The 281,053-nt window shown below is 38.1% G+C and overlaps 29 protein-coding genes, 4 long non-coding RNA genes, 1 other non-coding gene and 1 pseudogene across 66 annotated transcripts; 19 read left to right on the forward strand and 16 right to left on the reverse strand.

The window, feature by feature from the left end:
* Positions 1–10,344: 10,344 nt before the first annotated feature.
* Positions 10,345–11,205, reverse strand: LOC140035472 (uncharacterized). Its single transcript, XR_011839697.1, has 2 exons — positions 11,067–11,205; positions 10,345–10,963 (listed from the first exon to the last, which is right to left on the reverse strand). It is a non-coding gene; the product is annotated as an uncharacterized lncRNA (long non-coding RNA).
* A 4,228-nt stretch (positions 11,206–15,433) lies between these two features.
* Positions 15,434–16,352, forward strand: LOC113733322 (ethylene-responsive transcription factor ERF023-like). Its single transcript, XM_027259653.2, has one exon. The coding sequence runs from the start codon at positions 15,471–15,473 to the stop codon at positions 16,179–16,181; it is 711 nt and encodes a 236-aa protein (XP_027115454.2). The 5' UTR covers positions 15,434–15,470; the 3' UTR covers positions 16,182–16,352.
* A 1,960-nt stretch (positions 16,353–18,312) lies between these two features.
* On the forward strand, positions 18,313–22,801 carry LOC140035473 (exportin-2-like; annotated as a pseudogene).
* A 13,578-nt stretch (positions 22,802–36,379) lies between these two features.
* Positions 36,380–41,439, forward strand: LOC140035479 (auxin response factor 11-like). The gene is made up of 14 exons (XM_072076692.1): positions 36,380–37,212; positions 37,748–37,860; positions 37,990–38,085; positions 38,186–38,242; positions 38,439–38,591; positions 38,791–38,875; positions 39,058–39,148; positions 39,237–39,401; positions 39,490–39,603; positions 39,683–39,755; positions 39,849–39,999; positions 40,082–40,659; positions 40,741–40,928; positions 41,041–41,439. The coding sequence occupies exons 1-14, from the start codon at positions 37,140–37,142 to the stop codon at positions 41,186–41,188; spliced, it is 2,085 nt and encodes a 694-aa protein (XP_071932793.1). The 5' UTR covers positions 36,380–37,139; the 3' UTR covers positions 41,189–41,439.
* A 4,825-nt stretch (positions 41,440–46,264) lies between these two features.
* Positions 46,265–46,573, forward strand: LOC140035795 (large ribosomal subunit protein P1-like). The gene has a single exon (XM_072077193.1). It carries the CDS (start codon positions 46,265–46,267, stop codon positions 46,571–46,573), a length of 309 nt encoding a protein of 102 aa, XP_071933294.1.
* Positions 46,574–49,914: 3,341 nt separating this feature from the next.
* On the forward strand, positions 49,915–59,239 carry LOC140003798 (uncharacterized). Of its 12 annotated transcripts, none has more exons than XM_027259666.2 (13): positions 49,915–50,105; positions 51,263–51,379; positions 52,257–52,305; positions 52,422–52,470; positions 54,056–54,126; positions 54,568–54,626; positions 55,143–55,247; positions 55,726–55,783; positions 56,340–56,476; positions 56,561–56,617; positions 57,309–57,406; positions 57,574–57,761; positions 58,846–59,239. In XM_027259666.2, the coding sequence occupies exons 2-13, from the start codon at positions 51,368–51,370 to the stop codon at positions 58,914–58,916; spliced, it is 954 nt and encodes a 317-aa protein (XP_027115467.2). In that variant the 5' UTR covers positions 49,915–50,105; positions 51,263–51,367; the 3' UTR covers positions 58,917–59,239. The 12 variants fall into 12 exon arrangements, with proteins under 12 accessions (XP_027115467.2, XP_071932779.1, XP_071932776.1 ...); XM_072076675.1 differs by having other exon boundaries at positions 49,948–50,161; positions 52,389–52,470; XM_072076677.1 differs by having other exon boundaries at positions 49,948–50,161; positions 51,273–51,379; positions 52,389–52,470.
* A 4,641-nt stretch (positions 59,240–63,880) lies between these two features.
* LOC140035474 (uncharacterized protein At4g00950-like) lies at positions 63,881–66,464 on the forward strand. The gene is made up of 2 exons (XM_072076684.1): positions 63,881–64,840; positions 66,128–66,464. Exons 1-2 carry the CDS (start codon positions 64,193–64,195, stop codon positions 66,197–66,199), a joined length of 720 nt encoding a protein of 239 aa, XP_071932785.1. The 5' UTR covers positions 63,881–64,192; the 3' UTR covers positions 66,200–66,464.
* An 804-nt stretch (positions 66,465–67,268) lies between these two features.
* Positions 67,269–69,767, reverse strand: LOC113733330 (uncharacterized). Its single transcript, XM_027259675.2, has 3 exons — positions 69,601–69,767; positions 68,117–68,199; positions 67,269–67,461 (listed from the first exon to the last, which is right to left on the reverse strand). Exons 1-3 carry the CDS (start codon positions 69,677–69,679, stop codon positions 67,432–67,434), a joined length of 192 nt encoding a protein of 63 aa, XP_027115476.2. The 5' UTR covers positions 69,680–69,767; the 3' UTR covers positions 67,269–67,431.
* A 1,456-nt stretch (positions 69,768–71,223) lies between these two features.
* Positions 71,224–76,244, reverse strand: LOC113733331 (uncharacterized). 6 transcript variants are annotated; one of them, XM_027259681.2, is made up of 4 exons: positions 75,924–76,244; positions 75,379–75,447; positions 73,516–74,493; positions 71,224–71,922 (listed from the first exon to the last, which is right to left on the reverse strand). In XM_027259681.2, exons 3-4 carry the CDS (start codon positions 74,460–74,462, stop codon positions 71,439–71,441), a joined length of 1,431 nt encoding a protein of 476 aa, XP_027115482.2. In that variant the 5' UTR covers positions 74,463–74,493; positions 75,379–75,447; positions 75,924–76,244; the 3' UTR covers positions 71,224–71,438. The 6 variants fall into 6 exon arrangements, with proteins under 6 accessions (XP_027115482.2, XP_027115481.2, XP_071932787.1 ...); XM_027259680.2 differs by having other exon boundaries at positions 75,379–75,464; XM_072076686.1 differs by lacking the exon at positions 75,924–76,244 and adding an exon at positions 75,665–75,917.
* Positions 76,245–79,699: 3,455 nt separating this feature from the next.
* On the reverse strand, positions 79,700–98,277 carry LOC140035475 (uncharacterized). 2 transcript variants are annotated; one of them, XM_072076689.1, is made up of 16 exons: positions 97,748–98,277; positions 94,313–96,974; positions 92,920–93,373; positions 92,054–92,282; positions 90,582–90,746; positions 88,958–89,230; positions 88,631–88,876; positions 87,429–87,818; positions 85,940–87,328; positions 85,750–85,806; positions 83,818–84,246; positions 82,888–83,111; positions 81,950–82,083; positions 80,615–80,872; positions 80,364–80,542; positions 79,700–80,263 (listed from the first exon to the last, which is right to left on the reverse strand). In XM_072076689.1, the coding sequence occupies exons 2-16, from the start codon at positions 96,639–96,641 to the stop codon at positions 80,162–80,164; spliced, it is 6,858 nt and encodes a 2,285-aa protein (XP_071932790.1). In that variant the 5' UTR covers positions 96,642–96,974; positions 97,748–98,277; the 3' UTR covers positions 79,700–80,161. The 2 variants fall into 2 exon arrangements, with proteins under 2 accessions (XP_071932790.1, XP_071932788.1); XM_072076687.1 differs by having other exon boundaries at positions 94,313–96,994; positions 97,748–98,250.
* Positions 98,278–103,059: 4,782 nt separating this feature from the next.
* LOC140035476 (probable alkaline/neutral invertase F) lies at positions 103,060–108,280 on the forward strand. Its single transcript, XM_072076690.1, has 4 exons — positions 103,060–103,658; positions 104,313–104,756; positions 105,194–105,752; positions 106,093–108,280. Exons 1-4 carry the CDS (start codon positions 103,128–103,130, stop codon positions 106,389–106,391), a joined length of 1,833 nt encoding a protein of 610 aa, XP_071932791.1. The 5' UTR covers positions 103,060–103,127; the 3' UTR covers positions 106,392–108,280.
* Positions 108,281–112,733: 4,453 nt separating this feature from the next.
* Positions 112,734–116,980, forward strand: LOC140035477 (laccase-6-like). The gene is made up of 6 exons (XM_072076691.1): positions 112,734–113,561; positions 113,702–113,853; positions 114,104–114,348; positions 114,492–114,620; positions 115,213–116,157; positions 116,293–116,980. The coding sequence occupies exons 1-6, from the start codon at positions 113,424–113,426 to the stop codon at positions 116,421–116,423; spliced, it is 1,740 nt and encodes a 579-aa protein (XP_071932792.1). The 5' UTR covers positions 112,734–113,423; the 3' UTR covers positions 116,424–116,980.
* Positions 116,981–118,690: 1,710 nt separating this feature from the next.
* On the forward strand, positions 118,691–120,443 carry LOC140035478 (uncharacterized). Its single transcript, XR_011839698.1, has 2 exons — positions 118,691–119,026; positions 120,275–120,443. It is a non-coding gene; the product is annotated as an uncharacterized lncRNA (long non-coding RNA).
* Positions 119,083–121,895, reverse strand: LOC113733337 (pyridoxine/pyridoxamine 5'-phosphate oxidase 2). 2 transcript variants are annotated; one of them, XM_027259689.2, is made up of 6 exons: positions 121,406–121,894; positions 121,173–121,280; positions 120,778–120,810; positions 120,392–120,487; positions 119,425–119,592; positions 119,083–119,342 (listed from the first exon to the last, which is right to left on the reverse strand). In XM_027259689.2, exons 1-6 carry the CDS (start codon positions 121,496–121,498, stop codon positions 119,241–119,243), a joined length of 600 nt encoding a protein of 199 aa, XP_027115490.2. In that variant the 5' UTR covers positions 121,499–121,894; the 3' UTR covers positions 119,083–119,240. The 2 variants fall into 2 exon arrangements, with proteins under 2 accessions (XP_027115490.2, XP_027115491.2); XM_027259690.2 differs by lacking the exon at positions 120,778–120,810 and having other exon boundaries at positions 121,406–121,895.
* Positions 121,896–124,683: 2,788 nt separating this feature from the next.
* Positions 124,684–126,564, forward strand: LOC140003800 (dof zinc finger protein DOF3.7-like). Of its 3 annotated transcripts, none has more exons than XM_072076696.1 (2): positions 124,684–124,831; positions 125,409–126,564. In XM_072076696.1, exon 2 carries the CDS (start codon positions 125,430–125,432, stop codon positions 126,249–126,251), a length of 822 nt encoding a protein of 273 aa, XP_071932797.1. In that variant the 5' UTR covers positions 124,684–124,831; positions 125,409–125,429; the 3' UTR covers positions 126,252–126,564. The 3 variants fall into 3 exon arrangements, with proteins under 3 accessions (XP_071932797.1, XP_071932796.1, XP_071932795.1); XM_072076695.1 differs by having other exon boundaries at positions 124,687–124,943; XM_072076694.1 differs by having other exon boundaries at positions 124,688–124,899.
* A 941-nt stretch (positions 126,565–127,505) lies between these two features.
* On the reverse strand, positions 127,506–128,036 carry LOC140035480 (uncharacterized). The gene is made up of 2 exons (XR_011839699.1): positions 127,864–128,036; positions 127,506–127,763 (listed from the first exon to the last, which is right to left on the reverse strand). It is a non-coding gene; the product is annotated as an uncharacterized lncRNA (long non-coding RNA).
* An 8,318-nt stretch (positions 128,037–136,354) lies between these two features.
* LOC113733340 (uncharacterized) lies at positions 136,355–140,989 on the reverse strand. Its single transcript, XM_027259692.2, has 3 exons — positions 140,489–140,989; positions 139,196–139,344; positions 136,355–136,806 (listed from the first exon to the last, which is right to left on the reverse strand). The coding sequence occupies exons 1-3, from the start codon at positions 140,672–140,674 to the stop codon at positions 136,668–136,670; spliced, it is 474 nt and encodes a 157-aa protein (XP_027115493.2). The 5' UTR covers positions 140,675–140,989; the 3' UTR covers positions 136,355–136,667.
* Positions 140,990–145,000: 4,011 nt separating this feature from the next.
* LOC113733341 (protein LEAD-SENSITIVE 1) lies at positions 145,001–148,074 on the reverse strand. The gene is made up of 2 exons (XM_072076697.1): positions 147,492–148,074; positions 145,001–145,887 (listed from the first exon to the last, which is right to left on the reverse strand). The coding sequence occupies exons 1-2, from the start codon at positions 147,583–147,585 to the stop codon at positions 145,217–145,219; spliced, it is 765 nt and encodes a 254-aa protein (XP_071932798.1). The 5' UTR covers positions 147,586–148,074; the 3' UTR covers positions 145,001–145,216.
* An 884-nt stretch (positions 148,075–148,958) lies between these two features.
* Positions 148,959–155,289, reverse strand: LOC113729520 (bifunctional fucokinase/GDP-fucose pyrophosphorylase). Of its 3 annotated transcripts, none has more exons than XM_072076698.1 (7): positions 154,594–155,289; positions 153,499–153,781; positions 152,995–153,359; positions 152,338–152,464; positions 151,119–152,132; positions 150,189–150,922; positions 148,959–149,601 (listed from the first exon to the last, which is right to left on the reverse strand). In XM_072076698.1, the coding sequence occupies exons 1-7, from the start codon at positions 154,933–154,935 to the stop codon at positions 149,203–149,205; spliced, it is 3,264 nt and encodes a 1,087-aa protein (XP_071932799.1). In that variant the 5' UTR covers positions 154,936–155,289; the 3' UTR covers positions 148,959–149,202. The 3 variants fall into 3 exon arrangements, with proteins under 3 accessions (XP_071932799.1, XP_071932800.1, XP_071932801.1); XM_072076699.1 differs by having other exon boundaries at positions 153,499–153,732; positions 154,594–154,723; XM_072076700.1 differs by lacking the exon at positions 153,499–153,781 and having other exon boundaries at positions 154,594–154,724.
* A 72-nt stretch (positions 155,290–155,361) lies between these two features.
* On the forward strand, positions 155,362–155,434 carry TRNAF-GAA (transfer RNA phenylalanine (anticodon GAA)). The gene has a single exon. It is a non-coding gene; the product is annotated as a tRNA-Phe (tRNA).
* A 917-nt stretch (positions 155,435–156,351) lies between these two features.
* LOC113729517 (serine/threonine-protein kinase WNK8-like) lies at positions 156,352–160,365 on the forward strand. Of its 2 annotated transcripts, none has more exons than XM_072076702.1 (7): positions 156,352–157,245; positions 157,657–157,694; positions 157,835–158,062; positions 158,144–158,364; positions 158,464–158,621; positions 158,725–159,103; positions 159,225–160,365. In XM_072076702.1, the coding sequence occupies exons 1-7, from the start codon at positions 156,688–156,690 to the stop codon at positions 160,112–160,114; spliced, it is 2,472 nt and encodes an 823-aa protein (XP_071932803.1). In that variant the 5' UTR covers positions 156,352–156,687; the 3' UTR covers positions 160,115–160,365. The 2 variants fall into 2 exon arrangements, with proteins under 2 accessions (XP_071932803.1, XP_071932804.1); XM_072076703.1 differs by having other exon boundaries at positions 159,231–160,365.
* Positions 160,366–165,545: 5,180 nt separating this feature from the next.
* Positions 165,546–165,920, forward strand: LOC113728189 (calcium-binding protein KIC). Its single transcript, XM_027252732.2, has one exon. The coding sequence runs from the start codon at positions 165,546–165,548 to the stop codon at positions 165,918–165,920; it is 375 nt and encodes a 124-aa protein (XP_027108533.1).
* Positions 165,921–167,235: 1,315 nt separating this feature from the next.
* LOC113728188 (serine/arginine-rich splicing factor RS31) lies at positions 167,236–170,329 on the reverse strand. 3 transcript variants are annotated; one of them, XM_027252731.2, is made up of 6 exons: positions 170,214–170,329; positions 169,981–170,128; positions 168,506–168,618; positions 168,097–168,326; positions 167,724–167,972; positions 167,236–167,606 (listed from the first exon to the last, which is right to left on the reverse strand). In XM_027252731.2, exons 2-6 carry the CDS (start codon positions 170,084–170,086, stop codon positions 167,579–167,581), a joined length of 726 nt encoding a protein of 241 aa, XP_027108532.1. In that variant the 5' UTR covers positions 170,087–170,128; positions 170,214–170,329; the 3' UTR covers positions 167,236–167,578. The 3 variants fall into 3 exon arrangements, with proteins under 3 accessions (XP_027108532.1, XP_027108530.1, XP_027108531.1); XM_027252729.2 differs by having other exon boundaries at positions 167,236–167,609; XM_027252730.2 differs by having other exon boundaries at positions 167,236–167,609; positions 169,981–170,124; positions 170,214–170,316.
* Positions 170,330–174,919: 4,590 nt separating this feature from the next.
* On the forward strand, positions 174,920–180,888 carry LOC113728190 (calcium-transporting ATPase, endoplasmic reticulum-type). Of its 3 annotated transcripts, XM_027252734.2 has the most exons (9): positions 174,920–175,108; positions 175,230–175,321; positions 175,767–177,311; positions 177,389–177,510; positions 178,104–178,382; positions 178,483–178,866; positions 179,511–179,620; positions 179,690–179,918; positions 180,218–180,888. In XM_027252734.2, the coding sequence occupies exons 3-9, from the start codon at positions 175,832–175,834 to the stop codon at positions 180,776–180,778; spliced, it is 3,165 nt and encodes a 1,054-aa protein (XP_027108535.2). In that variant the 5' UTR covers positions 174,920–175,108; positions 175,230–175,321; positions 175,767–175,831; the 3' UTR covers positions 180,779–180,888. The 3 variants fall into 3 exon arrangements, with proteins under 3 accessions (XP_027108535.2, XP_027108536.2, XP_027108534.2); XM_027252735.2 differs by lacking the exon at positions 175,230–175,321; XM_027252733.2 differs by lacking the exon at positions 174,920–175,108 and having other exon boundaries at positions 175,162–175,321.
* Positions 180,889–181,058: 170 nt separating this feature from the next.
* Positions 181,059–182,910, reverse strand: LOC113728193 (pentatricopeptide repeat-containing protein At5g08510). Of its 2 annotated transcripts, XM_027252741.2 has the most exons (3): positions 181,978–182,910; positions 181,429–181,711; positions 181,059–181,341 (listed from the first exon to the last, which is right to left on the reverse strand). In XM_027252741.2, the coding sequence occupies exons 1-3, from the start codon at positions 182,908–182,910 to the stop codon at positions 181,100–181,102; spliced, it is 1,458 nt and encodes a 485-aa protein (XP_027108542.2). In that variant the 3' UTR covers positions 181,059–181,099. The 2 variants fall into 2 exon arrangements, with proteins under 2 accessions (XP_027108542.2, XP_027108541.2); XM_027252740.2 differs by having other exon boundaries at positions 181,059–181,711.
* A 433-nt stretch (positions 182,911–183,343) lies between these two features.
* On the reverse strand, positions 183,344–191,077 carry LOC113728192 (U-box domain-containing protein 44-like). 2 transcript variants are annotated; one of them, XM_072076705.1, is made up of 5 exons: positions 191,059–191,077; positions 188,909–190,345; positions 188,152–188,455; positions 186,610–187,094; positions 183,344–184,863 (listed from the first exon to the last, which is right to left on the reverse strand). In XM_072076705.1, the coding sequence occupies exons 2-5, from the start codon at positions 190,136–190,138 to the stop codon at positions 183,874–183,876; spliced, it is 3,009 nt and encodes a 1,002-aa protein (XP_071932806.1). In that variant the 5' UTR covers positions 190,139–190,345; positions 191,059–191,077; the 3' UTR covers positions 183,344–183,873. The 2 variants fall into 2 exon arrangements, with proteins under 2 accessions (XP_071932806.1, XP_027108540.2); XM_027252739.2 differs by lacking the exon at positions 191,059–191,077 and adding an exon at positions 190,816–191,038.
* A 5,635-nt stretch (positions 191,078–196,712) lies between these two features.
* On the forward strand, positions 196,713–199,945 carry LOC113728198 (ras-related protein RABA3). Its single transcript, XM_027252747.2, has 2 exons — positions 196,713–197,624; positions 199,381–199,945. The coding sequence occupies exons 1-2, from the start codon at positions 197,338–197,340 to the stop codon at positions 199,841–199,843; spliced, it is 750 nt and encodes a 249-aa protein (XP_027108548.2). The 5' UTR covers positions 196,713–197,337; the 3' UTR covers positions 199,844–199,945.
* Positions 199,946–200,497: 552 nt separating this feature from the next.
* Positions 200,498–202,410, forward strand: LOC113728194 (uncharacterized). 2 transcript variants are annotated; one of them, XM_027252742.2, is made up of 4 exons: positions 200,498–200,909; positions 201,162–201,428; positions 201,640–201,799; positions 202,001–202,410. In XM_027252742.2, the coding sequence occupies exons 1-4, from the start codon at positions 200,646–200,648 to the stop codon at positions 202,177–202,179; spliced, it is 870 nt and encodes a 289-aa protein (XP_027108543.2). In that variant the 5' UTR covers positions 200,498–200,645; the 3' UTR covers positions 202,180–202,410. The 2 variants fall into 2 exon arrangements, with proteins under 2 accessions (XP_027108543.2, XP_027108544.2); XM_027252743.2 differs by having other exon boundaries at positions 202,123–202,410.
* Positions 202,411–225,206: 22,796 nt separating this feature from the next.
* On the forward strand, positions 225,207–230,187 carry LOC113728199 (protein TILLER ANGLE CONTROL 1-like). The gene is made up of 5 exons (XM_027252748.2): positions 225,207–225,346; positions 225,432–225,468; positions 225,689–226,557; positions 226,815–226,938; positions 229,918–230,187. Exons 1-5 carry the CDS (start codon positions 225,341–225,343, stop codon positions 229,944–229,946), a joined length of 1,065 nt encoding a protein of 354 aa, XP_027108549.2. The 5' UTR covers positions 225,207–225,340; the 3' UTR covers positions 229,947–230,187.
* Positions 230,188–231,666: 1,479 nt separating this feature from the next.
* Positions 231,667–235,229, forward strand: LOC113728200 (cytochrome b5-like). Its single transcript, XM_027252749.2, has 4 exons — positions 231,667–231,801; positions 231,911–232,004; positions 234,572–234,638; positions 234,749–235,229. Exons 2-4 carry the CDS (start codon positions 231,921–231,923, stop codon positions 234,997–234,999), a joined length of 402 nt encoding a protein of 133 aa, XP_027108550.1. The 5' UTR covers positions 231,667–231,801; positions 231,911–231,920; the 3' UTR covers positions 235,000–235,229.
* An 8,477-nt stretch (positions 235,230–243,706) lies between these two features.
* On the reverse strand, positions 243,707–247,144 carry LOC140035796 (uncharacterized). The gene has a single exon (XM_072077194.1). The coding sequence runs from the start codon at positions 247,142–247,144 to the stop codon at positions 243,707–243,709; it is 3,438 nt and encodes a 1,145-aa protein (XP_071933295.1).
* Positions 247,145–256,347: 9,203 nt separating this feature from the next.
* On the reverse strand, positions 256,348–259,496 carry LOC113728201 (cytochrome P450 78A3-like). Its single transcript, XM_027252751.2, has 2 exons — positions 258,161–259,496; positions 256,348–257,270 (listed from the first exon to the last, which is right to left on the reverse strand). The coding sequence occupies exons 1-2, from the start codon at positions 259,256–259,258 to the stop codon at positions 256,626–256,628; spliced, it is 1,743 nt and encodes a 580-aa protein (XP_027108552.2). The 5' UTR covers positions 259,259–259,496; the 3' UTR covers positions 256,348–256,625.
* A 686-nt stretch (positions 259,497–260,182) lies between these two features.
* On the reverse strand, positions 260,183–262,078 carry LOC113728202 (uncharacterized). The gene is made up of 4 exons (XR_003457995.2): positions 261,821–262,078; positions 261,386–261,706; positions 261,174–261,217; positions 260,183–261,094 (listed from the first exon to the last, which is right to left on the reverse strand). It is a non-coding gene; the product is annotated as an uncharacterized lncRNA (long non-coding RNA).
* A 2,612-nt stretch (positions 262,079–264,690) lies between these two features.
* LOC113728204 (ubiquitin-ribosomal protein eL40 fusion protein) lies at positions 264,691–267,340 on the forward strand. Its single transcript, XM_027252756.2, has 5 exons — positions 264,691–264,894; positions 265,037–265,123; positions 265,205–265,307; positions 267,002–267,068; positions 267,160–267,340. Exons 1-5 carry the CDS (start codon positions 264,792–264,794, stop codon positions 267,184–267,186), a joined length of 387 nt encoding a protein of 128 aa, XP_027108557.1. The 5' UTR covers positions 264,691–264,791; the 3' UTR covers positions 267,187–267,340.
* A 604-nt stretch (positions 267,341–267,944) lies between these two features.
* LOC113728203 (uncharacterized membrane protein At1g16860-like) lies at positions 267,945–271,975 on the reverse strand. 3 transcript variants are annotated; one of them, XM_027252752.2, is made up of 4 exons: positions 271,471–271,975; positions 270,143–270,298; positions 268,595–268,821; positions 267,945–268,500 (listed from the first exon to the last, which is right to left on the reverse strand). In XM_027252752.2, exons 1-4 carry the CDS (start codon positions 271,846–271,848, stop codon positions 268,314–268,316), a joined length of 948 nt encoding a protein of 315 aa, XP_027108553.1. In that variant the 5' UTR covers positions 271,849–271,975; the 3' UTR covers positions 267,945–268,313. The 3 variants fall into 3 exon arrangements, with proteins under 3 accessions (XP_027108553.1, XP_027108554.1, XP_027108555.1); XM_027252753.2 differs by having other exon boundaries at positions 268,595–268,806; positions 271,471–271,972; XM_027252754.2 differs by having other exon boundaries at positions 271,494–271,954.
* Between the last annotated feature and the right edge of the window lie 9,078 nt (positions 271,976–281,053).

Raw genomic sequence — 281,053 nt, forward strand, 5'->3', positions numbered from 1 at the left:
GAATTTAAAAACTAAGAATTAAAATAATGGTTTAGTTTAGACAATAAGATTATGGACTGATAACTCACGTGCTAATTAATCCAGCGCAAAGGGGAAAAAAAAAGAAATTTATGTTAAACTATAAAATTGAGACTAATTAGATTATGCAATTCATTGATCCAAAACTTATTTTCACTTTCTGTCTCTCATCGCTTCTGAAAAATCCTAAAGCTCAAATTTTTACATATAAATTAACAATTTTCTTTTTTTATTTCTTAGTTAATTAGTTACTCATTTGCCGTCACGTGAGTTCTTCTCATTGTTCACAACTAGCTACATTTTTTTTCGGTACGCGAGAAGTCTCGAATCTAAGACATTTTATTTACAACCCCTTACATCTTACTTTTTAACCCAATTTTCCTCCAATCGCCTGTCGTTTTGCTTCTTTATAAAAAGAAATTAATTTAACAAATATTTGACTATTTTTGTAAATATTCATAAAATATCCATAAATTGTCCTAAACCTACTTCAAATTTGAAACATTAGGGAACAAAATTGTATTTGTGCAAACTTTGAAAACTAAAATTGTACTGAGTGCCAAACATCGGGGCCTTATTTGTTTTTATCAAAATTTTAGGTTGGCCTATCAATCGAACCATATGAGCTGACTCATTTAATTTGGAATGATTCCGGGTTCCGGGCAATGAGTTTCGGATTAATAAATGTGAAGATCATACCCAACTCACAAAATATTCAGCCTTTTATCTATATTCGGGTTTAGTCCAAATTCATTTATTACTTCTCAGATTTCTTAATATAATTACTATAACTATTAAATTGTAAAATTAATTTAACATTCACATGACTATAACATTAAAATTAAACATGAACAACTAATAGTTCTTAAAAATTACATAGATCAAAAAATTTTAACAAATTTTATATCCAATCTGTTCAAAAAACATGAAAAAATAGTAATAAAAAATGCAGTCACGAGCCAATACATCTTCAAATGTTCGAACTTTTTTATAGCGTTGTAATTTAAATCTAAACATGCTTGCTGATTAGTGTTTCTAGACCAAAAAGAAATCGACTAGTATTATACCAACATAAAAATTTACTCAATCAATAAGAAAAATTAGAGTTTCAACTATGCATTACCAAAATTGGATCTCAAAAAAATTAATAGAGAAGTTTTCAGATGTATTTTTGTATTTTGTAAGTTATATGTATTAGTATTTAGTAATAATATTTTTGAATATATAATATCAAAATATAAATAATATATATTATTATATATTTAAGTAATTAAAGGATCGGATCTATAATAGATTTGAGTTTATTGAGACCCAAGTTGAATTCATATTTAATTCAAATATATTTTTTAGACCCAATCGCAGATTGACTCACTGGAATATCGATTTTTTTCGAACCGAACGAGCATATCTCAAATTGGTCCGACTCCGTTCACAATCCTAGTCGGAAGACGAATCACCCCCTAGGGAGGGTGTCCGTCTAAAAGTGGATCGGGGATGCACTGATGACTGATGAGCGTCCAAGTGGGATTAGGCCGATTCTCGGTGCAGAAAATTTGGGATTTTTTATTTTTTTTTGCGACGCTTTGGGTTAAGTAGCCCCGTTTTGTTGCGTCTAGGGGTAGGTACGGGTTGGGTACCCGCCCCTAACATGATTTGACTGACCCGACCCTAATATATCGGATCAGCCATTTTGTGACACTAACCCGCTCCTAATATTTTCGGGTATCCGAATAGCGGGTACCCGAAAAAAAGGGGCGGGTCATAGGGTACCCGCTCCTAAAAAAAACTATTTTTCAATAAAAAAAATTTATTTTCTACTTAATATCAACATGTTTTTCAATAAAAAAAAACATGTTTTTCCAATTAATATTGGTAGAGATATTGTAATTAAAGTCCATACATCACCATTCTCACACATTTCATCCAATAATCAAATCGATCTCATAAATTTAGTACATATTAGAATATCTAATAGACAAAACGAAGTTTCATAATAATTTTGAGTACATCACCATTTTCACACATTTCATACTTCTACAACACAACAAACACAAGGATAATAAGTATTTGGTAACTTCCCCAAGGATAATATGGTACAAGACCGCATCTCAAATAAGTCAATTGTGAAATCAAGTTCGGAAAAGAATTGAATAGAACTAATTATTTTTGAAAAAAATATAACCAAAAATAATGTTAAAAATCTTCCCCAATTTCTTTACATCTTTGGAATAGACCTTATGGTATTAAGGTGATGAAAAAGAAAAATAAATTTCTTACACTAAATAAAAGAGACAAATTAAAGAGATATAATTGCAAATGAATGACACAAATATTTTAATTATCTAGCTAACAGAAAATTGAAACTCCAAACAAAAATCTTTGATTGAATTGATGCAAGATTTGTAGGAAAGATCGATGGAGGTAGAATAAAAATAAAAAAGATGAAAGGGATGAACAATTTTTATAACAGAGTTTCACAAATTTTTTTTTTCATTTTGTTCATGTTTCACCGAGAATATTCGCTTTCTTCAAAAAAAAATGAGAAGAGTAGATCATATAGGATTAGAATATGAGACTGCGAGCCACTTCACTTGCACTTAGAATTAAAAATTACAAAATTATAAAATGATCCCTACTTTTTTAATATTTATAAAATATACCCTGCGGGTCGGGTACCCGCGGGTTTTTATTTTTCTGATCCGTATCCGTACCCGATTTTTCGGGTACCCGACCCTCATCTGCCCCGCTAAGAAAAATCGGATCGGGTATCCTATTTTTCGGATCGGATCAGATCGGATTCATCGGGTTTTCGAATCGGCGGATTTTTTTGCCCACCCCTAGTTGCGTCTATAGTCAATAAACTTTCCCTTGGGTAGGAGAAAAAAAAAAGGGGGGGAAAAAAGGAACACGAATCACACCGTTCACGTGCTCCCTTGGATTGGTCCGGGTCTCCACCAGTGGTGGTCCCCGCCCATCCGAAATTTCATTTCACAAGGGTTGTACCGTAGTACTACTCCATCTAGAACCTCCATAAGCACGAATTTCTGATCCGTAACGGAACCGGCTGGACCTCACAAGCATTGTCAAACAATCGTAATTCACGTGGCTAAGGTTTTCTTAATCGAAAATTATGCGGTGAAGATAGAAAGGTTTTCTTAATAACGCCCATGATCAAATATATGTAGTGTTTTAGTTCCTATCATTGGAGACCCTAAATGTTGAAAAAACTCTTCTTAGAATCATCAATAAAAAATAAAAAAGTCACGCGCTCAATCTAATGTATAGAAAAGCTCTCCGTGATTTCAAAACGTATAACACGAGATTTTATGTTTTGAATTAAATTGTAAAAGTGATGGAATCCGTTAAACTTAACGCAAATGGATGAAATGACAAAAATATCATGATATAATTAAGCAAAAGACAACTCAATAAAACCATTTGTTTTATTCTTTAGAGAAAGAAAATTGAGAGTTAAGGGATAGAACAGATATATTTGTTAAAAATTAGGTATATATATATATATTTTTTTAAGTTTCAATAAGTCATTTCCCTTAAGTTTAATGGGTTCCGTCATCTTTACAATTTAGGTCTTGTTTGGCAGACAAGTTTTTTGTCAAGTTTGTCTGCTACAAATTTTCTAAAAACTTTAACTACAGTAATCTAAAAAAATTTCTTAAAATCTTTAAATTATACATTTCAAAATATTTTTTAAAAAACACACTTCAAAAATTTTTTAAAAAACTTCTACAGTAAACTATAATAAAGTTTTAGACAAATATCCAAAAAACTCACTTGCCAAACGGGACCTTAGTTCACAACATGAGATGTCGCGTTGCACGCTTTGAAATCACAGGGGATTTTTTTGTATATTAAATTTAACACAAGGGGATTTTTTATTTTTTACCCTAGATAATATCCTCTGGGGTTGGACAAAATTAATTTGTACTCCCCTATGTTTGAATAACCTTTATAACATACTAACCTGATTGCTGCAGTTTAGTGTACCCCAAATAAATAAATTTTTAGTTTTTATTTTTTAAATTCCTTCCACCATTCTCTTGCTATAAATGGAAAAAAACACTTCATAATTACAGATCAGCAAGATTACGTTATATTTCTTTGTATATACTCTACATGTTTAAAAATTTAAAAAGCTCCATCATGTTGGTGTTGGAGACTTTTCTTCTTTAACGTGGGAGTTGTTGACCACGCTCTGGTTAATGAGCCAAAAGGGCAAAAAAAGAAGTCTTAAATTGTTTCTTCCTTCACGATGTTTTACTTTTATTAGAGTTTTTAAATGTGTTTTTGGTGTTTGTTGGGTGTTTCAAGTCCCCAACGCAGCAGGCCCCCTGCGGTCGCAGTCAAGGCAACTGTGAATGCGCGAAAAGGTTGTAATATATATTTCCTTCGCTAACATGGGCGATTGAATTTTGTTTGGTTCTTGCAGTCTTATTTGCTTAATCACTGTTTAACTCTCGTGATATTAAATGATTTCGTCTTGCATGCACCTCTGCAGGGAAAATGACAATGAAGGACCAATTATGCGCTCGTGAAAAACGATGGACGCACTTTTGATCAACTTCGATAACTCAATACATTGCTTATTAATTAATTACATGAATCAAGTCATTATTTTTTGCTTATTAGTTTCTTTCTCTCTCTGTTTTTTTTTTTTTTTGTTATATATACTACTAGTAGTTATTTAGTACTATTATTGCTTTTAACTAAAAATAAGTTAAGAGGCTCGTTTTGGTTTTAAGCTGATAGGTTCCGTATGTTAGATGAGGGCTTGGCGCTTCTGCAAATTAATCTTGTTTCTAACGACCAATTCAAACTCAGTTATTATTTGTGAAAAATAAATAAATAAAAAATAAAAGTTGGGGACCGATCCATCCTATTTTTAGGTATTCGTCAACATCAAATGTGACTCGTGCTGTTAAACGAAATGAGTGGTTTGAAAACTCGAATAGATTCGGTTCGATAATATTCGAACTGAACTCGTTAATTTTTGCAAACGAGTCGAGTTCGAATTAGAGATATACTTGATTAATTAACGAGTCGAATTAGCTCAAATTGTTTGTTATTCGAACAGCTCATTTGGACTTGATAAAAAAAAAAAGGCATATATGTCATTTCATGAAACTTGTGTGATTGAATTGTGGCATTCGAGCTCAAGTTCGAGTTCGTGCGAACTCGGCTCATATGTGATAAACGAGTGCAACTTTTGAGCCACAAGTCTCGGTCATCGAGCTGATCTCGAGCACGCTCAAGACTCATCCACTTAGTCGAGTTGATTCGATAGAGGCAAGAGTCGAGTTCATGAATCAAATACTCAACTCGGTTCGGCTCGACTTGACTAACAGCACTAAATGTGACAGACCTATGTATTTTCCCCTTTTTTTGTTCTCTCTTTTTAAAGCAATAATGGGCCTTCCTTCAAAGTCTAAACTAAACTGGGTTTAGAATTTATACACTATTAATTAATTAAGTTAAAGATCACTCAGGCATGTGATTATTTGGTGAAGCTAATCATTAAATGGTTGAAATATCTGTCAAGTCAAGCCATGGGTAGTGTCATAAAACTTCTCCTCACGTTTTGTGTTAGACTTTGTTGGCTTCTTGTTTTGCCACTTCCTAAATGAGTAAAAACCAAGGTCTCCACCGTGCCGAATGCTAGTACTAATTAAGGTTTAACTAGAAAGAGAAGACAAGGTCTACATGCTTGTTGGTGTTTTATTTGTAAGCACATTCTTTAATTAACCTCTTAATCTTTTTTATTTTTTTCATTTTTTCCTTAATCTCTTAATGTTATAAATATAACCTTCTTTCACGTATCGCTCATCTGTATGGTGTATCCCCTTGTGAATGCGGACAACTCTTACTAAGTGGCGTGAACAGAAGGCATATTGCGATTTAACTGGTCCGTTGAATTTGCAGTTTAGCCCACAGAAATGAGAGTTATCCCTTTGGTTCAGTTGAGCCCACCCACGACCCACGACAACAAAATTTGAGAACAGTTGTCTAGCGCCCCCAAAACTGTTTCCCTCTTTTTAAAGCCTCTGAAATGCGTCTTGTACATTTGAACCCTCAGGGACTTGGGTAAGGGCCAGGCTTTTCAGTCAGACTGAATGGGCGGAAGTTACAACGGAAACAGTTTGGTCAAATTCCTGTCCCCATAACCCGCTAGCTCCGTCACTGCAATGTTCCCAATGGTGTGGGATTCAATCAACTCGGTATGAGACACGGCCCTAAAAGGAAATATTTTGTCCGTTGGGTAAATAATAATTAAAGGAAAAATATTTTCCATTGCGTTTTCTTTTATTGTATAATTAAATGTTTTCGTCTCCTAAACAGATTGCAATTTTTTTAAAAAAAAATAAAATCGAGAAACACGCGCCTCTAACAATCTCCAAACATGGAATTCACATTCATTAGCATTCTCAGAGCAAGCGCTTGATAATTTTGCAGCTTCTTGAATTAGATGGTGAAAATAAGTGCAAAAATTGGTGAGATGCCCGATCTTTTTCTATATCTATATCTATATGTATTAAGGAAGGGGGTTTTTAGCAGACACCCTCTCAATGACTTCTAAACTTCTCATCCTTTTTTCTAGATTTTTGTATTTATTTTAATACATAAAATGTAGTGGGTTGTAACCCACCTTATCACCTATCAATATTTCCACTACCCCACTCCCACTATCCCACTATCTTAATTCATCCTACAATCACTCCTACAAATTCTCTTTTCCCACTATCCCACTATCTCACTCCCACTTTCTCTCAGTTTCTTATTTGTTTTTGGTTCTCTATTCATTTTGTAAATGTATTGATTTTATTTCTTTTATGAGCAGTAGTGGAAGATATTATGTGCAGAGACTTTAGCAGAACTCAACCTTCTTGCGGAGAATTGGAAGTATATTCTTACCAACTTAATTTTTCAGGTCAGTCCCCTCTGCCTTTTAAGTATGTTTTGCTTTTGCTTTACTTTTTGTCATGAATGATATTGTATTGATTTTCTGATCATCCATTATTTCTGAAAATTTTTTACAAAATCCTATGAACGATTGTTTGCTTATTGTTACACTGTAAAGCAAAGATAGTCAGTAGTGGGATAAAGTATAAACATAAAATCACAATCACATTTCTAACATAAGGTATTGCTTGCTTATATAATTGCGGATGGTATAAGTTCATGATTGAGGGTTTTGCTATTTCTAACATAAATTGCATATTATAAAAATTTATTTGTTTGTATTACTGAAATTTTTTTAATTATTTTTTATTGCACATTTATCACATAAAAAAGGTGTTACGATAGTTATTTTCATAATTTTATTCCAAAAATGATCGTGCATGAAATAAAAAAATATTTTTTGATAATAAAAAATAATTAAAAATGGTTTATAATTAGAGAAAAATAATTCAGATACTACTAATAACTAAGGCACTATACGCCCATTATTAAAATTGGATTAATTTTTAATTTCGTCTGAAATCCTTTTGACAAAATTGCATTCTAGCCTTTCTTTTCTTTATTATTTTCTCTCTGCATTGACTGCAATAATTTTCACTTCACTTTTAACAGGTGGGCTTTCAAAATTAGTAGAAAGAGAGTTTATTAGCATTCAAATAACTGTTCTGTGATGCATCTTTTTGAAATGCTAAAGAATGCATGAAACTTCTTGAAAGATGGTATCCTACTTTTTAGAGTTTGAGTCACAATATTACCTTCATTTTTTGTATTTTTGCATCCACTGGATTAGAAAAAACGCGTCCTTCTAAGCTTGGATAATGTTCAGTAGTGATGCCAAAGACCTAACGATATCTATATGAAAAAAAAAATCCAACGGACATAATTATATATCATACCAGATATCAGGAAATTAACTGCATAAAGGAAATAATCCTGACTCATATTTCGGCGCTCTATCTGACTCAAGACAGTGATTTTTTTTAAAAATCTGGTTTCTCTTGATATTTGAAAAATTTTGAATTCTAACTGAATTTAAACAAAAAGAATAAATTAAAAATTATAGAGACTGCCAAATTAAAAGACAATATTGAATTGGATATTAAAAGATGGTTTAAATATAGTAGGGACTACGAACCAAAATATTTAAAAAACAATTCTGTATCCAAAAAATAAAAAAAAATCTACAAGAACAAACTCATTTTTCCAAAAAAAAAGAAAGAAAAGAAGCCTATAAGAACATACGCCCTTTTCCAAATTTAATAATTTATCTACATTATGAACATATTATAAACTAATACATTCCTTTTTATTTAATATTAAAAATTGATTTTAAATATACAAGTGATAGCAGATGAAATGAAGCAGTTAGCGACATGTGAAAAAATCGAAATGAACAAAAGCAGTTAGAGGGATAATTTCGCACAAAATTCATGGGTTAAAGTGCAATTTGAGGTATAGATGGGAGGCATTTTAGTGCATTTATTGGTTTGTTTACAATAAGTGGTGATTGATTTTGCGGGGTTTGGGGGGTCTACATATACCAAAATATATAGGGATTACTTCATTAACTATGAGTGCTAATAACAATTCTATTGGTGCGTAATTTTCATTTGATTATAACACAATTGTATTAAATTCTATTGATGCTACTTCTATATTAACTATTGTATTTTTTTGTTAACAATTCTCATACAATGTATCATTTACTACGCATAAAATAAATATAAAAACTATTTATTTTTTATTTAATATATATATTTTTTCTAGATCAAATAAATGAAAATATTGTCTCTCTTCAAGTTCGACAGCCATCCGCATCACCAATACTTTTGCATGATCATGGTAAAGATGCAGTTTTTTATATCGTCAAAGATCGTGCATTTTCATTTGTAGTACACAATTCACAAAATTCAACATAGTTAATTAAATCATCAATTTTGACTTTCGTACTAAAAGTGGATTGGTGTGAAGAGTGTTCGCACCTTCAAGAAAGATTATCAAATCGAATGCTTAGTATTTGTAAGTATTTCATTTTAACAACATTCAATTATATTCATTTGTAGAAATATATCATTCCCTTTTTTAATATAAATTTTAATTTTTTTTTCAGGATTCATCTTTCGAAAAAAGACAGTTTTTGAATGATATACACATTTTATTATATTTCAAACTATTGTTAAACAGATATTACATTTAAATTTTGTTGGTTCAATTTTTTCACCTTTATTTGTTCACCATTTTTATTTTTTCAATAATATCAGTACCGTGCGTAGCACGGGTATTCACACTAGTATATATATATAACTAGAGATATACATGTATATATATATAACTAGAGATATACATGTGTATAGGGCTTGTTGATTTTGAATAGTTTTAGACACACATGTTCCCTCAAAGATTTTGGAAATTATAAAAATATCCCTTTAGAAAATAAAAATTACACTTTGACCCCCTCAAGATTTTAGAAATCCTTTTATATACCATCCAAAGATTAAAGTTTTTAACTTGTATCCTTGAAAATATTAAACTTCATCCCAATTTTTTTTTTTTTTTTTTTAATGTAAGGATGCCCCTCCCAAGTATACTTCTTTACTAGTCATGCCCTTCCCTTCCACCGGTGGACACGGACATGGGAATTGCTAAAACCTAGGAAGTGTGTCGTCCTTCACTTTCTTCCTATCGCATGGATTAATCTTTATACTCTCTTTTTGTCGTCGTATAGGATACTCCTATCTTTTTGTCTGAGGCCTGTCGAAAGGCCGTATTGAGCAAGCGCAGGCCCCCAGTGACACGGCCTAACACTTGGTTATGGACGGTTAGCAGGCTCCCACCACAGATTGTGATTGCTAACCCAACCTTCAATGCCAGACACGATAGTTTGCCAAAGAAGACAAGGAATCCATCTGCACCACATGCAACTGACGTGTCTTTCATCGTGGATTTCTTAAAAGATCAGAACTTTTCAACATATTTTGCTTCAATTGTTCGGTCCCGTTGATTTTGTTAGGTCTTGTTCGCTGGAAAAGGTTAGACTGATTGTTGCCGTCTGTAGAGGAGCCAATCCTCCACAGACACGTGTGTTCTACCAATCCTATTCGGCCCAACAACAGATGAGTCTGTTCAGTCCTCACCCTGAACTCTTCTCCAAGCCGAACTCATGAATAGCTTAAGGGAGAGTTCGTGATTCTGCGGGATAAGGCCAGAGGGAGAGTTCAAGAGGGACTCCGCTTCTAGTATCCCAGTAGGACTCATATATAACTAACTTCTATAGGTAGAGGGATAACTCCTTCATGACTATCCTAAAGAGCTCTATAAATAATGAATGAAAGAACCAAAAAAGGTACAATAGACAATACTATCATTCCTTTATTCCTTCTTACCTCCCAACTGACTTGAGCGTTAGAGTCACAACGGGGGGCTAGTCCCGCCGTTCAGCTCATTGCAGGTCAGTTCGGAACCTTAGTCGATACTTTGTTCGGATCGCGATCTCGACATATTCATCGCGGTCTAATATAAAAAGAAAAAAAAAAATTTGTTGCACGCTCACACACACACACATATATTAGAACTTTTTGAGAATGGGATAATCCTGGCTTAACTAAACACACGAAACAGAGACCTTTAATCGCTAATATATCTGTATTGGATTCTGAATGGCTAGCGTTCTTGTGATCGACCAAGAGGAGCCAAAATATCTCAATCAGTCTAATAATGTATGATTTGTGAAACCCTGTAACTTGAAGTACGACGGAAGGAGCAAGGGGGCCGGGGGAGGTGGTCCTCCTCTTCTGTTCTTATCAGCCGCGGGAACCTGATGCCTCTATGTATACAGCGCTTCTGATGAAATGTACTGTTTCTTTCTGTTGCACGAGCACTGGGGAGTTGAAGATGACACGAATATATGGATTGAATTGAATATGGTTGGCGCAGAGAGAACTTGATGTACGGAGTCCGCCGGGGAAAAAACCTACAAAAATCATTGCCGACAAGAACAGCTGATCATGCACATCAATACTAGTTAGTACATATAAGAACAACGTGAAATTCATTCTCAGTTTTGCTCTTGAGACCTGAACAGTAATTATAGAGAGCATGGAGTCAATAGTGTATGTATGTGTCTGTGCTCTTTTTCTTTTGGTTGATGAACAAATTGACTCTGTGAATTCATTGCAGGCAGTTAGGTGCCTGAGTCATCCTAATTTGTTGTGGTCGAAGCCTGAAGGGAAATTACTAATCAGGCCTGGCAAAAATCAGGTAACTATATAGTAGTGTTGCTTACAGCTTTGTGTTGCATTGCATGCAAGAAAATTGAAAATTAAGAATTAAAAAGAAAAACAAAGGGAAAAAAAATCATTCAGCAGCAGTAATGATTTCATGGGCTAAAGCAAGAGGGTACGAGGACGGCCACTTCTTGAATGTTGTAGATGAACAAGGCTTGCATTAAATTAGTGGGCCAAAACTTGGTCAGCAACTCTTTAGGAAATGTGCGGAAAACAAATTTTGTCATTTTCTAGGCCGACAGGTTGAGCTTGGCTTATGTTAACAAAACAAAAGATCCATCGCATCTGGCTGTGACTCATCAAAATTCTTCCTCCGCCGCCGCCAGATCCTCTGCTAGCTGCACTGTATGAATCACAGGGCTGAAACTTACAAAGATGGTTGCTGCTTCATAATAGAGAAATAAATTTGTTTTCAATTTTCAGAACATTGGAAGGGCAACGCTTGTGTTCTCTCCTCAAAATCTTATTCAAAAGGTGCAGTGTTGAGCTGGAATCCCATCTGGCCGGTGGTTTCGAAAAGTACCCATGATGTTGTTGTGCCTGCGCAGCTATAAACTGCGGCAGCACAGCAACTCAGCAAGTGCAAACAATAAAGATAATGCACATGTGGTCTTAAAAGGATTACTGTGCAAGAGAGAACAATTATATTGGACGACGTGGCACGTATATGGGGTTGAGGACCAACTCTGGATTGAAAGGGATAGATCGAGTCAATCAACTGTCCTCTCCTTTCTCCTGCAATTCTTGCCACCACCAATACTTCCACAGCCTCCACAAGAGAAGAGGCCCGGGGGCGGGGGGGGGGGGGGGGTTGGGTTTCGGGCTTTCGGATTGGGGATGGCTATGGTTGACAGTTTTTATTATTGTGTTTTTTGTTTCGTAGTTTATATACACACATTGAATTGATATATATGCGTATAATAAACGTATGTTGCATCACGTCTCTGCAGTATAATAACCATATATACGATCACATGTTAACTACGTACTGCCCCAAACTCATGAATTGGAAGTGCAGCAGAACCAAAAAATAAAAATTAAAAAAAAATTGCAGTTAAATGAAACAATAATACAAGTACTCTATTATGTTCTCTAGGAATCCTCAAGAATAATAAAATACGTACCTCGTTGTATACAATTTTCACAGAAGCTAGAGTAGTGAACAGCCATGACAAACAACGTTAATGAAGAATCTTTTCGTACAATGAATAAAACAAAACTTTAATTAATTGTCAAGTTTCGAATTCAAAATTGATAATTCGAAAGTTTGAATTTGAAATTTTTCGAAATTTTGATATCTGATAATTCGATTTCGAATTCACCAATTCCGATTTCACCGAATTCGAAAAATTTATATATTATCATATAATATAAAATTTATTATATAATACAAAATTTATAATATAATATTATATAAATTTTATAATTTTACATAATATTATATAGTATAAATTTTATATTACATTTAAAAAAATATATTTGAAATCGAAATCGGAATTCGAATTCCGATTTGAAAAACTCCATTACCGAATTCGAACCAAATTCGAAATATATGAATTCGGAAAACTCGAATTCGATTCCGATTTACCGATTTCGAAAATTCCGAATTCAATTCGAATTGGGTCGGTAAATCGGAATTTTTCGATTTTACAGGCCGCTATTGTCAAGAGCTGCCTCCTTCAATTCTTCAATCCATATGTTCTTTTTGCTATTCGAGTCTAAGAAGAATCCACCCAAAAGTAATGCAGAGCAAAGTTGTAGAAGAAGACACGTCGGACCATGCATACCAGAGAGAGAAGTTAAGGAGCAAACGTTCGTTTCGTCCCCCTAACGGGGATCTGAACGTCTTTCTGCTGCCTTTTTTTTTCCCATTCAGTCTCTTACCACTGGAATCGTTTTTTTCATTCAAGAAACGACGCAAGTGACCGAAAACTACTTCAAGTTCATTCGTTCAATGCCGGGACTGAGATTAAATCGAATAGCCAAAATTGGTGATGGGCTTCTAGTTGTTCTAAAACTGACTTTAAGAAAGCTCTTTGAAAAATTTTAGGAACAAATCTAACTAATTGAAGGTGCAAATGAGAATGCGCAAAAAAAGGAGTATAGTTGTGGAAAATTAGTTGATTACTGTCTATATATATATATATATATATATATGTACGAGTTTCTAGATTCTCGAACAAATTTGGTAACAATAGAATCGTTTTTTGCTTGTTCAGGAAAGGTTTTTGGATTGAGAGACAAAGTCTTGTTTGGATTGCTTGTTTACGTCGAAAAATATTGTCGTTTTCCGTGATCACATTTCCCTATCACATTTTTCCCTCACATATATCAAATCGCTACAGTAATTTTTCCATAAAAAATGACGAAAAATGCAATTTAAACACAACCAAAGTTTTTGCGGTCAAAACTTGGATAAATTCGATTTTCAAAACTCGCGCGACTGTGACGTTGGAGATCAGATCTGTTCAAGTGTGATTTTGCATGCTCAATGTAGATATACTATATAGTAGTAGCAGTAACTTGCAAGCCATGAAAACATAGAACCACCTAACAGCTGCTAACATTATTGGTGTGCGCAATATAATCAATCATTCAATCCCACCAAAAAACACAAAAACAAAAAGAAAAAAGGGGGAAAAAAAATGGAGCTGGTCATTAATATCTCGTGCAAGGCCTACACATGTGAAGCTTTACGGCCCAAGGGACCCCGAGAAGCTTTAAGCGTTGAGAGCCCCTCATGATAATGCACGAAGGCCGATTTCCCAGAAAACAAAAATTAATAATCAATCGCTATCCGAGCACGCGGGTACCTAGACATACAAGAAGGAACTAATTATTATGGTGAGAAATTTTTGGGTGACTTGTGACCGTCCATCACAGAGGCCGTACATGTACATGGCGATATTTATTCTCTCTTTTTTTTTTCCTACTTCTTATTTTGATTTAAAATTAATGCGTGCTCTCTCAGTCTCTTCGTTCCAAAAAAAAAAAAAAAAAAAAAAAAAAGAGAAAAGAAATGGAAATCCTCCTTCATCACTCGTCTAAATTTTGACGGCCGTCTACTACATGGTAACCCAGTCAATTTCTTGTAGGATTTTTTTTTTTTTAATTTGGTTACATGATAAGTTGAGGATTGGTAGCTTGGAGTGTGTTAGTATATCATATATACCTGTTAGTGTTGGAAATTGTACTTTCATTATCTAAACTATTGGCTTGTTTTCAATTATTTATTTTAAACTGATTATATATTCCAATTTTGAATAATCAGTTCTGTATTCTAATTATAAATTTTTAAATGACCATAAAAGTTAAAATCTATAATCACTCAAAGAGTAACTTTTTGCTGATTCGGATTATTCTTCATAATCAGCTTCTATATTCAGATTTTGTGAAATCTAGAGCGATACAGAACATGACCTAAGTCTATGTGCCAATGGTTTCTCGCTTTTCACCCTACTCTCAATTCATTGCTTAATTCCACATTAGATGCTTTCAGGATTTCACGACACTACTTAGAATTAAATGGCGACGTTGGAAAATATGCTTGGTGAATCCATAAAAAGGGTGATAAGGAGTTACTGATGGATAACTCGATAGGATTTGGTAAAGTATTTTCTACAAAATTGGATACTCAATACTCGATACTCCATTCACAAGCGCGCACACACACACAATTTGTTTCATATGTGCGTGTATCAAAGAATTAATACCTCTATAATAGCCATTTATCCTCTTAGTTTGTATTCAGTTGACACACATATTTATCTTATACAATATACATGCGAGCTAGGATTTAATAAGAGAGATTTTTAAAGGTATTCAACTCGCTGCCGTTCCTATTTTGGAATTATAAAGATAACTCAATATGACATTTTCAAACTTAAAAATAGTAAAATAAAACCATGTAATTTGTTCACAACTTAGTACCATGCCCAAGTGACCAATTTTACATTCTCACACTTACCACGATGTGAGTGATAATCCTAGTCTTACGCACGAGTGCCAGCTCATGCAAAATAAATAAATGAATAAAAAAATTATGAATAATTAATGGAAAAGGGCGTTTTCGTCAGATTCAAGAAAAAGATGAGTGGTAAGACACGCTGCAAGCATAAATACAGAGCCGCGATGGATTTTATGTATTGGTTGCATGCCCAGCTAGCTAAGCTTTGGTTTAATTGTTGGTTAATAATGGAGATGCTCCTACAGCAACCACCGGCGCCGCCATGCATTAATGAAGATGACCTAGCCCCTTCTTCCTCCGGCTCAACCACCACCACCACCACCCCCACAGCCGCCAGCAGCAGCAGAAGTGATACCAGCAGTAGTAGTGCTGCTCGTGGGGGCACACGGCATCCGGTCTTTCGAGGGGTCCGAAAACGGCGCTGGGGCAAATGGGTGTCGGAAATTCGAGAACCCCGAAAGAAATCACGGATATGGCTGGGTTCTTTCCCAAGCCCAGAGATGGCAGCAAGGGCATACGACGTGGCCGCATATTGTCTGAAAGGACCCAAGGCCCAACTCAATTTCCCCGACGACATCCAGCTGCTGCCGCGGCCATTAACCACCACGGCTCGAGATATTCAGGCAGCAGCCTCATTGGCCGCAAGAGTGGCGATGGCAGAAGGAAAAAAGACTCCTACTATGTGTGGTAGTAGTAGCGGTAGTGCTACTACTACTACAGCTCATATCGGCGACGATGGGAGTGGCAGTGATGATTTTTGGCGGGACATAGAGCTGCCGGAGCTCATTGAAGCTTGGCCGGGGGAGAATGATAACAGTACTAGCGTAACTGTGAGGAGGGATTATGTGTGGGAGTTACGCTACTGGAGTGCTTCATCATCGTTATCATCATGTTCAGGGATGTTTTCCGGCGATATTGCCACGTCGCCGATGGAATGATTCCAGTTGGATGAAGATGACCGACCCCCCGACTGACTGTGTAATTTGCATGTACTAGTTGTACGTCCGCGGCCGTATGACCATACATAATAGTTAATACAACACTCCTCCTGCAACTAGTACTAATTGTTTTAACTTCCTCATTCAATTAAAGATTCAGATTGTGATTAACTAATTCTCCATTTCTACTACTACTATATATATCTATTATCTACTTGATGATGCATTTACTTGCTCTTCTTCAAAATTTATAAGTGACATGAATATTGCCTTCTTGTAGTTTTTTTTTTTTTTTTTTTCTCTCAAAGCTATATATCTATGTAATATAAGGCCTCTTTGGAAGTCTAGTTTTTTAGCAAGTCTGTATTATACTAGTTTTTTAATAATTTTTGTTACAATAACCCTAAAAACTTATCAAAATTTTTAACGTACGCACTTAAAATATCCAAAACACAAAAAAAAAAAAAAAAATCCTTCCCCTTTTCTTCTTCTTCCTACCACACCACCACCTCCGTCGCCAGCCACCACCTTCCAAACAGGTCCATAATATCCTCCTCCTCAGTAGTTGAATCTGAATCTGCTAGCTAGTAGTAATAAGGTTCCGACCAGCTTCACTAGAAATCGTCGGAAGGAATTTGTGATGATGGATGGAAAAGGAAGAAAATTAATCCTAAATTAATGATAAGTATAAGCTCGAATCAGCTTTGCCAGACTCGAAGTGGTATATGAGAATTGTACACCTTTTGATTACTACTATTTGAAGATTAATTAGAATAAACAAATTGCTAGGAAATTGCCTTGTAACAATTGGAAATTCATTGTAAGATGGATTTTTCTGACACAATATTTGATGTTCCAGTATCTTGTTGGATAGAGATTGAGAGGATGGTTTCATGACAGTGGTTAGGGGTGTTTCGCGAATCGAGCCGCTCGCGAGCGGCTCGAATACGAGCTCGACTCGAGCTCGTTAATATCGAGTTCGAGTCGATCTCGAGCTCGAGCTCGAACTAAAAAACATTAAACTCGTTGGCCCGCGAGCGGCTCGCGAGTTCAATTATATATTTATTTTTTATTTTTTATTTAATAGTAAAATTACATATATATCTCTAATATTTTATTATTTGTTTAAAAAATTATTATTTTATTCATTTTTAAAAATAAATAATTATTTTTTATTTTTTAAAAATAAAATAATAATAATTATTTTTTTATTTTTTTAAGCTCGAGCTCGACTCGAATTTGACTCGAGCTCGAGCTTGATATTTTGAGCTCGTCGAGCTCGAGTTTCACAAAATTAACTCGAGCTCGGCTCGTTTAGCCAAAGCTCGACTCGAGGTCGGCTCGTTTGCACCCCTAGTAGTGATAAGGGTCTTAATCGACTCGAAGTCGAACACCCCCCGGGGCCGGGAGCGCCGCCCCAACAGTCTTAACAATAGAGTGGTTTAATGTCTTTGGGCTGGGCGTTTTCCTTCTTACTTGTTGCTTAAGTGGTTCTACAATTAATTTGAGGTTGGGGTTGGGAGAGTGTGCAGTCTCAAACACTGGCCTTTCAGTTTCACAGGCCTGTCCCAAGAATAATGTCCCCGTTTGGCAAATAAATTTTTCAAGTGCCTGTCTAAACTTTTATTGTAACTTACAAAATTTTACTGTAAAAGTTGTAGTAAAATTTTTTGAAGTGTATAAATTTTTGGATATCTTGAAGTGTATCGTTTAAAAATTTTGAGAAGTTTTTTCTTGAAATTATTGTGGTTAAAAAACTTGTAAAAAACAAATTTGGCCCAATTGATTATGAACAACCATGATCGAATTTTTTTTTTTGTTGGTACCTTTAGAGGCAAACCCTGTTCCTGTTCCGCTCCAGATGCCCCAATTGTCTTGTCTTTGTGACTGCTGCACACGAAAAAAAGTAACCTCAAGCGAGAACAGAAGACCATCATAGTTGCTGTGACATTGAATGAAAATGGGCCAAAAATGAAAAGGAAAAAGGCTCAGCACGTCAAACCACGATGCAGGACCAGGACCTGTCTCTCTGAAACCCATACGCATATGTTCGAGATGGACGGACGATTAGTTTCATTCACCAATAAAAGCAAAGAAAGCTCTCCGCAGGCCCAACAATTAGTCTCTTTCATTCCAACAAAAATCCCTCCCTCTTCCCTTTGTCGTTCAAACTCTCTCTCACTCACGTTTAATAAATAAATAATAAAAAAAAAAAGAGACTAGTGCTGCTGCTGCTGCTCTTAGTTGTGGTGTGTGGAACAGTGGCCCTTCTGCAGTGCAGAGGTAACTCTCTCTCTTTTTGAACTCGTTTTAGTATTACATTTAGTGTTAGACTTAAAAAAGAAACCCTAGATTTTTTTATAGGTTTCCGTTGCACGCATTCGCAAAAGTCTCTGTAAAACCCTAGCTTACGTACAAGAATTGAACATGGAATGGAGTCCACAAACCCTGCAATTCCTATCGGAATGCTTCCTTAACACTCTCTCCCCACTCCCCGAACCCCGTCGCCGTGCCGAGTCTGCTCTCTCCGATGCCGCCGACAAACCCAACTACGGCCTCGCCGTCCTCCGCCTCGTCGCCGAGCCCTCCGTCGACGACCAGATCCGCCAAGCCGCTGCTGTCACTTTTAAGAATCACCTCAAGTCCCGTTGGTCCCCGCCTCCTCCCTCCGACCGTGACGCCCAAATCCTTACCCCGATTCCCGACCCCGAAAAGGAGCAGATTAAAACCCTCGTCGTCTCTTTGATGGTCAATTCTTCCCCTAGAATTCAATCCCAGCTCAGTGAAGCTCTGGCCGTTATCGGCAAGCACGATTTTCCGAAAGCGTGGCCCACTCTATTACCTGAGCTCGTGGCGAGTGTTGATAAACTAAGCCTGGCGAATGATTATGTCTCTGTTAATGGCGTGTTAGCTACGCTGAATTCTTTGTTTAAGAAATTTCGTTTTCAGTATAAAACCAATGATTTGCTTCTGGATTTAAAGTATTGTCTTGATAATTTTGCCAAACCCTTGTTGGATTTGTTTCAAAGGACGGCTAGTTTGATTGATCATGCCGTGGCTTCGGGTGCTGCCAATGCAGCTACCCTCAGGCCCTACATAGAATCTCAGAGGTTGTGTTGTAGGATTTTTTACTCTCTGAATTTTCAAGAGTTGCCCGAGTTTTTTGAGGATCACATGAGCGAGTGGATGGTTGAGTTTAAGAAGTATCTCACCGTTACATATCCTGCTCTCGAGGATAGCAGCGGTGATGGGCTGGCGCTTGTTGATGCGCTGCGCTCTGCAGTCTGTGAGAATATCAGTCTTTATATGGAGAAAGAGGAGGAGTTGTTCCAAGGGTATTTGAGTGGTTTTGTGGAGGCTGTTTGGGGTCTTCTTCTTGTCGCATCTGCCTCTTCTAGCAGGGAACAGCTAACGGTGACTGCCATTAAGTTCCTCACAACTGTCAGCACGAGTGTACATCATACTCTATTTGCAAGGGATGATATCTTGCAACAGATTTGTCAGAGTATAGTTTTACCCAATGTAATGTTGAGGGATGAGGATGAGGAGTTGTTTGAGATGAATTATGTGGAGTTCATAAGGAGGGATATGGAAGGGAGTGATCTTGATACTAGGAGGAGGATTGCCTGTGAACTCCTCAAGGGAATTGCCTTGCATTACAAGGAAAAGGTCACTGAGAAGGTCTCCCTTCAGATCAACAGTTGTTTGGGTTTGTTTAATGAGAATCCAGCTGCAAATTGGAAACAAAAGGATTGTGCTATCTATTTGGTTACTTCGCTTGCCAACAGAAAAGCGGGCGGGACTTCATTTTCTACTGATCTAGTTAATGTCGAGAGCTTTTTTAGTTCTGTAATTGTTCCTGAGTTGCAAAGTCAGGATGTCAATGCATTCCCTATGTTGAAAGCAGGAGCTCTGAAGTTCTTCACCATGTTTAGGAACCAGATATCAAAACCTATTGTGCTGGCATTGCTTCCAGATGTAGTCCGGTTCCTTAATGCAGAGGCAAATGTAGTTCACTCGTATGCGGCAAGCTGCATTGAGAAACTCTTGCTGGTCAAAGATGAAGGGGCTAGACCAAGGTACACATCCTCAGATATCAGTCCATTTTTGTTGGTCTTGATGACAAATGTTTTTAGTGCCTTGCAGAAGCCAGAATCTGAGGAGAATCAGTATGTTATGAAGTGTATCATGCGAGTTCTTGGAGTTGCTGAAATCTCTCGTGAGGTTGCTTTACCTTGCATCAATGGGCTGACAACAGTTCTCAATAGAGTCTGCGAAAACCCCAAGAATCCTGTGTTTAACCACTATCTTTTTGAATCTGTGGCTGTTCTTATATGACGGGCTTCCGAGAAGGACCCTTCTCTCATTTCTGCATTTGAAGCCAGCCTTTTCCCTTGCCTTCAATTCATCTTGGCCAGAGACATTAATGAATTTTTTCCTTATGCATTCCAGCTGTTGGCTCAGCTTGTGGAGTTAACTCTCGTGCCTGATAATTATGTTGAGATATTCAAGATCCTTCTTTTACCTGAGTCATGGAAGAAGTCAGCAAATGTTCCAGCTCTTGTTCGTTTGCTCCAGGCTTTCCTTCGAAAGTCACCTCTTGAGATGATTCAGAAGGAAAGATTGGAAAGTGTGCTTGGGATATTCTCCAGACTTGTTTCATCTCCTAGCACCGATGATCAAGGATTTTATGTGCTGAATACAGTGATTGAGAATGTTGCATATGACGTAATCTTTCCGTTTGTACAGCAGATTTGGGTTATACTGTTTAACAGGTTGAGTTCCAGCAAAACAGTGAAGTTTGTTAAGAATCTGATAATATTTATGTCTCTTTTTCTGGTCAAATATGGTTCTCAAACCCTTGTGGATACAATAAATGCAGTTCAGCCAGACATATTTCGTACAATTTTGGAGCAGTTCTGGGTACCAAACCTCAAGCTGATCACAGGTTCCCTTGAGCTAAAGCTCACTTCAGTTGCTTCAACCAAACTTATCTGTCAATCTCCAGATAATTTGGATTCTAAGACTTGGGGTAAACTGCTGGACAGCATTGTGACACTTCTTTCACGACCTGAGGAGGATAGAGTGGATGATGAACCTGATATTCCTGATTTTGGCGAGACTACGGGCTATAATGCTACCTTTGTCCATCTTTACAATGTTGGGAAAAAAGAGGATGATCCTCTCAAGGAAATTAAGGATCCAAAGCAATTTTTGGTTGGGTCTTTGGCTAATCTTTGTGGTGCTTCCCCTGGAATGTATCCCCCAGTCATTGGTCAATTTCTTGAGCAATCTAATCAAGCTGCATTGCTGCAGCTTTGCAACACATATAATGTCTCATTAGTTTGAAGAAGAAGCTGTCTCATGGTATGCCTTCCACTAGTGCATCTGTTAATCAGATACACGAAATGTCTATGTTTTTGTATTGAAACTGTGGAGGTACTTGATAAGGATTGTAATTACTCTGTACATTTGATGAATGATCTTTCTTCTTGTTATTTTAATTTCTGCTTATGTATTGCTTGATAAGTTGATAGGGAATGTGGTTGAATATGCTTTTTGATCTTCTTCTGTGTGTATAATGACATTTGTGGAACCAAGATGAACAATGCTGAGCTTATGCATGTTTTATTGTTATCTGCTGCTGAAAAGTATTTGGGGTGTATTATATGAAGATAGTCGTTTTGGAGGCCTTTGCTCTTGTACACTGTGTCTTTATATATTGTGTGTTGATATTATGAGTTATGCTTTGATGAGAATCCTGCTGTTCTTTTACCAAAAAATGATATTTAATTTGGCCTTAATTGTGGAGATTATTGTTGCTTCTGTTTGTTACTTGTGTAGTGGGAGCAGCTTCCGTATATTCATCTTTTAGAATTTGTATTGCCTGAAAAGAGGCTGATAGAAAATGCTAAAAGTTATGGCATAAATTATGTTCAAGGTGCGCCATGAAATGAGTCCCACATTTAACCTCCATGTTCTCTTTCTCACTTTCTATATTCCTCTTGATGCTGGTAAACACTGCAACAATTAAGACTCCATGTCAATGCCTGATTGTTGAAACTATGTGATTGGATGCGCATTTCTATCATGTTTTGCCAACTTAAACATCACTGGTCTGATTTTGAAAATGTGGTTTCTTGTCGCAGATCTCTGGGTTCGTGTTATTCAGTGTTGCATATTGAAGTGAGCAGGACTTTTGCATTTTATTGACTGGTACAACGAGTTATAGGTTCAATCTATAATTTGGGCTTTTCTGGCTCGTGGTTGTGTTGCAACGTCCATTGCTTCATCTACCGGCCAGACTGATATGGATAAGCTATTGAATCAGCCCTGAAGTCTGGGATTTTCTGGCTTCCCGTGATGTGGTGATCAATGCTGCTGTTTTTTTGTTTTTTTTTCATGCTGTCCAGATGCTTGTCGAGCACATTTCACATCATAGTCAGAAAATGATACTTTTGTTGGCATTTAAATTTTGCTTCCAAATTTTGATGCTGATCTTCGGCATTTTCATTCGGTTGTATTGTTAGGTCACTGGGGGAAGAGCCTGTGGGAGTCTTGAGTTGCTGTAATTTCTATGTATTTACACTCGCTGAATGTGTATTTTAGGTATTTTTGCTGTTGAGGTTTTACACATAATTAAATCTTAAACACATAATTGGTGTTGGGGTAATCAGTAATTTCCAACTACTGTGACGCATTGCAGAAAATTTGAAGTATGGGGGAGTGAAATGGAGGCCTGGAACTTGTAGGCTTGTAGTAGTTACGACTAACGCACTTGCAGGTTAATAAATTTTTTACAGATGAATGGGTTATGGTACATGGTTTTTGGTGCGTCCCTGGAGCGACATTGGATGTTTGCACAAATTGGACCGACATTGGATGTTGCACAAATTGGACAATTCCTGTGTTCAATTTGTCTCTGCCATTTGACACACGTTGGCTCCATGCGCCACAGGGAAAGTTCTAGTGGATCCTACTCGTTTTCTTTGGAATGAGCGCGGTTGGAGTAGGAGTACGTGCATGTGCATGTGCATGTGCATGTGCATGTGCATGCATGCTGTTCTAAGCGTCTATTTGGGGTAGCCGTAGGTCCAACCTGCTCAAAGACCGTGCGAAGGTTCCAACGCACATACCGTAAACTTAATTCGGTGTCAAATTCGCTTGTTTGTTTCGTACATATTGCAATTGCCATATTAAGAGAAAAGTTTCCTTGCACGTATAACTATTCATAAAAAATGAAAAAAAAAGGCACATAAGCAAGTTAGGAGGAACACTAAAAGAAGCAGGCCAACAGTACGAGTGGACAAGAGAACAGTGAACTCCACTTTGGGCCGTTCGTTTGCAAGAACACAACAACAGAGAAGTAGCAGTCTGTCATTTCTCCATATGTATTCTTGGGCCCTTTGCTTGCAGGCGGCCATGGATTGATACGCTCGTAATCAATAGCTGTAATGCCGTCAGAGACCGATAAAATTTGATATTTCGTACTACTAACTTTTTTTTTTTTTTTTTCCAACAATAGAGGGAAAGACTCGGACTGACGCTAGCTATTATCACTCTCCATGACTCTTGTTTCTTTCCAACAATAGAAAGAAAGAAATTTTTAAACGTTAATCCTCAACCCAACTCAAAAGGCTTTCAAATTGGACTAAGGAATTTAAACTCTCATCACTCAACCTTCACTGGACCGATGCAGGAGAAAGGGGAGAGGGATATTTCGTACTACTAACTTGAGGGGGTCGGAGTGAGACCCTCCTCTCAAATCGCTCATTGGTTAAATTGTTCGCATGGAGTAATCGGTTTTGGAATCAAAGTTATAAAATCTGGCCCAACCCACGGCTGTACCGGTCAATCAAGTGAACCGGTCATGGAGCCCAGGCTAGGTTACTAAGGTCAAGCAACGAATTCATTAATTGATTCAGCGGTCAACCACTGTATCAGGAAAAAACCGTCGGTTGAACTGTCAGCTTAAAAATTTTAGTATTTTTATAATTTAAAATATATTATTATATTATATAATATAACTGTTGTACAACCTACGATTGAGCGGATAATCTATAAATCAGTCACCTCTTCGGATCGAGTTCCAAATCAGGTTTGATAACTATGATTAGAAGAGATGCTGCGAGTTTTAAATTCCTGAGACCAACAGTGCAACATATAGAGGAGAGGAGACAAGAGAGGTATGAGAAGAGACTTTTGACTTTTTTTTAAAAAAAAAATTTTTTACTAATATTTGATTACAAATTTTACTGTACGTAATTGTTAGGTGTTTGTGTTTAGTTGAAGAAATAAAAGAGGAACGGGGCAGGAACACTTGGCCTTGGGCTCAATTGGTGCAATTATTGTATTCTTTTTATGATTTGATTTGGCGTAGTAGATTCATGTAATTTTGTTAGTATATTTTATGATTTAATATACACCTGCATAAGTAAAACTGAGAGTCTCGTTGACCTTGACAAATACCACATTCATTTTGCATTCAAGCATACAGAAGCTACACATAGTACCACTAGCCACTAAGCCAATGGGAGGCCGTGGACCTTTCGCCTCTCTCTCTCTCTCTCTCTCTCTCTTCTTTTAATTTGGGAATCAGTTTCCTGCCCTAATGTTAACCCTTTTTTGGTTTAAATCAAAATAAGAGCTTCTTCTTCTTTTCATTTTTATTTTGTTAATCCATTAAAGAAAAGGCAGTAAAATAGACACAATTAAGGAGTAAAGGCCACCACCAATCCAACATTAAAGAGCCTCTTCACCAATGAAATTGCATCTCTTGTAACGCTCAGGCTAACGTAACGTCATGCCAATAACACGCATGCGGAATTGTAGCAGTAGACATTATTATTTTGTTAATTATTTACGCACGCTGACTGACTGATTCACTGACTAGTTTGTATTATTAATATATTTTTCAATCAATTTTTTATCTCATATACATCGTAATATCAAAAAAGTGTTACATTATTTTTATTTTACAGAATTATCTCAAATAAGTTACTGTCCGAGCAAACACAATTGATGCAGTTAATATAACATCTGAACCCCGGCGTTCAGTCACTGAAGTACCAAGTAAATTAATGAGGACTTGAACATTCTCAGAAGAGGACCGCGATCTGCAATGAAGTCTTGCCACTATACTGACACGTGTGGGTTCTAACATAAACAAACATAATAGTAGACCAGGAGTCTAATGGCGAGTCCGTCCATCCATAAACAAAAATGACGCTTCAGTGTCACAGCTACAACTGAGGAGGTGCTTTGCATTCTCTCCCAACCCAAGACTGTTCCAGCTGTTCCCGAGTTAATACTAGAAGACTAGAAGAAGAAGAGAAGAAGAATGTTAGGTGAAGAATTAATCAGTTGGGGCAAAAACTAACTAATGCACGATAATAATTAAAGGCCTTCTCATGCTAGATTAAGGGGGTCCAGTGTGGAAATGGGCATTAAATTAAAGTATTGGGAGGGAATTTAGAAGATGCCCAGATAGTGGTTTGCAAAATTTTTTTTAATGAATTGTAATTACTACTAAATTGGGCCAGGTTGGGGGGGGGGGGGGGTGGGGACCGGAATCTTATAAAAATGACTAGTAGGACAAGAGGAGCGATCTTTGTATGCAATTGCCACCAAATGGTCCTCCAATATCTGGATTTTAACAAAGCGAAGGGCATAAGATCTTCTAATCCAAATGGAATCTTGAAATCATCCTCCATCAATCAGGGATAAGATCTTTCGATAAGTCCAATTCAGCTTAAAGCATTGTTCTTAATCTTTGGTGTGTGTGATTACTGATTAGTAGAGGCATATATATATATACATAAGCCTTTGGAGGCGGCAGGAGTCACGTTAACCACCGCTTAATTACTTAGCCCTATAATTAACTCAACGAACGCCGCCACCATTTACTACTAGCTCGTAGTTGACTACCACATCGTACTAGCTTAGCTGCTGGACATTACAACAAGTTTGCAAACCAAAAACAATTATTGTTGTACAACTCGAACATAATTAATTGGTCTGTCCTAATCGGAGCCACATGATCAGATGAACAACTGATCGAACATATGTATGTATACATATATGCATGTATTTGTTCTTTTGAAGGAATCAATGGAGCTGCCTGGCCTGCTTTCTTCCAACCCAGCTCTTGGGCAAGCAAACAAGAGAGTTTGGTAGTGATCCGTTTCTAATTTTATGATTTTCGTATTTGGTAGAGATCAAGTTTTAAACACAAGACTGATTTTAATTACTCATTAGTACTCTTGAGAAAGAAAGAGCTTAAACACATGAAAGACTGATCCAACCACTACCACTTACTCACAGTCTGTCTGATTTTCAATCGTTGTACAAAAGGGATAGAGAGCGAGTACGTTTTCCTTTTGACCTTTCTCTGGGATAAGAATTTCACCCTTTACCTTTTTATCTCTCTATTTGAATGTGGTGGTGCATATATTCCCTTCAAAAAACAAATTTTAAAAAAATCAAAATCCTGTTTGACTAACCTATATAAACATGGGGATGGGCACATAATGCTAAAATGACGCCTTCATTCATTTGAAGTTCTACAATGATAATACCATAAAATAATAGTATTCAATGTTACTGCTACAATCTTCCAAAATTTCACGAGCTTAATATATACTCCCTCCCTTTTTTTATAACTGACGTTTAAGAAATTTGCTCTTAAGTACTTTTATCTGTCGTTTTATTATCCCCATGCAGCATTAATTATTTTTTCACAATTTTACCCTTTTATCTCTCTTTTCATAATGGGTGGGAGTTAGTTTGCATTGCTTTTGGTCTAATAAAACAGCACCATTTAATACTCTAGTGAGAGAAAACATGGGTGAATTGGATAATTAATGAGGGTATAAAAGGAAAGTAATGTATAGATTTAAACAATAAAAAACTTTTCTTAATTGGTGTGCAAAACCTTAAACGTCAGTTATAAAAAAAGGTAGGGAGTGTATATATATGAAATAAATAAGTAGATAAAAGTGGCGCCCCGGGGTGGGGTGGGGTGGGGTGGGGCGGGGGGGGAAGGAGTAATTGACTTGAGGTTGCCTTTCCCTGTCCAACATAAGTGAAACATAATAGCCTGAATTAAGGGCGTCCAAAACCTCATGCATAAATAAATAGATACACTCTATTATATATGTTTATGAATGGTAGAGTCAGTAGAATGATTTGGAATCCACCACAGCACTTTAACAAAACAAAATTATTCCCATTCGTGCGGGCAGCCCCCCAAAGACTAATGCTCCTACTAATAATCTAAATAGTATATCTATATGTATATGTGCGCATCAAATTGTCCCTTCAAAGTTGAAAGGATCGTTGTTTCAAAACGAAAAAAGTTGAAAGGACCGGTCGCCATTGCACATTATATATATATATATATATATATATATATATATATGTATGTATGTATATAATTAACAAGTAATCAATCCACCCTAGTTTGCACTCTCATGTCTCATCTACTAACATCTTCCACCCTCTAAACATGTCATTCTGCAGAGTGCAGTGCTACTACTACTAGTATATCTCCATGTATAACATAGCATTTGATTAGTGTTTTGCAGGTCGAATTGAATTGCTTTCGCAGCACTGCATGCAGAGACAAAACTAGTACGTCTGCTACTCCCCAGTACGGTACTGCATCTGCATGCATGCAGCAGCAGGAACATGAATCAGACCCTGACAGTAATATTAATTATTGTCCCCAGGCCTATTCTTGCTGCTTTTCTATACAACAACGATGACTTGCATCGCTTGATGATCTTGAAATTCAAAAGAGCTATATATATATCCATTATTGTGATCGAGTCGGGCAAAATATTTCAAAATGATAAGAAAGAAAAGCAAGAAAAGAAAGGGGTCCGTCGCTCCCCGTAAACATAAAAAATCGAAGGTTGCCGTGCAAGAAAACAACAGGGTTAACGATTAGCTATAGTATATAAATACTACTGCTAGTACACTGACAATTAATGTTAATGTTGCTTGAAACATATTGGAACGATTCAAGAGGTAATTACTTCATTACTTTTTTGTGTGTGTTGCTTATGTTCGAAAGCTAGCGCTCCCATCAACTTTTCATTACACTGATTGTTGAACAAAAAAATATATATATATATATATGTATATATATATATATGTATGTATTTGCATGCAAAACCATGCAGGACACAGTCGAACCAACATTCGTGTACTGTTGGGCGTTAATGCATGCTCCATTTTACGCACCTGAAATGAAATTAGTAGGTTTGGCCGGCCGGAACCGGATCATGAGCTGAGTATTAATTAGTATTACTAGTTTAAATCATCTGTCGTCCGCAATTGAAACCCTCACTTTGATGAATTAATTAGCTGCTGCTGCATTCTGAGTAAAAGTCTTGGTGCCAGGTCTCAATTACATAAACTTTAAACTTTGTCAGTTGGATGGTTGTTCAAACATTTTAATTCTCGATCGGTTTAATTGTCTTAAAAAATTCCCCAGCTTCATTATTTATACTACTATTCAACAAACATTGAAGGGCGTTGATGGCGATGGCGTATTTCGTCGCGACTCGGCAGGACAGTTTTTTATGGAGTAACTTTCATGAGGAATTAAAATCGCTAAATTTTTGGAACATGAAACTACGTACGTTTTCTTTTTGTTTAAGAATCTGCGAGGAGGCATTACTAATTTTTTCTTCTGTAGTGAATAAACGTACATTTGAGTCGATTCGCGGAGTTCACTTTTTCTATGCTCGATTTAATTGGTTCGATCCTGAGTTAAGTTTTGACCGAATCTACCTGTAAACGGTTTGATTCGTTTGCATCTCTACTTGGATATATGCGTGTGTGTGTGTGTCTAGTGTGTGTATATTGGCATATATAAATAAGGCAAACCCATGCATTTTTTGTGGTACAAAAATATTTTTGACACAAGATTCAAGGGTTATGAAATATCGATCCTTTTGACAGAAATTATCTGCTCGCGTTACTTGCCTGGTATATATACACGGAGAAATCTCATTTCCAAGGTCATCTATATGTTTATCTATAGAAACTACAGCTTCAAGATCATTAATTACTTTGTATTTGTACACTTCAAAGGGACGTCCATTGCAGAGGCCCCGTACTGGGCCTAGACACGTGGCAGCCCAGGTATAGTCGAGCTGGGTTCCGGCCCCAGGCTCCTGGCGACCGTCCTGGGCCGCACCCCCGCTAGGGCTCCAGGGGGATCAGGAGACCGTCCCGCAGAGGTCGGAATCCCGCTCGGCGCGGGATTGAGATTATATCAGGAAGGTCTCGGAACGTACGGAGGTCGGACTCTGACCCAGGTATAAATAGTGCTACACACCCATTGCCCAAGGTACGTTCACTATAGGCAAATTACTCCAGGTTGTTACGACCTCCCGTGAACTCTACTCACCGGAAAACTAACTTGATCGTCGGAGCGCCCTCGGGGACCACCCTCGGGCCCCCTCTGTTAGCTCTTCCTTTCTGTTTTGCAGGCTTGGAGTCAGCTCTGCCATCAGCGACCCGAGCTGGTCAGGTCAGCTCTGCTAGGGGAAGTTCCGTGCTTCTTCATCCATCATAAATTTTTCACCGGAGCCTAAAAGAAAAGGAGATCACAAGTCCCAGCTCACGATAAAGATCTTCAAACTTCAGATATTCTCATCTGCAAGGGTGTGATTTAACTCTTATGTTTTGGTGTCAAAATTTGTTCGACTAGAGATAGGTACATTTTGATTTTCAAAAATTACTTAGTCAAAAACAAATATGAAATGTTGTTCGATTCCTTGCGATTACAGAATGAGAACCTGGACATTGGGAGTTCGAACTTGAGATTAAACACGAATTCTAAATTTCACATCATGAATCTAATTTAAGATTGAGCTCCAACTTGAATTTGAATTGTTTAATCTTACGTGTGAGATTTGAATCCTCACCTATAATTCAACAAGGGATTTAAGGAAGGGCCTGGCTCAGTGGTTAACTTGGGGAGAGTGAATTTCTTCTCAGTGGTTAACTTGGGGAGGGGCAAAATTTCTTCTTGCCTTGAGGTTGATGGGCAGTAGGACAGGAACATGTCCAGAGCCTCCAACATTAAAACGGGCGTGATAGGAACAGTAGGGATGGTGATACGTCTCAACCGCTGTGGCAAAAACCACGTGGGCTGTGAATAATGAGGCAAAATGATGACCTGTACGGCGGGACCCGCTGCTCTAACAAATTGGGGCAGAGTCTGATCGTCTGAGGAGGGAGCTCTGCGGTCTGCGCGTACAGTATTTAAAGAGTACTTAATTCCCCTAGCCGCAGTTGTGGGGGTGTTGAACACACGCCACAAATCTGTCCCCTGATAATTAACCGTCTTATGCAAGCAGGAAAAATAAAAATACAAAAAGAAAAGTTGATGGTATTCTACTTAGGAGTGAACGCACCCAACGCGTTCGGTGGCACTTGACTCAAACTCGATTCGGTACAAGTTGACCTAAGTCTGTTTTATGAGCTAGTCAAACTAAATAGAAACAACGTTTTATGTTGATGGAGAATCTGGAAATACATGACACTAAGGCCTTATCTGAATTACATTTATCTAAATTTTTTTTAATAAAAAAATTATTATAACGATTTAATATATATATAACATAAAAAGATAATTAAAAAATATATTCATGAAAAACGTAATAATTTTTTTTTAAAAAATAGCAATTCAAACACACCCTAATTTTTGAATTTTGTCGAAGTAGTTCAATTTCTTGAATTACATGGACTCCAGCTCCCTTATTAATATTAATATTTCATAAATTTCTCGAGATTGTCCTTGCTTTCAAGATTACATTTTTTTTCCTTCTTTTTATTGTCCTAATTATAGAACAATTAAAAAATTTCAATGATGTGATTAAAAATTTTTATTGTCCTTGCTTTCTATCTTCATTTATAGTTCTCACGAAATAAGAGAAATGATTTTGGATTCATCGGCTAGTATTATGCGATTGTTTCGCATTCCATAGATAAATCTGGCATTTTGAGATGTTTACGATGATGCATGAGTTGAATCCCGTTCCCAACATCTGCCCAACAGCATAAAAGTAGTACACTATATGGGAATGAATCAGAAGAAATATAGGAGTAGAGCTATAGCCTATAGGACTAATACTAGTCTACTTTAGCTTGTACAGTCAACGTTAGACCTGTATACCACTACACACAGTCTTCTGCGTGTTTACTCTCGTACAGACTACAGAGCCTTGCCCGCCAGATTGCAGACAAGGAAATGGACGTAAACAGAAGGAGTCTTCGTTATAACGTCGTCAAACTCCAAGTCCCCTGTTCACGAATTTCCTCCCAATTTTGCCCCAATGTCCTGCGGAATCAAATTCATTTTCTTAGCAAACGTTAGAAAGTACCGGGAGAGTTTTTTTTTTTTTTTTTTTTTATCAGCAACGATACATTTTATACTAGTGTGAATATCCGTGCTACGCACGGTGCTGACATTATTGAAAAAAATAAAATGGTGAACAAATAAAGGTGAAAAAATTGAACCAACAAAATTTAAATGTAATATCTGTTTAACAATAGTTTGAAATATAATAGAGTCAACAACTGTCTTTTTTCAGAAGATGGGTCCTGAAAAAAAAATTAAAATTTATATTAAAATTAAACATTGTATGAGAATTGTTAACAAAAAAATACAATAGTTAATATAGAAGTAACATCAATAGAATTTAATACAATTGTGTTGTAATCAAATGAACATTACGCACCAATAAAATTGTTATTAGCACCCATAATTAATGAAGTAATCCCTATATAAATATATTTTGGTACATGTAGACCCTCCAAACCCCCGCAAAACCAACCACCACTTATTGAAAACAAACCAATAAATACACTAAAATACCTCCCATATATACCTCAAATTGCACTTTAACCCATGAATTTTGTGCGAAATTATCCCTCTAATTGCTTTTGTCCTTTTCGATTTTTTCACATGTTGCTAACTGCTTCATTCCCTCTGCTATCACTTGTATATTTAAAATCAATTTTTAATATTAAATAAAAAGGAATGTATTAGTTTATAATATGTTCATAATGTAGATTAATTATTAAATTTGGAAAAGGGCGTATGTTCTTATAGGCTTCTTTTCTTTTCTTTTTTTTTTTTTTGGAAAATGAGTTTGTTCTTGTAGGTTTTTTTTTATTTTTTGGATACATAATTGGTTTTCAAAGATTTTGATTCGTAGTCCCTACTATGTTTAAACCATCTTTTAATATCCAATTCAATATTGTATTTTAATTTGGCAGCCTCTATAATTTTTAATTTATTCTTTTGGTTTAAGTTCAGTTAGAATTCAAAATTTTTCAAATACCAAAAAAAATCAGATTTTTTTTAAAAAAAATCACCGTCTTGAGTCAGGTAGAGCGCCGAAATATGAGTCAAGATTATTTCCTTTATGCAGATAGTTTCTTGATATCTGGGAATAATAAAAATACAAAAAAAAAAAAAGTAACCGCTGTGATGACAATGAAGGTAACATTTTTGCTGAGCTTAGATGGCATCTGGAAGGTGCTTATGATCTCCCCATATTTTATTTTCCAGAATTGCTATAGCATACAACTATAATCGTAAGTAGTCTTCCTTGGCATCAGGTTGTTCTACGTAGCACTTGTTATTAAACATGAAGGGTCCCGTGATACACACATTGGATTTTGGGATTAATTCTGGAGGATATGATTGTGTCTTAACACTTAATGATCACCGAGCTAGAATAACTTGTATGTGGTTATTTTTTCTCTTTTCTCATTTTATTTGGGCAAACCCATGAAGTTAATGAAAGGTTATTGAGTGATGGTGGTCGGACATGGGTTTTTTAAAGAGTCAAAATTGGTAGAATATTATCATTTGATGGATTGGTTTGCATGCTAAACTTGTTCCATTTAATAAGGCTAATGTTAGTTATCAGAGAAGATCTTTTAGTAATATTTATGTTCACTGGTCCCTCTTTTGTATTCATGAAGAAAGCTAGCTTTAGCATTTTATTGTCGTTTATGGACAATAAAATCTCATCTCCTCAACACGTTTGAGGTATCCTGGGTGGCTGTCGGGAATAATCGTTCAGGTGTTCATTTTGTTATGAAGTATATTAACTGGGTAAACCTTGGCATGTACAAATTTTCGCATTACAAACATCGTTAAACCTTGGCTAAAAGAGTTTCTGAACTCATTACGGGATTATTAGAACAAAATAGAAACATCAATGCACTTGACCAAATCGACCACACAAGTTCGCATGCATATATGAGAAAACAAACATGAATAAACATATGTGTCTATCTATGTATAGTTGGCTGGAATCAGCATCACAATATCTGACTTCTAATTGCTCGGATTATATATCTACTCTTCTTATTATTATTGAGACGATGATGCTTGCACTCAACAAAACTTGTTGCCACGTTTTAGTTTATATATGTAAATACAAAAATAAAATAAAATGGGCATGCCTTGTCTTTGACTGCTCTAGAATTGACGACAAAAAAGGCATACCAACCATGGGGTTCACTTGTGGAATTTGAATGGTATTCAGTATACTATTGGCCATTGTTTATTCTTCTTTCGAAAAAGACCGACCATGTATCTATGCAAGTAAAACTTAAATATAAATGAGCACTTGGTTTTTTGTTAAAGTGCGAAGTTAAGACTCCCAACGTCAAGAATAATTGTGATTTAAACTCTAAAAAGTAGGATATCATCCTTCAAGAAGTTTCATGCCTTCTATAGCATTTCAAAAAGATGTAACACAGAACAGTTATTTGAATGCTAATAAACTCTCTTTCTACTAATTTTGAAAGCCCACACCATTAAAAGTGAAGTGAAAATTATTGCAGTCAATGCAGAGAGAAAATGATAAAGAAAAGAAAGGCTAGAATGCAATTTTGCCAAAATGATTTCTGACGAAATTAAAAATTAATCCAATTTTAATAATGGGCGTATAGTGCCTTAATTATTAGTAGTATCTGAATTGTTTTTCTCTAATTATAAACAATTTTTAATTTTTTTTCATTATCAAAAAATCTTTTTTTTTATTTCATGCACGATCATTTTTGGAATAAAATTATGAAAATAACTATCGTAACACCTTTTTATGTGATAAATGTGCAATAAAAATAATTAAAAAAATTTCAACAATACAAACAAATAAATTTTTATAATATACAATTTATGTTAGAAATAGTAAAACCCTCAATCATGAACCTATACCATCCGCAATTATATAAGCAAGCAATACCTTATGTTAGAAATGTGATTGTGATTTTGTGTTTATACTTTATCCCACTATTGAGTATCTTTGCTTTATAGTGTAACAATAAGCAAACAACCGTTCATAGGATTTTGTAAAAAATTTTCAGAAATAATGGATGATCAGACAATCAATGCAATATCATTCATGACAAAAAGCAAAGCAAAAGCAAAACATACTTAAAAGGCAGAGGGGACTGACCTGAAAAATTAAGCTGGCAAGAATATACTTCCAATTCTCCGCAAGAAGGTTGATTTCTGCTGAAGTCTGTGCACATAATATCTTCCACTACTGCTCATAAAAGAAACAAAATCAATACATTTACAAAATGAATAGAGAACCAAAAATAAATAAGAAATCGAGAGAGTGTGGGAGTGAGAAAGTGGGATAGTGGGAATAGAGAATTTGTAGGAGTGGTTATAGGATGATTTAAGATAGTGGGATAGTGGGTGTGAGATAGTGGGAATATTGATGGGTGATAAGGTGGGTTATAACCCACTACATTTTATGTATTAAAATATATACAAAAATCTAGAAAAAAGAATGAGAAGTTTAGAAGTCATTGAGAGGGTTTCTGCTAAAAATCCCTTCCTGAATACATATAGATATAGATAACCTATTATGTCTTAATTTAGGGGAGAAGGAAAACCTAAGAAGGAGGCTATGATAGAAGACTAGTGAATATATAGGTCCAACTAAATCAAAAGAGTGTTCTGACATAATTTTTAAAAAATTTAAATTCTCACCTATAACTCAAGGATCAACTTAAGCCCCTCCCTGATTGTCACTGAGCCATCGGACTAGTGGTTAACTCGGGGAGAGTGGGAGGGGCAAAATTTCTTCTTGCCTTGAGGTTGATGGGCAGTAGGACAGGAACATGTATAAATCTGTGCACGCCTGATATTATTATTATTATTTTTGACCTGGGCAAAATTGTTACAAGAAAATTGATTTCAAGGGAAATTGATGATTATTTTTAGATGCTCAGGGGAAGACAGTAGTGAAACTGTCAAAAACTTCAAGGGAGGTTTCTGAAATTATCCCCGGAAAGTAAAATGTCCCAGTTTGATTCTTGCCCTCGCTTGCTCATCTTCTCGCTAGTACACTAAAATAAAAAAAAAAAAAAAGGTAAGGGAATGTATGATGACATTCACAGGTTTTTTCCTTATTTGATTGTTATGTAAATCAAAGTATTTTCTGCAGTTGGCAGATCTGAAGACCCAATAATGAGAATATGTGCTCGACAGTGTCGTCGTTAAAGGATGGTACTGGAATTCTTCAATGGCAAAATACCACACTGATGTAACGAGTGTGGATTCCTGTTGGGCAATAACATTATTATTATTGAATTCGGTTTCATAAATCAAATTGTGGAAAATTATTGACGAATAAGCTCTACAGTGCGTTGGCCAGGACAGGAGTGAATTGAAACAAATATAACTAGCAACCACTACTACTCCTAGTAGTAATGCGGTATAGAGTACGTACGTGCTTGAGACTGAGGAGAGTGATTGATGCACGCGCACATTGCACTCAAGTGGAGCCAGGACAAACTGGCCTGCTCCGATATAGTACTACTCTGTAAGTATGTAGTAAAGACTACAGAGATAGGTAGTCAAGTGTTTTTTTTTTTTAAAAAAAAAAAAAAAAAAAGAAAAGAAACCAAACAAACGAAGAGAGGAGAATGGTTTTGGGGGATTTGGTGGGAGGGGCAATAGTGGCACCAGACTACTGCTAGTGGTAAGTAACGTCTCCTATTGATGATGATGGTGCAGCTATTGCTACTTGCTGCAGCAGCCCAAGCGGCTTTCTTTTTTTCTTTAATTGTTTTTGATAATCTTCTGACGGACAAAAATGGTTTTATGTTTGATTTGATATCATCATATCAGCTTTGATAAGAAGACAGCAGGTAATCAAAGCCTTCACAGAGAGAGAGAGAGAGAGAGAGAGAGAGAGAGGCTCTTGTTGTTGTAACTGAAAAGTGAAAGGAGGAAGAGAAAAAAACCAAAAAAGAAAAAAAGAAGAAAGTGGAATTGCTGATCATTTTTGTTATTAGTCCCTCTAACGTAGTAGTAGTACTAGTTCCCTCGCCCAGTCGCTCGTTACACTTGGAAAGGAAATAAACTACACTAGTGTTACTCCTCCTGCAAAGCAGCCGCCTTCTTTCTCCTCCTCCTGACGCCTGACTCCTGTCCACCACTCCTCCTCAGCTTATTACCACACAATATAATATTACCTGTTGTACCATACAACGACCAGGTAGTAGCGGTAGCAGCAGCGGTAGCGGTAGCAGTAGCAGTGTTGTGTTTTGGTAATGAATGAATGAAGATAACGGAGGAGGAGAGGGGTTTTGTTTGGATTTTTGCTCTTTGATGATGAATATGATGACGATGGTAAAATGGGTGTGGGTTGGCTCAACTGCGTGACCAAACCTTCCCCCCCCCCCCCCCCCCCCCCCCCCGGCCCCCACCACCTGTTTTCTTCTTCAACTTCAAGCTACCCGGCCCAATCTTTTCCTTCCTTTTTGTTTCTCTTTGTTACTACTCCCTCCTCCTCCTCCTCCTCACTGCTCCCAGGCTTATTCTTCAAACTCTTCTTTACGACTATTAGTTTTGCTACTGCTCTCTGAGCTCTGGGTATAAAATACTTGTGTGGGTTTTCGATGGCTCATGTTGATGGGTTCAGAGGTGGTGCCTCGTCTGCTCCCTCTCACACTCTGCCCGCTCGTGATACAGGTGACACAATATCAATGTTGTTTTTTTTTTTTCATTTTTTTAATTTAAACGTAGGTTTTTCCGAATTTTAGTGTTTCATCTGGAAAATGACACCAAATAGTCTTATCTACCTGAGGAAAATCAATGGGGCGGGCTCTACCTAGTGAGCATGTACGCCTTCATTTCATGGCAGGACATAATGGCAAAGCTTGGAATCGTCTGGGCTGTTTCCTGTGGTTTTTGTTCTTTCTTTGTTTCTCCGTTTCTAAGCCTTTAAATTGTTCGCTCAAGCAAATGAAGGATGAGGGATACTTGATAAGCAAAACTGTTGTTTCATTGGAAAAACCCCGCATGTCTGGCGAACTAGCCCCTTATTTTCCTTAAAAAACCAAAAATTGTGTCAATATTGGTCGTCTGTTTGGCTTCTGATGAGAAGGAGCTAAGGGGACGAAAAAGTTAAAAGGAGAATAAGCCTATTTGTTTACTTAATTTCTGGGCACTCGAGCGGCTCATGAATTTATTGTTTGCTTTAATCATCTGATTCTATCTTTGGTAGGCCAAGGAGATGACATGTATACAGAGCTATGGAAGGCTTGTGCAGGACCCCTTGTTGATGTTCCTCGCGCTGGCGAGAGAGTTTTCTACTTTCCGCAGGGTCACATGGAGCAAGTGCGCTTTCCCGTCCCCTCTGATCTCCTTTTCTATTTTCCTTTTCCTTCAATCCACCGAACATTTTTAAGTTTCTTTTGCTACAATTTCTCATTCACTGTAACAACGCGCGCTCTGTTTCTTCTTCAGTTGGAGGCATCAATGAATCAGGAATTGAATCAACAAATTCCACAGTTCAATCTACCTTCTAAGATCCTCTGTAAAGTAGTTAATGTTCAGTTGCTAGTACGTATTCCACCTTTTCCAGTTCTGATCTGTCTTTGAGGAACACTTTCCCGCACATTTTTCATTTTAACCGGCTTATCTCTCATTCTTCGCTTTATAGGCAGAAGCAGAGACAGACGAAGTCTATGCTCAGATAACATTACATCCTGAAGTAAATGTAAGCATTTTTTATTTGCTTTTGTTGTTTATAACAAGGACTTCTAACTTGATTGGGCTTATGGTGTATGCTTATTTTAGTAGTTTAGTTGCTTCATGCTGGCTATCGATCTTCTCGGTGTTTTGTCTGCTTTATTTTCCATACCTTGTGACCATCATTTGAATGACTGTGTGCCCTACTGTCCATGCATTTGCAGGAACAGGAACCTTCGAGTCCTGACCCATGCACTCCTGATCCGCCAAAACCGACCATTTACTCATTTTGTAAGATATTAACAGCATCTGATACTAGTACGCATGGTGGTTTCTCTGTTCTCCGCAAACATGCCACTGAATGTTTACCTCAACTGGTAATTTTCCTTCCTCTTTTCTATTTCACTCATCCTCAGTTTAATTCTACTAAATTTATATGGATTGCATGACAAGCTCAACTGGTTGATAGACATATGCTGCTCCATTTACCAAATGTTTTGCGTACAAATTGAAAATTGACTTTCCAAATAAATGGGCCTGTCCCTGAAAATTGAAGTTGTCTTTGGTTACTTTCAGGATATGACTCAAGCAACTCCAAGCCAGGACTTGGTTGCGAAAGACCTTCATGGTTATGAATGGCGATTTAAACATATATTCAGGGGCAAGTGTTCTGTGTTTCTCTTAGCATAATATTGCAGATCTTTTTTCACTTGGCCATTTTTTCCCCCATTAAAGCTACCAAAAAAAAAAAAAATTAAATAAGGAGGGCACGTCTTAATGGTAATGCTCAGTATCAACTGAAATTGAATTCTTAAGTTTCCTTGTATTCATGTGGATGAGCAGGCCAACCTCGGAGACACCTACTTACAACTGGATGGAGCACATTTGTAACTTCCAAGAGATTAGTTGCTGGCGATGCATTTGTTTTCCTTAGGTAAACCATGTTCTCAACTTTAGTTACACTTTCTGGTTATGGATGCTTTTAGGTGTTTGCTCAATTGTTGATTTACATTTTATTGTAGGGGTAGTAATGGGGAATTGCATGTTGGCATTCGCCGTCTTGCCCGGCAGCAAAGTCCGATACCTCAATCTGTCATTTCAAGCCAAAGCATGCATCTTGGAGTGCTTGCAACTGCATCACATGCCATTATAACTCAAACCTTGTTTGTCGTGTACTACAAGCCAAGGTACACAGACACTATTTTTTCTACCATGTATATGTACCCTATTTCTAGGATTTAGGTTTTATTTCTTAAGTTGTGCAATATATGTCAGGACAAGCCAATTTATCATTGGATTAAACAAATATCTAGCAGCTGTAAGTCACGGATTTTCATTGGGCATGCGCTTTAAAATGAAATTTGAAGGCGAAGATTCTCCTGAGAAGAGGTTTGTTGATACATTTTGTGTTTGTGTTAGGAGAGGATTCTAACTCATGAACCTTAATCTCAAGGATCATGTTTGTCAGGTTCACAGGCACTATAGTTGGTCTAGAAGAGGTATCTCCACAGTGGCCAGATTCTCCGTGGCGTTCATTGAAGGTTGGCGGTGGCTTTTGATTCTTTCATCTCATTCTTATGTCTTTTATGTCATAGATTGTTTATGAATGTCTTCCAAATATTGCGCCGTATTAGATTCAATGGGATGAACCAGCATCAATTAAGAGGCCAGAGAGGGTCTCTCCTTGGGAAATAGAGCCATTTGCAGTTGTTTCATCAGCAGATGTTGCTGCCCAACCAGTACCAAATAGCAAAAGGCCTAGGCCCCTTGATCTTCCAACCTCTGGTATAAACATCTTTGGCCTTTATGTTGTTCTGAAATGTACCATGTTTGACTTGTATAGTAATAATTTGTGTCGGATACATAGAAAATAGAGCCATTGCTGCTGCTTCTCCTTTCTGGTGTCCGGAAGCAACTCAATTGCTTGAATTAAGCCACTATGACAACATTACTGAAGTCCAAAGCACGGATGATCAATCTTTCTGGCCACCTAAGCCAAAAAATCTTAACAGCAACATCCGCTCTGGTTCTAGCTTCTCTTCTCGTGGAACTTGGCCTCGTCCACTTGCTAATGGCTCATTAAACCAGGAAAATGTATCTGCAAAATCACATCTTTGTGACTATGATTCTCCTATGTCATCAAGGGCAAGTAACGGCCATGTACTTGGCCAAGTTGAAAGGTTCAAAAGACTGGAGAATTCGTCGAGTTGCAGATTATTTGGCATTGATTTAAGAAGCAACTCAAAAAATCTCTCTCTGCTGGATAAGGACGGACCTTCTACAGTTGTACCAAATGGTGCTAATGATGCTGAGCCTCCAGTTGGCACATCTGATGGAGATGTTCTGAAGTCTTGCAATGAGATGAAACTGGGCCAATCAGAGGTGTCGCCAAAAGATGCACAGAACCGACAGGGTTGTTCCACAACTACAAGAACCCGAACAAAGGTTTAGCCAGATGATTTTCACCGTCGTCATTTAATATTAGATGTAGCCCTTTAACAGTGTTTAATTTTTGTCTATCATCAGGTGCAAATGCAAGGGGTTGCTGTTGGGCGGGCTGTTGATTTGACTGCCTTGGAAAGTTATCATGACCTTATAAGTGAGCTGGAAAAAATGTTTGAGCTTGAGGGGGAGCTTAGTCCCCAAAACAAATGGGCGGTTGTCTACACTGATGATGAGGGTGATATGATGCTTGTGGGTGATGATCCGTGGCCGTGAGTAACTTAACAATTTTCACCAACCATTTCCTTGAAAAGTAAAAGAGGTTTCTTTTTAACGTACTAATTCCTCCTCTTCCCCCCCCCCCCCCCCCCAACCCACCAACAGAGAATTTTGCAAGATGGTTAGGAAGATCTTTATATACTCGAGCGAGGAAGTGAAGAAGATGAGTGCAGGAGACAAATTACCTTTATCAACTCTGGATGGTGAAGGGACAGTACAGAGCTTAGATTCGGAGCTAAAGTTGGAATCTTGAAGTAATGTCATCGTCTTCTTTAGTTTTGTATTGTATATCTTAGAACTAATCATCTGCGTCTTTAGTTTTGTATTGTGTATCTTGGAGGTGGAACTTGCAAGAGTGTTTCATGGAACATAGGCAGGTATATCTTTAGTGCTCAGGTTTTTTGGAGTTGGGAGGGTGTGAAAGCCAACCAAGTGACTGGTTTTGACGGAGTCTAGACTTAAACTATGTTGTATTAAAGAAATTTGAAGGTTGGTTTTGGTAAATGTGAATATGTCTTTCTTGCCATGTTTTTGATCCACAAGTTACAATTTATACATCTATCTTTTGATGGCAAAACAATTCCAGTTGGTAGCTGGAATATGTATGTGCGCGGCCGCGCGCTTGCTATGTAAGATTATATGCACTGTGCAGGCAAATTATGAATGTATATTTGTATGTAACTTGGTAGTGATATGTGAAGAATTCCTTGTCTTGATCTCCAGCATTCAAGCGAGGAGGGCCAGACATAATATGGCCCCCTATGTCCATTACCCGCTTATTTGCTCTGCACTAGGATCTGTACCAATTTGGGCATGTGTATATCTCCGAGTTCCAGGGCAGTGGTCCTCAAACTGTTAAAATGGTTTACATGCATGTGAGCCTAGTACGAACTGTTGCAGTCTCTGAGGCAGAAATTTAGAGATCCATGATTCTGTATCAAAATTTCTTTTTCCGTTCTAGTTTCCTGGGTAATCTAATAATCTTACATAATCAGCAAAAGGGTTGGCCTCTCCGTTGCTTGATATCGGGTGAAAAGGAAGGAAAATGATTTTGCACTATTTTACTGCTGTTCTTTTTTCTCTTTTCAGAACATCAAGATTCGAGCTTTTTGTAACAAAGCTGATCTCCTTTAGCTGTCCATACCGATTTCCTGGGGATGTGTTTTTCAAAGTCGGTCTGTTCTGAGTGGACTGTAGTTAATATACTACCCTACATTTTGACAATTCAGGAACTCTCTCTGCTATGTCAGAAAAAGGAAAGGGGAAGAGAAAAAAAAGAACCGTGTCTATGTTGGGAAAAATAGGAATTAGGGAATTGAGAAGATAATTCATTAGTAAGTAGGGCGAAAGTTTTGGCAAATTTGGCTGTGGGGGAAAAAAAAAATACTACTGAACAATCATAAAAATTATTGAGGAATATCTTAGAGTACCCCCATTACCATCCAGAAAGCATGCACCTTCCAGAGTCTAAATCTCTGGCTCAGAAAGTAGATCACAAATTCACTATCAAAACTGCATGAAAATGGCCACTCGTAAGAGACTGAAGGCGCCACATTTCTATCTGGCAAATATGCCCAAATCCAAACAAAACTTACATTGAACTATGATGTTATGTTGGAGGGTAGAATCAGAATGTGGATTTATTGTCATTTTTGCAAGAAAGAAAGATGACTGAAGAGGGCGAAGCGCCAGAGACCCAAAGCAGCTCTGCTCTTTGAATATATTGTTGTTTAGCATTTATGTGATTTGGAAAAACATATTAACTCATATCATCATCATAGGTATTAAACCAAACCTGGAAAGGACCCCGACAAGGGGACCATTTGAAATGGACTGTAGGTAGATGAATCAGCTAGTGGGTTAATAGAATAATAATATATTTGCAATTTCATAATAATAATTTTAGTGCACGTAAAATTTTTTAAATAAAGTACTTTTAAATAATAATTAATGTACTTTGAAAGATATATTCTAAACCTATGATAAAAAGATTTAATTGCATTTTATTGTTCTTTCACAGAATAGGCTATGTAATCAGAGATAAAACAAATTTATTTTTGTTTAGTTTCAAGGAATTAGCAGCATGAAGGAACATTTAGTTATTAAAAAAAGAAAAATGCAAACAAATTAATCTAAAGGAACGTTTAGTTGTTAAAAAAAAAAAAGAATTAACCTAGTAATAATATATAAAGGATCAACCGAAATAATTGGTCGGCTGTCCTAATTGAAAAAGCAGGCGTGTTTGGGTCAAATCCTTATTTGATCAAATTAGGAATCCGGCCTTATTTAGTGGCTTTTTTTTTTTTAAGGTGTGTCCCGCAGGGAGTGGACCCCGCAGACTATTCACCACCCTCAGCAACTTGCTGGCAGTAAGGTTTGAACCAGGGACCTGAGGCTCCATCTTCAGCAACCTCAACCACCAGACCAAACCCCTGAGGGCTAGTGGCTTGCTCATTGGGTTGTATAGTTCAATTGTCGGACTAGATCGAGGTGAACTTAATAACTACGCATATAATTGTTAGATAGGAGTAACATTTTTCTAATGCCAAATTTGTCCAAACTATTACCTTGTTATAAATTTTCATTCTCCTCGTCATCTTATTCTTAATTTTCCCTTGGGGTTTGAAAGTTCAAAATAGGAAAAAATGGTTAAAAGATGAAAAATGATTAACGTGTTGGAGTGAGGCAGATGGAACTCGAACGAGGTCATGTTGACGGATAATTTTTCTTTTTCGGAGACGACAACTGTAATATATTTTAATTTATCCTACACTCGGGGAGGGGGTGGATCTAAGGAGGTCTAGGGATAATTCGGAGAGGACTGAACCACTACCGGATCAAATGAGTGCACTGCGCACACGCCTGAATTTTTTTAAACAAATCGACATTATAATGTGGCAATTGGTGGTGCCTCCCAGTCAACCAAGCCTTAAAAGCTTGATAGTGGAGGCAGATGGAACTCGAACGAGGTCATGTTGACGGATAATTTTTCTTTTTCGGAGACGACAATTGTAATATATTTTAATTTATCCTACACTCAGGGAGGGGGTGGATCTAAGGAGGTCTAGGGATAATTCGGAGAGAACTGAACCACTACCGGATCAAATGAGTGCACTGCGCACACGCCTGAATTTTTTTAAACAAATCCACATTATAATGTGGCAATTGGTGGTGCCTCCCAGTCAACCAAGCCTTAAAAGCTTGATAGTGGCTACAGCCTTATGTTGGCGGATAATCAGCAAACTAACGGAATGTTTTTAGGTTATAAAACAAAACTGGAATCATTAAATGACACCAGAATGATACATCCTTCTCTCTCTTTCTCTCTCTCTCAAATGCTTCTATAAATTGGAGCTCACCATTTGGCCACACTGCAATAGAAAAGTTTTGTTAGGGTAAATTCTACTTTGTCTCTTCAAATTATAGGCAGAATCTCACTTCAATTCATAAATTTTAAAATGAAACATATAAAATCTTAAACTATAAATCCACCCCACTTTATTCCAATTTTTGATGGAATGCACAAAATCTAATGAAATAGTTCCCAATTCTATTAGTTGTTATTATAATTAAAAGTTAACCAAATCCAACAGAGACATAAAACATAATTTCATAAAATCCAAAACTTTTGTGACACTTTTTATTTTTTCCATTTCCTTTTCCCTTCTCTTTCCAAGCCATTTTCTTTTGCTGCAAACTCTTCACCATTCTCACCGCTGCCTCTCTCCTCTTCCCCCGCCACCCTCCCTCCCTCCAGTCCTCTCTTTTCTCCTACCTTCTTACTCTCACTCACTCTCTTCATTCCTTCCAAGAGAGAGAGGGAGAGAGGGTGGCAGGGGTTAGAGGAGCGTGGTAGGGATGGTGGTGGAAAAGGCAATATTCATGGGTTTTCATTTTCGCAAGAGGAGGGGATGGTGAAGATATCACTATTGTTAAGGGGTGAGCAAAATTATCTGCAAACTTGAAAATTCGACATATTCGATTCGATTCGATTAAAAAATTAGTACACCCGATCTGTATTATTTGATCGGGTCAATAGAGGATTGGGTACTCGTTAAAATATGGGACATGTTAAGGTCACACAATTAAAAACCCATGAGCACTATAAAAACCCGCCCCGCATATATATATTTATTTATTTTTATACTCATAATATAAAATAATGTTTTTAAAACAAAATAAGCAATTTCATTGAACAAATTATATTACAAATGTAAGAGACTATGGTTTATTTACAAAGCTCATTTGTAAAGGTCATGATCTTATGCTTTATAGAAAAGAATTTAACTAATGTAGAATATATATTTTAAAAAATGTGTTACTTATTTTCAAACTTTTATTGATATTGAATTCTTTTTAATTTTTTTTGTATTCTATTTGCACGTTTGTTTCTTAGTGGGGGACTTTTTTGAGAAAAAATCTTTATTAAATTTTTGATGAATCTGTAAAATGTAAAATTAAATTAGTATGAATCATTTTTTAAAATAATAAGTAGGACATGATGGATATCCGTTGATCCGACCCTATTTTAATGGATACCCTATAACGGAGTACCTGCTAATATGCGAGGTGGATAAAAGACAGAAAATAACTTACTTGCAAGGTACGGATCAGTACAATGGTAGACGGGGGGACGGGTACCCGAACCATACCGACACTACTGCTATCTAGTTAGGGCTGTCAACGGGCCGGGTCCGGGCCGGAATTCATTATTCCGGACCCGGACCCGAATTACTATGCCGGACCCGGACCCGACCCGTTTACCCGACGGGTCTTTTATTCTATGTTCCGGATCCGGATCCGGCGGGTCCGGCGGGTCCCGGATCCGGATCCGGGTCTACCCGAACAAATTTAGCAAAATTTATAATTTCTAATAAAAATGAAAAAAAATATATTTGTAAACTAATTTTTAACTAATGCAAAGAAAAAACCAAATAAGAAAAGAAATCAAATTAACTTTATTAAAATACATCACTCTAATCAAATTATATTGATAAATATATATATTTAAAATTATTAATTCATTTATATCCGGATCCGGGTCTAATACGGGCCGGAATACTATATTCCGTATCCGACCCGTTTTTTTGTTTGACAAAACGGATCCGGATCCGGAAAACGGAATTAAATCCCTACCCATACCCGCAATAATTTCACGGATCCGGTCCGGATCCGGGTCTAGACCCGACCCGTTGACAGGCCTATATCTAGTGTTCAAAGAAATGGGAGAGGCAACGTCGGAGCATACCGTCCCAAACTTTAAGGCCTGCCTAATCCCCGACCCCGTCTGCACTTTCTCAGGTGATCAATTTTATCATCAAGGATAAAGATGTTGGTCAGAGAGCTCGCCTGCATCTACACTCCTTGGATTCTTTACGATGATGGCATCCCTGTCACTGCAGAGAAGATTGTTACATTGGTGAAGGCTGCCAATTTAATCGTGGAATCCTACTGGCCTAGTCTCTTTGCCAAACTTTGCAAGAAGAGGAACATCGAAGATCTTATCGCCAATGTTGGCTGTGGCGGTGGCACTGCCGCTCCTGTCGGCGGTGGTGGTGCTACCCCTGCTGCCACTGAGGAGAAGAAGGAGGCGGCCAGGGAAGAGAGTGATGAAGACATGGGATTCAGTTTTGTTTGATTAGGTGTTTCTCAAGCTTATTCTCTTAGAAAATAATTAGGATCAACCAGTTGGTAGTTTTTTGGTATACTTTTATGTTATTTAAAGAAGTGGATCAGAGAAGATATTTCGCAAAAGAGTAATCTTCATGGGCTTGAATTATCATCAGTACAGAATATGCATATCAGCTTCTTGTGTCGAACCAATTTCCTGCTGGCGAAACCAGTCGTTATGCAACATTTACATTTGAGTTTGAGTTACCCGAGCGAAATCAGTGGTTTTTTTCACTTTTATAACTTGAAGGCACTGATAGGCTAATTTCTTAGAATATTTACATTAAAAAAAAACAACCGTCAAATGCACCTTTGACATGAGGCGCGTCTCATTCTATAACTGCCGTGCAGACGTCTGCAAAAATGTCAGGAGGAGCAGGTGTCAGTCGCGGACGTGCTGACTGGGCACGTCCGCAGCCGACACAAAATTGTGCCAGTCTGTTGTGTCAGCCGCGGACGTGCCCAGTCAGCACGTCCTCGGAACTTGTCCTCAGACTCGGAGCAAAGAAATGAGGCTGTAGAAAGAGATGGGATTTTCTTAAGGGGGGTTGCCCCTCTCCTGAGCCAGTGATTTTCTTCTGTTTTTTGCCCCCAAGTCTCCACAAAGCCAACAACCCTTCAGCTGCAGAAACTAGGGCTGCAAACGAGTCGAGTCGAGTCGAGCTCTGAGCTAATCGAGTCGAGCCTTAGTTAAATTTTATCAAGCTCGAGCTCGACGAGCTGGCAATTTTCGAGCTCGAGCTAGGAAAAAATAAAAAAAAAATTTTATTTTTTAAAAAAATAAATAAAATAATATTTTTTTCTGAATAAATAATAAAATATTAAGGATATATCCGTAATTTCACTATAAAAATAAAAAATAAAAAAAAAATATATATATATAACATACGTAATTTTATTATTAAATAAAAATAAAAGTAAAAAATATATATATATTCAAGCTCGCGAGCCGGCTCGCGAGCTAACGAGCTTAATATTCTGAGCTCGAATTCGAGCTCGAGTTTGACTCGAGCTGGCTCGAGCTCGACTCGAGCTGGCTCGAGCTCGACTCGAGCTTGACTCGAGCCGCTCGCGAGCGGCTCGATTCGTTTGCGGCCCTAGTAGAAACTGAAGATGTTTTCTAGTCATGGATCCATGGACGAATTGAAGTGCGAGGTCTGTTTCTGGTTCCTCATCATCAATCCACAATATTCACGCTCTTCCAAACACTCCCAAAAAAAAAAAGAAAAAGAAAAGAAAGAAAGATCACGGAGGACTGAATTTGAGGCCATGATGATAATTTCTCTGAGCAAATGAAATTTTGGCACTAAGACAAAGTGGCCCATATCTTGGTTGGGCAACCCGAATGGCAGAAGTAGGAGAATCTGATATGGGTTCTCTCCGACATGCAACCGGTTTTTGCAGCCATGGCGGTTTACTTCCTCATTGCCTTACTGATATGACGGATCTGAGCCTCAACTAAGGTCGATTCTTTTTTTTTTTTTTGTTGAGAATCCATATTCAACAAGCTCGCTTCTCACCTCAGTCCTCATTAGAGTTTTCTTTCTTTTCCTTTCTATCCTAAACTCACAAACTAGCCTTAGTCTCTACATGCTTTATCAGCTTTTTCAGATCGAGAGGCGTCGGTAGAAGGAGGACCCCTAGAATGAGGCAGTGTAATTATAGGAGAGGTAGGAGTTTTGTGGACGGTTCTTGCCCCTCTTTGCAATTACGCCGCCGGTGATTTCATCGCTACCCACCAAACAACCCTTTATGCTGCATCCCAAAGAGCGCAATCATACTACTGCTGTTTCCATTTCCAGCTTCTTAAGCCCTCAAAACCCCCAAAATGAAAGGCTGTGATGATTTAATCCTGCGTCAAATGCTAGACAGATTTTTGAGCTAAGCCCGTATCTTGGCTGGGCAAGAATCACAAGTACTACTACTGATTTTTGTAGCCATGGCGGGCTTGAGCCATTTTCTGTCTGATTAAAGGCAAATCTAAGCCTCCTTTTTCTTTTTTCTTTACTTTGCTGATTTTATTTTTCCCTTATTTGCTCTGTTGTCTTGTACAGTTTCCTCGTTATGGTATTATGTGTCAAAATTCTGTTTTCATTTCCGAAGCTTTTTTTTTTCCTTGTTATGGCTGATTTTCACATGGCCTTGTCAGCCTTTGTCACGGGCTGAAAGCAAGTGTCAGGCGCCTGACGCCTTTTTTTTTTTTACTGCCTTCTGCAGCCGTGCTGACTGGGCACGGCCTCAGGCAGGCATGACCTTTTTAACCGTGCTGATTTTTTCAAAAAAAAATCAAATTTATAATGTGACCGTGCTGAGTCAGCACGGCACGTATAAATTAAGAAACACCCCATGCCAGAAGTACATTTGACGGATTGTTTCTTTTTTTACCTATAATCTAAGGAATTAGCCAAACTGCTTTTTTATTATTAAAAAACTCTGCTAAAAACAAAGCAAGATAGAACGAGAAGCCGTTGAAAATAAAAAAGGAAAGAATAATCATAAGAATAAATAAAAAAAGAGGAAAAAAATTACTGCAAAGGGATAAAAAAAGAAAGGAAAAAATCAACCAAAAATGGGTTTTTTGTTAGGTGTAAAATTTTTTATTTGAATCACATAAAATTACATTTATGTCCCTATTAGGGTTGGCTAACTTTAATTATAATAAGAACTAAAGCAACTATTTTGTTATGTTTTATGCATTCGGTCAAAAACTACAGTAAAGTAGGATGATTTTTGTAGTTTAAGTATTTAAGTGTTTCATTTTGAAGTTTAAAAATTGAAGTGAAATTTGGCATATAGTTTGAGGGGACAAACTAAAAGGTACTTTTTTTGTTAGAAAAAAATAAAAGGTACCTTTTTGAGTTTTGAGCGAAAAAGAAAAGGTTAAGTCCTACTCTATTTGGTTTATAGCCTAGATTGGATAGGATAAAAGATTTCCGCCATCAAATTTTTCATTTTCCAATTACTCAAAAATTACTGAAGGCCATGCATCTACTGCACTATTCCTATTTCCTAAGCTGAAAAATGCAGCAAAAATTTACGTTTTTTTTTTTTGTAAAAAATTCCTTAAAAAAAAAAGTAAAACCAAATAAAATGACTCTTTGCCCATGCGGACTATATTGCCCTATGTTTTCAAGGTCAAAGGCTGGAGATGTTTGTTCCCTTTTGGTTTTTTCCCACTACCAGACGGCTAGTTTGGTGAGGGATATTTCATTAAAAAAGTTTTTATATTTTTTAATTATTTTAATATTATATATATATATTAAAATACTACGATATATTTTCTATAAAAATTTTAAAAAATTTCAATTCAAACAAGACTAAAATTGATTTTCCACCCTTCTTATTTATCTTTCTATTCTCCAGTCTCCACCCCTTCGCCCTTTTCGGTATTTAAAAAAGCAAGAAAAGATGAAAATAAAAACTTCCTCGTCTCTCGTTTAAGAGAAAGAAAGAGGGAAGCTTCTTATTAACTCTACAAGTCGGCCCAGACGCGACTAAAGGTTGGGCAGATTGTGATAGTAGTTCAGCCATAAGCTAGGGAGATTTTTCTGTCCCTGTAATTTGTTAATTTCTTCACATATTTTTAGCAATTTATACCTTGCAAGGTTTTCTTATTGGCTGGGGCGAAATAGTTTAAGCCTTTATGTTTATGTACAGCTCTGCTTATTTGTCTATTTTTTTCTTCAGCTCTACTTATTTTCTTCAAACTTACTAATTTGGGTGAATTTGGGAGATGTAATAATTGAATCAGCTTTTTAGTTGTTCTCTTCTTGCAAGCCATCTAGTTCAAAACTTGAAAAGATTGGAACTTTGTTTTGATTTCAAGAATTTTAAGAATTTCCAACCAAATGCCGCCTGTATTTCAGCTTTCTTTATCAGGGTCCCTGTGGTATCTTAATTGAAAGTGCTTCTAGATTTTACATTTAAATTTCTTTTACCTTTTCTATTTTTTTTGGGGGGGTGGGGGTGGGGAGGGAATTAGAAAGATAAAAAAGATTCGTATATTATTCTTTATTCTGTTTGCGGAATTTGTAATGCTGAATTAACTGAGTGTATATCCTAGCAACAAGATCATGTTGCCAAGCATTTGGATTGAGTTAGGCAGCTGCCCTTTAAATTGGAGATAGCTGGCGAGTTCTTGAATTTTCATCTGATTGAGTTCTGTGTTAGTTAAGCAAAAACCCATCCTTTTTTTTGCTTTTTTCCTTCCTTTTTAAACAAAATAGATTCTGAATTTTGTGAATGTTCACCACGGGTTAAGCAGCCAATGGAATGGGTGTTTAGTGTGAGAATCTCTGATGTCAGCGTCAATGATTGAAGTTTATTGTTTGAGAAAGATAGTGTGGTGGTTTTGTCTACTTGAATTGCATGTAGAATGACACTCTCTTCTTCGTTGTTCACCAAAAGATCCATCATTGTTTATTTCTTAATCTACTTGGATTAGCTACTTTATTTGCTTGTTTTATGAATTCACAGAATTTATCATGTATTGATAGTTTATAAGAGCTAATAAAATGGAAGAGAAAATAAGCACTGGCTGTGATAACCACAAGGATACCATTTCTCAGCCCCTCTCACTTACGCAATAAGCATAATGGAGCAAAATGGTGATTCATTAGCAGTATAAAGCAGCCTAGCTTAACATCTTCTCTATTAGTGGTTTGCAGGATAAGAAAAATTTCCCTGTGGTGGGTTGTCCCTGATAGGAATGAGCAAAGTGCGTTGAAATCACGCCTGAGATTGCCTGGAGTAAACTTGAAAAATGAGAAAGAATGTAAGGAAAAGTTCTTTTTTTTTTTTACCTTCTAATTTGTAGAGTACCATGGTTGTTAACTGTTTTATTTGGCAGAGAAGTACTGTTGCTTTTTCCTCATCTTCATATGTAGTGACTAGAAATCTGTAATGCTATGAAACTAAAATAGTTTAATAAGGATAGGGCATTATTTGAAATATTATTTGGAATAATTACTGTAGCACTTTTTGTGATGTGATGTATGTGAGATAAAAAGGTGGTTGGGAATATAAAAAGGTGGGTTGAAAAATGTGTTTATGATGCAAGCGAAATATTATTTGAGATAATAGTGCTATCCAAACACTCCCATTTATTACAACAGAGTTGAAAATCCCATCTTAGTCTTTTTTAGCACATAAGAAAGGATTGCATGTTGCAGTTGGGCAGGAGGTTGGAGGGTACAGGAAAGGGAAGGAGAAACCTATGAAGAAAAGGAAATCCAATCATATGTGGGTCATGCTCAAACTTAGACAGTCTTATATGTCTTGAGGTCCTCAACTAGGGGGTAACTGACAGTCTAGTTAGATGGCTAAATGAAGGCAAGAATCTTTTTCCTTGTTCTGGAGCTGGGGAGGGTGGGTGTGTTCTGCGAACTACAGACTTGTTTTGGGGATGGTGCATGGGTGGGTTTCTGGGAAGAGGGTGTGGAGATGAGCATAGAAAAAGTAAACTGTTCATGAAAACTTACATGTTGATTCTTAACTATATATGGACCAATTTTTCCTTTCAACCATTTAGCTCCACCTACATCCAGCCTGCTTATTCATTTTTTTTTTTTTTTACTGTTACACCTTGCCAGTCTTTTAACTCAGATAATTTATTGTTTTCTTAATTTCCTTTTTATTTGTCTGTATTGTAGAATTTTCTACAAGACGAGGATAATCACTTGGAGATGACTCGGGCTAGATGTAAATGTTTTACATTGAATTTTCTTTCTTTATTTTTTTTTCTTTTGCGTCTTACTGTCTTAGTAGTAGTTTGTTTGACATAGTTCTGAAATTGGAATGCATTTTTCTTCTTGGAGTCTCAAATGTGCTTAAAAGGCATGGAGAATTAGCAGAACGCCTGTCTAGGTAATGTTTTTGGAGTTTATCATTTTTTTTTACTATTCAGTATTTTTTTCCAAGTTGTAACTGCACGTCTCTTTTTGAGCTTTTTGTTTGAAATTATCCTTATTCATAAGAAAAATAATTAGCTTCAAGCTGGGAATCAGAAGATAGAATTTTCTCCTATCTTACTAAATGTGCTTTATAGTTGAAGAGAGAAGCAGTATTATAGGTGTTATTTACTGGTCGTTCTACTACTGGAAGGTTGGGATAAATTTATATACTTATATCATAATTAAGAAAAACATTATGTGCTAATTAACATATCTTGATGTATAAAAATCTCCATGCAAGGTAGACATCTTTAGTCCTAGAAACTTAGGCTTAAAAAATTTTTGTAGATAGGATATTGCTAGAATTCTTTGCCTTTTTGTATATATATATATATATATATATATATATTTCAGCTGTCCATATGCAATTCTGCACGTATACTACGTTAGTTGTCTTAAATTTAATAGAGAATGATGATTAAAGGTTGTAGACACAACTTAAAATGCCCAGCCTCATAAGCCTTGTGCTTAATGACCTGGAAGCAAATAGCCTGCTGCTCTGAATTGAGGTCCTTTCCTTGAAATTGTTTGCATTTTACCGCATACTGAAAGGGCAGCTTTCTCCTAGATTCTGATTAATTCTGGACTAGTCCAGCAGCTGTTTGTATTTGCTGTTCCAACGTGTTATCTTGGGGGGTCCATGTTTTGAGTGGTACGATGATTCTTACTCCTCATTTTATGATGACTGTCTCACGCAAAACATATCTTGGGGAGTTTTCACTAGGAGTAATTCTGTCCAAGACATTAACTTCATTCCCTTAAAGTCAAACTTGATTTGAGAATATGATTACCAGCGTCAATGGCTCTGATATCACTATCAAAAGCTTCAGTTTGAATTGAAATTTTTGGTTTACAAACCCAAGAGCACTTGGATGCTAACAGTATCTGAAGTGAGTAAAATGATGGAAAATATGGAAGTATCAGAATTTGATCAAGGAATTTATTTCATTTTAAGTTTTTCTCTCCATCTTGATATCGTTTCCATGCAATACATCACATTTGGTCTTTAAGTTACATGAAGGAATAAAATCTGATAAACAAGGCTTAAGAATGGAAATATGAAGCCATTGGAAAAAGCAATCGCCAAACCATACAATGCGGTCGGAAAAAAAAGTCAAAGGTTAAATGGGAAGTGGCTTTCAAACGTTTGCACATGCATATAGTGTCATGTTGCTAGTAGGTTTTAAATGTTACTATCATACTTCTGAAAGATAGACGTGCTTTAATAACATTTGTTATAATTGTTCTGGAAAAGTTTCTTAGAGGTGACATTGAAGTGGGCTGAGATACGAGGGAATATTATGGTTACTGCAGTCCCTGGCTAGAACTTATCGACTGTTAAAATTTTTTAGGGCAGAATTAGTTACACATGCAGTAGTTGTTTTCTTGTCTGATTACTGTTTGCAGTCCCTGGCTAGAATCAAAGTCTAGACGTAGCACAAGCTACTTGTAAATTGCTATATTGGAAAGTAAAATTGTCAACCCTTCTGTTATATCAGGGACTCTGATAAGATGATATTTGAGCGTTTGCAGAGAGAATTTGAAGCTGCTATTGCTTCTCAAACTCAAGGTATGTTTGCATGTAACCCTTGATATAGCTGAAGTTGGTGATATTTTTTTTGGTACTTCAAAGAAACTGCTAATAGTGCTTTTAACTTCTACATTTAAATCTAATAATTATAAGATTTGCACTTGCTTTACTAGTGTCATTATCTGTTACATGACAAATTTGGGATTGTTGATAGTATCTATCTTGACTTTTCTCCTCTTCTCAGTAAATTGCATTAACTGTTAGGTTATCACATGTTCCATATTTTGACGACTGAGGCTCTGTTTGGTTGTGCATAAAATACTTTTTTGGAAAATGTGTCCATCCTTTTCCTCCTTATCTGTATAGCCTCTGTTCTTCAATTTGTCCCTCCACCAGCTTCAAAACTTTTATGAGGATGGATATTTTTCTTGTAAGTTCTATATTATACATTCCTTTTTCAAGAAGCTTTTTACTATGCAGAAATTTCTTTAGATGGTGAGCAGTGGAATGATGGATTATTGGCTACAATAAGGGAGCGGGTATGCTGTTTCAAATTCCACATGACTTGTAACCTTGGGCTTTTCTTGGGCAGTGGTGATATAACTGTTCTGTTTGAAATATTATATCTTTTCTTTACAACCCTGTGCTTAATATTCTTCTATTATGAAGCCATCAGCTAGTGCTTTTATCTTTTAGTTAAAGAAGGAGATAGATATAAATTGAGAATTTCATGGTTTAGTGCTTTTTTTTTTTTGGTATATCTAATTTTCAACATTAATAAAGTGCTATTCCTGAAATCAAAGCTCTTTCAAGTATTTCTAGTAGAATTCTTCTGCTTGCAAACAGACTCACTGCCTAGTAGTTGAAAGGATGTCTGCTTAACATGACTAGTGCTAAATGTAGTAAAGTGGCAAATTTTGCTGGTTCTAGCTAATAGTCTGCTGTATAACTTGCTTTTCCTGTTTGGGGTAGATACCCTGTCATCTTGTTTTCAGCTTTCATACTGCATGTTATATTGACTGATACTCACGTGAAGAGGTCCTAAATTGCATCAGGTTCATATGGAGGCTGAAAGAAAGGCAATGCAATTGCCAGGGGATACAAGCATGTTGCATGGTCTTCCTTTTCATGATAAAATCACTTACAAAGTTGCAAACAAGGTATATTCTGGCCAGTGAATATATATACTCAAGCTGGTAATTTACTTAAATAATTTCAATTTAGATGTTTAAGAGTATTGAAATATAACTTGGGGGCGTTGTTGCTTATGACCTACATAACAGCACTAGAAAGAAGAAGTATTGTAAAGTTATCTATCTTTTCCAGTTGTAGTTTTGCAGGTATTTATCTGCGATCCCTTTGTAGAACTTTGTCGCACTTTGCACACTGGATTAGGACTCTATTCCCTGTATACATTTGCCTCTCACATAGTTTTCTTGTACAAGTAGATGTGTAAGAATATCTTTGTATTCATACATATTCTGATCCCTGAAACCTTTTTGTAAAAATTAAGCATTCAAGAGCGAACAATATTTGGGCTTTTTACTTAAAAGACTAATGAGCCATTGATGCAAATTGTTCAAATCTATAATTTCTCATAGTTTTACAGAATTGTGCCATATTTTGTTTATTGAGCAGATTATCTGTTGTTTGGAAGGAGCAAGGATCGGCATACAGTATGAGACAACATTTGCAGGTAAATTTGGAAATTCATCACTGAACATTGGTGTCAGAAACATGTATTCTGTTCCATGATTATATATGTAGCTGTTTTGTCTTGTGTTGCGATACATTGTTGAGGAAATGATCGTACTTGACTATGTTGATATTTGTTGCCATCTATGTGTAGTTTCTTGTCTGCAGATGAAATCATTTTTGGGGAAAATGGAAGCCACATAAAGTGCATTTAGGTTGATTGAATAACAAAGAGATAACGAATTGAGCACTGGAAAAAACAATTGCAGCAATGATTTATTGTAGCTTTAGAAAATTTTCCGTAGTCTTTAAGGTGCCTATTTGGATCTTGAAGCAGAATGGATGTCTCTGACTAGGGTGATGTGGTTTTTTATTGTTGTGAAGGATCTCTTATACATTGCCGTTTTAGATTTGGTGCCATTTTGTATGTTGTATATTGGAACTTTTTGCTTTGCTTTTCATTCTCTTTGATTTTAAACTAGGTTGTCAATATATCACGTAGTTCTCCAAATAGCAATTAAGTAAAAAACAATGCATCTGGTTTTGCAATATTGCAGGAGAACCCTGTGAATTGTTCCACTGTGTGCTTGAAAGCAAGTCATTTCTTGAAAAGATGACTGTCCTTGAGCATACAGTACCTTTTTTCCTACCAATACGTGAAGCTGAAAATGAGTTTCTCTCTTCAAATGCGATGGTGATATTTATAGCTTTTGATTTTTCACATTAATATTTCCTGTCTGATTTTGTTTTAATGTAGCTTTCTGCATTTTACCTCCAGAAATTCATAGATCATGTAGGAGATCTATTGCAGGCCTATGTTGATAGGCGTGAACAGGTATGATGCGTAACAGAAGAAAGTTTGTGGAATGTTGGTCTTGATGTTTAGATAGTCACAGATATTGGATAATGCTACAAGAGTTTTGCAGAATTCTCTCTAAATTGGAGTTTCTGACTCATACTTGGATCAAGCATGTACGTAGTTTAAGTTGCTATTTGGTTCAGACATACCATGGCTCTGTGAAGCCTGCATAAGACATGCTCAAGTAGCTATATTTGTTTCATTACCTGTCCCTGAAAAAGAACCCCATCTCTGTCTATGCTTGTTCCAAATTTACTTAATTAGATTCAAGATTATTTTAATCCCACTTTTCCTATTAGTGTTGAACTGGGCACCAGAACATATTTCAAAAGTCAAAGGACAGTCTTGCAAATTTATTATTCTCCTGCAAATTTTGAGCATGTGAAATTCTTAACCTTTAAAAGTTAGATTTGTACGAAAGTCCTTTTCATGATGGAGAGATGATATTTAGGCGCATGGTTGTGCAACAATGACAGTTCTATAGAAGGCTGATTACTTGATATTGACCACCTATTGTCTGTTTGGATGGTTGGAATGCTGCCACGTATTTCAGTGATATTAAATGGAAATTTCCTGAATTTAACATGTTATTATCTTCCCATTTCTTGTGATACATTTTTGAAATCAGTTTGGTCTATTTCCAGCTCCCTTTTCTTGTGGTTTTCAGGTTCGCCTTATCAAGGAATTATACGGAAATCAAATCAAAGAACTTTACCATAGTCTTCCGTACCACATGGTTGAATTTTTGCTTGACGATTATGATTGGTAGGTGGATTCAGCTTTCTGCCTATGATTTTGGTTTTGTTTTGTAATGATGATTAAAAAAAAAGGCTGGTCATAGGTGTAATGGCAAAATAATTGTTTATTAGTAGTTTAAACAGATAATTTGTTGAATGCATAAATAACTGCAAAAACGTGGTCTTTTTCTGCAGTAAGGTGACAGTAAGTCTTAGATATGCAGATCTTGTCTCTATACTTCCAACTGGAGTCAGTGTCCTGGCATGGCCAATGCACAGGAATTTCATGAACAAGAAGGGAGGCGGACCATTAGGGAGTAAAACCATTCCAGAAAGGCTGTCTTATGCAGAGGATGCTTTACGAATCATGAGTTTACCTGAAGGTATTAAGTCAATAGAGATTTAGCCATATTGTATAATTTGCATTAGTGATGCATTGAGAGGCTTTTCTTTCGATTTTATTCAGAGAAGGAACTTTCCTTTTTCAACATTGCATGGCTATCATTGTTGTAAAATCTTTGGTTTTTGGTTCTCACCTGTCATTGATCATCATCAAACAATTGTCCTATGCTTAATTCTTCTTTTAATGGTTTATATGGTTTTTTTTTTTTTTTTTTTCACAAAGCTTGAATGGTGGAAAGAAAGACATGAATTTGCTATTTTGGATGTGAAAAGTATGTTCAAGATGCACAGCCTGGAAAAAGGGATACATCTACTTTTGCACATATAATTGAAAATTAAAATGCTTTGCGAACCAAAACCATTTATAGTGTCCTAACCTGAACAATAAAATGTATCACAGAAATTGAAATATAACCAGTTTCAATGTATGCTTAGTCCATGTTATTCCTGCTCAGTGGCGCACAGTGATAATTAGCTTACATGAATTGAGCCCATAATTTGGATTCCCAGTTAAATATCTCCCATTTCACTTGTTAGCCAGCTGCATACTCTAGTGTTAATCTGGTTGAAAATCTACAGTTACTGTTTTTCTTATGTATCCTGAGCGCCATGAGCAGTCCTCTGTAGATTTCGTGGACATATACTTTTTAACGACAGATTCCAGTTGGAAAACTGATCTAGTATTCCTGTATGATTGTAGAATTGTTATTCCGCGCTCTCGTAGAAGTTCTGGAATTGCACTGGTTCTGCTGTATTATTTTTGAAGAATAAACTTGGCATGCTTTAGAAGTATTAGATATGTAGCTGTTTGTACACTTAATTTGCACCAAAAATTGCTATTCTTGATTCACGGGATTTGTTGCCGACTGGAAGCGTGGTTTCGTTTCTGACACGTTCTTGGTTTCTCTGTTAATCAAGTGCTTTAATTGAAATCCTTTGGTTGTGGTGAAGGGATCTAAGTTGGGGTCCCGTTGAAGCAGACTTATATATAGTTGTGTGTTAAAACTGCGTTTCTGGAGGACTAATATGCTGACACGCTGACATGCTTTCCTTTGCTCCCTTCAGCTTACGCAGAGATTGTTTTGAAGCTCCCTCATGCTCTGCAGGAGATATATCCGCACAATGCTTCTTCATAATCTCTCAAGTTCATCACTGTAGAGAGCGCTGAGAAATGGAGAGATGGTTTATGCAGAGACATTGATTTGCCAGTCACAGTGCTTGTTGTTCCTGAACGGAGTATGCATAGGTGAATTTTGATTGGAGCAAGAGGTTGAGTTCTATCATTTCTCTTGGTTGTAATGCTATAAGCATCCAGTCTCTATCCTCCACATGAATGATGATTTTTTTGGGTTGCTGATGTTACCGTGCATATCCCATCGAGGAGAAGCTAGTAGGATAGTAACGGGACCATATATATATATATATATATATATATATTGTGCTTCTCCTTTTAGGTTGACATCATGTCTGCTCCACAAAGCTAAAGCAGTAAAATCCCTGTTAAAGAGAGGGGGGGGGGGGGGGGGGAACCCCTATGTTTCTGTATGGATAGTAATCATAGTCTCTAGGAATTTAACTTTTGTCTTGTTGGGGTCGGCATTTGGCAAGTATGATCATCATGTCATTCCCTGTGGCTTTTCCCATCCTGTAAATACATGTACGACAGGTGGAGGACTTCTTAGGACGCGGCCCAATGGAGATTTTGTCAGCTCCTGTAATGGGCAAACATAGGAGAATTTCTCATGAGCCGTAGGGGCCGTTATACTGGTAGAGTATTCTTCACAATACAGAGTAGGAGGAGGAGGAGGAGGAGGAGGAACACGGTGGTTGCCGACAATTAGAAAAACAATATGAATAGCATCATAAAAGTAATCAAAGCAAATACCACAACGAACGAAAGGGGTGTGCCATCTCTGGCTGGCTTCAGCCCATGGCATGTCAGTGAGTACATTTGCTTGGAAGCCATCCGTAAATGCATGAAACCACGTAGTGTGTGTACATGCTCTGACCTTTCTAAAATATTAGTGTAAAGCAGTAGCAGGGCAGGGTGAGTAGAATTTGGTTACTTTTTTAAAGCCTTTCTGGTGCTTTTCCTCTTTGGTCTTCTGCGTTCCAAAATCAAAGCTGACAATGATTGTTAGCTAACTTTTGTGCATATGGCAATTTTCCACTAGCAGAAGATGCGGACAAAGTCCATATCAAAATCAACTTAACCACCTCATTATCTCATCCGACTGGCAGGAATTTGCACCAGGACTCCTTCCGTTCGAATACCTTTGCATTTTGGAAGTTCACATAAATGAGTGCTCCCCCTACTCACACTAAAAGGTCCATCCCCACCAGTATTGAAGGTGGTTCAGCTGTCTAAATTCTTCCATATTTTGATCAATTTATAGCATATCTAACGACCTTCCAATAAATCACTTTTTCTGCTTTACTGTCTGACAATATTTTCTTCTTTTTTGCAATGCCAAAAGCCAAAAGCCCAAAACCAAAAGCAATTCTGAGATCAAATTGCGGTCGTGTTCCAAACTGATACAACTAGGCGATTCTAGATGACTCTCGAGCAATGTCAAACACGGGAGAGGAGAAAGTAACTTAGAACCTAGAATGACTCTTACTACGGACATACTCTATTTGGCCACCATTTACAAGTTACACCACTCTATTCACAGGCACAGCTGCACAACATAAAAGGGTTTTTAATGCTAGTGTATAAGATTACCAGTACAAATTTTTAGCAGGCGGCATTAGTCCCATGATTCAAATAAAGATGGAACGGCCCGGCAAGAAAATAGTTAAAAATCACACGCACACACACATATTTTTGCTTTTTTCTGTTTGCTGCTGTGGCTCTTTAATGTTCCTTTAATTTAAAAGACGGAAGATGGACATGTGGCTCAGGGGGTACTTTGTTTGACCTTGTTGACACTATAAAATAGTACGTCCTGTTTGGCAAGCGAGTTTTTTTAGATGTTTGTCTAAAACTTTACTATAACTTATTGTAGATGTTTTTTAAAAATTTTTTGAAGTGCTTAAATTTTTGAATATTTTGAAATATATAGTTTAAAAACTTTGAAAAATTTTTTGAGGTTACTGTAGTTAAAGTTTTAAAAAAAACTTATAACAGACAAACTTGGCAAAAAACTTAAGTGCTACTGTAGTTTACGGTATAAGTTTTTTTAAAATTTTTTGAAGCGTGTAATTTTTGAATATTTTGAAATGTATAATTTAAAAACTTTGATAAATTTTTTGAGCTTATTGTAATTAAAGTTTTTAAAAAACTTGTAACAGATAAACTTAGTAAAAAACTCAAGTGCCAAACAAGGTCGTAATGCATCGTTAGAATTTGCGGCCTCTTTCGGGGAAAAAAAAAAGAGTGATATGTGCAAAATTTAACAGGAAATTCAAAGTACAGCAATAATCAAATGGCTAAATGATTCTTTCAACTTAGAAACCAAATGCAACTGGTGTATTATTTGAAATATTATTTGGAATAATTACTGTATCACTTTTTGTGATGTGATGTATGTGAGATAAAAAGATGATTGGGAATATAAAAAATGTAGATTGGAAAATGTGTTTATGATGCAAGCGAAATATTATTTGGAATAAAAACACTATCCAAACAAACCCATTTGGTATACTTTTTTTCAGAAGCTGAAAATAACGCACACACATGCACACAATTAGAACAAACACGGAATTAACGGATAAACCGGTCCGAAAGCACACAATTAGAACACACACGCACACAATTGGACAATGGTATACGCTCATCAAAATTCTTTGCTATAACAGACACAGATGAAATTTGTGTTGAAGTGATGGTTGATAAGCCATGTATGACAACAAAGCGGTAGTCCTACCATTAATTTGTTTTTCTTTTTTGATTTTATATTTTTTTTGACAACAATAATATTTATATAATCCCATCTTTTCCGTGAAATTTGTGTTGAAGTGATGGTTGAGGAGCCATGTATGATAACAAATTTCCATGTAAAAAAAAAACCTCAATCCTACTACTAATTTTTTTCTTTTGATTTTATATTTTTTTTGATAATAATAATATTTATATAATCTAATCTATTACTGTGAAATTTGGGTCGAAGAGTGAAAGTGATGGTTGAGGAGCCATGTATGACAACTAAGTTTTAGTCCTACTACTAATTTGTTGTCTTTTGACTTTGTACTCACCTTGGACAATCAACGACAGTAGCAGGCAGGGCTGACTCGTATTATATATAGAGAATTAGAGGCAGGAGTAGGGCAGGGAAGGACAGTATCTGGTTCAATACAACCACAACCCAAAGCAAGGAGTGAGTTTTTTACTAGTAATGAGAGATTTGGTACACAATTATGACCTAACTACTGATTAACTATTCAGTATTTTTTTTCCTTTTTAAGGAATACTAGCGGTATTTGAGTCAAACGGGTTTATGTGTTGAATTATCTTCAACATGCAAAAACGGAATATGCTAGAAAATTGCGAGACAGTTGAATCAAGCGTTATATAATATTATTATTAGTACTGGACAAAAAATTTGATTAACCCACCACCCGGAGCATTAAACTATTGAATATGTAAATGGCAGCTTGATGTCTGCCTCTAGAATCCAATGCACTGCTGTATCCGAGTAAAACACCACTGATTTAGTCCCTAAACTATTTTACTAATTCTCAAAATAGTCCCTAAACTTTATTACGAGCCAGTCGATTAAAAATAGGAAATCTGGACACCGCCCTTATTAAAAATAGAAAATGAATATTTACCTGGAATTGAATCATATAGAAAGCAACAAAAATAGATCTTCTTATGAAGAGCCAAAAAAAACCGAGCTGATGCTCTAAAAAAAAATTTCACACAGATCAAGCTCAGTCTATTAAATGGAGAAAAGGAAAATAACACAACAGGAGTATGCAAAAAACTGAAAAAAAAAATGGGCTAATATTATGATCACCCTTTTGGGAATTAAAGCTAAAATAAACTCACTTTCCATATAATCTAATTTCTTTGCCGATTTCTCGACAAATGTATGTTTTTCTATTGTTTTAATAAGAGTTACGGCTAGATTTTCTTTTTCCCTTGATTGTCGATGCTGAAAGGTGATAAATTAAATGGATCACCCAAATAAGGACTAAGCTAGTTATGCAAATATACACGATGGACTATTTGGACTTAAGTAAAATAGTTGAGGGATTAAATTGGCTCATACTTCGATTTTGTTAAAATAATTGAGGGACTAAAACTGACCCATAATGAAGTTTAGGGAGTAAATTGATGTTTTGCTTGCAGTATCCCATGGATTACAAAAGCGAATTTCTACTAAATAAATTTTTTTAAAAATTAAATGATTTTACATCTAAGAACCTCTTTTCAAACCCTAATAGGATTAATCATCAGAATGACTGTTTATGAGTATCAAGTTTTACCCTATTCTATTCATTATTATCATCTCTAATTGCTTACAGGGTGGCAGTGATTTTTTTTTTTTTCCAAATAAGCATAAGATTTTAGAGATTTTGTTGAACCACTTAAGTAACAAATTGTCCTTTAGCGAAGTATCTTTTTTCCAAGTGTTTGCCTTAAAGGCCGGCAACTCTTAAGACCACTCGGAAAACTAATAACCTAATTCTTAACCTCCCAAGGATCGATGTGGAATTTGGTGTAGAAAGGCTAGGAAGAGACTCTGCTACTAAAGGTGTACTAACCCCCAAAACACTCGAAAACCTCTCCACTTATTTCTTTTCCCCTTCCTTCTAGTAATTAGAATTATAGGCAAAGCAATAGTTTTTTTTTTTTGAAAAAGCAATAGTTTAAGCTCAACTGTTGGAATTGGAAGTTTAGGAAACAAAATCCATGTATGCCAAAATCCATATAGTTGAAAGGTGACTCTATTGACAAAACAATAAATACACGACATGGAGTGATAGCCTAGGCTTACAGATGAGGAAGGAAAAGTCATGACAGAGCGAGCTATTCCACCAATTACTCAAAGTAACAAAAAGAAATAGGTACCCCACTACTAATGGTGAAAGGTCCTCGGCAAGGAAGCATATATAGCCAAGAGGATACGGCAGCTGCATGCCACGTTTTCTTTGTACAAGACCCTGGGCTGGCACTCTTCCAAGTCTAAAAAGTGAAAACAGTAGGATGCACTAGAAATCACATCTGATCTAACATTTCCCTAAAGAGCAAGCTGTTCTCTTTTCCATGCGTTCCACAGTCAAAAAAAAGACTTGTCATACTTTTTCTTTCTGCTGTTTTTAACTCGAGAGTACTCTCCCCTCCTCCCAAGTTCTAAAGCCATTTGCATATTTCTTTTGCAAGACCATCAACCTCTCCGTTCCTCCATCATATCCACAAGTCTCAACCCACACCTTTAAGCCCTGGCCATCCTAACAGGTTGCCATGGAACCTGATACCAGTTCCGCACCAAAGCTTCCTCTATTCTCAATGGCAACCGTGCAATCACCTGAGCATTCAGGTATGCTAACCCCACCTCTATACACCTCAGCTTCAGTTCCATTTAGGTGGGAGGAAGAGCCCGGAAAACCTAGACCCTGCACCGCTCTCATCACTCTTCCCACCAGCACCACCACAGAGTCCCCCAGGTGCTTAGACCTGCCCCCTAGGCTATTCTTGGAGCCCAGCAAGATTACAAAAACACCCTCCCCCACCACAGTGCTGGAGGGCCCTTATGTGTTGGGCAGGCCTAAGTTCACCTCATCCTCATTCAGATTCTTCAGGGAGCGACAAGGGTCATTTGACAGTAGTAGCAGTAAGAGTCCCGAGAGAGGTCAACTCAGTAGTATGGTACTTGGCAAGAAACTGCACAAGGGAAGAGGACTCTTCGGTTCCTGGAGACAAAAGACACCTAAATTTAGGTCTGGAAAGAGGGAAGCTGGGGGAAGTTGTAGCTTCGTCCATCCATCTTCAGTCTCAGTAGATGGTGCGGACACTGGAAGTGATGATGGCAATATTCCCAGGGTTAAGATTGGGAGAATAAGAAGAAATGGAAGCTTTTCAAGTCTCTCTCAAGCCAAGTCTCAATTTTGGGTAAGTTCTCAATTACCAGCTAGTTATAATACTGCGATTACTACTTTCTATCATTTGGATTGACTGGCTGTGTGGCTAAATTCACTAACAAAGTTCATTACTTTTTCGGTGGAAATCACTCAAATTTGTTGCTACAACCAAAAAAAAAAAACCCTGACTTTCCTCCCCTTTTTAACAGCATACGGGCTATGGAATGTATAAACTGTTTAGATGAAACCCTAATGATTAGGCAGTCGAAGATTTGTTGCCGCATGCGATTAAAGTGTCTTTAATTGCATTTAACAAAGGGAAAGAATGCTAGGAGTTGCTAAATACTAGTAGAAGTACTAGTTGTATGGCAACTAAAAAGTCCAAGTTCATTAAAGGGGTAGGTAGGTGGCTTTCTGTCCACAACTACAATGTTGTACAATCCATGATGGTGGTGAGGGGAGGGTGGGGCTGGCCGCGTAGGTGACGGACGAGTTTAACCTTGGTATGGTCCTCGATTTAATAGGAGCCATGTCACAGCCCATCTTACCCTTTATGCTAATCCCAGACTTGGAAATTTCAATAGTTCGCCCTCTGTGGCCGGTGGGGCTTTAGAATTAATCAGCTGGCCTTGGGTGTCTCCGTGTGTGTGTGTTAAATCAGTTTCGTTGCAAAATGAATGGCTTAATGCCATCATCATGAGAGATGGTGGGAGTGGGACCTTGTTTTGATCAGCGCACACACTCCTGAGTGTTGACTGTACCCCTCACATCATATGTCCTGAAACCAAAATCCGGTGGCTACCGTCTTGACCCAGTCAGTCGAGTCTCTCTAATTTACTTCGATCGTCTGTTGCACGGGCTCGTTCGAGGTTTGTCGTCCAGTCCTGTTAATGTAGTACAAGCGGCCAGGTCTGTCGTCTGTGGCGAGGCGTATGGAGTGTCCTGGAGGGTGGAGGATCTGGCCACTGTACGTAAATTCTCCTTTTCTTGGGTTGCCCGCAATCTTTTAGTACGCCACGGAAGGAATTAGTTGCGCCAACATCGGAACCATTTGAATCTCATTCCGCCAATATGTATATACGTACGAGAGATTTAAACCCCTTTGAATGCCCAAAAAAAAATCACATCCTTCTATCGATTGAGCATCTCAAAAAGCCTAGGGAAGAATCAATTAAAGGTGGTTGCTATTCTCCAGATGATTTCTTTCTGGTCCCCCAGAGCTATGACAAATATTTCATTCCCATTGTTTGTAATGTTTACCCAAAATATAAGCAGATATTTACGGTTCATGATTCGTACTCCTCCGTCTTTCCTGTAGGCTGCAGTGTACGAGGGCTTTAAGCAAGTGCTTCCGTGGAAGAGCAGAAAATCAAAGAAAGGAGTTCTGTAGTTTACACCTTGCCTATGGATATCGTGCAATGTAAAATTAATTACTTCTGCATGCCTAGGGATAATCTTGATGTCGAAGAAGTTCCTCAATCCGAGGAACGTGTGTTATTATGGCTTTGCTGTAGCTCCTACATGCAGTGCAGTTATTCCGGACTCCGACGTATTAAGCGGACACAAACGAATCAAATTATTTATTTATTTATTTATGTACTACTGCAGAATCCCACTGCTAGTTTTGCAAGTAATCATACATAACTTCCCGTGAAGGCGATTCGTGGTTCAGTTTACCCCATTTTCCTGTCGCTGTTACTGTGAAAGACGCCTTTGCTCAGACCCAGATTGTTAAATATCCGAAATAATACGACGCCAGCAGGAGCGTCAAAAAGGCCAAAAAAAAAAAAATAATGTTATGGAAAACTTCATGCCTACACCAACAGCCAGATTGTCCTAGACTCGAACTCCCAGCTTAGATGAATCACCTCGGAATCCAAGGGCCTGTTCTATTCTATCTTGAAATCCAAGATTTGAAGTTCATCCAATACCATTCCGAGATGCAGAAGAAAGGCAAACGACAAAAATCAATTTCAACTTATCTTTTACCATCCTGATCCTGGGTACCACCACTTGATTCATGCAAAAGAATGTTTCCTCCTTTAACTTCAGAAGCAAACCAAACTCTACGCCACAAGAGTCTACTAAAACTAGACCAATTGTGCTCCTACTCCAAATAAAACAACCAAGTTTTGCATGGCGCAGCTTAGAAATGCCTGGAAAGATCTAGATCTCTATCTTGTAACTACAGACAAAGGATCGATTAATACCTCCCAAGCTTTATACTAAATGCAAGAGTTCTGCTTTATGCTGGCCCCTGACATGCATAAAATTGTATACATGCCTAATCCTCTAACCTTGATGACAGTAACCCTAAAATATGGTCACATTAAGCAGCAAACTTCATCAAAAAATTGCCAAAAATCAAAGATGATAAAGAATGGATCAGTAAACATGACATGCAGGATACTAACTAAAGATTTTGAAAGGACAGAAAGCCAAGGAGACAAGACAGAGCATGTCCAAGCAACACGCCTAGCTAGTATGATCAAGCTCAATTTCAGTACAAAACAGTTCATAATTAGAGACAAAAATTAAAAAATTCTGGACCTTATTAAAGATTTATAATTGCATTAAGACATTACAAGAAACCGTTGACATTATCCATCACCCAGACGGACCTTACTTTTTACCAGTCATACCAGCAACCACCTGCAAAGAAGAAGACCAAACAAACAAATAAATAAATGAGTCCAACTTAAGAGGGTGAGACTAGCAGTCAGTCCGTTTTGTGTATAAATCATTACATGCTTTTTCTAGGTTTTCATCAGGGTTTCAAAATCACTTGAGAGTCAAAGGAAAGTATGTCTTTCAAAAGAATCTCAGGGGCCCAGATTATTTGAAAAGGGCTTCTTCAGAAGCCCAGAGGGGGCACTAGAAAAACTTCCAAATTATTATGACAGGGGAACACATCTGCCAAGCCCTCCCAATTGCCCAAGCTCCATGTCCACCCGAAACATAGAGAACCATGTACGCTGTTTGACCAGTTCAACTGTCTAAAATGCGAAGGAAGACAAATGTGATTAGGAAACTTCACCAACATTTGAACCTCACATACTAGTCCAAAAGCAGCTGCGACTAAGTGTACATCAAACGAATAGCTAATTTAGAGGATAAGTGTTGGCAAAATAGTTATAATATAAAAGTTTGAAAGTGTTTAAAAACAAAATCTTCATGTTCCAGCAACGGGAATTCAAAGTAAGACCACATATACCACGAGGGAAACAAATAACATTCAAAGGTGAAAGTAATCAGACAATTCAGCATATTGAGGGATAGGTAGTAAGACTCAAACTTTAATGCTTACATCACTCAAAACAGGTTGAGGGACCTGCTTCGATGATTCAAAGGAGTCTAGTATAGGCCTCACCACTGCTGGAAGAAAGAGACCTGAGATTTTCCAGACATCAAGACATGTAAGATCAAGTTGTCTACTCTGTTTACAAAAGGAGGAAAGTCAAAGAAAAAAGTTCTCCAACCAAGGGGAAGAGGGGAATGATGGAGAACTGTTTCAAATACCATGCTTGCTAGATTCTCCAAGATCTATACATTTGTGGAGGCATCTTCTGATTATTAACAATTGCACTTAAACTGATGCCAAACAAAATTGCACTAGTTTTGCATGGATCAAAATTTTGAGATCTTCCACAGATGAATGCAAAAATATGCTATTACAAATCTCCTTTGAAAGCTGAGCTACAGTGGAAAAAGAAAACTGCAATTTCACAAACTATAGAATCTCAACAACTGACAGCATTTTTATAATTTCATTCATAAAATGAATAACAAAAATGTCTTACACTTTGATCGAAGGTGACATAAAGGCACCCTTAAGTCATTTAATAACATTCCACAACTCTAAGATATATGCCACATGATCAACTAGACCATAAATTTAGCATAATTCTCAAGCCAATGAAGAAGAATCGAATTGTCGATTTCACCTCCTTTGAGCTGCTATATCACTTGTTAATAAAGTCACACCTCTCCTCCTTCCCCAGTCCTACTCATTTTTGTATTCCACAAAACGGGCACCAGAAAACCTTGAAACGTATAGTGTTACCATACTTAAAACTATCTCAATACTTTTTCATGGCTGAATCTTATATTTTTAACATGCAACCATTCAAAATCTTTGGCATATCTCCCTTTTGATCAATCATTCAATGTTATCAAGTTAGATGATGAAGAGCACTTTGCCAAGCACCCTATTGATGAGACATAGGCAGAACGCAGCACAATACATGATCTGTTCCGTTCCCACGTCCAAAATTCACATAAATGAAAGTTGAAAATCAAGCAGGACTCTATGACATTGCATCAAAACTAGCAGTTTTCTTTTAAAAATATTTCAATAAGTCTGGGTTACTAGCAATAATTCCAAGAGTCTAGGTTTCTGAGAGTTTGAACTATGCAATTGCAAAGCTGCCTCACGTTGAAATGCCTTCCTCCCATTGTCTGCCTAAGAAAAATCAAAACTTTTTCAAAATTAAAAAAAAATGTCAAATTGACGTACTTCATCTCCTAATTCGCAAGCCCACAGACAGTAAGAAATAATAGTAATCGTGTACTAAAATAAACAGATTCAATTATCTCATGGTCTTCAACTTTTATCAAATCAAATCAAATCACGTAAACTGAACTAACATAGTACAGCACCGAGCAATTAATGAATTTGTAGCATAGAGTCCAGGGAAATTTAATTTTCAGAGGGTCGGAAATTTAAAACGAAAAAAAAATCAAATCTAGAGAGAGAAGCAAGGCTGAAGAGTAGTAGCAATATAGGTATACCAATGCCGCCGATGAGGCAAGATGCGGCAACGACGGGCTCTTGGACCACGAACATTTCCAGCTTCTCCATCACCGGCATCTTCTTCTGCTGCTGCTTTCTCCTTTCTCCCTCTCTGTTTTCTTGCCTCTGGTCCTTCGGAACTCTTTCCGATATTGATACGACCCAGACGACATCAGAGCTTAACTGTTGATAATTTGGCGATGATGGGCTGATGTCACTCAATCCACTATATCTTGGGCTGGCCCAAGATCTACCACTTCATCGGTAAATGCGGCCTTAAAAGGACTCGTGAATTCATTATCCATGTTGAATTTATTTATTTATTTTTTTTCAAGTTGATGAGTTTTTCTCAGAAAGAGTTCCATCATCCCTTTGAGTATGCTGAGTGAAACCATAAGAGGAAACTCATATTCAAGTAATTGAGCTTGAATTAAAATACAATTTTACTAATTTTTTACATGATAAAACACACTGATTTTTTTACTAGTCATGCTGTTTTTTGATTCTATGATGCATATGGTACAAGGCATAAGCATATGTTGAAAAATTGCAAGGGACAAATGTTTTGTATTGGCTGCGCTGCTCCCACCATCATTAATTAAGTTGATGAAAAATTTTTATTGTTTTCTGATCGTTAAAATCATACAACATTTAATTATGAGTCCATTTAGATGATGCGTTCGTGGGTATTTGTCTAAAATTTTATTGTAGTTTAGTGTAATTATTTTAGAAAAAATGTTAATGTTTGTCTAAAACTTTTTTCAGAAAACAGCCCCTTCCCCCTCTTTGCACCATCCACCAACCAGTACCGGCAACCTTCACCGCTCGCCACCGCTACCCACCTCTACCGCTAGTACTTGTTCGGCGTTTTTCCTTTTAAAAGGAATTATGGTTGTTCTAGAGTTGTTAATTGTAAATGCTGTTTTATCAAAATTTTATCTTTCTAAACCACCCTTAAAGAAAAGGGGGTGCCAAAGTATTAGGAGTTAGGAGAGCGCTTTCATGCTGTGACTGTGAGTGCTCAAAATTTTAACACCCACTTTCATCCACTTGCTAGAGTAACTGGTGCTCAACTAAATTATAATGCAAAACATTCCCTATAATGGAGTATCAGAGAAAACATTTGCTAATAAGAAAACCGTTTCTGCTGGTTATGTGCATTTTTCACTGTGCGTAACTTTGATTGCACACGGTATAACTTTCTTTGCACACGACGTAACTTTAGAACAAATTTTTGTGAATCCCACACACGACGTGAAAATCGAGTTATAAGATGTGATCTGAACCGCACAAATTTTTTTAGCCAAATCATGACCGTCAACTGCCAGGAACGGTTGTCTCCCATTTCCATCCAACTTTCATTTACTCTCGTGACGTATGCAATGCCCTCCTTGCAACATTTGGAGAAGAAAAGTTGGTCGAGCATTCCAGTGCAATAAAGGAAACAGACTGAAGTAGAGACATGCAGATATTAAAAAAACCAAACGTTCGAAGGTCAGGCAAACGAGCGTCTCCGGGACACTTTCTTATAGCCCAAAAAAAGTACTCTCAGGCTCATTTCTGGCACATAATTGAGAATTAATCGTCGAAAGAAGTAGACCTAAAGCAACACAAACATGACAAGGCAGAATATGCTCATCTATACATATATACACGGAACATCCATCAATTCACCTGCACAACCTCTGCAAGAGTTCATCAAAGCTAAAGATGAGTACCCTAAATACATGGACAGATACAGCAGGAGGTGAAATGTCATGCAATCAACCCTGTAAACCAATCATCACATTGACTCACCAAGAAGGAAAAATTGGATATACCACACCACCCCGTATACTCAAAATGTCGGTAACATCCACCCAACAGTCCATCCCAAGAGTAAACCAGCACCAACAAGACTCAATCCTAATGCAAAAACTACTGCATATCTGCTTATGTCACTTCTAGGACGTCCCCTCTTGGCCCTTTTTCCCCTGGCGGCTTTCTGCCAATTCTTCCGCAATTTTCTGGTCTTCTGAGGCACCCAGGGCAACATGACAGGAAAAAGAGTTGAAATTGGCTGGCCTTTGTTGTTTTTAATCTGATAGCAGAGATTCTCTAGTTGCAGAAGTTGAAACCACTGCTTGTAAGCAAATAGTTGAGATGCCTGTCTGAAAACAAGCTTGACTACATGCTCTTTCTCTGCATATGCTTGCTTTGCAGCCTTCTCAGCTTCTCTTGCACGTGTTTGAGAATGGCGCAGAGCTTCCAGTAGTTGAGCCTTACTGGAATCGCTATCAGATGCAATGCTTCTAAGTATAGCATCTTGATTTGAGCTATCTCTGTTTCAGGAGATGCAGTATCAGCAACTAATGTGGAAGGAGGACAACTAAAACAGATACACGCATGAGTATTTAGCTCTCCAAGCCATCACTTTAACAATGCACATATACACAAATGATACAATTTCTAACTTTTAAGAGCAAAGGGTCCTTTCATTTAATGGTCCCAGGAACCTTCAGTAGTTTCATCAATAACCTGCTACCAACAGACAAAGCGTGGCATATATTTAATGTGCCTATTGTTTACGTCGACAATTAGCACAAAATGAGTTCTAAATGAGCATCGACAGAACCAAAAAAAAAAAAAAGCACTGCATCCTAGACTGCTCTACAAAAGACATCAGCTTCTAAGAGCTAACGCTTTTTAGTCAGTTTCACGGTGAGTTGCACACACATACCACAGGACTCCCAAGTCATATGAAACAACAAGCAATAAGCACAATCGTACAATAGCTCATTCAAAGCTTATCTCCATTAGCACCGTAAACAAAATCTTATTACATATAAAACCCGAGAGGGGTTGTGGTGTTCACATTTCTGTCAACTTATTGGATTATCTTTTTTGTCCCTATTACAAAGGGTAAACAGTACAACCTTTTACCAACCAAAAAAAAAATGTTTATCAAGAACTACCCACCTATACTTTACCCACATCCATGTTTCCATTCCAAACAACATGTATGTTCACACTGCTCCATCCAAAATATGTACATCTAATCATTCACCATACTTCTGCAGTACTCTTAACACTACCACAGAAACTACCGAACAAAAGGAAATGCCATATTTCTAACTTCCAATAACTTCTTGTCATCCTTTTACTTTCATCTTCTCTTTTGTTTCTTTTTTCTCAATCGAATTATCTAAATCATGCCTATACCACTAGTTAGAAATAATTATTCATGGCCCAAAATTGCAGTTTGAAGAAGTCAGAGCAGCTGTTCTCTACTTTTCTTCTTATTCACCATTTGTTGATGGAATTTGTGTCTACACGGGTATCAGATATATCATGCCCACCAATACCATCATCTTCTCATATGGCCCTCACAGCTAAGGTAATGTAGTCCCCAATCCTTGTTCAACACCAGCAAGTGATCACACCCAGTACACTTAAGCATCACAAAATAATTGAATTCTGCTCATGCTTATTTAAAATACTTATATATGTTTTTTTCCACTGTGTCAACAGATAGAAGCATGCACACAGAAAATAGATGGAGATATAAAAGGTTGAGGGCCAAATGTCAATTGAAAAAGAACGTAAACAGGAAGGGTAAACAGAAAGCCATACATTGTTGAAGACTTCAAGTAAGCATCAGCCTACTTAAATTTGCTGAATTTTCACACAGTTTGCTTGCATCTCAGCCTTCCCTCAAGACTTGCATGTAATATTGACAAGTTGGACTGCGTTCATCTATATAAAACTTTAAACTATGGCCAAGTAGGGGATTGAAAAACTTCTCAAATGGGCAAAGCAGTTTTAGCCCTCTTAAAACCATTATGCACAACTAGGATTTCTTTATGACCTTAGTTGACCATGACAAAAAATCAACTACTGCACATCAGAGAATCAGAAGAAACTGTAGGTATTACCTTAATGATGTAATAGTAGAAGACTGCAATTGCTCATCAACTGACAACCACTGTTTTTGACAATCACTTTGCGATGCAATGCTACTCTGCTTATGGACAATTAAATCATGATGACATCCAGGATGTTTTGGATCTGTAGGAGAGATACAAGCCCTATCATGATCAAAACAGCATAGATCAACAAAAGCTTCCCTCTCAACACACGTGTTCTGAGGCTGGGGAAGATCACAATTTTCAATAAGTCCAAAAGACCCCCGTGAAACCAATAAAGCCAGTTCATCTTGGTCAGCTGTGCGCCACCATGGCCCAATTTTCTCACCTCCAACCCAAGGCGATTCAGAATCAGGAAACAGTTCATTTTTTTTCTTGGAAACTGTACAACCATATGTACCTATCTCTGCTCTTTCATACAAATCCCCTACATCCTCAAGCTTAGGAGAACATTGGGGATTCAGCTTATTCATAGGTGTCAAGTCCTTGTCTCCGACTTCAGTATCCTTCTTTAGACCAGTGCTAAGGATTCTTAAATCAGAATCAACAAAAGATTCAGTCTCTATCGAGTCATAAAACAATGCACTGCCATCCTCACTTTCTGGCATTTTAAGGGCTGAGCTTGTACGACCATGGAAAGTTTCCATTTCTGAATCTGTGCAGTTTAATTGTTGATCTGTTAAACCCCTTTGATGCCTATAATTTGATGGAAGCTGCAGCCACCATTTTGAGTTTGGCGACAAATTAGAAAATGAAGTGCTCTGATTGAAAGGGGGGAAAGCTACACTGGAAATGTCCTGTGCCTCAGCAGCATTTGCAGGTCCCACTTCGACCTCTCTGACAAAGGGTGACGCTAGTGGGCAGTAAGCTAATTTAGGAGCTCGTTTAGCATCTTCTTGGACCAAGCAGCGATTAACCGTTCTCTGCCAAGCAGCCCTTGCTTCTGCAACTGCCATCACTCCCCCATTCCTCAGTGCATATTACCACCTAAAATAATACTCTCTCAGAAAAATGTTATGCTCTAAGATAACAAGCTAAACTGTCATAATTAATGATTCTTCCACTAAGTGTGTAATGTACACCCATGAAACAAAAGCAAGTCTTATGATATTTATGTGCATAGAAGAGACCACTAGTATGTAGAATAAATAAAACACAAAATCAACGTAATTCAGCACTGATCTAAACTATCATAAGTTAATTCCTTTCCCTGATCTCAAACTTAACAGAAATTTCTAAATAAGTACAGATGTAAACCCACCAAACAGCATTGACAAATACAGTTACCAACTTTTTCACATCATTTGCAAAAGAAGGCTTTGCAGCATTCAACAACTAAATTTGATTGCTCTTCATCTAAACTTCTTTCTAATATTCATGCCCAACTTCTTAACCAATAAAGTCATTACCAAAGAACAAATTCCACAGAAATTATGTCAACAAACCCTCTTAGCAATAGAGAAGAAAAATTAAAGCCAATATGCAAAATGAGAAACAGAAATAAAGTAGTGGATTATGCCCTCCAGATCACCTCATTAAGGATGCGACATAAAGAGTGAATATTTGTTCTTCCTCCAGGATTTGAAGGAGGTCAAAAACATCCACCTTGACATTTGGATTAACGAAACCAAAACTGCAGATCCAATTATGACATCCCTTATCCCCAAAGGTTTTAACTTTACCCAAGCAACTCTAATATGTTGCAAGTCTCAAAAAGCACTTAAAAAGATTTTACCTTTATTTTTTTTCCGGTAAGAACTTGAAAGGCTAGTGCACAGAATGCTATTAAAGCAACTTCCTAGTCTATTAAGTTTGCACCAAAACTACAAACTGAGGTAGAAAACCACAAGCCAAACAGTTTGAAGAACCAACCAGCAAACAAAACATGAGAATCCTCAGAAAAAGGCTGAAATAGATGGCCCAAGTGTCCTTTTGTCAGTTCTGCAAGTTAATCAAATCTGAGAGAAATTACAGTTGGATTATATAAATCTGTAGAGGAAAGCATACATGGAGGTGCATTACTTGTTCAGACAAAAACTTAAAACAATTGCAAGACCAGTAGATTTAAACAACCAATTCAAAGATAAATCATCACCAAAAGCTAACAACACAAGGGGAAAGAAGAAAGGTAATATCTTGCAAGTACACCTAGCCTCACCTTTACCCCCCAAAGGGAAAAAAAATTATGAACCAATTTAGAAACCAAAACTGATACTGCAATCAATAAACCAGATAACCTCAAGAACCACATAACATCATCAGCCCAAGGAATCTAACAGCAAATCCCCAAAACCCAAAAAAGATTATTACATATTTAGCATGTATGTATGTATGTGTGCATGTGTCACATAGGCAGGCAGAGAGTGATGTACGTATATACATGTAGGGGGAATATAAATATGGAAAGAAAAAGAGACCTGAGCGAGAGAGATGAAAGAGCGGAAATGATTGAATCAAAAGTTAAAGAGGAGGAAAAAAAATGGGGGCGGGGAAGTGGGTTTGGATCTCAATTGAGCAGTTTTCTTTGTTTCCAGTCCAAAAGACAAGCAACGATATTTCGCTCTCCTCTATCTTCTCGCTGTCAGAGAGTAAGAGGGAAAGTGAGCGAGGGAGGACCTCTTTTTCAGTTTTTTGTTTTTCAGCTATCGGGTTTTTTTTTTTTTTGTTCAAAAAATTTTGTTTAATTGGCGCAGTCCCCCTTTGTTCTTCTTCCATTGGGTTTAAAACGATGACTTGTCCCTCGTTTTGGTTCCTCATCTCTATCTATCTATGTGACATTGTATGTTGTTTGCCAAGGAGGACCTCTCTAATCTGGATATATCTTTTGGAGAAAAGGACAGAAGTTAAATTCATCGTATTGGGGTTTTTTTTTTTTTGCTTTAAATAAGTTTCTAATGGAAATTTGTGGGGTCCAAGTGGTAATTACTAGAGACTAGTAAAAGGAAAGGAAAAGCGATTAGGATTAGGACTAGGAAGAAGAAGGTAAGCAATATGCTATGTTTTCAGAATCGAACCGGATATCGATTCAGTCAAGCTCAGAGGTCAAGGGTTAATGGATTCAACCGGATTCGATAGAGGTTGAATCGGATGACGTCATAAATAAAAATGATTTAAAAATTAAAATATTATATGTAAAATACCCAATAACATGTAAATATTAATAAATGTATATTCATATATATTTGATGTTTTAAATATATTTAACAAGAAAATACAAAAAAATTAGAACAATCAAGTAACAATTTATATTATTTAATGAGCATTAACAAGTTTAGAATTAAAATTATGGATTTAATTGAAAAATAATACCAAACTTTAAGAAAATATTGATAAAGTATGAAATATTTGAGGTATATTAATAATTTTTAACAATCTAGAAATCAAAACATAATATTGAAAAATTTTGAGTTTTTTTTTTAAATGCTATTTGACCCGGAAAAATCCGATTTTTTTCCAGTCCAACCCGATTTTTACTTATCCAGTTTTTAAGCATGACTCGCACCGGATACTTGGCTGGTGCCCGATTCGACCAGGCGGTCCAGTCCGAATTTTAAAACACAGGCAATATGTGTCCATCAATCCATCCATCAGTGAATGCCGCAGCTGTTTGCTTGGGATGGGGCCTGATTTTCAATTTTCAATATTGGGCTGAGTCCTCAATAGCAATTAAGTGGTCCTTCGCTAGTCGCATAATTTCATACCCTCTCCCTTCCCTTTTCTCTGATGCTTTTACTACTAATTTCTTCTCGGATCACAACTTTCAACTGCTCATGCTGCATTTTCTGAGAAGCAAAAGCATTTTAATATTCCCTTTATCCTCTGGTTTTAATCAATCCGGATTACACTTATCTTATGCGTGTGTGTTTATTATATTTGAGTGTGTTGCCTGCATCAAACGCAAACACACCAGTGCAATGCAATTGCGTTAATGAAGAAGCTTACTTTAGCCGTCAAAAGATGGACTCGGATGGGAACTAGTAGGAAGTCGAAGTCAACAATTTTTATTAATGAGCCACAATTGGATCAAATCAAAGCTAGATGCAAATGTATATTTTTGATCGATGAGGAGGAGGACGTACACCGTAGCCGTAGGCACGCACTTTTTTTAAAAAAAATTGATAAGCAAAAAAAGAGTCCTGTGATGGTGATTAGTTGCGGGTTGATGTGAAATTTATCGGTTTATCCGTCTTTGACGTTATCGGTTTTGGATGGGAGGTGTCGCTGTCGCTGTCGCTAATGAGTTTGTTCAATTTGTCTAATATTCTCTGGAGAATGATAAAATTGTCAGAAAAAAGGGTCGGCAATACCGACCGAAGAAAGGAGAGTGGGTTAAAAGGATAAGGAAGAGGATTAGGGAAGAAATCTGGGAGCAGGAGGAGAACACTAAACAGTGGGAGCCCATAGTAAAAATAGGACCAAATTGGGATCGAGCCTCTTAAGTAGTTGAGCTTCTGTCCAACTCCGTTCATCGTTTAAACCGGTAAAATTTGGATGTAAATTAACATGTCTTTCATATAATGAATTTTATTTATTTTTTGGTCATCACAGAGAGTATTTCTTTCGGATTAATTTTTCTGCGCTTGTACACCCGCTTTCCAAGATACACAAGACAATAGAAGAAATCGAACCGCAATCACACGGTGTCAGGGTCCGCTCCCTCTCTTTAGGGTATGACGACCTTTCTGATTTGTCCAGGGTTCGAGTTTTGTTGTTAACGTGCTCGATATGGAGTGGAGCCTTCTCTCTCGGATCGCAGGAGATTAGTCGGGCCCGTAAGGATTGATCCAGACATCTCTGTATTGACAAAAAAAAAAAAAAAAAATCATACGGTGCCAGAATCTAATGTGGCAACTCCAGCACCAGGCGAGCCGACCTCAGGGGGCCTAGTATAATGAACTTTATACCAATTCAATTATCAATTATGTTCGCATCAAAATCGTGTCAATTAGGTGGGGCGCATTTCCCACGAAATTGTGGGCTAAGTGGAAGAAGGCCGCAACAATTAAAGCTTATTCAGCTCTGGACTGCTTTGTACGTGTCACTTCCAAGCTGAACTCCGCTGACAAGATGACCCCCTTCGCCAAAGTTCGGCACAATAAATAATAATATTGCAGAGTAGAACCTTTTTTGGCTGGCTAATAGAATGATACTCCTCCTGAGAGGAAGGTGGACCATCATCAGCAGGCGGATAGAAGCAGATGAAAAAATATAAAAATTTGTTGATGAAAAATTGCAATTCAAATAAGGCCTAAAAGTTCTTTAATTTTCGGATTAGACTTTGAGGGACGAGCGTGGATTTCTTTGACGTGTAGTGTTGGGCCTTTTATCAAGTTAATGTGCATTTTCTCCCACTTGTTTATCCGCTACTACCCCAAATCCTGAATTCTGAATGACATACAGATACCTCATACATGATACACTCAGGATGGAATATATCAGCTTACTGTATTGTGGGTTCTCCGAGCAAACAAAAATTCTAGCAGTAAAAAAGAACTGTCAATTTTAAATAAAATAACATCAGAATACAACTATATTTTGACTCAAGTTCTACTTTCCCATCTGGAGAGTAAGCCCCAGTTGGCCACCACCACCGTTTCCGGATTATGCCATCCATTTTGTACTCAACTGTGTGCGCACTAGTAAACATGACTTTTACCCACCTACCAAGAAAAAAATTGGAAAAAAAGAAGAGAAAAAAGACCCAAAACCAATATAACTATCCCAGAGTCAAAGGTGCCTCAGAAGGTAAAGAAACTGCCAACTCCCTCCGGTGCTGTAATCGCAAGAAAACACCTAAACAATATTGAAAGGAAAACAAAGCACTGAGCTTCAACTCAAGTGGCCACCAAAAATGAACTGAATCCATTTATAAATTGTAGGTCGAGAGTTCGAACCTTATCTGAATTCAAAAGAAGTGTCAGAGCACCCCTTTGATCTAGTTAAATTTTTATACATATTAATTCCTTATACACAATCTCTTTAAACTCCCTCTATATAGATTAAGATAGATTAGATTATAAAAATTCCCTTATACACAGTCTCCTCCCCCTATAGATTAGGATAGATAAGATTATTAAAATTCCCTTTCACATAGTCTCTTTAGACACCCTTTGTGTAAATTAGAATAAATTAGGTTATCGAAATATTATCGTTGCTCTAATATATATATATTGAAAGGGAAACAACGGAAGGATGACCACAGAGCCCTTGTATTGCACTCTTTACAGAATTACATCAGTCTAGGTTCTAGCCCATACACAAGTAATACATCTACAAAATTTGAAGCGGTTGCTCAACGTACAGGTATCTCTGTACATGCAACTATACATTACATATCTAACAAGAGGAAATCACCATTTAGTACTATTTAGGCTATATACCACATGAAACAAAAAACGCATGTACATGGGCTCAAACCCCAAGGCCAATTTCATGGACGGATGACTTCAAACAGATGAAACTGATGAAGGGCTACCTGATACGAATGTACATATCATTTTTGGAGCAAGAAGGAACTCCACTTCAGAGGTGCCCAACAAGGGTATTCGTCTTAGTTCTAAAACAGACGTTCAATACTGCAACATTTCTTCAACAGCAAACACTTTCTTGTCAAAACTTTATTTTACAATTCCTCCAGGGGAACCATGTTACCTTTTCAGAAGTGAGAAAAATCTTTCAGCTTAATCAACTTTACGGTACCATCTCCACCACATGTAAGGAAACCATGAGAAACAACTTGAATATCAGTAACAGCCGCCTGCAAAACAGGATCAAATGTCGCTTCACTTTATGATCACAACTTGCAAGTCACTAGATTGACTTCCAGAAGAAAAGCTTAGACCATGTTAAAGAATTACCCGAAAAACTCCTCCAAAACCACGGGAGCTTGGTTGCAGAAAAGTGTGCCTTTCATGCAATCTTGGCCAATGAAATACTAATCTGGCCCTCTTGGCATCCCAGAGTTTTACATCTCCATCCTTACTTCCCGTCAGGAAATAACTTGTATTTGGGATGGTAGATATTTTGGTCACGCTCGCTTTACAAGAGAATCCAAGTCAGAAGATGATATAACATTCACTGGGAGAAATTATACAAACATCTACAGTACCTGCATGTGCCTTTGGTATATACCAGAGCATCCCATTTCTGTTCTGGTCTCCAGTTTTGTTGTGCATGTCTTCAGTGGAAGACAGATTGACATTTTGCTCAATGTTGTCTGTATGCTTGTGCTTCTTTGTCCTTCCAGTAGCTATGTAGCGGAAGTCATGCAGTCCAACATCACCAGCTTTTCCACCCGTGACAATAAGGGGAGAAACAGAACCACTTCCAAGATTATGATCAAAGACACAAAGGGAGCGTGCACCACCTAAAATCGCACAATTTCCATACTTTTTTTAGCATGCAAGTCATCATCAACTTTAAATATTAAGCATAAATCGCTATAGGAGAATGAAATTAAGTTTTTCTAATGCATGTCAAAATATGCAAATTGAGAATAGATATTCGGCAGAAGAAAAAGTCACACAGAGAGCAGACAGAGAGCTGAGAGACACTGATTTCTATTTTACCAGAAGGTGAGCTCCTTTCGTTATTGTCTTCCATTTTATGGTTTCTTGTTTTAAAATACATCGAATTCCTTTCTACCACTTTGATTTCCTTAACGAATGCATTTAGCTCTCAAGCATGCATCTACTGTCCATAGCAATGCTTGATGGAACAACTGTTGATAGCGAGCAGGATGCACAAATTACCATCAGTAAGAGTAAAAAACTCTGCAGAAGGGCAGGAAGCATTCAGTACAACTAACATTTAGATAGCCTACCATACAAGCACTAGCATGCCTTACAACTCCGCCAGGATACAGAATACGAACTTAGACAATATCAAGGGCTCTCCGAATTCCCTTTCAAGCTTTCTCGAGTCACCCTAATGTAATGGATAAGTGAACTTCGCTTACTTCTTACTGAATATTCACTAAGAGTTAATTGGATGTTTTTGCAATCAACAAGGGTCCTCTTTCACACTAAAGTATCAGCTTATCCATGGCAAATGAAAGAGGAAAGATGTACAAAGACTTCATGCACTCCACCAACTGAATGGCTTTTGGGGTACTGATAGTCAGTTTTCCCTCTAATTCAATCATGGATGCATACTGAACCACATATATCCTCAACTGACCTTCGTCTCAGTTTAATGATAGTAAAAGGACCTCTTCTCTTGCTCCTAGAACTACAGCCAACCTCCCCGTAATTTCTGCAGCATATAATACAAATCTTCTCCAGAAAGACATTCTTGTTACGCTCATAATCCTTCAAGAGGAGTATTATAATTTGCGCATGCTTTTATGAATGGGGCCAACACATTAAGATTTAAAATTAAAAAAAAAAAAACACTTCAAAAATGATTTTTTCCAACTAAATTAAAAATTCAATAGGTAAAAAACCTTCATGACACATTATAGAAGCCCGGGAAGTAGCTGTCGGAGCAAGTGTATCCCAAATAACCACATTGATGCCAGTAGAGCTATACCCAGCTGCCGCAATGATTGACCCACTAGGAGTAACATAAGTGACATCCCTGCAAAGATAGATGGTAAGTGTTTACCAAATGTCTACATGAAAAGAATCACAGATATGAATTGCATTTCCAGGGTAGATCTCAAATCTAAAACTACCTGTCAAGGCATGAGGCAAAGGAAGTGCACACAACTTGTTGACACTATGCTTTGAAACAAATGAAAAGAAAAGAAAAAGAAGAAGAATAGAGAGATTCAGTCCTCCATGTTTTTTCATTGATGGTGGAAAAACAATAGATAGATTATATTATCCAAAGTTGAGCTTCTTTTGCACATACTTGGGAAGAAATGAAAGAAAAGGGAAGGCCATCTTATAAACCTACTAGAAATACTTCGAAATCAACTTCACTTTTTACTTTCTTTCCTTATGCACTCAGCTTCCAGATGCTATATTAACATTTTAATTTTTTAATTTCCATTATCAAGGAAACATCATGACAAGATAGATTTTCTTTTCTTTCTCTTCCCTTCAGTTTCCTACAGGCAGTGTCCCATACTTTTCTTTTCCAAATATCGACATATTTATGTTTTTTATTCATTTGGTTTTGAAAACTTAATCTTCATACTTTTCAAAGTTATTGCATGAACCAGGCATTATTTTCAGGAAGCAAGACCAACCTTTGATATCATCAAAGATCTGCAATTCATCATGATAAACTATGACAATCTCATGTTCCTATGAGAGGTAACTACTGCCTAAAAAGATTCTGACTAAAGGAAGGATATAGAACTCTGCTACTTACATAGAATAAATGAAAAAAAAAACAACTGATTTTTCTTGAGAAACATCTACTTAGAGTGCTTACGATGTATGATTGTCAAAGCAGATAGAGGATTCTGTTGGACCAACATTGCTCCTTCCTCCAACTTCTAGCTGCCATGTGCAAACAGTTCCATCTTGTGCAGCAGTCACAAATCTGTGTCCACAGTGGTCAAACCTTACAGCAGAGATGGATGCAAGGGCATACGGCGGAGGAACATTTGCAGCAGGAAGCACCCCATATGTAGCAGTTGCTCTGTCCTTACCAAACTGATCATCACAATTTATACAACCTTTTACAAATTATGCAGAAGGGGAAAAGAAAAACAAATTTCCAAAAGATGAATCAAAAATGAAAACTTCTGATATCTAGGACGTTAAGCACATATAAGAAAAATGTGCTATTTCCAAATCTCTAATCCTTGGAAATGAAGCAATAGAGTATTAACTAGTGCAAATTAGTTCAATAAGGGCCTATTCTCGACTAATGCAGGAATTGGTCACCCAAAAGTCCACTGACAAAGCTTTAACAGATCCTGATGATCATGGGCTTTTTAATTGTGTAATTCTCTGAAGATCCTGAGCAAAATTTTGATAGGATAGATACAAAAAGGCTCAACATAATGAAGGTATATAAAAGATCTGTTGTATGAATAAAGGAGCTTGGACAAGTATCACTCATTGACAAGTCCAGACATGGAAGATGAAGGAATCATATAAGCCAATTCTTGCTTACTTTCTAAGTCAGGTAGAGGACAGGATTGTACACCCTACACTCAGCACTGCAACAACTATCCTCCTAGACCAAAAATATACTTAAACATTTACAGGAACTGGAGGCCATTTAACATTAGAGCAATATATGGCTTGTGGTGCCAACTCTTCACCAATTGATATGATGGTAACGCAAACCTAAAAGTAAGATAAAGCAAGCCAGATTATTCATAGACACCAACTCTTGGTAGAAGACATTTACCTCCCATAAATATACATGTGTGTTGCTGGAACCAACCAGGAAGAGTGGCCTTGAAGGATGAGTTGAGAATGAACTGGCATTCACACTTCCAACAGTAGGAATTGGATCAATGAATTGTTCAAAATCTGCCTGAACCCCCCATCCAAGGCTGGATCCAACCATGCCAGAATAACCCGGAAGTCCAAATGCTCCACCATCCTTTAGCTCTTTACCTGACTCTGCAAAAAGGCCAGCACCAACAGTTGCGCCGCCTAACCCAAGGCGAGCTCCCTTTCTGCTTCCAAGACCAACTCCAGGATAAACACATGTTGGGACAGGAGTAGACTCAGATCCGGCCCACCCATTGTGGGGCCAGTCAGCATCTGCCCAGACATATTTAGATTCATCTCCACAAGGTAGCCCATCTTCCAAGTTGAAGCATATTATCCCCTAAATTTAAAGATAGGCATTTCTTATACCACAAAAGAACAAAGTAAATGAAGATTTGGACAGATTAAACACTCAGATTAAGAAATAACAGTTCAGAATTGCAAGTAAAAGCAAATCTACTTACTAAAAAGCAGCAGCTCTGAAAAACTTAATTACCAGCTATTATCTCATGGCAGATTACGTTCTAAATTCTGAGGACATTCCCCTCTCACTTGTATTTATGTTGAAACGAAATAAAAAACAGCCAATTCATTCAATTACAACACTGGGAGACACTTCTTTACGGAGTAACAAACCTGTGCATCTGTACAAGCAGAGGTTCAAAGTACTAACTTTTCCCGGAGTCACTATGTGGCTTCATTGCCGGTCAATTATCTTATCAGTTTTTGACCAAACCTTAGAAACTAACGCACTACTTCCGTAAAATCCCCAAAAAACCCTTTAGCTTTCTCATGAAGAAAACTCATATTCAAATTAAAGAAAGAAGACTAGTAGGTATAGATCAAGAAAGGGCCAACAACCCCCTAGTCCATGTTCAAACAAAAGGGCCTACCTGAATAACATAGTTGAGAAAACTTCAAGAATTATCCAGAAAGTATTTAAAATCGTCTAAAAGCATTTAACGCATTCTTAAAACCAGTAAGGTTTGGGAGTGTAATATAGGCTGAACATAATACGAATTAGACGGTATAACACAACAGAAAACAAGTAACCCGCTGCTGTATTCCAGCATATCACATGATCAAGATCTGAAATTCAATCCATCATTTTAGACTACTCATGAAACATTTCGCATAGTTACATGAATCGTTAAAGTTGGAGCTTAGGCACTATAATAATTCCAACCGTCATCAACATGTTCATGAAGATTTTGTGCTTTTTAGCTTCCAAGCCAAGTGTGGCAAGTCCAAAATGAACTATTGAAATAGCAAGATAGAACAAGCTTTTCTACGAAGTGAGCCTGCCCAAAGGCTTGGTTCACTTGTATATACTAGGCACCACAAAAAGATTCTGAATATCTCAATAATGCAACTCTGGTGAGTATTGATGCCAAACAATCTCTTCTTCAAGCTATAAACGGTCTCTTTGCACAGATGGTCCACGACCCCAGAAATCAAGGATACTTCAGACAGCTTATTTACCAGCCCCCCCCCCCTACAAAGTTTTTCCTTGCATGATGTCTTCTGATTAATTAGCAGCTGCCACGTTAAAGGGCATGATATTTTTCCCAAAGATAGGTCTTTCTGTCTGTTGTATTTCACAGATCGGAAATGTTTATTTTGTTAAATATTAGAAAAGCTCTCTTTGAGGAGTTCAAATTATAATCATTTTGAAAGCTGCATCTCTAATTAAATACAATATAGCTCACACTTTTGCAAATGCAAACCAAAACTTGGGCAAAACATCTGGGGAGGTAATAAAAGAAATAATAAATTATAATAAGATTCTCAGAATATGTCAGCATAAAAAAAGGTAAAGCAGCTTGTAGAGGGTCTGTGGTACCTTCCTATTGGTGGCAAGAGCAGCTTGACACTGATCAATGGAGTTGATGCACAAAGCCTGCCCAACATAGGAGATTAGACATCATTCAGTTCAGTAACAGTCTTTCAGGGATGGTCAACAAAATTTCCGGTTATAAATCATATACTTTGTGACGTAAAAGACAAAGGGCGAGGGAAAAAAAGGCACAAACCTCCAAAAGTTCTCCACTTCTCTTATATATTTCTGCAGGAGTTTTAAAAGGAACAACTTTCTCTGTGTCTTTTCCCCCAGAAGCAATGAAGGGATGCTCATTTGGGGTCAGACATGCAACAGGTGATCCAGCAGCTTTACAAGGACTTCCAAGTCTATCATCTTCTCGATCAATTTCCCCACCCTCGTATTCCCTCAGAATACTTGCATACACATCAACCCAGCCTCTGGAGGACTTCTTTTTAATGCACTCAAACCACTTCAAATTTTCTTTCACAAAACCAGGAATTATTTTCGGATCAGCACAGATATGCCAGAAAATCTCATGTGGTGATAAATCAGCTTCATTCTCCCACATATCTACAGTGTCAACTCTTTGACTAAAGTACTTGGATTGGGAAAAAGATTCAGAATAATCTTTTTCTGTGCTTAAAAGTATGGTTGTAATTCTTGTATCTCCTTTCAGCAGCAAGTATGAAGCTAATTGTTTTGCACAATAAAAAGAAATATGTGAACATGTTACATCCAATAGCTTAGAAAATGGTAAAACAGCAGTTGGTAATTGTACATCTTTCCCATCAGGTCCAACTACAGATAAAGTTGGCATTGTCAGGAGGGGCAACCCCCTTGGAGATTGAACAGAAGAGCTTTCTTCAAGTACTTCGATGAGCAAATCAAGCAGATGCTTAAGAAAACTAGAAATTTGGCCCCAGAAAGACACGACAATAACTAGCCATCTATCATCTTCAGGTATCTTTACTAAGATATCTCCAGCTTGTTCATGTCGCATCTCTTCGTTGATTTCAAAAGCTCCGATATCATTCAATGGTAACTCATCAGCCAAAATCTTTCTAATCTCAGAAAGAATTTTGTTTAGGTCCTTTAAGATCTCCTGAGGAGTATCTTCTTGACTAAATCTCTTTAAAATAGGCTTTGAGATCAGAGCAAGATGACTCAAGTTCATTTGGCTCCAGGAAGATGCAAAATAGACATAGTATTCAGCTAAGTCAATAACTGTCAAAGGCATATGCAGGATATCTTCAGTTGATGAGCCAAAAAACAACTTCAGTGTGGCTCTTATGCACTGTAATGACCGTATGAGATTCCATTGATAAAACTCCAAAGCTACCAACAAGTGAGAACAAGTTTCAGTAGCAATTCCACTCTTGGTGGAAGACACTTTCAAATGAGAGCAACTTAAGCTACTGGAAACGATAAATCTTGATACTGTCGAGACTTCTTCAGTCATCCTAAAAAGTAGCTTGTGCGGGTGAGAAAGGAAAGCATCAAATCTACATGATTGTTCTGGTGATAGGAATCTGGAGCCACACACACGAAATATGTGGTATCCAATATATTGAAGGCCATTGTTATGCAAGAATAATACGATCTGTAAAAGAAGATCAGAAGAAAAACATAATTAGCAAGCTCATACAGAACAAGTGAAGAAGTAAGCAGAGAATATGATTTTATCATCGGCAACTAGATACCTTGTCAATGAGATGGAAAGGATTCAAGGAGAACTTCTGCTGGAAATATTCCAATGTCACCGTTAATTTTCCATAAAAATTTTCAACAGATCTCTTGTATTCTTCGTAAGCAGACTCCATATAATTACATCCACCAAACGGTACCATAATATCCCCCCAGCTTGGATGTTCCTTTAACAATGGTGACAGGTACTGCATAGCCAAATCTGATTTAGCAAGTAATTCTTTCTGCTTAGCCAGATCACAAAATGTCCAGTTTGAGGAATCTCCAACTGGGGATAGCTCCAGAACTTGATTCAGAAGCTCAACATCACCGTTCTCTAACACGGTTCCTTGATTTTGCGCACCAAAAGCATTGCGACATGATGAAAGGCACTCCAACGCTTCAAGCTTCAAATGATAACAAAATTGGTCACCAGAATTAAACGTATGGAAACCCATATTGTACATAAACAAAAATACACATACAACAACAACACTGTTGCAGTTCTTCATTCATCTAACCTCCACGATACAATAAATTAGCTAAAGAACAACTATTCCCAGCAGCTTTCTAGCACCCACAAACAAAAATATCAGGTAGAAGAGGTGGCTTGCTCTTTTATTTTACCCCATTTTTGTGTTGTGATTCGGGGGGTGTATTCTTAGTATTTTATGAGTGCACAACTTAAATCAGCGGTATGGTCTCAACAATATGGTCCACTAGAACTATGAACCTGAGCCATTACAGTCAGGTCATACTAACAGAGTAGGTGATAGAGGTAGTACCAACAAAATGCTTGTGATAGTTACATGCTCACCAGTATGAACTATTTCTGATTGGAAGGGACAGGAAGCTTGTAACAACAACAGTGATCCAGATTAGATATTAAAGGGCCATTTGATTAGTAAACAATGAATAGTGAATAATCACACCAAGAGGTTTAAACATCTTGCTCTCGGGATTCAGAAGCATCAAGTTACTCAACTAGCATCCACTCCAGGCACTACAAGTTGAAACTGAATGTGGAAACAAGGAACATAGATACTCAGCTTCAAAATGGTCAGCGAAAGCACTGGGAAATGATGAGACTTGTTCTAAAGGGGACAAAATTTTCCTAAGCTATACAGTTATTGCAGTAACATTCCCACGCAAAAAAGTTTCCAACTGACACCAGCAGGTCTAATGTGAAAGCATAATTTAACACACAAGGATTACTTACAGGCAACCCGCATCTGCTTAATGCAATAGCACTTATCAATACTGCCCACCGACTGAGAACTGCCGCTTTTTGCTCCCCAATGGCGTTCTTCATGTTTGTCTTGTTAGCCAACATCAGGCAGTACTGACCAATACTTGGGTCCAGAAGAGACTTCTTACTAGTTGAGACAGCTGACTCCTTGTTTATTAAACTTGTCTGGTCACCAAACATTGAAAGATATGCTTTTGTATAATTTCCTAATATCCACTGCAAACAATAGAGAAAATGGAAATGAGGCTCCAGTAATAATAACACCGTTAGAACCCATCAATATGGATGAACTAGTACCTCAAAAAGACTTGCGAGCCAGTAATCACCTCTTGAAACTGCAGATGGGAGGATGATTTTTGAAATAAGTTGATGCTCTAATGGTCCACCATACCCCTCAACAAGACGACAAATTACCAGAGCAAGTTGTTCATCCCCAAGGTTTTTTGCACAGACATTCACTGCTGAATATGTATCCCCTCCAAGCAAAAAAAAAGCAATAGCAAGCTCCAGCTGATGTTTTCCCATTAAAACATAAGCATTTTTCAAAGCAGCTGCCCTATTCTTTTCATCCTATAACAGTGAGTTGGTGCAGATAAGAGTTTAAAAATAGTAAAAGAAGAAAAAGTAACTAACTAGCAGGGTTTAAGTAACTTAACAAAACGTGACAAAGTTTACTTCATAAGTGGCTATTTAGGTGGAATATAAGAATTCCAAGTTTTGCAAAGACAATGAAAACCCCTAGTGTTATCGACAGCCCGTGAAATACTCCACAAAGTTTGAAGTATTCTAACTTCCATGGTTAAAATGTATCACTTTTTCCATGATTGCCTAAGTAGGTTGAGGAAAGAAAAAACTGAGTCAAGATAATTTAGTAATGATCCAAACAGAATGGTGGAGAAAAGCCACTGATCACAATGGAAGTTGCAAAAGCAAGAGGTGTGCATGAACTAGTCCATTTGCAAATGGCTGACCCCCTAGCTGGTTGAACCAGCTCAACAAAATAGCTAAGTTTACTAATTCTCTTGCACTACTTACAGTTGAGGAGGATCAGGTATAAAGGGTAACCAAACCCCATAACTATGATCAACCTTTGCCCAAAGACACAAACAACAAGAAATGTTATTGTATATTGAAAAAATATTCACAAATCGAATATTACAACAGGCATGTCCAAAATAAGGAAAAATAGTTTTTTTTTGGTAAGTAAGAATATATTAAGGAGAAAACAGGATTTACCACTGATGAAACAGATCTCCTTTTACCATCAATTCTACTTGCATATAATAAAATTTGAAAAATAACTTCATCCCCAACTACATCGCAGATAATGGAAACTTAATATGACAAAAGCATTTTCTTGTTTCCACCTTTTCTAGTTCTTAATAACCATCAACAATTAATCTCCAATATTGATGATACAGGCCAATCAGTAATACATTAAGGCTCTAGGATTTTTTTTTTTTTTTGTGGGGGTTGGGTGGAAGGGGAACACATATCATAGAGACAACCAAAAAATTCAACATCAAGTAAGGAAGAGACAAAGTAGTAAAACTATTTACATATTCTGATTTCTTAAAATCTTATAGTCTTTCCTCAAAATAGAGACACGTCTTTTAATATCCAATCATGAAAAGAAACTAGAGCCTCCACCAACATTGGACATGTATGCTTCAGTTTTGGCAACTGCAGTACTGAAAATAAAGTAACTGTACCCTACCCTTATTTTCTTGGCTAGGTTCAGATCAAGGCCATAGAAAGCTAGCATTAAAACCCATCAAAAGGAAAGGATCACGTACTTCACTAAATACAAACCCAAGACTTGAATGCTTAAGCTTTTAGTTTTGACTTTTTCCCCTGTTCAGAATCATTTTATTGAAAAGTGCTTCGAAGTTGAGCAAAAAAATTACAACATAAGTATTACCTGGAAATTGCGTGAAAGAAACCCCACCAGAGGCTTGTCCTTTTCGTCCTTGCTCATTTTAAAAAGGCCAGCCAGAACTTGAATCCTATTCAATGCTATGTAAAGAAGTATACAAGCCTTGGGATCTTTAGCTTTCAAATACTGTTGTCTGGCCAGCTTTTCCATCTATAATCATAGAACAGATTGCTGAAGAAAGAAAAGCAATACATTCTACTACTACTTTGCGTCATTGAAAAGGAATGTCATTGAACTGAACATGATGTACTACTGTATTTTGCAAAAATAGCATCAATCATGAAAACCTAATAATAAAGCAATCAATCAAGATATTAAACCTCCTAAACAAAGAGATTGTACATGCATAACGTACACTAGTGGGAAAGGCACACTGTATGTGTGAGCAAATTAAAAGAAAAAATTATAAGAAAAAAATAATTAGCAATTATGTATTCTACTGGGAAAATGATACAAGTTTTTTCTTTTGCGGAAGAGAAAGGGGGGGGGGAGTTATTGGCGGTTATTGGAGGTTTCTTTGACCATTAATTTTGAGTATTTTTTCCCCCAAGGAAGATGGTGGTACTAGTTAGCTTGTCAATGGGAGGATACAAGAGGAAATACAAGAAGTGACAAAAAACAATTTACACCAAGCCCCCTCCTCTTCCTTTAGATATGGTAAAGATATATATATATCTCCCATGACAAGACACTAAGCATCATCAGTTAATGAATCGACCAAAGATTGACAATAGCAAATATCACAAATCTTCATTCAACAAAAACTACTTTCTGTAAGGATGCCAAAGGATACATTTACCATTTCCAACATTCCCGGTAGCTCACAACCACCCCAATAAGAGTGGGTAGTGTCAACAAATACACAAATAAACAACAGAACTTAAAACAAACCTCCATCACCTTAGTCCAACATGACACTTTATTTTCCTTGTCAAGAGTGCTTCTTTTTGTTTTTTTGCACATCAGTTCTCTTAGAATTCTCTTGTTACATTTTGTAATTGAAAATCTTCAATTAACGTGTCTGCATTTTTATATTTAAATTGCTTCGCAAATCCTTTGAAGGGTAGAGCATCCCAAGATGAATGCAGTGAGTTTTTCACAAATCACCACTAGAACTAGTTTAACACAAAAAAGCTTACGTCTGGAACACAATGTCCATACCAACCTCATGCAGCACCAAATAAATCTTGTACTACAACTTTCTCTTCATAGCAAATAATGACTGCAAAAGCTAATCTTTGACTCTCACTCTCAACAAAGCTACACAGCAATAAAGTTTATAACTTTCTAAAGAAAAGGCAACTCACAGCTAAATATACTTATTTCACCTGGAAAGTTTTACATAACTAAATAACTTTGTGTGTTTATTGGAATCAGTTCATGCCGATGTACATGCATCCAGAGCAAAAAGAAACATGTCATTAAACAGAGATAGTAGGATTAGCTACAGATGGTACCTTCAATCTCAATTGTGATGTGTTTGTATACCAATATCCAACACCAACATCACGCATTTCTTGCCAAGATGGCTCGTTAGATAAAAGAGAATCAAACAAGTTTTCTTCACAATCTGAGTGAAAGGCCCATCCAATCTGCTCTGATGAAACAACTAACTCTCCTGCCAAAGGTAACCTACCATATATCTTTGCAAAATATTGCAGTTGAAACCTCACTGCAACCCAAAACCTTGCAAAGAGGGAGAAACAGCGTCAACAAAAACATAACAATGCTATTGAATATAACAGAAATGGAATTATAGGTCAAAGAGTTAAGTCATACCAAGCAAATGACGCAGAAAAGAAATCAATGAGCAACAAGAACTATATTAGCTTAACTAAATATATTGCAGTTATTTCCATCTTTAAGAACCTAGGAGGATGCAACAGTACCAGGAAAGCACAATTTGGCAATTTTTTGAGATTACCTAAACACCCAGGCAGAACATCCAACCACCCAAACCAGCCTTGAAGAGAGAGAGAGACGGAGAGAGAGGGAAAGGGAGAGACAGAGACAGAGACAGAGACAGAGGGGCAGAGCAGAACAATGGTGATTCACCTCAACTTTTATTTGAAAGAAATGTTACATAATTTCTACTTTCAAGAGTCTCCAAGTAATTCGCAAATGGTAACTGACAGTGATCTGACAGCAATCCTTTTACCACATTACAATCTAATTGCGGAATTTGCCCAAAAAAGAACATATGATTCAGTAGCAGACAAACAAACAGTTCATTATACAACCTCTAGTAACACAAGCCTCTCTTGGAATTAAAGTCAAGTTCCTGTAACTCCAAGATATTAATTTTTTCAAAAAAAAAAAATACCTTCGACCAGGTTCATCGAGGCTTCCATAAACAGAAACAGTGTGGTGATTAATAACTTCTTGCAGGATATCAATGATAGCATGCATCTGCATCTTTTCAGTATTGGTTATGCCAGCAGACTCATACAGTTTTCCCAGAACATCAACGAAGTCTGTAGGTTCAGATCTCACTGAAAATGAGGGGAGTGCATTAGCACTCTGGGCCCAACTGGAGCCAAATGCAAAGGCTCCTTTCTGAAACTGGGAAGATGATGCAATGCTATCTGCTGCTCCATTCTGCTGAAATGATTTATCACCTGAGCTTGAAAAAGGCAGCCCTTCAAGATAATTTGACAAAGGAACCTGAGAAACAACATGGCCACCTTTCCCCAAGCAATACATTTTCCCATGTATTTTAGCGGATGCAATGTTCTCAAGAACATACTGCAAAGTCACATATGCCCGTTTCCAGTTACCTGGAGGAATTTATGAAGTCATGGTTATTTATGACACAAAGTGAACCAACAAATAAGAATGGAAGTGAGGATTAACAAATGACAGTACAATATATTAGGTACGTAGCAGGCCATGTTAAGCAAAGAAGTAAAAGCCAGCGGGTAACAAAAGGAAGTAAGCTGTATGGGAAATAAAATTTTGCAAGAATAGGAAAAAGAGGTAAAACATAACCACAGCAGTCCAACATTCAGATATTGCATTAGCAGGAATAAAGAATATAGCACTGACAAAATCCAACCCTCCACCCCAACCCATTCCGAAAAAGATAAGAAGGCTCTAAAAACTATAACAGTCAGGAAAACAGAGCATGTTAAACAATCTTTGAAGTCAGCTTATGAATGTTTCTACCAAATCAAGTTCAGAAATTGAACCATGGATCAAATTTTCAACTTATTTGCTGTTGCTGAAGTAAACCTGTTGAAACAAGATATCCATCAAACTCTTTATGCACATCAATGATCTGCATTCTGTAAGATATGATTTTCACATTTCAGATGGAGAAAATAAGCATGAAACAGACAAGGACATGCAAGTTATCAACTTCAACTACTTGTTAAGCTGCCATCAAATTACAACATCTAAAATTAATGCACAGAACATATAATAATCAGAAAAAGTTTGCATACGAAAACTCAGTCATGGGAACAGAAAAGCTGAACCAATTGAGATACACAACTAAAACTTGTCACTATTAACTCAACTTCAGGTCCAACTATTATGGAACAGTGCAAGGAATTCTATCTGTGAATTTGTCACTAAAATAGCAGATTTGCCAGTAGCCCATTCTTTGTGATCATCAAGCCTATAATCATTTTCTAGATCTTCAATGGTATAATCATTGGACAAATGAGATCAACAGAGACACAGAATATGTCCAACTATGATAAACTCGTTAATACCTTTACTTATGTTCAGAAGAAGTGCCTCGGGATGAAAAGCAGATAGAGATCCTCCCAGCTTCTGGGATACTTCTGATAAGCTCCAAAAATTAATGAGAGAATCAAATTTCAAGTTCTGTTTACTCCTCTCCACATCTAAGAATGGGAGGAGATTATCTTCTGCAATCATATTCACAGAAGGCCGGGGTTTGAGTTGTTGACCACAGTCCTCAACTGATGATCCTTCAGTACCACAAATGTCAGAATCAATGAAAACAGCAGGGAGCAAATACTCATTGCAACCATCATTCAAAATGGAAGGATGAGTACTTTTTGGGCAACAAAACAGCAGATTCTTTTTATCCAAGAGTGAGAAAGGACTGAAGAGAGAAAAATAGTCATGGTGTAAAACCCCGACAGTAGCTTTGGGTCCCCAAAAGAAGTCCTGAATAAGAGGATATTTAGAAGTTACCGCAATACAAACCCAAATATTTCCTTCAACATGTTCTTCTGACTTCAAACTATCCTGTCCTCCACAGCGTCTTTGAGCATAGATCTTCAGTTCATTTTGTGAGCAGACACCCAATAATAAATGGCCATTGCCCAGCATCAACCAATTCAAAGCAACAACTTCTCCTTCAAAACATATTGTATCCTCTAGTATAAACTTGCCACCGGTCCCAAAGTGCACACATTCCCATACATGTACAGTACTTGCACTACTTAAGCATCCCGCATGGGAGACAGTTGCAATCTTTCGTCCACAAACACTAGGCGATATAGCCAAAACTGGGCCTTGATGTGCAGCAATCACACCAACAAGATCCCAGAGTGATTTTAGACTGGATAAATTTGCAGGCAAACTTCTCCATAGTTTTACAGTACCATCGCTACAACCTGTGACCATGTGATATGTGGAGTAGCTGGGGCTAAATTCATCAGCAGAACTCCATCCTTGTTCTTCAAATGAGAAAAAGTTACTAGGATGGACCACCGCAAAACTTGAAATCATATCCTCATCATATGGAGCAGGAAGTACGGATGAGTAAGGATGAATAGAAATGAAGTATCTCGTTCCAGAAAAATCACTCTCAAATGTCCACAAATTGTTCTCAGCAGTATCACCAATGTTGCAACTGCACTCGAAACAGTTTCTCAACAAATCACAATGATGGATTGTTATGTTCCATGACAAAGCCTGAAAACTGTTCTTCCATACAGCTATTACCATGAAACTACCAGAAACAGATGTTCTATTACAGGCTGAAAGCACAGGAATTGAACTAAGAGTAGTTGGCCCTCTATCAAAGTCTTGACTGCCATATTGGATTGTACATAAACGGTGGACAGCAATTTTGTCTTCTTCATTGTCCATAACCTTTACTATAAAGCAATCAATACCTCCAGCATGCCCCATGAAAAGAACCCGAACCTCATTGAAGATAGCAGGTGCCCATGCCAAACTAGTGCACTTTGCATGAGTTTCAGAAAAAACACTTCTCCTATAAAGTTTGCATGAGGGATTCAATGTCCGCAAGCCAGCAACACCATTAGAAGCAGTGGAAAGTGACCAAAAGAGAAGCAGTCCATTTGTATCCAAAGAAGCAGCAAGTCCAGCTTCAAATAGATAAGGATGAACTACAACCTTTAATATAGTCCCAGTGTGACTATCAATATCCAGAATTCCGGAGGCACAGGATGATAATAAGTCTTTATCGTAACAATTATTTGTAGATCTATCTTGTGCATCAGGTGATGCTTGTGAATGTGAGTGCAAAAGAGCCAGAGAATTACAGGGTAATACTTGAAGCAAAGAACACATTGTTGGTGGGGTAAACATTTTATTTCTCTTGATGAATACTTTATTGAGTAGCAATCCTCCGGATCCCACTTGAGGACTGATTAATTCTTGTCTTTTCCATAATGTGACCCGGGGAAATCTCAGTGGAGAAAATTCATCAAGACAGTGAATAGCCCAGAGGGTAACTGTTAATTGAGGACCAAACCCAATTAACCATTCACAATAGCCAGTCTTATTGTATTGATAATCAGGGGAGAAAAACTGGGGGCGAGCAATACTGTCGATTTCAGTAGCCCAAGTGACAAATACAGTGGAGCCTAAAGTTCCATTGAGTGCTTGGTTTACCTCAATTACAGCAACAACTCGAAAGGATAACTTTGTCATTGCATGATCACAGCTGTCCTTGCCACCTTTTTTGACCTTCCCATCATCACTCTGACTCCATAGTCTCACACTGCCATCAAAACAGCTTGTTAATAACATCAACCTTGGTGGTTGTCTGACATCTCCATTTAGTGGTCTTCCAGTTAATGGTCTCCATTGGATCATCGATATTGGCAATGGATGACGAAGCTCAGATTGAAAAAATTTGGAATCTCCATGGCCAAAATTCACCGCAACAGAATTGCATGCCTCATTTACTGGAGAAGACAAAATTCCGACCTGCAATTTACCAAAAGGAGCTGTTGCCAGAGGTCCTTCAATTGACCAGCTAGCAGAAACAAGAGTGTGAGGCACTGTTCGCTTGAATTTCCAAGCCCTTTCCCAGGATTTCTCTCTCTTTCTCCATAAGACTATCTCAATGCCTCCTACAATTATCCCATCTCCTGAAACAGTCCATTGTATCACCTCTGCCTTGGTAGATTGTACAAGAATTGCACTCTGGCTCCAACAAAAAGAACCTGAATATCAGTAAAGAAGTTCATACTCACAATCAAGGGAGCAAGACACGGTTGACCAAAAAATTGGGAATAGTCAAAGCAAGGTGCCATACAATAAAACCAAAGTGGTTAATTATTAATGGAGGATAAGGCATCCGATTATTGGGTTGCATGAACCAGTATTCTGCAGCAGAAATCCCAACAGATAGAATCCACTAACTCCAATCGTAAATGCTTTTACTCATTACTAGCTATTCTAGAGATCAGATCATCATAGCACGTAAGAGGATACTTGACAACACAATTTGCAGTGTCCCTCAGGTCTCCATTTTTTGATGCAACTTCATAAAGTTAAAGAACAAATAAACGGAAAAATAAGGTAAATATTGTCTAGCCCCAGCTAGAAAGGTCAATAAGGAGACGTTTCAGATCTCAGTAACTAAAACTATGGCATTCATTGTCCTAAAATCCAATTACACTAAATAAAAGCAAGGAGTCTTCATGTCAAATCAATTAAGTCCCCGCTTCAGATAATCAGCTAGTCAGAAGGTAGAAACCGTTACCCCATATGTTTCAATGGACTATTCACGATCTAAGCTAGAGAGGACAATAAAATCTGGATTTCTCTCCGTAACTCTCTACTATAAGTAGCATATTCACAAAACATATTTGGTCTCCAAACCAATTTAAACAACAAACTGCAATTTCAAGATACGAAACATGAAACATCCGAATAATTCTACAAGCGACATTAGAATCAACATTTGAACTTACTATTAGAAGGAGGAATATCGGAATTATAAGAGAATACTCCAATGCAATTATCCAATGCCGCAGCTAGGTCACCAGCGGAAGGTGTAGCAGGGGACCAAGAGACTGCTGATACAATGCCCGTGCCGTCGACGGAGAGCTGGAAGACCTGGCGGAAAATTGGACCGATGAGGGTCTCGGAGTGGGAAAGTGGATTGGGGAAGTGAGAGATGACTAAGAGAGAAGATGCTCCGTAGGCGATCCATGTGTAGCCGGCGAAGTCGTATAACCAGTCAATAGCCGGTCCGGAGGCTGAATTGGTTAGATTCGGGGCCGGAGGGATGATCTCCGATCTAATTAGACGGAGAGGTAAGTGGTGGGCAATGTCAAATAGCGGGGGAGACGAAGAATTGGTTGCTGCGCCGTTCTCTGCCATGGTGGTCGGTGTGTATGAGCACCTGCAGCTGCAAGAGGCACTCCTCTATCCCCCGACTGGCCTGAGCCTTTCTAAATTATTCATTCCATTCTAATATTTGATCATTTAAATAGGGAATATATTTTTCGTAAAATGTTCTTCTTTTATCCTCATACAAGTTAATTGCAATATTTATGGTCATATATTTTAAATAAAAATTTTATTATTGAAGCAAGCTTTAATCTTTTAAATATTTTTTATAAAATAATTTTATATTGGTAATTGTAATGTAATTATGTTGAAAACATATATTTAAATAATTAAATGTAAAAGTATTCATGAATAATTATATATAATTAAAATAAAAGTAATTTTTATAAGGGTTAAAATGAAAATTTACAAAGTGACAATAAATGTTAACTCTAATATTAACTCCAAACCCCTTTTTTAAACTTTATATATATAGCATAGATATCACCTGGACTATTTGTAAACTTAGTTAATATTTGAATATAATTTTTCATAATAAATTATTTTCTTGCGTTTAAAATTATTAGGAAACAAATGTTTTAAAATACTTGATCCTTTGAATTTTGAACAATTGTCCAATAATTTTTTATTAAACTATAAATTATTAATCTTATGAGTTTATGTAATTATAATTTACATTGCTAATTGTATTTGTTAAAGGATTCAAAACTCTAGCTTTTACGTTGCTAATTATACTTGCTAGAGGATGCAAAACTCTAATATAAAAATCTAAATATTAAAACAAATCAAGTATTACAATTAAAGAATTTTGATATCAAACCTCGCCCATGATTAAAGTAAAAATTATCAAAATTTCACGTAAATAAACAAATAGCCTCGTAGAACAAATAAATCAAAAAGTATTTAAATATATTATGTCCTATAAAGTAATTCAAGGTAAAGAAGTCAAACTCGTATTTTTTTTTACTCGTATTTACTATATTTCATTTCGACATCAAAATATTGATTATACCAAATATTAAAAATGACTTAATATTTCATTCTAACTTGTGCACTAGACCCTGGAATAATAATTTTTTCCCTTCCGTATTTGTTGAACATATCGAGAGTGGAAATAAATTTTTATTTTTGATATTCTCATGTACCAAAATGACGGGTAATAGGAAGCATGTACTCACGTAAATATTTACTTGTTAATAAGGCATGCACACTCATTTGTGTGCAATTTTAGTTTCCTCGAAAAAAATATTTTAGTTGCAAATTAGACAATTTTCTATCCATAGTATGTTTATGGTTTGGCTTTTTGTTAAGGGTAAAATACCAAAAAACACATTGTAATTTATTAAATGTTTAATTTAACTCCTTATGATTTGAAAACGTACAATATAGCTCTGTGTGATTTCAACTAAATTGAAAATTGGATAGAAAGCATCCAATTTCGTGGTTATTGCCCCTATATAAATGAACTCCCTATAATTTGTTGAATATTCAATTTAATTCCCTCTGATTTAAAAAATTGCACTATAACTCCCTGTAGTTTCAACTAAATTAAAAATTAAATGGAAAGCATCTCACGTATAGTGGGGGCAACGTTAACATTTCATACACAACCATTAGATTATATGCTTTATGTCAAATTTTTAATTTAGTCAAAACCACAAAGAGTTATACTGTTATAGTATAAGTTTCCAAATCAAAGAGAGTTAAATTGAATATCTGTCAAAACACATGGAGTTTTTTGATATTTTACCCTTTTGTTAAGTATAAAGACTTGAAGTTAATAATATTAGAACCAATTACTTATAAAAAAGTGTGACCAAATTATTTGCACACATTGGATATTAATAGGAAGCCATAATGGTTTATGCTAGGAATGCCTAACAAAAACAGTTTATACTGGAAATATATGTGGAAAATAAGAATACTTAGGCGTCATATGGATTGTGAATTTTCTATGAAAATTTTTTAAAATATTCTCTTGACATATTTTTAATTATTTTATTATCTCACATGCATCATATCGACATTTCTTCAAAAACTCCAATTGAAATGGGTCAGTATTCATAAGAGGGTTTGAGTTTTGAAAGTTTTATGAATGAAGAATGGTCATTATTTACTTAATAAAATAGTTAATGAATTTATTGTTAATTGACTAGATTACTCTTGTGTCAATGAGCATTCTTTATTGAGTAAAAGTATGCAATTTTAATGAACAAACATGTGTAGTTAAATGTATTGAAATATTTAAATTAATATAGATCGTGGACTTACGAGTTTTTGGCAAAAATAATGCTCTTACTAAAAAATATTCTCAATATGATTCACTTTCAAATTTTATTCCCATAATGATGTTATTGTTGACATATAGTTATTCTGATTGCCATGTAGGATAACAAGAAAGAAAAATTATAATCTAGTTTTATAGTTTCTAACATGAATTAAAATTTTAAATTTTTTGATTATAGATGCATAAGAAAATTGCATAACTTTTATATAATTATTTAAAATAAATTCTACCATTATTGATCTTGCTATCATTGGTCTCTGAATTTTCTAAATGTATCAAACCTATTACATATAATTTTTCAACAAATAAATTTTAACAATACAAATATTGCAACGAAAATTTTATGCAATTACAAAAACTTCAAAACTATTATATTTGTTAATGTTATCCTTCCTACTTCTTGAAAAGACAAGAGAATGATCTTCATTTGTCTTGAAATTATCGACTCAAGAAGAATATTTTTTAGATGTTGTTAATATAAATATTGGCTTCTTAGAGTTTGATAAGAGAAAGATAATGAAAGAAAGAAATGCGAGAATACCTGGAGAGAAAAATGGTGAAGATATTAAATGGAAAAGAAAAATGGAGGGTGCTTCTATATCCATCACAGCACGTATGCAGTCTAAGTAGCAAAAAAAGAATTATAAAGGTAAAAAATTTTAAAATTATGTTACTTTGGATATATGTTTTGGAAGAAGAGTTATTTTGACAATAAACTTATGTACTTACAAATCCACTTCACTGGAAGTAAATCTTACTACTGTATTTTTTTTTTACCCGTTAAACTTTGAATAACTTTAGGTTTGTCAGCTTTTCTTTTCATCTCTTATAAATTCCTTAACATGTTAAACAAATATATGCTTGAAGGTATTATTTTCGTCCCAATTATTTTGAAAATCCAATTTATTAAAAATAATGGTTTAATTGTAATATTTATGTCTCTCTTTCTAATATTATCCTCACAATGTCAAAATTTAAATTTGAATGGTAACATGCATGTGATTAAAGGAAGAGACTATATTGGAAGGAGAAATTAAAAAATATTTTGATTTTCTTCCAAAAATAGAAAGTTTAACATTATTTGAATGGCACGAGGGAAGTATTTCTTTTCTCCTTCATAATAATGTCACTTACTATTTTAGCTCAATTTCAGGTGGACAACAATTCAGGCTCTTAATTGGTGGATGAAGTTGCATGGTTACAGGTGGCACATGTCAGTGGAATAATCTGCTCGTTAACGCATTGAGTTAGCGTATTGCCATGTAGTAGTAAATAGGGATGCTATCAAGCGGAGTCACTCGTGAGTAATTGCTAAGCGGCTTGATCAAAAACTTGACTTGAGGTCAAGTTGCTATTGCTCGTTACGTGTAACGAGTCGAATTCAAGTATCAAAAGTAAATACTCAAGTACTTGACGAGCTTAATCGAGTATTTATGTTATTTATATATTATATATTTTAATTATAGAATGACTATTATGAATTTATATTTTAATAAATTTACATGAAGTAATGTTCAGTAAAAAAAGTAATGGATGGCAAAATGGCTATCTAATAAATCTAAAATGTAAAAAAAAAGAAAAAGAAAAACGAGCTCAAGATTGAATAGCTCGAGTTTGATAAGGCATGCAATTTACTCGAATTCAAATGAGAGTTTGAGTTTGATTTCCATTATATTAAATCGAGTTCGGCCTCAAATTTATATACTCGATCTAACTCGAGTAACATTGATAGTGATCGAATTCGAATTCGAACATGGTACCACTCGAGTTCAACTTGACTCAACAGCACCCTTAGTAGTAATAGAGGGCCTGCTTGTAAACATCTCCACTCTCCTATATTTAGCTTTGGAGGAGATATGGTTGGATTTGGCAGCGATTAGTATGATTATTTGACCTTTTTTTTTATAATTTGACGTATACTTACATGATTTTTGTAATCATAAAATATAATAAAGTTGTCATGAAACATAATAAAATTATGTGAATGTATATTAAATTAATAAAAAAAAACCACCACATCACAAATTGTATCCAAGGCAAACCATTTGCAATATCACTTGCCTCGTATGGCGTTTGAGAACAATTTTTGGACGCAAACAAGCTCACGTATTTTAGAGTGAACAAATTGATCAAAAAAATTCATAAAATGGGGTGAAAGCTTTTTAAAAATGGCTAATTACAAACTCTCTCAAAGTAGAGTTGAGTTGTGTGGAGACTTCGTAGTATTTGTTGGCTGTTCAAAGTTGCGCTTGTCGTATCGAATCCAATTTCCATTTCCAATCCCTTTGTATCAGTCAGCAGCGCCACCACTCCACCGTGCACCTGCCCTGCTACTCCGCACTACAGTACCTATTTTCAAACGGAAATGCCAAAAGTATGCATGATTGCTTTCATTCCCGAATGTATCCTTTTTTGTCGTTTTCACTACAGCAATAGGTGGCGTTGGTATAGTCGTTAATATCAGTATCTCTAGTGGATAGTATGGTCAATTCGCATCTCAGTCCCCACTCAGATTCCCTGCTTAACCGAAAACCAGAAAAACACACATATTCCCCTCCCGCCTCACACAGACACACAGTGGCACAGCTGTCCTCGCTCGTCGCTCACTCACGCGCTACCTCCATTCCCATATGGTATAAAAACTTCCCCCCCCTCTCTCTCTCTCTCGCTTCACACAGAGACAGCGCGCAAAATTGATTTCGCTCTCTGAAATGAGATATTCAACTTCAACGACGAGCACGCCTTTACTCTCCGACGATGTTACCCAGCCGGATATTAAACAACTCAACTTCATCCAGACTAACGCCGCAATGTCCTTCGAAGACGCCGTTACTGACGCTATCGACGATGTAACTTCCGCGCCCGACGAACAGCCACTTTCTGCGGCAGTTGTTTTCGGCTGTCAAGCAGAGGAGAAAGTGAAGAAGAAGGTGAAGATGCAGGGCGGAAGTAGTCCTGAGAATGTTACAGCTGGAGGTGACGCCAACCAGTTCACTTCTACAGTCGTTATGATGAGTGCTGGAAATGGAAGGCCGACGTCGGGGTTAAAGCCGTCGCCAAGTGTAGGAACAAGCCTGGAGAGCCTTGCCAAGTCGGAGGCTGATCAGAATGATAACGTTTCGCCGTGGATAATGGGAGAAGCGTGGGAGAGATTTTACAAGTCCTTCGTTTACTACAAGGACAAGCCCGTCGGCACTCTCGCTGCTCTCGATCCTAGTGCGGATGCCTTGAACTACAATCAGGTTTTACACGAATACATTTCTCCATATACAAGCTTTTTTCCTTTTCCTTTTTTTCTTTTAGTCAATGTAAATATCTCTGTGTTTATATATATGTATGTATGTTCTTTAGTGTAGCGAAAAATAACATCATAATTTTAAGATGTAATGCATCCAATGAGATGGCAAATATGTTTATGATGATGATGACATTCTCCGTTTCCATTTGACAATATTTACATCATAAATATGTTTCTTGATTATTTGCCTTTCATGGTTTATGTATTGTTGTATTAACTAGAATTATTCAGAGTTCTAGTACACAATGGTTTAGATGTAGACACAGATTTCTGTCTCTGTGTATATTAGTATATTCACTTTTATCTTTTTAACATTTATCTTTAGGGATATAATTGACTAGCTCTATATATTTTCATGAACACGTCATGCATAAATAACTCTGTACAATCGATAGTAGTCAAAATGTGTTCAATTTTATTTTTTTATCCAATGCGTTCAAAATTTTAGTCGTACAAAGGTACCATATGTGTATTCAAGAAATCGGTCCTCAAGAAAGCAACGCACAGAGATCTGATTAATGTTTGTTGGCGTGTACATTTCTAATTTAATTCATTCTCAGTGGTTGGCTTTTTTTTTTCTTTTTTTTTTTAACTGCAGGTTTTTGTCAGAGATTTTATTCCCAGTGGGTTGGCATGCCTGATGAAACCGTCAAAGGAAGGTTTAGATATGGTGAAGAATTTCCTGCTAAAGACTCTCCACCTGCAAGGTAACTGGGAGAAAATGATTGACAACTTTACTCTTGGAGAGGGAGTCATGCCCGCCAGCTTCAAAGTTCAGTACAAGCCAGGTCTCCAAAAGGATGTTTTGGAACCAGACTTCGGTGGCACTGCAATTGGAAGGGTGGCACCCGTAGATTCTGGGTTTTGGTGGATCATATTGTTGAAGTCATACACAAAATGCACAGGCAATCATAGCCTTGCTGAATCGCCTGCTGCCCAGAGAGGAATGAAATTGATTCTCAACCTTTGCCTTGCTGATGGCTTTGATACATTCCCAACGCTCTTATGCGCTGATGGATGCTGCATGATTGATAGAAGGATGGTGAGCTTGCATTCCCATATATTTTGCTGTCTTTACTAACTTTTTATCGGAATCGTCTGATGCTGTATATATTATGGAGTTTCCATAATATATATTGCTCCAATCTTGTTTGAATTATTTCTAGTGCCTTCACACCTGTGACATGCCTTATAGAGTTAATGATGATTAGTTTAGCTCGTGTACTGGATTAATTTGACGCTGTCTCAGTTTGTACTGCCGGTCATGTGAATGTCCAAGTATAAAATTGTGCTGGTTGATACATTCAGTTTACCAGACTGCTTCACCATCAAGTTAGTAATTTACTTTCAACTTTGAAGAGGTTACTCAGGAGTTTTGTAATCCACTGCCTGCTTAATACTCAAATTCAGTTTTAAATTTCACATAGTTTCTTATGTTGCCTCGGTAATCCAACATGCTTCAATTTGCTTTTGGACTAGGGGATGTACGGATATCCAATCGAGATCCAGGCGCTTTTCTTTTTTGCGCTGAGGTGTGCTCGACAGTTGCTTATCCCGGAACATGGTAACAAGGAATTGATCGAACGCATAGACAAGCGTATCACTGCTTTGAGCTACCATATCCAGAAGTATTATTGGCTTGACTTCATACAGCTGAATAACATTTATCGTTACAAGACTGAGGAGTATTCCCACACTGCTGTCAACAAATTTAATGTCATTCCTGAATCTATCCCTGACTGGGTGTTTGATTTCATGCCACTTCGAGGAGGCTATTTCATTGGTAATCTCAGCCCATCACGCATGGACTTCAGGTGGTTCCTAGTTGGAAACTGTATTGCTATTTTAAGCTCTTTAGCAACCCCAGCACAGGCAACAGCTATCATGGACTTAATTGAAGAGCGCTGGAGTGAATTGATCGGTGATATGCCTCTGAAAATTTCATATCCTGCACTCGAGGGCCACCAGTGGAAGATTGTTACTGGATGTGATCCCAAGAACACGCGGTGGAGTTACCACAATGGTGGATCTTGGCCAGGTTAGTCAGTTATCTATGATCTCTCCAAATCCTGAGATGATAAATCATAAAAGTCACCTGGTTGAGAGTATTATTTTCATGGTTTATATTTTATATGTCAGTGAAACTCGTTCCCTAGAATTAACTCATCTCCAACAATGGAGTGTGATGGTTACTATTTGCATTTGGTTCAGTTCTTACAATTGAGGGTGGTAAGACAATCTTACAATTGTTGAAGTATTTGAAAAGACTGAATATGTAGATTACACTCATTTTGTCAACTTGAGAGGCATGACACAGGAGAACATAGTAATTGGAATTATTTGTACTTTTTCTTAACCACTGATATGCTTTTGTGCAGTTCTGCTATGGCTACTTACAGCAGCATGCATCAAAACAGGAAGGCCTCAAATTGCCAAAAAGGCAATAGAGCTCGCAGAACAGCGCCTTGCCAGGGATGGCTGGCCCGAGTACTATGATGGCAAGACTGGGCACTTTGTTGGTAAACAGGCAAGAAAGTACCAAACTTGGAGCATTTCTGGGTACCTGGTGGCGAAGCTTATGATAGAGAACCCTTCCAATCTCAGATTTATCTCTTTAGAGGAAGACAAAAAAATTGCTCAACCAAGGCTCAATCGGTCTGGCTCATGGTCCTCTTAGATTGTCAACTATCTGCATCTCTTTGGATAGTTATTGTTTCGCTCAGCAGAGTTTTGGAATGGGGTACGAGAGGCTTGTTTTCACTATTTTGCAAACTTAGAACGCAGAGCTGTAGAATTTGGCATAAAATTGAATCCTGACCCTGTCTACGGGGGTTAAATGTAGTAGCGTGCTTGAATTTTGAATGAAGAAGAGCATGAGCCTTTTTGCTGCATCTGAAACTTCTGCAGTTTTGCTAATGCTTTCTGAAAAACTCAACAGGAGTATTTGAGAAACTACATCTTTGGCTTTAGAATTTGCTGCTTTCACATGAATTTTAGCAGTCGTTTATGTTCAGTATGATCTGTCTCTAGTAGAGTGTTTGATTCCATGCCATGTCTATTCTATATATATATATGACTATCTAGTACCTGTGCCTAACACGGTTGTTTGTTGTAGGTTATATTATTCCTTGGTTGGTGTTCACTGGACTTTTTCATGTTTTGCCCTAACAGACAGGTATCCAAGTGGGTTAAAAATAAGAATAAAAACAGTTGCATGAATCATGGATTTGTGGCGTGAAAATTGTGTGTGAATGTCGTTGGATTAGTCCACTTGCAAAAGATGCAAAGGCAGGGAGGTATCAAAGCAAATTATTGGAACTAGGCGGCAACACACTCCTTCCACGTATTCCAATTTCCAGGCCGCAGCCGTTGTGATGAAGGGGGTATTGAGGAGAAGGAAACACTGAAGACGAAGTGGAGAAGGGGCCGTATTCTTTATCCTACCTCTATCATCCGTTGAAAGGGAAAGAGCATAATCAAGCAACGCATGTTTCCTTTACTGTTGGAATCCTAGCTCCAAATGCAGGGCATATCCCCTGCTGATCATTCGGCTGTTTTCTGCTGTTAAATATTTTCTTTATCCTCTTTATACACCGTGTACATAAAATTTTGAAGGAAACTTAAAAAGCAGCACTTTTGTTTTCCTGAAAAGGATTTTTTTTTTCAAAAAAAATCATTTGTTATTTTTTATATTTTTCAAACGAGAAAGAGCGTACTAGTCGTATTATTTTAAGGGAAACGTCCTCCAAAAACTTTCCGTTACAGAGCATAAAGAGAGAATTGGATTCCCACCTTTGTCTCCTCCGCCTCCGCATACTTTCCTTCCTTCGATAACCTAAAGATCATTAACTTACAACAGCCAGTCATCTCTGCCTTTTCCTTTATTCTTCCCGGCTCCCCTGGAAACATCCTTTTTACCACTCGCTCCTCTGGTTACAGGAAGAAAAAATCCAAGAAAAAGAAGTGTTATTTTGGTGGAAATACTCAAATTTCAAAGTAGTAGAATGTCGGCGAATCCAACGGTGCAAAGCAATTGCGGGTTTATGAATTGCGAGAAGCTGGATAGGATGGCGAATTGGGTCGGGAACAGCGTAGCCTCGGCGTTCTTCGCATCACTGGAACGCTGCTCCTGCATCAACCTCAGCACCTCCCATGACGACGGCGATGATGACGATTTTGAAGAGGCCAAGGACCGCCCCCTCATCCTCACAAAACCCATCTCCTTCGACGATCCTCCTTCTCTCCACCACCACCACCACCCTACCTCCACCGCCGCTTGACTATTTGGGCCAACAAACCCGGAAAAGCCATTGTCTTGTACCCCCAAGCGTTTAATGCTTTTGTTTCGATTGTAAAAAGGTAGAAGAAAACAATCCTTTTTTTTAAAAAAAAAAAAAATTTTCTTTTCCGTTCATCATCAGTGGGATTTGGACCCCTCTGCTCTTTTTCTTTTTGGTCTGAGAGGACTACGAGCTTATAAGGATGTGTGGCTTTCTGTTAATATTGGTAATGATCATGCCTGCAACATGTAATTTCTGCTCAATAAAAGTTCAGACCTTTTACCCATTGTTCCTGTTATTACCTTTTCTTTTTTCTTATTATACATATCCATTTAATCAACTACTTACTAATGATGGTTCTTTATGTCTCTATAATCTAATCTCTATAAGCTGTTGCTAATAGATAACATTAAGCTTGCGGATGATTTGGCTTGGCTTATTGTCTGCATAATTTTGTCTTAGTCCTTGTTAGCGTTAAGATGAACAGATGAGAACATCCGCCCCTTTTTCTAATATTTGCTTAATTGTTGTTTTGAGAAGAAAGGCCACATTATATGCATACAGATGTCATACAAGATGTAAAGAATTAAAGTTACATCTTAGCAGTCGAGCTTTGTTTGGTTCGCCTTCTTCAAAAGTTGCTTTATTAAGGTTGTGTGGATCAGCAATTTATGGAGCCCTTGTTGCTCTTTATTTTAATTGCTTTCGAGCTCTTTTACTCCTGTGGTTGAATTCAGCTTCGTTATGAATGACGTGCTAGCTTATTCAGTCCTTATGACAGGAATAAATAAATAAAGAACCATTCAGGTTCCCTCAGAAAATACAAAACCTCTCAGTTTAGATGAGCATGTTAGCCAGTTCGCAGAGAATAGTAGTGTTAAGAATGCAAATTATGATTGCTGAGAAGTATCCCTAATGCATTTCAGCATTCTCAATTCCTTACTTAAAAATTTGTGTCAAAAATGCTCTGCTCTGATGATTCTCTGATGCTATTTGAAGAAAAAGTGCTCATTGGATTGTACATTAGTATGAAACTGAGATTCAATTCTTCATCTGAGATATAATTCTTCCATTCTCATTCTACTAGTCCACTGATAGATGTGGAACATTCTTGATCGTTTCTAGTGGTCTAAGCTTCTGCACATAACTTTTACCTTCTCCATGTTCTGAAGCAAAGGTTACATAATTTAAAACTGGATCAGAATGTATTGAAATATCAACTCATTTTAATCCTTCTGCTGTGAATGTATTAATGTCAATGGTGACTCTTCTCTTGTTTCCTTCACTTGATATTGAATGAATGTGGCGATGCATTCACTAGAGTCTTCTATTTTAGTAGGCATTTTGCACAATCTTCTATCTGGCCCTTGAAGTTTGGATGACATGAGCCTAGAGAACAGCATGCAGCCAAATGTAGTGAACTTTAGATTCTTTCACTCTACGGTTGAAGGACTGCCAACGAAGTTGAAATATTTTTCAGAACTTAATAGAATGGGCTGAACTGAAACCGCTTAAAATAACCCAGCAGCACAATGCTTTTTTTGGGAGGCTGGATCAAGTGCGGGGCTAGATATAAGTTAAACATCAACACATGAAAGATTCATCAACTTGCGTGTTTGCTATTGGGTTGCCTGATGCAGTTCCATTTTTTGTTCATTATATATACTTGAGAAAATTCAGAATTCTGTGAATAAAAGCTTCTACTGCGTCACTTTTTAGCCACAAGATTGTTTCGATTACTCTCTTACATTCGTGATGTTACCAAAAATTGATTAGGAATATTTGTGCATTTGAACCCTCTTGCCTTCTACCTTCTCTGGTTCTGATTGCCCTGATGGGTTTTTGATTACACGTAAATTTGTGTTTTCCACTTCTTAGTTTGGCAAGAGAAGTTTCACCTGTTCACCTTGGAGCTTCTTGATGTTGGTGATTAAGTTGTTGAGAATCAGTGGAAGTTCAAGGCATGCCTGTGGCTGTGAGTTTTGGACGTAATTTAGATATCTCATCTGGTGAAAATGATGTCTCAATTCTTCGATGTTTCCACATTGCATTTCTCATTCTCAAATCAAGAGTCACATGTTGAGTGAAGTATTGCATATATTTTGGCTAATGGGTAAGCATTCCCAACTCCGCCTGAGCCCTGATCATGGGAGTTGGTTTGAGAAAATGGATAAGTGGCCGACAGATTGGACTAAAGCCAAGCCTAAACATCAAGGTTCCTGTCACCTTAATTTGGTTTTTAAGCGAAGGGTGGATGCTGCAGGGAAATGGAAGACTACGGTGCCCGTTCCTCTAAGAGGAGTGTGTAGTTAACTGCAGAGAGCATTTCACCTTCTGTAAATCTCGAAATGCTTCCACAGCTTTGAAATCCGTCTTCATAATTGATGTTTACACACGAATGAAACGTCATGACTGCCCTGGAAGAAGAAACTTAATGCCAAGATGATCTTTCTGTTTCTTTTTTCTGTCATGAACTCCCAAAGCTTCCGTGTCATCATTGGTCGCGGACTGCGACATAAAGGGTAGGTAACAAATCTATAAGGAAGACCGAATTGAGAATCTATGCTATAAAACAGAACTTGGCGACGTTCTCCATAAAACAACAATCAGATATTCGATAAGGCTCAACCAACGAGCCTTAGATTACAGTGCTCGAACTCGATTCATGGCCCCTTATTGAGTTGCTCAAACTTGACTTGAACTCTATCAGTCAAGTTGTCGACCAAGTTGCTTGCGAGCAATTTCGATTCCCCATTCGCAACAGTAAGTACGAATATTCCAATTGTAGTTAAGCCACTGGATGGATCCAAGTGGTCTGGGCTCAGTCCAACGGCCTATGTTCCCAAATCCACAACTTTTAAGCTATTGTAATTTTGTAGACTGCTCATTAGACTCGAAACTATTTGGGCATGCATCGATTTTTTTTTTTTAATTTTTAAAAAAACTTGGCCAATTCTTTTAAGCCTGTAAATTGCATTATGTACCTTATACTGTCAATTTGTGGCACTTTTTTTTTCAAATTAATTAGAAATCAATTGATTTTGCGTGAAAAGGCATAAGTAACCCTAAGATAAATTTGTTGAGTGAAACACTACTATTCATCTTGCGGTTCAATATAAACAAAATCCCAATTAAGCATAAAAATTTTGAAGAACTCTGTAATTATATACTTTTATCAAAATTCAAACGAGTTAGTTATTGTTTAGCAATCTTTGCAGTGTTTAAATTGCACACAGGTCAATCTTTCTAGCTGAAGTTTCTGTCCTCCTACCTCGTAGACATGCAAATGTATAAATGTGTGTGTCTGCATGTATAGTATGGTATAGGTAGGTATATGTATAGTGAGTGTCATTTCAGCTTGAGAAAATCGCACGCCAAACCTGAATTAAAAAAAAAAAAAAAAAAAACGCATGGCATCAGAGTCTGAGATTCCGATACTGATAGATATAGACTTCAGTCTTTGCTTGTGAAATAGAATACCTGAAATTTGTTGTATATGGCGGCCGGCATAAACTCAGCTCACACTGTATCTATCTATCGTTTTTGTTGGTCTGTGTATCCCATAGCAACTGACCTTTTGAAAGAGCTTTATTGTGTTAATTTGTTTTCCTTCTTGATTGCTTAAATGGAAAGAAGTTATTGAGTTTGCAAAGTGACAATAAATTAATATCACCTTGCACAAACTGGCAGGATTAAAATTTAAAGAACTGTGGAAGTAAGTATTGAGAGAAAAAAATTATTAGCTCAAGTCAAATCTGGAGAAAAGCTTATCTAGAGAGCGTCATCTGCACTTGCTATTTTGTAATGATTAGACAGACATTTGTTAGACTTGTTCCGATCTGAACTTGGAATAAATCTTTCTCATGCGCGAAGAGGATTAGCTGTTTCTAACTCTTTTTCCTGAAGTAACCATGAACTGCATATCACGTAATGGGAACAATTGTTAATTTTATGTCTGGTTAAAAATTTCCCTTTTTCTGGAGTCTGGATTAAAATTTAAAAATTTTCATACCAGACTTGCATAGACTTCTTCGCAGGGAACGCAAAACTCAACAGGCCTGCACTTTCCAAACTACACTAAAAGTTGACGGTGGAAAAACCTGCAATTTATTTGCTATCTAGAGTTTGTAAAAGTCCACTGACGCTGATGGTTCCCAATTGAAATTTTATTCTGTAGTTGGCATTACTGAAAGAAAAAAAAAAAAATTGGCATTCCATCCTGATCACCACGGATTAAATTGTTCATTAATGGTCAAGTAGGCTGCTGCTTTAATTTAAGCACAGGGTACCAAATGAACAAAAGTAACAATAAACGGATTCTAGCAGTTAAGTACGTACTGGCTACCACCACCTGTGATGTTCCGGTGGACAGAATGAATAGGTCTTTCCTAGCTTATTATGGCCCTGGAAAAGGTAGGGAATTGCCAAGGCGTGCACATCTCTCTGTTTGTGCATGGAGTAAAAGGGTGTTGAACAAAAGCAAAACAAAGGCCACACTTTTTATTTCTTCTTCTTTTTGGGTATCCCCTTTGTCATAAATGGCAGTAGCACACAGTGATGTTCTTTTGGAGCAGCATAACCTGAATCAACTAGCTGAATGTTTCACATTTGCCATAACCTAAATTCTCCTCTTGCATGCTTGCTTGAACAGCTTCCTGAAGTAGTCAAGTATATCATAAGTATTGCCAGTTAAAAAGCTCAACATTTTAAAGTCATGATCTACGAAAAAAGCACTAAAATTATTTCAAGAATACTGACTCAGTCATGATCTATGAACTTTGCTAGATATACATAGTATAATCCACACTGACAAGTACGTGCAAGTTGCGTAGTGTTTGCATGGAGGTGTAGGGCAAGAAGTTGTTGGGAGTGGGTCGAAGACAATGTTGTAGTCTTCAAAAGCAGGTGCTACATGCGTTCCAAATCGACCTTTTTAATACTACCGTGCCATTGCCGGTCTCTATCTCCTTTTTTTTTCTTTTTGGGTTTTTGTTTATGCCAGCGGGAGCACGCACAGGTCAAGATTACATGATTTCATGTAATAGGGAAAGCGTTGAAGATTTTGAATCACAGAGATAAAGAAAGAAAGAAAGAAAGAAAGAAAGCTAGCTACTGTGCGAATCGGTACCCTACATTGGTTCGACCACAATATTCTACAAACACGCCCCCCCAACAACTTATTATTACAAATCCGTGTTAGAGGAATCATGGAAGCTGACAAACACAATATGTATGGAAGGCCTTGACAAGGCTTTTCTAACTTCCTTCTCCTTCTCCTTCTTCTTCTTGGGCCATTAAACAATTTTCTGTCTATCAATAACTACATTTAAAAGACCGTTCTCGACCACTTCTACTCCGCACTTCTTCCTAGCTAGCTAGCTCCCACACAAACATAAGAACAAGTGAGTATCTAGTAACTCTACTCACAGATGGCAAACCCGCTGGCTACTTCAGGCATTTTGTACCTATGGCTAAACTTGCTGATCATGAATGCTCATAGAATGAGTGTTATGGGCTTTATCGCACGATGGCCGGGAGGCAGATCAACAAGGTCCTATGACTTCAAGGTTATATATTGCTCTCTCTTTCTTTTGTGTTATTTTACGAAGTCTTTGATCATGCATGTTCAATCAATTGCTGATTCATTTCTTCAGTGAATTTATTGTTTTTTTTTTTTTTGGTTTTCTCCCTCCCTATAATGAATCAGGTCCAAACAACAAAAATCGAGAAGTTGTGTAACACTTGGGATATAGTGACAATAAACGGAATGTTTCCTGGACCGGTTATTTATGCACAAGAAGATGATAGAGTAATCGTCAGGGTTACCAACGAAACACCCTATAATGCCACAATACACTGGTAACATATATTCTTCATCATCATGTGCTATCCATGCATCATTAACAGACCCGATTAATTGCTTATAAGCACGTACGAGATTGGCTGAGCTTCATATTATCAACTGATCCTTAACGTTGTGATTATAAATCCGAATGATGATAGTATAGACGTGTTATCTGTTGTAGTTGATGATTGGATTAATGTAATCACCAATCATGCATGCATTAAGTCATGCGTATTAAGCTATTACCTGGTTTCTTGATTTCAGGCATGGTGTCCGGCAAAGGTTATCATGTTGGTCAGATGGCCCTTCTTACATAACACAGTGCCCCATTCAATCAGGACAGACATTCACGTACGAGTTCACTCTGGTGCAGCAAAAGGGCACCTTATTATGGCATGCTCACTTCTCTTGGCTCCGGGCCACCGTCTATGGTGCCATTGTGGTCTACCCTAAGACCGGGGTACCCTATCCTTTCATCTACCCTTACGAAGAGCACATCATTCTCCTGGGTACGTACAATATGTATATATATGTATGTATATCCTAATTATTGTTTTATTTAAACCACATATATATATATATATACACACACAGACACACACACACAGAGTTCTGTGTGATGATCAGAGGCTTTTGTCATGAAAATGTTCAGGGGAGTTTTGGCTGAGAGACTTGGTGCAACTGGAGCAGTCGGTTATCGCAAGCGGGGGAGGCCCACCACCAGCGGATGCCTACACGATCAATGGCCATCCGGGGCCTAACTATAATTGCTCCACCAATGGTAATTATGCATATGCAATTATGTATGATCCCTAAAATGGAAAAATAAAAGAATAAAAGGCATTCTTTAGCTTTGGGGAATACTTTTCTGGTATTTTGCTACACCATATGATAGCCCGTAGCGACAGTGTCGCACCAAATTCTGTGAACATTGCATGCGATGGACTTGGTAAAAAGCTCAAAGGAGCAACATATGTAGATATGTAGAGGAAGAGGAATACATACATACATTATATATATATATATATATACACACACACACACTGCACTGCATCACCAACAGCTGCGTGTTACCAATGGACTGCGATTAAAATATCCTACTCTAATTAATTGGCACTAGCCTTAGTCGCCCCCCTTGTAAAATAACTATTATTAAGTCTTCCAGGAAATGAAAAAAAAAAAAACATAAGCACCCGTGCTATCATGATATAGGCAAACTATTACTATCATTGAAATTTTCCTCTGCATGCATGATCTTGGAGAAATTAAAGTCAAGATTTGAGGCTATCTAATCTTCTGATCATACGTAATTAATGTAATTATATTAATGATGGAGAGGGGGGGGGGGTCATGATTGTTTTTTTTTTAAGCAGATGTTTACAAAATTGACGTGGTTCCTGGGAAGACGTACCTGTTGAGGTTAATCAGCGCATCACTGAACACGGAGCACTTCTTTGCCATTGCAAATCACAAATTAACAATAGTCGAAGCCGATGCTGAGTACACAAAGCCCTTCACCACCGACCACGTTATGCTTGGACCCGGCCAGACCCTTAACGTTCTGGTCACCGCTAATCAACCTATAGCGAAGTACTCCATGACCATGGGCCCTTACATGTCTGCAAGAAACGTCCCATTTCAAACTATAACCTCAACCGCCTACTTCCAGTACTTGGGTGCCCTGCCCAATAGCCTCTCGTCACCGGCTCCCGTCCCAACGTTTAACGACAACCTTGCTGTTAAAACGGTCATGGATGGGCTGAGGAGCTTGAACGGAACCCCGAGCGTTCCTAAGGAGATTGACCAGAATCTGTTCATTACAATTGGATTGAACGTCCAAAAGTGCACTTCAAGGAATCCACAGCAGAATTGCCAAGGCCTCAACGGCGGCGTTATGGCCGCTTCCATGAACAACATAAGTTTTATTAAGCCTAACATTTCGCTTTTGGAAGCTTACTACAGGAAGATTAATGGCTATTTCACCGAAGATTTTCCCGGGGCACCCTTTAAATTCTATGATTTTGTGAATGGAGCTCCTAATAATGCCCCCGTGGATACTAACTCATTGAATGGAAGTAGGACTTATGTCCTTGAATACGGGACTCGAGTTCAACTGATCTTGCAGGACACAGGAACGGTCACCACTGAAAACCACCCAATTCACCTTCATGGCTTTAGCTTCCACGTTATAGGATATGGCACCGGAAACTATAATCCAGACACAGCAAATTTCAATTTGGTGGATCCGCCGTACTTGAACACGATAGGAGTTCCAGTGGGTGGCTGGGCCGCTGTTAGATTCCTTGCAGACAATCCAGGTATGTCTCTGCACGTTATTACTAACAATAGAATGGCATCAGGGCATTGATTAACAACTCGTGTACCTTTTTAGTTTTTCATTTCTTAAAAAAAAAAAAAGCCTAAAGAATTTGGATCCTAAAATGTTACTGCAGGGGTTTGGTTCATGCATTGCCATTTGGAGATACATTTGTCATGGGGCTTGTCTGTGGTGTTTATCGTGAAAAACGGGCAAGGACCGCTGCAGACCCTCCCCCATCCTCCAGCAGACCTGCCCCGGTGCTAGTGAAAAGAGGCTGATTTAAGCAAAGCCGTGATAGATCATAAAATATTGGATGCTTTCTCTGATCTTATTTTCCAGCCAGAACTACTGAGGAGATTCTTTTGATCCATGCAAGTGTGCCATAGACGTGGGGGGGGGGGGGGGGGGGGTTTTTTTTTTTCCTTTTTCCTTTTTCGGGACATCATAATTTGGTGTAAAGAAACAGTCTGACGAAATAAAAACTCATCACCATTGCTTTTGTCAAAATCCTTGGATTTTGTTGCCTTTTGCATGTAATATGGGGCATGTGCTCTGGTATCAGCTGGGGAAGAATCATTGTAGCATGCGGCAGCCTTTATTTGGAACGTTCCAATATGCCCCCCAAAAAAACCTTGGTCAAATCTGCGTTTTCTCTTCCAATAAAGATTAGATACCGTCTGTACTAAAGTAGGTAGAAGCCAGGGATGTCCTTGCCTCGTGCATTATAACTCAGATTTTACAAAAGCAGTTGGAAAGTAACCTTAGAATAGGAAAATGTCAAAGCAAGCTTCATTTATAATAATGACACTCCAATTACTGAATTACTATTGTTTTTCATGGTAAGAGACCATACAATGTAAAGGTGATTTCTTTTCTTTTCGTTAGCGAATTCAAGTCTGGTCTAAGGGTGCGTTACGACTTTCATCTCACTGTGCTCTCCAAAGAGCAACTCTTCTCAAAATATCATTCAAAAGGTGCTGTGTTAACTTGAAATCTCATTCTAACTAAGGATTCTTGTGGCTACAGGAGTACCAAAAATGGAGAGCTCCCCCCTTCCGCCCGACTCTTTGGTCGATCATCTTAAGAACGCTGATTTAAGCATGAGTAATTACCCTTCTCCGACCTTTACTGTCCAACGCGAACAGAAGTTTAAATCTATTAACTTATTGAATTATTATGTACTAAATCTAATATATTTGAGTAATGTCACATTAAGTGAACTTACCAATTATTTTTAGAACCAAATTTTATCTAAAAAATTCAGTGCTAATTAATTCAGATGTTCAAATTTTGATTATCAAACACGTGTAAATATGTTAAAATTTGAATTCATTAAATTTAAATGTTGAATTGGATTAATCTTGCAAACACGTCTAGATATTTTTGGGTATTTAGAGTTGTTTTTGTTTTGGATTTTACAAAGCAAGGTTTGACTTGGGACGTGAGATCTTAAATTCTTAATTAACACAAATATGAAACCAACAAAAAAGAAAGAAAAGCGGCGAGGGTCTGATTCATAGTCTTGTGCTACGCACAAGGTTCACTCATACTGCTAACTCTATTTTCGTTAATTCAAGATTATGGGCAGACCAAACAGTCCATCTAGGGACCATTTCTTTCCTGAATTGCAAATTCGAGAAGACACCATAATGAGTCATAGGTAGCGACAAAACACATCCACCTCAACATTGATAAAAGAGAATTGCTAATGCTACTGCTTCCTAACATCCCCTTTTTTTGTTGTTTTTTTTGGGGGGAGGGGGGCCATGTCAGAAAGGTTCAATACTTTTAATCCCACTTCCCACCATCATTCCAAGCAGGATGCTTATTTTGAACGGTGGGTAGAATCTCATCACATTAGCTACCAGTTAGCTGGTTTATATTTTCAACTCGAACAATATCAGGGAAAATTTTAACAGACAAGATGTTGACATCCCTATGACATGCGCCACAAACAGAATTGACGCGCAGCTCATTCAAGGATGTGGATATGGATTTACCTCAAGAATTTTGAGACCTGCAACCCCTCTAGTTCCCAAAGCTTTTTTGTGACAGATGGCCGATACTACACAACTTTAGGAGTCATTAACATAAAAGCCAGCAGATAGAAGGATACTAGTAAGTCAGCATTCAGACTGATGGCATCTATATTTTGTGGTCATGAGATTGAGAATTTAGAGAAGCGCTGACTATAAAAGCTTTTCTGTGCAACGCTGCAAGTGCAAGTTGTATTAAGTTCTGTACCATCATCAACACAGTGATAGTACAACAAATTGTTTATTAGATATTAGTTTAAGACAAAACAGGCATCAAATAAGTTGTCAAAACCTTAGTTATATTAATAAAACACTTGTTCAACTATCGGGCAAATTTTACTTTCAAAACTGAAAATAGACTGACTTCAGAAAGAGTGGCATCTAACAACTTGAAGGAGACCAAAGTCTGGTACAACCAACTGTCAAGATGGCATCAAGTTCCACTAGATGAGATGCACAAAAAAGGCTGGGCATAAATATACCCTTTTTCCCTGCTCAGCTCCCAAAGAGACGCACAGAAACGGAGCCGTGATGCAATCCCTTCCTTGGTAAGGCCTCTTGCTCAAATGAGTATTCCACGGCATCGCTAGAGAAACTAAAAATGTTCCTAAACTTCGAGGAATGAATGTGCCTGGGTTGTTCCAGCCCATTGTTGGAAAATGGTTGAGATACTCATTTGAACAAGATGCTTTCCACGGGAGGGTTCCAACTACTGCTACATTTCTTTGACTAGCATCAGCGAAACTCCCAGTTGCTTTCTTATCAATGCCTGAGTCAAGAGCAAAAGACTTCTAACAACAAGGGACTTCCAGTGGCTTTCACCAGATAAAGGTACGCAAGGTCCAATTTTATAGTTTGCGGGCAAGAGTTCTGACATAACTTATAAATCATATGCAACGAGTGATGATCCTCTTTTATTTATCTTCAAGAAAACTAGCAAAATTCACAAGGGGTTCACAACTGTGGATGGATGAAATTTTATTACAAATAATAAGCTTTGAAATTAGCTAAGGTTCAGCATAAACCATGGAATCACAAGACGACGCTATGGATTGACTTTATCTGAAGTCCAGAACTTTTCCCCACTCCCAGTCCTTGTAGATGTAAAAGATTGCCTTTCATTACTCTTTAAATTTAGATAATCAACCTGTAAGCAAGACCAACATCACAAATTTAGGGAGGGCAGTAATTCGTCTTAAGATGAGGGACAGTCCCAAGAAGATTTAAACCTGGTCAGGGTCCAGAAGAAGTAAGCAAAATGCACCAACAGGGCCAGTAGAAGGGTCTAAAGAGGTTTTTTCGGATAATTCTTCATTGAGAGAAGGAAGTCCAGGAGTAGGTCCCAAATACTGAAGTCTTGATCTAAGCGAACTAGCAAACCAAGCTTTCTCTCTGTGCTGCATTGTTTATATTGAAATCTCAGGAACAATATAATTCTCCAAGTTTAGTAATATAGAGAAATGTATCGCTGATGCACCCGCATTACCAAGAAATCCATTTGTTTATTAAGAAAGCTAACATCAATACCACAGAAAACGCTCTCTAAACAACTTGTAATGTAATACTCTGAAACTGTAAGCACAATAAGTCTCAGAAGTACCAAAACAGAAAATATAGACATTAGCTGCACACATTGAGCACGTTAAACAGACAACTGCTCACCAGCAAGGGAAATGTGTTTGTCTAAATTAAACTGGAATTTGGGTGAATTGACAACAAATGAAATCCTTAACATGAAAAACAAAAACCAAGAAGACATACATCTTGAAGGGGATGCCATCATTGGCCATGAGAATACTTGACTTGAACTTTCATACCTAACCAGTTGCTAAAGCCAAACGACAGAGGCAAGGATTCCAGACAAAATCAGGCTTCTGAAGCATCATAGGTACTGGTACTTGGTAAAGCTTCCCCCCCCCCCTCACCCCAACAACACAAAACAAACACCTTTCATAGATTTCACAAAATGTTCAAAGTTTGTCAATCAGAATTGGAAATATCTATCATCCCACGTATTTATGCATCCTTTAAGTCATAATGTCATCTCATTGGTTTCCGGTTGTATAATTCATTCTTCAGGAAACAAAACTACAAATCACAGACACAAAGTTAGAACATTCACGACTTCACAGACCAGCAACAGCAAGTGAGAGCAAGCTAAAAGGCACATGAGACCAGGAGACTACTCAACAGTACCTGTAATTTTAGAGGGTCAGCACTATATCCATCAATAATATCCACTTTCCCGTTAATGCGGAATTGCTCCCAGGTGTCAGTGAAATACCAGCAAATCTATCCAGTTTACCAACAATCAGAATCATCCAATCTCCAGAAAACATAATAAAACAACAAAAAAAAATCTGGACTGCCAGCATTTTTTTCTTTAATTCTTTTCATTTATATTGGTAAAAAGAGCTTTTTTGTCGTATAAAGCTTTAAAAAGAAGAAACAAACTCTTCGTAGCACTCCAATTTCAGCACTTCTTCCAAATTACCGAGCCAAGGTAAATCTTCTTATAAATAACAAACCTATTTGCCTTCAGAGCAAATACTACTAGCAGTAAATAAGTAGTCCAACGATACCTCAGCAAAAGGGCAATGCTTGAGATCTTCAATCTGCATTACTTTGAAGTAAAGAGCAACATAAGTAGTATTCCAAAAACGAACATCTGGTTATAACTTCAAAAATGTCATGAAGAAGCAGGATGAGGCAAAACCGCCCATTTCTCCCAGCCCACGGAAAACGCACCCCAAAAAAAAAAAAAAAGAAAGAAATTGAAGGAACAGCAGTTTATCCAAAGTTACTGTCTTTACTTGGTAAATGTCATTGGGAAGCTAGAAAGAGGTGATTCAAAAACAGCGCAATTTCACCCAATCCACCTAAAACGCACGGATACAATACAGAGAGAGAGAAAGGAAGAGGAAATCAGTGAAAAGAAAGCTAATGAGAGAGAGAGAGAGAGAGAGAGAGAGAGAACCTTTCGAGTTCGGGAATCAGTGTTCATCTGAATCTTATCACTGTCGTCTTGGAATCCTCTGAAAACAACAGTTCGATTTGAGGGCCTGCCGTTATTCCCTACTGTTGCCTGAATTTACGTCAAGAAGAAGAGAGAGTAGTGAAAACCTTTCACCAATACAGATAGCCCGAGAAATTAAAAATAAAGAGGACAAGGGGGAATCAAAAGCTGCTGCTGCTGCTGCTGAGCCATACAAGTTGAAAATAGGAGGAGTGCTTGAGGTGGGAATTTGATTGGAGGGCATTTAAAAGAAGCTGCTTCCATGGAGCCGTTGCTGAGCTTCCCATTCTCCGGCCGCAACTTTACAGGATTTACACAGGCTGGCTCTGGCTGTTTTTGCTCTGATTAGTTTGATGCGTCGCTTCTAAATCATGCGTTTGCGTATTAGGGACATGAGAACACGTAAACGGAGGAGAGCCCGGTCGGCCCCGTGGCCAAGAAAAAGACGGGCTGGCCGGTTTAGCTAAAACCAGGAAACCGGAACCGGAACGGAGGGACATCCAGAAAACGACACCGCTTCCCACAAGCGTAAGCCCATGCCAATGAATTAGGGAGCTTCCGTCTCACAGACACTTAGAGTCTACTCCATTGGGCCAATATTTTGCTTCTGTTAGTTGTGGAAGTTATCCAAAAAAAACAAAATTTTTTTTATTCCAATTCGATTTTTCTTCTGTGAGTTGGATGTGCATGGAATATGCATATACGATATATATCGCGACTACGTTGCAATGGAAACTTGAGGGCAGGTGTCAGATATGGGCTGGTCTACAACGATTTGGACTTGTCTACAAACTGGATCCTAGTAATTTGGATCCAATGAATTACCGAGCCGGACTCGGCTTCAGCAAAGCTCACCGTGTTGAACCTCTTCTCCGAAAAAGAATGCGGGCAAATTCCATTTTATCAACCAATTTAAATTTGCTTGCAATTAAACTAGCTGTAATTGCCCTGACTTTGGAGCAAAGGGCTTAGATAGTATGGCACCTTTGATCCATCTAGGTGGGGTTCCACTTAATTGTGGCTTTTTTCGACAGAAAAATTTTCTTTTCCTTAGATTAAATTATAATAGATTATACAAATATTATCGCTGCGATAAAAAAAAAAAAAAAAAAAAGCAGTTTTGGTGGGCACGGCAGAGAACGTAGTAGTGAAAGTTGGCGCCAGGCGGTAACTAGAAAGCATGCGTTACGCGCACCGGAGCTTAGAAGTGTAGCAGAGAAGGTGGAATTCCTTCATTCCTACTTTGTACTAAAAGTACTAATCAATGAATGCCACTGAGATATGGGGAGGACTTTTGGCTATTTCCTGGAAGACTTCTTTCTTTCTCCCGAAGAAATTAAATTTTTTTTTTTTTTTTTTGGTTTTAGCAGGGGATATAGACAAGAGGAGGTCTCAATCATAGAAAAGGAAGACAATTTCTCCCCTCCATTTAGGATTTAGCAACTCTTTTGGGTCCTACCATAAATCCTGTTGTCGGCCTCTCTCTCTCTCTAGTCTCCCTATCACGCACTAAAATTTTCTTCTGTTTACAAGTCTTCTTCAGTTCATCCTAATTGGCATCTGTGCGAGGGGTCCCTGTGGTCGTTTCTTCAAAATGTTCTGCATCCATTATGAGTAATATTTATCCGCTTTTTTTTTTTTTTTTTTTTTATATCAATTAGTCACGTTCTTACTTTCATTTTATTCATATAATTCTCAGATTATATGTTCTTACTGCCTGACTTTTTACATGCATGGCTATGACATGGTTAACCCATGTTCCTCCACTAATAAGGCCTGATCAATTAAACCTTTCGATAGAGTATCATTTCAAATAATTAATGTAGCACTTTTTGTGATATGATGTATGTGAGATAAAAAGGTGATCGAAAATTTTAAAAAAAAAAGGTTCAAAAATGTGTTTATGATGCAAGCGAAATATTATTTGAGATAATTAATTTGCTATCCAAACACCCAGTTCATTATAAACTCATTACACTTTTGTAGAGAATTAATGAATGCCTTGATCTAGTTATTAGAGTGGAGGCTCCAGAAATTGAAAATCCTGAATTCAAATCTTCGCCCCCTTCCTATTTTTTAAATTTCACCATTTCCTTACTTTAAAAAATAATAATAACTATTACACTTTTCGCTCTACAAATTAAAAACTAAACTTCTTACAGTTGAGGAAAGATTTTTTTTCCCTCTTTTTTCTTTTGACATAAAACTCAAGGTATGTTGCAAAGATTATTACACAATGGAAGGGGTCAATATATAACTTTGCACCCCCCCCCCCCCCAACACACCACAAAACAAAAAAAATATCCATAAACCTTGCCCTTTCCTTCTCTTGATTGCTTTGCTTCAGGCATTTGTGTAACTGTAAAATAATAATTCCTGCATGCATGTATTAAATAGCACAGAAAATGCTTGCTAACTTGACAAAGTGTGGAATACACCAGTACTTAGCTTGGGATGGGGGTTTTTTTTTTTATGGTAAGATGGGGTGGAATTAATAGTATGCTGCTGCATCGTACGTTCAAAGTTCGTTTGAACCTAGAAATGTACGAAGACATAGCATCAATCTGCAAGCAAAAAGTGATTTTATACGTGTGGAGTGTGGGCGAGTGTCTACCCAGTTGTACCTGAGGCAGAATGCCACGGTTAATCAGATACGAAGAATGGCATAATGATGGTAGAAGGATGTGGTTGGTGAGAAGTCCATTGTCTTTTTCCGAATAATTCCCTGAGGAGTTGAAGACGGCTGGCTTTAGGGGAGAAAGAAAGACCAAAAGGCAAAATTGTTCTTGAGAATTAAGCAACATAATAGATTCGAAAGAAACCAGAAAAAGCAAATCTTTGGTGACCCTAAAAAGGTTTTCCTACGTACTTATAGAGGGCTAACATCACAAACTAGAAACATGGACGACAATGGTACACATGCAAACAATCCCAGTTGGTGAAGTTTGTTGGTGACATATCATTCTATTTCTACCCCCCCCCCCCCCCCCCCCCCCAAAAAAAAAAAAGAATTATTTTGCAAGATTGAACGACGACATCTTCTAATTAAATTGTCGAGATACATGCAAAAGGTGCACATATATTCCAGCAAGCGAGTAAAATATTTGTTGGTCCATGTCATTTCAGCAAATTCGGAGGATCGTCTGGAGTTTAAAAAACCAGTTCATCATATGAGTAGATGATCATGTAAATTCCAGAAAGCCAACCAACTCAAGACTCAAATGAAAGGATTGTAATTAAGAATGCATTTGAACTACTGTCGACAAGAGAGCAATTAGAATCGAGAGTTCCCCCATTATAGGGTCAAAAAGGCGAAACCCACCATCGGAGAGACAATTCAGAATTCCACTCACCAAGTTTAAAAAAAGATTAGATACACACAGCTTTCTAATTGAATATCAGACAAAAGTTCAAACAGGGAAATGACACTAAAATATCCTGCTTTTAATATGAGTATAGTCAAAACAAACACACTTCCATCATCCCTCTTTTCCTTCCATCATCGCATAAAGTAAGCCAACACTAAAAAGACCAACACACAAACAGCTCTAAAACATTCTTTCTTGTATCATCAAGGACAGCTGCAGACAAAGGGGCTGAAATTTTCTCCATCTCATAAGGTTGCTTTTTTATTGGTGACCTTTTTTTTTCCTCTCAATTCATGGATACAACTAATCAATGGACTCAGGTTGGTAGAAGCACTTGATCTCCGTGTTTACTTGCTCCAAATAAGTATGTAAATACTTTTAAATCCAGTATTATGAGTTTTAGGGTTCGCTTGGAAAGTTTTCCCACTTTTTTTTTTTTTTTTTGAGAGCCTTAGTGGATTACGCTTTGTTGAAATGATGTTCAAGATCACAAATGACGGTGGCACCAGGACCAATTTTTTCATTTTAAACTTTGCTAGCTTTTTTGCTGAGATTGAAGATTAATTATGTTCTTTATACATGAAAGGACTGCACTTTTTTCTTTCTTTTCCTTTTTGCATGTGTGCTAACCGATAAAGGGAACTGGGAAAAGGTATTCTTCGTTATTATTGCTTGTTTCTCCTTTGATTCAAATAACTTTCCAAAGTGCAAGGTTGTTTAGTTTAATTTGTCAGCTAGATTAAATTTTTTATTTTTTTTCCAAACTGTTGATTGATCCTCTAGCACCAAATATGATCTTGTAAATCTCTGGCTTTCATGCTTTTGTTAGGAGATTGGAGGGTTGAAAAGTATGGGTGAGATAGCTTCCAGTCCATGCTCCAGGCCAGTGGTGCAGGAAAGAAAGGTTAGGCCACAAAAGGATCAAGCCCTGAATTGTCCACGGTGTCATTCAACTAATACCAAGTTCTGCTATTACAACAACTATAGCCTTACTCAACCAAGATACTTCTGTAAGACCTGCAGAAGGTATTGGACTGAAGGTGGAACTCTGAGGAATGTTCCAGTTGGAGGAGGCTCAAGGAAAAACAAAAGATCTACTACTACTAATACTTCATCCCACAAACATCCTGATCTGAACCCTCCGACCATCACTCACTTCGCTTCTCAAAACCCTAAGATCCATCCTCAAGGCCAAGACCTTAACCTAGGTTTCCCAGCTTCACAAGATTATCATGGTCATGCTTCTAAAATATTTGAACTACCCAAGGTTGATGTCAGCGGCTGCAATCAGCTAAAGCCTTCATCTTCTGCAACCTCAGCTCCATTCGCCGCCCTAGAGTTTCTAAGGACAGGAATTGTTTCGAGGGGGATGAATTCCTTCATCACAAGTACGATCCCAGCTGCGGACCTAAATGCTCTCTATAACGCTCAAGGGTTTCAATTCCAAGATTTGAAGCCAGCAGCTGGCGTAAGTTTTTCTGTTGATCATCATGGGCTTGGAAATAGGTTTGTTAATGCTCCTAGCGGGATCCAAGAAAATGGTGCGAGACTAATGTTTCCTTTTGGAGCAGTCAAACAAGGTACAAGCACAAGTGCAGTCGATCAGAATAAGGGACAATCAGATTCAAGTGGATATTGGAATGGAATGTTGGGTGGGGGATCATGGATGTAAAGGTAGTGATCCAAGGACAAATCAGATGTGGAGTCTCTTCCTTCTTCCATCTGGGGCTACTAATACTTTCTCCTTAGTAACAAGATTTTTTTTTTTTTTATCCTCCCTTTTTTTTTTTCCTTTCTTTTTGGTACTTTCCCTTTTCTTTTGGTTTAGTTACGAATTTGGAGTTGTTCAGAACTAACATATTCACCTATGCAATTTCTTTCTTCTTCATTTCAATGTAATGTACTTAATGTGACTCTTCCGGCTGTGTTAAGCTATCAGGAAATTTTTTTTTTATGAAATGTAAATGAAACAAGCTGATTGAAGCGTTAGCTTGACTAGATTGGATTCTAGGGATTGCTACTTCATACGACGTTGTTGCATTAATTCTCTCACGGTGAGTTATAGGGTTTGCCTAACAATTGAATTGTTCATTTGACACTCATGCATCAAGTGAGATATTAGATGTTAATTTTTCTGAAAAATAGCATTAAACAAAAAATAATAATAATAAATGTGAGTTTATACATTTAAATGACAAGTTTAATGTTGTAAATGCTACTACTATTGAGTGATCATTGAACACTTGCGATAAAAAAGCTTTATTTATAGGGGCACAATGATTTATGTAGCACCTCGATAATGGGTTTGTGATGATTTAATCAATTAGGGTCCCGGGGTTGTGTCGAAAATGCGGATATTCATGAAGGAGAATTCACACAGATTGTAATATCTTTCTTTTGGTGAGCAGGTAAGAAGGAATGAATCAGAATTCTATCCAGGGCCTACGGGGTAGCCAATGCCATTTGTCCTGATGCTGTGAATTCTCTCCAGAAGAAGAGAGGGAGGGGGGGGGGGGGGGGGGGGGGGGGGGGGGAGGGCAGCAAGCTGTTCAAGCAGTTGACCGTACCTACCACTCACAGCAGGAGACATTTGTCTCTGTGATTTGTTGAAAAATATGACAGTCGAGAGTTTCCAGAGCTATTTTGTGTAGACGCATTATTGTAGGAGGAGGAGGAGGAGGAGGATTGCTTTACAGAAGAACGAACGCTTGCTATGCTAATCGCTGAATGAGATTATAGATGCATATGAATAAGGGCTGCTAAATACGACGATTCATTCACAAGCAAAGATGCAAACTAACTCGAAAAGAAAAGAACATAAACTGCTATACATGTTGTGGTGTGGGCAGAGCATGATTAGAGTAGTGATTATATATGGAGTCAGTCATTAGCAGGCTTCAGATCTGTATCCCAGAGCGCGTCTGTCTTCGCAAATTTTGTGTATATTTATCATGAGGCAGGAAATTAATTACTGCCACAGCTAGGAGATTAAACTCTTCTTGTTTGTTTATGTTCATACAAAGCTGATGGAGTACTGTAATTTGTTCAAAGAGGGTGGGCAAAAGGCTACGGCGCTGATGATAGGGATAGGGATAGGGACGCCCGTACTCTGGATCCTGCCTTCAAATCAGTTTGAATAAAATGCTAAGCGGGTTGACACGCTAACTCCTGTGCCTGCCAGTAACTACTAGTAAACAGTGGTGAGACGACTGCGGATAAATTTCACAGAGCTTAATTAACGATGATTAAATATTTAAAAAAAAAAAAAAGAAATAAGATTTTACCTGCCTCAACTCTACCAAATCCACCTAATCCGTCTCCATGTCCACCTAAGTACGGAGGAGGGGGTCAATTAAGGCTCTTTCCTGTATTGATGGCGAAAGTAAATGATCGTTCCATGCCATATTACTTACTCCAAAATACATACATACATACATACGTACGTACGTAGTTAAAATCCATCAACCTACGAAAATAAAAATGTACGTAGTTACACGTAGATTCACAAGTAGTAGTAGTAGTAGTAATCGGGTCATCAAAATCCATTTAAAAGACCCGGAGGGGGGGGGGAGTACATAGAAAAATACTAGGAGAGGTTCGCCGCGCGAATGCGCGGTGGATAAATGCCCCATTATACCCACTTAATTTTCAAATTATTATGTAACAGATGTAAATGATAAACAAAATATTTAGAGTTGTATTCTTAGAAATTATATATAATTAGTTCAAAATTGTAAAAATATGAAATTCAAGAGATGAAAATTATTATACAATACCTTTTAAAAAAAGGCAAGAAAAACATGATTAGAACATACACAACTGGCCATTGACCCAACATACAAATTATATTGTGCTGTCCTCAAAATTTACGAATGAAATCTCATTCTAAAAAAGCATCAACAGTCACATATATGCATCAATTAACATAATTAAAAACTCTTTCTCAACATATCTTGTCTTTTGAGTTTTTGAGGAAGGCGACCTCACAATTTCTGCACAGCTTTGATGCTAAAGAGGTTTTACAGCATTATGGGATAAAGCCAATCAAAAGAACAATAAAATCCTCCAAAAAGTATCAAGGATATACATCATAAAGAAACCTCATTTTTTTTTCTTTTTCTTTTTTGGGTACATTGGAAGAGGTCATAATCTCTTAAATAGAAACAAAATGAGAATAAGCAACTGCTAACACATACGCTTCCAACAAATCTGGCATCTCTGCAGGGATGTCATCAAGAACTTGTAAACCTAATGGACCATAAATGCTGCACTTGGCCAATCAATTTGTATATTGATTGCATTCCCTCCAAATATGACTCAGCTAACAGTCCCAGCTCCTTTGCTTTAACTCTCATATCTGAATAAGAAGATTATGATCCGATGAGTTCTGATACCTAAATTTTTAACTAAAACTGCATGCAAGAAAAAGACCAATCAAATGGATCTACATATACCGTGCAATAGCAAGGGCATAGATGACTGCTAATATATCCTTCACATCATGCAAGTCAATCTCACAAGTCACAACTATCATTTGGAGTAGTCTCATGCTGTTTCAAAAGATGCAAGCTAAATTGCTAAATGAAAATAAGAGGTTTGCCACATGCAAAAAACTCGTGAATGGTTTCCAAGCAAAATTTACTCTCAGTTTCGACGTTATGTACAACTAAAACCTAACTAAATTTAAGTGCAAACATCTGCTCCAAAATCTAACTTGGCAAGTTTTCGTATAGGAGAGCAAAAGAATCAAGAAGATTTCTCAATAAAGCAGGACAAAAGGAAGTTTCTAAAAATTTTCAACTTAACTTTGATGCTCTTAGCCCAAGGACAACAAAAAATTAGAACAACCCACTAAAATAAAATATAGAAGAAACTTTTCATGAAAGGGAGAGGAAGGAGAGAAAATATGATCGGCATTCAGAGGAGGAAGGGAGAAAAGAATATAGCAACAGAACAAAGAATGAAGTAGAAGGGGAGACAACATTGGAAAAAAAAAAAAAAAGAGCTGTCTAGAGCAAGCTATAACCTTGTAAGCAACTCAAAAACAAAGATAAGATATGAAATAATTTTCTTTTATACTGCACATTGGCCAATATTTACAGCCTCAAAACCAGCTAGAATTCCTCAAATTCAAACAAGTCGGTATCTTATTATTTTCTTTATTAGTAAAAAGAAAAGAAATAATATTATACTTTTGCATTCCAAACAAATTAATACAAGGTAGACCATAAAACTGCCAAGTAGTCTGAATTTTCATTATAAACTATGCAGCCAATATCGAATAGTAAAGCTACAAGTCAAAACACAACTACATAAGCAAATGCCATGATGAGCTTCAAGAGAAACAGGAAAAGACTCACATGAGAAATTTACGAAGCACTGACAATTATTAGGTTGATACAATTTTGGAGAAAGTCAAGGAATGAAATTTGTGAAATCCTTGTTATCAATACATTTTTAAGGAATCCAATCAGACACATAATATTATGCAGTAATAATTAGCCTTTGAATTGCAGTAGCATTTTTAAGGGAAAACATGGCTAACAAATTACCCTTTGAATTGCAGTAATAATTATAATAGTAATAACTACTCTATGCTCAATCGAAAATGCATTTTAAGCATCCAATCAAACTGTTAGTCCTCTTTCACATCATTCATTTAGCAAAATATTTGATCTAAAAGCCTAGAGAATCAGCAAAAACTACAAGGTGAGAAAACATATATATGTCTAGAAAAAATGAAGCAATATTGATTGATCTCTTTCAACTATTTCTTCCTTTAGATAATTGTTTGCCTTTTCTTCAACATCCACAGCTTCTAGAAGAATAACCTACATTATTTTAAAAAAAACCCTCAATATATGGCTATCAAAGACTATATTAGAATGATTGATAAATTCAGCATGGCAAATGATAGAACACGAGTATAATGCATAACAATTATGAGAAAAGATATCCACCTCAAGAGTACATCAAACTGAACCTCCCAACTTCATATATGATTCAGATGCATAACAATTCATCTTGAGAAGGCAATAGTTTAAAAAAAAAAGAATTGGTAAAATTAACAATTTCAACACCCACCAGACACTTCGTGAAAACCACTAAATAGCACAAAAATCAGAAATTTGAAATTCAAAGTTAAGGTAATCTAGAAAGATGACCACAAAATAAAAAGAAAAGACGATAACCTGAAAAGCTAAATCTTTTTCTCCTCCCTTTAGTATTTCCTTGTGATTTTCCTCAATCTATCAAATAGGCAGCAATCTAAGATTATGAGGAGCAGCAAAACTAAAGAAGCAAGCAAGAAATTAAAAACTTCAGAAGTGAAAAGGAAGCAGAAACTTGAAGGTCCAATCTAGTGTAAAATTGGAAAAATGACAGGGAAATAAATCAAAAAAAATTCACAACCTGAAAAGTTAAAATTTTTTCTCCTTTCAGTAGATATTCCTTCCATTTTTTCAAACTGTTTTCACATTTGAATACTATAACATTGAGATACCAAGAACTATATATTACATACACAGAAAAAATAACTTCACCAATAATGAGTAACCATAGAAAAAGGGCTTTAAAAATCTCATTTGGCAAATTCACATACGAAATAAAAGCTCAAGTAAGATATTGTCAATAATATTAAAAAAACCCATAAAAGTATAAACAAACAATTATTAGATCAAACTTGGCTGTTTTGTCTTACAATTACTACGGGCAGAATAGACTGCTATTGTAGGCAATGAACCACATAGTTCAATCGTCAACTCTGCTTTACCCAACTTGCTCACAAACACTTCTAGAACAAAGCCATGTAATTAAATGATAATGCTCAAAATGTAAAAGCATTTGCTAAAAAATTGATCTTCTAGTTTTTGAAACATTAATGAGGTGTTATCAAGATTAAAATGCAAAGACGAAAAGTAAGTTTGTAAAATCTACCCATTAAATTGGCGAAACAAATTGTGTAACCTAACCATGCTATGATAATAACCAAAGTAATAGGCTCTTTGAAGAGCTAAGAGAGCCGGGAAAAAAAAAGGAAGAACAGGCCAGAAAAGAAATTGCCCCAGTCCAACTCATCATTCAAGAGTAGAAAGGCAAAGAAAATTACAAGCCACAACTATTCAATATGTCATTTTTAACTTTCACAAGCAAATGTACATGTATCAACCCCCTGGGAGTTTCTATTCCAGCTTCGTAACCTTCAATTGTTGAGGGAAACTATCTATCAAATAAACAAAAGAACGCAATTAGGAGATAATCTAAATCCTATCAGCATATACATTTAAGAATCTAGGGAAGGGAAAAATTTCTCTTATTCAGGGGGAAAAACCCTGAAGAATACAAAATCAGTCTGTTTACCACCATGCGTGCATTATCTTCAATGAATGCCGCACTGGTAGCTATTAAGTGGTGATTTTTTTTTTTTTGCATTGATAATAAAGAAATTGCACATGAGCCACTGTAAATGAATCATTCTTTTCCGCAGGACCAATAATTACAATACTAAAGCAAACTATGAACCAAAAGGTAAATACATCAATACATTGAAACTGCATATAAGCAAGCTAACAAATGAATTTCAAATCAAATATTAAATAATCTGCAATAAATGAAAATTTCTTACTAAAAAATTCAGAGACTACAAAATTACAAGGATCTCATGGTAAAAAAAACATTAAGTAAACAACAATACATCAAATGACTAAACATACCTAATTAAGTAGAAAAAGGCTAAACATAGAACAAACTTAAGTAGCCTTAAAGCTAGTGAGAATAATATAAGCAGCTTCCCTCCTATCACTACCAGCAATCAGCTTAACACAAAATACCTATTAAAAACACCAGATCAGTTTTGGATACTCAAAAAAACCCAAAAAGAAAAAAGAAAAAAAATTGCAATCATGGGCTCTGAACCAAGTATAATCCCTCCATACATAAAAATCTTTCCTTCTTGTACTGGATGATGGCACATAAACATTAAGAAACAATATGATTTTCCATTGAATGCCTTCTTCACAGAATGTTTGAGACAAATAAATGGAGGAAAAAGTATAAATCTGGAACCCATACAACAAATTGAACAAAAGGTGAGATGGCCCAAAAAAATAATCACAGTTAAGAGTATGGCCAAATATACACACTTTTGGCAATCACTTTTTCCTCATTGTGTAACAGAATTTCTTGCACTGCACAAATGTAATTTAAGAGCAAGGACTTTTTGGAATTTGATACACCAGACATGGTAAGTTCAACCAAAAACTCAATATTGGACTGAAGCAAATTACAACATAAAAACTTTTGGTTCCGCTGCAAAACTCAGACACCCATAAGGCATTTTAGCAATAAGTGTTAACCACACTTGTAAATGCAACTACACCACTCTATGCATACTCTAAATACAAAGTCACAACTACTGCAATGGAAAAGTAATGACAAAGACATCTATTCCAAGCACAATTCAAACAGGATCTCCCAATACCATGTATAACTTGGATGCATAACCATCCGTGTTAAGAAGGCAATAGTAAAGATAAAAGGCAAAACTACGAAATAATACCTATAGCTACTTTGTGAAAACCAATGAATAGAATATAACTTGAAAGCTGAATTTCAGGTGAGCTGCAAAGATAATTGGGGAGAAAAAAAGAACTGAGCCTAAAAAGTTAAATCTATCTCTTCTTGTGGATTTTTCTTGCATTTTTCCTCAATCTACTAAACAAAAATCAAAATATGACATAAATGGAAAATAAGACTATTAGCAGCAGCAAAACTAAATAACTAAACAAGAAATTAAAACATATAATCTTCAGTTGAAGAGAAGGTTAAGATCTCTGTGTCAAAGAAGCGTCAGAAGAAGAGGAAAAAGTCAGATATAAAGAAGCAGGTGGTGCCTCTGGGTGCTTAAATATTCAAGTTTCTTCATCATTTGTAGTTCATTTTAACTTTGATCATTGTTACTTTTAAAGAACTTAAAGGACTCTATAGATGGAAAGATGAAAAGACCCTAAAAAAAAGGATGAAACAATGACCTTGAGTAAATTCAGCTTTTGGTGATTTTTTGGAGTCTATTAGAGGAGAACAATCAAGACTATAGAGCTCAAATACTATTGCAAAGTGAGCTAATACTAATGCTTTCCCTTTAAAAGTCATGCATAGATCAGGTGGCTGAGAAAGTTAACCACCAAGCAGATGTTGTGTAGTTCTGTGGAATGAGATAGATATTTTAGTACTTATAGCATTTTCAGCGAAACTATGTGTATCAAATAAGCTGTATCATTAGTACAAAAACACAAAAAAAAAAGGGTAAAAAATTATATATATAACTACAGGAGCTGCAGAAAAAGTACCTAGATATTCACCGACGAAGAGCAGAACCTGCAGACAAAAAACAAAATAGCCAATGATGATGAATATAGCAGCACCATTAGTATGAGAACACAAAGACAAAACTGAAATACGAAATCATCCATGCATGTGCCAATTGCCTCATGCTGAAGTTATTCTTAATGCTTATAATTCCAATGACCTGTGAGAAGAATAGAACTATTAAATCAATTTAAACAAGCTTACAACTTACATGACACGGCTTTGGAAACTACAGATTCAGCAGGCACATCATTAAGCAAAAAAACTAAGACCATGCATGCAACAGATCCAGCATTAGATAATAGGCGACACACTACACTCTAAAGCAAAACCCAAAACCAGAATTTGAGAGGACACCTCTTGGCTACTGTGAATTTTTTTTTTTTTTAGAGGACAATAGCAAATTAGCAATGCAAACGAGGCAAATACTTAAACAACTAACTCCAAAAGCAGAAAAAAAGAGAGAAAAATATCCAATTCTTGGAACCTTAGTAATCACTAAAACACATGGAACTTTGCGCACAATGGAGATAAACAATTATGTATCAGATCCTAAATTTCTAACCACACAAAGCATTAGACATCAAAGAAAAATTCCATTGGGCAAGATATGAGAATGACATTCCAAAAAAATACTCTAAACAACGGAGTGAGTAGTCAAGAAAGAAACGGAAAGGAAGGGAAAAAAATAGAACGCATTAATTCTTTCGTATACTTACCAGTTACCATGAAGCAAGCACTTGTACAACCAAAAAACCTGAAAAAAAAGAAAGAAAATATTCGATAACTACCAGATAAAATCAGAAGAATAAAAACTGATCTTAAAAAAAATAAACATATAAAGAAAAGCAAAATCTACCTAAAGGCTGTCCTAGCAATTGTTTCCCCTTTTCATCTCAGTGGCAGCTATCAGGACAAAAAAATAAATTTTATGTATAGCTAAGAAAGAAAAATATGGAAATTGGGCACAACATGGAAAAAAAAGAGGAAATTTTCACCTCAGCTAACTCCTTTGAACTTCATTTGGTTTTTATTGGTTTCATCCGCGCAAAGTGTAGAGTAGTTCAAGCATACATTAATGTGAAAGTTCCCAACAAGATTAAGATCCATAGAATAATAGGTGGAAGCAATCTTGTTTGTTCAATCAATATTTACAAAAAAAAAAAAAAAAAAAGAAAAAAATGGCGGGGAAGGAAGATGCGGATGATCAAGAGGAAGAAAGGCCAATGAAGAAGAAGATGAGGGAGAGATACAGGGACGGTGGAAAGTTGTTCTTTGTCAGGCGTGTACAGGGACGGTGGAGTCTATTTTACACTCACAGGGCATTCAAAAGAAAGATTCTTTTGAATAGAGTTTGTAAAATTTGAGGAGCAATAAGGGTAAAATTATAATTTCACTGGCCATCATTGAGCCCAGCACCAACCCTTGTCATTCAACCTGACGAATCACACGCACACCTGCTGCAACGCGGGCCAGCCGGACTCCCGTTTCTTCTCCTCTTTCTTCGGCTTGTAATCTTCTTTAGTCTTCTAGTCTAGTGTAGTTAGAAAGAAAGAATGAATGGAAAAGAAAACCAAATGGGAATATAAGAAAGGTAAGCTACCAAGTTGGACGAACACTCTTTAGCCAACCACATTTTGCCACATCAGCAACACAAACATCACTTTGAGGCATGGCATTCCCTCTTTTATATATATGTTAATTATATATATGTTAATTAGTGAGAGCCGCAGGCATGACGACTACTCATAACTTTGCATGTTATCCATCCAGCACCCATTATTATTATTATTATTATTCAAAGAAACGCATAGAAAAGTCTGACAATTCTTGCGCCCTGCGGTGGTGACGGGACTTTCTGGGGGGGGGCAGGGGGCCTCAAACATTGGTGTGTAGGTAGTCTCGAGCATGCTTGCTGGGGCTGAGGAATATCACCATCTCCACCAATGACTCTTGAGTCCAGCCACTTGGTTATTTTGTGTGTGTGTGTGTGTGTGTGTGTGTGTGTGTGTGTCTATATACATATACATATATACATATATATATATATATATATGTGTGTGTGTGTGTGTGTGTATGTATATATATATAGATATCCTGTTGGGAGGAGTCTAGCACCAGAATAGATTCATTCTGTGAGAATGACCCTGCTTTCGTCTGTCGATTGAATACGCTAATGTTTTAGCAGTATTGCATCTCTTAGACTGTTCCACAAGTGCCCGCAATACAATACATACAACCACAGATTGAGAGTACCGCGTAGTTCTGATGGAAATTTCACAGTAACATTATGCATGGATCAATTTAAATATGCTAGTAAAGGCAGGGCAGAGCTAATTTAAAAACCTTCGTCTTACCTCAGACGTCGGACCCAGCAAGGATTCATATTTTCACTTGCTTGTCCATTCATTTTCCAGCTATAAGTCAGAGAGATTGAAAGAGACATAATTATCGCGAGAACTATATGAAATACAAACAAAATATTGTACTCTTGGACATCACAATAACACTACTACTATACAGAGATTACTCGATACAACATTTATTGCTTCAATCTCCAAAGGCATACAAAAGCAGTTTAAGACACAAAAAATGCTACATGAGCAAGATATCCTTTCCAGTTCTGACCTCTGTACATCAAGAACCCTTCTGCGGGACGAGGAAGGAACACGGGCTTATATTCAGTGTAATCCAAGCAGTTCTTTTAGTTTGTTTTCCCATCTCACTGCTCCCCATTGATTCCAAATATACGAACCTTGTGCATGTTGGGGAACTTGGCAACCACTAGCACAAGCACTGCAACAGTGTTGAAGAAAAGCATTGGATTCTGGTAGTCAGTTGTGTGTGAAGCTATCAAGTACCTGCATACCATACCAAATCCATGCTCGTAAGCTGCAATCCACATATAATCTAAAAAACCAAATAAACTAAACAAGGAGGAGACCAACAGCATCATCACAAGCCAGATCATGAATCTGATTCAAACCACCAGAAAGAATACACAAAATCTGTGCTACAAAGTTGACATGGACTGTCTCAAAAAATTGAATAAATAAATAAATAAAAGGATTTGCACTTTCTAACCAGGAAATAGTGAAGACTCCAGCCCCTTCTTATCCCAATCTACAAATTCATACATTTCCTAAACATTTACCATCCTCATTAAAAGAAAAAATAAAATTTCCAGAAGAACTCAGTAAGTATGACCACATACCATTCAACAGAAGTTAGGTATTGCCAAAGTCTAGTTGCCCAACATAAAGCTTATAATATTATGACTTCATATTGCAGAGTAAATTTAAACCCGCATAACAAAGAGCTGTCTCATGTGTTTCTTTATTTACTTTTGTATTGCTTTACAAAATGTGACAACAAAAAGACATACATATTCAGTTTGTGCTATTTATTGCAAAATTTTCAGATACGCGATGCCAAGAACAAAACCAGAAAAATGAATGTGTGCTTTTGTGTGTGTGTGTGTGTGAGAGACAGAGAGAGAATGTGAGTGTGTTACTTGTTTTGACAACATTTGGTTGTGCACATGCAACACCTATGAACAAAATAACTGAGAAGAAGAATGGCAACTCCAACACCTAGAGAATCCACATGACCTACTCACTGCCACTCCACTCTGGTCCCCCCTCTGCATTGAATACGCAGGAACCATAGCTCATCCCCACCCTCCATCCTCAACCTGTCCCCCTCCACTGTAAAATATACAGCGCAGCAACCTCCCCCATAGCTCCCAAACGCCATCCCATTCAATACTCTCCCCCCCCCCCCTTTTCCCCACTTCCTCTCAATCCTTCTCCTCCCTATCCTGGTCCTTCAACCCCCCCCCCCTCTCCTCTCTTCTTCTCCCTAAACCCTAAATTTAAACCCAGCTTCACCCCCATGCTTGCTCAATTTAGCATATTGCAACATCTGTATGGCACCATCAAATTTAGGACTTAAAATACGAGGCACTCACTCATATAGATTGACTGAACACTATATTGCTCTCCTAGACTGTTTGGTGATTTTGAAAGATATAACATCTTTGGTGTATACAGGCTTGATTCAGTTTGTATCTTAATTTTGCTAAATTTATTGGTTAATCGAGAGTGGTTGGTGATCAACTCTAGGATCTTCTGGTAATTTACTTGGATTAAGTAGTTCATTTGGGAAGGAGAAGAAGAAACAAGCAAGGGAGAGACGGGGCATAGAAAAGAGAACTTTTATCTGCAGGAAAGAAAGAGAGGGGTTGAAGAGGAAAAAGAAAAAAAGAGGAAGCAAAAGATGAAGATAAAAAGATAAAATTAAAATGTCAGACTAATTGTGTTTTTATGAAAACAGAAGACATCAAAAAATACACATGCAATTGACTGCCCCCTTTGCTGCCTTCTCATTTCTGTTAATACCTCCCTATGTATATGCACAATAGATGCCTGCACAGATATAGCTTGAGATACTCATTTCCTACAAAATCCTTTCCCTCATAGAGAGTCAAACTAATTTAAATTGAGTTTATCTTTTTATCTTTTTTTATATTACATCTTGCCCTATGCATGCACAGATTAAGGACTGTAGACATTATTGTGCATAACACCGATAAGGCATGCATGCATACATGTATCCTGTTTTGCTACTCTTTTTTTTTTTATTGCTAAAGAATGGAGAGTTTTTATCTCAAGAATGGAAAGTTTTTTGCTCTTAAAAAATATAGTCACCTATGTGAGACAAGTTAGCAAGTAATCGCAGTAGAATAAATTCCTCCATTGGTGTTTAAGTTTTTGAAAAAAAATTTGAAAGAAAACATCTTGGACCATATGCACTTGTAATTATTTACCAACAAAAAAAAATCCACAAGCTAGAACAGCAGGGAAAAGGTTTGTCCAGGACAGTCGTAAAGAACTTTTCAGTCTATAAAAGAAATCCAGTGTACAATATCATCCAGTAAAGGGATCTAAGAAGCCTTAATTGCAATCTTTTTCCAACTACTTAGGTATGCTTCCTCTCCACATTGCCAATAAGAAAAGGCAAAAGTTTTGGTTCATCTTTTCCATGTTCATCTATATGTGGTTTATTAGTTCAAATTTTGATAGGTTACAAATCAGTTAGATCATAAATTTCCCGTGTTTTCAGAAATCAAGAGTGAAATTCGATAAGTGTATTACAAACCAAATATATGCTGCCAAAAAAACAATTTGGACATATTGACAAGTAACAGACAACATTACACACCCAGACAATGAGGGGAGGAGAACTTACAGGACAACTGGTACAACTGTTAGGAACTTCCTATTCCGAGTGAGCTGTTTTCCATTGTCAATCTGCTCCCACCAAGTCAATGCATTATAGATCCCCTGGTCATCAGCAAACGGAGTTCCTTTCTTCCAGTGAAAAAATTGATAGGTGACCTGAATTGGGAAACATATTGACATGCATATTAATGCGTAGATTATTAATGAACCACAACAAAAAAGCAAATGGAAAACACTAGTGACAATTCACGCCCCCCCCCCCCCCTTCTTCTTTTGGAAGAGAAAAAAATGATGTGCATGAACCTCAACACCAGGAAGAAAAACAAGTCAACTCTTGGGTTCAAAATTCATAGAAATTGGGAGAAAACCAATCTTAGCAGTAAATATGGGGGAAATAAGGTTAATCCACAAGCAACAGAAGACGAAAACATAGATGTGAGAAATAAGAAGAGGGCATTGTACAAAAAACTGCAAGCTACCATATATTTTGTGTGAAATTTAAACAAAGAATATCTCCTCAGACATTGGCAAAGTGACGTACTGGGAGTGGTAAAGCTGTTTTACTGCTTGCAGCCACAAATTCTACACCATCCACACAAGTAAAATGTGAAAACTAACTAAGAAATCAAGAGTCAAAGAGTACCAAATAGCCCCAATTAAAGATGTGCACGTTCTCATGAACTGGAAAGAAAGGAGCAAAGCCTCATTTTTCACTCAATCAAAAGCTTCATAACACTTATAGATGCAGCAACCCATCTGGTGAAATGCTAGTATCCATCCTCAAGCTTTTGGCTTCACCAAAAAATGAACTTTCCTAACCGTCTTATGGCTACGATAGTGTCAAAATTCTTAAAATTAGCTCAATTGATCCCTTCCCCTCCTCCCAAAAGGGGAAAAAGCCCTTTCCTTTAATCAATCGATGAACAGCTCAAGAGAATCCTAAAAGGTAAGCGCATAATTTCTTCTGTAATAAAGTCACCAATAAGCAAATAACACCAATCCAACAGCAACAAAGGCCATACTGATGTCAATCTGAAGCTGCCCTAATCAATTAACACCAGTCCAACAGCAACGCAAGTTTGATATCAATTAAATACAACACTCTAAATACATATAGTAGATACATACATATTTGATCAAACAGATCAATTAATCGATAAAGAACCTGGAGAAGCCCTGAATAAATAAGCCAAAAAAAAAAAAACAATCAAACAAACATGCGAGAGGGAAAAGAGAGAGAATCTTTAACGTGGGCTTTGAGCATAAAATAAGATATATGATTATGCTAAAGAGAACGTACGACGAAGTGGGAAAGATTGACGATAGTCCAAGCCATGCCAGGAGTGCAGCCGAAGATGGAGAGAACCAGCAGCCACGAGAAGAATAGGATCAATATGTAGGTGGTCCATACACCCGGGTAGGTGAACCACTCCGTATTCCGGTTCAGATCCGCCGGTGGCACTGCCTTCACGTATAGCTTCGCCATCGAAACCAACCCCTCCTCTTCTTCTTTTTCTTCTTCTTTACTCAGACCCGGCAACCCAGATCAATTTTCGCTTTTGGGGTAATACTGCTATAATTAGTCTTCTAAGACCCACTATATTATGGCTAATCTTGCAATCAATCCAAGCTATAGAATTAGAACGAAAGGATGGTTAGGATGAGCTATCTACCCTCTAAACTGATTTGTGGGTATCTTAACCTTCTCTCGCTTTCTCCCTTTCTCCCTTTCTTCTTTTTCTGCGCCTGACGTAATGAATGTTATGGCTCCCTAATTGTAAGGCTTAGATATTTCCTTCTCCTTTGTGATATTATGTCCCTTTATATTATAGATGATAATTGCAAAAAGTTCGTAGAGTAATTTGATAATATTTATTGTTTTAAAAATAATTTTAATTAGCATTGCAAATACAAAGGAATAAATGCCTTTGTTTTTTTTCATGTTTATTATATATATATATAAATATATAGTGTAAGAGGGAATACCTTGACAATTTTCTTGTACTTGATTGCATATTCATCTTTGCCATTTTTTTTTACTATAAAGGGATGCCCACAATTTAAAAGTTTTATCTCTTGATTTTTTTCACGATTTATTTATTTTATTACCATCCCATGAGTAACGTTTTCATAATACTTTTGTTTAGTTGATCAATTAGGGAACAAAACAATTATAAATAATGATACCACTGCGAAGATCCTTAATTAGAACTTCGAGATAAGTTCAAGTATCAAATTAGTTAGAGCTAAAAGTTAGGCACTAAATCGATATTAACAAAATGGTTTAGGAGTGAAATTGGGGATTGTCCCCAAGTATTTGCTTGTAAAATTCAAAATGGGGAATTTCCTATCAAGCTTTTTTATGGGGGGTTGAGTGTTAGTTTGGTCAATGACGCAGCAAAGAAAAATTCTCTAACCATTGGGTTCTAGCCTACTAACCACCAAGAAAAGGGATTAATCCCAAGGGAGGCAATATGGGCAGGTACCCACAAGGTAGAAATGGGGGTGGGGGAGAAAATTCCCCTTTGGGCGGGGGCGGGGCAACATACACCCGTTCCATCCCCTGTCCCGTCCCACGCATACAAATATATATATATGTTTAAATTTATAGATATATATATATATATATAATACATATATAGTTATAACCCAATTCTTTATATTTAATAATATAATTAATAACATAATCATGAGTATACAATCATGACTTGATTCTATTCCATCTCAATCAAATATTTTAATGTCATTTTCATGGTATTGATAGGTTACTAATTTTCTTTAGTTATTAGTATTTGCAACTTGTTGAATGGTTTAAGGTTGAGTATTTAAGCGTGTCTTTATTGAATATTTTGAAATAGAATGAATGATAAAATTGTCCCTATAGATGAGTAGATTGTTAAATATGATAGATTTATTATTTTCCACGAGAAAAATGGGGTAGGATCGGGGGAAGTTATTTGACAATAGGACGAGGGAACCGCCCTATTGCCACCCTTAATTAATCCCTTCCTAGGTGTAGATCCCCGGCATGCATGTCAAGTGCCTTAATGCATCATTTGCCAATTTCTTGGCTTCATTTGCAAAGGGGTGCCTTAAGTACACTTGTCTGATTCATCCTCATTCCCCCTTTATATAATGTAGGAGCAGTTGTAATTGTTGTATTGAAAAAGCAAATAAAAATTCTCAAGACAAAGTAATAATTTTTATGGCTACACCCTAAATTCTACTCACTTTCCCTTCACTTCAAACAACTAGTACTTAACATTTCTTTAGCGAGTAGTCCTAATGAACACTAGTTAATATGTCTAAATTATACCAAAATTACTGTGTGAATAAATACATTCACATTTGTGTCACCTTCTATTTTTAGACACATTTCTAAATTATTGTCACATTTGTAAAATATAAACACTTTTCTTGTTAGCTAAATCCCTTTATCAATAAAAGTATATTTTGTTTAGACTTTAGATAAAATACAAAATTAAAAAAATAAGTATAAAATATGAGTATGTAAAATACAAAATAGAATTAGTATAAATTAATATTAAAAAAATTAAAATGATAAGCAAAGTGAGGCAAGTGCCCATTGACCTATAGTCTTTCAACTATATCTGGTAGCGGGATACCTGCTTATATGCAGGATGGATAAGGATCAAAAAATAGCTGACCCGTAAAGTCTAAACAATCCGTATCCACTCCTAATTAAACCATGTAGGAGTTTCACATAATATCCTCAACATTTTTATTCCACAAAAATAAAAACAAAAAGATTGATTTTTAGTTATGCCTGTCAATTGGTCCAAATGAGTTGGGTTTCAACAGTACGAGGTCAGCCCAAGAAACATTTATGTGAGCCCGAGTCCAGCAGCGTGATATTTGCCCAATTATTGTTGTTGGTTGCTATACGTTATACTTGGGATCTGCCAACTCGAATTTTTTTGGAGAAAATATGCCTTTGTATTTCTTGTGTGCTTTAATAAGAATTAAAAAAATAAATGTATGTTATATAAATGTAATTACAATATAAGTGTATTTAAAGGTGGGCCTTACTCAAATCAAGCCTAGCATGGACCCAGTGCAGCCCATAATTTAATTGAGCTTCAGAGGTAGGCAGAAGCTCATCTTGACCATAATTCATATGAAGCCCAATTATATCATTTTAATGGGTCAAATGAGCTGGAATTGGGCCTTTACGGTTGGAATGCCAACGACACGATCTTGCACGATCCGAGACATTTATCGTTGAAGGTGCAATCGGACCGCACAGTGAACTGTCCAAAACCGGGCCGATAGATTAGAGCGTGGCTCGATCTGAGAGAAACATTAATACTACCTCCGTCCCACTTTAATAGTCCTGATTTTTTTTCCACACAGTTTAAGAAAAAGTAATTAACTTTGTTAAAACAATCAATTTAGGTAGTTATTTTTCTAAAATACCCTCACATTAATTAGAGTACAACTTTATGGGAACTTGAATCGTTGGTAAAAAAGGAATCAACTCTCATTAAATGGGGTAGGTTTATAGTAACAACAACTTACATTGAATAAGGATATTTTATAAAAATTAAAATACAATTACATTTTTCAATTGGAAAGTGGATTACAATTTGGAACAGACGAAAAAGGAAAACAGGACTATCAAAGTGGGACGGAAGGAGTAGTATTTTTCTTAACTTTTCAACGTGTATATTCTGATTACATTCTGTGTCTCTGCCCCCCCACCCTTCCCAACGAAAAAAAACCACCCACTAAAGAAAAAGGAAAATAATATTTTGTCTAATTGATGCAGAGTGCCATCATTAACAATTCCCGATCTGTGAATTTCACATTCTTTTTCGGTATTGCTACTACTTATCTTCATTCAATATATTTATTAATATTTTATATAAGATCATACATTTATTATTTTGTTATATAAATATTATATATGTTATACTAATATAAAATAGTATTAAAAATTAAAATTTACATTAAAATTTTGAACTATCAAAACAAACTCCAGCCTATTGACTAAATCGAATCAAGTTCAAGTTCGAATTCAAAAGATTAAAATCAGAGTCCGATAACTTAAAGTTCAATCCGATTCGATTAGTTTATAACCCTAATCGAGTCTTCCAACTCTAACTTTGGAGGCATCGAAGGTTGATATTTGTCCGCGTCTCGACGCAAAAAATTCTACAACATGCAATGACATGCATGTAACCTAGAGACAAATACATTCAATAATACAACATACATCAGCGTCGTCGATCCATCCTCATCCTCCCTTCTTCACTGTTTCTTTTATCTCTCACACCGTATATCAGAATGCACGAACTTATGATGTACGTTTGCCACTCTAAGAAATATCGTTGCCTTGCCTCACAACCTCAATTTCAACTATGTTATCGTCATCTAAGTATAGTCCTACCCCTATTGGAGGTACTATAAAGGAGGTAGGATATATAGATAACAGATAACAGTGCAGTAGCTAGGAAGGACAACGTGAAAATCGGGCATGAGCACATTACACTAGAATGCAGAGATTACTATAGTTTGTTTGTCTTGGTTGTATACTGTCAATCGACTTCAGCTCAAGTAGACTTCAGCTCAAGTGGACTTGGGATAAGACTTCACTAATAAGGCATATCTCTGCTGCTATCTCTGTGAGTTCTTCCAAACAGAATATCCTCCACTAAGGTCATTTTCTCTTAAATTTTGAACTCTTAGCCATGTAACTTCCAGATGGAAGCAAGAACTCAATTTTCCTATACTGTCTCAGAAAGTGATGAAATTTTCCAGAAAATAAAGCTTTCATCAAAATAAAATAAGATGACAAATCAAACCAATACCAAGAAGTTCTTTTGCTTCAGAGTGCAAGAATTATTCATTAACATCCCAACGTGCATATATGGTAGTTCTGAAACAGACTTCTACTTGAAAGAAGTGAAGCACGACATTCTTCCTACTCATCTTGTTCCTTAAATCCTATTTAGCCCCAACCACAACGTTTCTACTTGAAATCGCACGTGAAAGGAGAAGAATGCAGTCACTGGGCAATTTGCTCAATAGACAACTCATTTTCTGCTCCTACCTCTGCCCTACTGCCCGGCCAGCCAAGGTTTACAGCCAGGTCCTCAACTGCCACCTTGATGACATCTGTGCGAACACCAATATCAGTAGCATACCTGCTCATACAATACATCCCAGCTGTTACTGTCGCCACACCAACAGGACTTGGCATCAGCAATTTCAGAGGAGAGGAAAGCAGCGCCGCTAGTGGAGCACCAATAACAGAAGAAGCTTGCCCACTTCTTCCAACCCCCAGACTGTCAACTGTCAGAAGGCCAGTTTTGCAATATAGAGCAAAGTCCTCACAGTTGTTTTGAAACACGTCATAATTCCCAAATCCATTCTGCAGAAGATACATTGCCCGATGAATGACCGTTTCAGGTGGGTCAGATGCTGCAGTTGTGCAAGTGCCTCCTCTTACTTTGGCAAAAAAAACAGACGGAGTTACTCCATACTCAAAGGAGTAGAGGGAACCATTCTGCAGGAAACAATCAAGGCATGTAAGTACTACCCCACTCTTTGGCTGCCTAAATCCACAGTCAGGAAATGTTGGACAGGATGAAGGGAGGGCTATCACTTCGTCATCAGAATGGTCAGAGGTTTCGACACGGGTAAAATGAACCACTTTGCTTCCACCAACAAAGATACCTGCATTATGATATATGCTTAGAAGACCACAATACATGATGTCACTACATTGAATATAGCATGCAGAATAGATAGATGGTCTCAGCATCAAGAGAAATTCGAGATTCTTGAAGTTCTTGATCTCCCAGTTTAGCTCGATAACCCGACGTATCTCAGAACACTGCACAAATATGAGCACAAAAATCTACAACCTGTATTCCCTTTGCCACACAGCCCTTTGAAGACACTATTGCTACTGCTTTTAGTTGGCAGCTTACATTGAGGAGGGAAACATTCCAAAAAATAACATAAAACTCGTCAAGTGTGTCAAAGTTTATCACTTACTTTCTGGAATGCATTTCCACCTTGAGCAACTATTCCCTAAGTGGTGACAAATTAATTGTTTTTGGTTTATGTCTCAAAGGTGCTTGTCACAAACTAAGGTTGAGAATAAACGAGCCATACTTTCATGCCTCTCCATTACTTGGATTTCGCATTGACATGTCTAGAGAAAGCACATTGTTGCAAATACCAAGGGAAATAGATCCCATGAGGAAACAGGATTTTAAACTGCTTTAGTCGCAACAAGTTTTTAGACTCAGTATTGTCTCTGTCTTGTTAATCATTACAAATTCAGGCTTCGAAGAATCCGTGGTAAAGGAGATGACAGTACTGATGTTGATCTGCATTTCTGTTATTTAATCATTAGCATTCTGGAACTAATTAGCTCATTTTAGGGGAACTACTCCACTTATTTCAAATTCTCAACCATCGAAAGGACACTACTCGCACTCAGAGCACATGATAAAACTTCAAAAAACGAGGTTCTGCCTACATATGCATATGGCTTAAAGTATTGCCCTATTCAACTTTTTTGCAGGAATGAAGTTGATTTTATCTCCTCTTTTTTTTTTTTCAAGTAGATTTTATCAGGTAAAAATAAGAATCAAGTAACGCTTAATTTCAGCTCGAATCAGTAAAAATGGAAAACTACTAGAAAATGCCTGCAGAGGAAAGGTATTAAGCAAGAATTCAATGTTGAGTTGGCTTTTCGTCGTCATCAAAAAAAAAAAAAAAAAAACTTTTCGTCAACTGCAGAGCAGAAAGGGAAATCACATCACATCAAGGACTCGTAGTCAAAAAGTATGCCCAAAACCAATTCCTGATCTTGATTATTCAGTTTAAATCGTCAGATTTTTGACAACTTGGTCAAAGTGGAGGAATAAGAACGTAGCAACAAAATATTTAATTTGTCCAAATATTCGAAATTTTTGCAATCCTGAGCCGCTGTAAGTTGGAAACATTTCTTTTTTTTTTTTCAAAACGACGGTCCTACCCAAGCTTCAATCTTTCATACAAAGACTGCCCCTTTCTGGTTCCTTGGCAATTCAAGCAACAGAGTCAGAACTGAAAAATACAAATTCCACTTTCAAAATAACAGATTAACAACAAAAGGCATTAATCGAAAGAAAAGGCCAATCAAATTATAACATCCCCCAAGGAGATTCCAGAGTGCCGCTTTTTCAAGCATACATTATTGTTTAGAAAGCCAAAAAAAAAAAAAAAAAAAAAAAAAGAAATAAAAAGAAGCAGAAGAAGGAAGGAGGACATGCATTGTTTCTTACCATGATGGGAGTAAGCAAAGACAGCTCTGTAAGTGTAGATATGATCACCTGGCCTAATATCAGTCCTCTCCACTCTATTTGTGAGCAACCCCATCTCTCTCTGTTTTGCAATCTGCTACTCGTTGTTGAGGCAAAAGTCAATTTCACTCTGGGAAAATTAACCGGGGAAAAAAGAAAAGAAAAACGATAAAAAAAAAAAGAGGCAAAGTGACACTATAATAACCGCTTCTTTATGCCACAATGACAAAGAAGAAGAAATTTTGGACGTGGCAGACAACGATTCGGCTACCACTGCATCTGCTCAACTGCCGTTACCAGTACCGCTGGAAACATATAAAATCAATAATCATTGGTGATGATGATTATGATGACGATGGCGTTTGTGCTGTGCATGCTTGTTCACTTTTTTTTTTTTTTTTGACTATTGTATGATAGAGGAGGATGCGACTGTTTTCAAGAGTTTAGGGAGCGTTTAAGAAAATTTTGGTACATTGGTTGGCTCATGGCTGGTTTGGTCTGGTCTCTTCATCTTCTTTGCTTTCAGCATCTATCTTTTTCTTTCCTCCCAAGTCCCAACCCCAAAACACCCAAAAAAGAAAATTCTTTTCCTTCCCAAACAGCATGCCCCGACTTTGATCCCTTGCTTTGGCAATGGTCCAATGGATAGGTATCCGAGGAAACTGGGGTAAGGACAGATCAGCAAACGAATCGAGTTTTTAACTTAATTGAGCTGAATGTCAACTTAATTTTATCATATTCGAACTCGATGAGTTCTTGATGAAAAAACTCGAATCCAAACTCGACCTTAAATTCGAATCGAGTCGAACTCGAGTTCAATAATTATTATATATAGTTCAAACCTACTCGATCTTAAAAAAATAAAAATAATTATTATACATTTTTTTTTTAAAAATGAATAAAATAGTAATTTTTTCTTAACAAATAATAATTTTTATTAAGAATATTAGGAATATATAAGTGAACGACTTACGAGCTGAATTTCTTTGTGCTCAAGCTCAACTTGATCGGTTTGAATTCGACTCTAGTTTAATATTGATCGAATTCGAGTCGACTTTTGACCAAATCGACTCATATGCGCTCGCAAGCAACTTTAATTCACTTGCAACTTGGCCCCCAACTAGCGGTATGGGTCCAATCTAACCCCGGTTGGAAAAGTCACGCCTTACCTCCCGAACAACGTATCTGCAGTTCCAAAACTTACAAAGTCGCTGCTCGTTAGTAACATTTATGATTCCTACCAACCCATCATATTTTGATACTCTGGAAGTGTAGCAGATAACTCATGGTCATTTATGTAGCAGGCTGTAGTATGAACAAACTTTTTTTTTTTACAGCATTTCACTCGTACAAGTTTGTAAACACACACTAAGTTGAAGGTTCAGCGGCTCCCATGTGCAAATCCAGTTTTGGACACAAATGACCAAAAGAAATTATCGTTCTGGAAGCTTTCGAAATCAAACACTAGGATATGCTTCCATTAACCTTGAAATGAAGCTACGAAGTACGATTTATACTACTACAAGATAAGCAAATAGAGGAGTTTTTGGGTGAATCTTCCTATCACTTGCCATTTGGCAAAATATCCCCATTGATGTGCAACGGCTGTGTATACACTCTCGACTTACACATATACAAAAATTTTTTTTTTTTTAAAAAAAAAGGATTAGACGAAGACAAAGCTACATTCCGATTAGCTTTGTAAGAATATGTCCCAATCGTATACCTTCACATCGAAGCTGGAGTCTTCAGCTAGTGTACGCCGGAGCTCCTTGGCAGATTCAGCATTTCTAGCCAGCAACAAGGCAAAGCCACCACCTCCAGCACCAATAAGCTTGTACCCACGGCAATAGCGGTCAGAAAATGTAAAGAGCCTGTCAACGAGTTCATTGCTGCAATATGGATCAAGTTCCTGATGCAATCTCCAAGCTTCCATCATTACATCTCCAAGCTCATCTATGTCACAGTTCATCAGAGCCTCCCTCCCAATTTTTGCCAGTTCAGCAAGGCGCTTGATGCTAGATGCAAGCAAATTATCCCGTCTGAGGTACCGAGCCACAACTTTGTGAAGCACTTGGTGTGCAAGTCGGACCTGTACATCCATGGCAGTGAACTGTAACCTTAGAAAAGCACCATCGGAATCATAGGTTGTGAAAAATTTCTTGCATGGAAAATAATCTACCAAGGAATACTGACGAGCAAGTTGTCCTAACCCACAAAAATGAACTAGACATGTACAGCGAGACATGAAAAATAACAATACTCAGTAACAGCACAGTCTTCTTGAGATCCAAGAGCAATAATTAGGTGGCAGATTATTAATACCAAGCCATGACTTAATTCGCAAAACATACAGCAGATAAAATAAATGCCAAATTATAGGTTCATCTCTTCCTCTATACTTAATCTCAGGACTTTCAGCTGCATCTGAAAAAGATACACTATCATGTTAAAGCACTTCTCAACTGAAACTAAGAGTACAATCACAGACCAAGCATTATTGATCCCTACAGTATTGAAATCTCAATAACTTTCTCCTCTAATCTTGAAAGATTCTTACTGTTCTTCTAGTAAAAGGGTTAAACTAGATTCTGAACCAGCAATTTAGTTGCATGAGAAATATCTATCATAACTATCACAGAGAGAGAGAGAGAGAGAGGAAAGAAGCAGTTTGCTTACTTGACCAGTAAATACCACAAGAAGTCGTTGCTGCAACTCTACTATCATTTGAGGAGAAGGCAAGAGGGAAATGACTTGAAGCCGCAATGGTATTCCAGGAAAACTGGAAGTACACTTAATTCCAGGATATAGTCCACCAATTTGATCTTGCCAGCCACCTCCTGTGCCCATAAGCTGTTCCAACACTAAAACAAGTCTGGCAACATTTTCATTGCTTTCATCTTCACCAGTTATTTGGAGAAGTCCTTTAACAACAGCAGCTGCTAAGATGCTGGAAGTCCCCAAACCGCTACCACGAGGAACATTTGCCCATGTTCTGATTCTCAAGCCGGTACAGAGAGGGATTTTTCCACTGATGACATTCGTTACAAGCAATGCTGATTTGACAAGGCGAAAGAGATCGCTGTTGTCGAAAGGTGGTGCAATGGAGGACAATTCTTCAATATGTATGTGGTGTCCAGAGTCATCAGTGATTGATATCCCTGTTGTTTTAGTGGTCTCTATGACCGTACCAATGGGAAGAGATCCCTCCAATGTAATTGCCATGTTCAAGACACAACCAGAACGTTCTAAACTCCATGGAGGTGTATCACTCCAACCTCCAACAAAATCCACACGAACTGGTAACTCCACCTTCACTATCCTGGAGCAGAAAGAATGATCTGGATGACCATTTAAGCTATCAGCCCATTGCCCCTCCTTAGAGGACTGACTGGAGGATTCGAAGAGATTTTCTGGGTAGAAAAAGACAAAAAGTTAGATCATACACATACAATTGCAATTCTTGTAAGCAGTCTTTTTGTTGGAAGTTATTAGATCACTTACAGTTCATTGCTCGGTGGATCAGGACAATGTATAATTGACTGCAGGTTTACCTATAATTATTTGATTTGAATTCCACTAATTAACTTGTCAAAAGATTACTTTTACCTTTAAAGCCATATCTTACTGCTGAAGCAGTTTCTTCAGCAACTGCAGCCCAAATTTCGTTCTCCAGTTCTAATGCTTTCTTTTCATCATTGCATGCTCGGAGAAGATCGACATGGACCTGATATGCCCTGCTTTTGGGAAGCGTCTGAGAATTTTGAGCCTGAAGATTGGGACTCAAAGAAAGAAATTCTCTGCACATATCCCTTCCACCTCCTTCATTTTGCAGAACTTCTTCAAACAACTGAGATACATTGCGCCCAAGCAAGCCAAAATTAAGGCAAGCAGTAACAATTCCAGCTGCAATATCTGCTTGATGTTTGCTAGAACTTAAGCACATAGATGAAAAGTCAATTAATTTATGCAACTCCTCCAAACTGATACGGGATGACCTTCTCCAGTGTGACTCCAAAGATTCATCTTCCGGGTTGCCCAAGCCCATTAACCATGTTGCCATTTTGAGCATCCCAGAGTACGGAAGAATAGGGAATATTTTAGCATTCCACAAACATTTTTCCTGGGTTCCTTCTGAGCTCCAGAGATCAGTATCTTGAAGGCCTAAATCACCTAAGACCTTGTTCCAGGGTTTCCCACAAAAAGTCCCATCCTTTTGAAATGAATTTTTAGGGTTATCATGGAGACCACAGTAAACAATAACCTTTTCAATGTACCCTATCAAGGGAACCTCCCAGAGGCAATGACGATCTGGAAGACAGAATTTGGATGAATCTTCTGCCACCAGACTGTCAGCAGCTGGCAAATGCACACCAACAACTATACATTGTGAACCAATCTGCACCCCACATGAAATGCAGGAATCATATACCATAGAATCTTCCCCTATAGAGACACCAGATGCTATTTGGGTAGAAAGGATTATTGCCGAGGCAGCAATATCAGATACTGTGGTTGCCGGGATGGAACTTAAATGCCTTCGACCAACAAGCCTTGAACCAGTTTCATTAAGGTGATCCAAAACTTCATTGGAAGTTCCAAAATGCAGGAATAAGAGGTCATCTACAATAAAATATGGAAAGAGCTTCACCAAAGGACCGATATGCATCACTTTCATTAAATAAATACACCGTGAACACAAACAAGATGTTTCAAAGACAAAATTCTCAAACTCAAACAAGTTAGGTGACATGATAAAGAACAATATATTGGTATATTACTTACAACATTACAAACATCATGATATATTCAATAAGATTCAACCTACAAGCACAGTAGCTGAACATGCTTTGTTTTCCCAATTTGCTGACAAGCTCTTCGCCAAGAGGGCGTGTCTGCAACCATTTATGCTTTCCCGGTACCCAAGCAGCCACAAGATCTTCATATAAGCTCATCTGCACAAGTAAACAAAATTTAAAACACCAAGAGTTAAGAAGTTGAACTTGCTAGACTGCAAAAAGAAACAAGAATTACAATTGGAGCAGTAGCTTCACGAGAAACATATAATGAAGTGTCTCTACTAGAATGATAGAAGCACTCAAGCTAAGTATAACAGACAGGAGTACTCTGCGTAACAACAAAAATGCCTGTGGGCTTTGATATTGTGTTCTTTAGATGCTGCTTGTATTTGGCAACAAAACTTTGTGATCAAAATTTGAAGAGAAAAGGGTTGTAAAAATAGAATGAAGCAATGTCATACAACAGGCAGAGTATCACTGGTGGAAGAATAAATGATGTTTTGAGAATTATGTATGCATAACAAGTCAGGAACTTGACAAGTAATGGAAAATGTTCTGATGAGATTTTAACCAAAATAAAACATCCAGCAAACAGAGTTGTAAAATATTAAAAGCAATCATCTCCGCTATGCGCAAAAGTTGGTGCAACCATCAAATCTTCACAGCTAATGAATGACATGGCTTGCCTCTTTCTTGCTTTCCAAAAGCTCCGAGATCATTGGTTGGGAGGAATAGGCAAGTCTTACAAGATCCACCCATGCTTTACCACGAACTGCAATTATTCCTGTATCCAGCAATGTTCTGCCATCATCTAGAATTGCCTGATGGTCAACAAGCTCCTTCAAGCTAGGTTTCTGAAGCAGATTCTCCACTAAACTGATGGCAAAGTTTTCATCTGATAGCACAGATTTTGATGCTACAACAACACCATGGTTGGATGCTATGTCAAGAGTATGGGGGACAGTGACTATGCAGGAGGCATCCTCAGGAAGAACCAATAAGCTGGCATCAAAACAAGGAAGAACATCTCCTGTCATGGTGAGTAACCCACCTGAAAGAATGGTATGGTCAGCATGACTACATCAAGCTCTAATAGAAGCAAGAAGGAACAAACATCAAGAACCATACAGATTCCAAGCAAGGACACACATTAAATGATTATGTGACAATGACAAACATGAGAAAGTAACCTTCATTCTTGAAAGCTTGTCTGGCACAAGAAGCAATTGCAAGTATGTGATCAAAAAGCAGAGGTACTGGCCCGTCCTGGTCATCTGATGCCAGGTAAGGCAGTGGCAGGAAAATTTTTCCCATTGGATTCGCCCATGGGACTCTTTTAGAGTCACCTCCAGCATGAAGCAACAAGATATGCTTCTTGGCAAGCAACTCAACAAATGCCAAGGAAGGAACTCCATCTTTTAAGCCTACATAAGTTTCAGTGGATATAGAATTGGAGCTCGTTGTAATTTCTACCTGCAGACGTCACCTGATATACTTAATCAAGAAAGCAGCGAAAATACTGCTAAGGATCACAACAATGTCCTAAAAGACATCTTCTCTCTGAAAGATAAACTATCATAAATGTACAGAATTCTTCAATATCATGTCCATGTATTGCACAAGCAAATTTATCAGGGCATCTTGCTTTCCTCTCCATAACCTATCCTCTCTCAAAAGATAGGTAAGTGCAGCTGCAAGGACACATCACAAAACACAAAATCTAATCTTCTATTCTTCTAAAATTCAAGTGTGCCAGTCTAAACATCTTGGTACATAACTCCGGGAGAAGCATATTGCAATGGGGACAAAACAAAGTCAGAAATATATGAAATTTAAGTGAAAACTTCTTCCAACTGCCTTGCCTCTGCTTTTGCGTAATGTATCTTCCGCTTATTGTACTGTAATAGGGGAACTTGCTACTTCGAACCCCAAAAAACAAACCATGAACACTATTTTTTCCAATTTCCAGTAATCTGAACGATTTCATCTTTGCAAAATGTGGGAATATGATTTCTTTGGAGCAAATTCAGAAAAGATTGGATCAGTCATTATGATCACGACTTCAGTGTCATAGAACTCGTGCAAGGAAAAAAAAAGGCAAAGATTGTTGAGAAATAGGATTGGATTAGTTAAAAAAAAAAAAAAGCAGCAAGACGGAGTTGTTTACGAAATCCAAAAGCGGGTACACAAAGACCTCAGAAGAAGAGTAAGCAGAAATTGGAAAGATACACTAAGCAAGTAAATATTGATAATGCAGGGAGTGGAAGTTGGGGCAGTAGTAGTACCGGAGAATTGAGGGTGTAATAGTGTTGAGCGAGGGCGAGAAGGGCATGAAGGGTGGCGGCGCCGGAGCCAATGCGGTGGCCATGGGGGTCGGGGACGGCGAGGGTGAGAGTAGAGGGAGCAATGCGGCCAATGCGCTTGGCACGATTGAGATGCCAATGGTAGAGGTGGGCCTGGTGGGGGCTAGAGGCGGTGAGGACGATGGCGTCCCAGGTGGGAACCCTGGTGGGATGGCGGACGGAGAGGCGGAGATGGTACCATGCCTTCCTCAAGGTTGTCTCCAGATTGGCTTTGCCTCTACTCCTCCGCTTAGTCTGAGTCCCATCCCTCCTGCTTTCCATCATTTAATCCCAGGCGGAGGGAACTACTATTGCTTGTGATTTCCACAGCGCATCCAAAGTTAGCCGGTTGGTGAGAGTGGAACTCGAAACCACCTGCGATTCCCCAGCCGTCCGCGCTCCCTCTGGCCGCCGCCCAAATCACAAGTTCAAACAAACTCTCATAAATTATTACAACATCAGAAGTCAGAACTCAGAAGTCAGAACCATCTTCACTTGTGAATGGATAATCCCAATCCCGACATATGAATGGATAATCCAAAAAATACAGAGCAAAAGGTGGTCCCGACCCGACATATAGCGTCGCCCGGACTTGAACTGGAGACCTTCACTGTGTTAGACTCATGTGATAACCTCGTACGGTACGACACATCGCCGGGGCTCCTATCCTAATTCCTAAACAAGGGATGTCTTTGTATAAAGAGGCATCAAGTGGGGATAGCTCAGTTGGGAGAGCGTCAGACTGAAGATCTGAAGGTCGCGTGTTCGATCCACGCTCACCGCATATCTCTGCCCATTTTTCTTCTTTTTAAACATCTAATGAGGGGTATCTCCTTTTTTTCCTGTATTTTATTATTTTAACACGGCATCTCAACTTCAACACCATTTTTTTCTTGAATTGCAAATTGTCATCTTTATGTTGCCAACACCATTTCTTTCTTAATTTTAAATGCTTTTTTCTGACCATTGAAAATAATAAACGGTTAGTCGACTAAACTTATTATAAATACATTACGATTATAGAAATAGAAAGCGATTCAAATCATTCTTCTTTTACTTCCTATGCATACCCGTATAAAAAAATTATTTTATGTATCACATTTTCTTTTTTAGGTAAATTAGAGTACACCTAAATTTCCTTTATAGCATTAAGCAGCCGCGCGTAAGCAAATAACCAGCGTATATTCGCTTGCCATGCCCAAATAAGATTAAATGATGATCAGTCACCCATAAAACCCGAAAAAGAGATGATGGCCCAAATCTTGAGCTGAGATTGGATTTGTTAGTTTATAACAGTTTCCTCCCATGCAAATCAGAAACTTCAGAAATGCTTCTACCTGTTTTTCTAGCAAAGTTTTTTTTTGTTTCTGTTAGTCTATCTATCAAATCCACGTTGAATACTTGAATTTAACAAACCTCATCGCACAAGTGTGCGTTCAACCCTTCTCTATCGCACCATTCCATTTGGTTTCCTCCCAATAAATCAACCTCCTCCCCTTCTCATCCCCTTTTCTTACCCTTTCCCATCTAAAAAGCAAAAAATAACAAGAAGAAAAAAGAGAAAAAAAATCCCCTTTCCACTCTACCTTCCATACCCCCCCCACCCCCACCCCCTCCCCCACCCCCACCCCAACTTTTGCATATTATCCCCTTTTTTCCCCTTTCTTCTTCCTTTTTTTTTCCCTCCTCCTTTCTTCATCTTCTCCATCCATATATCCCTACAACCCTTTTATCATTCCTTTTAAAGGGGGTGTGAACTGACTGTTTCTACAAAAGTAACATATGTTGTACAATTATGGTAGGAGAGAGGATAAACCATAAATGAGAGGTTCGTTGGTTGCTATAGACAAGGGTCAATCAAGATTATTAGTAGAAGAAGAGGATAATGGAAAGTGGGTTTTTGGGAAGGAAACAATCTTCGTGTTCCTTTAAGAAGATCTTCTCAACACATGCATGGTTGTCTAGGTCGTCTTATGTTGTTGATTTTGTATGTGTTGCGGATGCTACGGAAGTAGTTAATGCTGTTTTGGATATTGGATGTCGATGCTGCCACCTAGGACGGCTCAATCACATGCAATCGGCATTCTTTTCCGACGTAACCCAATGCAATGGCGCCCTGAAGGGAGGCCTCACTCTTTAATCTTTCGTTCTGAGTTTAGTTGGCTGTATTCCTTATTCCTGTTCGCGTTCATGCTGTTGTTCTCGTGCTTTTCGTTCTTCTTCTTTCAGTTTCAGTTTATTCTCGTTGTCTGTTTGTCTTCCGTCTGTTTGGTGTTTGTGATGAGTTGTTCTGGTGCTGTTGGATTGGGATTACCTCTTTCTGGGCATAAAAATGAACGGATGAACGGGACCGTGATTGGGTCTTGCGTTGTTGACGAAGATGATCAGTTGTTTTGGGATATAAACGGCAATGGCAACGTTGATGAGCTTCTCCTTGATTACGTCGACAAAGCCAATGGCAATAACGTTAATGAGGCGCCCAATCCTGAGCTCCTTCACCATGTCGAGAAAGCCAATGGCAACACTGTCTACGAGCTGCCTGACCTTGAGTTCCATGACTATGTGGAGAAAGACCCTAGGGGTCGATACCTTCGGGTACATTTTTATACAAGTATAAAATGTAGGCGTATGTTCCTCTGATATGCGGTCATGAGTCTGGAAATTTATGCTGATTCTTGTGCCATACATTCCCTTTGACATGCCATTTGTCTGTACTAATTTTAAATCTGTAACATGCCATCTGCTATTTGTAAACTGTTGATTGAGTACACTTTTATTTGTTTTCAAAAGAAATGATCTTCTTGTAATTACAAACTCTATCACAAATATTTGGGGGACATGGATTTGGAATGAGTAAAAATTATTAATTGTTATATTCGAGTTTATCTATTTGTTCTTGTTTGGAAGATGCTGTATATGATTTTTAGTGACAAACATGCAAGTTTTAAGTTTGTCTGCTTATTTAATTAATCAAACATTTATGTTTTTATTAACCTTATTGTGCAGTACAATGAGGTCTTGGGCAAGGGGGCATTCAAGACTGTGTATGATCTTGCAACTTTCTCTCAATTTGTTGCTTGACCAAAAAAAACTGTAAATAAAGCATACTATTTTTGTTTTATAAAATTTTGATTAGCTGAACTCTCTAATTGCGCCTATTTCTATATATTTTTTTTGTTTGTAGTTACAGGGCCTTTGACCAACTAGATGGAATAGAAGTTGCATGGAACCGAATCAAGATTGCTGATGTATTAAGATCTCCAGAAGATTTGGAGAAACTATATTCTGAGGTTCATCTACTTAGACAATTGAAACATGAAAATATTATGAAGTTTTATGATTCATGGATTGATGATAAGAAGAAGACGGTAAACATGATCACCGAACTGTTCACATCTGGCAGCCTGAGACAGTGAGTTATTTAAATGACTTTAGCTTATTTGTTCCTACATTGATGCCGCTTTTAGTTATTTGTACGTGTTTTGGCTAATAGATATCGAAAGAGGCATAAAAGTGTTGATACGAAGGCCATAAAGAATTGGGCAAGACAGATTCTACGAGGTTTAGATTATCTTCACAGTCAGAATCCACCTATCATTCACCGAGACTTGAAATGCGATAACATTTTTGTAAATGGAAATCAGGGGCAAGTCAAAATTGGTGACCTTGGGCTGGCAACTGTTTTGCAGCGGGGTGCTGCAAAGAGTGTTATAGGTTTGATTCTGACAACCTCTTTCGTCTACATATTCTGTAATAGTAGAACCTAAACTTCTCAACGAGCTCATTTTATGTTTTTTTTTTTTTTTTCATTAGGAACCCCTGAATTTATGGCCCCAGAAGTTTACGAAGAGGAATACAATGAGTTAGTTGATGTGTATTCATTCGGAATGTGCATGCTGGAAATGGTCACTGTGGAATATCCTTACGCTGAGTGCAAAAATCCAGCTCAAATTTTTAAAAGAGTTACCTCTGTAAGTTCAATTCAACTTGATGTCATATACATATATATACCATTATCAGGTCTTACGTGTGTGTGTGCAAGATTAATCATCCATGGGAATTTGCTCAATTCAGGGCGTTAAGCCAGCTTCTCTTGGTAATGTGAGTGATACCAAAGCCAAAGAGTTTATTGAGAAATGCTTGCTTCCAGCGTCTAGGAGGTTGCCTGCTAAGGAGCTTCTTAAAGATCCATTTCTCGAAGCTGATAATATGAAAGAACCCCTTCGGCATCCAATAAAGTTAACTAACCAAACTCCTAGATCGCCAGGTTTATTGAGCTGTGAACCTCATTCTATGGATGTGGATGCCGAGTATACTCGATCCAATACTGAGAGTCCGCACGGTGCTATTTTAGAATTTCAGCGGGTGCATCAAAACAAGGAATTCAGGTTGAAGGGGAAGAAAAATGATGATAACTCAATCTCGTTGACTTTGCGAATAGCAGACCAGCATGGTAACTAACTGCCTGCCTAACTATTGTTTCCAGTGCTTTAATACTATCAAGGTAGTATTAGTTTTGTACAATATAATCGATTTATTTGATTCCATTATTATTATTATTTTTTTTTTTTAAGCTACAGGCCCGGTCAAGAACATACACTTTCTTTTCTACCTTGATACTGACACTGCACTCTCTGTCGCCGGAGAGATGGCGGAGCAACTATCATTGGCAGATCATGATGTGGCTTTTATTGCTGACTTTATTGACTATCTAATTTCGAGGATTTTACCTAGTTGGATACCCTCGTCTGATGATTATTCAAGTGGGGAAAGAAGCACGTACGAAGGCATTTCAATGGCTGGCCGCAACTTAGCAGCAAGTAAAAGGTTTTCGACTCCAAATGGTTCTCCTGCCGAGGTGGGACTCAAGCCAGACGATCATGCTATGGATAATGACGATAATATTCGAATGAGTACAATGGCTGATAAAGGTAATTCGTGCACCAATCCAAATCCAAGTGACATGTCACCTGGCGCTGCACTTGACTTTCTACAACCTGCAGCCTTATATGGTGAAGAATCCAGTGGATCAATAACTTCGGAGGCAATGGGAGAGAATGCCTCAGATAAGAATGAGAACTTTGCTGAATCTCTTGATTACAATAATATTAGTGAGGAGGCCTTTAAAGGTTATAGCACTCCGGCCTCTGAGATGGATTTTGCGGAATTGTATTATGACGAATGTAAGATCCAGGAAAACGATTGGGATGGTCTAAAACACGGAGCTTGGAATGAAGTTGTAAAGAATCTTGGAATGAGTTTCACAGATGTAAGTAGAGTTTCTGAAGATACATATCTGACAAGCTGTTCTTCATCCTTGTCCTTGCTGGAGAAGAGTCAAGAGACTAAGTTAAAGACAGAGTTGGATGCAATCGACGCGCAACATCAGCAGTGGTTTCAACAACTATCTAAAATGAGGGAGGAGGCAATTGAAGCCACCACGAAGAGATGGATGACAAAATAGAAATTAGAAGTTCATTGAAGGAAAAAAAAAAAAAATGAATGCATTTAATTTGTATTTTCAATTCTTTTATTGTGGTTTTCAGTACCGAGAAAAGCCATCTCCACAGGCTTGTGAATATGCGGACTGGAACCTCCTACATTAGAATTTAGATCTCGCCTCCTTCAAGAACTTATACCTATATACGTGTACAGTCCTCGATTCTATTCATTTTTGCATCCTGGCTATAAATAAAACCAGAGTATATATTTGTATTTTGTACGTGTATGGTACTCGATTCTGTTCATTTTGGCATGTGGAGATTGCGGATATCATCACATAGGTTGACTCTGCTAATTCTTATTATAATGTATATTTGATTTTGTTAATTCCATTCTAATTACAATAGGCTGACTCTGCTCTTCATGATGATACTAATGCGTATAAATGTTCTCAGGCAATTAGTTTATAGTCAGTTAGCCAGTCCTCTTGATGGGATTTTCAGGCTTTTGATGTAGATGAGCTTCAGTGCAGATTATTAATTCATGCCTGCATGATTACTAGTTATTGGTTTTTTCTTCTTTTTTTTCCTCCTCTTATTATTGTACATTAATAAATCAGGCAGAGAAAGGCAGAGTTTTCTTGTTTTCCCGTGCCAGGAACGTTGTTGCAGGGCCTAAAGAGGATCGACACCTGATCACCGGCCTCCACACGGTGGCCGATGTTAGCTGCTCCGATTGTGGAGAGGTGTTGGGATGGAAGTACGGAAGGGCCAAGGAAGGATAAGTCGTTCTTGAAAGTTTAAGATAGTCGACGAAGATTGGTAGCCCGATTGCCCAATTCATCGTCATCAAAGATTGTCACCAAAATCTATCCTGCAGTTACCGTTAAATACTATTAATTCCGTCGAGTCATTATTAAGTCTTCTCTGCCTTTCATATTAAGTCTGCACCACCCAAATTTGTTTTCTAAGATTTTAAGGAAGGAATGAAAAGATACGAGCATGTATATATCCATTTGGAAAAGAACTTGAAGGGTCATTCAGCTCCAATTTCGCAGGCGGAATTATGTAGGATGAATAATGGTGGAAGAATGCGGCAGGGTTTAGGGCAGTTTCAGAGGTTAGCACTATAACTTGGAAAAAATCACATCGAAAAGAGAAGAGACTCTTTCTTTATCATCCTTGCTTTGCTGTCCAACAACCATGGATCAGAAAAATGACTTCATCTCATTGGTTGAATCACAACTCTACTGCTGCTTCTAATGTAGAAACGTCCTATCACTTCAAGATTTTTTTTTTTTTTTTATTGGGTCTGTCATAAAGGTCAGTTGATTCGTTAATTATTGAATTGATGAGTTGGTGTTGTGTGAGAGTAGTGAGGCTCTTTCTTTCTCGATGGATTGAGATAAATTCATCTCATCTTGGGGTAAGTAAAAGATTTGGGTTGGAATTGGATTAATAACAAGGTAGTCGAGTTAGAGTGTGAGCTAAATTGACGTGATACTAAATTGGATTTGAGTTATCATTATTGATATCGACACATCTGCAATTCCCAAATTCTTCTTGTTCAATATCTTTTTCATACGGATTTTCTCTTTATTTCTCGGGTCTCTAGTGAGTTAACCGACAGAATTCGAAAAGATCACATCTTTGATAATTCCACCAGCTATGATTAAAATTGCGAAAACTTCTGATAAATATCCTACATGTGAACTGACCGAAGTACCGAGGACCATCTTACCGAGATGATCACCTTTTCTAGACATTTCCTAATCTGAGGAGTGGTCGTGTGGCTTAAAGGTCTTGTCAGCCAAGAACACTACGACAAGAAGTAATTGACACGACACCTTACAAGGTTTTGCGATTGATGCGGCTGCCAAAAATAAGATCCGAACTGAGCTATGACGGGCTGAGTGAGCTGAGAGGGAGCGAGTTGATGGGCCGAATTGACAGGGAGAGAACGAACGACCTGTCCTGCAGAGAGAAAAATAAACGGAGGGGGCTAGCTCCTCGGAGTAGCTCCGATGACGGGCTGAGCGAGCTGAGAAGGAGCGAGCTAGCGAGCTGGTCAGGTGAACGAACCGACCTGCAAATGGATAGACGGCAGGGCTAGTTCCTCGGAGCAGTTCCGACAGTCAAATCAGTAGAACTTATGAGTAGGGTAATAGTATAGAGTACTGTAGATGGTGTACCTTGTGTCGTCTTGTGGCGCTTTATTTATAGGTTAGAGGGAGAGAGTTTCCTCATAGGATTTTGAGTCCTAGTCAAGGGGGAATCTTGCTAGGGTTTTACTCGTGGATTCCGAAAGGTTTGGGAGGCGCAGCCCATTAAGCCCACACGGCTTGCGGGGCGGCCGAACTGATGCTCTCTATGTCCGAGCTGCCGTATCATAGCATCCGAACTGACACGTGGCATCCGTAGATTAGTTGGCCGAGCTGACAGGTCATCATGTCCGAACTGACACGTGGCTACTGGGAAATTTGTCCCACTACAGCGACCTATACTGCTGCACCGGCAGACCTATAGCCTCTCATCAATGCAATCTGAACCCTAAAGTCGCCTCTCGTGTTCTACTATAAATACTCTACTTCTTTAAATCCTAGAGATAACTACTTCCTAACTCTCCTACTCGGTAACTTATTTCCGAATTGTCACTCTTATTAAATTATGCATTGGAATCAAACTAGGGGAATAGCCCCGCTTCTGTTTTTTATCTCGCACAAGAAATTAGAACCAGAGTTTGCCGATCTCCAGTCTTCTCGAGAGCCTCAATCATGACTCTATCATGAACCAAATTCTTTCTAGTTAAAAATTATCTCTCTTTGAAACAATTAGGAAATTCTCTAGAAGAAATACCAAGTGTGTAGGCAGTGGACACGGATGAGGAGGTGGAGGTCGAGCATTCTTATTTTCACATATTAAGGTTGTGTTTGGATTGTATTTTTTTAAATTTTTTATAGAAAGATTACTGTAGCAATTTTATATCTGTGAGATAAAAAGGTGATTGAAAAATATGTCCACAAAAAATATAGCAATTTTTCTTTAGAAAATTACTGTCCAAACAGTGGAAGGGCCTGCACAAGATCGGCATCTGATCACCGGCAATCATATGGTTTGCGACGTTTATTGCTCGGATTGCGGAGACGAGTTGCAACCCCACTCGTACAAGCTAAGGTAAAACCGTTCTTGTCAAGTCCAAGATTACCGTGCTTGTTGATTCTCCTCCTTTTTTATTTTTTAATTATTTTCTTTCTTTTCCATTTGGATTCAGTATACGTAAGTGTTACAGTACAAGGTGACGTGATTGATCGTAGCCACCATCTGTTGATTGGCTGTGGGTAATGGGTAATTGTCCTGCAATTTTGATCATGCTATCAATCTCGTCCTTCACCATGCAACAAACAGAAAACATCACCTCACATGACTGCAATAATATTACTAATTGGCATTGCTGTTACAAGTATTTTAAAGGCAATAATTTGGGTCAAGTCTTAGCCGGCGGGATAACCAAAAAAAAGTCTTGGCCGGCCGGCTAACCACAAAGTTTTTCTTAAAAAAGGGATAATTTCAGAAACCTCCCTTGAAGTTTTATAAAATATCACTTAACTCCCTTGAATTTTCAAAATCTCACTTAACATCCTTAAAGTGATAGTGAGACTATATGTCAATATCAAAAGTGAAAAATTATCAATAATATCCTCATATTTAAATTTCCTAAGCTTGTTTTTTCTGTAAATTTCTTGCTTTTCTTTAATAATGTCAACACACACACATACATACATATATATATATATATATATAGTTGAATTACAAATGTCCACGAATTATAGGATTTAATCAACACACACACACACACACATATATATAGTTGAATTACAAATGTCCGCGAAATATAGGATTTAATCATTGAAATAGTCAATGCATTTGGAGAAGAAGATCGAGCTATAGGTTTTTTTTCCCCTTTTTTTTGTGTTTCATAACTAAGGGTTTGTTTGGATAGGAGTTTATTTGAATGATTTATTTGAGATAGTTACTGTAGCATTTTTTGTGATGTGATGTATGTAAGATAAAAAAAAAGTGATTGAAAAAATAAAAAGGTGATTAGAATTTGTGAAACAAATTATTTTATTTGAAATAATTTCAATCCAAACAAACCCTAAATTTATATATTTTTTTGTTTGTTTGCTCCTATTCATATAAAGCGCCAGAGAAATGAAGTAACTGGAACTCTGGACACCAATCATAATTTTTCAAATTTAGACTTTTTTCTTTTTATAATAAAATTTTTATCTTTCACATCCATGAAAAAATCGATTCATTTCGAATAAATTCTCTATACGATATTAAGGTTGAATTTCATCTATTGTTGAGTTTTTTTGCTCAAATGTACAAGTTTTATATGACAATCGTCCATGACATTTTAGCAGCTCCGAGGAGGAAAACAAGGAGCATATCATTAATAGTAGTAGATGGCTGGCACACAAGCATGCTGCAAAGAATCTGGTGCGGGCTGTCTGGGGAGAAGAAAAAGGGACCTTCCACGAAAGTCGACTCCGGCCGCCTGATTGATTGATTAAGCAAACGCTGTCGTCAGGACACATGACTCCTGACTCCGACTCCACATTGAGTGATGACAAATTACCGGAAACTCCAAAAATCCAAAGCACCTTCCTCGAAACCCAGCGATACGTACATACAAATACAATACTACAAAGAAACAATAATGGGAACAAAATGCAACCCCCACCCCCCACCCCCAAAAAACCCAGAAAACCTATAAAATCATACGCTGCTAAACTGCTGCTGCTGCTATGGAAAATCATACTACTCCATGATAAAAAATCATTTTACCAAGCAACTTCAATTGAAATGATTATTGCTTTTCGGAGCGTTCTTAGAAAATTTTACTCTTAAAACTTTAAATGATAACTCTCTTTATGAAATTATGCAAAAAGAAAAAAAGAAAAAAGAAAAAGCGTACGTACGAAACAAACAAAACTAGTGTAGTAGTCTAGTACTTTGGACGGTGGCCCCGGTCCACGCAAGCACAAGCAGCAGCCTCTCAGTAAAACGACTGGAATAAATGAAGGGTCCCCCTTACTAGTAACCAACTAGTGTGTGTGTGTGTGTGGGGAAGTCGCATTGCTGTCATTTGTTTAGGCTCAACTCAACAGTAGTTGGATTGCGTAGCACCTCCACCAATTTTCCTCCATTCCTTGACAAACTCCCCCCCCCTTTTCTTTGTCAATGTTGCTAGTATAAAGTAGTACTAGTTCTAATAATAAATAGTTCCAACAAACTCCCCTTCTTCCTCAGGCTATCCGCCAGCAGTATTGTCCAACACTTGTGGTGGGGTGGGGGGGTCACCAAACTAAAATAACAAAGATTTTTTTTTTTTTTTTTTTGTATGCGTTGAAGAAAGAAGAAACTGAAGAAGGGCTTTCGAGAGGAGGAATGGAAAATAATACCAACTCGGGAATAACGGAGTCAACCGAATATGAAGACTTGTTGCCTGTGATGGCGGAAAAGCTAGACGTGGATACGTTTGTGGGGGAACTTTGTGGAGGGTTCAGGCTTCTGGCAGACCCAACAAGCGGCCTGATCACATCGGCCAGCCTGCGCAACAACTGTGCCCTCCTGGGCATGGAAGGACTGAGCAGAAAGGACGCAGAGGCTATGGTGAAAGAAGGAGACCTGGATGGAGATGGAGCCCTCAATCAGACAGAGTTCTGCATCCTCATGGTCAGACTTAGCCCGGGGATGATGCAAGATGCTGAGGCCTGGCTTGACAAGGCAGTTGCTCAAGAGCTGGGACACGCCTCCGCTTAGTCTCCTGCAACTTCCAAACTACTCAAATTCATTTACTTGATTAATTTACCTACTACTGGCCACTGCTGCTTCCATGTATGTACTATTTGCCTTGGCCTATATACGCGATGGTGATGATGCACCTTAATCATTCACAGCAGAAGCTTGTGTTGTTCATGATAATTTACCAACTTTCTTCTTTTTAAAAAAGTCTTCTTTTCTTTTTCTCTCTTTTTAATAATAAATGATTGTGGTATCGAACGCGGAGAGCGGATGTCGAAAAAATGAAAAACAAAATTGTCCATCCAGGTTTGCAATGTTTAGAAACATGGGAAAATGGCCAATTTCATCCTAAACGTTTTTGCCGTGTCAATTTAGTTCATGTATAAGTTTTTTGACTAATTTAATTCCTATACTTATTTAGCGGCGGTTACAATTGAGGAACGCTGGATGGTGCCGCCGTATAAATTCAATCAAGTCGTTAATTGAACAACTAAACTAAGTAGCAGGAATATTTCGAGTAGTTTACTGTTGAAATAGTAACAAAAGAAGTAAAATCATTTTTTTTTTTTTGTGGAAGAATTTGAATTATCTTGGGTAGCTGATTTTTGTTTAATTATGTTGTGGGGATACAAGCACATTCTTGGGGATTTGATTCAGGATTTTGAAGTTGACTCATTGAAGGAAAAGAAAATAAAAATGCCAGAGCCTCAGAGACAAGTCATACTGAATCAAGATTATCATAACAAAAGGCCAAAAATCATGGCTGAACCCGTGAAGAAGATTCCTGTCTTTTGTAACAACCCGACTCCACCGGACCTGGCGTAGCCATCAGCCACCTCGCCGGCGTAAATGAAAATGATCATTTTCCTAGAAACATCAAAGTGTCCTTGCAAAGAAAGGAACGAAGACCACTGCTGTAATTTCCGTAATTTGTCCCTCCTTCACAATCCAGTCCAGATGATGCCTGATGGTGTTAACTAACCGACGTTCACAGTTCACACACGGTAAAAGTCAATAGATGACGCAGCGTGGATGCTTTTTTTTTTTTTTTTTAAATAATAATAATAACTGCAGCTGCTATAGGTTTGGCTTCCACATTGATTGGAGACTAGAGTCACTAGGCCACTCATATTCCATATTTTAACGGTACCTTCAGGCAAATTGGAATTGATGGCCTTTCCAAAGTTTCATTATTCGACGATTTACGATTCTACTGAACGTACACCGTTGCATATTCTTTCGCATTAGAACTCAAAATTTAAATTAAAAAAAAAAAAAAAAAAGGCCAGGCAAGCTCGGTCGACATTGTTCATGAATAAAGGACACGCTTACGAAATCAAATTCGCAACCAAGTTTCTCATAAATACACAACCATTAGGAACAGATCGATTCCAACTATAGATTTCCAACAACACACAATCTTTAGACTAAACATAATCTGCTAGATATACACAAAGCAAAGCACATATAACAGCCAATTTTAAAATTATCAAAATCATCCCATCCAAACCAATGCCAATTTAAAAAAAGAGTGACAGAGTGAACTACGCTATAAATCAACTACACCAATTCAGTACGCCTATCCTCCTGCATGTTGCACCTGAAACTACGGCGGCATTTACAAAAACAAAAAACTTTCAAGTCCTCCCTCCCTCTGTCACTCATCTTCATACCTCTCAAGTTCTTGACCTCCGAACAGGCGACCTGCTGTTCAAAAAAAACTTGAGGAATAAAAAAACGAATTCCAGCAACAATTGCAATGAGATCACAGAACACATAAACTGACCCAAGGGAATATTGCAAAACAGAAAGGAGCCCAACCTGCGGTGCCTATCATACTCGGGACTCCTTCGCCTTTCATAAGGACCATTGTACTTGTCATAGACAGGGCTGCGAACATGCCCATAATCAGGACTCGCTCGACCCCTTCGGTACACAGGACTTGGTGACCTCCTATAGGGACTGCCCCCACGCCCTCCATAGTCTCTTCTAGGACTGTCATATCTGTCACCCCTCTCCCCATCATCCCTTAGAGCATATTCAACAGATACCACCCTGTCCAATATCTTGCTGCAGATTCAAAGGCAATGCAGATTGTCAGGCAATAAAAACACCCAACTATCAATTATAACCAATTCATTTTCCAGGCCATCCAGTGTGGAGGTAATAAAGTAAATATGCACATATCACAAACCTCATATGTGTACACTCCAAGGCTTTGGTAGCATCTTCTTGAGTCTCAAACTGCACAAATGCAAAGTTGCGACGGATGCGAACGTTAAGAACCTTACCATAAGGTTCAAAGTGCCTTTCAATGTCACGGATCCTAGTGCGGATGGGATCAAAGTTTATGACAAACAAGGTTTTTGTTGGTCTCTGGTTAACCATTGACCTAGAGCTATCTCGGTGTCTGCCACGTTCACCCTGCCCAAGCATAAACATGACCATATTCATAAATGAAACACACAATATGGCACTCACTTAGCCTAAGAATAGCTGGCACGCATGTGCGCATGCACACAGAGGAACTTTTTCCCACCCCTTTTTTTTTTGGTGTTTTGGGGGGGGGGGGGGGGAGGAGGAGGAGGGAAATAGGTAAACACCTTTGCCCATTCCACTGAAAGCCTGCGTCTGTCATGCCCAAAGGGCGCATTGTCAAGGCCACGGATAGCATCTTCAGCATCACGTTCATCCTCAAAGTAAACAAATGCAAACCCTACATTATAAAATTAAACTACTCAGAGGTAAAAATATTATACATTGCGATGTTTATAGGCCCATTTACAAAATGCTACATCAGCAAAATCAGGGATCTTTTCCCTGGGAAAAGAATTAAATTTAGTACAACACCTGCAGATATGTGAAGGGCTGATGAAAGTAAGGATGTAGAGGCCTTGCATGAAGAACTAAATCATGATGATGATGAAGGTGTGAGAAGGGGGCAAAATAAATTTTATATCCATGGTATCATGGCTGAGTACTGATTGCTAAGCATGCTTCACCATTTTCACAGCACGAAATCAGTATATGGGACTCATGGCATGATAGAATTCAGTGATCCCCTTATGATAGTGGTGGTAGACAAGGCATGAAGAACTGATAGATGACACCACGACGACCATTCTTGTAAAATGGCAACTTAGGCAGAGAGGTAAGTGAGTAACAGGTGATCGGAGTGAAATAAATACAACGATTCCATCTTTGAGTATCAGGAGAGCAGGCAGGTAGATAGGTTTCCATTGCATTAGAAATGTTATTGCACAGAAGTTGGCGAGCCAAGAAAGAAGCTCACTTTTCCTTAGTAGACGTTCCTGCGTCAAAACAAACACTTAAACATGGATACCTTTGCCAATTATTTTTTTTTTGACAGTTTGATTATTCTACTCAAGTGACGTTGACTGAACTATTAGCTTTCCTGTTCGGGTTGTACTAAAGTTGCATATCTTTTTAATATGCATATAACATAAGCAGCTTGTTCTTTCCCCTCTTCACTTGATTATTGGGGCTTTGTTATCCATTCCAACTACATATAATCAATGGTCAAACAAACAATTGCAACAAAGAGCTGCCCTCTAGTAAGAGCTGACCTATAAATCAAGTGTGAACCTTTCTTAAGACAAGAATGGCCAAAAAGCATGCTGATTACTAATGATTTACTACAACGTTGAAAATGAAAAAAAAAAAAAATTATTCAAGCATTCATTTATGACCTAAAAAAAATCCCAGCAACACATCCACCCCAATTAAAATGGAGGAGGAGAAAAAGGATTTAGAGATTAGTATTTAACAAATGAGCAAAAGGACAAAAATAAACCTCAATATCTAACTACATGGAATCAAACTCATCATTTATGCGAGCCATTGATATCCTCCCTCGTGGGGAAAGCTAAGGTCATATGTGTTTTATACTTGTAAACAATCGACCAACCCACTCTGGAAAATGAAATACTATCCTAGGAACATCAACAACGTCATGTGAGAACTAGCGCAGCAACTGAAACTAGAGGAAAAAACGCACTTGAGTACATGGCACAAAATTAATATATCTAAACATCGGTGATGAATATAGAATAGTTACCAGATTTCATGTCAACGCGCTCAACCCTTCCGTATTTAGAGAAGAGTCGTTCCAAGTCAGACTGGCGAGTCTCGTACTCAAAATTCCCACAGAACACTGGCCTCATCTTCTTTTTCCTTTTTTTTTCCCGACCAGATTTACCTTCTTCCTTCAGAACAGAGAACGAATTAGAAATCACTCTTTCCCCTTTTTTCTTAACAGCAAAAAGAGAGAGAGAGAGAGAGAGAGAGTACCCTTGAGCTTGGGGTATGGAGGACAGGAGGAACCAAAAAGAACCCTAGCCTCCCGAATCGAAGAGGGTGGTGGGAACTGGGAAGAGTCCTCACCAATTACAATCTTTCCAAGGGGTAAACGGGTATACGGGAGGCCACTTTATAGCCAGACGGGCATCCCTGGCAGGCATGGGCCGACTCCAACTGAACAGCATAAGCCCAAATGCCTCAGAATCAACCCACTGAACAACACCAAAGGGATCGGGTCAAGAACGTTCTACTGCCATCAGCAAGCCCTGTCTTAGACTTGCAAGTTACCAAATTCATATCAATCCTCCCGGAAGAGCATGTCTATTTGAGTCTCGCATATTGCGTTTAAAAAATACATTGTATGCTAGTGTATAGTGTTTTGAGCCTTAAAATTTTTTTGACCAATTATATAGCTATCAACCTTCAAATACAACCGTTTTTTAGGGTTGTCATACTTTATTTACAATACATTCGTGGCTTTGAGTTTAATACGAGTTTACAATACATTCGTGGCTTTGAGTATAAATTCATTTATTACTCTTTAAATTTCTTGATAGAATTTCTATAATGATTTTGTAGTAAAGTTAATTTGTAATATACAATATTAAAATTACACATAAATTAGTAAAAAATCATTAAATGTACATCAATCAAAAGTTTTCCAACAATAATTATGTCTAATTCTTTTAATCACATGAAAAATAGTAATAATAAAACATGATCAACAGATGTTAGAACTTCTCAATAGCCTTCTCAATTTGTTCCTAGTAGGATTTGTTCACCATACTGAATCTTAATTAGTTAATAAACTACCAAAAGTTTTTTCTTTTTAAACATTATTTATTTAGTGAATTTAAGTCTCTTCAAAACCAATACTAATTACTAATAGTCTAATTGTATATTACATATTTAAAAATAATATAGTTATAGTTATATACATTACAGGATGTGTGTATGTATATGTGTGTACATATATATATATATATCTCTATGTATATGTATATACATATAACTATATATATATATGTGTGTGTGTGTGTGCACACACACATATATAATCGCATCAAACTATAAATAATATATATAATAGTCGATCGGGCTTTAATCGAGTTAAGCCTGTAGAAACTCAAGTTTAACTCACATTTAAACCCAGACTCTACCGTCAAAGAATTATAGTAGGCTCAACTATTTTTCTTTCGGGCCGAACGAGTCAACTTCGAGCTAGTCCGACCCATTAATAGTCCTATCATTTTTGCCTTAATTTTGCAAGTTGCAGCTGCATGTTCTTCTCTGAATTTGTAGTATTTGACTTGCATCCACAAATTCAAAGTTCGACTATTTTCCTTAAAATTCAAATTATTTTCCCCCAATCAATCTTTAGACTACTATAATGGATTAAGATTTTCTTCACGTTTGACTTGTTGTTTAGATAGTTTAAGTGTAATCAAGTACATTAAAAGCATCAAAATAACACATAAACAAAATCAACCACAAATCCACGTTTTACTTAGATGACATGTGAACTATTTTATCACAACTTGGCATACCCAACTATTTTGCATGAATATTGGCTCAGGCCTAGCTAGACATAAAGTGTTCAATTGTCCTCAATTATCTCTACCATGAAAATCAACCGCGGCCTATAATATTTGCAAGTCAAAAAGTCCTTACCTACACCATTGGATCCGACGACTTTGGAAACCTAATCAAATTGTCTTTCATACCGATAGCAGGACTATACAGTCATGATTTGAATCTTAAGGTGCAGTTAATTGTAAGGATGAATTTGATTTGATAGTTGATGGGTAAACTTGATCGTAGGATATAATTTTCAAATAGTGCCAAAACATGTTGTGCTTCTACACATTTTTGTTTCATTTTTTAAATTTTATTTTAGTGTTTACATCATTTTTTGCAAACTGCAATTCGTGAGATTGGAAAATTGCGAAGTCCTGGTCCTTTATACACTACAAATGCGTGTGAATCGTGGCAATTTATATGTTAGGGATACTGTCAAGTGGAGTCGAACTTGAACAGCACTATGCTCGAACTCAAATTCGAATTCGATAATTATTAGTGCTACTCAAGGTCGAGTTCAAATTCGAACAAGCATTTAAATTTGAGTTCGAACTTGACTTAATATAATGGAGATTAAGTTCGAACTCGACTCGTTTGAAATTGAGTAAACTACAAGCCTTATCAAATTCAAGTTACTCGAGTTTCGGCTCGAGTTTTTCTTTTCTTGTTTTAAATTTTTTACACTTTAGATTTATTCGATTACCATTTTGCCATCTATCACATTTTTTTTTTATTGAGCATTACTTTGTGTAAATTTATTAAACTACGAACCCATAATAGTCATTTTATATTTGAAATATATAATATATAAATACTCGATTAAGCTCGTCGAGCACTCGAGTAGTCATTACTGATACTCAAACTCAAATTGTTACACGGAACGAGTAACTTGAATTCGAACTTAAGGTCGAACTCGATCAAATCGAGTACGAATCAAACTTTTGACCAAGTCTCTCGCAAAACAGTCGTGAGCGGTTTGACTTGTCCACACCCCTAGTATATATGTTACTAAGGGTTTATAGTACTTACGAGGCATGCGTGCAGAGCGTCATCAATTAAGCTAGTGCTTAAGTCAATAGGGTTGGACCAGCCAGATCTCAGCCCATTCAGCTAGAAAAAAAGTTTGTTGAGGTTAAATTTTAATTGCGATGTCCAATGGTTAGGCCTAAATACTGGGCTTGAGCTAAATATAAGTCGAATTTGGGATACTAGACCTAGGCCCGATTAAAGTTCAGCCCATATATAAGTATAATTATATATATAATATGTATAATAATATCTATAAGCTATAATTATACACATGAAGACATAAAATATTGATAATTTATATATAAATGTGTATTAATTCATAAAAGATAAAATATTCATAATTTTTTAATATGGTTGCACTATTGGATTACATTGTGAAGAAATGAAATAATCAGAAGGTTATAATTTTAATAGAATAATGTAGAGACATGAAGAAAAAAAGATAAAATCATCAAAATGATTTTTCTTCTGTACCTATATATAGATGGGTAATTGTAGAATTATTAAAATTGTGAGTAATATACAAATTTATAAATTTGCTTGGTGCTAAAGTTTTTTATAAGCCGATGAAGAAAATCTTTACATTTCTTGCTAGTGTTTTTGCATATAGTATATGATAGCATGAAATAAATTATCTTTAATCTAGAATCTCTTTTGTGATTATAAAGACATATAATTTTCCGGTGTTTTTTCTTTTTCTCTAAATCACAAACAGCAGAAAAATCTATAAAAAAAAAAAAAAAAGTCTCACAATGCTACACTCATATGATTACCAACTTATTTGAGCAACTTTGCAGTCCATAACCGAGGTCATATGTCATTACACTCCATGAAATTATTTCAAGTAAATATACTGGAGAGGAATTCAACTTGCACTGCCATTTGAAGGCAGAAGAAAACACTTACTTACTACTATTGAAATTCTCCGTCCAGCGTACCGCAGTTACGGTAAGAACCAACTGGCTCCCATATAAATTGGGTCAGACAGTGTATGATGTTTTGGTTTTAGAGGGACCGAATTTTTTAAATTTCTAATCGATTGGGATTGGGGGTGTTGGGACCGAATCCCACTAGTACGGGAAGGTGAGGGGGTGTCAGGCAGTCAGGTGAGGGCCTGAGCGTGCAGGTGCCGTGTGAGGCTGGTGCGAGGAACCTTCCTGGAACCTTGGCAGTGAACATACAACAATTTGAAAAGGCAATTAGGTGAGTAGCACTAAAGGCCACCATGAAAGAAAAGCACGCACAGGTTAGAAAAGAATCCCGACACTGTGTGTCTTTAATTTGTCAGAGATACCCTTGTGCTACTAGGCTGGTATCAAATGGCCACCACCTTTAGTCCTTTAGTGTGGGGTGGGAGATCAAGGGTTCAACCCTTGCTCCCATCAAAAAGTTGTCATTTAATGTGTCTTTACTTAAGATGCATGTGGGTATGTTGTGCATCAGTATGATCCGATGGTGATTTAGTCTCCATCGATTCTCCGTGACCCTGTTGGATCCCTCCTCTAGTATAGGCTAATCTTCTAGTATAGGCTAGATTAGGACTAGGAGTAGGTGTAGACGTAGACGATGACAAGTGAAAAAAAAAAAAAAAATTAGTAGGTTGGTATCCTTTATTCACACCAAGAAGCGAAAAAAAAAAAATTGTTATGATATGACTATGCGTTTGAAAAATAAAAAATTTACACATGATATGAGGATAAGTTTATACGTAAGCAAATTTCAGTTGTTCAAAATGCTTATATATATATATATCGATCCAAACCCTGCAAATTGCAAAAGCTTATTCCTGCAAATTACAATAATGCCAACACACAGCAAAACATATTCCTGCAAAGCACACAAAGCAAAAGTTTATTCCTGCAAACGCGTTTTCAACACACAACCAAAACAACCGGGGAATGGGGATAATTATGGAACTTTAAAAAAAAAAAAAAAAAAATTAAAGAGTCAACCAACGCTGGGCAATTAGCTATTTAAAAATAGTTTTGGGGGCTTTCGCAGAAGTTCTCTGATTGCCTCCTTTTTTAAATTTAAAAGTGAAAAAAAAAGGGCCGTTATCTCTACTTCATAGTAACCGTCAAAGCAAAACTGCAGAAACATTAAACAAACAACCCGAAAACAGGAGTGACAAGACTGGCGGAAAATTCCTACGACCCCTTTGATGTTGGAAGGATTCCCAAGTCCCTTGCCTCAGTCAAGAACCAAAAACTTTTTACCAGGAATTCTCCCCAGTCGCCCCTCTTTTTTACCAGGAATTTTCGTCTTTCCTTTGGAATTAGGTACTGCCAAGAGTCTTTCAACTAGTGTGCTTCCTTGCTTCGTCTTAAAGCCATGTACTTTTTGTCCCATTTAGCTACATTTCCTCATTCTCACTTAACTGCATGTCTGGCTCATTTTTAGATTATGACTGGGTTTTGCCAATGACTACCAGAACTTCAAGCTTTCTTCATGTGGGTGTTTGGAAAATTTAATCTTTTCTGCATATCATATCGGTAAGATCACACGTTAAAGTCATGCACTTTAAAAGTGCTGCTCTTTTTTTTTTTTCTTGTTTTCCCTTGGGTGTTGTTTTGGAGAGGATTTCCGGTTACAGAGTTTGTTGGGCTTGTCATAAATAGTTATTGAGATTCATATTTTAGATGGAGACAAACAAATTTATTAGGTCCAGTTGTAGATTCATACTAGTATTTTAGATGGAGACGCATTTAATTTATTAGTTCCAGTTGTTTGGCTTGAGCATTCATACTCATTCTTGCATCTTGAGTGTGTACTTGTTTGGGCCAGTGATACTACTATTTTGCGTATTTATTTGCCTGGCCCACGTTAGGTGTTAGCTATCTAAAGCGGATCGAGCAGAATTTAAATGCAACTCTAAGTTTTATTAGATTCAGAATTGGATTTTCGTCTTTTCTTTTGCTGAATACGTGCTTTACTCAGAACTTTTGCAGCGGGATTGACATGAATTTGGTCTAAATTGTCTCGGGTACGACCAGTGAAATTAGATGGATCCATCAGCAGACGAGAAACCGTTTCATGCATGGTCGTGGCCTGTTGAACAATGTCTGAAAGAGTATTCAGTGAAAATAGACAAGGGATTGAGCACCTATGAGGTGGCGAAGCGGCTAGAGAAGTACGGTTGGAATGAGCTCCAGAAGGAGAGGGGGAAGCCCCTATGGTGGTGTGTTCTGGAGCAGTTTGATGATACGCTTGTCAAGATTCTACTGATTGCGGCCTTCATTTCATTTATTCTGGCTTATCTGCATGGAAGTGAGGCTGGAGATTCTGGCTTGGAGGTCTATGTAGAGCCAATTGTGATTATCTTGATCTTAGTTCTTAATGCCATTGTAGGGGTGTGGCAAGAGAACAATGCTGAAAGGGCTCTTGATGCCCTCAAGGAGATGCAATGCGACTCGTGCAAAGTGCGCAGAGATGGACACCTAGTGCCAGGTTTGCCGGCTAAAGAACTTGTGCCAGGGGATATCGTAGAACTGCGAGTCGGTGATAAAGTGCCTGCTGACATGAGAGTTGCAGCTTTGAAAACCTCAACAGTAAGAGTTGAGCAGAGCTCCTTGACAGGGGAGGCAATGCCTGTCCTGAAAGGCACTGATCCTATATTCTTAGATGATTGTGAGCTGCAGGCCAAAGAGAACATGGTATTTGCTGGAACAACAGTGGTGAATGGTAGCTGCATCTGTCTTGTGGTTAACACTGGGATGCACACAGAAATCGGGAAGATACAGAAACAAATTCATGAGGCCTCACTGGAAGAGAGTGACACTCCTCTGAAGAAGAAGCTCGACGAATTTGGGAACAGGCTTACAACTGCAATTGGCATTGTATGCCTCATCGTGTGGGCTGTCAATTATAAATATTTTCTCACATGGGAGATTAAGCATGGATGGCCTACTAATTTCCGGTTTTCTTTTGAGAAGTGCACCTACTATTTCAAAATAGCTGTTGTCCTTGCAGTCGCAGCTATCCCAGAAGGTCTCCCAGCAGTAATAACTACTTGTCTTGCTCTTGGTACAAGAAAAATGGCACAAAAGAATGCAATAGTGCGGAAGCTTCCAAGCGTGGAGACTTTAGGATGCACTACTGTGATTTGTTCAGATAAAACTGGCACATTGACTACTAACCAGATGTCTGTGACAGAATTCTTCACACTTGGAGGAAAAACTACAATTTCTCGAATATTTAGTGTTGAAGGCACAACCTATGATCCTAAAGATGGTGGAATAGTTGACTGGAACTGCTATAATATGGACGCGAACTTGCAGGCCTTGGCAGAAGTCTGTGCACTGTGCAATGATGCAGGAATATACTCAGATGGCCAGCTATACAGAATGACAGGGCTGCCAACTGAGGCAGCTCTTAAAGTCTTGGTTGAAAAGATGGGAGTCCCAGACAGTAAGGCAAGGAACAAAATCCGCGATGCTCAGCTTGCAGCAAATTATTTGATTGATCACAACACAGTAAAGCTAGGTAATCAAATTCTTATTTACCACTGAGTATTTTAGTGTGATGTGCAGCTGTGAATATAACATATCTGTTAATCTCAGGTTGCTGTGAATGGTGGACAAGAAGATCAAAGAGAGTTGCAACTCTGGAGTTCGATCGTGTACGCAAGTCAATGAGTGTTATTGTGCGGGAGCCATGTGGGCGTAATCGGCTTCTTGTCAAGGTAACATCGTGTCTGCTGGAGTTGGTTCTTCATAATAACAACTTCAAAAATTGTTAGTTGGTTACAAACTTTTTTGCTAGTTAGGCATCTGCTGGAGTTTTGATACTCATTTACAGCACTTTTTCTAAGCCATCTGTTGGCAATTTGCATTGTGCCATCAATCATTTTATCTTTACATTCTACATCGTTGAACTACTTAGCATAAGAAAGCACTGAATATTGTGCATAATTGGTTAAGTCAATTGACAAAACCTTTCATATGGTTGAGTACACTAAATGTGAAATTTTAAGTTGCAGCCATCAGTTCTCTATGTGAGAAACAGTTTTAAGCATTAGTTAATAGTTTAACAAGCAAGAAGAAAAATCAATTTCAGCTATTGGTGTCATTTCCTGTGAGAAGCAACCAAAGAATAAACAAAAACTGCAATCTGATTTTCAATATATGACCCAGCCAGGTTCACTATAATGGTAATGCAATTCATTCAGCATTTAGAACATATCTCCTAGGCTATTTCGTTATTTTCCCCTTCATGTCTTCTGTATGGTATCATAATAGTCTCGTGCTTCTACAATTAACTACATTCTTTACATAGGGTGCTGTTGAGAGTCTGTTAGAACGCAGCTTGTACATCCAGCTGGCAGATGGATCAATTGTTCCAATTGATGAGCCTTGTCGGCAACTGCTGCTCTCGAGACACTCAGAGATGAGTTCAAAGGGATTGCGGTGCTTGGGTATGGCATACAAGGATGACTTAGGAGAGCTTTCAGACTATTATGCTGAGGGTCATCCTGCATATAAGAAATTACTCGATCCTTCCTGCTTCTCCTTGATAGAAAGTAATCTAGTTTTTGTTGGGGTTGTTGGTTTAAGGGTAAGACTCTTGTTTGTAGATTCAATATTCTTTGGGCAATTTCAGCTTAAGGAAAACCCAGATTTTATGCCAGTACCTCTAAATAGAAGTATATCTTCAGGACCCTCCTCGTGAGGAGGTTCACCAAGCAATTGAAGATTGTCGAGGAGCTGGAATCAAGGTGATGGTAATAACTGGAGATAACAAGTCCACTGCTGAGGCAATCTGTCGCGAGATTCACTTGTTTAGTGAGGATGATGACCTTGCAGGGAGGAGTTTTAGTGGGAAAGAATTTATGGAACTCTCATCTGTGGAACAAATGAAGATATTAAATGAACCTGGAGGAAAGGTTTTTTCTAGAGCAGAACCTAGACACAAGCAAGAAATAGTGCGGATGCTAAAAGAGATTGGTGAGATTGTTGCAATGACTGGAGATGGTGTTAATGATGCTCCTGCGCTGAAACTTGCAGATATTGGAATAGCAATGGGCGTTACTGGAACAGAGGTAAGTGATTATACATCTACTTGTAATTGCTCTTTCCCACTATAGAGTTCTATTGTATTCATCAATCCATATCCTAAAAATTTAATTATCTAGTCAAAGGTAAATTAGTATTGCTTGTTTTTATGCATTTAATGATTTAGAAAATATTGTGAACTGTTAAGAACAATAAAGATCAGAGAAAAGACTAAACAATAAAGATCAGAGAAAAGACTAACAACAGAATAATAAGAATTAGGACAATAAAGAGTATAATAAAAATAAGAAAATGAGAGAATAGGTCAATAAGGTGTTGTATTGAGAACGAGGTCATTTTTTTACAGTGGGAAAGATAATTTTTTCTTTCCCTTCCCTCTCTACGTACTCTGATTTTTAAGTAACTGTGTGGTTAGTCACCAATGGAATAACTGTTGACAGCTTCTAACTAACTTTCCGTCTGCAGACTTTGCCCACTTGTTGCATTAATGCACTTGTCAAGTTAATTATTTTCATGCTAAGCATGTATTATTCCAAAGTTCTCAGGTTCACCTGTTATTACTTTTGGTTGAATGATAGAAGAGGATGCTTAAGACATTTCTGAGTTACTGCAAGTCGAAGTAGTGTAACTAGCCCTTTTTCTTGTTCTGCCTAAATCATTGATCTTTTAGGTTGCAAAAGAAGCATCGGACATGGTTCTTGCTGATGATAATTTCAGTACCATAGTATCAGCCATTGCAGAGGGTCGCTCAATTTACAACAATATGAAAGCTTTCATCAGGTTATTCGCATTTTTACATCAGCTGTTTAAATATATTGAATGTTGAATTTTAACGAATTCTCACTGCAGATACATGATATCATCTAATTTTGGGGAGGTGATAGCCATATTCTTGACTGCTGCTCTTGGCATACCAGAATGTATGATACCTGTACAGTTGCTGTGGGTAAATTTGGTTACTGACGGTCCACCTGCTACAGCACTTGGATTTAACCCAGCTGAAGTTGACATAATGCAGAAACCACCGCGGAGGAGCAATGATGCTCTAATAAGCTCTTGGGTGTTGTTCCGCTACATGGTTAGTATTCGCCATTATCCTCTTTAACATTTTTTCCCTCTCGATGCAGTATATTTTCCCTTCAAGCAGACAGGAAAGAGATAAAGAGTGTTATGCTGCTAAACTGGGTTGCCACTGTTTGAAAGGAAGTGGTTGAATTGTCCTCTGTGCAACTCTTATCCTCTTTTGCATAATCTAATTTTACATTGTTCTGTGGTGTCTGATGTATGACAAGATTCTGTCTGCAAAATTATCTGCATGCAAGGAAAGAAAGATTATTGAAAGTTACCTGCATTTCATTAATCACCTCTCACTGGCAGGTAATTGGGTCTTACGTTGGATTAGCTACTGTCGGCATTTTCATTTTGTGGTACACTCGTGCTTCCTTTTTGGGCATCAACCTCGTAAGTGATGGGCACACGCTTGTTGAACTATCTCAGCTTCGCAACTGGGGAGAGTGCCCAGGATGGTCAAATTTTGTTGCTGCTCCATTTACAGTTGCTGGAGGTCGTGTTATAACTTTTTCAAACCCTTGTGACTATTTCTCTGTCGGTAAAGTGAAGGCCATGACTTTGTCCCTATCTGTGTTGGTGGCAATTGAGATGTTTAATTCTCTGAACGCTCTCTCCGAAGATACTAGTTTGATCAAAATGCCTCCATGGAGAAACTGTTGGCTGCTGCTTGCCATGTCAGTCTCATTTGGTCTACACTGCCTGATACTCTATGTTCCTTTGTTGGCAGACGTTTTTGGAATAGTTCCCCTGACTTTTAACGAATGGCTTCTTGTTCTCTTGGTATCAGCTCCTGTAATCCTTATTGATGAACTCCTCAAATTTGCGGGAAGGAGAAAAACGCAGAGAAGAAAGGTCAAGGCTGCATGACAGTCTGGGTTAGAAGTATTGAATGCCTTTTTTTTTTTTTTTTTTGGGGCAAGGGACCTGTATACAATCATGTTTACAAGTGAAGAAATATTTCTTTGACTATTTTCAGATTCCGCCCTTCAATTTTAGAATGAAAAATATCAGTAGTTGTAGAATCAGTACGGCAAGAAATATCAGTAGTTTACACTGAACCAATCAGCAACAAATTTCATCCCCTCCCCATGCGCAATAATGCGTTGCAGCATTTCCTCTTAACTTTGTACCTAACATGGTTTCACAATTTCTCAACATGGTGTACGTAAACATATCAAATAACGTCTGTCATAGTGTTACGTCTGTATCTTCAGTAATAGAATCAATATCAGTTGTATGCCCAAGAAGCTTAATTTTTACATGGACATCATCCAACAATGCATATATCTGACCACACTTTGGATGAGATCTATCGTCAACAATGAACCTATGGAGCTGGCCTCCTTCCTCCATGAAGCTGTATCCTGCTGCTTTCGTTACTTGGGAGCTCTTCATTAGCTTCCTCAACTTAGCAACTCCATCCCATCTGCCTGCTGATGCATAAATATTAGAAAGAATCACATAGTTTCCTGGATTACAAGGTTCTAACTCGAAGAGAGACTCTGCTGCTTTCTCACCCAGCTCCACATTGCCGTAAAAGCTGCATGCCCCCAGCATTGTCCCCCAAATAACAGAGTCTGGCCTCATGGGCATGCTCCGTATAAGATGATAAGCCTCTTGCAATTCTCCTGCACGACCTAAAAGATCAACCATACATCCATAATGTTCCAGTCTAGGAGTGACAGAAAATTTTTGCTCCATTGACTCGAAGAGTTCTCGTCCTTTAGCAACCATGCCGCCATGTGTGCACGCCAAGATTGCCCCAACAAATGTGACGTCATCGGGTGAAATGCCTTCCCCCTGCATCAGCAATTACAATTAGGGCAGGAAAGATGTGAATATCCGCCTGAAAGATTCGGAAGTAGCAGTTGGTCCTATAACCGAGTATGTCTCTGTAATTGATTTTGGGGCACAAGAAATATTTCTTGTGCATTTGATAAAATGATCGGCCTTGAACTCAGTTAAAAAGCTATATTCGTCACTGGTTACAAGCAAAATGCTATCATTAAAAACCAGGAAATGTGGTGATGACGAGGTATAAGATTCAGAGAAAGCTTCTTACTTACCAACATTTGGTTGAAAAGGTCCAGAGCCTCGCAGCATTTACCATGGATAGCTAGACCCATAATCATAGTATTCCAAGAGCACAAATCTCTTCTTCTCCCAATCTCATGAAATAATCTCATCGCTGAATCTATTCTACCACACCTCGCATACATTTCCAATATGGCATTGCACACAAACATGTTGTTTAAGTATCCGTTAGACTTGGCATAGGCCTCAATCCTCTGCCCAACTTCCAATGCTCCAAGATTTGCACAAGCTGGAAGAACACTAGCTATGGTCACTTGGTTGGGCTTCACTCCTTTCTCTTTCTCCATTTCCAGATACAACGCCAATGCATCTGCGTACTCGCCATTCTGCGAGTAGCCCGATATCATTGCCGTCCAAGAAATCACATTCCTGGAAGGCATATTAGAAAAAAAGCGAGAAGCTTCCCTCATATCCCCACTCTTTGCGTAACCAGCGATCAAGGCGTTCCAAGTGGGCACATCTCTTGTGGGCATCCCATCAAACTGTTTTCGCGCTAAATTGAGCAGGCCCAGTTTAGCATACATGTCCACCAATGCGGTTGAGGCGTAAATATCCGATTCGAAACCCCATTTGACAAAATGGGCGTGAAGCGCTTGGGGCTGGAATGGATTAGAGAGACTGGTACAGGCGTTAAAGAGGAAATTGAAGGAGTGGGCGTTGGGTATGAAGCCTCTGAGTAGCATGGCGACGTAGACAGACAAGCATTGGCGAGGAGTGCCATGAGAGGAGTAGGCTTGAATGAGCTTGTTATAATGAAACACGGTTGGGTTGGGAATAGTATCGAGCAGTTTGTGTGCGTACGAAAAATCGAGAGTTTCTGCGAGTTTGGTTACAAGAAAAGCGGTGAAGTCTGTGCCGTTTCGGAGAGTGTTGGCGTGTATTTCTCTCAATCTCAACTGGTTCATAAGAAAGTCGGGACAAAATGCAGTATTGACAAAGAATCGAGGTTATAAAGTTTACAAGTATCTGCTGGCTTTTGGAGCGCTGGGCTTTACAGCTTCTACTTGTAAGTTATTTTCTTTTTGCTGCTATTCTGTTCGATAAAAGGAGCGCCCTTTTTGCCTTTTTCTTCTTCTTCTTCTTCTTCTTTTTTTCCTCCCTAAACGTAAGCAATCTCTGAAACCAGCCCAAGAGGGCACCGGATAGAAAAAATGGGAAAGAGTTTTGTATGCAGGCCAGGCGTTATTCCTTTATGATCAAAGCACAGGTACTTCAACTGCTATTTGTTTTTTTGTCTTTGGGCATGTCTCCACTAGTATAAAACGTATCCTTTTTATCAGGTTCTGCGAAAATCTACAAGAAGGAAGTGTATTCTTTAAACTACTAACCGGTTACCTATACACCACACAACAGAATCACGTACGCACTTGATCAATTGTAAAAGAATGTTGGCAAGATTTTCCAAAATCCCCAGCTTGACAAATGACTACTAGTATCTCCTTCAAGGCCTCCAGGAATTTGGGAACTTTCTCCATTTACAATTCAAGCACAGAACAAGCAGAGGTAGCTGTTAAACTAGACCCAACTCATATCTTGTGATGCCATGAAAGAGATATTCAGGTCAGCGGTTATATATAGCCGGCATACATCCACGACTGAAAAGCCGCCTTAGCTTACACTAAAAATCAAACATAAGATGCCCGTCAACTCTCTGTGCCTGATTAAATGGCGGTAACCAACGTAACAAACCATGGCTGCTCTCGCTTATTGCTAATTGGAAAAAAGGCCATCTTTATCTAGAGATGACGAGTGGTGGCCCGACCTGCTACCAACTTCAGAAACCTCTGCCTGATTATGGAGCAATTTGCTAGGGATGATTGATTTCCTAAACCCTTTGTACTCATCAGGATAAGTAGGTTATGCTCCTGCTAGAAATAAGAGGGCTGTTCGTGTAGCACATTCAGTTGAGCTAGTATCCTGCCTGCCAAAGGCTTTATTTGGGTACTCCCCCTTTGGGTCAAATCAACTAAAGGCATCTGAGCCGAGGGCCCATGCTTCTGTTTGATCTCCGGCACTTGAAAAATCTTTTCCAAAGAAGTGAGAATTTTTTCTTGCAATCTGGGAGAAGAACTCCCCAGTAATTTTATCATAGAGGGTATGGCTCTCTCTTCATCCAGCACCTTACTACCACCATGTAGCCCATCACCTTCAACCAACGTAAGTAGAGCATCCAAGGAAGCTTCACATGCTCCAGGATCTGGCTCCCCAAGAACCTTCACCAAAAGGCCCACCGCACCAGCCTCCAAAAGGCAAAATGAGGTTCTTACAGCACATATTCCCCGATGAACAGGGCAGCCTGCCTCTGGCAAAGCTGGGAAGCACCAACACATGCGATGCTTTGGGATTGGCCGACATAGATCACTAGAGCTCTCAGAAAGTTGTGAAAGAGAAATGGCAGCTCGTCTTTTTGTCAAGCTGGTTCCTGACTCCAGCAACTGTACCAACAGCGGAATGACATCAGCTTCAGCTGCTTTCTGCTGTGACGTCCTATTTGCTGGAACAGTGAAATGACACAAGGCTCCCACAGCATTCTCTATTAATTGATCCTTGCAGGGACCATTTGGCTTTTTGCTACGAAGGAATCTTAACATTATACGAAGACCATCTCCCTCCAACAGCCAATTAGACACCGGGGTAGACATGGGAAGGTTAGCTATAATACCCAATGCAGAAGCAACTTCTTCTTCATTCTCAGAATCCTCAATGATTCTAAGCAAGGTTTGAACTGTCTTCTGCCCCACGTGCTCAGTAATTGTAGCTTCATTACATTTTTCGATCAGGCAACATAATAGCTTAACCGCATTCACCCGCACTTCATGATTATCACACAATTGAACAAGTATTTGCACAGCACAGCACTGAAAATTATTAAGAGAAATATTAGCATATATAGGATTGGAAGTCTATCACAAGTCCAAATCTCCATTGACTGTATAGAAATAAAAATATTGAAACTCCAGTCCACACCAGTTGATCAAGAAGTAACAAGACTCTTCTTCCCAGGTATCATCACATGCAAACTTATTAAAACTAACTTCTGCAAGAGAAGGACGAGGAGAAGTGGGATGACAAGTGTTAACTCTGGTTGGATAATGAATTAATCCTTCTAGAAACTTAACGAGGTTCTAGGATTTCAAAGGCTCAAACCCACCATCCATAAAATGATGTTTGTAGCTGTTACTGTAATGAAATACATTAAATCTTCTGCACTTAAAAGTAGACGCAGAAATTACCCAATGTTGTTACTAATAGCTAATAGTAACTGTGAGTAATAGTGCATGACAACAAACATAGCATGAAGCCAATGGGATCACAGAAACAGAATGCAGAGTCATCCAATATCAAGTATCCAGAAGTTTGGAGTGCCAAAAATTTTTGCTTCTCAAGAGGGCAATCGAAAGAATATACAGGAAAGATTTTTTTATGCAGGTTATTCCTTGATCATCAAAGCAAAAAATAAAAACCTTGTGCATGGGTTCACTCATCAAAAGTCAGACTTCGGAGGTTATGTGTGTCAGTTTCTTTAAAAGATCATTGCCAAGTATTTAGAAACTATAAATCAGCGAAATCACATTTTACACATGAGCTTACAGAGAAATTTCATGAGGGAAGATTTTTCAAAGTAAAGAATGTTATAGTGTATGTTTGCTCGTGTCTTTTATATGAAGCAATTCCTACGTATTCTTATGTCTTTAATTGAAGTATCTTTACTGGAAGATGTCGATAAAAGACACCTAAACGTACAACTTTTGATCAGTAGACATACCATTTCAAAACCGCAAAGAAAGAACAGAATTTCTCATAAAAAAGCACTTGGTGGTGGTGCAAATTAAATCCATAGATATATCAATTCACCAAAAGACATGTCTATATGAATACCTGAAAAGAGAACCTGTGTCTCATCACGAAAAGACATGATACACCATAACTAAATGTATCAAGTTAGTAGTACGACATATGCATAAACATTTTGATATCATTCTCATCCTCCAATGTAACTCCCATAAATCTGCCAAGCACTCTAGTGTTTAGGGAATTCATTTCCTTGGAAGGAATAGATCAATTTTATACTATACTGTGTCCTAAAACTCAAGCTAAGCCCTCTAAACCACACCAAATCTGGTGAGTGCAAATTATACAATCAGAAACACAACAGTTAAACATGCCCAAGCTATGTCTTTTGCTACTTACTGTAATGCATCTAACACTATCTGCAGTTGTTCTCCAAAATCTTATTTAAGAACGCGTCAAGCAAATTGTAAATATTTCATTCATTAATCAGTCTACAAATGCTCATTTCTCATGTAACTGATGATATACTATTCTGGGGAAATAAATGCCAGTTTTTATCAAGACTAGTGAGTGTTGTCCAAGTATAGAGCTTTGAAAACTATCCACTTTAACAAGCAAGTTTAAAAACTATTCACTAAACATAGATTCTGACTTACGATGTTGTCATTAAAGTCTTTTAGTAGTCTGAGAATGCAGTGAAAGTATTTTGAGAGCAAACTTGCTTTTTCCTTTACAAGAAAGTGCATTTTCACGTAGATAATCCACACAAAAAAAAAAAAAGAATGAGATATTCTTTCACTCAAACTAAATACCTCGTTCAGCAGTTCCTGGACTGTAGTTGCCGATGGAGACTGGCAAATGGTGTAAAAGGCCTGGAGAAGTCTCTGTTGTACAGCAGGCCATGTCAAGTTAATCAAGGAAAACAATTGGCGGGTATCCTTGGATTCCAATAAGGAAAGCTCCATTTCTGAAGAATCTTGACGTATAGTTGATAGAGCAAGATGCACGATAGTTTCAGCTACAAGTTCACACAAGTTTTGTTGGGATGTGTGACAATAAAGAATATCAAGCAGTGGACGTACTGCACCTTGTCTTATCATCTCCTGGCCATTCTTTGTTAAGCTCGAGAGGTTCAAAATGGCTTTAACGGCTACCATTTTCATTTCAAGATTACCATGCGAAACCAAGTTAAGTAGCGAATCCAGAACACCTTCCTCAAACAGAGATGATTTGTTATGATCAGTAAACTCCATCTCTCCAAGAGTTTTTGCCATTCTCATCTTGACATCATCTGATCCTGTAGAGGGGGGTCAGGGTGGGGAGGATGTTTGAGTTTGCGATCTCAAGTCAGTGATAATTGCTATAACTACAATATATGAGACTTCTCTTAGTACCTACACTATTGGAGATAATGACCACATAACCCCCAAAGAAAGGGCTTCATGCGTTACAAAGAAGACAGGCAAAGATCACATGCTAATATTTCTGCATGACCTCCTTATTATGTGCCAAAATTGTTGGTTCCACATCCATAGACATTATTAACTTACAGTTCTACATGTACCAATTGTCAACATTTAAGCTACACGAACAACTTTAATTCAAGAACCAGAACCTACCTAGGGTAATGTTAACATAAACAAGGACTCACTAAACAGCTCAAAAGGCCCAAGAGTAACAGCTGACTGTTTATCCATCTTAAGCAAATTAACTGGACTTTAGAACTAGACATAGAGCTAAGGTTGTGAACACAGGGGTACTATTCCCTCTTAGTGTACTGTATTTCTTCTCAATTTTGAAGTATGCATGAAGTAATAAAATAAATATTCTTCATTGTGTCTTCTTCCTAGCGTCAATCCATTTTATCGCGGGATGAATTAAATTGATTATTTTTGCTGGTATTTTTATTTTAAAGATCTAATCCTGCTCTTCTGGTATTTTTGCACATATCTTGCAAATTGTGATTTTGAAATTACCAAATATTGTCTGCCTGCTGCTGAGAGAATGGCAAATCTGGCAGATTAACTCTTTAAACTCTCAGGTGAAGACGACCTTTGCATTGGACAGAAGGATACAATTTTCTATATTTCCTAGTTAATAATCTGCTGTAAATGAGGTTGATCATAAACACAAGGCTACCGCAGTAAAGGTTCAGGATTCATGACAATAGTATTTAGAAGCTGAAGCTACTCTTGCTTTTAGTTATCTGGACTATATTCACTTGTCAAAAAGTTGCTAATTGTGCAAAAGCAACGTCACGGTGACTGCAAATAATAGCAGAACAAATATCTAGCAGTCCTATAGCTGTAGAAAATTTCAAACATAAAATGACTGATCTTATGTGAAAGAAGAACCTGAAGAGAGACGTTGCAGCAGATACTTGAAATAATTAGCCTTGACCATTTGTATAACATTGTCATCAGAGAATGACAGATTTTTTAACACATCCCTTGCATCTCTGGAAGCTTGATTGTCATCACTTCTTGTCAGATTCACCAAATAAAATATGCAGCCCTGCACCTCTCCAATGCAGTCACGTATTGACTCACTCTTTGCCAGTTCTAGTAGTAATCCCACGGCCAACTTCCCTACCCCAATACGACGTCCAAGGGAGCGAACAATAGATTCCATTGCATTGTCAACTTTAACTATACTTTCCTGCATAACATTCCATTGGAATCCATGTATAACGTTCTGTACAATATATTCAACCTAGAGCTCGTTGATTGGGCGTTTTTGAAACAGAAACACATTATTCCAGCCAGTAAAATACAGACATCACTGATGCAAAGTCATGATATTGACTACGGAGTGCAAGGCTGTATCTCACAATAAGTTTGATAAATTTAAGTGCACATCCTAACCACTATTAGTTTAATAACAAATTCATTTCAATACAGAGTTGCACAGGAGTTTCCTAATAGCAAGTATGGGCTGTCCAGGTCAAATTCTTAGGAGCTAAAACAGCTATACAATATTATAAAGAAGTCAAGTGATACAATAGTACACCTATGCTCTACTGGAAGAGACAAATGAATGTTCTATTTTCTAGGTAAGGATCCTAAAACATCATCAGATATTCAGATTCATGAGAAAGAGAGTAAAAAGTACCTTACATTCATCACTATCCTTTGCCAGGATATGAAGGACGAGAAGAGAACGACTTATGATCTCTCGACTTTTTGCACTGAGAAGGTTAACAAGCATTGGTATATGGTCCTCCAGTACAACCCATTCCCGATGTATTTCTCTTTTTTCACAGAGTTCCTTTAGCTCTTGCAGGCAATCAAGCACCTCACCTTCCTCTTCTGATGACAGTCTTGATTTCATAGAGGCTATAGTGATCATGGTATTTCTATCTCTCCATTCCTCAATGGACTGTCTCAAAGTTTTGTTAGGCCGCAACATTGAGGTGTCTAAAGGAGTTGAGGTTAGGGGACAGAAATTTTTTTCAGCCAACCACTTCTCTATTGCACTCCTCTCAAATGTATGTCCAGAAGGAGTCTCTACCGGATCTTTCATTACTTCTTTTGTAATTGGGCAACAAAATGCCTCGAGAGGTTCAAATGGATGACTAGCTAAGGATTTCCTTATTGTGAAGTACTTCTTTTCTTTGTCCTCACGAGTACTTGCAGCATCTGCCCTTTCTAATAGAGCAATTATTTGTTCCATCTGCATGGCTTCAGCATGATCTTTCCTCAACCTTTCATTTTCTATCTCCTTTTTAAATTCCTCAAATTCCTTCTTCAATACAGCTTGTTCTGTTGAAATTCCAATGGCCTCTGCTATGGAAACCAATAAATTATTGGCATATGAGCGGTCCACATTCCTTTCCTGTATACCCAACTCAATTCTCTCCAAAATCTGTTCTTCAACTACGGCAGCCCTAAACTCTGCAGCATGCATACTGTTGACTAGTTGAGTAATCTCTGCCTCAATTCCTGATGAGATATCAAGAGAGGCCAAGGGAATGCAGCACAATGCTTGGCCTATCTCCCTAGTAATATTTTGCATCCTCTTAGCTATCAAACGGCAGTTCATTAGGAGATAAAATTTGTTTTTTTCGCTGCACTCGGTAATCAGTTCCTGTGCACGCTTTGTCTCATGGTTAAGAACCTCAATCAAATTTTTCAATGCTTCAGAATCTCTGGCATCCTTCTGATTCAACTCCTTAAGGAGGGGAATTAACCGATCTAAGTAAGATGAAAGTTCAGCAAAACTCTTCTTCTCAATGAGAACATTTCTGGATGTGCGTACTACCTCGATGATGCCCTCTATGGTCTGAGATAGGAGGTCAGCAAATGAACCAAAAGGAGGACACGATATGGCATCAAGAACCATCTTTAGAAAAACTAAAGACCCTCAAGAATCAAAATTTGGATTGAACCAATAAAACTAAATGGAGTAATAGTTATGGCATTAAGAACCATCCTTCAACCAGCTAAACACCCTTCAGAATCAAAGTTTCGAGGAAACCATCATACTACATCCAGTTGGTCGATAGCTGAATCTAAAAGCTCGATTCCCAACTCTTTTTGTTAGGAGAACCTATATTCCAGTTTTCAGAAACGCCCATCAGACAAATAGCATTTGTTTATGCAGTAACATGCATGTTTACGTTGCAGATGAGAAAACAGAGGACCATTTCTATGTGCAGCCAAATTCAAAACCTTTTTTGCACTTGTCTCTCTCTCTCTCTCTCTCCACGAAAGAGAATTCAACAACATCTAATAAAGATTACAAAGCTACAACAGGCCATCAAAAAAGTACAAAAAGAAAGCAAATTCAGAAAAATAAGCATTTACTCAAGAGGCAGAAACATAAAGGACCAAGCAAAGCAAAACAGAGTAAGCACACGGCAGAAATAGTCAACAGAAGTAAACGGCTTAACAAGATAACATTTGCTATTAAGGGCTGAAAGATCAGATCTTTGAAACTCCTAAACAAGAATTCCACGGCTAGTACTCAAAAACTCCAGCAATTATCTGCATGAAACAAGGTTACAAGAAAGTACATACATGAAAAAGAATGCCCGCTGGAAGTTTTTTTTTTTTTTTTTTTTTTTTTATGGGATATGCGTATATTTGTTCCTGAAACTAGTAGGAAGCAAGGCTTGGTATATAAAAGAGTAGAAAGTGGTGCTCCAATTTCCAACTCTAACAAAGGAGAGAACCTCGACTTCCTTTTCTTTTCATTTGCTGGGAGGCAGGACCAGACTTGAGATTGTAACGCAAAGACCGCATTAAATACACAATACTTACTCTGAAACTCTCTATACTCCGGCCTCCAGGCAGTCTATTCTAGCATGGGTTCGCATAGAAAAAACGTTACCGAAGTCTTCCAAGTGATAGTAATTGCAAATTCTTCTGTGAGAAATTTGCCAATTTGGTCCTTGAACTTTTGCATTAAAATTAATTTCACCCTTAATGATTTTGTATTATCAGAGTTTGTTTGGATAGGAGTTTATTTGGATGATTTATTTGAGATAATTACTGTAATATTTTTTGTTATGTGATATATGTGAAATTAAAAAGTGATTGGAAAGATAAAAAGGTGATTAGAATTTATGAAACAAATTATTTTATTTCAAAACATTTCAATCCAATTATATCTTCTGTTTCAATGTAGGCATCCGTCGCCACATTGTATCTCCTTTCCAACACCAATTAAGGGTATTCTGGCAGATAAGCGCTTAAAACTATAGTGTAGAAAAAGAATAGGGAAAGTGTTTAAAGCGTCCGTCACAATTTATAAAATAATTTTTCATTGATCACTTTCAAAAATATATTTTTATATCCTTGCAAATTCACAGCGTACCAACAAAGTTACAGACCTTTAAGGACAGAAATCGGCCACGCTGCTTTCTTCTACCATCAAAGCCAAAAAAGCGCAACAAGACTTGGTCCGTTCTTCGTCTTTTGATAGAAGAATCAGTCCGCAAAGCTACATTCGGAGCAGGACGTCTTGATGGATTAAATTAAACCCAAAAGGGCATCTCTCCCAAATCCGAATCCGTGTCCAACACTTCTTAACTTCTCAATTCCGGCTAGCCCACTGGCCTTAAATAGAGATCAAATGGAAGAAGAAGCATTGTTGCAGGGATGTCCGAAAAATTGTTAATTTTTATTTTCACCCCATTTTAATGAAGCTTTGATTTTTCTCCCCAACTTCGTTCATTATTTTTATATTATTAATTTTTTTCCGGTGCCATATATAATACCCCTAATTTTTGTGACGGAAAGATCGAAATGGGTAGCCCCGCCACAAAAGGATTTGATTGGACAGTAAATAAAACTGGAAGGACTGCAATAGTGAACAAAATTATTACGGACTAAGTTGGTTCCAGTGAAAAAGTTTTAAGAGCAAAAATGACGAATTATGGATTAGTACTGCTTTGTTTTGCTTCTTTTATAAAGTTTTTTTTTAAAAAAAATTTGATCTTAAAACTACTAAAAGAAAGTTTTAGGTCACGAAAGTAAAGTCCTCTTGGTTAGACTGACGGTATATTTACCAATAAAAGGGGTTAAACCAGTGATACTGGAAAATGCAGGTGAGGTTTGGGTAGGTTTGAGACTTTGAGAGAGCTGTGAAGGATAACTTATCAATGTAAACACCAGTAAGGCCTGCCACCCTAAAGTATTCAAGGTAACAAAATTTGAAAGATTGTTTATGAGTTGAGTGTCATGTGTAAATATATTATAAAGAGCATCTTAATGCATTTCTTTGGTTAATAAAGGGAAAAAAATTTGTTGTAATAAAAAACAAGTATTAACGCATAAATAAAATAAAATAGATAGGAAAAATGTATATTATGGTTGGTGACAATTCCAGTTGGGTTACACAGGTTTAACTGGTGCTAAATATTTTAAGATAATTTAAAATATCATTAAATATTAATTTATTAATGAGCAAAAGTGAAAGAGAAGAATGTACAGTGCATTTGGCAGCAATAATAATCTTTATCTTTGTAATAAATCGCATTCAATTTTAAATATTTTTTCCGTTTTTGAAATTAAATCCCTTTTATTTATATGCAATAATATAAAGTTGAAATAATTTAATACACTTTTCAAACTCTATATTTTTGAGAGATGTAATTCAATTGGAGTACCATTTACATGATCATTTCAAGTTATATTTGACGAATTAACCTAAGTTTTGATTGAATTTCAATGTTCATCGCCAAAATTTCCAATCACAAGTTGCACAGTGTCTAGAGTATAAAAAATTAAAAAAATATTTTTATTAAATTTTATGATAACAATATTTTATTAATAAAAATTAATAAAATATTGCTAGCCTTAAACTGTAATAAAAGATGACTAACTACTCATATGCTAGTTATGAGAGTAATTAGTGCCTGTTTGATAACATAAAAAAGTGTTGAAACTGAATTCATTCAGACATTCAGATGTTATGGGTGTTTGATAAATAAAAATTCACCTGCTGAACTTATTAAGTGGTGCTGAATTTGTATGTATTTTTTTCAGCACAAGAATCGTAGCTGAATGCTTAATTTGATAAGAATCACGAGATTTACTTCAACTACTTTATCTTATCTACCAAATATATCCCTGTTTGTTAATTACATTCAAAATTCTTATCTAATCAAACAACCTAATATTCCCTATTCAAAATCCTTATCTAATTAAACAAAACAACCTGATATTCTCTATTTAAAATTTTTTTTAACAATAGTATTTTTTTGCAGTAATTTTCATCCACAAACATTTATATTTTGATATATATTTTTTTTGTGCAGATAAATATTATTTATGTGATGTAGCTTATCCACACACGTAACTTTATGACACCATATCGAAATATTAGATATTGGTTGTCTGATTTTCGAAATGCTTCTCGTCCAAGATCAAAAGGAGAACGCTTTAACCAAGCACATGCAAGATTGAGAAATGTAATTGAACGTGCTTTTGGAGTATTAAAAGCTCGTTTTCTCATTCTCAAAACGATGAAACCATACCATTTTTCCACACAAAAAAACATTGTCATTGTATACATTGCTCTTCACAATCATTGTCATTTTCATACCTAACAATTTTAAGTTAATTAAATCATAAGTTTTATTTCCTTTTTGGATTAAAAGATAGAAGGGTAAAATTGTACAATTTAGCTTATTAAGCATTAAGTTATGAATATTTATCAAACAGTATAAATAGATTCATCATTAAGATTCAGACATTCATATATCTCTTTTCAGTGCTTAAAATTCAGCAAATTAATTATTTCAGTATTCAGAATTCAGAATTCAGGTTCAGTGTTATCAAACGGAGCCTTAGTCCTTAACTTACTTTTTTTTTAGTCGACCGAATTTTTACACTTCTGGACTAAACACTAAACAAGATTCCAGCAGGTGTCAATAAATAGGACTAAATGTGCTTAGAGATTAAAATATTTGAGACTACATTTACTTTCTTTAAAGCTTTAGGAACTAAAAGCATTCATGTTCTAAACATTTGGAGCAAAAGTGCAATTATCTCCCCTGTTTAATGCTATCAAACCGTGAATTTCTTAGCACACAGCCCAGCAAAAGCTCATTGGTTACTGGGCACATACTTTTCGGCTCTTAAACACTGCAAAAACAGGAAAATGGCAAATACTTGAGTAGACCCGCTAGTAGTCCAAATTTTGCCGCATCATCTCGCCAATTCATGAACTGGTAGTATGATAAAATTTGGATCACATGATCTATAAGACTAGATCTATTCAAGTTTTTGCCCAGAAAAATACCCCTCTCATCAGTCAGCACCCCAAAGTCACCCTACCATGATCAGTTGATCACGTCCAAAGTCCAAACGAACTGCTAATAACAGCGTCCAACCGCGTTTTACCAAGGCAGAAAGCCACAACAACGGTCATACTCGTATACCCACAAAATTCTGTTCCCTGCGTCCAGCTTAAGGTTGCAAACGAGTCGAGTCGAATCGAGTTTTGGCCTAATCGAACCGAGTCTCGACATAATTTCATTGAACTCGAACTCGTGTTCGAAATCGACGAGTTGACAATTTCAAACTCGAGTTCAAGCTCAAAAAAAATAAAAAATAATTATTTTATTTTTTAAAAAATAAAATAAAATAATATTTTTCTTAATAAATAATAAAATATTAAGGATATATATGTAATTTTATTATTAAAATTAAAAAATATAAAATATATATATACTTAAAATTATATATATATATATATATATATATATATAAATATATACTCGAGCTTGCGAGTCTAACGGGTTTAATATTTTGAACTCGAGTTCGAGCTCGATTTCGACTCGAGTCAAGCGCGAGCGGCTCGATTCGTTTGCAGCTCTAGTCCAGTTTCAATGGTTTTGATTTTTTTCCACACATAATTTGTAAAAAATTAATAACTTTATTGAAAAATAAATATAATCTAATATTTTAAAAAAATATATATATATTCTGTTCCCCAGCCCTGGGATTAGACAACAAAGTCTACCACTATTAATTATGTCATGGATTACGAAGAAAATCGTACAAGAACAGAACTTTTCTATAAGCCTAGCAGTAACACCTTCTTCTCCAGTCTCCACCCGGCGCTGTTTCGAGTAGCCCTTACTTACTGAGAAAGCAAAGAGGAAGGATTACTCGTCCAGATGATCTGAAGATATTTGCAAAATGATCACATCCAAGACTTGAGGATGACACATCTTGTGAGCTGCGGGGATGGAGGACATCCATTATAGAACGATCACAGAATTTAAATTTGGGTGAAAAGGAAGGCAGTGTGATCTTCTCACCAAAATAGTCTTAGCTAGGGCAACAGTGCTAGACCAGTTTTAGGTTCATTTGGAAGACAGGTAAAGGGGCTATGGGAGGAGCCTACGTACCTGGCACCTCTTACCAGGGTATGGGACTGAAAGCGTCTCCGAGCACCAACCGAGGGCTCAATTAATCATTTTAATCAGAAACAGAGGGGGTGACAGAAACAAAAAGCTCTTCTTGTTAGTTGTTACAACCAGAGATCGAGACAGAGAGATTGAAGGGAAGAAGGATATTAGTATATAGTTCTTCAGAAGAATGGTAACACGGATTTAGATGGGGTTGTGACTAAAGGAATTGCAGCCTGAGAATGTGATAAGGGAGTTCAAATTCCTACTGAATCCGATTTGTTGAAATTTATTCACAGACGGCAAAATGTCAAAGGGAAACGAATCTTGTTAGGTTTCCCTGGTGCTACAATGCATGCTTTTCTCGGTTCTTGCCGTGCAGGCGTGCAAAGGTTGCTGGCCGTCTCAGCACATTTTGTGAAACAGTGACTTTCAAGAAAATAATTTCAAGCAGCCATGACGAATGTTTTAATAATATTATATCTTCTCTTAATCAAAGAGACTTGCGATGAGATCTGTAACAAATGCTTATGAATCTAAAAAGGCATAAATATCACCAGATCGTTTTGACTGGCCATTACTACTGGAGTATTTGATTTTCCCTCCAACGTCGTTTGTAAGCAGATGGAGTAGCATAAAGATGGACCCCGAGAAAACAATCCCAGAGGGCTCCCTTTAAGGAAAGATTAGTAGAAGGGGGTCCATCTGAGGTTGTCCCATGTCTGGTCTTGGTGGACGACCAACCTCTCTTTCTTTCTTCCTTCCTTCCTTTTTTTTAAAACTTTAATAATGATAAAGATGAGATGAGCATGAACATGTTTGGGGGCACAGCCCCATGAATGATAACATCTAGTGTGAGCGAGTCCTTTTATGGTATGATCATTTTTCCCTTGCATTTCGCCTGGAATTAAGGCAGGGCTCCCTACCATACACAAAGTAACGGCGAATCGACCTTTCAGCCTCGTAGGGCATGGATATGCCCCTAGTCAAGGACTTAAAGGCAGTTGTAGCGTTGCAGTACTTCTTCTCTTTGGCCATGCATTGCTTTATGCTTTGTCCCAACTTTTAATTAATTCCCTCCATAAGAGTAAGGAGAGTAGTAGCCTAGTACTAATACTACTATGCATATGCCACCGGGCACTGATCAATAGGAAGTTTTGGGAGTTCTATTATTATTAGATAGATACACAGAAACAGCAGCATCACGACAATCATTTATCTTCTGATCCTCCTCCTCCCACATGCTATTTGTGGGTTGGGTACGTACGTGCATTTTCCAACTAATAATAATGATGGAAACTTACCAAACTCACTCTCAAGTCAGTTTGCTCATTGTCTTCTATCATAAAAGAGCTTTCTTCACCTTCACTTGTTCTAGCTTGACCCCCTCCTCCTCCAGGATCGGAGATCAGTAGTGCCCAGGCTCAGTACTTGTCGTCCAAGCTCAGATAATTGTAGGTAGCACCTAGCAGTCGCTGCAAAAAAGACCAGCGAGTAGACGGTACTCCGGATATAAATATATATATATATATATATATATATATATATATATATATATATATATATATATATAATACTCGATCAGAAGCTAGCTTAATTTTGTCCACCAGCTCTCTCTTGATTAGTAGTTGCCAGCCACTGCAGTTGAGTCCTGTTCGGCAGAGGTGAACTGGGAAAAATGGAAGAGGTGAAGAATGGCACGGAAGGTAGCAGGGGTGGCCATGATCATGTGAAGAAGGACGACAATGTTGGAGATCAGATCAATGAAAAGGTAGACTATGTGTTCAAGGTGGTGGTGATCGGAGACTCTGCGGTGGGCAAGTCTCAGATACTGTCCAGGTTTACCAAGAATGAGTTCTGCTTCGATTCCAAATCCACCATTGGAGTCGAGTTCCAGACCAGGACTGTCAACATCAACTCCAAAGTCGTCAAGGCCCAGATCTGGGATACTGCTGGCCAAGAAAGGTACCCCATCACTACCTACCCTCCACATGTAATGCAATTAACAGTCCTCTCTCATCTCTCTGTTTCTATTATCATCACTTCAAGTTTATGCCAGTAGTAATTTGTTAATATCCCTATACTTTTCCGATTACATCTTTTGAAGCTTCGTTTCATATTCGGGGTATTGAATTAATTGCACAGCTAAAAATTGCCACACACACATGACACACCCACTTACTTAAAACTATAATCTGACTTAGGTACTTGTATGTTCAATTCATTTTTTTTTCCTTCTGGAGAAACATATAGTATATATACTATATGTTACAGAGCATATTTTTTTCTCTGTTAGTATATTTTTATTAAGATTTGGTTACTGAGTAGTAGTTTTCTTCCTTGTGGATTCAAAATCATGGCTGGTGATGTCCCTGGAAAATTGTATATAGTATCATATGCTGTGGTGGGTAGTAAGTAATATAGCAAGCTTATACATGTGCACATATATGAATGCGTGAATCGACTAAAATAAATCCAGCGAAAGTTGGGTCCCAAAATGAGAACTATGAATCCAACTAATCACAGAAGCTTTCTGTACAAAAATCCCAATTCCTCCTTCACCTAACTCGGCAACATTATTGACTCCACGGCTGTACATAAATTGGTTGGCCTCCATTATTGCTCGCCATGCATCTCATCCCACATCCTAGCTAGCGTGCGTAGTAGTGAAATCAAATATTTATTTCGAGCGTTTGTTTCTTTACTTTAAATCTCGTGAGAACGCTATTTTATTCCTCCCCCCCCCCCCTCTCAAACCTCAATCATTTTGCTGTACAATAAATGTTTGAAGCTCTCTAGAGAAATGCATACTTTTATCCCAATTTCCACTCCCAACTAAGAAAACAAGAAAATTATGCAATGGATTGCATATTTGTCTCAAGAGATTTTTACTTCATCCCAATTTCCAATGTCAATAAAAATTTAACTTTTACCAAACGAAGAAAAATAATCTGATAATATCCTCTTTACTGAAAAACAAACAATCAAAGCTGCTATTTTGTTGACGCAACAAAAAGAATGCCAGACGTTGGAATATGGAAAGCCATTCAAAGCCTATAGTTTGATGGATTATTATCACTTTACCCCCTTATTAAATCACCATGTTATTATCAATTTACCCACTCAAACTATAATACCAGTGCCCCTTTCAATTTACTAGTCACTTTATCGTCCATAGTTAAATCAACTCAGTTTGACAAATTTTGGACAAAAATATCGTTCTCTCTTATAATACCACTATATTGTTATTATCGTTTTACCCCCTTAAACTATAGTGACTATTAGTTTAATTCCACGAGCATTATGCTCTAAGTTGCTTCAGAAAAGCTAGAAAATCAATCAAAACAAGTCCTAGGTTGCTTGTGGATTAATGTGATTGCAGCTTCCTTTTTCTTTTAAAGGCCCGTGCAATTGATTATTTAGGTTGCTTTCTTAACGAAGTTATTACTTATGAGAAGTCTTATATGCTTTCAACAACCATTTTTATAAAATCAACTACTAGTACTACATGAGATGACAGTGCTTTGCAATTGGCAATTAATTATGGTGGTTTCGCTCTCATTTATCAACCATCAACAACGTATATAACTTGTGCGGAGGATACTGCTTTCATGGAAGTTGAACAAGAAACGAGTGCAGCCAGAGATTAACATAGTATAAAGTAAATTAAATAGCGGGGAAGGAAGTTGAATCAATAGTAAGTATTTACACAACACTGCAGGTACCGAGCTGTGACGAGTGCATACTACAGAGGTGCGCTGGGGGCCATGTTGGTGTACGACATTACCAAAAGGCAGTCATTTGATCATGTAGCCAGATGGGTGGAGGAACTGAGGGCTCATGCAGATAACTCCATCGTCATCGTGCTGGTCGGAAACAAAGCTGATCTCGTGGACTTGAGGACCGTGCCGGCGGAGGACGCCTTGGAGTTTGCAGAAAACCAGGGCCTGTTATTCTTTGAGACATCAGCACTTAACGGTGACAATGTGGACGCTGCGTTCTTTAAGCTCCTCGAGGAGATACACAACGCGGTGTCCAAGAAGTGTTTGGATAGCCGCGGCGCCGGTGGAATCTGGGCCAATGCCACCGACCAAGGTTCCTTCAAGGGATTGAAAATTGATGTCATTTCTAGTGCAGAATTTGAAGTCAGTGAGATGAAGAAATCGTCCTCTTGTTCTTGCTAAATAATTTCATGTTGCTGTACTTAACTGTCCGTATATTGATTCTACTACTGCTACTACTTCACAAGGGAATATTGGAGGGAAAAGGAGAGATCATTTGATGCATTGCTCGATCGTTTCAAGTGTTCTTTCTGTAGTTGAGTATTCAAGTGTTCCGTTGCACTTGCAGCCGAGCCGCCTGTCAAGAGATCTCCATTAAAATTAGAACCTCGCATATAATTAATTATGATCAGAACAAAGCTGATATTCATACTTAGTTGCTCTGCTTGCTTGCTGCAATTGAGGACGTACTTAAATTTTGCCATCATCTTGTTCAAGTCAAATTTGATATAGACCAATTTGGGCCATTAATTGCTATCGGTCGGTCCTAATACATACATGACTGGAATGAAATGGGCCGCCAAGTCGTTATTCAACTCCTTGCAACATGACTGGAAAGTTAATGTCATGATACAAATTGCTTTGCAGAGTCATTATCGTTCATTTGACTGTCTCTTAGATGTCATGTCATTCATCCAAATCAAATTCACACCCATACGATAAGGACAAGAAATCGGCCCAAATCCCCGGGAAAACCCAAAGGAGCGGGCCTGCTACAACCAAACTGCGGGGGTCTGGCTGGGCAGCCAATAGCAAAAGAGTAGTGGCTTATCTCTGGATATGGATGATGGTGGTGCTGTCGTGCTGTGGATCGCTCACTTCCTTCCGGAACGGATCCTTTCTCCTCTGCGTTCTTGTCTCCTGCTCTAGCATTGAAGTGGTCTCTGGCAAATAGCAGCATTTGGGGGCCGGCCGGCGTTGGGGAATGGCAGCCACACTCTGCTTCCTTCAACTCCCTCTGCTTCCTCCTGCACCAAACCACCACCACCGACCATCATCCTCCTTGAGATTCACCCTCACAGCCACCGACCCAATTACCACTACTTCTACTACTAATACAACATCACAGCTCTCTCAACAACAACAACATTCCCCGCAAAAACTCCTGCATCAAACTGTTATTTCTACTTTAAAATCAGCTGCCCTTCCTCTCCTCCCACTTGCATTCCCTTTCTTTCTTGACCCCAAGGCATGTAAGCGCAATTTAAAACAACTTTCAGATTTCATTTGGCTATAGGAATTGGCGGCGCTACAATCAGTTTATTCGTTTCTTTTATTTTTTATGGATTTAAACCACCAAAAAAAAAAAAAAAAAAAAAAACAATGAAGGAGTTTACTGCTTACCTGCATACTAGTGGAGGGAGTACAATTGTTGCAGTAGTAATTAATTTCAAATTTGGTAGCATTTCTTGAACTGACTTTGATGAGAATTGAACTGCAGGATGCAGTTGCAGTTGACGGGAACTTTGGACTTCTTGAAGGCAGGACAATGGCTCTCGTTCATCCCCTTGTCATGGCTAGTTTGTTTCTTTACACCTTATACGCCGGTTATCTTGGCTGGCAATGGCGCCGAGTCCGCACCATACAAACTGAGATTAACGAGCTCAAGAAGCAGGTGCAGCAGGTTCCAGTCTCCCCGGCTGGCACCCCTCCTCCTCAACCCCCGCAGCCGTCCCCTGTTGAGCTCCAAATTCAGCAACTCACCGAGGTCCATCAAAAACACTTCTGCCTCCCACCAACCCTTTCTTCTCTTTATTTATTTATTTTTTTTTAAAGAAACACACACACGCACACAATTTAGTCATCGTATGATTACTAAACCACAAATCTTATAGTATATGCGATACGACTACCGACCAAAGGGCCAACTCGCTTGTCATTGGAAATAGTATTAATTAATGTTCATTTTCTGAATTCAGGAAAGGAAGCAGTTGATTAAAGGCCAATACAGGGATAAGCACTACGATGCTGGTTCCCTTCTACTCGGATTTGGGGTGTTTGGGTCGGTTTTTGGAGCAGTCAACACCTGGTTTCGGACTGGAAAGCTATTTCCGGGACCCCATTTATTTGCAGGGGCAGGTAAAAACGGTGACCGATCTTCTACTTGGTGTAAATTGCCCAAAAAAAAAAAAGCTTCAACTTTGCGCTTTCGTGCAGATAAAACATATTCTTTCACTCTTTACCCTTTTTTTTTTTTTTTTTTTCATTTCTGGGCACTTGCTCAAAAGTTTCCTGCTGCAAGAGTTGAGCTCTTTGGGTTTTGATTTTGTCTTGCAATAGGGATAACTGTGCTATGGGCGGCAGCTGCATCCCTTGTACCTGCAATGCAGAAAGGGAACGAAACTGCCAGAAATCTTCATATTGCGCTCAACTCCCTAAATGTTATCCTCTTCATTTGGCAGATTCCCACTGGAATTGACATTCTCTTCAGAGCGGTTGAGTTCACCAACTGGCCTTGAACTATTTGGTCTTGCTGAGTTATATCTAGCACCATCTAGTATCACAACTTATATGCCCATATAATCTAATGTTATTCCAATTCAGGTATGTTGACGTTATTAGGAGTGAAGTCTTCTAGTAGTATATGATTCGGTCTGTAAAAATGAATGCTTCGAGTTGGGATTTTGCTTCTCAGTAAGTGTCATCCTTTGAACTGGATGCATAGTGTAAATCAAGCAATCAGTTTGTCATCTCAAGCTCCAACTGTTTGATTGAACTAGTCTTGCTCTCTTATCGACTGGTGGAGTCCTCCAACTCTCATCCAGTTTGACTCACTTGCTGTTTCCTTTATTGGAATACATGTTATCAAAAGAAAGCTGGTATGATTTTGTAGTTATCATCTGATCGCAACCTCATATTCTCTGGAAAGTTTTGTGAACCCGAGAATGTTAGACAGATGGGTGATTAATCTCCATGTTAATCAAGCTATGCTGAGAAACTGGAGCTGACTTGGCAAGGCAATGATTAATCCCCATCTGATCGCAACTCTATCCTATTGTTTTAGCAGCAACGGATTTGCGCTTGATGTTGCGGTTGAGCATACAAACCCCTACTATCAAAGTACAAAAGGAGGAGGACAGGAGGTATTACAACAACTAATACCTATGATACAAGAAATTCTGACGTGATGCGATTCAGGTTGTTAGAATTTGGCTTTGGAATGAAACGGTATAAGATAAAACCGAAAGCTGTTAATACTACTATAATCAACCAGTCTGACAGCTCCTTCCTCCTAGAATGAAAAAGGAACTGTGCCCTCCGTAGTTTTAGTGTTTGCAGGCCGCAATAGATGGTCTACAAATTGAAGTATCTGAGAGCTGAACAACAAGGCTTGCTCTCCATACACATTTCTCATCGAGTAGTACTGATAGTATGCATATATGTACAAGAAGATTGTAGGACAGCGTAGAATGGTTGGTTGAATGAGGATTTAAATTGCATGTGCTGTTTGAATTTGCAGTCAATCCACCTTACCAGCTAATGGTGATGCACAAGTGATTTTTGTTTTATCAATAAGATCAGGAGAAAAGTAAATAAGATTGGAAGGGTAGGGAGCGAGGTGAGGACATGGGGGCTTGGAAGTTTGAACAAGAATTTCTGCACCTATTGTACTAGGTCCATAATTAAAAAGAAAAGAAACAAAAAGAGTTTTAGGCTGTAAAGAGCTGAACCCAATCCATCCTTCACACGGATTTGTAAAAGATACGGTAATAACGAGGAAAAGGGTTAGTATTTCGATGATATTCTCTTGCTAAATAAACTTGATTTATGAAATGTCCTGTATGCAATTTTTACAACGGTTGCCTTCTCAGGTAAAAGAATGGTGCGGAAGGGCTGAACAGAGCATCTGACTTCAAGAGGTTAGCCTCTTCAGTCGTACAATATTCTTGGCCTTGCATTGGCTAATGGCTGGCTAGGACTAGGAGGGCATCAAAGAAACTGACAAGGGAAGAAAGCACGTCGGCATAACAAATAAATCAAATTTCATTCAGTTACTAATCAATAATTCGTGATACCATTGCCAAATGAGACGACAGAAACAAAAAGAGATGGCTGCATTAAAAAGGCAAAAGTACTAGTCCCTTCAGGAAGGTAGAGATGATGGGATGGTAGAGGAATCCCTCTGAGGGGCATCTCGAAAAGCCCAGAAATGGGACCAAGCCGAAGGAAAAAGGAAGAAGATTGCATGGCAATTGGCATCGCACCATACATTCTCAACAAGCAAAGTCAAAGATAGAGACAGAATTGTGGTTCAATGGTCCGGGAAAGGCGTTTAGGAATCTCAATGCCAAAAAAAAAAAAAAAAGCACCTTCTCAATGCGTTTCCTTAATAGTCCCTTTTTGTGCTCGCTAGGAAACTCAAAAGATAATACGGCGCAATATGCAAAGCAAAGTCATGAAAGTAATCGGTTTAAGTACTTAAATATTCGTCCGCCAGCAGCAGCGCACTGGCACTGGCACTGGCACTGGCGCTGGAACTGCATCCAGATATGCACCGCACCACTGTTTTTGCAGCAGTTGGTGGTGCGCATGAGCCGCAAATAGCAGCACAAGTTGCTGCAGACAACAGCTTAATCCCGAGGAGACAGATGCTGGACGGACTTTACTTTCTTCTTATACAAATTTACACCTTTACTTCAACGTTACAAAGGTTTCGAAAATGTTTATTTGCTTGAAGCTTCAACGTGATCTTAGAAGGGAGCCGAATATCTGCTAATCAGACTGAGACCGTCATGGGCCCAAAAGCGACGTTGCCTTTTCTTGCAAGGCTTGGTTCTTTAATTCTTTTTGGTGAATGGTGATCCCTCCGGAGTCCCCCAGCTAGCTGCATCAGATGCCTTTCTTCCTGTCTTCCCACCCTGACGATGGATCACCGCATTGATGCATGCTTGTTGATTTGTCTCGCTTTACCCGCCGCTTCACAAATTGCTAGTTGCTGAACATCAGTATAAATAAATGAGTGTGCATCAGAACTTTTAACTCCTCGTGTTCACCCAATTCATTAATTCCTTTGGTAGTGAGTAGTATTATCAAGCATGCAAGGCAGGCTGACACTCGAATAGTACTCCCGACCAGAATACGTAGTGCTTACTATACTGCTCCTTCCTTCCTTCCTTCCTAGCATCCTACTCCTACCGCCCCGCCTGATTCATTTTTATTTCAGGTAGAGACCAAAATGTCTACCCAACAGCAGCCTCGGCCATGGTTCCGTTTGGCTAACATAATGCGCCCAGCACCTCCACCTGCACCTGCACCACCACCGCCTCTTGCACGTCCCCCTGCTCCAACACCTTCACTGCAAGCCCCACCTCCTATTTCACCCTTCAGGCCCCCTGTAGCTCTGCCTCGGCCTCTGCCACCTGCTCCACCGAATTTGCCTGTTGCTTCACCCCCTTCTGTAACCCCTACAACCCCAAGCTCCCCTCAGATCTCCAGTACTAGAGCACCTCCACCATCGCCACGACCACAACCAACACCTCCGGCTCCAAGCCCCTCCCCCACGCCTCCAAAATCCCCTACCCCCTCCATAACTAGGTCGCCTGATGCACCCCCTCCTAAACCTGGATCTTCGTCGCCATTAGCATCTCCAATAATCAAAACTGCATCAGCGGAAACGTCTTCGGCTGCACGTCCAGTTGTATCCTCTCCATCTTTATCAGCATCCCCAAAAACTAAACCCCCATCACCGCCCTCTTCAACAATAGCATTGCCAGCCTCTCCTGCTCCAAAAACATTGCTCTATTCAGGCCCTCCCACTGCAGCACCAGTCCCTCCACCACCTTCTCCAGTTGCAGCCACCGCCGCAAGACCTCGTGCTGCACCCAGCCCGAGGGTGAAAAGCAGTACACCTCCTCCTAATCACGCTCAATCCACCATTGTGAAACCTTCATCTCATCCTCCATCTCCACTAACACTGCCTCCGCCTCAACTCAGGGCTGACGCAACCAGTCATGATTATGATCTGGAACCAATACCCCCAGAAGCTGTGCAGAAAACAGTGCTAACGCAAGATGATACCAATCATGAAAAGGCGCCAAAGATTGATCCCACAAAGTCGTCGTCCTCCCCCTCCTCCGGGGGGAAAGAGAGACAAGTTAAGAAAGACAAAGGAGCAATGACGACTTACAAGGACAAAAAGAATCATAATAATAAATCAGCTGTTTCTTCACCAGAGCTTGGCATGAGAGTCGTAACACTTGCAGGTGACAACAAAGGAGCTGTTATGGAATTGAGCCCAGGAGCTTCCCGCAAGAAGTACGATTCTGGGCAACATTTTTGGGGTAAAAATGGCCAGAAATTGGGAAGCCATGAGAAGGAGGAGGAGGACGGCAGGCATTCTGATGACGGTGGGATAAAGAATGGAAGAGGCGAAATGGGAAGGAGCAAATTAGTGGCAGCTCCACCGCCCCCAGTGGACGCCTTTGTGAACAGTAACGTCCAGGGAGTCAACAATTCCATTGTCTACAACTGCACCTACGGCAACCGTGATCCTGGAGTCCATCTCTCGGTGTCTAGGAAGGGCAATGGCCGCCACCACCAGCAGGACGCCGGCCATTATAATGTTCATCTTGACTAGTCTAGGCACAGTGCCTGAATGATCAAGGGAGCATAGGAAGTTATGCGTATTTATATTTGGTTGCATGATTCGTGGTATTTTAAATCTTAAAGCGGCTGGGGCCTGGCTCGCTAATAATTGTTGCACTTTTCTGCAACCTCTTCCGGTCAGTCATAATGTTGTATTTGAAAACTTTGAGCGTGCATCTTCTTGATTCCATTATCAACGAACAATTTCATCTCCCCGTTTTACTTGCTTCTTCTCTTTTCTTTTTGGATCAGGCAATTTTTTTTTTAAGGATTGGATTGGATTGGATCTGGCAATTAAATCTATGCTTTCTTTTCTCGTTAATTAATAGGAGTACCTTTTTGATTTCAGAAGGTATAAACCGAAAAAAGTGATTCCACGTTTTCTTCTTTCTTGGGTTTGGTCCTTCTGTTTGCGGCCCGTTTTGAGAAATTGAAGTCATTACACGGTGTTTTGGGCAAACACTTGGGTAGCGTAGATTCAGCGGCCCAAATTTTGCAACACCTGATCTTGTAGAGTGTGGCCCAAATTTTGCCACACTATTACAAAATCAAGCCAACTTAAAAACATATCATTAACAGTTGAGTAATCAAATCTTAACATTCGAAAAGTTCAATAACTACCTAAGTAATTTGCTCATATATATATATATATATCCTATCCTACACTACATAAACCGTGGAAGGTCGATGAATAGTGATCTGTGTCGGCTATTTTGTAATTTGGTTCACATTTTTCCCCTTTATTGTCTTTTTTGAGCTGCAAGCTTCTTTGGGTACTATTTTCCTTCGATTCATTTCCCCTTGTTGATTTTCTTTTAGACTATTTTGTCCTTTTGTCCTGGGTATCCTGTTATTTATACATGCATTTTGGACATCGTGGTTTTTTTCATGCTTTGAGGGCAGCATATGTTTCTCATCATTCTGTTCCTCGCAAGATAACCATTGTCTTCAAGCAAAATCCATTTATGCACATATTTGCCTGCCGCCATTTTTACTCTGGTTTTGAGCATCTATGAACTGAAGCAGTTCTTTGTATAGATGTCATTGCCAGCATATAGTGCATGCATGCCGCGTGTATTTTGCTTGGATAATCAGCTGCATTGAGCTTATCTTTCAGTGTTATTCAGTTTGAGATTTGAGCCATCTTGTTTCATCTGCATTAGATGTTAGTGTCAGGTTTCTCCATTATCCATATTGCGCTCTGTAGTTTATCGGTTTCAATTTGTTTTTTGAGCTATCTGTGTGCCTCTTCTGTTTGTGTTCCACTCTGTTTCTTAGCAACTCCACTCTTCTTGCATAAACGTCATTAATGTTATATATATTGCATGCATGCCGCGTGTATTTTGCATGGATAGACAGCTATCTCCAGCTAATCTTTCATTCTTATTACATTAGACATTTGAGCCATCTTATCTCATCTGTACTCCTCGTTGATGTGAAATTTCTCCATTAATCTCATTGCTTTTCTTTTTATCTTCTATATCTTCTGTCTTTTGTATAAACTATACAAATCTTATGTGCTTTTGCTTTATTTGCCTCTTGCTTTTTGTCTTCCTTTCTGTTACTGGTGAGTTACGATCTTAATTTATCTCTCCTTTGTCTCACTTTTTTCTGTGTCTATGCTTTTTGCTTGTGATGAATTTTTCCATGCATATTGTGTTCTGTATACATATGTTTTTCTTTCTCTCTTTTAACCAGCTTTCAGAGTTGTCGCCCTTACTTTTCTTTGTGATTTTTGAATAGTTGAACATTTTTTCCATTTCTCTGCTATGGTATTTTTATACCTTTCCACCTTTTACTTCTGCTCCTAGTTATTTTACCTTAAGGTACTTTAGCTTAAGAATTAATATTTTGCAGTTTTCCCTTCTGCAAATATGTTTACTCATAATTTCTGTTTCTCTTTTTTCTTGAACCCTTATAATTTCCTGTGTTATTTATGATTTCCTATATTTCTGTTTTTTTACGGCAAGAACGTTTTTTGCTATTTTTTACTCTTTTGCTCTGTACTATTTATTGTCGCTTTCTATTTGTGTCAAAAATGTTGACATTCCTTTGTTTTATGTTTTTTTTTGCATCAGCTGCCTTCTATCTGATTTACATTCTGGACTTTTGTTGCACCGCTTTGGAGGTATTGGCATTTCTTTTAAACTCAAAATTTGCATGTTCATCCATTATCTGCATAGTTTACTCTGACTGTGTGGTTTTGCTCCATAATTTACTCTGATTTTGTGGCTTTGCTTATGTTTCGTTTACATGCAATCATCATTCGCAATTTCTTTTAGCTCTAATATTTCTATATTTTTCCTCCTTCCATAAATTTTCTTCTTTGAAGTTATTATCTGTCTTATACTATAACAAACTTGCTATCACATCTATTATGGCCTCTATGCTTTTTCCTTTGAAGAGCCATTTTCTAATATGGGCCGAAAACGCAAGTATATCTCTGAAGATGAATATCGTATACAAGCTAATGAGCGCCAGCGTGAAAGATATGCTAAAAAAGTAGCAGAGAAACAGAAGCACATACAAGAGAGTGGTGAACATCAAAACAAAGATAGCTGCAACACAGATGTTGTGCCTGTTTCTTCAGCAAATCATACACTTGTTGATGTGCCTGTTGACAATCATGTATCACTTTTAGCTTTATTGAAAGCTAAGTGTATGTGCTTTGAAATGCCTGTCGTTGATCTTTCTGATAAGCTAATCTGCATTCTAGCTCGACAAATGATGCTATTGAATAGCTGTTACAGCAATTGACCATGTGTTTTTTTGATAACACCATTTCTTCCATTATTTTTGAAACAAATACCCTGAGCTATTCTTCACCTCTGTTATCAACTCTTCTATATGAAGGCTCCTCGTCCACTAGCAATCCATAGCATTCAACTGGTAGCTATATACTTTAAATTCCTGCATGAAAATTTGTCTGTGCTCCTGTTTTGGGTCTTTTACAGTCTGTCTATTCTTCCAATTAGTTAGAAGCACCTGTATTTCATATGGTATAGGTGTGCATCACAGAAGAAGGAATATACCATTATTAGAACGAATACCATTTGAGCCAAGTGTTTTGCCAAAGGTTCCAGATTGTATGTTTTGTCGTGCTAAACGATTTTATATGGAACCACCGAGATTTTGTTGTTCAGCAGGTGAAATTCGTTTAGTAGAAACTGAAATGCCAGATAAATTGGTTCACCTTTATAAGGCGAATACTCCTGAAGCTAGAGAGTTTCGATTGTGCATCTGAAGTTACAACAATATATTTGCCTTTACATCCTTGGGGGTTCATTATGACAAAGATTTAAGTAGAATGAATAATGGTATATATACATTTAGAGTGCAAGGCCAAGTTTATCACTTCATCAACCCACTGGTTCCTTCTGAGGGTGAAAGAGCAACAAATCTGCAGTTATATTTCTATAATACAGAGCATGAGATAGCAAATCGAATGGCAATTTCTAGCAAGTTTAAAGAATGTATTGTGGAACAGCTTAAGGATATTCTACATGATAATCCTTACTCCGCTTTCATAAGAAGTTTAGTGGACCTTCATGATGCTGAACACTAAAAGATTTCCCTCAAATCAGATACAGGTATGGATCAAAGAGTCTACAATCTTCCTGTAGTATCTCAAGTAGCAGCAATATGGAATGAAAATGATCATAACACTGCTGACGGCATTAGAGATATCCAAATCTTCACAAAAGCAGGAAATAAGCGTATACTAAAACAGTACTATGGATGCTATGATACACTCCATTATCCTCTTATATTTGCAAGAGGTGAGACTGGATGGCACAAGGGAATACTACGAATACCAAAATCAGACATTCTTAACCAGTCATCCGGAACATGTCAAAAGGAAAATATTGTCTCAATGCAGAATTGCTCACATATAGATGAAGTTATATTTATTGAAGAAAAAGGTATAAATAACAATTACACAATTAACTATAGTACCAAAACACTGAGTTAGATTTATTTATATTTTGCTATATTTCATTCAATTGCAGCTTTATATTATTGTTCCTTATAGGTAATCATAATTCAAATATTTTGATGAGCATTCTCTTATGTTTCAGTTATGTATATTTAATTTCTGTCTATTTATTTTCTAATTACAATTCCAGGCTATTCATGTAGATTTACTTATGTTTTATTTCTGCACATCTAATTTATATTTGATATTTTTGTCTACTTTCCACAGCAACAAAAAAAAAATAGAGACCAAGAGACTAACGGTCTCTTGCCGTGAATACTGTGCATACAAATTCCAAATAAGGGACGGTGACAAATCAAATATATTACACATAGGAAGACTGTTGCAGCAGTATATAGTGGAAACATATATTAAACTAGAGACATCACGACTGGAATTTCACAAACATAGGCAGCAACACTTGCGAACTGAAGTTTATAAAGGACTGATGGATACTGTGATAGGTGGTAAAACTCTGCATCAAACATTGGAAAGCGAATTATTCTTCCAGCAAGTTTTATAGGAGATCCAAGAGATATGCGTCGAAGATACATGGATGCTATGTCACTTGTTCAACAGTATGGAAAACCTGATATCTTCTTTACAATGACGTGCAATCTATCATGGCCAGAGATTAAAAATATTTAGCACATGAAGATGAAATCCAAAATAGGCCAGATTTGGTTAGTCAAGTATTTCGAGCAAAAATTGAGCAATTTAAGGATGATTTGTTCAAGAAGAATCTCTTTGGTGAAGTTGCAACTCATACTTATGTGATTGAATTTCAAAAACGAGAATTACCACATGTTCATTTTTTAATTATCCTCAAACAAAGATCGAAGATTTTTTCGCTTGAAGCATATGATAGAATTGTTTCTGCAGAGCTACCAGATCCAAGAGAGTCACCTTACTTATATTCACTAGTGCTAAAACAAATGGTTCATAGACCATGTGGTGTGCTAAATCCCAATAGCCCATGTATGCTTCAGAATAGCAAGTGCAGAAATAACTATCCAAAAGATTTTTCTGCATACACTAAACATGGAAGAAACTCTTATTCTATTTACAGAAGGCTTAATGATGGAAGAAGTATTGTTATCAGAAATCACACACTTGATAATCGATGGATTGTTCCATATAATGCATATCTGCTTGCAAAATTTGATTGTCATATCAATGTAGAGATATGCTCTGGTATTGAAGCAGTGAAATATATTTACAGGTATATTTACAAAGGACACGACAAAGTTATGTATCAAATCACTTCTCAACAAACAGAAAATATCATTGATGAGGATGGATTGTTCCATATAATGCATATCTGCTTGCAAAATTTGATTGTCATATCAATGTAGAGATATGCTCTGGTATTGAAGCAGTGAAATATATTTACAGGTATATTTACAAAGGACACGACAAAGTTATGTATCAAATCACTTCTCAACAAACAGAAAATATCATTGATGAGATTTGCAATTTTCAATCTGCTAGATGGATTTATGCTCCTGAAGCCATGTGGAGGATATTTGTATTCGATTTAACCAGTATTCATCCATCAATAATGACAATGCACTTGCATTTAGAAAATCATCAGTCTATATCATTTGCTGAAAATCAAACATTGGAGGATGTTCTTGCTAATAAGAGAAATTCAAGGACAATGTTAACAGAATTCTTCTCTATGAATTGAACAAATAAAAGAGCATAGGATCTGAATTGTCTCTACAAAGAATTTTCCCGATACTTCACTTGGGACAATGCTAACAGAATTCTTCTCTATGAATCGAACAAATAAAAGAGCACATGATCTAAATTGTCTCTATAAAGAATTTCTCCGATACTTCACTTGGAATGAAACTGATCGAATATGGATGGACAGAAAACGCGGAGAAGTCATTGGCCGTATTAACACAGTGCACCCCATTGAAGGAGAAAGATATTATCTCAGAATGTTACTTATGCATATAAAGAGGTAGCAGAAGTTCGTGGACTACTTCAAGTAAACAATGATTTTGATGAATGCTTATCTAAGACACTTGTGTACAACATGCCAAGTTCACTAAGACAACTTTTTGCTGTTTTACTTATGCATTCTCCACGAACAAATCCAAGAGCTATTTGGTTGAAGTATAGAAATCATCTATCAGAAGACATTCAAAAAAATTTGGCATTATCGCAGGAACAAGTACAAATTCAAGTGCTCAGACTCATTGATTAGTATATGTAAATTATGGAAAAAAAATATAAATGACTACAATCTGACAGACATTCCTTATCCTCTCTTGTGCTCAGATAGCTGCACTAAAGATATTGAAACTGAGTACCAAATACCTATTTCTGACTAAGATTTTACTTCAGTTTCAATGTTGAACAAAGCACAAAAGTTTGCATTTGACAGAATAATCGAAAAGCTCAATACAAATATCCCTGGTGTCTTTTTCATTGATGGTCCTGGTGGAACTGACAAATCATTCTTATATAAAGCATTACTTGCAACTGTGAGATCAAGGGGTCATATTGCACTAGCAACAGCGACTTCTGGTGCTGAAGCATCATTGTTACCTGGAGAACGGACGGCACACTCTCGTTTCAAGATTCCACTTTACCAAGACAATAGCCAAACCTGTAACATCTCAAAGCAAAGCAGCATGAGTAAGCTTCTAAAACTTGCAAAGTTAATCATATAGGATGAAGCAGCAATGGCTAAAAAATATGCAATTGAATCATTTGATACAATGCTCGTGATATTCTGGATTGTGATGTTATATTCGGTGGCAAACCATTGTCTTTGGTGGTGATTTTGACAAACTTTCCCGGTTGTTCGAAAAGGACAGAAAAAAGATTATATATCTGTATCACTGATCAATTCTTACATTTGGCCTTATCTAGAAAAAATACAACTAACTAAAAATATGCGAGCACGATTGGACCCTCAATTTTTTGATCTATTGCTTAGAATTGGGAATGACGCACAACCAACACTTGGAGATAGCATAATTCAATTGCCATCATCTATTCTGATACCTTTTGTTGACGATGTTGTTTCTCTCGATGAATTAATAAGTGCCGTCTATCCTTCACTTACTGATTTTATTCAAAACACTTCCACTGTTATCAATAGAGCCATTCTTACTACAACAAATGACTTTGTCCATCATATAAACAACCTTTTGATTCAAAGATTTCCTGATCAAGAAACAAGATATATATGTTTCGATCAAACAATTGACCCTTCAAAACAAGCTGATCACGGAGATTTTCTGAACACTATCCAACCACCAGGATTACTACCCCATGAATTACTTTTGAAACCTTACTGTCCTATTATTCTTTTGAGAAATTTGAATCCCGCTGAAGGTTTGTGTAATGAAACACATTTAACTTGTTTGAATTTTGCTCGTAATCTTATTCATGCACAAATAGCTTCAAGAAATTACACTGGAAAACAAGTTTTCATCCATCGCATTCCACTTCATAGCTCAAATGATGAGTCTTATCCAATACCATTCAAATGAAACTCAATTTCCTGTATCTCTGTGTTTTGCAATGACCATTAACAAATCACAAGAATAGACACTTGATTTTTTATGAGTATATTTAAAAGAGCCAGTCTTTTCACATGATCAGTTGTATGTTGCAATGTCTAGAGCAAGAACTGCAGAAAAACTAAAGATACTTCTAAGACCAGTTATTCTTGAATCCATACCACAGAATACCACTCGAAACATTGCCTATCAAGAAATCCTTACAGCTGCAATAGTCACTTGAGTAATCATATTTATCACTTTCCTTATTGTGTATTTTACACTTAATTTATGTGTATTTGCATTTTAATTATTTCCAGTACATTCTTGTTTGTCCATTTTATTTAGCATGTTCACATCTTATAATTTCAATCATCAATATTATTAACCACTTTCACCAATTTAAATGTTCTATATTATGTAGTTATGGCCAACAGATATATTCCTGTTAGCACTTTGACTCATGAAACAAAGGATTGGATGATCAAAGTGATTGTCACTGAAAAATTGCCAATCTACCCTGGAAAAGATCAAGCTCTTGGTTCATCAGACTCATGTTTTCAGATAAACATGTTAGAAACATACTTCTATCTAGCTTACAACTAATTGTCATCCTAAACAACTAATTTCTCAAAAATTATCATTTTACCATGAAACTACTTATACCTCCATCTTAATACATGACTGTTCTATAAATATTTCTTTTACTTATTAAATTACCCCTTTTTCCAGTTAACTATTTGTATTTATATTCATTGACTTTCCCCTTTCTCTTTCCTTTTGACAGCATGAATCAATTCAAGCAATTACATTTAATAAAGATGTTAATTATATCCATGACAAATTACAGTTTTATGAAACCTATTACATTGCTAATGCTGTTGTTGCCCCAATTACTGATGCAAGAAACCAAGCTAGCTCCATTCCACTTCAGTTAACGTTGAGCAAAGCTACCTTCATCAAGAAAGTCAACAAAACGGATTCACTTCAGCTAATGGAGCACTTTCCTATCGCTTCTTTTTGGAATCTTGACAAATACAAAAACAGTGATGCAGATAGATTTAGTATAAAAAATCATCAATGATAAATACTATACACTAACCTACTATACATCTTCTAACCACAAATATCTCGTACTCATGCAGATATCTCATGTATAGCAATCCATGCATTTCTAGAAGAGGTAGTCAATACTGCAAGAGGACCACAAAGAATCCGAAAATTCATAGTTGTCAATCCTGAGTAAGCTTCTCATCATTTTAACTCTGAAAACAGGAACATAAATTCTATTATATAGCATTTTACATATGAATATGTGAGTGATCATTTGCATTCAACTCTGTTGTCCACACATTCAATATTGCAGATGCAGACCGATGATATTCACAATGTGGGAACCTTATGTTTATTAAGAAGGTGTTGAGCTCATAAACACAATCCACACCCACCTAGCAATTCTGATTATACAACCAAGAATCACCACGTATCATGGTAAACTACAAATAACATCAAACTGATGCTATTCACATTTACTTTAAATGAATACAATTGAATTTACTTTCTCTGCACAATAAATTAGGAATTGACATTAGCACTATACCAAATAGCACAATTGTTCTGGATCCACCTTTACATCAGACTACTGCGCTCAAAACATGATATGATTTCACATATATATATACTGTTATCTTTTATTGCAAATTCTTTTCGAAACTATCTATATTACCACTGATATTTACTTTTACTATCACAGGATTGAAGAAAACATTTCTTACATTCACAGAGTCATCAATGAGAGGCTGTATGAAAAAAATAAACAAAAAATAGCAGTGCTAGCTAGCACTAAAATCCGACTGATTGCACAAATCCTTGCATCATCAAATCTGGTAAGCCATACACATATATCCACTAATCCTCTACAATATCAACTTCACATCTTATTACTGTTATAATGCCACTAACTCAATTATGCTAACACCTATACAATTTTGTTTTAATTAGATAAAGAACTTTTAGATCAAAGGGAATATTAGAATCATCAATTACAATCAACGATTTTTCTCTGCAACATGTACTGCCTGCAACAAAATCACTGGCGCTCCAATGGATATGGAATTTGACTGCAATTTTTGTGGACTCAAGGATACAAAACCAAAACCAAAGTAAGTTGATTTTGAATTTCTTAAAATTTTTCATTACAGCTTTTATATACTTTATCTTATACACTGATAACTATTTATGCTACAGAGCTAAATTTCAGGTGCAAATTTATGATGACATTGGTTTCATTAAGGCAACAGTCGATGACAGACATGCTGAGACTCTTCTTGATTTCACTGCCACTGAAATCTACGAAAAACATCTCTAGGTACATTAACATTTATGTAATTATACAAACAGATATAATATGAATCAGCATTAGCCATCAAAATCATTAACATAGATTATCCCATTAACATTGCAGGGAGAATCACTGCCTTTCAGCACTATCAATCAAAAACTACAAAATCAGAACTTCTTCTGTGAAATGAGATCGTATCTTTCCTCTCAAAGACATCCTCTCCCACTATTCTTTCTGACAGCTTTTATCCTAGAAAAAGCACCAGAGCAATTAGTAACTGGTCATATTGCTGAAACACAACCATCAGAATTCCCTACAACTCCACCATCTTTCCTCAAAACCAGCACCACAGACATCTCATCTTCAATCGAACAAGCTTCGTCGACTTCCACTCCAACATCAGCTTTATCTGTTGTGTCAGTCGATCAAAGCAGTGACAAAGGTCCCTCATCTTTAATGAAGAGAAATCTTGAAGAATAACTAGCAAAAACAATAAAGCATGCAAAGCTTGACTAAACTCTGCAGTCAAAAGGAAAAATGACAAAGCTCCAAGAATCATCAACCCAAAAATAGCAACTAAGCATGAATTACTTTTGCTTCAAACAACGGATTGCTTTTGTTATTCTGGTGATAAGTTAGTACTTTTCACATTTTCAGCTCTATATGCATGTTTCTAATCACCAAAATATACTACTTTATGTAAATTACCTTGACATGTTTACAATATTATCTACCTCTACTAAAATCGCTTCTCTTACTGTATAATAGGGGCACCCCACGTCAAACGCGAGGTCTCACCACCTAGTATAAATACACGCGCGCATCCACAAGCAGAGTAATCTTTCTCCCTTGAACTAATTCGAGGGCCGATTTCTATGACCCTTGGGCTATGAGTAACTTGTGTAGTTGGGCCAATAGGAATAGAGGACAGTCCGGAACACGCCAACAATGTTGGATATCCCACTAGACCCCAACTCAAATTTTGAGTTTTAAAAGCATTAATAATGTAATGATAAGGTTCTTGGATGAAGTTTAATGTCCTGCCCGTTCTTTTGTCATATTAAAAAAAAATTAATCTTCTCTACACCAACAGTAGTGTGTACATTATTACATTTTGATGAATATCACGTATATTGAATTTAAATTTCAAATATAAATTTTAATTATGTGACATTTTGCCTAACCATGACAATGTATACATTACTAGTATATACAAGATTTGCTCAAAAAATTATTCATAAAAGAAGTAAATGAAGGGTAGAAACTTTTTTTTTTCTTGGCAAATCCTATGTACGAGGGAGAGATGCCAGTCCTAAATTTTATTAATAATAATTAAAAATAAAATTGAAGAGGGGGCATAAAGCTTAACTTGATCACAATTAAAAACCAGTTACTAAAAAGAAATAAGGACTATTACTCCTTACAAGTTGTAGATGCTAGAAATTTATGTTGAGTTTGACTGTGTAGGAAAAAATTAATCCATATTTTTCTTATTGAGGAGTTGGGAATTTATTTGGGAATAACTTGATCCTTGTTCACCAAATTTAATGCATCATAAATTTGGTAATGTTCAAGTTTTCTCTTCTTTAATATGTGGACACTGAGTATTGCTAGTCATAGTTTAAGATATTAATAAATTTATGGTGTAAGATTACCATGCTGTCTGGTGTATAACAGAGCAAAATGGGATTTAGTTGTGAAACTTGGACATCATCATAATTGCATTAGCTGATGATTGGTGAATAGTGTATTGAATATAGTAGCTTTCTGTATGTTCCTTATGACACTCAATTTTGCTTATTAATAAAATGAGTCAATTTACAAAAGAGAGAGAGAGAGAGAGAGAGAGAGAGAGAGAGAGAGAGAGAGAGAGAGAGAGAGAGAGAGAGAGAGATTATTATGCTGTCACTCTTTCACAAATTCTTATGTGTGCTTACTACTTCTCTCAATTCTACAATTCTGAGTTGATATCGCTTAACTTTATAAATAAGGATTCTAGAAGTACCATCCAATTAATATCTCACCTAAGTTGCTTTTAATAAAACTGAAATCTGGAATTTGAAATCTGAATCTATTAAATTATTGAATTGTTAAGTATTAAATCTAATACATTTAAGTGCATATCACATTCAATGATAAGTGAATAACTTATCACTTAATTTTGGAAACAAATTTTGCCTAGAAAATTTAGTGCCACTTAATTAATTCTGATGTTTAATTTTTGGTTATCAAATGGTTTGTATATGTTAATTTGAATCTATTAAATTCAAGTGCTGAATTAGGTTATCAAATAAGGTCCTTGAACGTTGCTGTTAATGGTAATACTCCAATACAAGGGAATGCGCACAAAACCAATAAAATCAACAGAGGTCCTATCAGAAAAGAGATAATTTTATAAATTTCTCTTGAGATTTCTAATATTTTTACTTAGCATCTCTTAAATTTAAAAATTTTTAACCTTTTAAAATGTTGTCAATCCGTTTCAAAATATATTATTCAAAAACTCATTTTTTATAGAGAAAATATTTTCATTCCAAAAGTGTCCTCTGTTGCTACAATCTTTTTCAAAATTGAAAGCATCCAATAAAAGGTTAAACATAAAAGCAAACCATACAAATGTGTAATTTTAATAGACACAATATAATAATAGTTATTTTAATATATAAAAAAATTAGTTTTAAGAATGTATTCATAGTGTTTTCAAGCCAAAATGATTATTCCTTTATTATGAAGTGTTTTTTTGGTCAACCTGAAGAATTTTTTTTTTCAATTTTTTAGAATTTTTAAAATTTTCTGATTTTCTTGTTTTGATTGGTGGCTTGAAAACCAAGAAAAAAAAAGACAAAATATTTATGTTTACAAACTCATTTGAGGTTTCTTTAAAGAAAATTTATTTTTTAATTCAAAAGTACTTGGGGATGTATCAATTTAAGGATATATGAATTGTGTACATGTTTTTTAAATTTTTAATTTTTTTTGTCTAGATCAATGGCTTGAAAACTTAAAAATGATAAATTTTAAACCATGCATTTAGAAACTTATTTGAGGTATTTTTAAGGTGTAAAATGTTATTTTCTTTATTGTAAAATTCTCATAAATGAGTTTTCTAAATTATTTAAAATCTTAAAAGTTTATTATATTTCTTGTATAGACTAATGATGTGAACATTATTAATAGGTCTTTCAACCTTGTTATTCCTAATTAAAAAATCATATCAGCCAAGTTTTCAAAAGTTAAGGGATTAACTAGATTTGTTTCGAGTCAGAATGGTTCACAAGAAAATGGCAAAATTGGAATGAAAGTATACTCTCTATCGACTAATAAATTCTTTAATAATATATTTTCAAATAGGTTGACAATTATATTACTAAAAGTTAAAAATGGGGGAAGCATGTGATATGTTTCAAAACCAAAACATAGTAAGTGATATAACCACAAACCTCGAGAAGGTTTCTAAAATTATCCCATTAGAACATGTATATCAACCTTTCATTCGAGTTACGAGGAGTTGTTGTAACCGGATTCTGATACAGTATTACAAGGCCTTCCTACCTCAAAAACTAACTCAAGGTTTGGGGGTTTTCCTCAAACTCATAACCAAGAAGTTTATCCTTTTTTACATGTGGATAAATCTAACAATAACAAAGATGCAATAGACCATGAATCGAGAAGAAGGGAAAGAACTGCGCCATTCCCATCGAAATTCGGGAATGAGAGGGAAATGCTAAAATTATCAACCAAAATCCAAATGTATTCCAAGACCCACACACTCAAGTCCAATCATACAAGAATGATTAATGGGTTGACTGACTGATAATTGCGCAAAAGTTGCAATGCAGGCCACTATTTTGGAAGAATCCTTTGAACTGAACATTGCACTTGCAGCATGAATGCATGCACCTCTATCTGTCTTCTAATTCGCTTCTGTTTTTTCCTTTCTACCCTTTGAGTTCTTAGTACAAAATTGTTTTTCCCTTTCTATTCTCAACAAAACAAAATAATTTCTTCTCAAAAAAAAAAAAAAAAGAAAAGAAAGAAAGAGACGGTTGGGCTATCCGTCGTAGTTGGCTTATCACTGATGGGTCTAGATGCTGTAGAAAGCTTCTAACTGGTGCACTGCCAAAAGGAAACGATATCGACTTATCTAGCTTGATCGCCACAAAGATATGGCTCTAATCTTCCTTTAAGTTCTGATATCTCTGGAGGCTTGAGCTGTTGTCCAATACGAATGGAGGTGGAGTAATATTTTTCCAGAAAAAGATTGGGTCACGCCACATAACCAAATATGCTTCATGGCAGGATATCTCCGCTCCAATTTCTGCTCAACTTCCGGTCGACAAAAAAACACGCCTTGTGCCTTGTAGCTTCTCTTGTAGTCTCTCTTGGCTTGCTACCTATTCATTTAGTCGTTTATCAATCATTTTGATGTCCTTAATTTGCTTGTAGTTGAAAAGTAACCGATTCGCAGCAAAGACTTATAATCAATATGATAGTTTTTTGCGGTAAAAATTTTTCCAATTTTTTGGGTGTAAATGTATTCCTAATACTCTATGACAACAATGCTGCACTGGTTATCACATTCCCAAATTTGAAGGTCAGGATATGACATTAAACCTGTTTCTCAAGGCTAAAATTCATAATTAAATTAAGATTTTTAAAATTCTAAAGAGGGCAGTTGATTTGTAAAATTCTTGGGCCTCCCTCTATTAATTCAGCCCGTGCCTTGAAAGGCATGTCAAATTTTTTTTTTTTAAATTTCTTCATTCTATTTCTATGCAAGACTTTTGCTTGTAGTATATGAATTATTCGCGTCTTTGCTCAGCCGTTTTATCATTCTTTTTATCCCTTTGATATGGTGACAAGTTTCCAAATGTTTTCCCCAACATTTGTGTCTATTCATATGGACTTCATTTACCTCATATTTTGGTTGGATATTGAAGAGCAATGGGCAAATAATGCAGCGTACCAGGAGTAAGAAAAAGAAGCTGAAAAAAAAGTAGGGAAAATCGTCCAAAACGTCCCTCACATTTTATAAAATGACTTTTTTCGTCCCTCACTTTTAAAAGTGTAATTTTATGTCCCTTACATATTCACATCGGTCAAATTTAGTTCCTAACTAGGTTTCCGATCATTTTTTGGCCGGAATCCATCACATGCCTTGCACGTGATCATTTTTGAAGGATAAATTTGTCAAATTATATTTTACATAATCTAATCTACAGTCCTCCATATTTTATAAAACAAATTTTTTCATCCCTCACATTTTATAAAATGATTTTTTCATCCCTCACATTTCACAAAATGAATTTCTACATCCCTCACATTTCAAAAAATGAATATTTCCATCCCTTACTAATTATGTATGTGAGGGAAACCTTAAAAAAAAAAGTGTGTGAATACATTTTGTTTAAACACAAGTATATGTCTATTTGATTTTGCTTAATAATCCGAATAGCATAAATATATGTATGTGTCTATTTGATTTCACTTAACAATACGAATACCATATATTATACGTGATCATTTGATTTCATCTGGTATTAGCTAGTAAATAATCTTGCATTCATTGTCAAGTTGGCCAATAAAGCTATTTTCGGTTAAAATACAATAAGAATATGCAAATTAAGGTTCTATTGATAAATATTAGTCATAATCATACAAAAGAGAAGATAGCCCACAAGTTGGACCCAATTACATACATGTGTTTATACTATTATTATTAAGCAAAATCAAATAGACATATATATTGTTTAAAAAATGTATTCACACATATAATTAGTGAGAAATGAAAAATTCATTTTGTGAAATGTGAGGGATGGAGAAATTCATTTTGTGAAATGTGAGGGATGAAAAAAATCATTTGATAAAATGTGAGGGACGAAAAAATTTATTTTATAAAATGTGGAGGACTATAGATGAGATTATGTAAAATATAATTTAACAAATTTACCCTTAAAAAATGATGATGGATTCCGGTCAAAAAATGATCGGAAACCTAGTTAGGGACTAAATTTGTCCGATGTGAATATGTAAGGGATATAAAATTACACTTTTAAAAGTGAGGGACGAAAAAAGTTATTTTACAAAATATGAGGGACGTTTTGAACGATTTTCCCAAAAAAGTATATAAAAAAGAAAGAAAGAAAGAAAGAAAGAAAAGACAGCAGAGAATATCTTCCTTCCCTATCACATAAAGTACTAACATGAACCTGTCATATCACTTTGCAGTAGTTGTTTGCGCTTTTCTGCTTTCATGGTTTAATAACATCAGTTTCGTCCACCTCCACATGCAATACGGAAATAAGAATTTCATATTAGTATTTGTGTTCAATGTCAGAGAAATATGACCCCCCCCCCCCCCAAACTCCCAACCCCCTCTCTCTCGTTCACTAAATTTCCACAAGCCTAAAGGCTTGAAGGATGACCTTGCAAATGCACTAAAAGCAGAGGAAAGCAGATAAGAGCCTTTACCAGGACATATGATGCAGAACGATCGAGTATTGAGCTAACTTGGAAAGGTTTGCTTTTCTAGCTAGCTAGGGAGTGCTTTTATTGCTTCAAGAAAGAAGCCTTGTTGATTTTGTGAGGAAAAGGTTCTATTGCAGTGAAGGAGGAGCAAATGTGACCCACGGAAACAAATTAAGCGGATAACCCGCAAGCTCCTACGGGTAGCTCGAGCGGTCCCTTTCCCCTCTTTAGGGTATGATAACTTTCCTGATAATCAGAGTTCGAGTCCCACTGTTAACGCGTTTGGGGGATGGGGCCTCTTCACCCGGAGTCATGACCCGTAAGAATTGATTCGAACACTCGTTCCGTCTGAAAGATAACCCGCAGGCCCTGCCTAGCTTGCTGGATAGGAACATCTACCCCGACCCTGCAACAACAGAGAAACATGATCAAGATCAACTTGGCTTTTTGACAGAATCCAAAGCAAACTACTAGGCGCAGTGCTATTAGCTTTATTACAGCCAACAAATTGAGGACCCGATCCAATGCCCACCATTTCTGGTCCCTCCCTCCAGTCCATTGTCCTTCTCCACTGGTTTTACCTCTATGCTGCGCAACCGGACATCTCACTAACAGTCAAATTCAAATACCTACAACAAAATCTCGATCAGGGTGTGCTGAATAATCTCTACATATTCTAAAATAAGATTGATATTTGTTAAGTAGCACAAGAAAAAATAATAATAAAAATATGAGCATGCACTTAGGTAGGTTACGTCCATTAACTAGTGTTCAACGTAAGAATATTTTGTTCGCCATTGTGCCCTTCCAGTGAAGTAGTCATAGTCTCTATACAAGTTCTAGATTGTCTAACTGCAGAAAGAATCCAATGAAAGACATTTCCTGCATCGAGGATTCAAGGCCTAACCAACGACCGGAATAGCGATGACCGGGGGAAACAAGTGAGAGGAAAATGGACATTGCACAAGCCCAGCAAAAAAAGAAAAGGTGTTTAAGATTCAATCAGGCCGTTCATTTTTTATTGGACGACGGGAACTATGAGAGGAAATGAGTGAGAAACACATAAGGGCCCCCCCACGGGATGTGGGGGGTGATGGAGCCATTAGATCCCGAGGAAGCTCCATTAATTAAGTCCGAGGATCATGACTGTGCGTGGTTGGATACATGGCAGCACTCAGCACGACTGCTGAATGGGGATGGAGTTGGCGATTCTTGAAAATTGGCTGTGAATCATCGTGTTCGGCAATATCAAAAGCACTAAGTTATAAATTGGAGGTCATATTGTACCAAACGAAAAGGAAAGGAAAAAAAAAGGCTGTGGATCATATGATTGGTTTCTGCGTTTTACTGCACATATAACACAATGCTTACAAAGCGTTGGCGAATTGGAAAGGTGTAAAGTTGATGGGGATCAGGGAATAGTGGACTATCAATTCAAGAGACGACACGAGAGAGAGAGCTGAGAAGGACAAAGCACAGTACAAAGTCCAAGAGCAAATTGTTGAGATGAGATGAGATCAAAGAGTCAAGCTAGCTTGGCAGCTAGGTGAATGAATGTCGGGGGTTTGGTACTGTATCACATATCATACCAACCAATTACAGAGTCGCGTCAAGCAGAATCAGGAGGAAACCATCGAACTTTTCGTACTATGGTTCAGTAGCATCGAAACGACATGCGATCCTTTCACGATCAAATATTACTACTTTTACAACTATTGTCCAACTTTTGTTATCCTATTCAGATTACCACCATTAGCTAGCCTAGAGCACGGCAAAATTTTGGCAGGGGAACGTTGATAAGATGCCTGAATTATATATCACCTTGCCTGTGCTGTGCCTATGCGTTGCGTCGCAGGATAGCGTTTAATGCGGGCGTAATTAATTTTGTTGCACGACCACTTTAAATTCTTCTGATCACATGTATGTGTAATAAGCCTGTGTTGTCGCAGTGGGGTTGAGGATCCAAAATGCAGGTAAGCAAGCACTTGACAAAGTTTTAGGCATCTTGAGATTTGTTGCGCGACGGGGACTTGCTTGCTCTAACTTGTTCTCTACACTACAAAAGAGGTTGGATGTTTTGACCTCTTAACTTAGACTCCAAATTCCATGGAAAAGCTAACCTTTCATGCATTTGCCGGTAACAAAACCAATAATGATGTGAGGAAAACAGAGAACTGAATAGGTCGTCGTTAGAAAAGGTTGTTTGTTTAGAGTTTAGAGCAATTCTTATGATTGATTAGGGTGTGTGTGTCACTGTGTGTGTGTGTGTGTATATATATATAATTAAAATTATAATAAAGTAAAAAGGGTATGATTGGAATTCGGCTGAATAGAAGAATCCATGGGGAAGCAAACGCAGCAACATCTCGTCAAAAATGTATGCATGCAGGTACGTGGGTGTGGGGCGAGGGCTCACTGCTTGGGCTGTCACCTTACACGTGTCGGCCAGTTAAACCTTGCTACCACTAGACCAAGACCCCCCCGGGCTGCCTGAGGCCCAATCAACAGAATAGTGGGGCCTTAAACGGCCTTCTCCATTCTCCATTTCCCTTTCCCTCCCAGCCCCGATGTCCCCAGTTGATTTCCCACTAAGCCGTTTTAGCCAAGGAGGCAGCTATAGCCTTCTTCTTCTTCTTCTGGGCAAACACTCATTCTTCTTCTTCTTCTTCTTCTTGTTTGAGACCAGAGATCACATTTCACCACTACTACCTATTACTAGTACCCAAATGAAGGTCATATTTTATCCTTTCCCTCTAATTACATTTCTTCTCTGATTTCTCAATTTAAGTTGGCTAATGCTCTGTTTTCTATGCATAGATCTTCAATTGGGTGCACCGTCGCTTTATTCCTAGAGGTACATATTTTTTGCTTCTTGTTTAAATTAATTAGTGGCACACAACATTTTTGGGTAAGGTGTAACACAACACATTTTGATCATCTTTCTAATTTTAGACTGCTACGCTACTACTACTACTACTTGACTATTTTCTTCTCTCTGTCTTTTTTATAATAATTTTTTTAAAAAAATTATACATTTTTTTTATAAAATTTTTCTCCACGAATGATGATGGCAGATGGATTGGGTCAGAACCATGTGAAAAAGCATGAAGAGATCCCCCTGGCTAACAGCAATGATGATCATGCAGAAGACACAGCAGCCCTACTGCTCGACAAGGTTGTCCCGGATGATGATGATGATGATGAGATGCTCCAACTGTTCCAGGGTCACAATTATGATGGTTGGGGCGGAGCTGGGGCTGGTATTCTATCCATTGGCACATTTGGGCTCGACAAAACTCTGGGCATCAATATTCATCCTGAACCAAATACTAAGGAGTTTTTCGGGCTGAGAGGTAAGGATGACGATCAAGAACCGGAATCAGAAGATGACGACGACCGACACCGCTCTGACGAGGAGGAGGAGTCTGATCATCATGGTGCTGTGGAAGACGATAATGATGAAATCGACTGCGAAGAAGAATGGAACCCTTTGGTGTACGACAAAAGTGGTGCTCAAAGGCCAACCAATGCTTCTGCCCTCGTCATCGGCAACAGCAGCATTCATAATGATGCCAAACCTGTGCGTCCTCCAGGTAACCTCCTCCAGCTGCAGCCGGACACCCCTGATCACGACGAGCACATCCATAGCAACTACTCCAGCTACAGGAGGATCATGATCAACACCAAGAAGGAGAAGGAAAGAATCACTCTGGCCGACCTGTTTTCCGCTGATTCTGATGATGCGATTTGGATGGAGGGGACTGCCAAAAACAACATCCCAAGTTGTGATTACTTGCAAGCGCAGTGCATCAAGAACAAAGCCGCCAGTGCCACTCCGCACCCTCCTGACCGTGCTAAACCCAAGAACGGAACGTTACTGTTCCCCAAGAAACTCATCCCTCTGGTCAAACAAGATTCACGTCCCATTCAGAAATTGCACGGGGTGAGTCGGTCATTTTTTAATTTCACTCTCCCTTTATCCTCCTCAAGCTTTTGGATCGTGCGAAATTGCATGCATCGACACAACTGCTGCATGGTCCACTTGATTTGGAGATAACTGATTGATTCTCCTTGTAACTTGCTATCACATCTAAATAATAATACTAGGATTTAATTAATTAAACAGCGCTAATTATTAACTGGCAATGGACGTATGTGTACGAATAAATAGCGCCAATCTAACCGACTGCGTTAAAACAGCTGATGAAGAGGATGTTGAAGAGAAAAATTCACCCGGACGTTGTGGCAGCTGGGAAGAACAACACCTGCGCTGCCAATCGTCAGTTTGGCATCAATGAATCGGTTTCCCTTCTTCAAAGTCAAGGTATCGTAATTTTTCTCCAATTCCTTGCACTTTAACCCAATTAATTAACTATGTGTTTTTTCTATACCTATTATATCATATGGAAAAATAATATGCATATGGTTTCTACGACTTACATTGCTAAAACGAATCAGCGAAGCACATTGGTTTGGGTTTGCACCAAGAATTGTCTTGAAAATCTAGTAGCTAAGATTGAGATTCCAGCAAATAGAGGTGATCGCTTCGTATTCGTGCTCCCTCCCCCCCTTCTTTCATCCCACTCATTCTTTGTTAGAATTCTTTTTCTCTACCAGAAAAAAAAAAAAAAAAAAAAAGAGTGTACATTGGTTTACGCGTGTTGGAGTTGGTCCAGTCAGTGGCACTAGTTTTTTAAGGTAATTTTAGAATTAGGTGAACTATATATTGATCACGCGACATTTTCATGAAGAACAAAACTGAAAGCAACAGAAAGAGGGGTGAAAACAAGATTTAACAAGTAAACTAAACAAGGAACAAGTTTTCATTTGTTTAGTTCAAGTAATCAAAAGTCCAAGATTACACGATCGGTGTACAGAGGTACAAAGTCTCATTCTTATTATATTTACAGCAGAGCAAATATGTGATGGAAGACATCGTACACCGAACTATTATTATATCATGCATATTTGTAATGCACGAAATGTAAAATTAATTTTGCAATGAGACATAAATTAATTTGTGCACCATTTAAACCTACTAAAATTAGAGTTCCAGACATAAAAAATTCTAAGCTCAGCAGTGCCAGTTAAAAGTACTATGGTGCAATGAGATTTTTTTTTTTTTATGTGGATGATGATGATGATCATATCTCATACCCTGGAGTTTGATTCCCCACTCCACCGTAAAATGGGTCCCTCCAGAAAATAACAGAAAGATGATTCCAACTGGAAAGTTGAGCAGCAACAATTAGTGTCTCAAATTATCTTTCTTTTCTTCACCACCACCAAATTTTCAGACTCTGCATGAACAAGAACATTGATAATTGTGGAAAAGATGCAACTAAATGTAGCTCATCTGCTACACCCCACTTGCTGCTTTTGAAATAATTCTCCATCACTTCACAATGTTCTTTTGCTATCTTAATAATGTAGGTGAACAGTTTGCAATGAAATGAAATGTATGGGTGAGATTCATAATATACGCATAAAAACTTGGAACGTAGAAATGAATCTCAGGATCCTGACCAACCAGGACCTTGCACCGGATCATGTCCAGAAATCTTCATTTCAACGTTCGGTCTTGGATTCGGTTTGGATTGCTAGTGATCGGGTCCTGGCTCTGGTTTTGTGCACTAATGGGACCGGGACTGAATCTTCACTAACAGTCATTTATTTTTTGGATTAATAACACTTTGCCTCCCTGAATTTAGGGGCTAGTTACACTTTATCTCTTTTAATCTTAAATATACACACTTTATCCCCCCGGTAGAGATTAGTCCAAATTATTGCCCTTTTATTCATGAAATTATCTATAACTCAATATCATTTTCTTTTAGTGACTAAAATACTTGCATCTTCTCTATCTTCTAGACAAAAATATCAAACTAAATAGTTAAAGAAGGTTGATATTTAATTTTTTTATCTTTCTTGTTGGATTAATGTTCTCTTTTATGTATGCTTTGTTCAATTCATTAGACTTTAAGTCAAACAAAAAGGATAAATAACTCACTACTAAATTAAATATATTACCTTTTTTTTAAAAAAAAGGTAATACTAAACTTTTTTTCTAAAAAGTATTTTTTATTATTTAAATTTATTTAAATTTTTAGATTAATATTATTGTCTTTTTTTCATTTATCAGATTAGTCCAATATTAAATTCTTAATCAAAATTAATAAAAATGGTTGATATGCCTCATTTTTAAACTTAGAGAACGAGAATGGAAATTAAATCAAATTTCAAATTTTTTAGAAGAAAAGACGACAATAGTATTAGCCTAAAAGTTCATATAAACTAAAATAAAAAGTACTTTTTTGAAAAAGAAAAAACATGGTTAGTATTACCTCTTTTTTAAAAAAAAATGGTAATTGTGTCTAATTTAGTATTATATTATTTATCCTAGCTTTTTTTAGTTCAGCATTGTTGCATGGTTGGTACAATAGAGAAGATATATATTTTTAAGTAATGAAAGGAAATAATACCAAGTTATAGGTAATTTCATGAATAAAAAGGTAATAATGTCATTGCACTCACTTTTTTTGTATTTCTAACTTTGACTAGTCTTCATTGGGGGTAAAGTGTAAATATTTAAGATTGGAGGGTATAAAATGTGATGATCCACTAAGTTCAGGGGGCAAAGTGTTATTAAACCTAATATATTGAGTGCTTTTTTTTTTTTTTTTTTTAAATCTCAACTAGCGGTTGTTTTAGTAACAAATGGTGTATTTTCATGTGAAATAATTACTTATCATTAGAGATAATTGTGGAACATTGTTTTCTATAAATTAACAAGCCTATTTTACAAAATAACTAAGCTAAATAATTTGATCATTTCTTAGTGAAAAAACTTGATTTTTTTATTTCAAATTTGCTCTGTATCTTATTGTATCTTAAGGGCAATTTTGGCTATCATGCCTTAAGATCATCAATCAAACCCCCATTTTGTTTAATTGAAATTCAGTGTTCATAAATTTCTATATTCTTGGTACTTCGTGTATCATTAACATCAACAAATAACTCCAAAATCAAGTGTAATGCTTTATAGCTGCGTAAATTAGCTAGAAAAGCAGACTATCTCAATCGAAACTGTAATTCTGAGTGCTTAATGGAATTTCATGTGGATAAAATCTGTAACTTCTGCCCCCCAGTATTACCCCCTCTCCCCAAAAGAATCCCTCGATACATGAAAGGGAAAAAAAAATTTCTTACCTAAAAAATATAAGAAATAAAAATCGATAACTTCTTGATCTTAGGATTATTTTTTCTCAATTATTTTGTGCTAATTGTGTTCTTATTATTCCAGGTCAATTCTGTGCAGATAAAAACATGTGAGCTGTGAGCAAAGCAGCTACCTACCATGTCTCAGGAGATCCTCTACTTTGCAGCTCTCTTAGAGAACAAGTATCAATTTAATCTACCTTTGGTGATTTCTGTCATGACGAGATTAATAGTCTTTTGTGAGTTTAGTCACTTCAATCGCTTTGAAAATGCTGTGTCATTCGAACATCTTATTTGGGTTATCTGCTTTAGCTGCCGGTATTTGGTATGAACAGATGGCGTTTGTTGTCATGCATCTGTACGTATGATATATATTCGCTTGTACTTCCTCTTTTTTTTTTTTTTTTTTTTTTTTTGGTTTTCTCTCTTATATGTAGAGGTTTTGATTGATGTATATATAACATATGGGCATAGGGTGCAATTAAATCGCGTATGAGCAAAATCTATGATCATCATTAACAGTGATAATTACCTTTACCTCCAAGCACAGAGGTACACCTGTATCTGTGGTGCATTAAATATTTCTTCTCACAAATAAGTTGCAAACCATTATTGTTTCTAAAAGGGAAAAAAAAAAAAAAAAAAGGTTATTCGAACGTATGATGCTTCGTATATTTGATTTTGTTCTCTTAAGGACACTGTTTTCAACGTATCATTGAACAAACCAACCAATACACAAGCTACTAGTAGATTTATATGAATGAAACTATTGACCCTCAGCGCCTTGACTACTTAAACCTGTATTACTTGGATGATAGCTAAGGCAGAATTGGTACTTTTCTTCCAAAGGACCCAAAATTTTTTTCTTGCTGGAGAAAGCGCCAATGAGCGAGCTGCTTTAATACAATAATGTTTCAATGTCAAAGTTTTGATTGAACCTTTGTGAATTATTGAAGATGATGATCCACAACTTTATGTAGAAAATGTTATTGCTGTGTTTCTTCTCCCACGGAGAAAGTGAGACGGGGGGAGTATTTTTTGTGACGGGCATATCTGTCCTGATGCCATCTCTACATCGGTTTTTCTTCTTCTTCTTTTTTAAATTAAAAAAAAAAAAAACTGTTTAAGAACTCTGAGAAAGCGATTGGAACTTGTTCCCAAGCCATTGTCAACGGCTGTTATCAGACTTTTGTTGAAATATAAACCTAATCCCAGAACAGCACTCAAAAGCGAATATCAGACTTTTGTTCCCAAGCCATTAAACTTGTTCAATTGGTGGGCTTTGTGGGCGCGGCCGCTGAAACAACCCCCGTGCGATGCACGAGGTGAATAACTAGTATTATTAAATTCCATGCATCCAGAACAAGCGAACCCAGGTGCGGTGGTTACTCAATGCATGGAAGATGCTTAATTATAGGCCAAATTAAAGCAGCGATTAATTTCTTGAGCCCCCACCCCACCCCACCCCATGCCACCCCATCATCATAAGACATAAGAAGAGCAGACAATTCTATCATTGTCCCTTCAATCCTTGTGTAAAAATAGTAGTAGTAGGGACATTATGTGCACTGATACCAATCATTTTAAACTAATCAAGTACTGTATTATTACAAGAGGACATTAATTATAGGGTTGGGGGGGGGGGGGCGTGGGGTGTTTACAAATTACAAGACAAGAACTGGCTTGGTACCATTACTTAGTAGTAGTAGTAGTGCTGGTGGTGGTATAATTAGTTAGTATCACGGGGTAGAATGTAAAATTCTTCTTCTCCCTCTCGAATTATTAGCACGTTCCTTCCAAAAAAAAAAAAATTACTGTATTATATAAATTATACTACTACTTCGCTGGATACCCTCTTCTACTGCAACTGTCTCTGGACTCCGAAGCCCAAAGCTACTGCTGCTGCTGCTGCTAAAGTAAAGAACAGCCATACACATAACAAGCTTTTCTGGGCTCTCCCCCTCATCATGTGAGTCTGCTAATGCTCTTGTTTTAATGCTCCTTTGCATAATATGTAGGTCGTAAGAAGCTTCTATGAACTAACATTAACTTGCTGGCCTCCTCTCTCGTTGGAGCAGATTCGAAGAGATGACAGATCGTAGAGTTTATGTCTTTGATGAGGTTGCAAGGCACGACAAAAGGGGGGACACCTGGCTTATAATCTCCGGGAAGGTTTGCATCAATTCTTTCTGGTCTTTCATTTTTTTTTTTCCCTCGTCCCCTTCGTTTTCCTCTTCTCAACAAGTTTGAAGATGTGTAGTTGGTAAAAGTAGGCAAGGCCTAGGATAAAGTTATAAGTAGTACGTTTTTATTTTTGTTAACCCATTTTGATTCCTTCCTTGGTGGGAATTGTTCGAGTCGCAAATGAATTCGAATTTGGATTCAGGAGTATTGCTTGGGTCCTTTTCTTCTCTCGTAATATTGCTTCAGAAGCTAAAGATCACTTGTGGGATCAAGAATCACCATGTTCTTCTTTTAATTATCAGTAATAGAGGCAAGAATCCAAAATGCCCCTTCCTCTTTTTCTTTTCTCTTAATGGTATCTATGTTGCATAGCCATATCTATTGCTTCTCTTGGTCCTTCATATCCTGGATAAACATTTCAGTGTAGCATGACAAGTGCTTGTCATAAACTGCAGAAAGAGTTACTTGTCATAAACTGCTTCTCCTGGATCCTTCATATCTATTAGAAATTTTTCCTGGATCTGAGTCCAGCACATAAACTGCAGAAATGAGTTACTTACTTTTGGGACCATTTGGTCAATTACTGTCACAAACTAAGTTATCTTGGTCCTCTATACTCTCAAAATCAGCTCAAGTTGTTGCAACTGAGATCTCTCGAGTCACAGAGTTAAAACCTACACTCTAAAGCCGATGATTTTCCTTTTAAGGAAATCTTCCTGAAAGGCCAGACTGAAATGAAGATGCAATTTGGGTAGATTTAAACATTAGCATTTGGAGAAGGTGGATTGGTGCTTCCAGTGATCATAGCCATATTTTTGAAGGCAATGCATAAGCCTGTGCTCACTACTCATTGGTGGTTTTGTTCTCTTTCCCCAAGCTGCTTCTTTGTGTTGACATTTAGCTTACCAAACCTGCCTTAGGTATAAAAACCTTGCAGAAGGCCCAGGATAACAGGTTGTTGGTTCTACCGTGGGTTTGTCTGATAAGTGCATTAGATATGACTTGAGATTCTGGATGTTGTTATAGAATAATTGACATTTGAAATGCGTCTTACAACGGGGATATAACCTCAATTACTTTAAATTCAAAATTTTGATGCATCTCCAACGAATGAAGAAAGCTAAATTCAGTTTTCAAAGGAGGGCTTCAGTTTTCAGAGGATGCAGCCCTCCCTGACTTTCTAGATGAATCAATGAATTAGCTTAAAAAGATCCTTGATATGGAACATCAGAATAACAAAAAAATCTATCTTTAGAAATCAAATTTAACTTGCCCAAGTTTGGAGTTTAAACTGCTAAAAGAAAGAAATATCAATTAGACTTCAAAATGGTAGGAATCCATTTGGCCTCGACAATTTTGGATACATAAATTTTGTCTTTGTATCTGTGTCTTACTCTTCAAATTCTCTATGCACTTTTGGGTTGAAATGCTAATATCTTGGTTCCAGAATTGTGTTCTACATGCAGTAGAGTGCAGACTTGAGACAGTTGAAATGCTTCATCTTCCATGACATTAAGAAAAGGAAGCTTCTGATTTTTTGTTCTTTGGTATTTTAAATTCCCAAACAACAAAGTATACCAGAATTGTAATCTTTCACTGACTAGTTTGGCTTCCACTTTCTTTGAATGCTCTCTTGTTCTGTTTTTAATTTAATGTAATCAGAATTGGGAAGAAAATTTCCAACCTTCTTGTCTCACACATCTGATTAAACTTTGGGGTCCTTTGGCTTTATCTGTTGGATACTATGGCCCCCAGTATCTAACAATTAGCAGCCTCCCAATGAAGATTAGGAGGTGGGCAGTGTCTTCGCCCATCTTTACTCATTAAGCACCTGCTTTTTTAGATTTATTAGCTTCTTCTCAGCTTCTTTATCCCGTGAGCTTCATAAGATTGCAAAGCACAATCTTAAAGCAACCATTTTCTGACGGGTGCCTTCTTAAGGATTTGGCAGTGATCTGTCCTCATCCTACACACATGCAGTTTCCATCTTTATTTATTGGTGTTCCAGCTGTGTGAATAGAGAGACCTGCAATATGCTTAGATGCTAGCTGTTTCAGCTTCCGTTTATTTGAAAATTCGGATTTTTGATAGTGTTTTGGTACAGACCTTACAGCTATCTTTGCTACACTAGCCTGTCATAGATAAAACCTATAAACATAGAAAAAATCGCACTTGAGTTTCTTTGTATGTTGTAGACTATTTGTCACTCCAGAATCTGGCTCTTGAGCCTTCTCTTCATCCAATCGAGTGGTATGTGCTCCAGCTTGCTGTCATTTAAGCTCAAATAAGTTTCCAATCCCAAATGACAGAGACGTGAAAATGACATCAACCAAGAAATCTTGGCAGCAGTGCTGGTGGTGTTGTGTGAAGTGGCATGGAGAAAGCAAATGTAAAAGAGGCTTAGGCCACCGTTTTAAGATGTGGATTTACCAATAATTTATGAAAAGATGACTCTTAAGTTCTTTAGTGTAACGGCCCATAATTTGTTGCTATACTTCTGCGATACACATTCCAGTGGTTATGTTGTTTACTTGTAATCCTGCATTTGGTTTTAGGTGTACGATGTGTCCTTATTTCTGGATGACCATCCCGGGGGTGATGAGGTCCTGCTTGCAGTAACTGGTGAGAGGTTCATCTTATTGATCCAGCTTAAAAGTCTATTCATGATGATCTTCTAATGTTAATGTTATCAGTTTTTATACCTAGCCAAGACTCTTTCTGAATTTTTGCAGGGAAAGATGCCACAATTGATTTTGACGAACAGAACCACAGTGAGGAGGCAAGGAAAATGCTGGTTGGCTACTACATTGGTGATGTAGACATATCGACTCTTCCAGTTGAACATGAAGATACAACTGAAGAAGCAGCGGCTTCTGCAGGAATCCAGACTTTTGGAGGTTTGGTTAAGATATTGCAATTCCTGATCCCCCTGATCATCCTGGGATTAGCATTAGCTCTCCGCCAGTACAAGAACAAGGAATAGGCAAACCATTTGATGGTGTTGTTATACCGATGCCCTTGATTGACTTGCGTCTGCCATTGGAATAATGTTAATTTGCAGTCCATTGTGTTTGTTGTAAGTTGTATACCTTCAAAACCGAACCACAAACCTTTCTGTTTTTCTGCTTCCCCCCTTAGCTTCTCCTTCACATCTGCTGCGCTTGAATTTCATTACTGGATCTGATTTGTTATAATTTGTTATTTAGGCTATAAGCATCTGATCTCGAAGCTTAAATCCTCGCACATGCATTAGTGAAATGTGGCAGGGGCCGATGGTTGAAAACACGGCACGAAAAATGGCAACTCAACAAAAGAAAGAGCAGATGCAAAGGATGAGACGCCTGCAAGAAATAATTAAAAATCATGTCAAATGTTGAGAGACGAAACAGGCGCCCGCATACGTTCAAAAGGGGGAGAAAATAGAAGTCATCTTGTTGGGATTTTTTGCCTTTTCACCTTTCACTTTTGGGTGGGGTCTAAAAAGAACACGATGGTTATCAACAGGGCTGAGAATGAAAAAGCAACGGTCAACCGATCTTAATATTTTGGGTTATTATCACTTTATCTCCTTAAATTATATCATTTACTATCAGTTTACTTACTAACGCTATCTTTTAGTCATTTCGCCTTTCATAAGTAATTCAACTCAACTCATTACAAAATTTTAGACAAAAATACCCTTTTACTCTATAGCATTACTATATTATTATTATCACTTTATTCCTTTAAATTATAGTGATACATTCACTTTAATTCCTAACATTATTTTCTACGTATTTTATCTCATCGTTAATCTAACCAGTATGATAAAATTTTTAAAATATATTTACCCTTTTTTATATATAATTAAAAATAAAAAATTGGAATGTTTATTCTTCCTTTGTTTTTTACTTTAAGAGATCCAAAAACACAAAAAGTAAACAGATTTTCTTAAATTTTTTCACACTTATTAATACTAGGAAAAGAAAAGGAAACAGGAAAGAAGGAGATATAAAATTAGATTTTACAAAAAAAAATAAAGAAAATAAAGAAGAGTGTAACATTATCGTATTACTTTAAGGTTGTCGGGATTAAAATTGAAATTTGGTAGTAAACAGATAAGTGAAATAATTTTAAAATAATAAAAGTATTTAATTCTTTTTTATTTGTTTTTTTTTTAAGAAAAATGAATTGAGCTCTCTTTCTCCCTCTCCCTCTCTTTCTATTCTTTTCAATATTAATAAGATTGTCAAGAAGAAAAAGATTAATACTTCGACTTTTTTTATACTAAAAAGAAGAAAAATCACTCTAAATTTTTTATTATTTTTATTATACAAAGAGGAGGGTACTTTCTTCTAAAATTTTTAACTTGCTAAGTTGATTTAATGATGGGATAAATTGCCTAAAAAATAACTCTATGGGAAAAATTAATAATGAGACCATAGTTTATGGGATTAAAGTGATAATAATTTTAAGAACTAAATATGTCTTTTTACTTTACTTAACAAACTCCTTTAAGATTGACTGTTAGTTTTGGAGATAAAGTAATTAAAAAGTAATGTTAAGAAGGAATTTGATAGTGGTACCGGATATTAAGAAAATAAAGTAATAATAACCCTAATATTTTGTAGAAGCTCCCAAATCAATTATCGTATCCCAAAGAGCACTTTAATATCCGTAACAAGGAATGGCATTATTATTGGGGAACACAATACTACTACAAATAACTCGCAGGTATTCGTAGCATATAGTGCTTCTGAATTATATCGAGAATCTAGCAGCATTAATGTCGAGCATGATCCTCAAGAAGTACTTCATCAGTTCACTGAAGCCTCTTCCGGCAAGAAGATAAGTCCACTGATCAGTACAGGAAGAACTGATGAATTACTTTTCTGTAGCTAGTTGGGTCCCAAGGGATTTGCTTCTTGAAGAAGCGCGGAGCTTCCCCGAGGAGAGCTGACCTGATCAGCTCGGGGTGTCGATGGGAGAGCTGATCCAAGACCTGCAAAACAGAGAAGATGAGCTAACAAAGGGGGCCCGAGGGTTGTCCCCGAGGGCGCTCCGACGGCCAAGTTAGTTTTCCGGTGAGTAAGGTTCACGGGAAGTAGCAACTGTCCGGAGTAAATTGCCAATAGTCAGCGTACCTTGTACAGTGGATGTGTGCTATTATTTATACCTGCGAGGGAGTCCGACCTCCGCACGACGCGGGACTTGCCCAGTATAGATATTATCCCGCACTTAGGGGGATTACTCCCGACCTCTTCGGGACGGACCTTCGTCTCCCCTGGGAGCCCTAGCCAGTGCGGCCCAGGGCTGCTGCCAGGGGTCTGGGGGCCAAGGCCCAGCTCGGCCATTCCTGGGCTGCCACGTGTCTGGGCCCGGAGTGGGGCCTCTGCACTAGCCCCCTAGATTAGGTAGGACTGTCAGGCAGACCTAATCTACCTCTGCCACGTGGGAGGCCAGAGCCGCGCACTACTCTGCCGAGGTCACTTCTGGTACAGTGCTGTCACAGGGACGCTGCGCCCGCGTCCTTTCAGCTGTCCCGCCTCTTCGGTTTTCGTACCAGCATTAAATGCGTTCACATGGGGGTCGGTTCAAATTCACGCAACCGTTTTCCCTCCACTCTTCCCCCTATAAATAGGGGATGCCAAATTCTCATCTGTCCCATTTGCCATTTCCGCTTCCTCTTGTGCATTTCAAGTTATCACGCTCCCTGTGCACTTACATTTCCATTTTCCAGCAACCTCCGGCGTCCTGTGCCCAGATTCCGGCGAGCCTTCAGTCCCTCTTCTGCCGTTCTCAGTAAGTCCTTTTTGCGATTCATCTTCCCCCTCTGCAGTGTCTCTTTTGCCCTCTGCTACCTCCCACTTTTTATGTCGGATCATTCCTCCTCCTCTGTTGCTGTAGTATCAGTCCGCCGCAGAGCTCCCCGAATCATCGTTCTTTCCTCGCCTTCACCCTCATCTTCGTCACCATCTTCTCCTCCCCCTCTCTCCCCTTCTTCTTCTTCTAGTTCCAGCTTTCACACCTCAGACCTGCCCGAACCTACTGACACCATGAGCTCTCATTCACCCCAGTCCCCTTCATCCCATCCTTTTTCTGCCCGCGCTCTAGAGGAAACGGCCGAGCTCGACGCCTACCTCGAGCGAGAGGCCGCAACCACCTCCTCCCCCCAGTCCCCCCATGATTCCCCTGGCGGGGCCCAGGGCGGAGCTGGGGAGGACAGGGATCCCTCTGAGGGGACCCCTACCTCGGAGCAGGGGGAGGATCCCGAATTCTCCTATGGTTACCCAGACCTACAGGAGGCCACCCTGTTGCCCCAGGACGTGGTCGAGCTGGCCGAGTCGTACTCCATCCCTCCGGCCTTCGAGCCGAGGGCGGCCGGGCCCGACGACCGAGCCTGCCGGCCTCCCCCAGGCTTCGTGGCCATCTACAGGGAGCAGCTCATCGCAGGGCTCCGTCTCCCCATTCATCCAGCTCTGACCAATATTCTGACCTACTGGGGGCTCAGAATCACCCAACTTCACCCTACCTCCATCAGGATCATCACCAGATTCCTGATTTACTGCCTTCTCTGCGACATCCCCTACTCTCTCTCCCTTTTCCGAGCCGCCTTCATTCTTAAGTCCTCCCTCCCGGGGTGGTACTACTTCTCCCGTCGGGGCCCCCAGACCAAGGGAGGGAAAGGGGCCCAGGAGTTGTTCTTCGGCCTCCCCTCCTCCGTTAAGGATTGGAAGGAGGATTTCTTCTTTGTCCGATCTACACATTTTCCCCCCAATGTGTGGAAGGTTGGGAGGGTAAAGGCCGACCCCTACCCGAAGGACCTGGACTTCGAGACCCTCGGCCCGCTGTTGGGCTCCAAGGTGAAGCTCGATGTTACCAGGATCTCTTCCGAGCAGATCTCCGCAGCAGGGCTGATGGGGACGTTGTCCGGATCCTCTGGGGAAGTGGCGACCCCCCAACCCAAACTCGACACCTGTAACGCTGGCTCTGTCCCTGTCTTTATTCATAGCGTGTAGATTTTTCCCTTTTTTGCCTTTTACTGTCTTTCGTTTGGCTGACCTGGTGGTTTTTGTTGCAGTAAGGAAGCTCTCCCAACTGCTGGGCGCATCTCTCGAGGAGGCCACTCCCGACCCGCAGAGCGGAGCTGCTCGGGGGGCCCCAGGTGGGGCTTCCACCCCGGGGGGCGGCTCAGCCCCCCAGAAGGAGACATCACAACCATCCCCCTCCAAGCAGGCCGCCAGCAAGAAGAAGGCGGCCGGACAGAAGAGGGGCAGAGGGGACGAGCCCTCTCAGGCTGGGCAGAAGAGGCTCGCCCTGGTCTCCGCCCAGCCTCCTCCTCTTGCGCGGGTCTCCGGGGGACCAGTCCACCTGGGTGTGGGCTCTGCCGAGGAGCAGGTCCAGGAGTCGACTCCCCCGAGCTTGTGGCACTTCCGCCACATAGCTCCCCTGAAGCCAGGCCAAGCCCCCACGATGCATGACCCCCGCCACTTCTGTCCGTCCTGGAAACTCTCCATCAACGACCGAGCCCAGTTCCCCGAGGTGGCTCGCGAGCTGATGGTGGGCTCGGTCCTTCCTAGGGACAGGAAGTGGATGGAGCTGGCCAGCCCCTCCGAGCTCTTGGACGCGTACTACACCGCCCAGGCTCAAGTAAGTATCGCCCATGGGTTAATTTCGTCCCCGTGTCTGGGTTAAGTGACGTGGCATGCTGATCTGCTTTCTCTATTTTCCAGTCCAACGCTGCCGGTGCCGCCCTGGCTACCCGCTTCTCCGAGCTGTCTCCCGACCTGGAGAAGTTGCGGAAGAAGAACCTGGAGGCGGAGAGGAAGCTTTCCCAGGCCCTCCAGGAGGCCAGCTCCCTTAAGGCCAAATTAGACAAGGCCGAGAAGGAGGTGGACGCCGCCCAGGTCCAGCTCGCCTCCACCAGGTCGGAGCTCGACCAGGAGAGGGCTGGTGTGGCCAGGCTGAAGGAGGAGCATGCCGTAGAGCTCTCCGGCACCATCAGCCGAGAGCGGAAGAAGGCTGTTCGGGAGTTCATCTCCTCCGATCAGTTCGAGATGGACATCGCCCTCCTCAACCAGCCCATCCTCCAGGTTGGCTCTACGCGGGCCCTGACCCAGGTGCAGGGCCTCAACCTACCCGGCTTCAACGTGGCGGACTTCAAAGACTACGATCCTGCGGCCGAGGACAGGCTGGACTGGCTCTTTGATGGGTACCGGAAGGGGCATGCCCTGAAGAGCCTGGTCCGCCGAACCGACGTAGGAGCAGACCTAGAGGAGGTTCCCCTGGAGGAGGACGGGTCTCCAGGCAGAGCTGCCGGGAAAGAGCCGGTGGCCTAGGGCGGTAGCCACTCCAGAAACCCTTTCTGTCTTCTTGTACGGATGTGACCATGCTCCAGTTGAAAATGCTCTTGGAGGTCCATCCAGAACGGAAGGGGTTTCCTGCTTCCGGGCTCCTCAATAGCCTTCACCATACGCCTCTCAACATGCTTAAGGTGTACTTTCAGCTTCCACCCCGGTCGGGCCACCAGTAGGTAGAACAGACATCGAAGGAGATTACCAGCTCGGAAACTTTGCGGTAGAGGGGCAGGGCGCTTTGTAATAGATAGGCAGCTCGGAATCTTTGTAATAGATAGGCAGCTCGGAAGCTTTGTAATAGATAGGTTTGCAATGTATACAAAATTTCGAAGAGTTATTTCCTTCTTTCCTTGCCCACTCGCAATGCTATGAGCCGACCTCCGGGGTCGAACACCTCACACCTCACCCCTTGGGGCTGAGTGCTTTAAATATTAAGAGCGTCCTTGTCGACCTCCTAGGTCGAACAACTCGCACTTCCGACCGAGTACTTTAAGCATTAAGTGCGTTCTTGCCGACCTCCTGGGTCGAACACCTCACACTCCATTAAGCGCGTTCGTGCCGACCTCCTGGGTCGAACACTTCACACTTCACCCCTTGGGGCTGAGTGCTTTAAATATTAAGAGCGTCCTTGTCGACCTCCTAGGTCGAACAACTCGCACTTCCGACCGAGTACTTTAAGCATTAAGTGCGTTCTTGCCGACCTCCTGGGTCGAACACCTCACACTCCATTAAGCGCGTTCGTGCCGACCTCCTGGGTCGAACACTTCACACTTCAGAATATTTTAAGCATTAAGTGCGTTCTTGCCGACCTCCTGGGCCGAACACCTCACACTCCATTAAGCGCGTTCGTGCCGACCTCCTGGGTCGAACACTTCACACTTCATTAAGCGTGTTCGTGCCGACCTCCTGGGTCGAACACTTCACACTTCATTATATTGTAAGCATTAAGTGCGTTCTTGCCGGCCTCCTGAGCCGAACACCTCACACTCCATTAAGCACGTTCGTGCCGACCTCTTGGGTCGAACACTTCATACTTCGAATCTTAAGTGCGTTCGTGCCGACCTCCTGGGCCGAACACTTCACACTTTGAATCTTAAGTGCGTTCGTGCCGACCTCCTGGGCCGAACACTTCACACTTCGTTACCCCTAGCCCCCCACTAGGACATTGAGCGAGGGAATGCTGAATGTGCTAGTGTAAGGTGCAGGCGTGAAAATTGTAAAGTGAAACAATTACAAGTGAAAATGCAAACGATCTTTGATTGAATGAGAACAAAAATTTGGATTCCAGAGAACAGGCCACTGAACCCCCTGATTTAACCTACGCTACAAACAACCGCAAATTGGAGAAGTGCCAAGTCCGAGGTACTTCAGATCCGTCCATGTCGGCAAGCTTGCAGTAACCGGCCCGACCTACCTCAATGACCTTGTAAGGGCCCTCCCAATTTGGGCCGAGTTTGTTGGAATTGTGAGCTCGGCTGATCGAGTTCTTCCTCAGGACGAGGTCTCCGGGCTGGTACTGTACAGTCCTCACTTTGGCGTTGTGATAGCGGGCGAGCTGGCTTTTATACTTAGCCATTCGGACAGCCGCTTCCTCACGCTTAGCTTCGAGCATGTCCAAGTTACACCTGAGCTCTTCCCCATTGAAGGCTGTCACGAAGGTCTGTGTTCTGGGCGAGGGAAGTCCGATTTCCGCTGGCACCACCGCCTCCACTCCATAAGTTAGGGAGAACGGGGTCTCTTGGGTAGCCGTCCGGGGAGTAGTACGGTATGCCCAGAGGACGCTGGGGAGCTCATCCAGCCAGCTCGATTGGGCGGACTCCAGTCTAGTCTTCAACCCTTGCAGAATAGTTCGGTTAGCGTTCTCCACCTGACCATTGGCCTGGGGATGCCCAACCGACGTGAAGTGTTGGTTGATTCCGAGCTCAGCGCACCAGCTCCGGAAAGGGTTTTCGGCGAACTGGCGGCCGTTGTCGGACACCAGGACATGCCGAATCCCAAACCGGCAAACTATGCTCTTCCAGAAGAATTTCCGAATTGCCTTCCCCGAGATAGAGACCAGGGGCTCCGCCTCCACCCACTTTGTGAAGTAGTCAATGGCCACCACGAGGTGCTCATATCTCCCCGGGGCTCGGGGGAAGGGACCCAGAAGGTCTATCCCCCACTGAGCGAAAGGCCAGGGACTATGGATGGGAATCATCTCCTGAGCTGGCTGATGGCGCAGCGAGGCGTGTACCTGGCAAGCTCGGCACCTCTGCACCAGATCTGCAGCGTCTCGGAAGACAGAGGGCCAGTAGTAGCCCAGAAGGAGGCACTTTTTGGCCAACACCCGGGATCCCACGTGTGCCGCACATATTCCTTCATGGATTTCGCGCAGGACGTAATCACCTTCTCCGAGAGTCACGCACTTTAACCAGGGGGACAGATACGACCTCCTATAGAGGGTACCCCCGATGTAGGCGTACTTGGCCGCCCGGAGCTGGATTCGGCGTGCCTCGGCTTTGTTTTCGGGGAGGGCACCCGAGCTGAGGAAATCTATGAGGGGCGTCATCCAGGTGGCCGAGCTCTCTATAGCCAGGACCTGTACCTGATCGATACTTTTTTGTTTTACCACCTCTACCAAGACCTCCTTGCTCAGGTGGGCAAATGAGGAAGACGCCAACTTCGAGAGGGCGTCTGCCCGCTTGTTCTGGGACCTCGGCACCCGCTCTATTTCAAATGTTCTGAACAGGGCCGTCGCCTCCCGTACCTTAGCCAGGTATTTCCTCATGACCTCGTCCTTGGCCTCGTACTCCCCGCGGACCTGGAGAACGACGAGCTGAGAGTCGCTCCGAACTCTGACTGCGGTGACGCCCATCTGGTGGGCTATCCGCAACCCCGTCAGGAGGGCCTCATATTCTGCCTCGTTGTTGGATGCAGGGAAGTCGAACCTAAGCGCATAGGTCAGTTCTTCCCCGGTGGGCGAGGTGAGCAGCAGGCCCGCTCCGCTCCGTTCCTTGCTCGAGGCGCCATCCACGAATAGCACCCACGGTTCCTCGGCCGGTGTGTCCGTGGGGGTCGGGGCTAACTCGGCCAAGTTTAAGTTAGCCCTCTCGGCAAGGAAGTCTGCCAAGGCCTGGGCCTTGATGGCAGTGCGAGGCCGATAGCTAATGTCGTGCTCGGCCAACTCGACGGCCCACTTGGTCATCCTGCCCGAGACCTCGGGCTTGGTGAGTATCTGCCGTAGGGGCTGATCGGTCAGCACCACAACGCTATGGGCCTGGAAATAAGGGCGGAGCTTGCGAGCGGCATGTACCAAGGCGAGAACCAGCTTCTCGGCGGGCGAGTATCGAGTCTCTGGCCCCTGCAGGGTTCGGCTCACGTAATACACCGGCCTCTGAGCCCCCCATCTTCCCGCACCAAGACCGCACTGACGGCCTCGTTGCAAGCGGACAGGTATAGAAATAGGGTCTCCCCTAGCTCTGGCGCGATCAGAGTTGGTAGCTCGGCCAGGTAGGCCTTTAGGTCGGTGAAGGCCTTTTGGCACTCCTCAGTCCAGTGGAAGTCCTTCGGCGCTTTTAATATCCGGAAGAAGGGCAGCCCCCGGACCGCGGAGCGCGAGAGGAACCTGTTCAGAGCGGCCATCCTTCCTATTAGCCATTGGACTTCCTTCACGCTCCTCGGGGGGGCCATATCCACGATGGCCTGGAGTTTATCCGGGTTGGCCCGGATTCCGTCTCGTGACACCAGGAAACCAAGGAACCTCCCCGACCTGACCCCGAAGGTGCACTTCTTTGGATTTAAGCGCATCCGGCTCTCCAGCAGGATGCCCAGGATCTCCCTCAGGTCGGGTGCGAGCCGCTGGTCAGTCCGACTTTTGACGATCATGTCGTCCACATAGACCTCCATGTTCCTGCCGATCTGGCCTCGGAACAGATTGTTGACCAGGCGCTGGTAAGTGGCCCCCGCGTTCTTGAGTCCGAATGGCATGGTTCTGTAGCAGTAGGTCCCTTCTTCAGTGATGAAGGAGGTCTTATCCCGGTCCTCCTCGGCCATCTCTATCTGGTGGTATCCCTTAAAAGCATCCAAGAAGCATAAAACGTCAAAACCCACGGTAGAGTCTACTAACCTGTCGATTCTAGGCAGGGGAAAGCAGTCCTTCGGACAGGCTTTATTGAGGTCCGTGAAGTCTACGCACATCCTCCAGGTCTGGTCCTCCTTCTTGACTAGGACCGGGTTGGCCAGCCAGGTCGGGTAGTAAACCTCCAAGATGATCTTGGACTCCAGAAACTTGCCGACCTCCGCCTTAATCACCTCGTTCCTCTCAGGGGCGAAACTCCTTTTCTTCTGCTTTACCGGCTTGAAGTGGGGGTCGACGTCAAGGTGGTGGACTGCCAGGTCTGTTGGAATCCCGGGCATGTCATCCACCGACCAAGCGAAGACCTGGGAGTACTCCCTTAGCAGAGCCTTCAAGTCCTCCTTCTCCTTGGCGGGTAACAAGGCTCCAATGCGGAGAACCTGGTTGGGTCGATCCTCCCTTAGGGGGAACTCCTCAACCTCATCCTGGGTTCCCAGGGGTGGGACCTCATCCCCCGGAATGTAAAGCTCCAAACTGGTTGTGTGGGCGATCACCTTTTCCTGCCCCCGGAGCGTGGCCAGGTAACAAGCCCTGGCTACCTCCGGGTCGCCGTGCACCTCGGCTATCCCCCCCGGGGTAGGGAACTTGACGCTGAGGTGGTAAGTGGAGGAAACAGCCCGGAGGGCGTTCAAAGCAGGCCTCCCCAGGAACACATTGTACGGGGACGGCTGCCTGACCACCACGAAGTTGACGGGAACAGTCCGGCATTTGGGAGCCTGTCCTACTGTGACCATCAGGGTGATCATCCCTTCCGAGCTGACGGGGGGTCCGGCAAATCCCACCAGAGGTGTCCGGACCGGGGTGAGCTGGTCATCCCTTAATCCGAGCTCCTTGAACACCCTGTAGAACATGATGTCGACCGCACTACCCTGGTCGACGTATACCTTCTTCACCCGATAGTTGTTGATGACAATGTCTATCACGATGGCCTCATGGTTCCCAGAAGCCAGGGGGACCGCATCCCTTGGCCCGAAGGTGATCTCCTCGTCCATGCGCAAGCGCTTCAAGGAATCGTCGCCTTCGGGGGGTGGTCGCTTGTTCTTCCGAGCTGCGTGGCTGTCCCCCCCTGTGGGACCTCCGGCAATGGTGTTTATCACACCCGCCAGGTTCTGGGTGTCCGGGTCGGGAGAGTGTCCCCGAGGAGCGTCCCGCCGCTCTGAGCGGTCCCGACGCCGTCCCTCGTGCCTGTCCCTGTGGTGGTTGCGCCCGGGCTCCTGGCCTGGTCGGCGCACGAACCGCCCTAGAAGGCCTCGCTGGATCAGGTCCTCTATTTCCTTACGCAGGGCCCAGCATCCCTCCGTGTCGTGTCCCACGTCGCGGTGAAAGGCGCAGTACCTGTCCTGGTTCCTTTTGTTTCGGGGCGTCCCCGTTTTTGGCGGCCGATCTCCTAGTCCTTCCGCCTCCATAACGGCCAAGATCTGAGTTCTGGGTCGTGTTAGAGGGGTGTAGGTCTTCTCGGGGGGTGGCAGCAGAGCAGGGGCCTTCTCCTTCGAGAGCCGGTCGAAGACGTTTTTCTTGGACGGGGTGTCCTTGTTCTCGGGGGGGTTTGTCCGACCTCTCCGATCCCCAATCTCCCGATCAGACTCCTTCTTCAGACGGCCTGCCTCCTCCGCATTAGCAGCCTCGTGCGCCCTGCGAAGGAGCTCTTCCAGGTGCGCGGGAGGCTTCTTGGCCAGGTCGTAGAAAAACTCTTCTACCCTGAGTCCGTTCGTGAAGGCAGCCATCACCACTTTCTCATCCCTGTCTCTGACCTGCAAACTCTCCGCATTGAAGCGGGTCATGAAGTTCTTCAGTGACTCGTCGGGCCTTTGCCTGATGGACATCAAGTGGGTTGCGTTCCTCGCGTAGACCTTCGAGGAGACGAACTGGGCTGCAAACTGCCGAGCCAGCTCGGGAAAGCTCCGTATAGACCCCGGTTTCAACCCCTGGAACCAGAGCCGCGCCTTCCCCTTTAGGAACATGGGGAAAGTCTTGCAGCGGACCTCATCCGCGGCGGTTTGCAGGCGCATATGCGTCAAGAAGACCGAGAGGTGGTCCTCCGGGTCCGTAGAGGCATCGTACATCTCGATGCTCGGAATCTTAAACCTCCGGGGTAGGGGGTAGTCCTCTATCTCCCGGGTAAAAGGCGAGGTTGCATAGTTGTCCTCGTATGGCCGGGGCCTCAAGATCTGCTCGAGCTCATCCCGAGCAGGGTCCAGATAAAGGGGGTCGCGGGGCCGGCTCTTGACAGACCGAGCCGGGGAGCGCTCGAACCCATTCCGTGTAGGCTTCCTCGGAGAGGGGTCTCTGGGATGGCTCCTCGCGGACCTGTCGCGGGAATACCTCTCGCTATCCCCGACCACCGAGGATCGGGGGCGGGGAGGAGTCCGGGGGCGCTTTCTCCTGGGGGGATGGTCTCGCGACTCATCCTCCGAAGGGTCAGGGGGTAACTCCTTCTCCTTCCCCTTGGCCTTGGAGGTCTGCGCACCCCCAGCCCCCTCTCCCTCTTTCGCCTGCCGGATTATATCTTCCAGCATGGGAAGATTGTCGGTCACAAACTGGAGCATCTGCTGCCTACGCTCCCCTGAAAGGGCTGAGCCCCCGGCTCCCCGGGACGCCTCAGCCTCCTTTCGTTGGGATCCTTCACCGCCCCCGTGTTCGGTGCTGTCCACCGCTCGCTTGGATCGCGTTTTGGCCATCAACACAATCTTACTTACCTTACGGTTCCCACAGACGGCGCCAACTGAAGAAGCGCGGAGCTTCCCCGAGGAGAGCTGACCTGATCAGCTCGGGGTGTCGATGGGAGAGCTGATCCAAGACCTGCAAAACAGAGAAGATGAGCTAACAAAGGGGGCCCGAGGGTTGTCCCCGAGGGCGCTCCGACGGCCAAGTTAGTTTTCCGGTGAGTAAGGTTCACGGGAAGTAGCAACTGTCCGGAGTAAATTGCCAATAGTCAGCGTACCTTGTACAGTGGATGTGTGCTATTATTTATACCTGCGAGGGAGTCCGACCTCCGCACGACGCGGGACTTGCCCAGTATAGATATTATCCCGCACTTAGGGGGATTACTCCCGACCTCTTCGGGACGGACCTTCGTCTCCCCTGGGAGCCCTAGCCAGTGCGGCCCAAGGCTGCTGCCAGGGGTCTGGGGGCCAAGGCCCAGCTCGGCCATTCCTGGGCTGCCACGTGTCTGGGCCCGGAGTGGGGCCTCTGCACTTCTGAATTTACATTAACTAATTAAAGGTATTCCTAGGTTGCTGTCTAATTAACAGCACGAATCTTAGGAGAATATGCTTCACGTTAGATGGTCTTGACTGCTTTCTGTCATATTATGGAAGCGATACACGCGTACATTGAAAACGATGATCGACTGCCGCCGACTATATGCTGCACAATAATACTTGTAGATTTTCCGAGCATACAGCAGCTAAGTTGTTGATCATCATTTGTTTATGTGCCCAAACTGTGCTTAAATTTGGAGGCGGAGTGCTGACACGAGATGTGATCATTTTGTTGAAATTCACTAGTATTGACTATTCAGTATTTAATTTAACTAATTAAGCCCAAATGGCCAACTCACAAAACTGTTTTATTTTCCCCTCTGTGTTAACTTACGCCCCCACTTTTTCCCGCTTCTTAATTCAGGCCTCAATACTTATTTTACTCATAGCACCAAGACAAAACAAAGCAATGGGCAGCAACGATTAGCTTTAAATGATTTACCCAAGTTGCATCCCTTCCCTTCTTTCTTCAGGTGGTCCTCCACACCCGAAGAATCAATTCAATTCAGACGAACATCCAATCCCTGGTGGTTTTTCTTTCTTTTTTTTTTCCCCCTATTCTTGGCGGTCTTTCTCCCACTTAGTGAAAGATAATAAGTATGATACATATGGCTTTTGTGTTTTTTGCAGCAGGTCATGATCGATCAATTTACAGATGTTCTTTCTTGCTATCCTTTTCGTTTTCCGTCGGGCAGTGTTTGTACTCTTGTGCAGCGATTTGGTTCGGTTATACATATACATATACACACACACACATATATCAAGAAGAGTATATCTGGAGCGATGCGTAAAACTGTAAAAATCTATGGTTCTCTTAAATTGGACAATACATGAAATTGATTTGTAATTGATTACTTATAGGGAAAGAATGCATAGTTTCTTCAATTTTGTAAATTAGACAATGGATTGAAACAAAGAGAGACGAAGTTCAAATGAGACCAAAAACATGACAGTACTGCTAAGAGAAAAAGGGGGACCAAGTACCAAGAGAAGAGTTGGAGAGAGACATGCATGCAGCAAGAAGACGATGTAGGCTATAGGGAGTTGAGGACTGAAAAAAATAACACCAACAATAATAAGGCATAATTTACGACAAATCAGAGTGTACAACGCTACTGATATCCGTGTTACTTATCCAAACATGGGGTGTCAGCGGATCAAATCAGAAGCGGCTGGCTGCTGATGTCTGGACCCCCAAGGCAGGTTGTGGATGATCAATGATGACGGTAGCTACTCTTCCGCAATCAATTAATGAATGAATAAAAACCATAAATGTCTGGAGGGATATTCGTAGGTTCACAGGTAGGAAGTCTCTATCGCGCCCGGAAGAGAGAGGCCAACATTGCTCACCACATCGTTTTCAGTTGTCAAAGCCTCCACACTCCATAGCCATAGGTGCTCTGCTTTTCTTTTGTTTTGTTTTTTTGGGTATATATATATATATATACTATAAATAAATTAGTTCAGTACTTACAGTGAATACTAGATCTTCTGGGGAAAGCAGGAGCACCCCTCCCCTCTCGAGTACGAGTACTGTTCTTCCACCAAACATCCTAATAATCTTTGAGGACAGCGCGCGCACAGGTGTCACAGATACACAAGATAGAAATTTGATCTCTCACACGTACGTTTCTTATCCACAGCACAACAGGACGGAAGAGGAGCTTTCGTTCATCGTCGTCATTTGCAGAAGTAATAAGCCCAAAATGCCAATTGGAACACGCGTACGTACAGGACGTAACATGTACTCTCTTCTTCTGCACGCGCATGTGCACACATCTATTTCACTTGTGTGTGTGTGTATATATATATACTGGTACGGGTTGGCTGTGCAATAGTACCCGCCTTGAAGCGTTTAAGGTTAGCAAAATTTGATGAAATATTTGTCAATAGAGTGTCATGTGTGAAAGTATACGTAAATTATTTATATTATTGAAATGGAGTGAAATTGGATTATCAGTATTTAAATTTGAACAAATGAACTTTGCCATTTTTTTGAGTAAAATATGAGTCATTAATGCTAATTGAAATTATCACCAAGTATAGCATGCAAATTTGATGAGAGAAATATATATGTCTTTATTGCATTTTATTAAGATGCTTTTTTTTCCTCTTTTAATGATAGCTTTCAAATATATATATTTTTTGTCATTGTCAATGGATTTATAATTGTCTACATTTTTTATTTAACAAATTTAATTCAGCGTACAAATTAATAATATACTTATATACATTTTTGTTTTAAAATTATATGTATAATTTGTTCAGCAAATATACGCAAAGAAATTGAAAAGCAGTAGGATTAATAATGGTTAGCATTTTTGCAAAAGTTTTTTGTGTTTGACAGAGGGACATCTATATATGAATTGGATTTATAGCTTATCAGTAAATTTGCTTTTCAAGGCAACAGAGATTAAATTGAAGTACATTAACATAAAGGATAGACAAATACAAGATAACAGAATTAAAACATACATAGGTAGCAAGTCAAAGCAGCTAAGTCGAAGTACATTAACATAAACGATAAATAGATACAAGATAATTAAATTAAAACACAAGTAGTTCAGTTATGAAGCACATAAGCATTATATTGTTGGAAACTAATTTTATGCATAATCACTATGAAGGTTCATTTAAGTCTCTTGGCCAACTCAGACTTGTCCAGCTTTATAACTTGTGACAATGGTAAAAGCTGTTCCTTTGATTGCTTTTTCTCTTGGAGTTGTTTTCTTAACAGAGCACAGGAGTCTCTTTCCTTGGAATATATTAAGTGGCAATGTCAGTTCAACTATATAACTTTAAATGACAATAAAAACATGAAAAAATATAAAGTCAAATGTTACTAAATATTTGAACATGAACAAATCAAAATAAAATTGACACAGAGAAATGTACATTGCATTGAGTAGAAATAATAATCTTGTTCTTTATTATAAGATAGAATAAATTTAAAATAATCTTTTGCTTTACATTAACTTTAAATGATAACTTATTTTGACAAATATAATTTTAAATGATAAGGTTGAAAACTCGAATAGAAATAATTAAATCTTAAGTTAATTTGTCAAATATAAGTTGAAATGTTAATGTCAATAGTAATAAATATAAATTCTAATTGAATTATATATGCTCAAAATATAGAGATTGAAAAGTTTACTCAAAATAATTCAACCTTATAAAGAAATGATAAATGCAATATAATTTGGGTCATTGAGCATATTTAAAGCAATACAAGTCCATAGAGAAAGCAAAAGAGAAAGCTCAAAATTTAGACAATAAAAATATGAATAAACATAAAGTCAAATGTTACTAAATATTTGAACATGAACAAATCAAAATAAAATTGACACAAAGAAATGTACATTGCATTGAGTAGAAATACTAATCTTGTTCTTTATTATAGGATAGAATAAATTTAAAATAATCTTTTACTTTACATTAACTTTAAATGATAACGTATTTTGACAAATTAAATTTAAATGATAAGGTTGAAGACTCGAATAGAAATAATTAAATCTTAAGTTAATTTGTTAAATATAAGTTGAAATGTTAATGTAAATAGAAATAAATATAAATTCTAATTGAATTATATTTGTTCAAAATGTACAGATTGAAAAGTCTACTAAAAATAATTCAACCTTATAAAGAAATAGTAAATGCAATATAATTTGGGTCATTGAGCACATTTAAATGATGCCAAATCCATAGAAAAAGCAAAAGAGAAAGTTCAAAATTCACACAAAATGCCACGTGTCAGCAAAAGGGACTGCTAGAGTAACCATGACCTTTTGTTTATCTTATAATAAGATATATATATAAACATACACACATACAAACCAATGTTTTAAAAGATGAGAGCATCCGACGTGCCATTTTATATCTTCCTAAACGGAGCGAAAACCCCGAGGCAGGGGATGTAAGTCTCACAAAAATTTTTATTTTTTAAATATATAAAAAATAAAGTATACAATAATGCTACAAAATTACAATATTCAAGCACATATGTGTTTATATATATATTACTTATAAATATAAAAATTGATAAAATTAAGGAAATTACACAAATATTATTGTTGTCTAACAAGTAAAATCACAACACAACTCTAACTCATACATTAGCCATCTAAAATCATGTTAATAAAAAATAGTTATATTTTGGGATCAAAGAAAAGGAAAAGAAAAAAAAAACAGAGTCATAGATGCTTTTGTTTTGTATTTTTTTCGAAACTATTTCCAAAGAAAAAAAATAAATGGAATCATTCTTCAGAATTATTAAATAATAATAAGGATAGGAAACAAAGATAAGGAAGATAAAATGATAAAATCAAAATACAAAATTAATAAAATTACAAAAATGCCCTTAATGCCCCTAAAATTTGGGGCATTTGAGGCTCGCCTCAGCAATGTCTTTTAAAATAATGTGAATGACTAATGACTTTTTTTTTTTTTTTTTTCTCTTCATCTAATCCTTTTGACAAAAATTGACAATCGACAGGGATATGATATATATGTATATATAGGTGATAGTGGCAGGGCTATGAGACGAGGGCCAAGGGGCAATTCAGGGTGTCGAAAGCAGTCCACAGAATAAATAAATAAATAAATAAAAATCTGAAAGAGGGGACCAGCTGCAGCAGCTTCATTAATTAATTAATTAAACCCTTGATATTCATCGACTATTATAAACCCCCGACGCACGCGCAGCCTATAGTCGTTCACCTGCTGCTACAGACAATCGCCCAATAATTGTCGCCACAAGCATTTTGCAGCCCTACACTCAGGCTCCGGTTCCGGGATGTAAACAGCAAATTAACGTGCCAATAATTTGTCATTTCAATCTGATGCAAATCATTAGCCTCCAAACGTCCAATTTCCTACTATTAATCTAATCAGACTTGGTCAACTCCTGCAGCGACGACCATTTGGCTTTACAATAATGAGGGGGCTTGATATTATGTATCTGCACATGCAACAATTACCCAATGCACATTGGTGACCAATGGAACGGTTCCATGGTTGCCGCTGGCCTGTTAATGAATACTGTAATTGATGACATACTTCTTTATATGTTATACTTTTCACTTCGTTTTCCCGGTGGAGCACAAATTTAAGGAATACTTCTATGCTTTACAAGTGGACGAATAAGGAAAAATAGAACGAATGGAATGATCTACAAGTTGTCGAGTTTTTGCTAGATTCTGGAGGACAACAATGTGTTAGGGAGTTGAAATGTAGCATCCACGTGTGCCTATAATACATACATACATATATTATACATATTATATATATATATGATTACCATTTAAATTACTGATACGAAAAACTATAACTAAGAGAGATAAAATCACGCCAACACACTAAGTATTTTTATAGGACCACACGTTACAGTGGATAGGGCGTCACAATTTTCCATTTGAATTGGAATAGGGTGTAAAGCTTACCTAGGTCATGCATCCAATAGGGTCGTCTTATTCAAATTAATAAATGGATATGAAGGCAATAATTTTTTTGTAAATAAAAAACTAAAAAAAAAAAAGGTTACGAAGGACGGAACTAAGTGCTACGTCAACCTAAGAGCTAGAGTCAATTTAAGAGCATGTATAAGCCACCTCTGGTTCGAACTTTGTGGGGACGTAAAGTTTTATGAATGAGAGTAACATTATTATTGTTAAAATTTTGAATTGATAAATAGTACCTTTATTTATAAGTAACAAGTTTGACTTAAAGCATTTTGAACACGTCGATTCATGCATTAATCCCAATTCATAAGATGGCTCGCATCTCTTTGTGCATTAATCCTACTTCATCTTATCATCCTCAAAATAAGCTATAATACATTTTCCCGGCCCCCATGTTGGGCTTGGGATCTAACCCTTCCAAATCGTTTACAATCAAGATTTCTGTTACATGACTTTATATATATATATATATATATATATATATATATGTGCACTATTACGATTGAATGGATGACACATGAACAAATTTTAAATTTAAATTTTGCACATGCGTCACACATCTAATGATGATAGTGTATATACTGTATATAAAATTAATTATATATATATACATATAACTTATATTCATAAAATACTGCTAAGAACGAATCAATAACGCATGGTACTAATCTTAGGCCCTTCGTGATAGTGCATTTTTTCTTCGGGCTAGCTGCAAAGGATTGACACAAACAAACAGTGTTGTTAAATCAAAAGCTTAGTACAATTTACATGCAAGTTGCTAGCTAATTGCCTATAACATCAAGTGAATACAATTATACATTACCGCTGTCATATTCTTGGGGCTCCGCCTAATAATTTTAAAGTAATGTCCCTCTCAATCCTCCTGTGCGTGCGTCCAAAAAAGTTGGAACATACGGGCCGAAGGTTATGTCATCAGTAAGTAGTACGTATATACATACACACATATATCACTTTTTGCTCTTGAACACTGCATCGTGCATGCTCAAGTTTCTTCATGGGTCGAAACCAACCTAACCATCATTGAAGTAATCATTTTCCAACAAGAGTGTGCTCGTTTTCTAGTACGCCTGAAATTCATTTTCTAGTGCTCGATCGTTTTCTATATATATGTATGAATGTTGATTCATCTGCACGATTTTTTTTTTGATTGAATTTTCTTTTTCTCCTAACTTAAATTTTCTATTCACATAAATGTAATACATAAAAGATATTACAGGTTCAAGATAAAATGAGCACGTACATTTTACAATTAAGAGTCCTACTAAGGGCACAAATGATTAAAAAAAAAAAAAAGTGGGTTTTGTATCAAGTTTTTTTCTGTGAAAATACAAATATTTGTCGAGCGAATGCATAGATGCAAATTAGAGGATGGGTTCTAATTTTAGAGGTTCTGTAATGAACCCAACTTATCTTTTTAGTAAAATATATTATCTTGTGCCTAGAGAGAGGGTATAGATTAAAAAAAACCCATAATGAAGTTGTGGTTGTTTTTTTTTTTTTGGGTGTTGTTCCAATTCGATTCCATAACTGTGCACTAAAACTAGGTCATTAGTTGGCCATTTTTATTCATTCCTAAAATCAAGAAGGTGGTCTCTTATTCTCGATTGTGTAAAAGGTGGTTGGTTTTAGGAAATTGCAATTAAAAAAAGCACCAAAATAGATACTTCTGATTTTCAGCAATTTTAGACTTGAAAAATTCAAAATTAGGTTATGAGAAGCAATTAAGAGCACAACAAAATAGCTTTTTTAAAGCCGAAATCTAAAATTAGGTTTTTGAAATCACTTGAGAACAAAGCATGTATATATCTGTGGTAAAAATCGGGTATCGTTTAGAGTAAGATTTTCCTTATGATGAGAGCTCACCCGGCCAAAAACAAAGCAACGGAAAACAAAACCTCAATAATTTTATCATTTAGTATTATTCATTGAAGCTTCAAACTTTGCTCAGGTTTGACTCGATCAACATTAAATTTCACATTTATATGTTTGAAATTCAAGTTACTAAAGACCATTTTGATTTTTTTTTTTTTTTTAAAAAAGAAAAGCTATTTGAGTTGAAGCTGGTAAATACGTAAGTTAAATTGATTAAAATAAACAAAGGGACTTGAAGATAGATTGCAGAAGTTAAATTGCTATATATTTAATTGCCTCTAATTATACTCCAGCTGCGCATATTTATCATCATCAAGTATTGGGTTTCTAGTTTAGTAATTGTCTTAGAGTATAGTTAGGTAGGGCGATTCTTCCAACCCCAAAGCCTCTGCAGTTGAACTTGATACGGTTAGTGTGTGTCTGCCTCAAAGTGGAAAAGAAAAAGAGCCATTTGACCCAATTTCATTTGAGTGTTGTTAATTTATTTTGGTGGAATTAATATTGGAACCAATTCTTAAAATGAGTAAACAGACAGGCGGTAGTATGTAAATCTCCTCGCGACTTGCAAATAAAAGTTGTTGCTAAATTTGTTCCATATGATCCACAAATTCACAAAAAAAAAAAAAAATTTAATTCGTTGGGCTAATAAATACTACTACTAGTACTCTGTGTGTGGTTTTTTTTTTTTTTTTTTTTTAATTAGGAAACGAAACAACGAGAAGTAGCATATGTATAGGATGTTTGAAGGACGCAAGTGGGGTTGTGAATTAAAAGAAGCGGGCAAAAAGTATCGTTGACTTTGAATGATTCTTCAACTATCCTATATAATCCTGGACAACTAACAGACAAAAACTCCCACATTACCAAATTCCTCATTCGCGCCCATCATCTTCCGTACTTTTAAATCAGTTGCTTTCTTTTGTTTTGTCCCACCTAAATTCATTCAGAATATATATATATATGTATGAAGAGATGATCAGCTTATTTATTCCACGCACACACACACACATATATATATATATATATATATATATATATTTTTTTAGTGTGGTGCAAGGGGCACGATCTCATAACTCATAATAGTAGTAATTCATAACTCTCTATCTTCAAGCACACGACGATTTACCCTCCAGGCCCATGCATGCAATTTAGTCAGTCAAACCTTTTTTTTTCTTTTTCCTTCTTTGTCTTCCCTCTGCTGCTGCTGCTGAAAGAATAGAATGGTAGTGGAGAGCAAAGTAAACAAAACAGAGTGGAGACAAAGAGGGGTTTACAAAAGTTTCACCATTTTAATGAGAAATCATTATTGCATTCCGATACTTATTAAGATGCTGATTTATGTACAACCAAGTAACTGTAGAAATACCGAAGTATATTAAGAGAAAAAAAAGGGGGGGAGGGGTTTGGGGGAAGACATTTTATGGTAGTGCTACTACCGCTTTGTCATATTATTATTGGTAGGAGTAGTGGTGGTCTGCCAACAAGGTGCTTGCTACTTGGTGTCGTTGTGTGACTGTGTGTCTGAGCGACCGGCATCGATTCAAGCCTCAGGCTAACCGCCGCCGGGGTCGCACCCTCACCCTCAGCGGTTCCGCCATTTCACATGACAGCCGCAGCACCTCACATAAATCCGGCGCACCCTCTCCCCCAAACTCAAATTCGAACTCGTGCAAAAGCGAAGCCACCCAAAAGGTCACCGTGGTGAGACCCAGGGCCTTGCCGGGACAGCTTCTTCTGCCCGACCCAAACGGTGCGAGCCTCAGGTCTGATCCCAACACGCACAACCCCGCCGCATTCCCGCCCCCGCCGCATTCCGGCTTTGTTAAGAACCTGTCGGGATTGAATTCCAGGGGGTCCGACCAGACTTGTGGATCCCTGGTGATGGCCCACATGTTTACCATAGCTGTGGTCCCCCTCGGCACGCTATGACCATCCACCGTGGTGTCCGTCACGGCCAAACGGGCCCAGGACAGGAGCGGGCCCGGGGGGTGCAACCTAAGTACTTCCTTGACCACCGCCGGCAGATATGCGGCGTCCGCGATGTCAGGCTCCGCCAAGGCACGTGTCCCCCCGCCACTGAGTTGGTCCAGCTCCTGTTGGACCCTGGTTTGGACCTCCGGATGAAGCACCATCCTGGCCAGTACCCACTCCACCAATACCGCTACTGTGTCCGTACCTCGAAATATCATTTCCTGCCCACAAACAAACAACAGAGAATTCCTTCAACAAAAGTTACAAACACACCCAACCACAACTTCTTCACACACAACTGCCGGTTACTTCGTCAAACTCATCAATCATACTAATACCACTGTTGTGCCACAACAGTAATTCCCTTGACCTAAAAGTAACTTTTTTTTTTTTTGTTTTTTTAGTGTAGGTCAAAAAGATCAAATCTTTTTGACTTGGACTCTACTTTAAAATTTCCAGAACAGTTAATTCCATTAATTTACTCCCAATTCTTGAAAGAAAAATAATTAATCCTCTACTTATTTGTAGTAATTATTATTAATCGGCCAGGAAATAAGTGGTTTGACTTAATTTTGAGAAAAGACTTTTCCTGTAGAAATATTCTCGTAATCCCTAAAGGAAGAATACAAACGCTAAATTTGTATAAAAAAATAAATAAATAAAAGCGATCATCGGGGAAGCAAAGAAAAGGCTGACAAGGACTAATCAAACTCTGTAGCAACTATCTCTTTCCGATTCCCTCCATTGCAAAAGATAAAGAAAAAGGCCAAAAACAGCAACGCTAACACTTTTAATCTTCAAGCTCGACTCGATTATGTATTACTACTAAATTTACTGCCACTACTTATGATTATGAAGTGGCATCAAAATGATCTTTTTTCCTTTCTATTTTTTTTTTTTTTTTAAAAACCCCTTCGGATTCTTTCGGGAAATTTCAAAGTGGAAGGAACGAGGGGAAGGCTGGGCAAATAATAGCTGAATTTTGGTCTTAAAAAACGTCAGAACAAAATCCCGTAGAGTAGCCCCAGTGCTAGCTAGCTAGCCGGTACGTACTAGTATGTATAAATAAAATTTTGCAGGTGCGCTTTGTAACTTAATATATTATTATTACCCAGAGTACGGCGATCATGTCAGAATCCGACAACTTGTCTGGTCCCTCAAGGTTGAGCAAAACGTCCACAAAATCGCGGTGGAATTGGGTATGTTGATCGCCATGATGACGATGCTGAGCCTTCTTATGTTGGTCGATGATCCGACTAACAAATCGGTTCACTTTGGGAACCAGGTTGGAGCACCTGAAGCGAACTTTTTGCAAGTCAAAATCGGCCAACCAGGGAAGGTGGTCGGACCAGTTGAATACACCCAGAAGGTTGTATCCCTCGTCCACCAGCTTCCTGAGTTCATCCGTCTCAGAGTGGGAACCGTCCTCCTCCCCCTCCCGCGGCACCAAGCTGTATTTCCTTCCAAACACAGAGCACATCATGTGGTTAAGAGAAGCCAGCTTGAGCACATCCCTGACGGGGACCACGCTTTCTTTTCCTCCACGCCTCGTCATCATTTCCACCATCTGGGAAGCTATTTCAAGCCTCTGGGACTGCGAGGCTTTGATCTGTTTGGGACAAAACAGATGCGTAGCCGCGATTCTTCGGAGGGTTCTCCAGTATACCCCGTAAGGAGCGAACCCAATAGCTCTGTTGAACATAAGGCTGTAAGCCGACTCCTTCATGGGACGATCACCGAAGTCTGAGCTGTTCAATATCTCCCTCGCCACCTCCGGGTTGCACGTCACTATCACCCTCGTCTCGCCCAAGCTGAAGGCCATCAGACGCTTGGCCTGGCAAGCAGCTGCCGCGGCCGCAATCTTGTGGTGTGCAAGCCCAGCCATGAGGTCCATGCTTCCTATGAAAGGAAGCCCTTTTGGCCCTGGTATTATTTGAGAGTGCTTCTTCCACGGGGACATGAGCTGGACCGTAGCAGTACTAGTGGTGGCAGTTCTGGTACTGCGACTGCTAGAAGCATTTCTCCTCCGGCTCCATTTATGCCTGCCCCAGGCTGGGCCACCTGGATGAGCCCAGTAGATTAAGTTGATGACTAGATACACTAGGACGACGAGAAACAAGAAACATATGGCATTTGCGGGAGTTACGGATTTGCTTTTTGAGGCCAGAGGAGCTAATAACCAAAGCTGCCGTTCTATGTCTCGTCTCATCGTAAGTATTTTTTCTTTCAGCAGCACCAAATTTTTGTTTTGTTTTGTTTTGTTCTGTTCTGTGGGGTTCTTTTTTGGAGGGGAAAGAAAATATGGGAATATATGTACCACACTAGTGTGCGTGATTCGTTTGTTTAAGCGTTCAAACTATGGAGGAGGCTCTCTTAAAATTTTTCTCACAGGCTCTTAGAGGGAGCAGCAGCAATAGTAGTAGTAGTAGCGTATGAGTATCTGGGCAATGGGCACACCATGGACGTAAAGCCATTAGCTGATTTATATAGGGACGGCAGCGAACTGTTCGTACTAGCACTTTGGGTTTTTTTTTTTTTTTTTTTTTGTTGGGGGGGCCCATCCGTATTATTCATTTTAATACGTACTGCGAATCATGTATTTTTATTTTCCCTTTAAACACCGAGTGTTGGCCAATTAAATAAAGTAAGTCGTACTAGTAGTAAAAGGGCACTGAGAACTATGGGGAGGAGGGCGGGGAAATTGAGAAGAAAGCTTTAGCGGCGCGGCCACGAATGCATGACGAAAGTGGAAAGAGCAAACAGCGAACCACTGGAGCGTGGGAAGCACGACGCATTGGCTAGAGAGACTGCGTGCTCTCTTCATCTCTCCTGCGTAAGAGATTTACTACTCGCGATGCCTAGTGGCGGAGTGGTACTACTAAATTTTACATTTACCTAATTAAACTGCGATTTTTTTTTTGGAGGAGGTCTTATGTTGATGAGGTCACCCTGTGTCGTGGGCACTGTTTGTCACGTGGCATTGTACAGATACTACGACTAATTCAAACACGAGTTCCATTGACCACAGGGTTAAGGTTCTGATTCGTTCTTCCTTTTTCCAGGATGGAAAATCTGTTTTTTTTTTGAAGTTTACCTCAAAGATCGGTCCTGTTTGGATTGAAGCATCTGAATGTAATAAAAGTAAAGAATAAAATTGAAGTGGAAATTAATATCAGCAGAAACACTTTAGTCTGTTAGATCGTTCTCTTTCCGAGCAGAAATTTCGAAGGCCCGTCCGGTAGTAAGTGGTGGTGGTGGTGGCTTTTTGGCCGTGAAATAAATCTGAAGAAGCCCGGATTGCATGAATCGCACGTGCGGTGAAAGAGCGCGTAGTTGGGAGGACCGAAACTTGGGACTTGGAACATTGGATTGAGAGAAGACGGATGACACGTGTGGGTAATTCTGGCGGGACGTTGTCGGGGGATTAGGTGTAGGGCATGCCCACTTTTGTTTTGTGCGCCTCACTCCTCAAATACACTGTCTCTAACCTCTGGGAATACACTGCCCCGATGGCAGAATAAAGGAGCCGGTGTGCCACTGTGCTCTGCACCCAGATCAGAAATGGAAACGAGAAACAAATTAGAGCTGGTCCGGTCCGGGTGCCTGGGCTGATTAAACAGCCAAAATGAGGGGGGAGGCGCATCGAATCGTTGTTCAAACCGCCACGTTTCGGTTAGGGGTGGAAGCAGGACAGTGGTGATGTTGACAAGACTGAGTACCCGTTTATCGAAGCTTGCACACGCGTCCCTAGAGAACCCAAGAATAAATCCATAGCCCCCAAAACAAAACACCCACTCTCCCCTCTGCTCTCACAAGTCACAGGTCACAACACAACAAATAATTATGAATACCGATACAATTAATAGCTGTCGGTAGTAGTGCTTGCTAGCCTTTTCACTCACAGGGATGGAGAGTGTGGTCTACGTCTCACCGGTCAACCAACCGGCGTTTGTTCGAAGATGAGCCGCCGGATGCATGGCGTGACACCAAAAAACACATATGAGTTGCATCTCTTCTTCTCATCGGGTCAGTAAACAAGTGGTGCCTACGGATACGAATGAACTGAGTATTCGTATATTTAACTCATCAAATTAATCAAAACATGATCAATAAAGTCAACTCACCAACGCTCGCGCGCGGGTATGCATGAATCTTTTGCAGCCCCAGCCTGGAAACAACCAAAAATTATGGCCGTCTGGATCAAATGACTGCTAGTGCTGCATCAGAAGTACTACTACTAGTGGTGGTGGTGTGTATTTATTTATTTTTTTTTTTTTCGGAACTTTCCTTTTTGTGTTTTTGGGCGGAGGTATATAATAAGTACATGTAATCTTACCTCAACGACGATAGGCGGCATGTGATTCCGCTGTTGAATGAATCAAAAGGAGGAAGTCCCCCCTGTCCGTTCATGTTGCTGTGTGTAAGCTAGCATCCAAAGACTTAGTGGAGAATGGTGGTAGCTAAAGCACGAACACTGTACACCATTATTGATTGCGTTTCAGACGCATCCAACCTTTTTTTATCTCTCCTCCTGCAGTTCCCCCGAGCCAGTGAATGTATCTCGATCGTTTTGGTTTGTACCAGCTGAATGTTCAAAACTAAAGTGCTCCCCCGAGCCGGATTGAAAGAGTTTTAGCTGTATTTCGATTTCCTTATGCTGCTTTTAATTCATCAAACAACTTAATTATAAGAAGAAACGGCATACTTTTACTTTCAACCACATGTTGTAGATAGGGAGCACAAAACTGATTAAACAGGCGCATGTTCTTACCTTCCTAACAAAACAAAACGCTCTACAGTCATTGATCCCTTTAATTGATTTGAAACTTGCTTGTCACTGATCACTTCCGTATGACTGCACTGCATATACCATTTCAAGTCCATATGGTGAGGACTGAGGAGCAGAAATCATGGGAATTGAAAAGACCCACGTACGTTCTCGAGGTTCCAACCAAGAAGATTTTGAGTTTGAAGGGACCAATCGTTGGTCCGACGACAGGGAAGAAACTACTTGTGTATGGCCAATACACAAGAAGAAGTATTCATTATTGTTTTTGGTTCTTGGGATATTCATATATTATTGAGGAGGAGACCATCAATGAGAGCCACAATTAATGACGTTAATAGCAAGCACTCCTCCTCGAGGAAATTATTGGATTGTATGCCAAATAAAGTCCCCGGGTGCGCTGCTGCATGGTGTGATTGATTGTGTGTGGTTAGTTAATTCCACAACAGTGAATATATGAATATAACTTGTTTACAAAGAAAAGAAGAAAAGAACGCGCAGCACTATGCACACAGACAGCAGATATTCAAATGCTAACAGGTTGCTGGGCGTGCAGACGATTATAGAACGAATAAAGAATAATAAGCCACTTAATTAAGACATTCAATGGATTGCAACACCCGACCCAAGAGCTACTAGCACTTTAAGATCGACGCTGCCTAGCTAACCCAAGCACTTGTGTTTTAAACAAATACTATAAAACATGCATGATTGGATGTGATGCCGTAATCTGATCCAAGATTTACTTTCTGACCCGTTTCGGATGCGGTCAATGGTGGGGAGCTCTAAAGATCCTCGACATCGATACCGATTTTCTGACGCTAGAAAATCTGAATCTGGAGCCATACAATTACGACCAAATTAGAGGATATGTCTCAGGTTCCCATCCATCCGTGGTCCTCTGTAAAAGCGCCTTTTCGGGTTCGATACACCGCTACAACTTGGCTGTATATGACATGTATATATGCACAAAGTTGGCACGCCTCCCTTTCCCTCTAACCTTTGATATATAATATCTGTACAGCCAGCCACTTACGCTTTGACCACAATAGTTGAGCTGAGGATGATGGACTCTAACAGGTGTGCTCTGGTACAAAGGGTCCGACTCAATTATGTGTTTCTGCCGGATTGGATTGCAATGAGGTATCGGAAGCTTTCCTCTTTGGGGCGGAAACACGCACGTCTTTGCGTGCTTGGGACCGGAGCTGGAAAGGATACACATACATATACATATTTGGTACATGCCTACAACTTTTGTCTGCTCCAATTGTTCCAAGATTTTGAAAGGATTCGATATGTATTTGCAATTCTTAGTGGCTGCAACTTTGGTTCTATACACAGTCAAAACTAACAAACTGACATCTACGTCACTATATATGTTTCTTACTGCGCCTTTTGAGCTGTTCATCTCATTCTGAATACGATGGAACGGCATCTCATCTAGTTTTAGCATATTCGAAGTATGCGCTCGCTCCAACGAGTCACAGGAGGATGGCGAATCACACAGCATTTCATTAACTTGCATACGGATATAATTAAATTTATTTAAGTGGCTCAAATAATTAAATTATTGAGTGTTTTTTGTTTGCGGGAAACAAAGTATATATATATATATATTAATTTTACTTATAGAGATGAAACATATGAAGAAAAAAAAAAAATATGCCGTCACGTTGCACAACTGTGAGGGATTTGATTAATTAGGTGGCAGCGACGGCGTCTCAGTTGACTGGGAAGTCAATTAAAAATTTGGGAAAAAGCAGAGGTATTGAAGGTCAACTTGTCCTTCGAAAAAAGAAAAAAGGTCAACTTAGTGAGTCATGTATTCACTCAAATTATCGGTGGTGACGCTAGCGGTGGTGGGCATGGGTAATTGGCTTTTTATTAGCTTTACCTTAATAATCTGACATCCACCACGAAAATGACATGTTGACGTACAAGAAAGAAAGTCGGTCTTCCCAGAAGTATTTCTGCGGTCGAGCAGGTTAGGCAAGTCAATAAGAAACTATTCTGAACGGACCTTAATAATCTGGCAGTGAAGATGAAAAGCTTGTTGAAGAAATCAAACAGGTAAGAAAACAATTAATTCTTTCTCGAAGTGGACCTTTCATCTCTTTGATATTACGATAAAAGTGAATCAAAAGCATGCACGGCAACTAATTATTGATACACCAGTATTTGTATTGCTGAACGACGTTGAGGTCAAATATTTTTCTATTTTTCAAATGCTATAAAAATTCTTAAAAAGTAGTTTAAAAAATATTTCAAAATATATTTTAAAAACTCCACTGCTCTTAAATATTTCAAAATATTTTCTACAAAATATCTCAAAATATACTCCAAAAACTCTGCTGCAGTAAAATTTTTCAAAAACACTCCCAAGAAACCCTCCTTGAAGTTGTCTTTGATCACTTCACTCTTTGTCCAGCCGACAAGAAAGCCTGAAAAAGGCGGGGGGCTACCTTCCCCGGAAGGAATAAAATGTGATGCTTAAATTAGTGAAACGGAGGCATATTAATTGAGAGAATTCAGCAATTAAAAAGAGAAGTATATTATTACCTCCTCTAATTAGATACTGGTGGGATTATGCAATTGATTGATAGGCGAAAAAAATAAATACATAGAGAAAGAGAAAAGAATGGGGAAGTGTCAAAGCATTTTACAAAAGCAAACTTAAGCGAGAGAGGGCCCGAAGCTCTCTCGATTGGATGATGGACCAGCACAAGTGTTTATTTCAGTGAAATGAAATGGGCTGAAGTTTTGGATTGTTTAAAGAGCCCAAACAAAACTGATTGATTGAGGTGTGGAGTTAAAACCCTAACTCTCAGCCGCGGCGCACGCTATAATAAGTATCCTGGCTAGGCGAAACGGCGTTCTAAAAGTCGCGTTAGAAAAAAAAAAAAGGGGGCGGGGGAGAGGAAGAGGAGAAGGAGCCGCCGGCGGCAGCTGAGAGAACATGCAGATCTTCGTCAAAACCCTGACCGGAAAGACCATAACTCTGGAGGTCGAGTCCTCGGACACCATCGACAATGTCAAGGCCAAAATTCAAGACAAGGAAGGTAACTCTTGCTTTCATTTCATTCTTGTACTCTTCTCTTCTCTGATATTTTCAGATTTTTTATTTGCTCAATTGTGTAGGCTTTGCTAATATAATATTCTTATGTGCTTTCTGTTTCTATATTTGAAAATAAATAAATGAAGGGATTCCTCCGGACCAGCAGCGGTTGATTTTTGCTGGAAAGCAGCTGGAGGATGGCCGTACTCTTGCTGATTACAATATCCAGAAAGGTAGTAAATTGTTTTTTTCTTCATTTAGATCCAATTCATCTGTGCATTTTTACGGGGCTTATTGTGGGAAAATTTTTGCAGAGTCGACCCTCCATTTGGTTCTGAGGTTGCGGGGAGGGATCATTGAGCCCTCTCTGATGGCTCTAGCTAGAAAATACAATCAGGACAAGATGATTTGCCGCAAGTAAGCTTTCGTTCTTCTTCTCTCTCTCTCTCTCTCTCTCTCTCTCTTTTTCCCTTGTTGTGGATGATATTTTCCTTCGGCTATTTTTTGTATTGTTAATTACCCAAGATATCCTAATGTATTGGTGTTGGGTTGGTCTTTTGAACTTACTTTGGGACTGGATCATGGATCAAGTGTGATCCCACAAAATATTTACTGTTGGCTTGGTATAATAGTTGCTGTTATTTCTCGACGTTGTTGATTTGGATTATTTGTTGAGAGGCTAAACTGGATTGGAACTAGTTTTTAGGGCAGTTGATCAATGATTGGAACTGTTAGAGCAGTTCCTTTCGTTATCTTGTGGAACAACGGAACAAGGTGTGGTACAAGAGGAAAAAGAAAAAGATGCCAAGTTAATGTCAATCTGGGGTATGGCTCTAGTGGGGCTTCCTAAGCTCTAGGACATTTTTTTTTCAAACCTTTATGCTTCCTTCTTCAACCAATTTTACAGTCTTTTCACCACACAGTAGGACTTACTAATTGACCCTAGGTCCTTTTTGAGTATGCCTCTCCTCCAAGCATTTTTATTGCTACCTGAGGATCCGGGTTGTGTTCGTCATTTTCTTACTAACCTTTTCTGGCTATTCCTCCGCTACCTTTGCTAATGGACCCTAGCTATTTACTAATGCAACATTCTTTTGCTATTCCGCCACTACCTTTTGTCTGTTATCTGATCGCGTTTTGCTTTCCACTTGTTTTTATCTTGGCACGGACAACAACGAACTGTTGAATAGTTATGTCACTATATGGCACATTTGATTTCTGTCTTTTAGTTGACCTTGTTTAGATTGGTAAACTGTGTGGCAAAAAAGCGCTTTCAAAGAATGAATGTTAAGATCAATTGTGCATGTCTGAAGTAATTAGCTGTGAAATTTAAGGGCAATCAATGGTGAGAATTGTCCTGTTAAACTTTTCCTTTTTGAATGTGCTATTTTTATGGAGGGCGAGTCTTTTATGAAGTTATCTCTAACTCTTTGCAAGTCAAAATGCTAGAATATTCTGCTTTAGATCATTTAGCATCAAAGTTTGCTGTTGCATTTCTATTTTATTTTTTTTAAGGATGTTGACCGAATTGAGAATCGTGGAATGCATGGGCTACAGTTCTTCTGTGTGTTGAGGATTTTCTGTGACTAAAAGTTTGTTGGGAAGCTACAAGAAATGGACGTTTGGTTGTCCACAGAATTTATTCCAATTGACTCAAGAAGCAAAAGTTTTCTGACAGAAGTTCTTTACTAGTAGCGTTCTGACACATGGAAGTATTTTTCCAGTTGTTTGTCACTGCCAAATGTGCTGTATGATATGTTGGTTTTGATTGCTTTGACTTATCAAACTTGATTGCAAGGATACATTCATTGCAACCTGACACTCACACAACTGGTCAGCCTGTAATAGTTATGTTATGTATGTCTTTGTATGGATCACCATTAGAATTGTTAGATGCAAGTGTTTTATTAGTTCTTCAGTAGCATTTGTTCTTATGCCAAGTTAATGCATTAACTAATTCAGTCAATCATCCCTGTAATCTGGTCTGGGTCTTCCAAGCCAAATGCAGAAATTGTGTGTTTGCGAAGGTCCTTTCCTTCACAACTTCTTAACATTTCTCTCTTAGTATGATAAAGTACTTATTATTTTTCTTTGATTATTTTTTGCATTAGATGCTATGCTCGTTTGCATCCTCGTGCTGTTAACTGCCGGAAGAAGAAATGCGGGCACAGCAATCAGGTATATTACTATGATTTTTCTTCTCTATGATAAGGAATCTGTAATCTGGTTTGTGCTATTCTGTAACTAATTAGATTTATTCATTATGCAGTTGAGACCAAAGAAGAAGATCAAGTAGACATGCTGCAGAGTTCTGAGCCAACGAGTTATATTTGTCTGGTGTTACATCTTTTAGTGCTTGTTTGGATTTACGAAAATTTTTGCTGACACAGCCAGATATGGACCATTTTGTTTGCTTAACCGTAATCTTGAGGATTTGAATATTCAAGATCTCTCGCCCTCTCTCCAACACCACCACCACCACCACCACCACCCCCGCCCCCCCCCCCCCCCCCCGGGGGCTTTCCTGCTCTCTTTCATGTGCTTGTTCTGTGATTCTGATTGCTGCATGTCAATAATGTGACCCGCTGTGAGATTTCTTTCTGCTGCGTTAGAATTTATTCTGCGGATATCTGGGATAAAAACCCATCCTTTTTCGCTCTCTGATGTGTGCTTGTTCTCTCTGATGTGTGCTTGTTCTATGATAATTGCATCACAATATATTGATTAAAAAAGAGGAGAAAGGTCTAGTCAAGCTGTGCGGAAAGGAATGGTTATGCTGCCTGAGGAACCAGCTATTTGCCCCGACTGGTTAATCACTTTCAAGTTTACTGCTACACGCGAACAAGGTTTGTCACTTGTCAGTCACCAACTCTGAAGCTTTTGAGAGTTGATAATACTTTGACACCGAATGCTGCTGGTTGATTGCTTGTACTCCTTGGAATCAAACTGCTTTATTTTGTCGGAGATAAGGATTATTTCATGTCTAATTAAATAAATGACCGATGAGATCATGAGAGAGAGGAAACGTCTAGCTTTCTGTACAAGGTCCCTTGGTTTGGTTGGTGGAAAAATTAATACAGATTTGAAATTTAAGATTCAAATTGCACCATGTCTAATTAAATACAAAACTATATAGGCTCACGCGAGCCGTTGCTAAATACCACAAACAAAATTGAACAAGTCAGTGGTGACAAATATGGACCTGTTTAAAAAGTTAACACTGCTCTGGTGCACTATCAACTCCTCCTGCCCCTCTCCTGATTCCTGGCTGTACCAAACATATAAAGGTCAGATGTCAAATCCAGTCTCCCAGGCCGCTGAAAGATGAAAAACCAGAGATTAAAGAGAGAAAAAAGTGTAGAAAAACTGCGTCAGAATGTAATCCGCTGCTCTTTAATCCTAATCGAAAGGTTGCGAAACATTTCAGTGAGAAGCTGGATCTGCCATATTGGGTGCCCCGAACAACAGTCCATCAACATCCACAGGGAGCAACAACTTCCGCCACAGACATCCTGTAGAAAGAGTCTCCTGCGGTTGGACAATCATCACAGTATCATTCTGTCTTTGACACATTCCTATCACACTCACAGAGCTGCCTTCTTTTATGTATCTGCCATAATTAGGTACATGGCACTTGAAAAATATGTCTAGGTACCAGAATATCAACAGTGGTAAAACAACATGTCGCGTGAGGAGTGTGTTACCCTTCTTCCAAACGTAACAGACGAGCTTCAGCAGAAAGGTTTCTTTCTATAAGCCATTTCCCCAAGGTGGAAGACAGAACCTTGCATTTCCTGGTTGTTTTTACTAGTCTACTTTCGATGATCAAGGGAATGACTTTACAGCCAGTACCAGCCTTCACCAGAGCTCTGATGCCAGACCTTCTGTCGGTTATGTAGAAGTCAGTTGAATATCTCTGCCAAGAGAAATCCTGAACATATCACTTCACACTTATTCGCTTTAGATAAGTTTATGCATCTGTACGAGCAAGGAGAACAGTAAAGGACAAACAGGAGTACTGGAAGCTGCTTGTGGCGACAGCAGCTAGAGAAAAGCAATACTTACTACATATACCCAGTTGCTCATTCTGGGTATATCATTGGCAGCAAAAGCCAAATGGACAGGCAAATTTAATGGATATAACACAAACTTTCTGATCTGAGATTAACATTGTTAGACTGAGCCAAAAGTCCACTCTGGACGCCCGCAAAAATAATTGACTTGAAATTACACCTACTAGCCAAAGATGGGCTGCAGTTTGTTGAAATTCGGGTTTGCCCAGTAGGCTGTAAAATATTTTCTTCCTCTTACTCAACTAATTCGTGGAAGAAAGTAGGGATGAAGACGAACGAAACTCATCCCAATTAAGCAAACAAAAAGTAAAGTGGAAACTAAAATACAAATTAGGCTGCTATACAGGCTTACTTTTTGGTGATGCAGCTGAGAATGCATACTGAAAGATGAAGAACAAGAAATTGTAATGGAAACAGGGGTTGGCTAGAGGGTGTGGAAATGCCTGGGGAGCAGTGTCTTGTACAATGTGATTTTTTCTTTGCCAGACGAATTTTGAGACATAACTTCAGACCAAAAGGTTAAAACACAGAAATTTGTCTGATTTTGTAAGTTTGAGACAGCTTTCTTTCTGAGAATGCTGCCTTTTTCTTTTAAATTACGAATAGGGGCATGCTTGTGGTTATGCAATAATTAAAGTAACACTCACCTCATGGTGTAAGCTGGAATACTAAGCTCACATTTGAAGTCATTTGAAGTTACTATCTTATGAGGAATTAACAAATTCAGTAACAGTAGAATCTATGTGGCACTTACGAGAGATCCTACAGAACAATAATAGCTTTTGCAGAATTGGGGCTAATAGAGTTGGAACTAAACCGATGGTAGGGATAAGATGCCAGCATAATCTTCTCAAGCAAGCCAGTTATATAGTAACCAACCAGGAGAGACCAAGAAGTTTCATTGATCAACATCTATGTAATCTTCAGCCTACTGCTACATACATACTGTAGCAGATAGTATAAACGTGTTATAGAATTCAAATTTCACAATTTGGTTCGTTGCTGCAGGAACTTAGTTTAAAGACCAAACAAGATAAATGAAGTGAAACTAATGTATAGGTTCTCAACTCCAAGAATAGATCAACATGATCTATGGTCTTAATTTCAAGGTCAGAGGTCTGAGCAAAATTGCAAATATACGAAATGGCACAGTCAACAGGTAGAGAGAATCAGCCATACCTCAGAATATGCCAGTCTCCACTGGAAGCATGATTTCATATCATCAATGGGTTTCAAACCTGGTTCTTCAAACTCATACAACAAAGTGGATGTGTAGATACATTGATTGACTTTCTCGTATGAAGACTCCAAAGAAACACTTCCGCAGGAGGCAACCTATAATTGTTGAACGAAAAAGTTTGGGACTGGTCAGATAATGCAGCAAAAGGCTGCAATGATGTAGAATGAATTGCTAAGGAGATCAGGCTATGAGTTTAAGTTGATTTGATGCAGCAAGACAAGTTGCCTATGTTAACATGGTATGGATTGTGTAGATGCCAGTAATGCAATTTTGTGAATAGAGCGTTGATGACTCAATGTGCTTAACTTGTGTTCCTCTCATCGCCATTTAAGCAAACAAATGCACTAGACGTCAGAGAAAACTGCATATACCAAAAAGTCATGATCATCAAAAATATGTCTCTTTCTTTGTGCCATGTCTCTGGACAGTTGAGAAATGGAAACCAAAACGGTTCATTTATCTTAAAAAGACATAAATACATAGACGCATAACTTTGAACCAATATAGGCTGGCCTACAACAGAGTTGGACCGAGAATATCCATTTATTAGTTTGGTATAACTAGAACAGGAAGCCTTTGAACGAAGAACCACACATTTATGATTGAGGCACAAAGTATAGGTACGACTTCTGAATGTACTTCGTTAGTGTGTCAAGGAATGTTCTTAGAGCAACTACAAGCGCCATCATCTGTTAGCAAGTTAAAGTTAGGCAAGTAATCTATCTATATGCACCTCGCCAGCTTATTGAACACAAAATTTCGGCAAATAACAATAACTTGAACAGCGACACGAAAAACCACCTTTACTACAAACAGGAGAAGACCGAATGAACATATGCTAGAAGTAAGTAATGGTTTCCATCTTTACCTAGTGAAATTTGACAAAATGAGGTGGGATTTTGCAAATTTGAAGGGGTAGGTGTGGAAGCGAAGAAAAAAGAACATCTTTTATGCTCTCGTATGCATCCTTGGTCATTTTTCTGTCTATCTTTTGCTTAACACGAAAATTATGTGAAGGTAAACGAAAACAGAACGCTTGATAATCGGGGTAATGGAGGCAGTCCCGTTTGTGAAGTGAATCAATGCCATGGATGATGCATCCACCTTTTACATTAGTTACTGATAGATGAAAACTTTTGCGAGGCTGGATCGAAATAAGCTTTTTTTTTTTTTTTTTTTTTTTAAAAAGGTCGGGAAATAATTGTGGGATGCTAAAAGATCAACTTAGTAGTAAGGTAGAAGTAGGAAATAGAAAAGCAAGAATTACGCCAGTGAGTTTGACGAGCTGGCCTGGAGCTGCGAGACTGAGGTCAGAATCGGGGAAGAAATGGAGGTAAGAGAGAAGGGCCCCATTTCTCCGGCTGGTGCAGCTGCTGCCGGAATTATTGAGAGAGTTCCAAAGGAGAAATGCGGCGAGTAGAGCGGAGAAGCAGAGGAGCACAAGGAAGAAGAGGGCGTTGTGGACCACAACGAGGATGAAAATTGAGAACCCCAGTCCCAGTGTGAACAGTAAGAGCAGCAGGTAGATTGCTGGTGTTGGGATGATGGGATTGCAGCTACCAAAGCAGCCTTGCTCTTCTCCTTCTCCTTGTTGTTCTTCTCCTACAACCCTCGACCCGGCGTTTTTGAAGGGCAAGTCGTTCATTTTTTCATCGGAGAAGACAAAATTGGGAGGATTCGGGCCGCGACCACCGCCCCCAATTGCTGGGAAAAAGGTTGAAAGGCAAGATAGACGTTTTTACCAGTGGCTGTACTAGTACTGGTAGTGGTAACTGTGGTTTTCTTGGAAGCAGAGAAAGTAGAGTGGTATTAGTAGTGCTGGTGGTGGCAGTAGTAAAACTAGTTGGAGGCTTGGAGCAGTAAACGGACGTTACTTTTTTTTTTTTTGTCAGCAACGATACATTTGTATAACCTATTTTATCCTAATCTAGGGGGAGGGGAAGCCTAAAGAGGCTGTGGTAGGAGCTAGTGGGTAGAGCTGTTAAACGAACCGAGCTGTTCGTTAGCTCGGTTCGTTTCGGCTCGTTCGTGTTCGTTAAAGGCTCGTTCGAAAGTCTTAAACGAACGAACACGAACGAATTTTTTTGTTCGTTTAATAATCGAGCGAACACGAACATGTTCGCGAATTTTAACGAGCGTTCGCGAACAAGGACATAATTATCATTTGACAAATTTTAGGGTTACTCATAAGAAATTCTAAAACTTTCCCCTTCCCTTTCCAACCTTACTTTTGTTTTCCTTCCCCGTTGGCCGCTGCTGAAAATTTGTACTTGTCTTATGGCTGAATTTTTATATTTGAAGGACAAATTACTTTGTTTTATTTGTTGTTTTTATGTTAATGTTGGTTATGCAGTTATAAGTTATTGAATAATGGAATTTAGTCATTTAGTATTTTAATTATTTTTTAGGATGATTAATGATTTGTGTGGCATATTTAAGGCCTAAAATAATCTGGATTCGAACTTTTCGAGCGTGTTCGCGAACGGCTCATTTATGTTAAACGAGCCGAACACGAACACGAACTTTACTTAACGAGCCGAACACGAACACAGGTTTAGAGTTCAAAAGTTAACGAACGAACACGAACGGAGTTCGAATAGCTTAACGAACAGAGCTCAAACATGAGATACTCGGTTCGTTTCGGTTCGTTTACAGCTCTACTAGTGGGTATACAGACCCAACTAGACCAAGGGAGTGCTATGACACAACCCTTAGATTTTTTTCGCTGCTGGTAAGATTTGAACCCTCACCAACAGCACAAGGAGGGACTTAAGTCCCTCCCTGGTGGCCACTGGGCCAATCCCCAGTGGTTACCGTAAACGGACGTTACCAATAATGCGTTTTTAACTAATACTAATAAAAAGGGTTTTTATATTTTTTTTTTACAAATATATTTTTCAACCTTCCTCTTATTCCATATTACTATTAAATCGCTATAATATATATTTTTTATAAAATTTTAAAAAATAATAATCCAAATGGATTGTTAGGGTAATTAAATGGCTAAATTTGGTTCAACCATACGCTACTAAAAGTCCATTAAACCTTCAAAGTCTCTAGGAGAGGCATCCATCCATAGACGTGCTATTCTTTTGTGTTTGAGGTTTTTCAAGTCCTTCCATATTACTACTACGCATTTCGGATCAAAGCCAAAGTATAGAATAGTGCTTAAAAACCAGACCACATGCATGCAATCCATTGTCGTTGTTGGCTACCTAGTATTTAGAGACTCTTTTTTTTTTTGGGTTTTGGAAGATTGACTGAGGAGGTCTTACAAGAAATAGAGGATTGTTGCGAAGAATGCAGATGGCTATACATCATGATCTCTCAGCTACAAAATTGAAAGATGCTCTGATCGGCTGGACCAACCGATGAATTTTTTTTGTGATTTAAATCCGTAGCTAGCTGTTTTGTCTTGGGATCATATGCCTCGTTATTGTTGTGTAAGCTTCATCAGTTAATTCATCAAAATCATCAGCAAGTGGTGTTGATGCTAAAGATTTCACACTGCTTTCCATGCCAAATGCCTACAATATACTCCCTCCGTTCCTTATTAGATGTCCTAATCCATTGTTTCTTTTTATCTATCATTTTATGATATCAAAAAAGCATTTATGAACTTTTTTCCAAATTTACCCTTGCTTACCCTTTCAACTTTCTTGAATTGGAACTCTAAATAATTAAATGCAGTATTTGTAGCATTAACAATAAAAGTAGTTGAAGAGATGAAGAGAGATAAAGGGTAATTTTGAGAAGTAAAGTTAAACTTTTGTTGACTTTTAGAAAATAACCAACTTTCTTAATCTAAGAGAATTAGTTTCTTGGGATCATATGCCTCGTTATTGTTGTGTAAGCTTCATCAGTTAATTCATCAAAATCATCAGCAAGTGGTGTTGATGCTAAAGATTTCACACTGCTTTCCATGCCAAATGCCTACAATATACTCCCTCCGTTCCTTATTAGATGGCCTGATAACTAATTCTCTTAGATTAAGAAAGTTGGTTATTTTCTAAAAGTCAACAAAAGTTTAACTTTACTTCTCAAAATTACCCTTTATCTCTCTTCATCTCTTCAACTACTTTTATTGTTAATGCTACAAATACTGCATTTAATTATTTAGAGTTCCAATTCAAGAAAGTTGAAAGGGTAAGCAAGGGTAAATTTGGAAAAAAGTTCATAAATGCTTTCTTGATATCATAAAATGACAGATAAAAAGAAACAATGGATTAGGACATCTAATAAGGAACGGAGGGAGTATGTAGTATTTGATAATTCAGTTAATTCTCAATGCACAATTCATTTGTGGTCTCGATCTCAATGCCTTAGCTTCCGGGGCGGGGCACCAAATTATACACAGCTTCTATTCTATGGCGTATCTATTGATAATGTTCAGCACGTCATAACGAGTCTCCATTATCAACAACCACTTGTCCCTCTCGGACTCCTACACCTTGATGCACACTAATGGGACGTACTTTGACAATTATTATTCGACTGTGTTTCCTCTTTTCCTCCCTAAGAGGCTGGCTGCCCTCTTCTTCATCATCATCATCATCATCATTATCATCATCATCATCATCATCATCTGTAGCTGCTGCTTGGCTGGTTATCCAATAGACCATTAGATTCCAAGCTGTCCCATTCTTGAGGGGATGTCAAAGAACTGTCTGCCGGCTCCACCATATTCAAAAAACTCTCAAGGGCTCAAGGTAATCCGGACTAGTTCTGCTGCTTTTGTTGCCGTCATCATCTGAATGCACTTGATCACCAGCAGCAGCTCCATATTTTGATGCAGCCAGACACATGCTTGGCTGAGTATCGAATAACTGCTAAAGGTTTAATTTCCACATCTGGTTGTTACAACGAACGAAGCATTAACCATACAATTTGAAACTTGCCTTTCTTTGTGTGTATTTGGATATAAGAGATTATTTGAAATAATTTCTTGAAAAAATTATTGTAGCACTTTCTTTTTTATATGATATATGTGAAATGAAAAGATGGTTGATAAATGTATTTATATATAATGTAATCAAATATATTTTTGCAAATAATGAGCAGTCCGAACACACCCTTACATTCTAGAAAAAGTAAAAGATATAGCGGAAGATTATTTTTTCAGGGGTAGGAGGTGACCATAAAAAGGAAAGAAAGCTTCAGGAGATAGTTTTTTCTGATTAAAAAGGGAAAATTTTATAAAGAATAAAATAAAATAAATTTGAACTTAGTTAAAGAGGCTGGAATTCAGATGCCAAAAAAGTGGAATTGAATCAACTCAAATAAGTTTGGGCTTTAGGATTCGAAATGTTCTTAAATTTAGCGACCAATACAGGGGGCTTTCAACTGGGCCATTAGAGCTACGATTCTGCCAGTTTGCTACGACAGAAATTTTTTTTTAATTTTTTTTTTAAAAAAAAAAAAGGAAAGAAGAGGAACGAAAGAAAAAAGAGTGGTAGAATGAATGGCTGAGCTGGTTAAGGCCCCCTAAGGTCCGATAAGTTGTTTCTACTTTCCACCTTTGTACGTAAATTGATTTTCAGGCAAAAATGTTTTTATATTATATATATACATATAGACTAAATCTTTGGAGAAAACTTAACGTGCTAGGGTCGAGTTAGGGCGTCGGGCCTAGGCCGCAAAGGATTAGTCGGATCCCGTAAGGATTGACCCGGACACCCTTGTGTCGATTAAAAAAAAAAAAAACCTTTGGAGAAAACTTGTCTCGCGTATGAGCTTCCACATTCTAAAAGTTTCTATTCTAACCACACAACTCTCTTATGTTCGGAGTGTCTAAACAGACGACTTTGCTTTTCCAAATCTGCAACTCTCTTATGCTCAGTACCTTCCGGTCGAATCTCATAAACTTTCCACATTTTTCATCGTTTTTGATTGATGGAGCTTTGCCTTTGCCTAAATGGCTTTGTTTTCAGTTTTACACTTTTTATTATCAACTTTTGAATGAAATTTATATGTTTTGTAGAGATTATAATGGTCATTCCATATCACCAAAGGATGCATCTGTGCTTTTGCAAACCCGAAGGAAAGTGACTATAGTTGTCATGAACCTAAAGGGAGATATGTGCAATTACCCATCTCAATATCTAACAAATTATGACAATAATAGTATGGGATAATCTCATGAATCTCTCTTAAAGTTCCTAACAGTTTCAATTAGTGCCCATTAACTTCAAAAATTCTCTCTTGCTTCTCCTAATTTTAACATTAATGTAATATTGCCAATATATTTCGAAATATAATGTTAAAAACTTACTTTTGGATTTTTTTTTTTTTTAGTGTTTTAGGGAGGGTTACTATATATATATATACATACATACATACATACATTTGCAATTGAATAACCATCATATTAAATGAAACCTTGAAACCTCCATCTGCACAAAATGCAAATTATTATAATGGAACTAGGCAGTATAATTATACAAGATTAGTCACTAATTGTTGCAATTGAATTAAATTTGATTTTTTTAATATTCTAAACTTTATGTTTTGGGTTTGACTTAAATATCTTTTATCAATTATTAATATATAGGTCTAGGATCGCTTTTGTATATATTTTTTATGGATTGAATTATTTTATACATAATATTAATAGGTATTGACATATACTAGATAAATAAAATTTGACTTGAAATTACCCTTATAAGTAAACCTACAAAAAATTTTCTTATGATCCCATGCTACCCTTTTTATTTTGTGGGATTGGAACATGCAACCTATAGTTAAAATGAATCCGATGTTAGAAAATAATTAACACATTCCACTAAACCATTTTTTATACCTTTTTTTTTTAATATAATTCATTTTCATAAATTTGGACATAAAGAATACTTCTTAAAAGCTTTTTAGATTTTAATTTCATCTAATAAAAATAATTTATTACTATTATTATACTTTAAAATGTAAATCACAATACTAGTTATAGTGATACTATGGCGGCATCATACTTTGTAGCCGTGGAATTATATGCAATCTAGCAATAGGGGTGGAGGGTTTGGCGCGGCACAGCCGTTGAGTCTTTGACTACTTGACGATGCATGGACATGTGGAAGTTATGTGGGATGGATGGATCCCACAAATTTGTCGGTCCTTTTGGTCTCGAAGTTCTCGCAATGTAAGGGATCACTTAAATAGTTAAATGGGGACGCGGCAGACGTGGGGTCCACTTCTCTTTAATGACAAAACTACTGTACTTTTCTTTGCCTTTTTTCCTTTCTTTTGTTTTACACAATGGGTTTGGGGTAGGAGATTATTTAGAATTTTTAAAAAATATTTTATTACCATAGCATTATTTTTGATGCGATGCGTATGAGATACAAAAATAATTAAAAAAAATTGTTTAAAAATGTGTTTGTAATGTAATCAAAAAAATTTTAACAAATAAACCACTATTCAAACACACTTATGTTAACATTTTCTTTTATTTATTTTTCTACAATTAATATTTGGATTGATCTTGAGTCTTGTGTATGTTGAAAGTATATCCACTAGCAAATATAGATGCATGATATATGTCACTTAGTTTGAATTTGAATTTAAATTTAAAACTTTACACAAAAGCGCGTGCACATATATATATATATATATATATAACATGCATCAATGTTCTATATTATACATCATGTCACTATATATATATAATTTTTAATATTTATTATTACTTAATAGTAATGCATTGTTTAAAATTTTAAAAAAGAAGAATGTAGAACTAGCATATTATATGGGGATAATTTCAGAAACCTCTCGAGAGGTTCCTAACTATTTCACTGCTTTCTTTTGAAGTATACAAAATTACATTAACTTTTCCTGACAAAAATCTAGGCCCAGTTACTTATATTCACATAGTGTGAAATTACTATTATACCTAAAGACGTTATGTATTAAAACATCTTACAAAGGAGTAATTAAGGCTCAAGTTAATTGATTCCAATTGATTACTGAACATAATTACGGTGAAGTCCTTAATAAGAAACTGTAACTGCAATTACAAAGATGGCGCCAATTGATACATTAATATGACGCCAGTTTTTTACTGACATCAATAACAAGGACAACAAATCGGTTTTATATGATATGAGAAAAAGGCATCTCATAGAAGAAAGAAAACTACGAAGAAAGATGGAGAAAATGAAGTATGAACGTAAGAAAAATTCTATTAAAACTCGTGAGATTGTAATATTAGCAAAGTGATTTCATAGTTTTAAAGGAGAAAAGAGAGAATATAGAGGCAAAATTTGAGATTTTTCGACTATAAATTGCAAATATCACAATAATATAGGTAATCAATCTCTTGTTATTTTAGTCTAATATCATAAAGATGACATGTTTGTTGGCTGATAAATTGCAAAGCATGACAAAAGTTATCGTTTGTTGTATTGATAATAATGGTTTCTAACTTTTATTAGTTTCTATTATTTTACTAATACAACATGTAAAATTAAAGAAGGGATATTTATGGGAACAATTTTTCATCTCTCTCCTCAAAACACATTTTTAAGTGTACTTTTTTTTTTACTTAGACTAATTTTTTAAGTGTGTTTAGATAGAGATAATTTCAAAGAAAAATAATTTACCTCACAAATCCCAATCACTTTTTTATCTTCCCAATCACCTTTTTTATCTCACATACATCACATCACAAAAAAAAAGTGCTACAGTAATTATTTCAAATAAATCATTCAAATAAACTCTTATCCAAACATAATCTCAAATGAGGTTTGCGTAGTTTTGTAAACTTCAAAGGAGGACAATGAAATAGTCAAAAATATCAAGGATGGTTCATGAAATTATCCCTTTAATATATTTATGGGATAATTTTAGAAACCTCTCCTGAGGTTTCTGAAAATTTCATTGAGTTCTCCTGAGATTTGAAAAATTACACATACCTCCCTTGTCATTTAAAATGACAATACTATCCTTAAATGTTTTAATGAAATCCTCTTATTTAGTATGCTTATATTTAGAATGACTTTAAAATTATTTTTTCATTCTTTTTCCTTCTTTCTTCTTATTCCTTTTTTTTTAATTTTCTGCCAATAAAATTTTTAAATTACTACTATTATCTCTAGTTTCTATTATAACCAAATGTTGAACTAATGATTTTTTTGATGAGTTAATTTTATATGTAATCCGGTGTTTTTTTGCTAATATTTGTCTTCTATTTTTTGGTATTAAACTTAACAATAAATCCAAAAGAAATTGTCTAGAATCACTACTAAATTATGATAATCCCACTACTAAAAAAAAATCATAAACTCTGAATCAATTATTTCAACATTTTATTTTCTATCTTATAAATTTAAATCCATAATAAAATACCATCAAAAGTATCCGATCATAGTGATAAATTATTATTATACTCCCTCCGTCCCACTTTGATAATATTGTTTTCTTTTTTCGTCTGTCCCAAATTGTAGTCCACTTTCTAATTGAAGAATGTAGTTATTTTTTAATTTCTGTAAAATACCCTTATTCAATGTAAGTTGTTATTACTATAAACTACCTTATTTAATATAGATTGTTAGTGTTGAATATAATCTACTCCATTTAATGCATTTAGATTTTTCAAAACATATTGATATATAAAAAACCAACTTCATTTAATGAAGGGTATTTTAGAAAATTAGCAATCTAAATTTGTTTTTCCAACAAAATTAATTACTTTTTATTAAACTGTGTGAAAAAAACTCAAACTATCAAAATATGACATAAGGAGTAGTTGTTTATCACATTGTAAGTATAAATATGAAAAATTCGGCACATTTTTTTTTATAATTACATTAGATAATCTTATAATTCTATAGAAAAGTAAATTAACACTCATTACACAAGGGACTTTTTGAGTATTCATTTAAAATTTTGATCAAGTCATTTGTTACTAAAACTATCAAATTAAGGGAGGTATTTATAATTTTTTAAATTTTAGGAGAGCTCAGCGAAATGTAACCTCAAGGGAGGTTTATGAAATTATCCCCATATTTATTAAATGGAGGGGTGCCTAATATCATATCAGGTAGCTCGAAAACTCAACCACTCCGCTGACTCACTTTGTCTGGCCTCATTCAATACAAGTTGTATTATGAGAGTGGGACCCCTTTTGTCATGCGTAGGTAATTAGACACTTATCATTACTCACTCATCCTCTAATTGCCTACGTACGGGCTACGGGGTTATCGTCCATCTAACGCAGCGCTCCTTTCCGTCCTGCCAAATTGCTAGGAGTAGTATTTTTCACTTACCCCTACGCCACCCCGCCCCACCCGGCCCCACTTCCCCTCTTCTCTTCTCTCTCTCTGGTTTTGGGTTTTGCTGCTACTAATAGTGTGGAATAGCTGCAACTGCTTACCATGACACAATCATTTCATAATATTTTCTCTCTACAGCGAAGACCAAAAGAGTGTGGTTAATGGTATTGGCGGCTTCTAATTGAGTAGTCGTTAACAAGAGTAGTGTGGGTTAATATGGTTGCTCTAGATGTGGTTTGAGTTAAGAATTAGTGGTTCTTGAGGTACGAGGTAGTAAGGGGAAAACGCAAGAGAACAATTAATCTGCGGTGCTTTTAGGTTTTCCTAACTTGTTAGAAGTGTTGTCGAATTATGCGATGAAATGGTTGATAAATGTGTTTGTTAAGGCAAGTGGTATGGGTATGAAATAAAGTTACAAACGAATCAAATCGCTCGCAAGTCGGTTCAATCAAAACTTGACTCGAATTCAATCAAACATCAAATTCGAAATTGATTTTGAGTTGATCATCAAGTCAAGTTATCGGATTCGAAACGAGTGTAGAGAAATTCAACAACTTCAGCTCGTAAAATTGCAAATTGACTCGAATA

The sequence above is a fragment of the Coffea arabica genome, chromosome 2c (assembly GCF_036785885.1).
Source record: "Coffea arabica cultivar ET-39 chromosome 2c, Coffea Arabica ET-39 HiFi, whole genome shotgun sequence".
Taxonomy (NCBI): domain Eukaryota; kingdom Viridiplantae; phylum Streptophyta; class Magnoliopsida; order Gentianales; family Rubiaceae; genus Coffea; species Coffea arabica.

Excerpts from the sequence above, each read along its gene's own strand:
- LOC113733322 (XM_027259653.2), top strand. The coding sequence starts at position 15,471 with ATGGAGATGCTCCTACAGCAACCACCGGCGCCGCCATGCATTAATGAA.
- LOC140035479 (XM_072076692.1), top strand. The coding sequence starts at position 37,140 with ATGGCTCATGTTGATGGGTTCAGAGGTGGTGCCTCGTCTGCTCCCTCT. Across the intron at positions 37,861-37,989 it reads CGCAGGGTCACATGGAGCAA|TTGGAGGCATCAATGAATCA; the intron begins GTGCGCTTTCCC and ends TTTCTTCTTCAG. Across the intron at positions 38,592-38,790 it reads CTGAATGTTTACCTCAACTG|GATATGACTCAAGCAACTCC; the intron begins GTAATTTTCCTT and ends GGTTACTTTCAG.
- LOC140035795 (XM_072077193.1), top strand. The coding sequence starts at position 46,265 with ATGTTGGTCAGAGAGCTCGCCTGCATCTACACTCCTTGGATTCTTTAC.
- LOC140003798 (XM_072076675.1), top strand. Across the intron at positions 56,618-57,308 it reads ATGTTGATAGGCGTGAACAG|GTTCGCCTTATCAAGGAATT; the intron begins GTATGATGCGTA and ends TGTGGTTTTCAG. Across the intron at positions 57,762-58,845 it reads AATCATGAGTTTACCTGAAG|CTTACGCAGAGATTGTTTTG; the intron begins GTATTAAGTCAA and ends TGCTCCCTTCAG.
- LOC140035474 (XM_072076684.1), top strand. The coding sequence starts at position 64,193 with ATGGAACCTGATACCAGTTCCGCACCAAAGCTTCCTCTATTCTCAATG. Across the intron at positions 64,841-66,127 it reads AAGCCAAGTCTCAATTTTGG|GCTGCAGTGTACGAGGGCTT; the intron begins GTAAGTTCTCAA and ends TCTTTCCTGTAG.
- LOC113733330 (XM_027259675.2), bottom strand. The coding sequence starts at position 69,679 with ATGCCGGTGATGGAGAAGCTGGAAATGTTCGTGGTCCAAGAGCCCGTC. Across the intron at positions 68,200-69,600 it reads TTGCCTCATCGGCGGCATTG|GTCTCTTTCTTCCAGCAGTG; the intron begins GTATACCTATAT and ends GGAAAATCTCAG. Across the intron at positions 67,462-68,116 it reads CTCAACCTGTTTTGAGTGAT|GTGGTTGCTGGTATGACTGG; the intron begins GTAAGCATTAAA and ends TCTTCTTTGCAG.
- LOC113733331 (XM_027259681.2), bottom strand. The coding sequence starts at position 74,462 with ATGGCAGTTGCAGAAGCAAGGGCTGCTTGGCAGAGAACGGTTAATCGC. Across the intron at positions 71,923-73,515 it reads TCTACTATTACATCATTAAG|AGATAGCTCAAATCAAGATG; the intron begins GTAATACCTACA and ends CTCCTGAAACAG.
- LOC140035475 (XM_072076687.1), bottom strand. The coding sequence starts at position 98,159 with ATGGCAGAGAACGGCGCAGCAACCAATTCTTCGTCTCCCCCGCTATTT. Across the intron at positions 89,231-90,581 it reads TTCTTTCACGCAATTTCCAG|GATGAAAAGAATAGGGCAGC; the intron begins GTAATACTTATG and ends TCACTGTTATAG. Across the intron at positions 83,112-83,817 it reads CACATGTATATTTATGGGAG|TTTGGTAAGGACAGAGCAAC; the intron begins GTAAATGTCTTC and ends TGTGATGATCAG.
- LOC140035476 (XM_072076690.1), top strand. The coding sequence starts at position 103,128 with ATGAGATATTCAACTTCAACGACGAGCACGCCTTTACTCTCCGACGAT. Across the intron at positions 103,659-104,312 it reads ATGCCTTGAACTACAATCAG|GTTTTTGTCAGAGATTTTAT; the intron begins GTTTTACACGAA and ends TTTTAACTGCAG. Across the intron at positions 104,757-105,193 it reads GCATGATTGATAGAAGGATG|GGGATGTACGGATATCCAAT; the intron begins GTGAGCTTGCAT and ends CTTTTGGACTAG.
- LOC140035477 (XM_072076691.1), top strand. The coding sequence starts at position 113,424 with ATGGCAAACCCGCTGGCTACTTCAGGCATTTTGTACCTATGGCTAAAC. Across the intron at positions 114,621-115,212 it reads CTATAATTGCTCCACCAATG|ATGTTTACAAAATTGACGTG; the intron begins GTAATTATGCAT and ends TTTTTTAAGCAG. Across the intron at positions 116,158-116,292 it reads ATTCCTTGCAGACAATCCAG|GGGTTTGGTTCATGCATTGC; the intron begins GTATGTCTCTGC and ends ATGTTACTGCAG.
- LOC113733337 (XM_027259689.2), bottom strand. The coding sequence starts at position 121,498 with ATGGGAAGCTCAGCAACGGCTCCATGGAAGCAGCTTCTTTTAAATGCC. Across the intron at positions 121,281-121,405 it reads ACTCCTCCTATTTTCAACTT|GCAACAGTAGGGAATAACGG; the intron begins GTATGGCTCAGC and ends ACGTAAATTCAG. Across the intron at positions 119,593-120,391 it reads CTGACCCTCTAAAATTACAG|CACAGAGAGAAAGCTTGGTT; the intron begins GTACTGTTGAGT and ends TAAACAATGCAG.
- LOC140003800 (XM_072076694.1), top strand. The coding sequence starts at position 124,873 with ATGGATACAACTAATCAATGGACTCAG. Across the intron at positions 124,900-125,408 it reads CAACTAATCAATGGACTCAG|GAGATTGGAGGGTTGAAAAG; the intron begins GTTGGTAGAAGC and ends TGCTTTTGTTAG.
- LOC113733340 (XM_027259692.2), bottom strand. The coding sequence starts at position 140,674 with ATGGCGAAGCTATACGTGAAGGCAGTGCCACCGGCGGATCTGAACCGG. Across the intron at positions 139,345-140,488 it reads TCAATCTTTCCCACTTCGTC|GTCACCTATCAATTTTTTCA; the intron begins GTACGTTCTCTT and ends TTCCCAATTCAG. Across the intron at positions 136,807-139,195 it reads ACAGTTGTACCAGTTGTCCT|GTACTTGATAGCTTCACACA; the intron begins GTAAGTTCTCCT and ends TATGGTATGCAG.
- LOC113733341 (XM_072076697.1), bottom strand. The coding sequence starts at position 147,585 with ATGGGGTTGCTCACAAATAGAGTGGAGAGGACTGATATTAGGCCAGGT. Across the intron at positions 145,888-147,491 it reads CTTTGCTTACTCCCATCATG|GTATCTTTGTTGGTGGAAGC; the intron begins GTAAGAAACAAT and ends ATCATAATGCAG.
- LOC113729520 (XM_072076698.1), bottom strand. The coding sequence starts at position 154,935 with ATGATGGAAAGCAGGAGGGATGGGACTCAGACTAAGCGGAGGAGTAGA. Across the intron at positions 153,782-154,593 it reads ATTACACCCTCAATTCTCCG|GTAGAAATTACAACGAGCTC; the intron begins GTACTACTACTG and ends TGACGTCTGCAG. Across the intron at positions 150,923-151,118 it reads AGTAAGATATGGCTTTAAAG|AAAATCTCTTCGAATCCTCC; the intron begins GTAAAAGTAATC and ends TTTTCTACCCAG.
- LOC113729517 (XM_072076702.1), top strand. The coding sequence starts at position 156,688 with ATGTCGATGCTGCCACCTAGGACGGCTCAATCACATGCAATCGGCATT. Across the intron at positions 157,246-157,656 it reads CTAGGGGTCGATACCTTCGG|TACAATGAGGTCTTGGGCAA; the intron begins GTACATTTTTAT and ends CTTATTGTGCAG. Across the intron at positions 158,622-158,724 it reads TTTTTAAAAGAGTTACCTCT|GGCGTTAAGCCAGCTTCTCT; the intron begins GTAAGTTCAATT and ends TGCTCAATTCAG.
- LOC113728189 (XM_027252732.2), top strand. The coding sequence starts at position 165,546 with ATGGAAAATAATACCAACTCGGGAATAACGGAGTCAACCGAATATGAA.
- LOC113728188 (XM_027252729.2), bottom strand. The coding sequence starts at position 170,086 with ATGAGGCCAGTGTTCTGTGGGAATTTTGAGTACGAGACTCGCCAGTCT. Across the intron at positions 167,973-168,096 it reads TTGGAGTGTACACATATGAG|CAAGATATTGGACAGGGTGG; the intron begins GTTTGTGATATG and ends TTGAATCTGCAG. Across the intron at positions 167,610-167,723 it reads GAGTATGATAGGCACCGCAG|CAGGTCGCCTGTTCGGAGGT; the intron begins GTTGGGCTCCTT and ends TTTTTTGAACAG.
- LOC113728190 (XM_027252734.2), top strand. The coding sequence starts at position 175,832 with ATGGATCCATCAGCAGACGAGAAACCGTTTCATGCATGGTCGTGGCCT. Across the intron at positions 178,383-178,482 it reads TTGGGGTTGTTGGTTTAAGG|GACCCTCCTCGTGAGGAGGT; the intron begins GTAAGACTCTTG and ends GTATATCTTCAG. Across the intron at positions 179,919-180,217 it reads GGGTGTTGTTCCGCTACATG|GTAATTGGGTCTTACGTTGG; the intron begins GTTAGTATTCGC and ends TCTCACTGGCAG.
- LOC113728193 (XM_027252740.2), bottom strand. The coding sequence starts at position 182,910 with ATGAACCAGTTGAGATTGAGAGAAATACACGCCAACACTCTCCGAAAC. Across the intron at positions 181,712-181,977 it reads ACCTTTTCAACCAAATGTTG|GGGGAAGGCATTTCACCCGA; the intron begins GTAAGTAAGAAG and ends TTGCTGATGCAG.
- LOC113728192 (XM_072076705.1), bottom strand. The coding sequence starts at position 190,138 with ATGGTTCTTGATGCCATATCGTGTCCTCCTTTTGGTTCATTTGCTGAC. Across the intron at positions 188,456-188,908 it reads AGGATAGTGATGAATGTAAG|GAAAGTATAGTTAAAGTTGA; the intron begins GTACTTTTTACT and ends AATGTTATGCAG. Across the intron at positions 187,095-188,151 it reads GCTGCAACGTCTCTCTTCAG|GATCAGATGATGTCAAGATG; the intron begins GTTCTTCTTTCA and ends CCCCCTCTACAG.
- LOC113728198 (XM_027252747.2), top strand. The coding sequence starts at position 197,338 with ATGGAAGAGGTGAAGAATGGCACGGAAGGTAGCAGGGGTGGCCATGAT. Across the intron at positions 197,625-199,380 it reads GATACTGCTGGCCAAGAAAG|GTACCGAGCTGTGACGAGTG; the intron begins GTACCCCATCAC and ends ACAACACTGCAG.
- LOC113728194 (XM_027252742.2), top strand. The coding sequence starts at position 200,646 with ATGGCAGCCACACTCTGCTTCCTTCAACTCCCTCTGCTTCCTCCTGCA. Across the intron at positions 201,429-201,639 it reads AAATTCAGCAACTCACCGAG|GAAAGGAAGCAGTTGATTAA; the intron begins GTCCATCAAAAA and ends TTCTGAATTCAG. Across the intron at positions 201,800-202,000 it reads CCATTTATTTGCAGGGGCAG|GGATAACTGTGCTATGGGCG; the intron begins GTAAAAACGGTG and ends GTCTTGCAATAG.
- LOC113728199 (XM_027252748.2), top strand. Across the intron at positions 225,469-225,688 it reads CCGTCGCTTTATTCCTAGAG|ATGGATTGGGTCAGAACCAT; the intron begins GTACATATTTTT and ends TGATGATGGCAG. Across the intron at positions 226,558-226,814 it reads CCATTCAGAAATTGCACGGG|CTGATGAAGAGGATGTTGAA; the intron begins GTGAGTCGGTCA and ends GCGTTAAAACAG.
- LOC113728200 (XM_027252749.2), top strand. The coding sequence starts at position 231,921 with ATGACAGATCGTAGAGTTTATGTCTTTGATGAGGTTGCAAGGCACGAC. Across the intron at positions 232,005-234,571 it reads GGCTTATAATCTCCGGGAAG|GTGTACGATGTGTCCTTATT; the intron begins GTTTGCATCAAT and ends ATTTGGTTTTAG. Across the intron at positions 234,639-234,748 it reads GGTCCTGCTTGCAGTAACTG|GGAAAGATGCCACAATTGAT; the intron begins GTGAGAGGTTCA and ends GAATTTTTGCAG.
- LOC140035796 (XM_072077194.1), bottom strand. The coding sequence starts at position 247,144 with ATGGCCAAAACGCGATCCAAGCGAGCGGTGGACAGCACCGAACACGGG.
- LOC113728201 (XM_027252751.2), bottom strand. The coding sequence starts at position 259,258 with ATGAGACGAGACATAGAACGGCAGCTTTGGTTATTAGCTCCTCTGGCC. Across the intron at positions 257,271-258,160 it reads ACATGATCGCCGTACTCTGG|GAAATGATATTTCGAGGTAC; the intron begins GTAATAATAATA and ends GTTTGTGGGCAG.
- LOC113728204 (XM_027252756.2), top strand. The coding sequence starts at position 264,792 with ATGCAGATCTTCGTCAAAACCCTGACCGGAAAGACCATAACTCTGGAG. Across the intron at positions 264,895-265,036 it reads CAAAATTCAAGACAAGGAAG|GGATTCCTCCGGACCAGCAG; the intron begins GTAACTCTTGCT and ends AAATAAATGAAG. Across the intron at positions 265,308-267,001 it reads GACAAGATGATTTGCCGCAA|ATGCTATGCTCGTTTGCATC; the intron begins GTAAGCTTTCGT and ends TTTTTGCATTAG.
- LOC113728203 (XM_027252752.2), bottom strand. The coding sequence starts at position 271,848 with ATGAACGACTTGCCCTTCAAAAACGCCGGGTCGAGGGTTGTAGGAGAA. Across the intron at positions 268,822-270,142 it reads GGAGACTGGCATATTCTGAG|GATTTCTCTTGGCAGAGATA; the intron begins GTATGGCTGATT and ends TGATATGTTCAG. Across the intron at positions 268,501-268,594 it reads CTGTTACGTTTGGAAGAAGG|ATACATAAAAGAAGGCAGCT; the intron begins GTAACACACTCC and ends TAATTATGGCAG.